The sequence below is a fragment of the Macaca thibetana genome, chromosome 18 (assembly GCF_024542745.1).
Source record: "Macaca thibetana thibetana isolate TM-01 chromosome 18, ASM2454274v1, whole genome shotgun sequence".
NCBI lineage: Eukaryota > Metazoa > Chordata > Mammalia > Primates > Cercopithecidae > Macaca > Macaca thibetana.
The window spans coordinates 51,963,515-52,251,872 of record NC_065595.1 but is presented as its reverse complement, the minus strand read 5'-3'; the positions used below and the strand labels follow the sequence as shown (position 1 = coordinate 52,251,872).

The 288,358-nt window shown below is 36.0% G+C and overlaps 1 long non-coding RNA gene and 1 pseudogene across 2 annotated transcripts; both read left to right on the top strand.

The window, feature by feature from the left end:
- The first annotated feature begins 67,783 nt into the window (after window positions 1-67,783).
- On the top strand, window positions 67,784-207,861 carry LOC126941012 (uncharacterized). Of its 2 annotated transcripts, XR_007721046.1 has the most exons (9): window positions 67,784-69,309; window positions 102,429-102,528; window positions 103,637-103,693; window positions 121,718-121,889; window positions 175,511-175,627; window positions 179,619-179,797; window positions 205,485-205,539; window positions 206,091-206,138; window positions 207,451-207,861. It is a non-coding gene; the product is annotated as an uncharacterized LOC126941012 (long non-coding RNA). The 2 variants fall into 2 exon arrangements; XR_007721047.1 differs by lacking the exons at window positions 67,784-69,309; window positions 102,429-102,528; window positions 103,637-103,693 and adding an exon at window positions 113,352-113,671.
- Window positions 207,862-260,013: 52,152 nt separating this feature from the next.
- LOC126941074 (E3 ubiquitin-protein ligase ARIH2-like) lies at window positions 260,014-261,458 on the top strand (annotated as a pseudogene).
- Window positions 261,459-288,358: the final 26,900 nt, after the last annotated feature.

The following is a 288,358-nucleotide window of genomic DNA, read 5'->3' as shown; positions in this document are numbered from 1 at the left end:
TCTGTGGCCCCACCCAAATCTCATGTCAAATTATAATCCCCAAAGCTGGAGGTGGAGCCTCGTTGGAGATGATTTGATCATGTGGGCAGACTTCCTTCTTGGTACTGTCCTCACAATAGTGAGTGAGTCCTCATAAGATCTGGTTGTGTAAAAGTGTGCAACACCTCCCCTGCCTCTTGCTCTTGCTCTCACCGTGTGAGACAGCTCACTCCCCCGTGCCTTCCACCCTGATTGTAACTTCTCAGAGGGCTAGCCAGAAGCAGATGCCACCATGCTTCTTGGACAGCCTGTAGAACTGTGAGATAATTAAACCTCTTTTCTCCCAGTCTCAGTTATTTCTTTATAGCAATGTGAAAACTGACTAATACAAGTACTATGAACAATTATATATCAACAAATTGAATAAAATGGACAAATTCCTACAAATAAAAAACCTACCAAGACTAAATCACAAGAAAGAAAACAATAGCAAATCTGAAGATACTTACAACTAGTAAGGAGATTGAGTCAAATAAAAAAATCTTGCAAGGAAGAAAAGTCATGCAACTGATACCTTCACTGGCTAATTCTACCCAACATTTTGAAAAGAAGTAATATTTTAACTTTTCCAAAAAGATGAAAGAGGTGGGAACCCTTCGAAACTCATTCCATAAGACCAGCATTACTCTGATGCCAAAGCCAGACAAAGACACTACAGAAAACAAAACAAAATAAAACAAAAATACTCGACCATAACTACAGATCAAAATCTTTTTGAACAGTGATATAAATATCCTCAAGAAAATACTAGCAAACTGAAATCAGTAGCCTATTAAAAGCATTATACACGATGACCAAACTGGATTTGTTCTGGGAATGTAAGGATGGTTCAACATGTAAAAATCAGTCAACACAATCGTAGGGTCTCCTGCTTGCTTTATGTTTCCTTACTAAGAAACCCAAAGTGCCTTGATGTTGTGACTCAGCCAGGTGCATGTTTTCCCCTGCAGGCTTGAAACCAAGCTGGTACCTTGAACTTTTGTAGGCGTTAATGAAGCTGTTTAGGTTGTTGCTCAAAAGCTCTGAATGATCAACTGTGTTGCTGAACATGTGGAACCTAGTTCTGGCCCTGAGTCAAATTCTTTAAACCTTCGTATAAACTCCTTAAACAGATAAAGGAGTTTTAGGAGTTTAAGTTAGGTATGTCTGTTGCAGACATACCTAGGTGGAATATCTGTTTTTGCTGTCTGATGTCAGGAATGCTGCCTCACTTTGTATGTAAGTTCCCCTAGTAAATGCTTTGAACTGATCATCCTGGTGTTTAGTGCTTTTTTCTTTAGAATATCAACTGACCCCATCTCAGAACAGTTTGAAGTGGTCCCTTTTTGGAACTTCCCTGCCGGCACTTTTGGGGTGACTTCAGCTGTATGTTCAGATGGACAAAACAGTAATATGCACATTATCAGAATGAAAGGGAACCCCCCGCACATGATCATCTCAAGTGATAAAGAAAAAACATTTGATAAAATTAAACAGCCTTTTATGATAAAAAGACTTAATAAACTAGGAGTAGATAGAAACTATCTCAACATAATAAAATCCATATATGAAAAACTCACAGTGACTAACAAACTCTGTGATGAAAGATTAAATCTTTTTCTCTAAGATTAGGAACAAGGCAAAGATGCCCACTTTCATCACTTCTATTCATAGTACTGAAATTTCTAGCTAGAGCAATTAGGCAGAAAAAGACATAAAAGTCATCAGAACTGGAAAATAAAAATACGATTATCTCTGTCCACAGATATCTGATCTCTGTACTTTTAACTGTAGAAAATTCTAAAGATTCCACAAAAAACTTCTTAGTAAGAACTAATAATTGAATTCATCAACGTAGCAAGATACAAAGTCAACACAGAAAAATTAGTTGCATTTTATGTACATGAACAAGGAACAATCTGAAAAGGAAATTACAAAATGAAAACAATTCCATTTGCAATAACATCAAAAGGAATGAAATATCTATGAATTAAGTATGCAAAAGATGTGTACAATGAAAATTACACAACAGGCCGGGCGCGGTGACTTACGCCTGTAATCCCAGCACTTTAGGAGGCCGAGGTGAGTGAATCACGAGGTCAGGAGATCGAGACCATCCTGGCCAACATGGTGAAACTGCGTCTCTACTAAAAATACAAAAAAAAAAAAAGAAAAGAAAAAATTAGCTGGGTGTGGTGGCATGTCCCTGTAATCCCAGCTACTCTGGAGGCTGAGGTAGGAGAATCACTTGAACCTGGAAAACAGAGATTGCAGTGAGCCGAGATTGCACCACTGCACTCCAGCCTGGTGACAGAGCAAGACTCCATCTCAAAAAAGAAAAAAAAGGAAAAGAAAACTACAAAACATTGTTGAATTAATTTAATGTAAATATAAATGGATGAAAAGGAAATACATCCCATATTTATGAATTATAAGACTTAATATTATTAAATTGTCAATACTACCCAAAGCAATGTAAAGAATTCAATGCAATCCTTATTAAATCCCCAATGGTTTTTTTTAAATTCAGAAATAGAAATTCTGGAATAGAAATTCTGAAAATAGAAATGAATTTCATCCTGAAATTCATATGGAATTTCAACAAATACTGAATAGCTAAAACAGTCTTGAAAAAGAACAAGCATGAAGGACTCAACTGCCTGATTTCAAAACTTATGACATAGCCATAGCAATAAAAACAATGTAGTACTGGCATAAAGACAAGTATATATGTGTATTACATAGCTATAGTAATAAAAACAATGTGATACTGGCATAAAGACAAGTATATAGGCCAATGGAATAGAGTAAAGAGTCCAGGAATAAACCCTGACATATGTGGTCAAATGAGTTTTGAAAATGTTGCCAAGACTCTTCAATGGAAGAAAGAGCAATCTTTTCAACAAATAGTTATGGGAAAACTGGATAGCCAAAGAATGAAGTCGGACTCTTGCCTAACGTACAAAAATTAACTCAAAATGAATCAAAGATCAAAACTATAATATTATTAGAAATAAACATAGGGCAACATCTTCCTGACATTCTTTTTGGCAGAGACTTTTTTAGAAATAATGCCCAAAAGACAGGCAACAAAAGAAAACATAGACAAATTAAACTTCATGAAAAAATTTTAAAATTTTGCATTAAAAGGGAAGATCAACAGAGTGAAAAAGAAATCCATATAATGTGAGAAAATATTTGCAAATTGTATATTTGACAAAGGATATCCAGAATATATTGATCATTCCTAAAATTCAAAAACAAACAACAAACAACTAGACTAGATTCAAAAAATAAGTAAAATACTTGAATAGTTTTTCAAAGAAGATATACAAATAGTCAATAAGTACATGAAAAGGTACTTGACAATACTAATCATTAGAACACAAATTGAAACTAAATGAAATACCATCCTACCCATTAGGATGGCTACTATTAAAATAATAATAGTAAATGTTGGTGAGGATGTGGAGTTATTGGAATTCTTGTATATCATTGGTGGGAATGCAAAATGGTACAGCCATTATGGAAATAGTATGGCAATTTCTCAAAAAGTTAAAAATAGAATTACCACATGATCCAGCAACCCCACTCTGGATGTATAATTCAAAATAATTGAAAGCAAGGTCTCAAAGAGGTATTTGTACATCCAAGTTCACAAAGCATTATTCATAATGGGTAAAGCCTGGAAAGTACCAAATTATCTATTGAAGCAAAATGTGGCATATACATGCAATGAAATTTTATTCAGTCTTAGAAAGGAATGGAGGGTGGGGCCAACATGATGGACTACGAGTAGTTTATGTGAGCTGCTATTCTGGAGAGGAAAAAAGGGCTAGAGAACATAGACTCTGCAGGCCGATCATCTGATAAACCACATTAGGATACATCAAGGTAGCAAGGAAACACAGAGGACAGAGAGGATTGAAACTGGGCACCAGCCTGTCTGGGGTCAGCTCAAAGCCAGGAGAACTGTTGCAAAACAGAGTGAGTGAGTGAGAACCCCCAGGGAGATTCATGCTCTCCACAGGGACTTGCGCAAGACTGGGAATGGGAGAATCACTCTGGCTCTCCCACACAACCCCATCATGCTTCTAGAATGAGGCAAAGATCCACCCAGATGTTTCTTGGGGGTAACTCCCAAGTCCAAGGTGACCTCTATAAGGCTTGGGTCCTGGAGAAGACCTGCACCAGCACCATAGTCCCAACAGAGGCCACAGTTGTGGTGCCTGAGAGCACTAACATTGCTCTACCACCACTTGCTGGCCAGGGCTCAGTGCCAGCAGTCCTGCTTCAGGCTAAATATGGCTGGCCACCCCTCCTACTCCTGTCACTGGTAGCCAAATGAGCAGTGTTTGCTGGAGCCTTCAGCCCAGTGGTCCCACTTGTGAGTAAATTCAACTGGAGGGTGCAGCTTCCTGTTGTCATGGGAAACACCCAGAGAGCAGAGCACTAGACCCTACCTACCTTTGCCACTGGTGGTCAAGTGGCAATGCCTGCTAGAGCCTCTAGCCCAGCGGCTTCACTGTTGTGTTAGCTCAACATAAGAGCACAGCTTCCTGTTGTCATGGGAGACACCTGTACAGCAGAGCATGAGACCCCATCCACCCCCACCTCTGGTAGGTGGGCAATGCCTGCTAGAGCTTCCAGCCCAGAAGCCTTGCTTCTGTGTGAACTCAGCCAAAGTGTACAGATTCCTGTTATCGTGGGAAATGCCCAGATGGCAGAGCATGAGACCCCACCCCCTACCCTGCCATTTGTAGTAAGGTGTGCAACACCTGCTGGAGTTTCTAGCTAGCCCAGCAACCTTGCATCTGGGTGAGCTCATCTGGAGATCACAGCCTCCTGATGTTCGAAGAAATACCCAGTCAGCAGGGTGCATAACCCTACCCACCACTGCCATTGATAGGCAGGCAACACCTGCTAGAGTTTCCAGTCTAGTGGTTCTGTCTTCCTGAATTTTCCAAGGAGTGCAGCCTCCTGTTGCCCTGGAAATACCTGGAAGGCAGGGCTGGCAATCCCCTGCTCCCCACTTCCTGTTGTGAGGAGTTTTCAACCCACTAGAGTTTTCAGCCTAACAGTCCTGCTTCCACCAAAACCCTGTAGGTAGATGAAACCTCTTGTTTCCCCAAGAAGTACACAAATAGCAGATTAGAGCTGACCTGGCAAGGACACAGCTTGTCAACCAACTGCAGCCCCAGCTTGAGGGAGCACTGTGGATACTAATACCTAACAAAAAAAAAAATGAGGACATGGAGACAGTAATCAGAAGGAGCTCTTCCAAAACCCAGGAGCAGACTGGAATCAATGCCAGACAACCAAATGCACTTTATACCATAATCAAACCCCCAAGGGCATTAAAGAATAAAAAAAAACCAAAACAATCAGTCCAAAAGATATCACCTTCAAAGACTGAGGAAACATCAGTCCACACAAATGAGATAGAACCAGTGCAAGAACTATGGCAACTTAAAAAAACCCAGAAGGCTTTCTTTCCTCCAAACTGTTGTACTAGTTCTCCAACAAGGGTTCTTACCTAGGCTGAGATGACTGAAATGACAGAAATAGAATTCAGAATATAGATGGGAATGAAAATAATCAAGATTCAGGAGAACATTGAATCCCAATCCAAGGAAGCTAAAAATCACAATAAAATGATACAGGAGCTGACAGACAAAATAGCCCATAGAGAAAAAAACAAAAACAAAAACATACCCAACCTGGTAGAACTGAAAAACACACTACAAGAATTTCATAACACAATCACAAGTGTTAATAGCAGAATAGATCAAGCAGAGGAAAGAATATCAGAGCTTGAAGACTGGCTTTCTGAAATAAGACAGACAAGAATAAAAAAAAGAAAAAAAGAACAAAAAAAATCTCCAAGACATAAGGGATTAGATAAAGAGACCAAATCTATTACTCATTGGTATCCCTTAAAGAGACAGAGAGAAAGGAAACACCTTGGAAAACATATTTCAGGATCTTGTCCATAATAGCTTCCCAACCTAGCTAGAGAGGCCAACATTCAAATTCTGGAAACTCAGAGAACTCTCACAAGATACTTCACAAAAAGATCATCTGCAAGGCACATAATCATCAGATTCTCCAAGGTAAAAATGGAAAAAAAATGTTAAAGACAGAAAGAGAGAAAGGAAAGATCATATACAAAGGGAAGCCCATCAGACTGTGACCCACTAGCAGAAACCCTACATGCCAGAAGATATTGGGGACCTATACTCAAGATTCTTAACGAAAAGAGATTCCAACAAATAGTTCTATATGCAGCCAAACTAAGAATCATAAGAAAAGGAGAATAAGATTCTTTTCAGACAAGAAAATGCTGAGCGAATTTGTTACTACTAGACCTGCCTTACATGAGCTCCTGAAAGAAAGCTAAGATATGGTAATGAAAGACTGTTATCAGCCACGACAAAAACATTTAAGTACACAGACCAGTGACACTATAAAGCAACCACACAAACAAGTCTGCATAATAACCAGCAAACATCATGTTGAAAGGATAAATTCACACATATCAGTACTAACTTTGAATGTAAATGAGCTAAATGCCAAAATTAAAAGGCACAGCATGGGAAGCTGGATAACAAACCAAGAACCAATGATATGCTGTATGCAAGAGACCCATCTCATATGTAGTGACACCCGTAGGCTCAAAATAAAGGGATGGAGAGAAATCTTACAAGCCAATGGAAAGTGGAAAAAAGCAGGAGTTGCAATTCTAATTTCAAGCAAAACAGACTTTAAACCAACAAAGATCAAAAAAGACAAAGAAGGGCATAATGTAATGGTAAATGGTTCAATTCAGCAATAACACTGAAATATCCTAAATCTATATGCATCGAACATATAGGAGCACTCAGATTCATAAAGCAAATTCTTAGAGGACTACAAAGAGACTTAGGTTCCCACACAATAGTAGTGAGAGACTTCAACATCTCACTGACATTATTGGACAAATCACTAGGGCAGAAAATTAGCAGAGGTATAGGACAGGAACTCAACACTTGATCAAATGGACCCAGTAGACATCAACAAAACTACTCAAAGACAACAGAATATACATCCTTTCATCACCACCTTACATACTCTAAAGTCAACCAGCAATCATACATAAGACAGAAGGAAATAGAGACACAGAAATAATCACACAAAAGATGGAGGCTGAAGCAGGAGAGTGGCATGAACCAGGAAGGTGGAGCTTGCAGTGAGCTGAGATTGCGTGACTGCACTTCAGCCTGAGCAACACAGCAAGACTCCATCTCAAAACAAACAAACAAACAAACAAAAAAACAGACTACTAGCTAGACTGAAAAAGAAGAAAATAAACATAATGAGAAATGACAAAGGGGATATTAACACTGATCCCACAGAAATAGAAATAACCATCAGAGACTACTATCAACATCTCTGTGCACACAAATCAGGAAATCTAGAAGAAATGGATAAATTCCTGGACTAATACACCCTCCCAACACTCAACCAGGAAGAAATGGAATCCCTGAACAGACCAATAACGAGCTGTGAAATTGAATCAGCCTATGAAACTGAATAGCCTACCAACCGAAAAAAGCCCAGGACCTGATGGATTCTCAGCCAAATTCTATCAGTACAAAGAACTGGTACCATTCCTCCAGAAGCTAAAAAAAAGTCTCTCTTGAGGAGAGACTCATCCTAAACTAATCCTATGGGGCTAGCATCATCCTGTTACCAAAATCTGGCAGAGACACAACAAAAAAAGAAAATTTTAGGCCAATATCCTTGATGAACATATTTGTAAAAATCTTTAACAAAATACTAGCAAATGAAGTCCAGGAGCACATCAAAAAGCTAATCCTTCATAGTCAAGTAGGCTTTATCCCTGGGATGCAAGGTTGGCTCAACAGATGCAAATTAATAAATGTGATTTATCACATAAACAGAACTAAAGACAAAAACCACATGATTATCTCAATATATGCAGGAAAGGCTTTTGATACAATTCAATATCCCTTCATATTAATAACCTTCAGTAAGCTCAGCATTGAAAAACATACTTCAAAATAATAAAAGTCATTTGTGACAAACCCACAGCCAACATCACACTGAATGGGCAAAAGCCAGAGCATTCCTCTTTAAAACTGGAACAAGACAATGATGCCCACTATCACCACTCCTATTCAACATAATATTGGAAGTCCAGTCCAGAAAAATCAGACAAGAGAAGGAAATTTTTTTTTTTTTTTTTTTTTTTTTTTGAGACGGAGTCTCGCTCTGCCGCCCAGGCTGGAGTGCAGTGGCCGGATCTCAGCTCACTGCAGGCTCCGCCTCCCGGGTTCACGCAATTCTCCTGCCTCAGCCTCCCCAGTAGCTGGGACTACAGGCGCCCGCCACCTCGCCCGGCTAGTTTTTTGTATTTTTTAGTAGAGACGGGGTTTCACTGTGTCAGCCAGGATGGTCTCGATCTGCTGACCTCGTGATCCGCCCGCCTCGGCCTCCCAAAGTGCTGGGATTACAGGCTTGAGCCACCGCGCCCGGCCGGAAATGTTTAAAAAGAATCCAAAATAGGAAGACAGGAATTCAAACTATCCCTGTTTGCAGACAACATAATTCTATATCTAGAACACCCCAAAGTCTCAGCCCAAAAGCTCCTTTAGCTGATAAGCGACTTCAGCAAAGTTTCAGGATACATTATCAATGTAAAAAAACCACAAAAAACAAAAAACAAACAAACACTAGCATTTCTATACACTAACAGCACCCTAGCTGAGAGCCATATCAGAAATATAATCCCACTCCCAATCACCATAAAAAGAATAAAATATCTAAGAATACAAATGACTAGAGAGGTAAAAGATCCCTATGATGATAATTATAAAACACTGCTCAAAGAAATCACAGATGACACAATCAAACGGAAGAACATTCCATGCACCTGGATAGGAAGAATCAATATGAAAATGGCCATACTGCCTAAAGTAATTTACAGATTCAATGATATTCCTATAAAATTACAGTACTATTTTTCACAGAATTAGAAGAAAAGTGTTCTAAAGTTCATATGGAACCAAAAAAGAGCCTGAATAGCCATGGTAGGCAATTCTAAGCAAAAAGAACAAAGCTGGAAGCATCACATTGCCTGGCTTCAAACTGTACTACAAAGCTATAGTAACCAAAAGTGTTTGGTACTGGTAAAAATCCAGACACATAGACCAGTGGAACAGAATGAAGAGCTCACAAATAAAGACACACACCTACAACCATCTGATAATTGACAAATTGGACAGAAACAAGCAATGGGGAAAAGATTCCTTATTCAATAAATGATGCTGGGATAACTGGCCAGCTACATGCAGGAGACTGAAACTTGACCATTTCCTTGTATTGTATGCAAAAAAATCAACTCAAGATGGATTAAAGACATAAATGTAAAACTTAAGACTATAAAAGCCCTGCAAGACAACCTAGAAAATACCAATTTGGACATAGGAACTGACAAAGATTACATGATGAAAATGTCAAAAGCAATTGCAAAGAAAGCGAAAATTGACACATGGTATCTAATTAAACTAAAGAGCTTCTGCACAGCAAAAGAAATTGCCAACAGAGTAAATAGGCAACTGATAAAATAGGATAAAATATTTACTAACTATACATCTGACAAAGGTCTAATATCAAGAATTAACAAGGAAGTTAAATGTATAAGCAAAAACAACTCCATTAAAAAGTGGGCAAAGGGCATGAGCAGATACTTTTCAAAAGAAGACATGCAGCCAACAGGCACATCAAAAAAAACTTAATCTCACCGATCATTAGAGAAATGCAAATCAAAGCCACAATGAGATACCATCTCACACCCATCAGAATGGCTATTATTAAAAAGCAAAAAAATAACACATACTGCCAAGGTTGTGGAGAAAAGGGAATGCTTATACATTGTTAGTGGGAGCGTAAATTAGTTCAACCATTTTGGAAAGTAGTGTGGCACTTCCTCAAAGGACTAAAAACAAAACTACCATTCGACCCGGCAATTCCACCTTTAGGTATATATGCTAGGGAATAGAAATCTTTCTACCATAAAGGCACATGCAGATGTGTGTTCATTGCAACACTGTTCACAATAGCAAAGACATGGAATCCATCTAAACTTCCATCAGTGATACACTGGAAAAAGAAAACGTGGTACATATATACCATGGAATACTATGCAGGTATTTAATGTGAAAAAGAATGAGATCATGTGCTTTGCAGGAACGTGAGTGGAGCTGGAGGACATTATCTTTAGCAAACTAACACAGGAACAGAAAATGAAATATTGCATGTTCTCACTTACAAGTGGGAGCTAAATAATGAGAACACATGGAGAGAAAGAAGGGAACAACAGATAGTGGGGCCTTCTTGAGGGTAGAGGGTGGGAGGAAGGAGAGGTTCAGAAAACAAAACAAAATCAAAAAACAAACAAAAAACTGTTAGGTACTATGCTTAGTACTTTGGTGATGAAATAATCTATACATCAAACTCCCAAGTCATGAGCTTCCCTATATAACAAACCTGCACATGTACCCCTTAACTTCAAATAAAAGTTAAAATATTTTAAAAAGTAACACAATTCTGACATATGCTGCAACATAGATAAACCCTGAGGACATTATGGCAGGTGAAAAAAAACAGTTGCAAAAGGACAGATACTACAGATACTGTATGATGTATGATTCCACTTATAAGAGGTACTTAGTAGTCAGAATCAGAGTGACAGAATGTATCATGGAAGTTGCCAGGTGCTGGGGGAAGAGGAGACTGGGGCATTGTCTTTCAATGAGTATAGAGATTCAGTTTTATAAGATGAAAAATGTTCTGTGAATGGAGCTGATGTTTGTACATTTTGAAAATATTAATACCACTGAACTGTACACTAAAAATGGTTAAGATGGTACATTTGTGTTATGCATATTTTACCATAGTTAAAAAGTAGGGAAAAAAGACTTAGGAAAAAGAAAATCCAAAACTGTAATCAGGGAGAACTAAGGCTAAATATAAACGTGGTTAATTGAAACTAGGCTTTTTAGATTTCTTTGTACCTTATTTTAAATAATTTTCAATAATTGAAGTGTTTGGTGTTTCTGATATTTCCCAGATTCTCTTCTAGGCACTGTAGAAGACATAGAAATTAATTATTGTTTGGTTTCTGTCCTGAAGGATCTTATATTTTAGTAAGTTAGTTTTTATATGGTGGTTTTGTATTGTGTTATTATCAATAAAAGAATAATTGTGGGGCCAGGTGTGGTGGCTCACTTCTGTAACCTCAGCACTCTGGGAGGCTGAGGTGAGGAGACTGCTTGATCTCATGATTTTGAGACCAGCCTGGTCAACATGGTGAAAACCCATCTCTACCAAAAAGACAAAAAATAACCTGGGTGTGGTGGTGTGTACCTGTGGTCCTAGCTACTTGGAAGACTAAGGTGGGAGGATCACTTGAGCCTGGTAGTGGGAGGTTGTAGTCAGCCGTGATTGTGCCACTGCACTCCAACCTGGAGGGGGGAGAAAAAGAATAATTGGTGTAACTATCAAAGCATAAATTAACACTTATTAGAATAATTGTTCATTTAATCAAACCTATACAAAAATAGTCATTTGGGAAACTGTGTCCAGTAGTCCAGACACTATTGTCATCTTTTGCCATAGCATATACAAAAACAATTTTGCTCATAGTCTCAGTTCATGTCTTTAAAAGTGTGGTGATCCCTCAAGGATCTAGAATCAGAAATACCATTTGACCCAGCAATTCCATTACTGGGTATATACGGATTATAAAGCATTCTACTATAAAGACACATGTACACGAATGCTTATTGCAGCACTATTCACAATACCAAAGACTTGGAACTAGCCCAAATGTCCATCAGTGATAGACTGGATAAAGAAAATATGGCACATATAGGCCATGAAATACTATGCAGCCATAGAAAAGGATGAGTTCATGTCCTTTGCAGGGACACGGGTGAAACTGGAAATCGTCATTCTATCATTCTCAGCAAACTAACACAGGAATAGAAAACCAAACATTGCATGTTCTCACTCATAAGTGGGAGTTGAACAATGAGATCACATGGACACAGGGAGGGGAACATCACACACTGGGGCCTGTCAGGGGACTGGAGTCTAGGGAAGGGATAGCATTAGGAGAAATACCTAATGTAGATGACGGATTGATGGGTGCAACAAACCACCATGGCACATGTATACCTATGTAACAAACTTGCACGTTCTGCACATGTATCCCAGAACTTAAAGTATAATAAATAATAATAATAATAATAAAAGGAATCCTCTCTAACAAGGCAAAAAATAAGTAAAAATCATCAAGTGAAAGAATTTTCTTTTGGCAAGTTCAGTCTCTCTGTTATTGTTTTACCCCTCTCTCTCCTAGGCCTGCTACATGTACATGGTATTGTTCCCTTTGTCCTATCCCCATTTCACTCCTCAAACTTATTCAGATCATTCATTTACATTAAGGTATGAGTTATAGGAAAAGTTTATAGCATTGTCTAATCTTAGTAATTTTCATTTTAATAGATTAATGCTTTAAGAAAATGGTGGGATTTCTATATAAATCAATGAATGACGGTGTTAGTTGGAGAGGGCATTAGTATTGTAACCACAACCTAAAACCACATCATGTAGGCATTCCTTCCATGTGTAAGTCAATCTGAACTCCTCATGGCGTGTGTTGTAAATTTACATTGCATTGATTCTCATTTACTCAAGTCATGGGATTGAGTAGATTTAGCCGTGGGCCCTGGCTTATAAAACAAGGATTCACCTTAAGCCTCTCAGAGTAGAGAAGCTTATAGGATAGTACTGTAGACAACCAGGTAACTTGCAACTAGGCAACCAGAAGCAACTGAAAATGTAGAGAAGACTGGGCAGGTGTTATCTATACAATATTTGGTATTAAGAGATTAGAACGCATTGTTCTGTGTTTGTTAGTAAAACTTTCTTGTAATATTCAGTGCCTCCCACCTATACCTCTTTAAAAAATTTATTAGATCAGGATATTTTCCACCAGGCCCTACTTTTGATTGCCTAGGGCTCATTTCGAGAATTTACTTAGCTGGCTTGGGCTGTGTTTATTAGGACTGTAAATTGGGACTCTTTAAGCACTGTCAATATGAAAGTGAAGCGCTGGACTTGATGGCACCATTGGGCATCTGCTACAGCCTCTTGGTGGACAGCACAATTCAGCCCCGGGTGATGATATTTATCCAGAGGCTGACAACATACCCAGGATCTTGCTCATTGAATATCCTCTGTGTCTCCCCAATTAGGAGAAAAGGAGGTCTAGGCTGGTTTGAGTTCAACACACTGCTGGGGACCATTTGCCTGGAAGCAAGATGCTCTACTTTTATTTATTTATTTATTTTTTATTTTTTATTTTATTTTATTTTATTTTTTTTGAGACGGAGTCTCGCTCTGTCGCCCAGACTGGAGTGCAGTGGCGCGATCTCGGCTCACTGCAAGCTCCGCCTCCCGGGTTCACGCCATTCTCCTGCCTCAGCCTCCAGAGTAGCTGGGACTACAGGCGCCCGCCACCACGCCCGGCTAATTTCTTTTTGTATTTTTAGTAGAGACGGGGTTTCACCGTGTTAGCCAGGATGGTCTCAATCTCCTGACCTCGTGATCCGCCCGCCTCGGCCTCCCAAAGTGCTGGGATTACAGGCTTGAGCCACCGCGCCCGGCCTGATGCTCTACTTTTAAGGTCACATGAGCTATATTCTAGAGTTTTACTTGGGGCTGTTTTGTTGGCTAGCAACATTAAACCAATTCAAACCAGCTTTAGCAAAGGGGAGATAATATTGATGTGTCAAATTTAAGGAGAAGAATGAAGCTAAATATTTGAAACAATACAAACATTATTCTAATGTCTGATTCTTCCCTTTCATCAAAAATCCCTTTTCTCTACTTTTTAAGTCAATGGCCCCAGCATCTGATAGCTTTCTTATGCTCCATTATGCAAAGCGGGGACCCAAGGAGACATTGAGTTATTCAGTGCCATGTGCAGAATTTCCAGTCAAATACTCAGGCTGTCTCATCCAGGGTCCAGTGCACACCTCTGCAATCACCAGAAGTATATAAGCTCCCAAAGGAATCATAAAACGTGGGTGACATATGTGGGAGTGGTGTGAAAAGAATTCTCACAGGTGTGTGTGTGAAGGAGATAAAACAATTGGTATCTGCTGTACCTTTTCACATCATTGCATTTTTAAAAATAAAGAAGGGTCAAAACGTAATAGTTGCCTCAGCCAAGGATATGTCATACAAAGGGAATAATGCCCTACATGGGAATTCATTTTCATTTTCCTCACCATGTTTAAAATGTTTCTTTGTCTTAAAAAAAGATGGTCTCATTTCACTAAATAAAATGAATTTAGTTACAAACAATGTAGAGCATATGCAGCAAACAGAGCCACCAAAGAAACCCACAATTTAAACAACAGAAAGATGAATGCGGTACCTATTCTTGTACTTACAAACAACTTTTGCATGTAGTTAGTGATAAGCAAAGTTTGCATTTCAGAGAAGAGTGGACTCCATGGGAGAAACGTAACATTTATATACACAGAGGAGCATCAAGTTAGTGTAGAACTTAGCCCCATAATTGAACATTTACTCTCTACCATTGGCAAAAGGAACACGAAGTTACAAAAACTGACACTGTCTATTCATTATAGCTCATCCTATATAAGTAGGCATAACAAATATGCATGGTTCTCAAAAGAGTGTGGGTTAAACTCTTGCTAAAACTTTATTTTGCAAGATTTGTGATGTCACAATTTAAAGAACTCACTGTAGATACTGTTGTATACTGATACCTAAACTAATTGAATCAGACTGACAATAATATCAAAGATTCTGGTGGCATTTGTGCAAATCTAGGAAGAATATTGTCTCTCAGAAATATGGTTAAAGGAGCTTCTTTTTATTTGAGAATGCTAAAATCTAGACTAAACTGGACAAGTTTCCTGTCGTGGAGGATGCCCAGAGGAAATTTGCATACAGGGGAGCGAGTTTAGATACGTTTCAGGTGGAATGTCTCTTTTCCAGGGTAGAGCGGTGTGATCTCAGTTACATAATTACAAGTATAATCTGGGACACAGGTAATTATGTGTGTTAGAAGTTTTCTCTTAGTTTCTGCATTTTAGTTTTGCTAAAACTGTATGAAGTTTACTTGAGTATGTTGAGATTATGGAAAAATAGCTTGCCTGTGTTTTAATAGGTATATTTCTTCTGAAGGTGGTCATTTGGCAAAATGGTCTAAGATCACATACTGCGTAATCACAACTTCCAAGTTTAACCATTTGTCTAGAGTAGAGCATAAAAGCTAGTTCTGAAAGAAAGCCAGTTGTTTTCCACATAAATCTAGGGGACAAATGTCCAGCTTCCATTCTACATCAACAACATTCAAATAATGCAACTCCACCTACTCTTTTTGGAGGGCCTAAAATACTCTCTCCACGTTCGCTTAGCTGTTCATCAAGACAAAGCCATCTGTCATTCTAGAGAACGCTAAATCAAATGGGAATACTTACATAACAAAAACAACAACAAAGACTAAAGCCATATATATTTCAAGGAGGAACAAATTAGAGGCTTTATTTCTCTCTCTTTTTTAATTTACCCAATTAGGGTAGGCATAGATTAACAAAATTAAACACATTAATTTTTAATTCAAATTCCATTTTATCTTTTTTTTTAATCCTTCCACCCTTGTATCAACTTCTCCCAAATGCCAGTCTATGCTTTGATTATCAGAACAAAGGCTTTTTGAGTTAAAGCTTTTTAAATGTATTTTGGCCTCCATGACTCCGGATAAAAATCTACTTTAAAAGAATAATGGCTAAAAATGTGCCAACTCTCAATTACTTTCATTCTGGAGTTGTGAAATTTCTCTGTCCTCAGCTATCCACTTCCCAATGTTACAGGCAGGCTTTTCCTTGCAAGCACCTGAATCCAACTGTGGTTCTATTTTGACATCTCCTAGCTACATATTTTCTCTTTCTTCATCCACTTTTTAGGAGAAATGCTTTGGAAGGGTTTTTCTGTCCTGTCCTTCATCTCCTTTCCTTGTCTCTCATCCTCTAAATACTCCCAAAATTACAGAAAGCATCCTCTTTTACCTTACCACCTGTGTCCTTTCAGTGGTATTATTTGAAAATCTGCATGACCTATCAGGTCAACAGAACTCAGAGGGTGTTATTCTCAGATATATTTTACTATCCTTTTGCAACCAAAGAACATAGAGATCTTTCAATACACGTTCGCAGTCTATGATTTTATGGAGAATTTTCCCCACAAAAGCACACACTTTCAATGAGAAATTCTTGTTTTGTCCCCATGAAGATTTTATTAAACATTTTACATATTTAACTGACAGTGACATCCATGTAGAGGACTACTTCAAGTTAAAATAATTTAGACCAGTGAGTATGACTACCTTCAAGATATGAGGATACTACCTAGTGTCAGGGGAAACAAAGTAATGCAAAATCATAAAATCATAGTTTATGAATTGAAGTGTTAAATGATTAGATTATAGCATGCTATACTTTGAACTTTTTGGTCAGAGTGCCAACCTAAAAAAAAGAGAACCAAGTCTGTTTGAAAATGAAAACTCTTTTCATCTTGAAACAGATTCCATTCTCTTTTTCTTAGGTTGGCACTCTGGCCGAATTCTGCATTAGAAACGGTGATCTCTATGGAGATACAGCTTATAGTTCATGTGAAAATATGTTTGCTGTTGACATCCTTTTGGCTTAAATTGGTGGCACATTTAATGGAAGTTTAGTGTTATAGAAGTTGCTTAAAATAATCTTGACAACAGAAAAATGATGCCATACATATTATAACAAAGAGATATTTTTTCAAAGATTAGTATATTTCACCTCTTCTCTATGGGGGTAGAAGAATGTGGAATTTTATAATGCTAGTTGTTAAGCCTTCCATAATGGCTAGATCACTCTGCAGATTTAAATTGGATGGACTGGCAAGAGTTTGTGGAATGTCTCATCAAATCGAAGGATTGTTTTGGGGAAGAGGAACATCCCTGAATGGAAAAAATTAGTTCTAGAAGCCTCCAGGGCATTTTGTCTCTTCAAAATAAAGATGATTTTTTGTTTAAATTTAATCTTAGGCCTTCCAAATATTCCTCTCCCTACCACAAATGAATAAAAATTTTCCTTCTTGGGAGAGATTTTTACAAATGTTCTATTTTCCTTTTTTTTCTTTTTCTTTTTTTTTTTTTTTTGAGAGGGAGTCTCCCTCTGTCGCCCAGGCTGGAGTGCAAATGACGCGATCTCGGCTCACTGCAAGCTCTGCCATCCAGGTTCACGCCATTCTCCTGTCTCAGCCTCCCGAGTAGCTGGGACTACAGGCACCCACCACCATGCTCGGCTTTTATTTATTTATTTATTTATTTATTCATTCATTCATTCATAGCAGAGACAGGGTTTCATCGTGTTAGCCAGGATGGTCTCAATCTCCTGACCTCGTGATCTGCCCGCCTCGGCCTCCCACACAAATGTTCTATTTTAAGAGTATTTCCGAGAAAGAACTATCTCATGATTAGCCAGGTGTGTCTAGATACTACTATCAAGAACATGCTAACATTAATGAGCTCACAATAAATAAACATGAAGACTCTTTTTTCATGACTGTCCCTCAATTATCATTAGAATCTTCAAGTTTTATTGGGGTATTTGAGAGCTATGCAATGATCAAATTTTCTTTCTGCAAAGAAAGAAAAAATCATATCTTTCATCATGATAAATTACATTCCTTTAATCTTTGTCTCTGGTTTGTCTAAAATGAAATAGACATTTAGGAGGCAATGACTTTTGTGTTCAAATGGAGGTAGCATGATTACTTGACCAGCTCTGTAGACAGAATTCATGTATTAGACAGAATAGTCTTTAGGTTATCATAAAAATCTGATATCCTGTTATTATATAATTGAGGCCACAAGGTTGTCAATATCATACACATTCATTGCTTCCTAAAATCTGCAACCTGAAACCAAAGTCAAAATTTTAAGTCACAAAGATATCACTGATGGCATGTGGGAAAATTTCAAAGCTGTGCCAGGGGATTTAAGGAGCATTGCTTCCATTAATCTTGCTGAAAGTCTCATAGCTAAATCCCTATGCATTGCTTTTAAGATTTGCTCAAAAATGTCTCAGCATACAAAGTATGAACAAGTTATTCATTATGGTTTTTACTTTATAGCATTCTGAAACTGTTTCTAAGTAATTTAGCACTAACTTTCCTCTTTTATAAAAGATCATAAAGTACTTTCTACTTAAATGAAAGATTTGTTTTTGATAACATGAGCTTTTATGAAGAGTGAAAACTAGTTTTTACACTGAGATTGACTGAAAAGGAAAATAATAATGTTGTTCAGACAAACTATAACAGACCTGTTGATTTTTTTTACCAGAAAATATACAAGGTTAGGATTTTTTTACAGTTTAGAACTGATTATACATATATATAAATATATATAAATATATATTTGTTAATTACATATAAATTATATATTTGTTGATTATGTATAAAGTATTAATACACATCTTTGCTGGCTAATGATTACCAGGCATTGTTCTGGGTGCTGGTAACATCAAGATTAATAAGACAGAGTGTAATTCATGGTCTAGTTGGGGCAATAGAAACATAAAATATAGTAGACAAATGGAACAAGGCGGAGGCCTGGGAAAGGATAAGGGTTGAGGAACACACAGAGTCATCTATGGTTTTGAGAGAGAGCTAGTTGGTTAGTCTAGGAAATAAAGCTAAACAATTATATAATCAGATTATTTAGAGGGCTTTTTTTTCTGTATGATTCCATTTATATAAATAATCCACAATAGACAAATCCACAGAGACAGAAAACATGATGGCCAGAAGCTGAAGGGTGGGTGGAAGGGGGAGTGACTGTTTTACTTGATGGGTAAAAGGTTTTCTTCTAGGGTGATGAAAACATTTTGGAACTAGATAGAGGTGACAGTTGCATAACATGCAATGTACTAAATTCCACTTAATTATACACTTAAAATGGTTCATTTTGTGTTATGTGAATTTCACCTCAATAAAAAATTCAAAACAAATGAACAACAACAAAACAAAACACCTGAATCTGTGGCTGCTACCCTCTTCTGAGCTAGTTTCTCTTATGAATGTTTGTAGAATAAGGAACCCAAGCCTGGGCTGTGAACTCCTCTGGAGTGGAAAATGGGCTTCCAATAACTATACTGTGGAGCTATCATGTATGGTTTCCCATATTGCTGTCTTCACTGTGAGCTCATGGAAAGCAGGGACCATATCTTGTTCACCCTTGAATTCCAAGTGCCTAAGCACCTTTCCCAGCACATAGGAGACAATAGATGTTTGTCAAATGAATTAATTAATATGTTTGTGACATCTCTTTACTCATCTCTATGACCCCCCAATAATGCTAGTAATAGTTCTACCAGAGCTGGTGCTCAGAACAGATCTATGGATGTGTTGAGTGAGTGGGGATGAGATTGTTTTAGTGTTTGTTCTTTTTAAGGTTATTTATTTCAAATGAACCTTAAAGTAAACTTAAGTTCCATAAAGATTCATATTTTTTATATACTTTAAGTTCTAGGGTACATGTGCATGATGTGCAGGCTTATTCTATATGTATACATGTGCCATGTTGGTGTGCTGCAACCATTAACTCGTCAATTACATTAGGTATATCTCCTAATGCTATCCCTCCCCACTCCCCCTAGCCATGAGAGGCCCTGGTGTGTGGTATTCCCCACCCTCTGTCCAAGTGTTCTCATTGTTCAGTTCCTACCTATAAGTGAGAACATGCAGTATTTAGTTTTCTGTCATTGTGATAGTTTGCCCAGAATGATGGTTTCCAGCTTCATCCATGTCCCTACAAAAGACATGAACTCATCCTTTTTTATGGCTGCATAGTATTCCGTGATGTATATGTGCCACATATTCTTAATCCAGTCTATCATTGATGGACATTTGGGTTGGTTCCAAGTCTTTGCTATTGTGAATAGTGCCGTAATGAACATACGTGTGCACGTGTCTTTATAGCAGCATGATTTATAATCCTTTGGGTATATACCCAGTAATGGGATGGCTGGGTCAAATGATATTTCTAGTTCTAGATTCTTGAGGAATCGCCACACTGTTCCACAATGGTTGAACTAGTTTACAGTCCCACAAACAGTGTAAAAAGTGTTCCTATTTCCCCACATCCTCTCCAGCACCTGTTGTTTCCTGACTTTTTAATGATCGCCATTCTAACTGGTATGAGATGGTATCTCATTGTGGTTTTGATTTGCATTTCTCTGATGGTCAGTGATGATGAGTGTTTTTTCATGTGTCTGTTGGTTGCATAAATGTCTTCTTTGAGAAGTGTCTGTTCATATCCTTTGCCCACCTTTTGATGGGGTTGTTTGTTTTTTCTTGTAAATTTGTTTAAGTTCTTTGTAGATTCTGGATATTAGCCCTTTGTCAGATGGGTAGATTGCAAAAATTTTCTCCCATTCTGTAGGTTGCCTGTTCACTCTGATGGTAGTTTCTTTTGCTGTGCAGAAGCTCGTTAGTTTAATTAGATCCCAGTTGTCAATTTTGGCTTTTGTTGCTGTTGCTTTTGGTGTTTTAGGCATGAAGTCCTTGCCCATGCCTATGTCCTGAATGATATTGCCTAGGTTTTCTTCAAGGGTTTCTATGGTTTTAGGTCTGACATGTAAGTCTTTAATCCATCTTGAATTAATTTTTGTATAAGGTATAAGGAAGGTATCCAGTTTCAGCTTTCTACTTATGGCTAGCCAGTTTTCTCAGCACCATTTATTAAATAGGGAATCCTTTCCCCATTTATTGTTTTTGCTAGGTTTGTCAAAGATCAGATGGTTGTAGATGTGTGGTATTATTTCTGAGGGCTCTATTCTGTTCCATTGGTCCACATCTCTGTTTTGGTACCAGTACCATGCTGTTTTGGTTACTGTAGCCTTGTAGTACAGTTTGAAGTCAGGTAGTCTGATGCCTCCAGCTTTGTTCTTTTTGTTTAGGATTGTCTTGGCAATGCAGGCTCTTTTTTGGTTCCATATGAACTTTAGTTTTTTCCAATTATGTGAAGAAAGTCATTGGTAGCTTGATGGGGATGGCATTGAATCTATAAATTACCTTGGGCGATATGGCCATTTTCACGATATTGATTCTTCCTATGCATGAGCATGGAACGTTCTTCCATTTGTTTGTGTCTTCTTTTATTTCGTTGAGCAGTGGTTTGTAATTCTTAGAGGAATTTTTAATGGAATGATAATTTATACTTAATTTTGTAGTGACAATGTGATGAAGTCAAGAGTTGAAAGAGATAATTTATATGATCTCCTGAGTGGGGGATTGGCAGGAGCTTAATGAAGAAGCTATTTCATAAAGCAAGTAAGAGATGATACAAATCTTAAGATAGGAGTTGGCAATGACAAGAAAGAGAAAGAAATGGACTGAAGAAAATGATTGGTTGTGGGTTAGGGACAAAGAGGATACAAATCTTAAGATAGGAGTTGGCAATGATAATACAGAGAAAGAAATGGACTGAAGAAACTGATTGGTTGTGGGTTAGAGAGAAAAAGGAGTCAATAATAACTGAGGATTCTGGTATACTGGGTTGAGATAACAGAAATAAGTGCTCTCTGCTGAGTGAATTTTGGGGACGTAGGTTCAGATTTTGAGACATTAGCTCACAAACTATGGGGTTGACAAGCTCATGTAGGGAAAAAAATGTACAGAAAGCAAATGAAAAAGAGATTGATTGGAGAATCTTGGTGGTGGCTGAGGTTAGAAAAGCCACCAAGAAAGAAGATGGAGACAAATGGTTAGAGAGGGAGGAGAGATCGCCAGGACAGAGTATCATCATTAAAGCTACGGAGAAATGTCATCAGGGGCCCGAGGGGCAAAATGGTTCAGGAGGATTAAGTCATTAATTTGGGTGACTATGAAGTCATTTGTATCCTACAGACAGCATTTTCAATTGAGTAGTGGGGACAGAAAATGCAAAGGATTTAGGAGTGATTGTGAATGGAAATGATGAATGATATAAAGAGATGGAGGTAGTATAGATTTATTTTTATAGATTTTTGGAACAGAATGAAAGGGATAACTGAAGTACTACCTTGGAAAGGTACAAATTGAGAGAAAGATGCAAGAGACCTAATAATGTTTATGGGATACATCAGAGAGTCCAGTGGAGAGAGAAACGCCTTTGGGCAAGGAAGAACTTTGATATTTCAGTTGGTTGAAATGTTAGGAAGTTGTTAAATATTCTATCTCATGATATAAAGTCATGCGCGGGATGATTTGGGTAGTGATAACTGCTCAGAGAGCTATCTATATCGGTCAGAGTAGCGAAGTTTTACTTCAGAAAAAAAAACCCTATCTCCCAATCAATGTTTTAATAAGAGCTATTTCTTGTTCCACATCATTTTTGTTGTGGGAAGGCAGGGGTATTTGTAACAGTCATTCAGGGAGTGAGAGACAGAGATGCCTGTCTATAATCACCCCTGGGAGAAAGGAGACCTCTGGAATCTCACATTGGTTCTCACAACTTTCTCGCATGAGTGACATATGTCACTTCTGTTCACGTTTCATTGGCCACACTAAACACTAGCCACCTGACTCCAAGTGGCAGCCACCTGACTCCAAGTGGTCATAGAACATAGAAGGGAAACTTTTATCAGGTATCTGGATGGAGAACCAGGTATTCTGTGAACATTTGTAACAATTACAATATTACCTTAAAAACTTAAAAGTAATATAGAGTTCAGAGGATGGGTGAGGGAGCAAATGACTTGAATTAATTACGTTGTCCAATGCTAGTACGCTTCTTGAAATGCATGTAATATTAAAATCATCTCACAGGAACACCTGTGAAAGGGAGTTTATAATTGTTTTTGAATAATTCTAATCAATTGAGACCATTAGCCTTCTCTGATGTATTAATTATGATTAGTTTCATCTTCATGTGATGGGAAAAAAGAATATAACAGAAAAAAATAATATGAGAGGGGCTGAAATAACATACAATTTAATTTTCTCTTGTAATAGTCTGAATAAGAGGTTCACAGCCTTCATTATCATCAAAAACTGAATTTCTTCTATCTAATTTCTCCATCATTTTCAATGTTTGACTTGCATTTTGTGGTCCAAGATGCTATTTTAGCTCTAGTCATATCATCTGTATATCAGCCAGCTGGACACTTAGTGAAAGTTTTGCCACCACTTCTGTATATGTTACATTGGCCAGAACTTAGGTACACACAGTGAAGGCTGATAGATCTGGTCTTTATTCTGGGGACCAATATGCTCAACTAACACTTGGAGGTTCCATATCTGAGTAAGAAGTCATCCCATGACTACCCATTTTAAATACTTCTTCATCTCTGTGTAGAAGGTCCTTGATTTGGGGTTGGGGTTTCATTTTATTTTCAGCAATTCTTAGCATGGAGCGAAATCAGGGAGTCATGCTCCACATCAGAAATGTAATGACTTCCTCAGAATATATACATTTTTGGAACTAGAACAGCCTCTTATTTGGAGAGAAGCAGCATTTTGAGAGACAATGAACATCAGTATTGGTTTTGGTGCAAGGATAAAATATGTTTTTCCTCTTGCATTTTGTGGCCGCTTGCTAGCCTCACCTAATTCACAGGTCATGGTGGGATGCAATAGCAAGCTTGAAAAGCTATGGCCAGTATTTTTGATTGGCTATGATTTTAACTAACAGGGTCCTATACAAAACTGGGCTCCACACGGAGCTCTTTCTATAGAGCTCAAAGGAAACAGTGAGTTTTGGAGGGCGATGAAGATTCTTCATTTTTACTTTACTCCCATTATGGGAGTTGTGAGATGGAACAGTGTTTGTCACCAAAAGAGAGAAGAGATAAAGTGCTGCAGAACTTCAAAAGCAGGAGAGGTTGGCAGCTGCATTTGACCCAGCGTTAGACCTGGCACAGATTTCAGGAAACAGTAAAGATCTTTTACTTTACACTTTTGTTTTTCATGTGTTCCTTGTTTGAGCCTTTCGGCTCCATACACCAGATGTTGAATTTAATATTATTATTGGTAGTAGTAATTCAAATCTGAATTGTAGGAGAATGTATTATTCAAATTGTAGATGAGATAACCCTCGCCAAACCTGCATGAATTAAACATCCACTAGTCCAGGGTGTGATGAAGCTCTGAATTAGGGAAAGGAAAAAGATGGTTTGGAAACCGTGATGACTGAGACGACTAAGAATTTAGGATGCCCCTTCTGTTGTTTTGTACTTTAAGAGAGGATAACAATGGCAAAACAGAAAGAAATATCTAAAACTGAAGTTTTCTATCTAATTAAGAATTAGGTCATAGGCTGATGAAAATTGTCAGATAGCACAAGATGTAAGTAAATCAATGCTAAGTACAGGGGAGAAAAGCAAAAACACGGCCAGGTGTGGTGGCTCACGCCTGTAATCCCAACACTTTGGAAGGCCAAGGCGGGTGGGTCACCTAAGGTCAGGAGTTCAAGACCAGCCTGGCCAACATGTTGAAATCATCTCTACTAAATTAGCTGGGCATGGTGGCACGCACCTGTAGTCCCAGCTACTTGGGAGGCTGAGGCAGGAGAATCCCCTGAATCCAGGAGGCAGAGGTTGCAATGAGCCAAGATCATGTGGCTGCACTCCAGCCTGGGTGACAGAGCAAGATTCCGTCTCAAAAAAAAAAAAAAAAAAAAAAAAAAAAATAAAAGAAAAAAGAAAAGCAAAAACACTGTCCCTATTTTTAAATTAATATTTCAGTTCACTTCTTTCTATCATCTTTAAATATTATCTACTATTACCAGTCCCTCTTGTCTATTCAATAAAATTTATTTTCCTCTAATATTTGTTCAAATTTTCACTGTTATGGATTATATAATAAAACTCAATACTGTTGTTGTGTTTTTTGTTTTTTGCTTTTTTTGTATTCTTGACCACCTCAATTCCTTTTAAGCATTTTATGGGCTTCTATCAACAAGTTTATCTGAATGTTTGATAACCCGTGTTTCTGACAAAAAAGAAATAAAGAAAGAGCCTACAACTTTACTCTGAATGTGATGCACTACCATTTATTTTTAAGTCATTAAAAAATTATGTGATACTATCTATATTACAAAGAAACTGCTGCAAGTAAGATATTCTAGAATGCCAGACCATCTTTTAAAGTGTAAGGACATATCACCTTGGCATATTTATTTATCCACAGCTTATGTTGGTATTGTTTTAAGCAGATATGCATTAATAAAAGATTACTATTGTTTATACCAAATCGTATCTTTTTCCTTTATATAGAAGAGAATCAAAGAAACCTTTTATTTTAGATGGCTGTTAGCAGAGAAATAGCAGATCAGTCATTCTACAATATCAATTTTTAAATAGTCTCTTGACAAGAAATTTTGTACCAAAATGGATAGCACATTGTGGATAGTAGATTATAATCTCCAGTGAAGGAAGTAAGAATAAAAAGTCAATCAATCCTCAGAGGATACTACATTGCAGGATAATATCAACCACCCTATTCTGCATACACATTTTTAGTACTTGACTTTAGGAGTATGATTGATTTAGGTGTATCTACCTGTTAGCAACAGGATGGCTCCCCAGCTGACTGTGGAAGGAAATAATAACAACTGGACAGAGAGTAGAGCATTTTGTTCAGTTATGGGAACAAAATACGACATGTCCCTGATAAAACTGTGCTCTCCCCATGTGTTTATGTGTAGGTCTGAGTTTAAATGTTGTGATTGGCATTTTTCACTAATCTCAAAAAAGGTAATAGAGAGTAAAATGTCAAAAGATCATCAACTGTATGATACAGCTGCTTTGGTATCAATATTTCCACAGATGTTTGAGCAGGAGAAATTACTAATTCTTAGTAAGAATGAACTAAATCTCATCTCGTCTTTGCTTTTTCTTTTGAATTAATTGGTTTTGGCTTGCCAGAATCACAGTGCAGATCATAAAGAATGGAAGGGCTTGGCATGTACCGTGTTTTCTCTACTGCATTAATCGAACTGTAAATGAGATTTTGGTCAATAAAATAAAACATGCTGCCCAGAGCACACACAGAGAAGCACTAGAGAGATTCAAATGCTTAGTAATATGAGGAATGCAAAACTAACTCAAAGCTTCTTCCATAAATCAATTCAAATAAAGTACACTATGTACTCCTTGATGATCTATTCCCATACACCATTTAAAAAATTCTCAGGCATGCCAAAAAATAAAATAAAAATACGTAAATTTCAAGACCTTGATGTACTTGCTGAGTTGACTCTCTCCAACACTGTCCTCGGCATCTTCCATCTTATACCTATGTAGATTATCTTTCCAGTATCCTGGGCTCTCAATATTTTGGCTTCCTTTTCTGCTATGATCTTGTCCAACAACCTCCTTCAGCCTCTCCCACTCATGAGCACCCCCTAGATCTTGCCATTGGCAGTAACTTTGAGTCCTCTATAATTTTGATTTTAAGTATCCCACACTCACACAACAATCCCCTCTTTTTCCAGCTCACTTCCACTAGTGCTTGCACTTTAACAATTTTTCTTCTATCATTGGAACTTGAAATACATTGATTCCCACTTACCTTCACCTTCTTCATGTCCTCATTTCTCTCTTCCCAGTTTAAATGTCATGATCAGTCATGATCAGTTTCTTGCACGTCTATTTGGTTCCTTTGGCCTTCTCTCATTTCCTCATAATGCTGACCAGCGAAGCTTTACCTCAATCCTGGTTAGGTCCCACTCTCTGCTTACTCTGTGCTTACCTGCCACTGCTCATTGTGTCTGTAGAGAAAGATACACCTTGGCTGACTAATTCCACTTAAAATTCTTGATCGCTAACAGAGGTGGACTTGTGGAATCAGAAATGCACCATACGTCCCTCACCCAGTCTCTCTTCCTTCTTTCTTCTTCCTAGGTGACAACTGCACACTTTTTGTCTTCTCAAATCCCAAACACCTTCTCCCTTTCCTCTTCAACCAATAGCATTTCTTACTTGGTTAAGAAAATAGCGTCCTATCAACATTCTACGCCTTGCTATTGCTAAATTTGGTGGGCATTTTTCAGTTGATCTCCTTAATTGCTTTCTACTTGAAATACATTCTTCACTTGGCTTCCAAGACACCACACTCCTCTCGTTTCCCTTTGGCCTCACTGACCACTCCTTAGTTTCCCTGATGGGTAACTTTTCACTTCCCAGTCTCTTACCATTGGAATGACCAAGGCTCAGTACACAGACTTCTTTTCTTTCCTGCATTTATTCATTGCTTTGTGGATGTGGATGTCATCAATCTTATGCCTATACACACTAATTTATGCTGAACGTATGATTTCTCTATTTAGTGTTGCAGCCTGATGTTTCTCAAAACTTCAGGCTTTATAGGCATTGTATCTGCTCACTTACTTGGATTTTTACTTTGAATATATGATAAGAATGCCAATGGTAACTTCTTCAAAACCAAACACTTGATCTACACACTCCTCTTGCCTCAACCAAACAAGCATGTTCTTGCCTATTTGATTCCTATTTTAGTTAATGGCAATGCCATCTTTCTAGTTTTCCATGCCAATAGTGTTGTAGTCATCTTGGAGTGTTCTTTTGTTGACACATCCCAGATCAAATCTGTCTGCAAATACTTACAATTCTACCTTCAAAATATATCCAGAAAGTTATCCCTTACCCCTATTGCCACTGCCTCTCTCTTGGCCCACTCTGCTCTCATATCTCACCTGTTATTGTAGTAACATTCTAATTACAACTTTGCCACCGCCACCCCCAGTCTATACTCACCAAGCAGCCAGAAGATACTTTTGAAGTCATATTGTGTTGTTCCCCTTGTCAAACCCCGGAATGCCTTCCTAATGTATTGAAGTTAAAAGCCAAAGATGTTATCATGCCTGATAAAGCCTCAATCCAACATGCTTCCCATTTGCTTCCTGACTCATCTTCCACCTCTCTTCCTCTCACCCAGTCCACTCCAGCCACACCAGCTGCCTTGCTATTCTTGTAATAAGCAGTAATGTGCCTGCCTTGTGGTCTTCATAGCCCCTTGCTGTTCCTTCTGCCTAGAAAGGGCCAATTCTCTTACCTCTTATAGATCTTTCCTCAAAAATCATCTCTCAATGACACTCACTCTGAGAAAACTGGAAACTTCTTCCAACACTTGGCTTCCTATCCTTCTCTATTTTTCTCCAAAACACTTACTACTTCTAATATATGTACACACACACACACACAAAATAAATTTATGTATATATTTATATATTCTTAGTTCCCCCATTACAATGCAAGTTCAAAGAGAATTGAGATTTTCTTTTTTGTGTGTTTGGTTGATTTCACTGCTGTATCCCTAGGACCTACAGTAAGACCTGGTTTATAGCAGATGCTTAAAACTCTATTGTTGGTTGAATTAATTAATTAAAAAGTTTCATGTTAAAGTATGTTTGCATGTGATCTAGAAAAAATGAGAGTTTACATATTATAGTCCTTCTAGAATAAAGGAAATTTGACAGTATTTTTAATTGTTTATTTTTTTGAGACAGAGTTCACTCTTGCTGCCCAGGCTGGAGTGCAATGGCACAATCTCCACTCACTGCAACCTACACCTCCCGGATTCAAGCAATTCTCCTGCCTCAGCCTCCTCAGTACCTGGGATTACAGGCATGCGCCACCATGCCTGGCTAATTTTTGAGTTTTTAGTAGAGACAGGGTTTTGCCATGTTGGTCAGGATGATCTTGAACTCCTGACCTCAGGTGATCCACCCGCCTTGGCCTCCCAAAGTGCTGGGATTACAGGGTGAGCCACTGCGCCCGGCCTGACAGTATTTATTTAGCTCTATGGCACCTAAATATCAAGACCCATATCAAAATTTTGGGGCCACCTTGTTGTTGAAGGTAAGGAGTAACTTCTGGGGTGCCCATATCTTTATAAAGAGAAACTTCTATGCTCTATTCATGTCACTTTCTTTGCTGTGTTTGATTCTTGCTTTGGAACATTTTTATAGAGCAATGTTTTGGGTCAGAAGCCTGCTAACAAATAACATCTCTTTAATTGAACTTCTTTGCCTTCACTAAGGAAAAGTTAAATGTCCCAGTTCAGGCTACTGGCAGCCCTAGGCTTAGGATTCAGGACCCTTTACTGTTTGTTTCTAGATTCTCTGATTAAACTACTCCCTCTATCAAATTTAAGGAAAAGTTAGACGCATTCAGTGAGGGACTCTACAGGCAGATACAGAAAATCCATTCTTAGCGATGTGATTAGGTGATGATGGTATGTCCCTATCTGGGGGTGGGAGAATAGCATCATTCTGACACACCAACTCACAGATCAGCAGCAACAGACTAAGGTTCTTTTTAATTCACAAACTAAATGGAACTTGTGAAAAATGGTGACTATATTTTAAAAAATCATCTGTCTTGCTGTGACACTTTTCTTATAATTTGTTCTTCTCTTGTTCACAGAATTTTCCTCATTAGCCTAGTTATTCTCCTTGTCTTTACTTCTGGAAGGTTCCTGTTTGTGTGCATATTAACTTGGCATCACCCTCTGTTGTCCAGAGCAATAGTCTCTTTTCTATTTTTTATCTTGAAGGTCCTGGTTCCTGGGGCACTATTTACTGGAGGGCTTCAAGTATCGCAGACTCGCTTTCAGATGTATAAAAGATGTTCTCTTGAATATTTATTTTTTCCAAATGGCATTGTTCCTTATATTGCTGTACACTTATGGAAGAATCCTGAGATACTGAGATTTATTATTTCCAGACTAGAAAAATGGAGAAAACGTTTCTAATGCTCCATCAGAGCTCTGCTAGCCACCATCATTTGATTGCTAACTGACCATTATATTCTGTTTTGCCTTCAGCTCCTAGAGCTATTGAATTACGCATTAGGCCTCCATCTTTATTCTAGAAAGGTTTCCTATCTTGTACTGCCTCCACTGAACCCTATACATTTTCTTATTCTTCCTTCTCTGTTACAGGTGATTTAGGACACTCATCTTTGTAATAACCAAAATTGCTACCAAGTAGACTTTCTGGAGGACAAAGCCTGTGTCAGTTGTAGTAACAATCTACTTTCTCATGGGATGCCCACCTAGGGATGTGATACTTTGGAGCCTTCTACGTTACACAACTTCATGTATTTTATGCAGGATAAAAGAAAGTCATAATTTCAGAAATATCAATTTTAAAACTTCCTTTGGGAAAACTCACCGGGATTATTTAATTCCATACCTCATCACCCTTTAGCATCCTAATGCTCAGGACTTTTTTTCTATCCTGGGTCTTATCCACAGTGTTCTGACCACCCATTGGAACTTCCTGCTTGGTATTTTCATGGCCCCTCTAGCTAACAGTGATATTTTACCTGTCTCCTTTCTTCACTATTTCCATTTAAATAAACCTCCGTGAATTTTAAAATTCACTCCATTTTCACTTTCTAAGGTGAAAATTAGCTAATTTGTCATAAAATAACTCCTTTGTGTTAAAAGAAGAAAGCACAGGACACAGATTCATTCACCCAGGATCCGGAAGGCCTGCTTTAGTAATCAGTGCATTTTACCAGAGAGATGTTTTAGCCATAATGCCCACTTTTGTTGTCAAAACTAGAAGTGTAACTAATAGTGCAAATAAAATTTTCTAACATGTAATAATAATTTTAACATTTCACTTTCTAACTGACAAAGCTTTCTGTGAAATGCTTTGTATTCATTTTCTTTTTTAATCGTCACAATTACTCTAGAGGGGTAACCACCATTGTAAACCTCATTTTACTAATACAAACTGAGATTAGTGTGATTAAGTAACTTGCCCAAGGTCACACGGCAAGTTTGACATGACATATATTTTAATCTTCACAATTACCCATTTTGCTAGTGCAGAGAATTTAAATAATTTTCCATGTGTCACAAAACCAGTAAGTAGCAGATTTAGCATTCAAAGTCAGTTGTCTGACTTAAGAGTCTTTAGATTCTTCTGGATATCAACATCTTTATTACTTCTTACTAACCTTGTAGACAGTCGTAAGACTCTTGGAAATCTGTTGAAAAGATGAGAAAGCTGTATCAGTTATCTCATGCCACAATAATGCCATGTCACACTCAACCACAAACTTCAGGGAAACACACAACAAATGTTTATTTGCCTCATGGGTCTGAGATGTTTAGATGATCTGGCCTGAGTTGGCGAACTTCTCTGGAGTAAGCTGTGGCTCATCTAGGCAGTCACTCTTGTTCTGGCTGGAGTAGCTCATGAGTGTCAAGGTTGACTGACTGCTGGCAAATAGAGATAGTCTCAGCTGGAATGACTGTAGTGACTTGGCTCTGTCCCATGTGTCTCTCTCATTATCCAGCAGACTGGCCAAGGAACGTTCTCATGGAAATCTTAGAGGAGTCGAAAAGCCGAGTCATGTAAGTACTTTTCAACACTTGGCTTATGTTGCATTTGCTAAAATTCTGTTGGCCAAATCAAGTCACATAGCTAAACTCAGGGTTAGAGTACCAGGCTCCTACAATGTTTATGGGGAAGGTCATGGGTACATAGGGAAGAATTGAGTCATTTTCTTTAAATGAAAATTACTACAAGGGTCTAACAAATTTTTAGCAGAAACAGAAAAGGAACCAGGTAAACTTTAGAGTTCACTCCTCAAGCCGTCTACACTCTAAAAAAAGTGCAACATTGTATTTGCTGTGTCATCATTGCTTTAATATATAACCTTATGGATCCAGGTTGCAGGAGCCAACATTTGCTAAAAATTGAACATGTGATCTTTGGTCACATATTGTGCTCTTAATTATAACCGTAAAACATGCTTCAAATTTGAATAGAATAGTGCCAAAGCAATGCTGCCTGAATTTATAACTCTCTTTCAAATAGTGTGTTGGCCCAACTCATCCAGTGCCTAGTGGTTTTGTGGTTTAGAAGTTTGTTTTCTGGAATTTGATGCAGCTGTTCTCTCTGAGTGAAGATCCTTGGGGAAAGGTGGATAAACACATAAAGCTTCTGAAAGCCATCCCAGATCCCTCAAAGTCAGCCTCAGCTTAATGTCTGGGTCAGAAGTATAGCAAAGTTAGTCTTGGTAATTGTTCATGTGTTTTCAAAGAGACTCATTATCAACATTCACAACCTGGTTTCAGTCCAGTAGAGCTTTATGAGGCTAAATTCTAAACAGCATCAAAATACGTAAGAAGACAAAGCTCAGCTTGGAGAACTGATGCTTACAACTGTTTATACATAAGGTATTTGTAAGACCAATTAACAGTGTTTTATTTCTTTGATACATCAAAACACAGTGGCATTCAAAACCACTCAGTCTTTTTCCTTAATTCACAAACACATAACACTAAGCAAGCACACACAGATTAAGTGCCCTGAAGTTACATGAAAGACCTAGCCCTGCTGTGCAAATCACTCACAAAATTGTTAGTTCTAAAACACTTTCATTTCCCTGCGATCATCCTATAGATTGTATTTCTATTTGTCATACTCCTTTTGCATTTTTCTTTCTACTTATCTCTTCTTTCCTCTACATTGCTACTAAAAGATCCTCAGGATTCTATCCTGGGTTCCTTTAGTTATCACTAATAAAGCTTCCCCTTGAAAAATCTCTGTCACTCTTCTGAATTTAAATAGTGTCTATAGTTTGTCAACTCCTAAATTTGTATCAGTGACCGAGTGACATAGCAAGAGTGGGAAAAAAGAGGAACCAGTCCCCAATGTAGGCAACAAAGAGATGCTAACTTGTAGATAATATAAAAGAATAACCAAACAGACTAAAAGTCAGTCTTCTTATTATCACCATTTGCTGAAGTTTTTTAGCAATCTCAGTGATAAAACACTCCTCCTTGGGTGGGGAGGGGGATCTTGTTGGATTAAGTTCTAAGCAATTCGTATGGCTATTGTTGAGTTTCAACAATATATATATGTAAGCTTTAAATTAGTGTCTTTTAATTTCATACTGCTTGTATAGGAGTCTCCAGGAACACAGAACCAATAGGATATAGATATATAAAGACATTTGTTGCAGGAATTGGCTCATGTTCTCAAATCTCCTCAAATGAATCTTTGAGTTCAAAGCAATACAATTCCAACTCTTAACATAATTTTGCTTTCTAATAAAGTGATTCTTAAGTGTGTCTATAATATAAGCTAAGAAAATAGCCATTACATATTTGAAAAAATACAATCATGAAAGATATGTTTCTATCAGATATCAACTTACATTATAAAGCTACTGTAATTTAAAAAACTGGGTTTGATGGCATAGAACTAATAAAATTGATCAGTGAAACATACTAAAGACTCTGGGAAGAAACTTAATACGTATATGGAAATTTATTGTATGGTTAAGTGAGTACTTCAAATCAGGAGTCAAAGTAATGTATACGTGACACCACTAGGGTCTTAGCTTACGTCCTCTTCTCCTGACCTCTGATTGCAGCCCTGCTCTGGTACACAGTTCTGCACAGGTTCTGACCTCCTTGCTTTTAGCTCCTCATCACAAGTGTGATTTGAGTATCTCTTGCTTCCTGCCCTGGGGCTTCTCTGATAATCCCACGTGTCCACTTGACCCTGATACATGTCACATGAAGAGGTATGGGAACGAATGGATTAATACCGCTCTCTTTTGTGTCTCAGATGAATGGTTCTGAGCCACATATCATAAGGCATCACAGAATGTCCCTCACTGGGTAACTAGTCACCTGAAGTGATGGCATGCTAGATAATGCTTGAATTGGCTTTCAGTCCTTCTTTGATGCCTGTCACTCACTCCTGCCACCTGAGAACACATTCTTAAGAAAATATATGACCTCTGTCCCAGGTTTGCTTTTGGGAAGAACCCATGTAAGTCAGGTAGACTATGCTATGCAATAAATGACTCTGACAAATTGCCTGTGCAATTGTGAAAAGAGTAAATGTATCTCTACACATAAACAAATTCTGCAAAAGTTAAAAAGTTAACTGTAACAATAAAACCAAAGAAAACATGAAAATATTTGAAAACATCACCAAAGCAGAGGCTCCCTCTTCCACATCAGCTTTTGTCTGTATATTTTTCAGGTTCTCTTTGCTCTGTTTTGTCAATGTTATTGCATTTGCTTATTGTCCAGATAGTCATCAAAATATCATGTTTGCTAAAGTCTCACTCTCATTTCCAGTGTTGTTACACATTTATTCTCTTCTACACATCCTTCTTGTATTACAATTGGATTTGGGGTAGATGGTGGAAATAAATGCTTGAATTTAATCTGCTCTCTGAATCTATACTATTTTCAATTTTGCATTAGTTATATCTGTAGGTAACTGCAGACAGCAGTATTAAAAAATCTAATTTAGAGTCTCTGACAAGTAGAATTGTATCCAACTATGAAGATTTCTACTCAGTAATTAAGCTATTCTCTATTGTCTTCTGGGACAAAAATGTCACCTGATGTTGCTCTGTCTTTCTCCCAGCATTTTAGGGTGGGAAGGTACTAAGAAATCATTTAGTCTCTAGATGTCCAAGGTATGGTTTGTTGACCAAATTAACCTATGCATCCTTGTTGTGGCTCCTCTGGGAATCTTTCCATTTAAAAAGATTACACAAATTAGCATTCATGTGCTAGTAGGCTAGCAGTTTCTATCTACCTATATTGACCATTTAAAATTACCTATTGGCAGGTTGAATTAAATAGTAAGTGGTAATTATTATGCGGTTTAATTTAATTTAATGAAATGTTATAAAGAATTTATGAACAAGTAAAGTAGACATGCAAAAATATCCATATGCATTTCACTGATGTTTAATTGCATATAATATGTGCACGCTAAGCATACATTTCCAGGCTCATCATTATATAAGTTAATATGGTCTACATTCACATAGATATTTAAGTGGCTTACCTTTAAACATTTTATATTTCTAATTATCAAAACCTTCATTTTAACTATATCAACATTGTGACCGTTAAAGTGAAAGATTTTCCTTAGATTTCACTTGAAGACCTGTTCTAAAGTCCTCATTTTCTAATTCAGAAAAAAAATCAGAAAACTCTACTTATGGGCTTTATTTATCCAGACATAGAATTTTTAGCATGAAGTGTATGGTGTTTAATTAAATAGCAAAAGGCGTGGAACAATTGAGACTTACATTATTTTTTAAAAAGTTTTTATTTCGAAATAATTACAGCAAAAGAAGTTGTAAGGCTAGTACTGAGGGGTTCCCTGTACCCTTTACCCAGTTTCCTTTGGTGGTTACATTTTACATAACTACAGGACAATATCAAAAGTAGGAAATTTTCATCATTGTGTAGTCATAGTTCTATGTCTTTTATCACAGGTGCAGATTTCTGACCACTGCAATTAAGATTGAGAACTATTCCATCAATACAAATATCTCCATTCTATTCCCTTTTAAACTCACTCCTTCTTCCTTACATTACCCCTTTCTCCTAATTATCTCTAAGTCCTGCAACCCCTAATCTGTCCTCTATATTTACAATTTTATCATTTTGGGAATGTTATTCAAATGAAATCATAGAGTATGGGACCCTTGGAGACTGGCTTTCCCTCCCCCCAGTCTAATGCACTTCAAAACCATCCAAGTGGTTGCATGTATCAATAATTCTTTTCATTTTTGTTATTGTTTAGTATGGATTATTCTTTTTATCCCATGGTATAGATGGACCACAGTTTAACCACTCACCCATTGCACAACGCTGTACTTCCCTCTTTTGGCTATTGCAAATAAAGCTGCTATGAGCAATCATGTACAGGTTTTATGTGGATATAAGTTTTTATTTCTCTGGGATAAATGCCCAAAATGAGATTGTGGTGTTATGTGGTAAGTGTATGCTTAGTTTTAAAAAGAAACTTCCTAACTTTTCCATTTTACATTCCTGTAAACAATGTAGGAGAGATTCAATTTGTCAGGATCCTTGCCAGAATTTTGTACTGTCATGATTTTTATTTTAGCTTTTCTGATAGGCGTGTCGTTATATCTCATTGTGGTTTCATTTGCATTTCTCTGATGGTTAGTGATGTTGAATATTTTTTCCTGTGCTTATTTGCCATCCATAGACCCTTTTCCAGGAAATTTCTCTTTATATCTTCTGCTCATTTTCTAATTGCATTGTTTGTTTGGTTTTTACAGTTGAGTTTTATAATCATTTAATATTCTAGATATGAGTCCTTTGTCAAATACAGGGTTTGTAAATGTTTTCTCACAGTTTGTAGCTTGTCATTTAATTCTTTCAGCAGAGTCTTTTACAGAGCAGAATATTTTAATTTTGATGATGTTGAATTTACCAATGCTGCTTCTTTATGGATCATGTTTTTGGTGTAAAGCTCAAAAACATTTTCTAGATCCTGAAGATTTTCTCCTACATTTTTTCTTCTAAAAGTTTTATAGTTTTATGTTTAATATTTAGATCTATGATCCATTGGGGTTACTTTTTGTATAAGGTATGTGGTTTAGATTGATATTTATTTATTTTTTGGCTATGGATATCCAATTGCATCACTCTCAGCTGTGGAAAAGAATATCCTTCTTCCACTGAAATGTTTTGCAGTTTTGTCAAAAATCAGCACTAATAACATGCTGTTTTGGTTGCTGTAGCCTTATAGTAGAATTTGGAGGTGAGTGGTGTGAGGCCTTCAGCTTTATTCTTTTTGCTTAGGATTGCTTTGGCTATTCAGGTTCTTGTTTGATTCCATAAGAAATTTAGAATAGTGTTTTTCTAATTCTTTAAAGAATGATGTTGGTAGTTTGATAGGAATAGCATTGCTTCTACACATTGCTTTGAGCAGTATGGCCATTTTAGCAATATCAATTCTTCCAATCCATGAGCATGGAATGTTATCCTGTTATTTGTGTCATTTTAAATTTTTTTCAGCAGTGTTTTGTAGTTCTCCTTGTACAGATCTTTCACATCCTTGGTTAGTTGTATTCCTAGGTATTTTATTTTCTTCATGGCTATTGTAAATGTGTTCTTGATTTGACTCTATGCTTGGACATTATGGATGTATAGAAATGCTAGTGATTTTTGTACATTGATTTTGTATCCTGAAACCTTGCCGAAATAGTTTATCAGTTCCAATCGCTTTTTGCTGAGTCTTTAGAATTTCTTAAGTATAGAATCCTATTGTCTGCGAAGAGAGAGTTTGACTTCTTATTTTCCTATTTGGATACCTTTTTTTTTTTCCTCTTACTTGATTGCTTTGGCAAGCACTTCCAGAAATGTGTTGAATAGGAGTGGTGAGAGTGGGATCCTTGTCTTGTTCCAGTTCTCAAGGGAAATTCTTCCAGCTTTGGCCCATTCAGTATGATGTTGACTGTGGGTTGGTCATAGATGGCTCTTATTATTTTAAGATATATTCATTTGATGCCTTCCTACTCTGTTGAGGATTTTATCATAAAAAGATGTTGAATTTTCTCAAAAGCTTTTTCTGCATCTATTGAGATGATCATACGGTTTTTGCTTTTAATTCATTTTGTGTGGTGAATCACAATTACTGATTTGCATATGTCAAACCAAACTTGTATCCCAGGAATGAAGCCTAATTTATCATGTTGAATTAACTTTTGGATGTGCTGCTGGGCTCAGTTTGCTAGTACTATTCTTTAAGAATCTTTGCATCTATATTCATCAGGGATATTGGCCTAAAGTTTCCTATGTTCATCATGCCTCTGCCAGATTTTGGTATCAGGCTGAGACCGGCTTCATAGAATCAGTTAGGGAGGAGTCCCTTCTCCTCAATATTTTGGAATAGTTTAAGTAGGATTTTTACTAGTTCTTTATACATACGATATGATATGGTTTGGCTGTGTCCCCACCTAAATCTCAACTTGAATTGTATCACCCAGAATTCCCATGTGTTGTGGGAGGGACCCAGGGAGAGGTAACTAAATCAGGGGGCCAGTCTTTCCCATGCTATTCTCATGATAGTGAGTAAGTCTCATGAGATGTGAAGGGTTTATCAGAGGTTTCTGCTTTTGCTTCCTCCTCATTTTTCTCTTTCTGCTGCCATGTAAGAAGTGCCTTTCACCTCCTGCCATGATTTTGAGGCCTCCCCAGCCACGTGGAACTGTAACATCAATTAGACCTTTTTTTCTTCCCAGTTTCGGGTATGTCTTAATCAGCAGCATGAACGTGGACTAATACATGGTACAATTTGGCTGTGAATCCATCTGGTCCAGGGCTTTGTTTTGGTTGTAGGGATTTTATTTCTGATTCAACTTCAGATCTCAATATAGGCCTATTCAGCGTTTCAGTCTCTTCTTTATGCAATCTTGGGAGGCTGTTTCCAGCAATTTATCCATGTCCTCTATATTTTCTAGTATTTTGCTTAGAGTTGTTTATAGTAATCTCTGAAGATCTTTTCAATTTCTGTGAGTTCAGTTGAAATGTCATCTTTCTCATTTCTGATTGTACTTATTTGAAACTTCTCTTTTTCTTTCTTTGTTAATCTAGCTATTAGTCTACCATTCTTGTTTGAGAAACCAAGTCTTAATTTCACTGATCTTTTTGCATGGAATTTTGCATCTCAGTTTCATTCAGTTCCTATCTATGAAATGGGAGTCTAGGTTCTTCATGTGGTCTTTGCTGGAGGGATACTGTGTGACTACAGTTTTTTCTGTGATATTTAGCTGAATATAACAGTTATACTGTTATAAAGTTCTCTATTATATAAGCTAAGCTTCGTCTTTTCTGGTCCTTTGAATAGAGTCAGCTTTCCTTACACTCTTTTTTTTTTTTTTTGGTCTATGCCTGTTGGTATTTCTAGGTGCCTGTTTCTCTCACACTTAGTTTCTGATATATAAGGTAAGGAAAATAAAAACTGAGAAAACTCACTGATGTGTAGTTCCTGAGGTCCTCGGGTCCTTAGTGGGTCTGCCTTCTTCTTTCCACTTTTTAGTCTTATTTGCTTATATGTAAATGGCCAAGGATTTTAACTGTACTTAGAAAGAAACATACATCTACATGAGTTATTAACGATCCAGAAAATAAAAGAAAAACAGTAGTAATCATCCCTGACACTTAAAATATTTTAGGTATTTTTTGTTTGCTAATAGTGTTGTCCGTATAATTACTTAGAGAAGGAAGAACAAGTGAGCAGAAACCAAACGGAAATAACCTACAATTTTGTTGTTTAAAATTATTAACAGGCTATTATAGACCATTGACTATGGTCTAAGGCAACAGGAATTCCCAACTTCTTTATTATTGGTTAGAAATATAGATGCTCACTTTAGAGGCCTCTTCTACAGCTGGGAGTACTACGGGACACAGTTTTGGCTAATATGACATGAGTATAGAGGTCGTCTTTTGGGAAGGCTTTGGCTTTTCTTGAAAATTGAGGCCAAATACAGCTAGTTATAACTATTTTCCCCTGCTTTTTTCTCCCTAGTAACATGAGATGGCCATAGCTACCATCTTGCAACCTTGGAGGACAGGTCAGGAGATCATAGAGATTTCATACCTTGTATCAGCAAATGACAATTTTTTTTGTGAAGACACAGATAAATATGTTTTGTGTGCTATGCCATTTCTGCCAGAAATAACCAATTCTGTTGTATTTTTGTGAAAGTATCAATACACAATACTTAAATAAATAGATGTGTCTATGTTCCAGTAAAACTTTATTTCCTAAAATGAATGGCATTGGTTAAATGGCATACAGTTTGCCAAACTCTGCTTTATATTATTTAGCAGCTGAACAAGTGTCACCAACTGCTTACGTGTAGATTTCTTGTTATAAGAGAAAAATAAAGCTGTTTTTATTTAAGCCATTATAGCTGAGGCTTCTTACTTGTAGCTGAATGTACTGCTGATCGACAGCCAATATGCAATATCTCAAGTTTCCCACTAGAGTTCTTGTGAAGATCCAAAATATTGAAATTCACAGCATAGAAAATTAAAAGTAACCTTTTCAAAGATTGCATTATGCAAATGATGGCCCACTCATTCATTTTCCTTTCCATAAAATAGCAGCACTACCTTCTAGGAAGAAGATGGAAAGATATTTTGTCCTTATCTCCCCACCTTTATCTGCCTCAGGTAATCTAATAATTCATAAAATTCAACAACTGTACCTTTATAGCATGAATATACATAATGTGATGGTCAGAATACTTTTTCTGTCTCTACCTTTTCCCACATAGAAACACATGACACAAGTATAGTTTATGACAGACAGAAACACACAGACAAACAAGTTCTGCATCCAGTGGAAAATTATAACTTCCAGGAAGCAATGGGACAGCCAGTGAAGTGATGCTGGTGTGCTGTAGGGAAGGCATCCTGTTTACCTCTTCCATTCTGGTGATAGAGTGTAGCCCTTACACGTGTTGAACACTAATCAAAGACATTAACTTTACTAAAACCTTGGTCTAGGTCTTTACATAAATCACGTTAGAACACACACACACACACACACACACACACACACACACACACATTAGGATATCTTGGCCTCTGGCTTTATATTTTCATTTTTTCATCAACTTTTATTTTAAATTCCAGGGTACATGTGCAGGATGTGCAGGTTTGTTACATAGGTAAACACGTGCCATGGTGGTTTGCTGCACCTATCAACCCATCACCTAGATATTAAGCCCAGCCTACATTAGCTGGTCTTCCTGATGCTCTCCTTCCCCACTTGCCCCTCCTCTGACAGGCCCCAGTGTGTGTTATTCCCCACAACGTGTCCATGTGTTGTCATCGTTGAGCTCCCACGATGAGTGAGAACATGCGCTGTTTTGTTTTTGGTTCCTGTGTTAGTTTGCTGAAGATAGCGGCTTCCAGCTCCATCCATGTCCCTGCAAAGGACATAATCTCATTCCTTTTTATGGTTGCATAGTATTCCACGGAGTATATGTACTACATTTTCTTTATCCAGTCTATCACTGATGGGCATTTGGGTTGATTCCATGTCTTTGTTATTGTGAATAGTGCTGCAATGAACATATGTGTGCATATATATTTATAATGGAATGATTCCTATTCCTTTGGGTATATACCCAGTAATGGAATTGCTGAGTCAAATTTTATTTCTGGTTCTAGATCTTTGAGGAATCACTACACTGTCTTCCACAATGACTGAACTAATTTACACTCCTACCAACAGTGTAAAAGCTCCTTTTTCTTCACAAACTTGCCAGCATCTCTTGTTTCTTAACTTTTTAATAATCACCATTCGGACTGGCATGAGACGGTATCTCATTGTGGTTTTGATTTGCATTTCCCTAATGATCAGTGATGCTGAGTTTTTTTCATATGTTTGTTGGCTGCATGAATATCTTATTTTGAGAACTGTCTGCTCATGTCTTTTGCCCACTTTTTTATGGGATTGTTTTTTTCTTGTAAATTTATTTAAGATCCTTGTAGACTGTGGATATTAGGCGTTTGTCAGATTGAAAGGTTGCAAAATTTTTCTCCTATTTTATAGGTTGTCCATTCACTCTGATGATAGCTCTTTTATTCTGCAGAAGCTCTTCAATGTAATTAGATCCCATCTGTCAATTTTTGCTTTTGTTGCAATTTTTTTTTTTTTGGTATGAACTCTCTGTCCGTGCCTATGTCCTAAATGGAATTGCCTAGATTTCCTTCTAGGTTTTTTGCAGTTTCAGGTGTTACATTTAAGTCTTTAAACTATCTTGAGTTAATTTTTGTATACAGTATAAGGAAATGGTCCAGTTTCATTTTTCTGAATGTGGCTAGCCAGTTGTCCCAGCACCATCTATTAAATAGGGAATCTTTTCCCTATTGCTTGTTTTTGTTGGTTTGTTGAAGATCAAATGGTCGTAGATGTGCCGTCTTATTTGTGAGTTCTCTATTTTGAGAACACATGTTTCTAAGGGTCTAATAATATTCATTGTTGGTGAGGGCACAGTGAGATTGTCATGTTACTTCTAGAAACATAAATGAGCACAGGGGTTTTCTTTTCCTTTTCTTTTTTTTTTTTTTTTTTTTTTTAAGAAAACAACTTGGTAATACGTATCCAAACTTTGGAGGAGTTTCTATGCTGTAATCCATTTACTCTGCCTTTTGGAAACGTAATTATGTAAATATAATGCAAACAAAATTTTCTATATAAAGCATTCACTGTAACAAAAGCAGTATTAAAAAATTAGAAACAATCTAGACATTCAACAATGAAAAAGTGACTAAATCAAGTATGAGATATGGATAGAAAGAAATATATTGAAACCATTCAGAAACATTTCAGTAGCAAAAGGAATGCCTAAAGTATGATGTTAAATGGAAAAAGCATAACATAGGCCTGTGGTAGGAGACTATTCTGATTTTGCATTAAAAAATTTCTTGTATTCTTGCTCTTTTTTAAAATTATTAAAAGTCCATACTGTATTCATATTTCCTCAGTTTTTACCTAATGCCCTTTATCTGTTCCAGGATCTCACTCAGGACACCACATTACATTTAAATGCCACATCCACTTAGGCTCCCTGTGGCTGTGACTGTTTCTCAGACTTACCTTGTGTTTGATGACTTTGACATTTTTGACGTGCACTGGTCAGATATTTTTTAAAGAATGTTCCTCAGTTGGGATTTGTCTAACATTTTTCTCATTATTAAACTGGAGTTACTTTGGGTTCTTGGGAGGAAGACCACAGAGGTGAAGGGCCATTCTCATCACTTTTTATCAAGGCCACACACTATCAGCAGGACTTATCACTGTTGATGTTGACCTTGGTCACCTGGCTGAGGTGTGTTTGTCAGGTTTCTCTATCATAAAGTTTCTCTTTTACTCCCTTTGCACACTGTCCTCTTTGGAAGGAAGTCACTATACACAGCCCACACTTAAGGATCGAAGATCCGTCTCCTTGAGGGAGTGGCTACAGAAATGTTTTGGAATTTTTCTACAGAGGAGAGTCATCTCTTCTCCCCCATTTATTTATTTATTCAAGCATTTATTCATATGAAGGTGAAATCATGAATGTTTATTTTATTATTTCAGCTATAACCCAATAGTACTTTATTAATTTTGTTGTTCAAATCATTCCAGCTTTGGCCGGCTCTTGTGTCACTTTATTTTTTCTTTTTCAAATTTTATTTTAGATTCAGGAGTCAAATGTGCAGGTCTGTTACCTGAGTATATTGCTTGATGCTGAGGTTTAGGGTACACCCAAGTCCTGATCATAGTACCCGACAGTTTTTCAACACTAGCCTCCCGCCTTCCCTGACCCTTCTAGTAGTCCCCAGTGTCTATTGTTGCCATGTTTATGTCCACAAGTACCCAATGTTTAGTTCCCCTTATAATTGAGAACATACAGTATTTGGTTTTCTGTTTCTGCATAAATTTGCTTAGGATAATGGCCTCCAGCTGCATTCATGTTGCTGCAAAGGACATGATTTCATTGTTTCTTAATGGAAGCATAGTATTCTATTGTGTATATGTACCACATTTTCTTTGTCCAATTCATGTAGGTGGATGGTCATGTAGTTGGATTTCATGACTTTGCTATCGTGAATAGTACTGCAATGGACATGTTAGTACCCATGTCTTTTTGGTAGAACAACCTGCTTTCTTTTGGATGTATACTGAATGAGATCGTTGGGTTGAATGGTAGTTTCAAGTCTTTGAGAAATCTCCAAACTGCTTTCCACACGGGTTGAACTAATGTATATTCCCACCAATAGTGTACAAGTGTTTCCTTTTTTTCCACAGCCTCACCACCATCTACTGTTTTTTGACTTTTTAATAATTGTCATTCTGACTGGTGTGAGATGGCATCTCATTATGGTTTTGATTAGAATTTCTCTGACGACTAGTGATGAGGAGTAATTTTTCCTATGTTTGTTGGGCACTTGTATGTCTTCTTTTGAGAGTGCCTGTTCATGTCTTTTGACTATTTTTAAATGGGGTTATTTGTGTTTTGCTTGTTCAATTAAGTTCCTTATAGATTCTGGATATTAGACCTATATTAGATGCAGTTTGTGAATATTTTCTCCCATTCTTTGGGTTGTCTGTTTACTCTGTTGATGGTTTCCTTTGCTGTGCAGAAGTTCTTTAGTTTAATTAGGTCCCACTTGTCAATTTTGTTTTTGTTGCAGTTGCTTTTCAGGACTTAGTCATAAATTATTTCCCAAGGCTGATGTCCAGAATGGTGTTTCCTAAGTTTCCGTCTAAGATTCTTACAGTTAGTGGTCCTACATGTAAATCTTTAATCCATCTGGAGTTAATTTTTGTGTATGGTGAAAAATAGGTATGCCATTTTATCCTTCTGCATATGGCTAGTCAGTTATGCCAGCACCATTTAGTAACTAAAATAGTTACTAAATGGGAAATAGGGTGTCATTTATCTTTTGCTTGTTTTTGTTGACTTGGTCAAAGATTAGATGGATATAGATGTATGGCTTTATTTCTGGGTTCTATATTCTGTTCATTTGTCTGTGTGCCTATTTTTGTACTAGTACAATGGTCTTTTGTTTACTGTGCCTCATAATGTAGTTCAAGCTTGTCCAACCTGTGGCCTGCAGGCTGCATGCAGCCTAGGATGGTCTTAAATGTAGCTCAACACGAATTCATTAACTTTGTTAAAATATGAGATTTTTTAAATTTTATTTTTTTTAAGCTCCTCAACTATTGTTAGTGTATTTTATGTGTAGCCCAAGACAACTCTTCCAATGTGGCCCAGGGAAGCCAAAAGATTGGACACCTCTGGTATATAGTTTGAAGTCAAGTAATTTGATGCTTCTGGCTTTCTACTTTTTGCTTAGGCTTGCCTTGGTTATTTGGATTATTTTTGGTTGCTTATGAATTTTAGAATAAAATTTTCTTCCAGTTCTGTGAAAAATGACATTGGTAGTTTGATAGGAATAGTACCGAATCTATAGATTGCTTTGGGCAGTATGGCTGTTTTAATGATATTGATTCTTCTAATTCGTAAGCATGGAATGCTTTTCCATTTGTGCCATCCATGATTTCTTTTAGTAGTGCTTTGTAGTTCTCTTTGTAGATAGCTTTTACCTCCTTGATTAGCTGTATTCCTAAGTATTTTATTTTATTTATTTATTAGCTACAATTGTAAGTGTGATTGCATTGTTGATTTGGCTCTCAGCTTGAATGTTATTGGTGTATAGAAATACTACTAATTTTTGTACATTGATTTAGTATCCTGAAACTTTGCTGGAGACATTTATCAGTTTCAGGAGCATTTTGGTGGAGTCTTTAGGGATTTCTAAGTATAGAATCTTATTGTCTGGGAAGAGAGATAGTTTGACTTCTTTTGCTGTTTGGATGCCCTTCGTTTTTTTCTGCTGCCTGATTGCTCCAGCTAGCATTTCCAATGCTATGTCGAATAGGAGTAGTGACAGTGGGCATCCTTGCCTTGTTCCAGTTCTCAAAGTGAATGCTTCCAGTTTTTGCCTGTTCAGTATGATGTTGGCTGTGGGCTTGCAATAGATGGCTCTTATTATTTTGATGTATGTTCCTTTGATGTATACCCAGTCTATTGAATATTTTTATTATGAAGGGATATAAGATTTTAATGAAAGCTTTTCCTGTGTCTACTGAGATGATCAAATGATTTTTTGTTTTTAATTCTGTTTGTGTGGTGAATCACATTTATTGATTTTTATACGATGAACCAACCTTGCATCCCAGGAATAAAGCCTACTTGATTATGATGAGTTAACTTTTTATGTGCTGTTGAATTCTGTTGAATCTTATTGAGGGTTTCTGCATCTATATTCATCAAAGATATTGGCTGGTAATTTTCTTTTTGGTTGTTGTGTCTTTGCCAAGTTTGGTGTCAAGGTAATACTTGCTTCATATAATAAATTAGGTAAGAGTGCCTCATCCTTGATATTTTTGAAATAGTGTCAGCAGAAACTATTTCATGGTACTGGCTCTTCTTTGTTTATCTGATAGGATTTGACTGTGAATCCATCTTTTCCAGGCTTTTATCGCTTGGTAGTTTTTTAAATGACTTATTTAATTTAAGAACTTTATATTGGTCTGTTCAGTGTTTCAATTTCTTCCTGATTCAATTTTGGGAAATTGTGTGTTTTCAGGAATTTTTCCATTTCCTCTCAGTTTTCTACTCTCTGCATGTAGAGATGTTGATAATAGTCTCTGAGACTACTTTGTATTTCTGTGGGATTGGTTGTAATATCACCTTTATTGTTTCTGATTGTACTTAATTGAATCTTTTTTTTTCTCTGTTAATCTAGCAGTCTATTAATTTTTTCTTCCTTTTAAACAAACACCTTTTGGTTTCATTGATACTTCATATGGAATTTTGGTCTTTGTTTTTTTTTTTTTTTTTTTTTTTTTTTTTTTGGTTGTTGTTTTAATTTCTGTTCTAAATTTACTTATTTCTTTTCTTCTCCTAGCTTTGGAGTTAGTTTGTTCTTATTTTTCTAGTTACTCTAGATGTAATGTTAGATCATTCATTTGAGATCTTTCTAACTTTTTTAGTAGGCATTCAGCACTATAAACTTTCTGCTTAACACTGCTTTTGCTGCATTCCAGAGACTTTGGTATGTGTGTCTCTGTTTTCATTTATTTGAAGCATTTTTTGATTTCTGCCTTGATTTTATTGTTCAACCCAAAGTCATTCAGGAGCAAGTTGCTTAATTTACAAGTACGTATGTGGTTTTGAGAGATCTTGATGTTAATTCCCATTTTGGTTCCATTGCTGTCAAACGGTATTGTTGGTACAATTTTGAATTTTTAAAAATTTATTCAGAGTTGCTTTATATCTGAGCGTGTTGTTGATGTTGTTCTGTGTGCAGATGAGATAAATGCATATTCTGTGCTTCATGGGTAGAGTATTCTGTCATGTCTATAGGGTCCAATTGGTTGTCAAGTCCAGAATTTCTTTGTTAGTTTTCTGCCTTGATGATTTGTCTAATGCTGTGAGTGGGGTGTTGAAATAGACCACTGTTATTGTGTAGTTGTGTAAATCTTTTGTAGTTACAGTAGTGCTTGTTTTATGAATCTGGTTACTCTAACTTTGGGCGTGTATATGTTTAGGTTAGTTAAGTCTCCTTGTTGAATTCAACCCTATATTGTTATGTAATGCCCTTCTTTGTCCTTTTTTACTGTTGTTAGTTTAAAGTCTGTCTTTTTTTCTTTTTCTAATATAAGAATAGTAATCCTTGCTTTTTTATTAGTTTCCATTTGTCTGGTAGAGCTTTCTCTATCCCTTTCGTTTGAGCCTATGGATGTCATTACGTGTGAGATGGGTCTCTTTAAGACAGCAGATAGATGGTTCTTGTTTTTTAATTTATCCTGCCACTTTGTGCCTTTTACATGGGACATCTAGACTATTTACACTCAAGTTTAATAATGACGTGAGGTTTTGATCCTATCATGAAGTTGCTATCTGTTTGCTTTGTAGTTTCTACGGTGTTTTTGCTTTACAGAGTTTGTGGTTTATGTACTTAAGTGTGTTCTTGTGATAGCAGGTATCATTCTTTTGTTTCCATGTTGAGAACTCCCTTTAGAAGCTCTTCTAAGGCTGGTCTAGTAGTAACAATGCTTGCTTGTTTGGAAAATATTTTATTTTCCCTTCACTTATGAAGTTTAGTTAGGTGGGACATGAAATTCTTGGCTGGAATTACTTTTCTTCAAGAAGGCTGAAAATAGGTCCCCAGTTTCTTCTGGCTTATAAGGTTTTTTTTGTGAAGTCTGTGCTTGGCCTGATGGGGTTCCCTTTGTATGTGATCTTCCCATTTTTCTCTATTGGCCTTAAGATTTTTTTCTTAGCATTGACCTTGCACAATCTGGTGACTATATCACTTGGTGATGTTTGTTTTGTATAATATCTTGCAGGTGTTCCCTGGATTTCTTACATCTGGATGTCTACCTGTCAAGCATGACTAGAAAATTTTTCTCAAATTATTTCCTCAAATATATATTCCAGATTGTTTTCTTTTTCTTCTCTCTCAGGAATGGCAGTAATCCATAAGCCTGGTTGCTTTACATAATCTAATATTTCTTTAAAGTCTTTGCTCATTTTTTTTCAATTTTTTAAGAAATATGTTTGTCAGAAAGGGTTAGTTGAAAAGACTGTTTTTCTAGCTCTTAAATTCTTTCTTCTGCTTGGTACAATCTGTTGGTAAAGCTCGAAATTATATTTTGAAATTCCTTCAGTGAGTTTTTCAATTTCAGAAGCTTAGATTTATTTCTTTTTAAGATGTTTATCTCTTCCTTCATTTTCTGTATTGCTACAGAAGTTTCTTTGTGTGGATTTTCAACCCTGTCTTGGATCTCAATAAGCTTCCTTGTAATCCATGCTTTGAATTCTTTATCTGTCATTTCTGAGTTTCCATTTTGGTTAAGGACCACTGGTGGAGAGCTAGTGAAATCTTTTAGTGGTGTCACTAGATTCGTATTTTTCATGGTTCTAGAATTCTTGTGCTGCCTTCTTTTCTGGAGCTGCTGACACTTCTAATTTTTGTAATTATTTTTGTGTGGGTAGGATCTTTTCTTTCTTTTTTTATAATGTTGTTATTATTATTATTTTTATTATTTTATATCAATTTCTCTTTCACCCCTACTTAGGGGATGTGACTGTAGAGAATGCTGGGTAGGATCTTTTGTTTTTTGCATCTACGACCCTATTACTTTTTTCAGCAGGTTTTATACTAAACTGTGCAGTTTATCCTACCAATCCACAGATAGCACTTATAGGTAAGAACTGTCTGAGGCCAAGATGGCAGGGTAAGTACTTGATCTTTGTTTAATGACAGAAGCTCTCTGTTGCTTCAGACAATTTAATGATTTGTAGAATTTACAGTTTTCTGAGTTCCCTGCTCAGTCCCTGGGAGGTGGGAATGGTGGCATAAGGCTAAGCAGGTCCCCGATGGTAAGCACAAGCACCAGTGCCAGTGGAGAATACAGTGGGTAGTCACTAGGCACACAAAGGTGTGCACACAAAGGTATGGAGTTGGGAAACCTCCTTAGCTCCAAGTTCTCTGCATGGGGATAGGGGTGTGGCCTAAACTCATAATCCAGAAGAGTGGATGCTACAGACTTTTGGAGATCTGCCTGGGCATGGAGCAGACCAAGCACCCTTGCACTAACATTTCTGCATAGGAGGGGTGGAGTAAACTCAGGCTGCTGTACCAAGGAAGCAAGTGCCCGGAATTCCTGGAAATCTCGCTTTGCATGGAACAGAGAGGGTCTTGCTGCACCACAATCTATGTTCAGGAAAGGTGAGATGGCTCAGGCTGATGAATGGGTGCTCTGAATGCCTGGTGAGCTTCTTGGCTGTGAAATAGAGAGTGTGTCCTTGTACCAGAATCTCTGCACAGAAAGAGTGGGGTGGATCAGACTGCGGATCCAGGTGAATGATGCTCCAAACACCTAGAGATCTGCCTGGGCATGGAGCAGCGAGGGCCCCCTGCACCAGGATCCCTACACAGGAGGAGTGGGGCAACTCAGGCTTCTGGATCAAGCTGGCAGTTTCTGTGACTACCTGGAGATCTTCCTGGGCATGTAGCAGAGAGGGTCCTCGTACACCAGGATCTCTGCACAGGAAGAGTGGGGTGGCTCAGGCTGCTGAATAAGGTGAATGGGTGCTCTCAATGCCAGGAAATCTGCCTGTGCGTGGAGCAGAAAGGACCCTGCTGCACCAATCTATGTCTAAGCACTGTGGTAGTGCAGGCTCTTGAACCAGGTGAATTGGCACTCCAAGTGCCTGGAGATCTGCTTGGGTGTGGAGCCAAGAAGGCCCTCCTACACCAAGATCTATGTCCAGCAGGGTGGGACAGTTCAGGCTGCTGGTCCAGGCAACCAGGAGTTCCAAATGCCTGCATGCCTCCCTGGACATGGAGCAGAGAGGGCCCTGCTGCACCTTGATATTAGCGGCAGCCAGAAATGGCACATGCAGATCGAATCCTGGTTGCCAGGCTGGCCTTGGCTGTAAGTTTCACTGCCCAGGAAAAACTCCACCTGTAGCAGCTCTCCTCCTTCCCCAGGCCTGTGATAGGGAAGAAGACAATTCCAGTGCCTATTGATGAGGGGACTTTCCAGAGTTCTGCCTGTGAAGGCCCGTACCTGGCCCTAGAGCAGGCACTCCAGTCTCTGGCCTGGGCCTGAAACACCTGTGTGGCCACACTGCTGGGTCACTAAAGAATGGCTGCCCTTGTATGTACCCAGATTAAAAATGATGTCCTGCTCTCAGCCCTGGGTGTAGGAGAATGTCTGCAGCATTTCCCAGTGTCTTTCCCTCAATGCATCTTCAAGCCTTTTCCCTAAGTTAACTCCAGGGCTCTGGAGAAGCAAAGTGCTCTCTCTCGGCTTGGGTTGCTCAGATCCCCAGTGGGAAGGTGAGGAAGACAGGGATGCTTTCTCCCTTTCTCACATACTGGAGCTTCACTCACTTTTATCAGCCAGATGCTGATACAGAGCGTGGGGGCCGACTGCCACATTCTCCTCCCTCGGTGTTTTTCATGGTTCTGATGGATTCCCGTTTTTCTTCTTGAAATAAGGCTCACAGCATGGCTCTTTGCGTGCTAACTTGCTATTTTCAGGCTGAGTCATGGTGAAAGCTTCTAATCTGCCATCTTGGAAAAAAGAAACATCTCTTGGCCTTTTATTTTGGTTCTACTGCAATCACACTTGCCAACTCCCTCATTCTCTCTGCATGTATTTCTCTCTCTATTTTTTAGAGCTATCTGTGTATTTGTTTGCATAGTAAAAAGATAAGAAGGATTTATAGCTATGTGTTAGCAGTGTTTGTTGTTGGGTAATGGGATTACTCACAGTTTTCATTTTTTTCCTATAAATTTTTTCTCAATTTCAGGTAATTATTAGACATCAGGAAAATCATTGTAAAGCCAACGAGAATTATAACTTAAAAGAGATTCTGTACTTACGACAAAATGCAGCTTGTTAGCCACCAATAAATCTGCAGTCTTTTTACACGTCTCCTGGAGAGCTAGTCATTTTTATTCAGAAAGGACAAATTCTTGACTTTGTACTTGGTTACCTTAGAGTTTTTCTCTTAATTTAACATCTCTGCTCTTTTGGATTTTAATGCGGGAGGGTGAGGTGGGGAGGGGGAGTGAGAAAACTTCCCCTTGATATAACATTCTATCGAGTTTTAAATATATCCCAGTATTGTCCATCATAAATGCAGTCTTTAAAAATCACACATACTGAAGTGCTGTTTTACATTCTTGTCCATTACTTTTTCTCAAAATAATAAGTCCATAAATAAGTCCATAGGAGTTAAAATCCTAAGTGAGTGTCAAAGAATAATGTGTGAGTCTATATTTCATTGCTATAAGGAAATACCTAAGACTGGTCACATCATATTATAATTTATAAAGAAAAGAGGTTTATTTGGGCTGGGTGTGGTGGCTCACACCCATAATCCCAGCACTTTGGGAGGCCGAGGTAGGTGGATCACAAGGTCAGGAGATCGAGACCACCCTGGCTAACATGGTGAAACCCCATCTCTACTAAAAACACACAAAAAATTAGCTGGGTGTGGTGGCGGGCGCCTGCAGTCCCAGCTACTCGGGAGGCTGAGGCATGAACCCAGGAGGTGGAGCTGGCAGTGAGCCAAGATCACGCGACTGCACTCCAGCCTGGGTGATAGAGCAAGACTCTGTCTAAAAAAAAAAAGAAAAGAAAAGAGGTTTATTTGCCTTATCATTCTGCAGGCTGTACAAGCATTGCACTCACATCTGCTTGGCTTCTGGTGAGGCATTGGGAAGCTTTTAGTCATAGCAGAAGAGAGGGGACCTGGTGTGTCACATGGGGAGACAGGAAGCAAGAGAGAGATGAGAGGAGTCCCAAACTCTTTTTAACAATCAGCTCTCATGTGAACTAACAAAGTGAGAACTCACTTATTACCATGGGGATGGCACCAAGCCATTCATGAAGGACCACCTCTGTGATCCAAACACTTCCACAAGACCCCATGTTCAATACTGGGGATTGCTTTTCAGCGTGAGATTTGGAGGGGATAAACATGCAAACTATATCAAATAGGATGTAAAAACCTTAGGTCTCTTGTCTTTAAAAGTAGTTAATTCATTCATTTCTTTATTAATTAAAAACAGTTTTAATATTTAAAAATTCCTTCACTTCTCTTATTAATTAAAACTAGTTTTGACACCTATGCATTTTGTTATTTGGTGTTGGAGGATGTCCTCCTATCCTCAAATACTTGCAATCTAGGAGTTGAAAATGTTATGTGACTGAGTAAACAGGATACAGTTAGAAAATCAAATACACTGTAGAAGATAAAGAATAAAATGCTATAGACTTCAGAGAAAGAACTAAATTAACATACCTTTAAAACTTTATAATAAACGCAGATAACAATACAGTAATACACTTTAGAAACAATTTAAGAGTGTGATTAAGCCAATTTTCAATTAGATATAATAAATTTCAGTCGCTTATCATAAACTCATCTGAAAAATAGATTGTAGTAGCTCAGAGAGGCATTTACTTACACAAATGTCAAAACAGATAATAGGCCTTTGCTCACTTTTTCTTACATATCACAATCTTCAGCACCACTCATCTCCTACTTATAATGGCAAAAGGAAATATCTGGCCAATATATAAGAATATACAGTAGTCCTATTTGTAATTAATAGCCTATGTGTTAACATCAAATTATATAATGACAAAAGCAGAATTAGAATGAGATTAAGAGTGACATCGAAGTGTAGATGAAACCAATGAAATGGTTGATATTGGACAGAGTTTGACCTAGATAAATGGCAGTTTCACATGGTTCATCGTAATAGGTATTTGAAGACTAAACAAGTGTAGGATTTTAAGAAGGCATCTCTCAATGAGATGTTTGACTATAAGTGCATTGAATTAACAAAATCTGTTTTTTAAAATCTGGTGGTGTGCAACTGAGGTTCCAAATTTATAATATCTGTATTCAAAGCAAACTTTATACTTTTCTTTAATTGGAAAGGACACAGTGCACCATATACTTTGACCTTAACATGTATGCTACCTTGCAAATTCTTTAAACCACTTACAATTCCTCAAACATTTATAGGCATGGAAATAATGTCTAATAAAACTAATTTGGCTGTTTGATGAATACGGACATATTGATTCTTATTGTGGCAAAACATATTTATCTTATGGGCCTATACATTTGCTGATAACATGCTTATTTCCACATTATTCAGCCTGGGCTAATTCTAGAATGGAAAATTAGAATGTAACAGTGTGTTTAAATTTCCATACATTTTCATAGTAAGAGAGCAGACTTCTTTGTATGCTGGCCATATGCGTTTAGATACAGGGACACGTGTGGAAAACATTAGTTGGTATGCTGTTCTTGGTATGACAATACTGCTTAATAAAAATATATACAGCTACTGAGGAGGCTGAGGCAGGAGAAGCGCTTGAACCCAGGAGGCGGAGGTTGCAGCGAGCCAATATCGTGCCACTGCACTCCAACCTGGGAGACAAGAGCAAAACTCCGTATCAAAAAATATATATATATAAACACATGTTATATATGTTATGTATAAATCTATATAATATATAATAAATATATTATAAATAAATCTATACTATATATAATAAATATATATTTATATAACATAATAAATATATATTTAAATATATACATAGTATCTAAGAGGGTACAGTGATGAATTGAACTGTACCATGGTGTCACAATTGTTGACTTTGGTAATGTGTTTTATTTGAGTCATTTAATTTTGTTAGGCAGATGAGTTTTATTTCCTAATCACAAAAAGAGAATATACTCTTCTCTAAGAAATGCTCCCACTCTGTTCTCTCTCTCCACCTTTCCCCCTCTATCAGTTGAAGCGTTAAATCTAATCTTTTGTATCTGAAGGAAGATTCTCCTTATTTTTACTTAGGAGCTGCCTGTGTCTTTCTAATTTTTTAATTACATGCAGTCATACTTGGTTAATTAGAATTAGTATGCCAAAATCCATCTTGGAACTAAATAGAAATTAGTATAGTGAGTCGAGAGAACACAGACAGGAAAAGGTTGAATACTTAATCACTTTTACCATTACACTAGGAAATATTTTTCATCACAACAGTGCATCAATTGTACATCCTTCCTTACCCTAACCTAGGGTCTCTGAACCTCAGCATTGTCCACACTTTCAACTAGCTAATTCTTAGCTGTAGTGGCTTTCCTGTGCATTGTAGGATGTTTAGCAGCATCCCTGACCTCAGATGCCAGTAGCACCACAGTCCCTAGTTGTGAACATAAAACAAAAATGTATACAGACTTTGACAAATATCTCCTGAGAGTCAAAATTGCTGCAAGTTGAGAATCACTGCTCTGACCCCTTGAAAACCTTAACTTAGCTACAGGCAGCCAGGATAAATAAAGCACAAGTTTAAATGTCGTTTGTTCAAAATCCAATTAAAGTTGACTATGACAGCCAATAAAAAGACTAAACATGTGACATACGGCTGTACATGACAACTGGTAAGAGGTTCAAAGGAATTCAATATGATCTCATGAAGAATGAAAAATACCTCTTTTCTTAAAAACATGTTAACACCTAATAAATGTCATAAAATCAGAAGATAGCCAGAAAAAAGGGCTTAATATTAGATGATCATCAAGTAAGAATATAATTAAATTTTTAGTATATATGTCTACTCCTCATTGCAAAACTATACCTGAGTTTTCAAACAGTTGCCAATTGCTAAGTACTATACCTCCTTAATTTCATTCATTAAAAATTGTTATTTTTATATTCACAAAGTGCTGTGACAGGTATTGCGGGATATATAAGAATTAATACATTACTTCCTCTCTGTAGACGTCTAGGAATGTCCCACTGGCCACGAGTCAGACCAACGCCTTACCCTGGCTCCAGGAGCTCAGTCTGCTCTACAAGGATGGTTTTATGAAAGCCAGGTGCAAAACATTGCCCATTCCTTGTGAATATTTACAGCCCAGCCTTGGAAAGGCTGTTTATGTATATGTATATGGTGTATATATAGATACATTTCAGTGACAACATAAGCAAGTTCCCCCCAAAATATAAGTAACAGAATAAAAACTATTAACTCCTCTTCCTTTCTTTTTCCTTTTCCTCTTTTTGGTAGGGTGGACTATCCTTTTGCTGAGCAGGACTGAAATATAAAACAGAAAACTGGAGAGGGAAGAAGTAACACTATATAGAAGAAAATTCATAATGCAAAAAGGTCTGCATGGAAGAGGATTGAAGAGCCAGATGATGGATGAGAGCCAAAAGGTTTGGAGGTATTTAGAATGATTGCTGCTGAGAATTGTGGAATTTAAATTTTTAATCCAATCTGTCTTAGCAGGAGATTTCAACACAATTACCAATAATGTCAATTATTTAATAATTTGATAGAAAACAACTTGTAAAGAGTCAGTGAGAATCAACATTTTTGTGGTGAGTTTACTTTTTAGTCCAGCTCTCAGTCCCTTTACAGGGACAATCAACATCCTTGCAAAACATTTGTGGGAGCAAATGGAAAACTTGGCTCCAGAATTGGTACCAACAAACTCACGTTTGAGCCTCTTCATTTGAGCCCACACTTTCTTATTCTTATTTTTCCCACGTCTTACTCATGTTGGCTTTGGATACTTACCTTGGACTCTTAGATCTGATGAGGCATTTAATTGGATGTGTTTCTTCAGTTCATTTTCTCAGACATGTTTCTGATAATTCTGAGAAAAAATAAGCACCTTTTACCCTAACATAGGAAACTCAAATTACCAGGAACAAACTTTTCCTCATTTTTCTGGTGGGAGAGATTATTTTTGGATAGTTACTTAGGACCTGGTCTATAAGCTGCAGGCAACACATGGAGTCCTTGTAACTCTAAAATTTGTGCTATGCTTCCCAGAAACACCTGTGTACTGTTCGAGATTCTTACAGTTTGAGGTGACAGAAATGGAACTGTATGTAGCCTAAGCAGAAAAAATAAAAAAGTGAAAAAAAAAAGGTAGAGTGTGCACAGAGGGATTTATTGGCTCATGTAATTGAATTAAAAAATCCATTGGCAGATGGCTTCAGGCACTGGGAGATCTGAGGCATAATGTTTTTAGCTTTCTCTCACTCTCTTTATCTGTTACTCTTCTCCCATTTCTCAGACATAATCTTTCTCAGACGTAATGGCAAAAAGTAGCCATTTTGCCAACCTGAGATTTACTCTTGCTAAATTATACAATTGTATGAATCAATCAAGCTTCTTGGTTACAAAACGGAAGCTTAATCCATAACTTATGTAAATAAGAAAAAACAAATGATTAGATGAATATTCAATAGTCCACCAAATTAATAAGAGATCTAGGAAACTGGGCAGGAAAAGTCAGCATATGTTTTAGAGGCTAAGAATCCCAAATCACAGCACAGGATGGATGAAGAAGCTGCTTTGAAGCCACTAGGCACTGCCTTCTGTTGGTACTACTAGTGTTGGACAATAGAAAATTGGTCCAAAGTAATTCTTGTTTTCTGAACTAAACTCACAAAGCTTTCTACGTATTCCTGAATAGCAGTATCAGAGTAGAATAGTGTAGGTCTTATGCTTGCGTTTTAATTGCCAGAGAGCAGATAAGGAGTTTCTGTGCCCCCTTCTGCTTTTGTAATGAGTGGGTTCTGCCTCTAAACAAGGTCTGAATAATGAGAGGGCCGGGCGCGGTTGCTGACGCCTGTAATCCCAGCACTTTGGGAGGCTGAGGCAGGCAGATCACAAGGTCGGGAGTTTGAGACTAGCCTGACCAACATGGTGAAACCCTGTCTCTACTAAAAATACAAAAAAATTAGCCGGGCGTGGTGGCAGGTGCCTGTAATCCCAGCTACTCAGGAGGCTGAGGCAGGAGAATGGCATGAACCCGGGAGGCAGAGCTTGCAGTGAGCCGAGATTGTGTCACTGTACTCCAGCCAGGGCAACAGAGCAAGACTCTATCTCAAAAAAAAAAAATTAAATTAAAAATAAATAAAGAGAATTCCATTCATATAGAAAATACTTTCAGATGCTGTGTTTCAAAAATTGACAAATACCTATTATAGTCTACATTTTTAGTAGAGATGGAGAGAAGATGAATTTAAGTATTTAAATGCATAAATGACACATAAAAGAGGAAGAAAAAGTAGGTAGAAGTTACAGTCCTTGTTTCTTTATCTGAGGGTTAGAACTGGCATGTATAAATTCTTTTCTACAATGTACTTCACAATTCCTTTTACTTGAGCTAAGAACTGAGTTGCTTGGAGTTAAATTATTTGTTAAGTGGGGTGATCTGGGGGCCCTCAGTGAACTTACTTTTATAAGGTTGTCATAATTTTCCATCAGTTGTTACTACTGAGCATCAAATCCAAGAAATCTCTGAATTTCCATTGTGAAGTAGCAATATGTGTTTTCTATTTTATTGTCAATAACCATAACTCTATTGCAATATAATCTCCTTGCTGCTTGCCCTCCCATTGGAGGAACAGGCTCAATATAGTGAAGTGGAATTACCAGCTTTTGGTTGAATGCAACCCTTGGTGAGCAAAGTGTTCCCTACAAGCTAGCACTTTCATTGCGGCTTCCACATGTCATTCTTTTTTTCTATAAAGCCAGCTAATTTTATTTGATTCTCACTTAAAGTCAATGATTCTTTGGAATACCATCCCAACTACTTACTGCTTTTGTAAGTACAATGATTTCCTAGTCATAAGCAATGCTGTTAGCATAAAACGATGGTACAGTAGTTAAACTATAAGGCTACAACTAGTATGGCTTCAAAATGATAAAATACAAATCAGAATCAATTTATCCTCTAGTGATGGCAGGTTGTTTCCCTTGAAGGTGGACGGTATTGAAGGCATGAGCCTGTCCTCAGGCATCTGGTTGTTCTTAGATAAGAGGTTCAAATTTGTTCCCTGCTGCTGTGTATTAGGTTCTTACCTGGGTGGTAGACAAATCAGTTTATATGACAGAATTTACCTGTGTTGAGCTGAATCCTACCAACATATTTTTATGCACTTCTTGGTAGTTCTTTCAATTAACTTCATATCTGCTTAAGCTAGCTGATATAAGTCTCTCAGTATACTATCAAGACCTCTGAATATTTCAGGCATTTGGTTCACAGAATAAAGACTCTTGCTATCCATGAAGGGAGGTGGGGCCTTGCTTTCCAACAATTTCCAGGCAATGATGAACTTCTCTCAAAAGGGAAGCACGTTTATATGGTCAGAAATTTTATTGGTTCTCGGCCGGGCGCGGTGGCTCAAGCCTGTAATCCCAGCACTTTGGGAGGCCGAGATGGGCGGATCACGAGGTCAGGAGATCGAGACCATCCCGGCCTACGCGGTGAAACCCCGTCTCTACTAAAAAATACAAAAAAAAAAAAAAAACTAGCCAGGCGAGGTGGCAGGCGCCTGTAGTCCCAGCTACTCGGGAGGCTGAGGCAGGAGAATGGCGTAAACCCAGGAGGCGGAGCTTGCAGTGAGCTGAGATCCGGTCACTGCACTCCAGCCTGGGCGACAGAGCGAGACTCCATCTCAAAAAAAAAAAAAAAAAGAAATTTTATTGGTTCTCATAGCTGCTATAACAAATTTAATGCCTTAAAATAACACAAATGTATTATCCCACAGTTCTGTGGGTCAGAAGAGTGTGCAATCAGTTTCACTGGGAAGGTGTTAGTAGGGCTTGTTCCTTTTGGAACCTCTGAGGGGAGATTCCAATTTGTGCCTTTTTAATTTTCTAGCATCTGCTGGCATTCCTTGGCTTGTGGCCCCTTCCTCCATCTTCAGAGTGCATCACTCAGATCTGCTTCTGTTGTCACATAGCCTTCTTTCTCTCTGTAGTCAAGTTATCTCCCTCAACCTCCCTCTCATGAGGCCGCTTGTGATTGCACTTAGGGCCTACTTGGACAATTCAGGATAACATCTCTAATTCAAGATGTTTAATTTAATCACATATGCATAGTTCTTTTTGTCATATAAGATAACATCCAAAGGCTCCAGGGATGAAAACTTAGGTATCTTTGGGGTTATTATTCGGCCTGCCCCAGGAACAGATTCTGCCATATGGAAGATGAAACACAGAACAAAACAAAAACACTTCAAGCATTAAAAAAAAAAATCCCACCCCTGATGAAAACTTTGAATGGTTTACTTGAGTCACATGTCCTTCTCTGAATCTAAGAGAGGGTTGAGAATAATCCCATCCAATTGACATAGAATTAATCTCCCAAGCAAATGGCTAATATTTACAAAGCATTTAATATATGCTTGACACTGTGTTAAGCACTTTGCTTAGATTATATTTTGTAGTTCTCTCAATTATCCTACAGAAAACAAATAATAATTACCTAGATTTCACAAATGAGAAAAGTGAGGCACAGGGAGGTACATAACCAGTACCAAAGTTGCAGAGAAGTGGGATATGAATCCAGACATTTTAATTTCAAAGCCCACATGTTTAACCATTAAGGGAAAAATGAGAGGTAGATAAAAAGGTCTCCACTACCAGTTGTGAGTATACTGTGAGTGTATTGTCACTGACTGATTCTCCTGAAGCAGGGACCGAGATGGAGTTTGGGGTATAAGATGGCTGTCACTTCTGTGAAAGGTAAGAGAAGGGAACAGAATAGGGCAGACGGAGAAGTCAAACTTTGACACAGATTTGACAAACCTTGGTCAACTAGGTAAGCTCTGGAGCAAATTTCGCCCATCAGAGTGTCTTCCATTGTTTTTCTCCTATAGCAAGGCTTTTTTTTTGAGACGGAGTCTAGCTCTGTCGCCCAGGCTGGAGTGCAGTGGCCGGATCTCAGCTCACTGCAAGCTCCGCCTCCCGGGTTTACGCCATTCTCCTGCCTCAGCCTCCTGAGTAGCTGGGACTACAGGCGCCCGCCACCTCCCCCGGCTAGTTTATTTTGTTTTGTATTTTTTAGTAGAGACAGGGTTTCGCCGTGTTAGCCAGGATGGTCTCGATCTCCTGACCTCATGATCCGCCCATCTCGGCCTCCCAAAGTGCTGGGATTACAGGCTTGAGTCACCGCACCCGGCCAGCAAGGCTTTTATATGGTCACTTTGCTCAGTCACTGTGGTGGGTTGTTGTGGAAAGACATAACCTCAGGCAAGGTGGTTCTTAGGACTTGAGGCAAATCTAAAGGAGCCAACAGCTCGAGGCTGTCTGCTGATCTCAATTCTTTTAGCTGGACAGAGTCCTTCCTCAGAGGGACATCTGGGATTGGAGTACATCTCTGTGCTTACCACACCTATCATTTAGACTAGTTTTCAACCTTCACCACACATTACAATCACTTGAGGAGCTTCTGAAAAAATAATAGTACCAGGATCTTACCCTAGTCTCTTTAAACCTAAATCATTAGAGTAAATCAGAATATCAGCATTTTAATAGAATCTCCAAGGTGATTACAATATGTGACTAGGATTGAGAATCATTGATTGAGGGCAAACCTAAGGAAGTAGATAAATTCTTGGAACATACAAAAGTAAGGGAAAATATTTTCATTGTTTCAAAAACCACTTGAGTTTTTGCAAAATTCATTTGTGATAAGGTATTTATAAACAAATATTTCAACTCATTTTTCTACAACTTGTTTTCATATTTAGAAGTATAAATAAAAAGACACATGCACTCACTCACAAAAAACACATAACTTCATGTAAGTTTTACTGAAATATTTCCAGAATCCCCCAAGCCTGCTCATATGGTGTTGAGAGAAGACAATTTTTATCCTTTTGGTCTTTAAAAAGCTCTCTAAAAAACTTAAGTTCTTTAGCACCATGGAAGCTCAGATGGATGCATTTCCAATTATCTATTTATAAATGAAATTCTGACCTCACCGCTGGAAAGGTCATGCCAAGTGTGATCTCTCAGCCATATGGCTGAGAAAATGAAGTGGTAAGTTTATTCTTCTGAGATATATGTTAATGCATCAGCTAATTAGTCTTTTCCAAATTTGTGTCACTGCTATTAGAACATATGAGACAGAGAAAAATCTGTGGTATTTAGTTAATAATATACCAACTTACTTTGAAATGAAGCCAGGCAGGTAAACTGGTAATTTTAATTAAGAGACATGTGAGTAAAATCCTCTACTTCTGAATTACATAATTACAAATTAATCTTTGCTGTTTCTACCTGAGCCAGAATACTTTTATAATGAAGATTCAAAGTGTGTGTGATTGTAATAGTTATTTTAATAAAAATTCCTCATTGTGTTTTACAGCTGTGCCTGTCTCTGACCCTGTACTCCCTGTTTATCGTACTCAAGACCACTTTTATCCTCCAGACATAGATTTAGCCCTAACTCAGACTTTGAAAGCTGTTCTGACTGAGACACCAAGATGTGACTATGAAATATCTAGAACCAGTCTATTTCTGGTTTAGCATCGTTACTGTCATGCCAATCTTGCTAATAAGATGCTTCCTCTCCTTGAACTCTTAATATTGCCTCCATTGTCCAATACCAGACCTCTGACATACAAAAGCTCATCTGAATTCACTGACTGTCTGACACTTGAATCTTTGTAACCATCAATCCATATTCTGTTTGAAGTAAGGAATATTGAATCTTGTCTTTGCACTGATTTTTGGCTAATAGAATGTGTTGTCTTTTTTTTTTTTTTCTAACAAATGTACATTTTGGGTTTGATGATATATCTTCAGACTCTTGTTTCTGAGTGCTTACCCATGTCCTGGATCCCACTTTCTGGAACTTAGACTTTGACCACTTAGTAGGTCTCTTGGAAATCCAACTCATTTTAAGAAGTACGATGTACTTTCCAAATTGTTAACATTGATTATCTTAACACAACTACAAACTTTAAACATCATTCTCTCCTGGCCTATAGTTTTACTTAGATATTTTATATAGTGGCAGATTTTAAATTTCAAATTTAGTGCTTCAAAAATATTAATATACATGGAATAATTAAGACAATTTACAACAATCTGAATGATAACCAATGAATGCAAAGAGTTGAACAAAAAGGTCTGGGTCATTATATTCTACAGTAGAATGTGAATTGTTAATGGACTGCTACTGTTATATCATCAAGTATGGAACAGGATTCATTTACTACCTATGAGTAATAGGTGGTAAAATATCTGTGATTTCCATGAATCAAGCATCTTTCAAAGATCTGTACTTATTTTGGTGTTCTTAAATGAAAGAGGATTATGTCTGCGTTTCTTTTTCATACTGAGATAGTGGTATGCTTCCTGTCAAAGTCACACAAATCCTATTTTCCATAAAATACTAACACATCTTTATTTGACTAAAAATTTAAAAAAAAAAGACTTTAATACTTTGTGTAGGAAGCATTCTGTAGCCTAACTGTTGAAATGACTTATTAAAAAAGAAAAGGAGAGTTAAAATGGAAATGAAAATACTTACAGAAAAGTATCGGGAAACAAACTTTGCATGAATAGTGTAAATAAACCACTAACTTTTCTACACTTAGTTCTGCCCCTTCTCTTTAAGGGTTGCCTGTCCATTGATCTTTAAGTCCATCAGTGACATGATGTCAAACTAACATCTCTTAAGTATTTATGTTCTTGCCCTCTGTTATTCAAAGTTTTAAGAGAATTAAAATCTTTGTATGAAAACAAATGTATGTGTAAATATATGGAAGTATATTGTATATCTGTCTAACCTATCTATATACCTATCCATCTACATGTTCGATGGACAATAGTCACAGACCATCAGGAACAAACATATCTGTTGCTGAACAAAGTTCTGTTTATTGGTGTTTCTTGCAGTAGGTGAGACCACACAACATGGAAACTGGTAAGGGAATGTTAGGAGGATGAGGGTTAGGGTTAGACGTGTGTCAGAATTTTGGGTGGCATCTAGGGAAGCTTTGGATTGAGTGCTTCCAGAAAGTGGGGGCAATTCTGTGATTTGGTATCTTAATAAGTTTTATCTGAGATGCAGGAGGAACGGAGAGAAGCTAAAACTCTGGTGAGGAGCCAGCAGTCACTAATGTTAGTTGTGAGAGGGTCGTATTGATCATTTTTGTGTTTTTTTAATAGGTGTTTATTTTGTATTATCTGTGTTCAGTTATGATTATGAAGGGGTCTTGTTTTTGTCTTGTTCCACCATGGTAACAGAGAGCATTTTCTGATACCAGTGTTCTGTGAAATCATTTATGTTCAATAAGAGGATCCATGGCCTAGCGGTAGGTGCTAGGCCAGTTCCCAGCTCCCAGCCGTTGGGGGTCCTACTTCCTTTCCCTCTGTATACATGTATATGTAATCATATTTAGGATCAATTATTGTATTATTTTCATGCTTTATTTGCATTTGTGCTACAACTATATTGACATCAAGTAGGACTACTTTAAATGTTATGAGAACATTAAAAAAAGAGAAATTGGGTTAATATGTATAGAATGTAATAGCATCAGTGATTGCCAAATGATGTCCCTGTGTGCTCTGTGATCAAGGGTGCCCAGGTTGTTTTGGTATAGAAGAATAATGGAAGTACTGAGTTTTCACAAGGCATGTGGTAATACATAGGGCAAATTCAGAAGGACCTGTGCTCTAAATTTTTACACTTTGAGCAGTGTTTTACAAGAGCACGCAACACCATTTCTTACATTGCAGTTGTATACTTGATAGAAATTTTACCAGTTTTATAGTTTTCATTTTGTTTAATTTGTAAAAGTTTAATCATTGTATATAAATTATAGCAGGTAGTGCCCAAACTAGTCTTATAATTTACATACATGAGTTGCATTAAAATAATAAGAATTAATCTTGTGACCATGAGATCTTTTTCTCTCTTAAATATTTCTGAATACAATTTTGATTAAACCACCAGATGCCATGCCTTCACCTCAGTACAATGTTGCTTTCTATTATACGCATTTTCTCATTTCTCTCATCCTTTATGAATGGTCTTCCTTTTTTCTCTGTCTCTTGAAATCTTTCACATCCTTCAAAGCTCCATCCCAAATGCCACCTTTCTTTCCTATTTAATGTAGTGGAATTTTATCCCTTTCTTCTCTATACCGAATGTAAAGAACTGTCCATATACTCCATTTGTCTCTATTTATGTGGCTAGCAGTCTAACTGATAAGCTCCCTGGGGGCAGATAGCTCCAAATTCGTCATTACTGTCCCCATATTGTTTTATGTAAGTTTTGACATGTAGAATTCACTAAAAGAACATTATTTTGCATAAAATTAGCATGATTAAATATTTGGAAATTACTAGGATTTCATTGAAAGTTACAGATATCAGAGTACTAATTTTGAAATGAAAAAGTCAAAGTGATTTAATAAATGAAAATATGAAGTAAATGAAAAAAATGCTCTTTATTTGCCATGATAGTAATAATTATTGTTATTATAGCAAACACTTATTGTATGCTATGTATCAGCATTTTGTGAGTACTTAATGTATAAGAAGTCTTTTAATTTCTACATCAACTCTGTGAGGTAGGTGTCATCAGTATCTCTATTTTACAGATGAGAAAACTGAGCACAGTGTGAATAATGACCTTACCCAGGGCCACATACTTACTAAGTCATGGAGCCAGTTTCCAAACCTAATTTTGGCTCCACAATCAATAGCATAATTAAAGAAACTAAATAAATTGTAAAAATGCAAATTCTATTTGGACATAAAATTTACTTTTAAATGTCAAAGTTAGAAATGATTTTGAGTGTCCATCATGGACTTTTGATAGGAGATCTGGAAGTAGATAACCAAGAAGTCCTCATTCAGTCCTACAGTTTTAAGATTATCTGTGTTTCATAGTTTCCTTAAAATGAAGGCACTGAATGTTTCTACATATTTCCTACTTGACCGTTTTAGAAAAATAATTCTCACATTCAATTGAAATGAATATGCAAAGATGTTCCTATGAAGGAAATTTGAGAGCCCAAAATGCTTATTGCTGTCACACTGTTAAGAGGTCATTATTAGTCCCTATCAGCTCATAAACAAGTTCCTGTTGATGGAATTTTATAACACCGTCTATTTCTAGTTATGTGGAAATCCTGCCTATTCACGGTAAAAATCTAAAGCTTTAATATTGGCAGCAAATATACTGGAACAGAAATTTCGCAGTTTGTCCCCTGTAGATTCAATATAGATGAATAACATTTAAAAGGCTAGAACTATACTAGACATTTCAATTATTAAATGACAAAAATGTTCCCAGAAAGACTATAAAGACTATTCATATCTGACCTGTGATCCAATTTTGCTCATTTTTTAAAGTAATTTGTTTCCATGTTATGTTCAATAAATTGCAGATGACTCATATTCATAAAAATAAGCTTAATTGCCATGTAATAGGGAATCTGGCTAGAACATATTTGAGGTGCCCAAATCAAGAGCAAATGAAGCTTGTGGAATGCCCCTCTTCTGCACCAAATCATATGTGAATGCATAAATTCACTTGTGAATAAAAAACAGATGCCGTTAAAGAAAGTTTAAGTTCCTGAGGACACATTAATAACTGGCTCATGGACACACAAAGCAAAGCAAACTCCAGGGATAATTTAAAGGACTAACACACAGGAGTGATTTCCCCAGAAAACTGGCCAATCGCAATTTACATAGTAAAGCTGTTAGAACTAAATACTTCTAGGAGGCCTCTGAATGGCATTCAAATCTGGTATCCACAATAAGCACTGAAATAGAATATTAGTTTTCAGTTGTTATGAAAACTTAAGGCTTGATTTTGTTGTTTATTCTTTTCACCATAGTTTTGTATCTAAGTGTGGAATGATCACATATATTGAAAAGTATACTTTAAATTTTAAATAATTTTCCTTGAATGAACATTTTGAACAAAGATAAAAGAGACCCAGTGAAGTGATTTGGCCCAATGCTGCTTGAACTCAAGCCTCCTGATTTTCTGGATTGTGCTAGTGCCACCACATTCTATATATGCCATACAATGTAAGGAAAAAAAAATATGAAATCTCATTGAAGTACAGTAATTTGAGTTTAAATTGAGAGAGTGGTTTCAGTTTAGGATGGAAGACTGGGTGCTTTTTCACATCTAATCCTTTTGTAGAGCTCACTGAAATAAAAATACAGAAATATAAGCTAAATACAATGAATGATATAGTAAGAGGTCACCATCAGGAAATGGAATATTTCAACATGTTTCTGGAAATTAGAAAGAACATGGGAGAGTATTACTGGAGAAAACAGATCAGAGGACATCAGCTCCCAGAATATTCTAGAAGGGTCTCCAGGAGCAGGGAGAAACATGGAAAACCTTTAGGAAATAATTGTGGTATAGAAAGAGATAAATATTTGAGTTTACTAGGCTGGCCCACATGACAAAACCATGTTTATACAAAAAAATACACACACAGACAAAATTACCTGGGTGTGGTGATATGCACCTGTGGACCCAGCTATTCAGGAGGCTGAGGTGAAAGGAGGCTGAGGCTGCAGTGAGCTGTGATTACACTACTGTACTCTATCCTGGGCAACAAAATAAAAATAAAAATATAAAAATAAAAATAAAAATTTTTTCAAAAAAATAAAAAAATAAAAATATAAAAAAATAAAAATATAAAAATTTTCAAAAAATAAAAATATAAAAAAATAAAAATAGTATATATGTGTATATATATTCATAAACATATATGTTTGCTTAACATTCACATAATGTTTCAAAAAAATAAAAATATAAAAATGTTAAAATTGATAGTTGACTTTCTTTATATAGAAATATTGATTGATTCTTCTGTCTCCCAGGGATATACTACCAAGCATATCACAAACAAACAATAACACATTATCTAAAAATAATTTGGAGGAAAGCTAAGACCTTTATAGTATTTATTGTGCTCAAAAGTAGAGCCCTACTTTTTCTGGCATGACAGGGTTTACACATCTAAAAGTAGTCTCCGAGCCCACTTACCCTAAGCTGAAGCCAGCCAGCGAGATTCCCCACAGACTTCCCGGAAATGTTTCCCAGTTGGGGTAGACGATTATAGACACACCTACTCTTTTATGTAATGGCAGCATGAGCTCGTACTGACTCCCAATTTTAATTCTTAAACTATGGGTGAACCAACAATCACATGTTGGAGGCTGGATTTCTCCTGAACCCAACTCTAAGACCGAGTATTGTGCAGGAAGCTTATGAGGGAGTGCTCTTGAGATCAGCACCTGTAGGGCAAGAAAAGGAAAGCAAAGTTTGGTACAGGGTGAAGCTGGGCTGTGATATGAGGACACTGCTGACCCTGCAGGGAACTCTGAGGCTGGGATGACACTTTGAAGCTTTCAAGGCAAGGACTCTGGGGGCTTTATGTTCCATTGCTGACCAGACATCAGATGTGAGCTGCCCTGGGAAAAGCACATAACCTTTGGCCAGGTGGAACCCCCTCGCTGAAGCAGTCTAACCAGCGAGACAACCGAGTGAGTGTTCAGGTGACAACCATCAGAGCAACTGGGGGAATAAATCCTTCAGTCCTGAAAAGGACTGGTGGCATCCCACAGTACATCCCAAACCACAGATGTATCAAGAAAAGTCAATATGAAAGAGAAAAAAAAATTAAAAATAAAATGTGAACTACCTTAAGAGAAAAAGAAATAATTTTAGAAAGAGAAGACATTTTCTAAAAGCTTCAATTAGAACAAGAAAGAGTTGTTATAGATTAAAAATGATGCTAAATAAATATAAAGTTCAATTAAAAGTATAGAATATAAGCACATTTCTAAGACTGTAGGGCAAAAACCAAGAAGTCAAAAATAGGTGAATAGGTGAGTGGTCACTATAACATCTAACTCAAAGGAGGAGGAAGACAGAACACAGAAAATGCAAAAAAAAAAAAAAAAAAAAAAAAAAAAAAAAATCAGGGAAATAATTGATTTCCTTCAGAGGAGGGTCAATTCTTCACCCTGAAGGGACTCTTGATTCAATTAATAGCCTCTTTAGGGTGGTTCAGGGTGTGGGATCTTGGACCCATGGAGAAAGACATAAAATTCTAGAACACAAAATATATAATTGTTATTAATAATGTAAACTCTTTATTGGAGTTTAGATTACATAGTCAATTTAGGACTAAGCACAAAAAATTAAAGTTTATGGAAGTAAATGTTAAAATCCTTGATAATATAAAAGTTAGAGCATAATTGCCTGAGGCTAGATTTGATTTGAAAGAGGCTTAAGAAAGGACAGAGAGATTAGTTTCATCTCACATTAGTTTAAGGAGATGGAAATGCTGGGTTTATGATTAGATTTTACCCTACTTACAAGTGAAGTTAGCTTGTTACTGTTTCAAAGATGCTGGCAGAAAACCCAAGACTCCTGGATCAGAGACAAACAGATTTATTACTCACAGCACAGCAAACAGCATGAGTATTATGTTTGGGACAGTTTTCCTTTTCCCCAAAGTGATATGTGGATGAATATATTAGTCGGGATTCTACAGAGGGACAGATGGATGATGATCCCTTTTCATACATCTCTCTTCCACAAGAGAGAGAAATGTATGAAGAAGGATTTTATTAGGAGTATTGACTTAATTGATTATGGAGGCTGTTAAGTCCCATAATAGGCCATCTGCAAGCTGGAAAATCAGTAGAGCCATTGCATGGCTCAGTTCAAGTCTGAAAGCCTCAGAACCAAGGAAGACCATGGAGTGTATTCTTCAGCCTGAGACCAAAGTCCTGAAAGTCCCAGGAATGGGTAGTGTGGGTTTTGGAGTCAAAACTCAGAGAGTCTAGAATTCTGACATTTAAGGGAAGGAGAAAACGGCTGTTCTGGATCAAGAAAAGGGTATCCTGGCTCCAGAAAAGAGAGGGTGAGAATTCATCCTTCCTGCATCTTTTTGTTCCATCTAGACCTCCAGTCTATTGGATGGGGCCTGCCCACATAGATGGTGGATCTTCCCCACTCAGTCCTTGATTCATATGCCAATCTCTTCTGGAAACACCCTCACAGAAACACCTGGGAAAGCCCAATCATTCAAATTTAAAGCAAAACCACCTGAGTTTCCCTGTCAGTAGAAGAGGGATGGGCTTGGTGCCTACTGATACAATGAGAATGAACAATACCGGTTATCTGATGATCTCTTAATCCAGTCAAGTTGACACCAAAAATCAACCATCACAATGGATCTGGCATGATGATGCATACACAGTGGGATTGTGTCATCAGTGAGGAATACTGAGCTTGGTGATTCCACATCTTTCATAGGAGATATTAAGCAAGACTGCTCTTTGCCCCAAAAGGAGACATCACCTCACTGTCAAGGTCACTCCCTGTAAGTACAATCCTAGTAAACAGCAGTCAGGATTTTGCCTGCTGGGTAAACAGAATAGGATGTGTAGCACGAGAAACCTATGGAAGACTTTCTCTCCCAACAGGGAGTCAAGATATTAACTGAAGTTAAAGAAACAAGAAATAGAAGTATAGGCCTATCAGTTAAAGTTCCAAAGGTCATTAGTGAAACAACTGAAAATAGTATGTAACTCTGAAACAGTGTGAGGAGAAATGCATATATAATAAATCCCTTTCTAATACTTCATGATTAGAAATTAATAAATATTGTCTAAAGTTAACACATCTGATAAAAGCAATAAAAGGATATTATTTAGAGAAGTAGAAGTAGCCACCTAAAGAACTAAAACCATAAACATTTAAAATAGATTGACTTCAGAGTGAGATTAAACATGTGTGAGAGAGGGTGGTTTTCATTGTACTTTATTAAAGCTCCTAACGTGTCCATCCATATATCTATCTATATGTATGTATGCTTTATACACATACAAGTATATGTATATATACACATACATACATATGTGTGTATATGTGTGTATATATATGTTTATGCATGTATATATATACACACATTGAATATGTTACAGGATGTTTCTGGTATTGCTTTCCATAATTAACTTGAAAGTATATCAAGACTAATGTTCAAGAAAACATATGTGTGTGTATATATATGTGTATATATATGCTTATGCATATACATTATGTGAATGTTAAGCAAACATATATATGTTTATGAATATACACATATATACACACACATATATTTTTGTTTTCTTGAATGTAAGGCTTGATATACTTTCAAATTAATTATGGGAAGTAATAACAGAAACATCCTGTAACATAATCAATTACAGGAGATGACTAAACTTGTCGGCAACCAAAGTCAGAACATTGAAGATTTTAAAATAAAAAGAATAAAGTAGTAGTATAGGAGAAAAAGTCAAGTTTTATATTCAGTCAGCTGAGAATTCCTACTTTCATTCAAATAAGAGACAATTAAAAAAATCAATTTAGCAAGCATTTCTTGAGTGTTTATGTGTCAGACAGTGTTTTTGGTGACAGGAATACAAGATTAATCTTCCTCTGATGGAATTCCCAGGTTAATAGGAGAAGAAAGGCATATAAACCAGTAATGATAATACATCATGTTAATTTCAATATCTAATTTTCAAGTTTGACATGTTTTGATGATTATCCATTTGTATTTTAATTTAAACATTATCTTATAATTGAAAGTTAAATATGCAGCCTCAGATCATCTTTTCTTCTTTACATGTGAAAGAAGTATAAAATATTTTAATGCTAAATTTGCCTTTATAAGCCTTTGATTATTAGGAAACTGGTTAGAATATTGCTTAGGACAAAAGAAAAATCTGTTCATTTACATTTTATTTTTCTTAACCTTAATTGTCTCCTTTCACTCTGGATAAATAGAAAAATTAATTCTGAGACATTCCTAAAGCTCTTCTGGGCTCTAAATTAGATCAAGTTGGGAGTTTTCTTCCTTATTACACTACTTCTTCCCTGCTGACATCAAGTCTCTTGTTTCTCTCATTTGTCTATAGCATGTGCTGTTTGTCTTCCCAATTAAATTGAGAATCCCTTATGATTATCATTCAGCAAGTTAAGAAAATATCTGAGATTTAAAATTATAATTTGCATAAAAATATGTATGAATACGATTAAGCAAATAATGCCATATTTTATGAAGTTTTCAACAACTGGAAATAAGAAAGCTTATTAAGGGGTAACAATTTTATAAAATAATATTACAACATGATCAGAGTATTATCTATTAGATTACTATTTAAATGCAATAACAGCATTTTTTTTTTTTTTTTTTTTTTTTTTTTTTTGAGATGGAGTTTCGCTCTTTCGCCCAGGCTGGAGTGCAGTGGCGCAATCTCACTCACTGCAACCTCCACCTTCCAGTTTCAAGCGATTCTCCTGCCTCAACCTCCCAAGTAGTGGGGATTACAGGCTCCGGCCACACGCCCGACTAAGTTTTGTATTTTCAGGAGAGGTGGGGTTTGGTCTGGCTGGTCTTGAACTCCTGACCTCGTGATCCGCCCATCTCAGCCTCCTAAAGTGCTGGGATTACAGGCTTGAGCCACCGCACCTAAATAAAAGTATTTATATAAAACTGTTGTATATTAGATAGATATTCTATGTTGTTAGAGGAGAAACTAGTGAGATAGTTTGGTGGTCAAATGAATTCCTATTGACTAATAATTTAAATCAATCCACGTATTCCCCTAATATGGCTACACCAAATTTTGCCATTATCCTCAAAGTTTTATGCAGTTAATATAATAATTGTGGAACATGGAAATATTATGTGAATTTTAAGCAAAATGTTAGGATGTAAAATTATATGTACATTATTACTATCATCATATAAATAATATATTTATTCATATAAACAACTATTGCAAGCACATAAAAATGCAGCACTGTTATATAGCATTATGAGTGGTGACTATTTTAGGATTTACCAAACTTTCTGTAATGCTTTTAAATTATCTCACTAAATATAATTTAAGTGTGTGTTGCAGAACACTGTGTACTGTGTGATATATACATTTTTAATTTATAGATATCTCTTTCTTTTTTGCCAGCAAAGGGATGAGTAGGGCAGACATTAGAAGATATACTCCTTCTAACTTACGGATAAGAGTACATGTGGTACAAATTTTTATTATTTTAAACAGCTCTACATTTTCACGGTTAAACACTTAAAATTTAAATTAAAAAATTATGAGGTATAAAAACCTTTAGATAATCTTAGCCAGCCTCCTTTGTAGCCTCCAGTGATTCTCTCCTGCTGATATGCATACATTTATTAGCCTCCCATAATGAATCGGAGATAGTTGGTGTGACCACAGTGAATGTGACATTGAATGACTTCTAAGGCAAGATCATAAAAGGCCTCATAACTTCTTCCTTGGTCTCCTAGGTCACGTGTATTGGGGGGAAGGCAATAACCATACCATAAAGATGCTCAAGTAGCCATGTAAAAGAGCCCAAGGGGATAGAAACTGAAGCCCCCAGACAATAGCCAGCATCAACTCTCTGGCCATGTGAGTGAGCCGTCTAGGAAGTAAATTCTGTAGTTTCACTCAGACTTCAGATGACTGCAGCCCTAACAAGTTTGCAGTATCATGAGAGACATCGAGCTGGAGCGCCCTACTGCTGAATTCCTGACTCAAAAGACCTGTGTGAAATAATATATTATTATTGCCGTTTTAAGCGACTACATTTTAGGGTAATTTTTTTGTGCGGCAAAAGATAACCAAAGCATAATTCATGGCCTCTCTGTTACTTAGAAGTCATCAGGGGCTCTGTGCTGCCTTTTAGATGTCCCTGAAGTAAGCTGCTATACATATGGCCAATACATGTTTTCTGAAACAGTAGGGGTATTGTTAGATATGTCTTGTCGTGATGGCCCTGGGATGCCCAGTGTATTAGTCCATTGTAATTTATAAAGAAAAGAGGTTTAGCTGGCTCGTGGTTCCACAGGCTGTACAGGCAGCAAGATGCTGGCATCTGCTCCACTTCTGGAGAGGCCTCAGGAAAGTTAGAATCATGGCAGAAGGCAGAGGAGAAGGGAGCACTTCACATGGCCAGACCAGGAGGAAAAAAGGATGAGGTGAGGTACAACACACTTTTAAACAACTAGATCTCATGAGAATGCACTATTGCAACCACAGCACCAAGGGGGATGGTGCTAAACCATGAGAGACTGCCCACATGATCCGGTCACGTCCCAATAAGCCCCACCTCCAAAACTGGGGATTACAATTGAACATGAGACTTGTCTGGGAACACAGATCCAAACCGTATCACCCACCATGGTGACTTTTTCTGTCACTTATCACCTGATGCCTTGTTGTTACTTATTCTGAAATCCCAGGGAAACAAAGTCCTAATATATGTGTACAAGAGAAAGGTGATATTCAAATGGATAGACATTTTCTGACTAAGTAGAAGTGTTTCAAACACTTTGCTTAGCACAGTCACTGTATTTGTTCAACCCCTTAGATTTTTTGCCACATGGATTAGTAGAAAACATATTCTCTTTTTGTTATTCAGAAGTATGGTGCTTCACAGCTACAGAACAGTGCATAGATGAACATGAAGTATACCATTTAGATAATTTGGAAATAAAATTTCTTTGTTTGCACAAGAGACTCTTTGGCAAAAAGGAAAAGCGATTCAACAGTGCCAGCTAAATATAATTTTCTAGACCTAATTTTAAAAATGAGTAATTATGAGACAACAAACAATAAAAAAAGGCCTGGTAGTTCGTAAAATTTTAATGTTATTTATACTGACTACCTAAAAATATAATTTCAGGTCATAGGTTCAAAAAGCAGATTTCAAAATCTTATATTTGTTAATATCAATGCTATGAATTTGCTGAAATGGAAAGTTACAGAAAATGTAGTTAAGAATGTAATTTTAGCAATGTAACCCTAAACACAAAAAGTGAGAGAGGACACATTTTTACATTTATGCCAAACGAAGAATATAAAAGGAAGCAGGAATCAACCTGAACAGAAATTGATGCTGTCACTGACACAAAGAAGGATTTGGGACCTTCTTAGTTATGATCTAAGGCCTGTTTATTAACTTTCTAGGATCAAACTGGCATTCATTGTCTCAGAAACATATTTTTCTACTCTGGTCCCTGCTCCATTCAAATTCATTGTTTCATTTCTGACTTATTTGCTAAGGTGTGCTCTGCAGCATTTATCAAAATCTCTTCTATACCAAAACCAAAGAGGAAAGCCAAATACTGCATAAGACACATTGGCACCTGAGTATATATTAGAAAACTATGCAAATAATAATTGCAGTATTGCCAGCTTAATTTGCTACTTCAGAGATTATATTGCTTATAACCCAACTGCAACTTGCTGCTGTGGCACTGACTGGTATTTCCAGTGTCCCCAAATGTAGTTCTAACAGGGTTACTAATATTATAATAATATTTGAATTCCTTTGTCATAATGAATGTGCCAACCACTTTCCAAAAATTTCTCATTTACTTGGTCTAAACCAACCTCACTACTTCTATATTCTGAATTAGATACAATATCCATGTGGACCAACCGAAAGAAGAAAATAAAGTGGGCATTGGAATTATCTAAAAGCGCTTGATATTTAGTTCTTTTCTTTTTGCAAAGTGTGAGATTTATTAAAATTCTGACTCAAATGAAATGTAAAACAAGAGACAATCTTGATACAGTTGAGAGAATTTGAATAATTAGATATTTGATTTAAAAATAAATTGATTAAAAACAAAGGACTGATTTCTGTTTATCTGTATGATAATGGTGGTGTGTTCATTTCCCAAGAAGCTCTTGTCTTTAAGAGATACATTGTTTTCATTGTATATATTTAAGGTATACAAATTGTTGATTTGATAGAGGTACATACTATGAAATAATCACCAAAATCAAGATAATTAATGTATCTATCACCTCACATAATTACTTTTTTTGGAAATGACAAGATTTACCCTGCTAGTAATTTCAAGTTTTCAGTATGCTAAGTAGGATATTGTGCACCATTATCAGTCCCTGGGAGGAGTATTCCATGCACTGGTTACCAATCCCAGGGGAGAACTTTAAACACTTTGCTAATTTCTGCTAAGCTTCCTCTGGCAGAAGGTTTTGCACAAACCTAGCTATGAGATTTATGAGACCAGTGAGACAGAACACTCAAGTGAGGCAAAGCAACTTCATGATTCATACATAGGCAGAAAGAATCAACAGAAGGCTAGGATCCATGGTGACCAAGTCCCCCAAAGCTCAGAAAAGCTGCACAGAATGGATGAAGTATCACCAGCATTTTACACCACAGCTGAGCAACCCCAAAAGCACTCTACTCTGTCTTTTATTCTCACATGAGTGTGCGAGGGTCCCTAAGATTACTGAGCTCAAGCATTACAGGACACCCTTTTCTAGGAGCGACAAGGACAAAGCCTTAGCTGTTCTGGACAGTTCCTCCTTATCTCAGGATGTTGCAGTCTCAGTACATTCTACCCAAGAATCGCAAGCACGAAGGGGAAGATCTGGTCACCGAAGCTCATTTGGGGACCTGTCCTCTTGCAAAGTACGGTATTGTTACCTATAGTCATCATGCTATACATTAGATCTCCAGAAGCTATTTGCACTATTTCAACTCATCAGGCTAGAAGTCTGTAATGGTTAGTTATACGTATCAACTTGACTGGGTTAAGAGATGCCTGGATCAATGGTAAAGGACCCTCGTTCACCAGTGTAGACAGGTATCCAATCCAGTAAGGACCTGACCTGAACAAAAAGTCAGAGAAAGGGCAAATTTTTTCTCTCTGCTTGAGTTGAGACATCTATCCACTCCTGTCCTTGGACATCAGTGCTTCTGTTTTTCAGGCTTTTGGATGCAGATCAGGACTTACACCATCAGCCACCTGATTCTCAGGCCTTCAAACGTTGACTGAATTTTATTACCAGATTTCCTGTTTCTCCAGTTTGCAAACAGTAGACCATAGGACTTCTCAGCCTGTGTAACCATGTGATTCAACTTTTATAAATCTCTTTCTCCCTGTATATTATGTATCCTATTGATTCTGTGTCTTTGATAAACTCTGACTTATACAAAAGCTTTGGGATGACAAAGCTGCATTGTATCCTGGGGAGTCCGCAATTTGATAGGGCTTTGTTTTCTTCACTCTGTGTCTTGTTGTCTGGTCATTCAAGCAGCATTGCTTGTATTTCAATGTTCTACAACTTCTCCAGGAAAAAACCTCCTCCAACTTTTGTCTGCACTTTTTATTCCATAAGGTCATATTCCAGATTTTGATTAGAGCCAGATCAATCTGGGTCCTTAACAGATATTGTACCACCCACTTGTCCTTTCTTCACTGCTCACTTTCATTCCTTACCAGGGACTCCTCAAACAACCCCACTTCCAAATTTTCTTTCAGCCAAAAATTCTGGAGCAAATTGACACCTGATACACCTGTCTCTCTGGTTCTTCTGAAGATATTCTGAGATATGTCCTAAAGGGAATCAGAATATACTATTTTAATATGTGCCCTTTTTTCGGGGCAGAAGAATTATTTTGAGCTGAAGACATTTGAGATTCTACAGATTCACAGAGAAACCTTCCCAGAGCTTCCCTTAGCTGGGTAAAAGCAGACTTCTGAGAAATAAAGAGTGCCACAAATCCCCTCTCCAAGGGACGTTTTATTGCTAAAAGAAAGCAGAAAATCAGTGCCAAGAAGAACCTGCAGACACACAAAATATTGTTAAGATAGCCCTTATCTTCCATTAGTTTCCCTCTATGTTTACCTTCCCATAGTTTGCTGTACCTGGAAGCCACAAACCCTTTTCCTTTGTTTTGTCACATCTCCACAATTTATTGTTATTTGTTAAAATGGTATATAAGCTCTAAGCCCTATCTGCTTCTTTGGGTCATCACTTCTTTTCTAAGAAGTCTCCTGTGTCATGTCAATTATCTCAAATAAAATTTGTATGCCTTGTCTCCTATCACTCTGTCTTTCTTCAGTCTAATTTTTAGGGCCTCAGGCAATGAACCTAAGAGAAAAGAGGAAAAAAAAATTTCTTCTCATACAATTTGAATCTGAGTTTAGGTTCAAGTTGAGCACTTAAGTTTCATAGACTTGAAAAGCAATATGAAAGTTTTAGATTCTTTTTTCTTTTACTTTTGCTAGCATGTGGTCACTTGGATATTATTTCCACAACTTATATTTGTGACAATACCATAAAGGTGAATTAGAAATAGGACAAGTCAGCCAGGAGCAGTGACTCACGCCTGTAATCCCAGCACTTTGGGAGGCCAAGGCAGGCGGATCACGAAGTCAGGAGATCGAGACCATCCTGGCTAACACAGTGAAACCCCATCTCTACTAAAAATACAAAAAATTACCCGGGCGTGGTGGCGGTCACCTGTAGTCCCAGCTGCTTGGGAGGTAGAGGCAGGAGAATCACTTGTACCCAGGAGGCAGAGGTTGCAGTGAGCCGAGATCACACCACTACACTCCAGTCTGGCTACAAAGCAAGACTCCATCTCAAAAAACAAAACAAAACAAAAAAGAAATAGGACAAGTCATACTGTAAACCCTCTGTTCCTAATCTTTTTAAATAATCAATGCTGGGTAAAATAAATGAGGGAAAAAGAAGAAACAAAATCAGAAACAGCCTGTAGCCTAGAAAATAAATGTGAAAGGGATAAAGATGATGCTGATAATTCACCACTCTTAACTATCCTGTAATTTGGAGAATTAAGTTCCAGATTTTTGGAGTAGAGCCACTTCACCATCCTGTAAAATTTTCTCATATAATAAATGACAAAAATAAGGATTTTTATAACCCTTATTTCTAAGTTATAAATAACTTCAGAGGAGTTGCTGTAGTCCTTGAATCAGAATCAAGCCTTTCTCTTCCGCAAACTGTGTCTGTTTTGTTTTAAATAAACGTTTCTTAACTGCTTAGTTTATTGTCAATCATTTCTAAGTGCCCCCTATACATTAATTCTCCACCTGCTGACATCACTGTCATTAAGATGTAACTCTGTTATTATATGTGTAATTGGAAGTTTATTGGTTAATTTGCACAGAAAAAAAGATTTTTTTTTCTTTGAAAGGTTAGCAATTTGGAATTTGGAAGTTCTACTTGATCTGTTTCTTTGTAGACCCAATATTTTTTTCATACTCTTATTTCTCCATTCTGTAGGGCACTTTCCTCATCAGTGTGGTTATAACTGGGTCAGGACATGTCCATGTTCTAGCTCTTGTGAAGGAAAAAAGAGAAGTGGAGGATAAGAAATTCACTCTCCATAGGTAATAAGGAAGATGTATACATTGTATCCACTCAAATTTCATTGGTTAGAATTTAGACACATATTCACAACTAGCTACAAGGGAGAGTAGGAAATTTGGGCTTTACCTGCGTCTTCCAGATACAAAACTAAACTATATTACTATTGATGAAGGGGAGACATATCTTCAGGGAAAATGAGCTTAACATCTCCATTAAAATGAATGCTTTGGCAAAGTCTCTAAGATTATAATTAACTTTGTTATCTATTGTCCATAAGTTGTGAAACAGACTGCCCTGTAAAATATACACAACATAGATAGTCGGAGCTATTTAAAGGCCTCTTGAAGTTCTCACTTATACTGAGGATATAAGAGTTTATGTGTTACAAATTAAAGAAGGATTTTTGCGGACTATTTCTTTCAAAACATCTGGGTTGTGAAATCCTAAGAGGGAGAATGTGTATTGCTCCGTTAGTCTCTAACCCCAAGCCTTATGAAGTGGACTTTGAAGAGACGAGAGAGCTTCACACTTCTCTTTTATTGTTTTGGGGAAAATAGGCACTTCTATCTAGAGTATTCAGATGCTAAAGATTGCTCTGCACACTGTTGCTTTTTTAAGCCTCCCCACACACACCATCACCAACAGAAAAGTTTCTTATGCAATAAACGTTGTGCACAACTGAAAAACGTTTATGTTATTATTTTAGGTTTTATGCAACCTGGTTGCTTGGAATGACTGAAAGACTTCAGCCAAGAGAAACTGAATGTACGCCAGGTTATAAGAGGCATTAGCTGGGCCAAGGTTGAAATTCGGTGCCTCCACGAAAACCCCGTTGAAAAAGCAAAGCTGAGTTTATTAAACATATTGTAGCAAGAGAGGACACCTTATTGACAGTCTTAATATTATCTTAAAACGAGAAAATTGGGGCAGGGTGCAGATGGAGCCAAGAGCCCAGCTGAATGATTTTAAGACAGGATATACCTGGGATTGAATATATATAATAGCTATGGATTGGAAAACAGAGGAAAAAGAGATCATAAAACAAATTTTAATGGGCAAACTGTATGTTGGTGTAGTCTTGATATGTGAGCTGTTAGCCTTCATAAGTAAACTGTTTTAATTATTTTATCTTACTGAGAGCAAGTAGCTAAAGAATGTTTACTTTATCTCAGAATGTTTTACACAAGGGCAGGAAATTTATTTTCGCTCTCAGAGACAGCATGTGACAGATGGGCAGAAATGGGGTGAAACCCAAGGAACCCACTAAACACTCAGAATAAAAAGAGTACACTTCAAATGTGTTACAGTTTCTGAAAGCAGTGAGGCTAGATTGTGAAACTATTGCTCAAGTGAGAAATCACCTGCCCATCCATTCTTTTCCAGTCTCCCAGACTTCTAGGTACCCCAACATCCACCCACTCATCTCCGCATTCTCCCTGAATGAGCAGAAACCACTGTTGAATATTTAGAAAAGAATGAGTCAACCACCAGGTGGGAAAAGACAAGGAGCCCGTAACTGTGTCTCTTTCTCCAGCTGCAGGCTTCCTGATTATCCCAGGCCCACAATGGGGATAAAAAATTATAACATTAAATGAATTTTAGTGCTTTCGACTATTAAATGAAATTTGTTTTTATAATTACTAAATTGAAGCAGTGTTTAGTGACCTAAAAGTGGACAGAAAAGTAGTAGTACTGGCCTTGCTTTCATCCTGAGTTAGAAGAGTCACTTTGATAGGGATATTGAGACACACACAAAAAGAAACAATGAAACAAGTGCTTTATGATGTGATACAGAGTAACTATTTGTTCAGTATGTATGTAATGGTTATATATGGCTCTAGTTGGATTGCCATTGTGTTTCTTTTTTTTTTTTTTTTTTTTTTTTTTTTTTGAGACGGAGTCTCACTCTGTCCCCCTTGCTGGAGTGCAGTGGCCGGATCTCAGCTCACTGCAAGCTCCGCCTCCCGGGTTCAGGCCATTCTCCTGCCTCAGCCTCCCGAGTAGCTGGGACTACAGGCGCCCGCCACCTCTCCCGGCTAGTTTTTTTGTATTTTTTAGTAGAGACGGGGTTTCACTGTGTTAGCCAGGATGGTCTCGATCTCCTGACCTCGTGATCCACCCGTCTCGGCCTCCCAAAGTGCTGGGATTACAGGCTTGAGCCACCGCGCCCGGCCAAACCATTGTGTTTCTTACTAGATCCTTGAGCCATCATGTCTTATCTACCTGTGTATGTATGAGTGCATAGATACATATAGGTGAGTTGGCATAAGAAACGGGAAGATGTTCAATCATTTTCACTTCATAAGGTAAGGTAGCTGTTAGTATCAATTTGCTATTTCCTTGAGATACTGTCCCTATTCACTACAGCAGCATAGAAATATCCAAAACTAGAGTAATTTTTTAAATTTGATGAATCTGGGGAACATCTGTGTTTATAATTCAATCTAAGTCTAATTTAGAAATTTTTATGATTAAATAAGATGAGCTTTTTAATGTATTGTTTTCAATATTGTCAAATTACTCATTAAATATCATTGTATGTATGTGGGAATACATGATATATAAAAACATACAGGGCCTTACACTGGCTGATATATAATAAATTTTATAATAGTGATTATTATATATTTTTAAATATACTAATGCTTTCTCCAAGCTGAATATTTGAGAAACATATTGAAAAACTTTTTTTTTTGACACAGCAGGCCTAATCTAGTCAATATCTTTCAACCTAATGCATTCCACAAGAGTTTTCCAGTGAGAAAGAAGCTGGAATTCAGAAACAGAAGTATTTTACCGATCAATGACATAGTGTACAACTCTGGGAAAACTCTTTATTCTCTATGGCTTACTATCTGCATTTCTCACATGGAGAACAATTATTGCCTACCAATAAAAAATTTGAGAACTGTAGGGAAAGACTACCTTATTATTTTGCATCCCCTAGGAGAAAAGAGTTGGGGTTTTGTGGGGGATGCTTTCCCCTCATTTTGATACAGTTTCTTCAGAACCAATCTGTTCATTTTGTGATAGGCAACTCTTATAACTGTAGAAAATGGGAAGACACATGGTGAGGAAAGATGGGCTAGAGAAACTAATCAAATATTTATCCTTGTTTTCTAATAACTTTTTATCAGCACAAATATCCTGTTTCTTTTAACCTTCTTTGATTAAATATTTCATTGAACTGGGAGATAATTTTTAATCTCAGTGTTTTTTTCTTTCCCCCAACATTAAGCTTGAAAGAGAACTTCTTGTTTGAGTGGTAGATGATGATTGTAGTAGTAAGAGAGGCCATCAGGAAAGAACAAAGAAGATCCCCATATACCCCACTTCATAATTTGATTTTGAGTTTGCAGTAGTGTAATGTTTTCTGGAGATGGAGCAGAGAGAGTATAAGCAATGCTATCAGAAAAAACAGGGTTTGAATACAGTTCAGGCAACTTATTTACATGAACTCAAACCTCAGTGTTCTCCATCTGTAAATTTGGGATAATGCTTACTGCATGGGTCTTGTGAGAATTAAATGAGGCAGTGAATGTGAAGTAGAGTTGCTCAGTCTTCTGAGCTCATGGGAGTTGTACAGTCAATGATCCTTCCCATCTTTCCTTTCTTACTAGAATAATCACCCTTCCAGTTGACTAATTCTTCTAACTGAAAACGTTTAATTGTGGGACTTACAATTTTACATATTTCTGATTTTTAAAAAATATTTTTCCCCTAGTAATTAGTCCATAAAAATAATTTATTATTTCTTTTTGAACTTTTGAAATAATTAAAAAGTAAAAATTACTTCAGCCAGTGCTTTTGTAAAGTGTGTATGTGTTTGTGTGTGTGTATGTGTGTGTTTTAAAGCTGTTTATATATTCAAGCCAGAGGCAGGTAACCTTGCTGCAGAGGAGACAAGAGAAAAGACTGCTGCTGTATCCTTTGACTATATGTATGTTTGTTCACTAGGATGGCAAATGGGGATAATGTATTTCAGTGAGTTCCTATGTGAGATGCATCTTGGAATATAAAATATGAAAAAGTTGTTACATAAGAGTGGCAAAACAAAAATAATTAAAGAAAAAGTATCACATTATACCCTCATATTTCAAATTCGAGAAACTTAATTCTAGGACACGTATTTCTTTTCCCGCTTTAAAGCTCATGCAACTTCTTTACAGACTAGTTCAAGATATGGCTGATTATTCTCTTTTAATGTGATCAAGTGAGAAAGTCTCACTGATAGACCCTGAGGAACAGCAGATAAGAGCAATGTGGCTCAGGCTGGGCTGGGCCTGTCACTCCTGTCACACAGATTTAGACTTTTGAAATGCAGATTATTGAGTCTTGAAATCCCTGGAACTTTGATTCTTGGACTAAACTGCCCCAAAATTCTTCATTTTGTGAGATGGTTCAAATTGCATGTAGTATTTACAAAACATTTAAAACAGCAGAGTTTAATGTCATTATATAATGACTACATCTGAATATGGTTTGGCTCTGTGTCCCTACCCAAATCTCATCTTGAATTGTACTCCCACACTCCCCATGTGTTGTGGAACGACTTGGTGGGAGATAATTTGAATCATGGTGGTGAGTCTTATGAGATCTGATGGTTTTATCAGGGGTTTTCGCTTTTGTATTTTCCTCATTTTTTCTTGCTGCCGCTATGTAAGAAGTGTCTTTCACCTCCTGCCACGATTCTGAGGCATCCCCAGACATGTGGAGCTGTAAGTCCAATTAAACCTCTTTTTCGTCCCACTCTCGGATATGTCTTTATCAGCAGCATGAAAATGGACTAATGTAGTAAGTTGGTACCAGTGGAGTGGGGTTTTACTGAAAAGATACCTGAAAATGTGGAAGCGACTTTGGAACTGGGTAACAGGCAGAGGTTGGAACAGTTTCAAGGATTTAGAGAAGACAGAAAAATGTGGGAACATTTGGAGCCTCCTAGACACTTATTGAATTGCTTTGACCTAAAACCTGATAGCAATATGGACAACAAGGTCCAGGCTGAGGTAGTCTCAGATGGAGATGAGGAACTTGTTGGGAACTGGAGTAAAGATGACTCTTGTTACATTTTAGCAAAGAGACTGGTGGCATTTTGCCCTGTCCTAGAGATTTGTGGAACTTTGAACTTGAGAGAGATGATTTAGGGTATCTGGCAGAAGAAATTCCTAAGCAACAAAGCATTTAAGAGGTGACTTGGGTGCTGTTAAAAGCATTCAGTTTTAAAAAGGAAACAGAGCATAAAGTGTGGAAAATTTGCAGCCTGGCAATGTGATAAAAAAGAAAAACCTATTCTCTGAGGAGAAATTCAAGCCAGCTGCAGAAATTTACTTAAGTAACAAGGAGCTGTATGCTAATCCCCAAGACAATAGGGAAAATGTCTCCAGGACATGTCAGAGGTCTTCACCACAGCCCCTCCCATCACTGGCCTGTTGGCCTAGAAGAAAATGGTTTAGTGGGCCAGGTCCAGGGTCCTCATGCTCTGTTCAGCCCTGTGTCTCAGCTGCTCCAGCTATGGCTAAAAGGGGCCAGTGCAGAGCTCGGGCCATGGCTCCAGAGGGTACAAGCCCCAAGCCTTGGCAGCTTCCTCATGGTGTTGAGCCTGCAAGTGCACAGAAATCAAGAACTGATGTATGAGAACCTCCACCTAGATTTCAGAAGATGTATGGAAATGCCTGGATGCCTGAACAGAAGTTTGCTGCAAGGGGTGGGGAGGTGGGGTGGGGGCACATAGGGAGAATCTCTGCTAGGGCAGTGTGGAAGGGAAATGTGGGGTGGGAGCGCTCACACAGAGTCCCTATGGGGCACCACCTAATGGAGCTCTGAGAAGAGAGCCACCATTTGCCAAAACCCAGAACTGTAGATCCACTGACAGCTTGCACTATGCACCTGGAAAAGATGCAGAGACTCAATGCCAGACTGTGAAAACAGCCAGCAGGGAGGCTGTAACCTGCAAAGCCATAGGGGTGGAGCTGCTCAAGACAGTGGGAACCAATCTATTACCTCAGTGTGACCCAGATGCAAGGTAAAGGTGTCAAAGGAGATCATTTGAAACTTTAAGATTTGACAACTTTGTTTGATTTCAGACTTGCATGGTGCCAGTAGCCCCTTTGTTTGACCAATTTCCCCCATTTGGAATGGCTGTATTTACCCAATGCCTTTACCCCTATTGTATCTAGGAAGTAACTAACTTGCTTTTGATTTTACAAGCTCATAGGTGGAAGGGACTCCCTTGACTCAGATAAGACTTTGGACTGTGGACTTTTGAGTTAATGCTGAAATGAGTTAAGACTTTTGGGGACTATTGAGAAACCATGATTGGTTTTGAAATGTGAGGACATGAGATTGATTTGGATGGGTCAGGGCTGGAATGATATGGCTTGGTTCTGTGTCCCCACCCAAATCTCATCTTGAATTGTACTTCCATAATTTCCACATGCTGTGGGATAGACCCAGTGGGAGATAATTTGAATCATGAGGGTGGTTTCCCCATACTGTTCTTGTGGTAGTAAATAAGTCTAGAGAGATCTGATGGTTTTATTAGGGGTTTCCACTTTTGCATATTCCTCATTTTCTCTTGCTGCTGCCATGTAAAAAGTGCCTTTCACCTCCCTCCATGATTCTGAGACCTTCCCAGCCATGTGCATCTGTAAGTCCAATTAAACCTATTTTGCTTCCCAGTCTCAAGTATGTCTTTATAAGCAGTGTGAAAATGGACTAATACAACATCTTTATCAGATTATTAATATGATTTATATCAGGCACCTTGTTCCTGTCCCTTCCACTTAGTATAAGTACAATTCCTGAACATTATATATAAAACAACATAAGAAGACTCTGAAACATAAAGAAAAGAAGGCAGAGCAGTGAGGGACCTGGGAATGCAATAAACAAAACAGTGGTGAATACCCCAGGTTTTCTTTTGGTCTCATCTGTCTGATACTTAAATTTGAAAAAGGTAGCAACCCAGAGAGCCAATCAGTGCAGACAAAACCAGATGCCACAAAAGCCTACTCTCTCTAGCCAAAGGACCTAGATAGGAGCAGCCTAAAATGATAAAACATTTTTAGACAGTAACCTCTCTACTCTGCACAAGTATCACAGAAAATCCTGGGTGACTTTGTCCCTTCCCCCTAGCAAAAGTTAAGTGTGGAGCTAAAGACTGTAATAAGGCACCCCAAGCTTCCTGGTGAGGTGGTGTCAGAAATGGCTGAGTAGGGAAGCTGGACTTTCATGACCTTCCATCCTCCATCAGTATCAGTGGAGACCACATGGAAAGTCTGGACTTCTACCCCACCCCAGCAAAAAGGAGGAACGGCCCCCTTGGGGGCCAACTAAGGCAGAGTGGGGGACTTGGCTTTATACACACTTGGCAAGGACAAAGGCAGTGCCCCACAACCCCTTTTAAAGTAGTAGGCAGGAGTTGACTCCAGAGGCAGGACTCCACTACGGAGACCGGACTTGAACAATGGACCAAGTTGAGAACTAGCTAAAACAGGAAAGGGGTGGAAACACCTTTTCATATGACACTCATGCCAATGTGCCATGTCAGTTTACCGTTTTCATGGCAGCACCCGTAAGTGACCAGCCATTTCCATGGCAGCAACCTAACAACCAGAAGCAACCTAACCCAGAAGTTACTACCCTTTTTCTAGAAATATCTGCATAATCTGCCCATTAATTTGCATATAATTAAAAGTGGATATAAGTATGACTGCAGAACTGCCTCTGAGTGCTTCTGTGAGTACATTGCCTACAGAGCAGCCCTGCCCCACAACGAGCAGTACCTCTGCTGCTGCTGTACACTGTCACTTCAATAAAAGTTCCTGTCTAATACCATCAGCTTGCCCTTGAATTTCTTCCTGAGCAAAGCCAAGAACCCTCCTGGGCTAAGCCCCAATTTTGGTGCCCGTCTGCTCTGCATCATCTGCTGACCAATGGAGGGATGAAGACAGTGGCAATCAGCGGAAAGACGTTGATTGGTTAGAGATGGTGGGAGATGGCAGTTGGAGAGAGGAGGAGTGGAGAGATGCCGAGATTTGCAAAACAGTCTGTAATTAAGGCTGCAAGAGCTTTAACACTGAGGCTATACCAATAAAGATCTGCTAACACAACAGTGCTATACAACTAATCAAAGGCTCTTTTCAGAGCCATCATTTTTACTGGCAAGCAGCAGAGCTGAGCAGATGGGCAAGTGGCCATAGTGCTGCTGCTTGTTAGGGACCTGCAGCTCCGACTGGCAGGTCAGTGGGCTAATGGTCCCTGTGATGGCTCCCTGACGTGGCAGCTGAGCTCACCCAACCTGTATAGTTTTTCACCTGAGTCGCACATGCAAGAGTGGTCAGCGCCATTTTGGTGCCTGTGAATGAGTGAGTGTCCCTTCTTCCTCCTCCCCCATGATATTGGGTAAACTTGGGGATAAAATCTTTTGGCTAAGGGGTAAAAGTCCCCTGTCATTTGAGTGCCCCAAAGCATGTCCTTGTCACCTCTTCACCCAGTCCTTCCTCCTGTGATTCCATTTTATTGTTACATCAGTGGTTTTATTTTCAGTCCTAAAATGTACGTTTTGTTTGCTGTCTTATATTTGCTTTTGACTTCTGTTGACTGTGTTTGGGCAATTGTTTAAGGCAGAACACTTGGTTGTGAGAGGTCTCCTATTGTATTGACTCCAGGATGCCAGAGTCACGTTGTTCTGTGACCCCAACTTGGTCTTGGGTTCACTGTTGTCCACCCCCAGGTGCCCTGGGGTTTTGGCATTTGGTGAGGGGACCCTCACTGGCTGAGACTCGAGCACTCTGTGTTTTCAGCATTGGTATTATTGGCCTCCCCACAGATGCTCTGGGATTTTGGGCATTGGCATTCCCTCTAGAATTGTGGGTCATACCCCCTCTCCTAGGGGAATATTGGTCTCATCTTTTTCTGCCCTGAAGTTGGAAGTTACTAGTTTTCTAATAACCAGTTGCAGGCCCCTTCCTGTGTTCTGTCTTATAACTGCCTTGCTCAAACTCCTCTTGGATGAAGGGACTGAGAGTTCCTGGGGCCCTGGCCTGATAGAAGACCACCTATAAATGCTAGACAAGTGGCCACTTGAATATTTTTTCCAGTGTCTCCATTGCTGGGTAGGTTCTCCAGCAAGTCAGGGCTTCTGAGGTCTCTGCTTGGGCAATGCTGTTTAGATCTTTGCCTTCCTTCCTTCCATAGTCACCATTTATTTAGTCCTTCTCTCTGCCCAATACTCGCTCTGTGTGAAATTTAGGCTCAACATTTTACTGCCCAACTGTAGCTTGTAATGTGCTTTTGTAATGCTTTGCTACCTACTTACACCTTCTCTGCAGGAAGTGGGAATCTAAAAGGGAAAAATAACAAGGGCCCAGTTGCTTTCCGTCTCCCTAGACTTAGAAAAACTTCTGTATCCAGTTAAAATCCTTTTAGTCATGGGGAAAATGATGAGCATCCCAGAAGACTGTCCACTAGGATGTCTTTTAGATTATTGGAGCACATTCCAATTCAGCTTATAGAAAAAGAAACTGTATTTTCTATTGCAACACTGCGTGGGTTCAATACAAATTAGAAAACCAATAGATTTGGTTTCAACATGATTCTATACATTATAATGACGTTTTACAATTGAACTTATTCTGTAAAAAAGAAGAAAAGTGGGAAGATGTCCCTTATGTGTAGGCTTTTATGGCCCTTTACTGGCTCATGTTACATCAAGGCATCAGAAAGCCATGCATAAAAGGAGCCATTCCTAGCTGTTCCCACTAGAAAACTTACACCCTCCCTGAAACCTCTTCAGTCCCCAAATTCTGAGGGGTTTCTTGTCAGTTTTCTAATGAAGGATTGCACCCCAAAGTCATCAGACACCCCTCTCTTCTTATGCCCCAGCCCCCGACTGCCCAAGAAAGTAAGCACAACCACTACCACCAGGAGTGGGGCCCCCTAGCAGCCCCTAAAGTCAAACCGTGTTTATTGCGGGAAGTAACTGATCAAAATGCAGGAATACTTAGTGTACGTGTGCCATTTTCTAGTCTAATTTGCTTTATACAAAGAAAAAATGGCCAGTTTTCAGAAGATCTAGAAAAGTTTATAGAGGAGTTTGTTAAGTTTATCATGTTGTTTAATTTAACTTGTCATGACTTGCAAGTGTTGTCATCTGCTTGCTGTGCCATGGGAAAAATGTGAAGGAAAAAGTGTGTGGTTGAGCCAGTGAATTATGACAAGGTTAGAGAAATAACTCAGGGAAAGGATGAAAATCCTGCTCTGTTTCAGGGTCATTTGGTTGAGGTACTCGAAAAAATGCTAAAGCAGACCCCAGACTCCACAAAAGGACAAGCTCTCCTGGGCATACATTTTATTACTCAATCTGTCCCTGATATTAGGGGGAAGCTACAAACAGCAGCAATGGGGCCTCAAATCCCTTTGAGTCAACTCTTAAGCACAGCCTTTAAAGTTTACAATAATAGGGACAGGGAAAAAAAAGTGAAAAAAAAAAGAGACATAGCCAAAATGCATAATTGTTAACAGTTCCTTTAAGAACCCTGCCACCTCAGAATTACCCATCCTAAGAAAGTGTCATGAGATCGGCAACTGGGATGCGCAGAGAGGAGCCCCAGACTGGCTGGCTTCTGGGTCAGAATCCATGTGCCTACAATAAGCAAAAGGGCCAGTGATAATGAGAACACCTTAACTGTCCCTGGTGAGAGAGACAAAAAAACTCCCCATCGATTCTAGAACTAACCTTCTTCCACTAGCCCCAAAGAGCTTCCTAGGTCAAATAAGTTTATTGGAGATCTTGGACCCTTGACACTTGGACCCTTGATCGAACAGACAGACAGCTTCCAGCAGTGGCAGAGAAGCACCTGCCCAAATATTTTTCTTTGGTGTCTCCACCGCTGGGTAAGCCCTCCAGTGGCTTCGGGACCCTCAAGCAAAGCAATTTGCTCCCTCTCTTTCTTATCTCATGCTATGGGATTCCTTTCCCAGCCTGTTGCTGTCTTCCATATCTATCAGGCAAACAAAATTTGGCCAAGGGAATGGGTCCCAATTGTGTAAATAACTTGAATCCAGTTGTCTTGTATAGGTAATTTTATATTTAAGGTTTTTTTTTTTTAGGTGTGTGTATATAAGTATTATGATGTGTGTTGCATGTAACATGCTATCAAATTGACTTATAAATGAAAGAGTATTACTAAATTAAATAAGACTAAGCTTAATAGTTTGACGAGAATGCTATGTCTTCTAAAATTTAACTTTAAAATTTTTACCTTGATAAATTACCAATGTCATAAGCGTTAAAATTGTTAAAATGGCTTCAAATGGTGACTAGCTTTGCATGGTATCTTGGTTCTTGGAGGTGGTATAGATAAAACTGTTAAAAGTGAAAAGTTAAATGCATGTGAATGGAATAGAGGCTTAGTGAGCTTTTTGTGTGGTTTAATGTCTTAAAATGGTGTAATGGTTCTCATCTATAGAATGCCAATATCTGGTGGGCAGTTCAAAATCTCTTGTTCCTAGGTTTATAAGACTCCGTCTCAAAAAAACAAACAAACAAACAAAAAAAACGTGCCAAAGAGATGTATTCTTTATTGAGAAAAATAATAATCTTTATCAAATTCAGAGGTTACTAAAAAGGACGTTCAAAATATAATAAAACCAATGACTAGAAAAAAAGAGAGATGTAATAAATGTTATGAAAAGAAAAAAAGAGCGAGCGATTTTGTATGAGGAGGGGTTTCGTCTAGTAAATTCTTGTCCTAGAGTAAAATAGCTGGTTATTTGAAAAAGAGGTACCAGAGGTCAAGTCAGTAAGTTCACACATAACATAGATGGTCTACATACATTGTAATAAGGTTGACAAAAGGGTATTTACAAAATAAATTTTGTCCTGTGATTAAAATTGCTGACTAAAGAAAAATGGTTTGTGGTAGGTTTTCTGAAAAAGTGGTCTGTATTTTGGAACCAGATTTTCTTCAGGTATTGTTTTGATAAAATATCAGAAATTTCGTTGTTCAATTCTGTAATCTATTTCTTTTGGAAGCTTCTCAGATTCATGTAACTCTCTCCTTTGCATTTATTGTCAGCTTCTGTGGGTTTTCCTCCTCCAGTTCTGACTGTCATTATGACCTGACGCTGAAGCGTTTTGTCTTAGAGGTCTGTGGGAGCAGCACTGTTTCCCAGTATAGCCTAATTCTATGCTTTCAGATTTTCTTTACGTGTAACCTTCTTTTGGCTTTTGTTTTTTGACTTTTATATTGCTTAGAAGGGTTTTGGGGGCTGGTGAGTGCCTGCCCAACTCCCTTCCCTTTGGTTGGGAGGGGGACATCTATTCAGTCTGTTGGGTGTGGGTAGGGGCTATGGATTTTGATTTTTTGGTTTGTTTTCTCCATTTCTGTCAGTATGTGCTGGAGGCAGTGTCAATGGCCAAGCTTTTATTTTGTCCTGTGCCAACACTGGGGTGGTGCGCTTCCTGCCCCGTGTCCATCATGTCCCTTGGTGGGCCTCCCATGGGAGGGGGACTTGGAGTTAGGGGACTTAACAGTCAGCTGGATGTTCTGGGCCAAATGAGAGTGGAGGCGGGTGGACATTCCTTGGCCCTTGAACCCCTTTTGAGCTGTGTAAGAGCCAAAAACTAAGAGCTAGGAAATGGGGTTGTAAAACTGACTGTCTCAACAGATGTGTTGAGCTGCTGTGGTCTTGGCTTGTAGTAATTAGCTACACAAACACTCTCCCTCCACTTTGGAATTTAGGCCAGGTTCAAAAGGCCCTCCAATACAAAAGTAAAATATTGCTTTTCCCCACAAAGACAAAAAGAAATAGTTCCCCTGTTCAACCAGGAGACTTAGATTTACTAAAAACTTAAAAAGAAGAATCCCCTGAGGATCAACTAAAACCAAAATGGAAGAGCCCCTCTCAGGTGCGGTTGAGTATCCTCACTGCTGTTAAACTTCAGGAAATAATAATTGAGTACACCTATCAACGATTAAATGTGCTTCTTGTGAGTTATAGGCACAAGGTTGGGGGACACTACGAACTAGATCTATAAAACTGTGAAAGAGCTCTGCTACCTACTGAAAATAATCAGCTCTCAGTCAGAAGTGGTAATGTGATGTTGCAGACAGGAACAGGAGCATTATTTTTTCTCTTCTTCCTGACTATATTTCTTTTCTATTACATTAACCAGCTGCCTCCTCTTGGGAAACATCTCTTTTTGTTCTGTTGTTCTAAGGCCCAACCAGACACCATGTTGCCAGTGTTAATCCTGTTTGCTCTCCAAATTACCCTGATACAGTGTTGATGGGAACAAAACTCTATAGTAAATATTTCAAAAATTATAGCATCAAGGAATCATTTTCATGGTTGCTGGATTTGTCAACAACATCTTCAGGATAAACAGTTGTATCTTCCAGAAAATCTCATGGCCATCTCCCCAGACCTTCTAACTAACCCTAGTGATCCCAAGTACCCAAAATGCTAGTTGTTAAATGGAAACCTCCCTTACTTAACAGACTCCGTCTGAAAGCCCCCACAATTATTACCTGGACCTGGAAAGTTGGGTGCACTAATAATTCTGTCTTTTGCACTAATTGTATCCAGTGCACTAGTAATTCTATCTTTTCGACCCCCTGTTGTGTTAATGACACATAAGTGGAAGTTTTCCTGTGATGTTCTGATCCAAGTTTACCTACCAAGTTCCCCAGGCCACAGCAAGGTAAATGGGATTCTACTTGTAATCATGGTGCTTTCTTCTGGATCAGAACATACAGGGACAAAACAATTGCCTAGTCTGGGGAGGTAGGAGTACTGTTGCCTTTCGGAAAACAAAGATTGCTCAACCACTGCCATTAGAACAAGATAGAAATATCTCTGTAGATCCAACTTGGCGGCAAAGGGTAGACATCACACTCCATAACCACTTCCGACTTTTCAGGCAACCACCTGTTCTTTTAGGAGTAGCTTTCCCTTGTATATCAAAAACTTGGAATATTCCAGCACTTTGGGAGGTGGGTGGATCATTTGAGGTCAGGAGTTCAAAACCAGCCCGGTCAACATGGCGAAAACCCGTCTCTATTAAAAATACAAAAAATTAGCTGGGTGTAGTGGCACATGCCTAAAATCCCAGCTACTCAGGAGGCTGAGGCAGGAGAATTGCTTGAACCTGGGAGACGGAGGTTGCAGAGTGAGCCAACATCATGCTGTTGCACTCCAGCCTGGGCAACAGAGTGAGACTCTGTCTCAAAAAACAAAAAACAAAAACAACAACAACAAAAATCTTGGAATAGAGTTTGCAAGTTTGCACGTTGGCTACCCTGGGTCATCCAGGGGTCACACTGTATAACCTATAAGACCCAAGAACCTTCCTATGCTAAGCCCCAGTTTTGGGGCTCACCTGCTTTGTGTCACCTTCACTTTATCCTGCCAGAGCAGGTCAGAAGATTTCAGCTAAAGGAGGTTTAAATAAGATCCAGAATATCACAGCATAGTACTGAAAATGTCCAGGTTTCAACTGAAAATTACTAATTGTACCAAGAACCAGGAAAATTGCAAATTGAATGAAAAAGGATAATCAATAGATGCAACACTAAGATGACAGAGATGTTAGAATTATCTGACGAAGATCTTGAAACTACCATAAAAATCCTTTAATGAACAATTATGAACACACTTGAAACAAAGAAAACATAGAAAGTCTCAGCAAATTAAGGTAAACTGTTTTTAAAAAGTGAAACGATTAAAACAGGAAATATAAGAACAGAAATAAAAACTCACTGGATGGACTCAATAGCAAATGGAGAGAAAAGAGAAAATAATCAGTTAACTTGAAAATAGAGCCATAGAAATTACAGAGTATAAACAACAGAGAGTGAAAATAAGTTGGAAAAAAATAGCAGAGTCTGCTAGAACCTGTGGGAGTATAACAAAAGTAATAATTTTATGGGATTCCAGAAAAAAAGAAAAGGGGTAAAGCTGAAAAAATATTCAAAGAAATAATGATCAGAACTTCCCAAATTTGACAAATTGTATAAACATACAGAAAGAAGAAGCTGAAGGAATGAGAACACAATGAACCGTAAAAAATCCACAACTGGACACACCACAGTAAACCTTATACAAACTAAAGACAAAGGGAAAAATTTTAAAAACAGTAAGAGAGAAATGGCACTTTCCATATATGGGAAAACAAGTCAAATATCGACAGATGTCTCATCTGAAATTATGGAGCCCAGAAGGTGTGAAATAGCATTTACCAAATGCTGAAGGAAAAGTTCTGTCCACCCAGAATTCTAAATACAATGAAAATATCATTCAGCAATGAAGGGAGAAATCAACCTTCTCAGATGAAGAAAAGCCATGAAAATTTGCTGGCAGCAAACATACTCTGAAAGAGTAGCTGAAGATGTTCTCTAAACAGGAAAAAAATGATAAAGGAAGAAATCTTGATACATCAGAAAGGAAGAAAAATCATAATAAGCAAAAATATGGGTAAATACAATGGACTTTCTTTCTCTTAATTATCTAAATTATGCTTAATGGCTCCATAAAGAATTATAATGTGGTTCTAAATGCATGTAGAGGAAATATTTTAGATAATTAGGTTATAAACAGAAGGTTCTAAATGCATGTAGAGGAAATACATCTAAGATAATTATAAACAGAAGGGTAAAATGACATAAAGGGAAATGCCACATCACTTGAACTGGTAAAATGATACCAGCCGTACATGGTGAATGATGTACACATAATGTATTATTTAGAACAATCACTGAAAAACTATATAAAGAGATACAATAAAAAAACGCTCTATCAAAATGAAAGTCTAAAAGATGATCATGTAAACCATTAGAAGGCAGAATAAAGAAGGCAAAAGCAAAAATAGAGAACAAACAGAAAACAAAATAAAATGGCAGATTTTATCCCTACTATATCAATAACTACATAAAATGTAAATGCTTTGAAAATAACAATTAAAATACAGACTGGAAAAATCAATTAAAACTATGACACAACTATGTACTATCTAAAAGAAACTGAATTCAAATATAATGTTATAAGCAGGCCAAAAGTAAAAGAGAGGAAAAAACATACAAATATTAGTCAAAAGAAATCACAAACAGCTTTATAAATAGGAGATAGAGTAGCAAAGGAAGTTACCAGAGTTAGAGAAAGACGTTGTGAATTGATAAAAGAGCCAAGTTACTAAGGAGACATGGCCATTCTAAATGTGGATGCACTAAATAAGAGAGATCAAAGCATTTGAAGCTAATTCTGATAAAACAGAAACGAGAAATAAACAAATCCACATTTATAGTTCTGTGAAACAAAGCTGAAAGAACTAGTAAAACTGAAAAGTTAAATGGAAGATACACAGTTATATAGATACTTCAACATTACTTTCTCAACAATTTAATAGAAGAAGTGGTTAGAAAACCAGCAAGGATATGGAAGAACTCAAAAATGTCATCAAACAAAAGACTCTAATCAACATATATTTGGGACACTTTACTCAAAAAAAGCACAATATAATTTTTTTTTTACGTGCCCACAGACATAAATCAAGACAGACAATATCCTATGCCATAACCAAACCTCAACAAATTTTAAAGAATGGAAATCATACAGAGCATGTTTTCCAATCACAATGGAATCTAACTAGAACCAACAGCAAATAATAACAGGAAAATATCTAAATACATGAAACTAAACAACACTATTTATTTACACATTTATTTTAGAGGCAGGGTCTTGCACTGTTGCTCAGGCTAGAGTGTAGTGGCATGATCATGGCTTACTGCAGACTTGACCTCCTGGGCTCAAGTGATTCTCCTGCCTCAGCCTTCTGAGTAGCTGGGACTACAGGCATATGCCACCACACAAGGCCAATATTTTATTATTTGTACAAATGGGGTTTCATTGTGTTGCCCAGGATGTTCTTGAACTCCTGGGCTCAAGTAATCCTCCTGCTTCAGTCTCACGAAGTACTGGGATTACAGGAGTGAGTCACCATGCCTGGCCAACACTTTGATAGCCCACGGTTCAAAGAGAAAATCTCAAGAAAAAATTTTAAAAATACATTAAACTGAATGAAAATTAAAAGAAAGAACATATCGAAATTTGTGAGAAGCAACTAAAGTAATGCTAAAAGGGAAATTTATAGCATTAAATGCAGTACATTAGAAAGGAAAATATTTCAAGTCAATAATAAAAATTTCCACCTTAAGAATCTAGAAAAAAATGTTCAAAATAAACCCAAAGCAATCAGAAGGAAAGATACGAAAACAGATAAACATTAGAACACAAACAAGTGAAACCTATAACAGAAAAATAATAATAAAGATCTATAAAATGGACCAATTCTTTAAAAATGCAAGTTACAACAATTCACTCATTTTGGAACAGATCATTTAAACAAGTTAAAATAACTATTACAAAAACAGAATTTAGAATTTTGAAATTCTCAACTCCACAACAAGGTCTAAATAGTTCCACTGAAGAATTAAAAACAAACAAACAAACAAAAACGTGCATAAGAAACAAGATCAATTTTACATATTTTTCCAGAAATTTGAAGAAATATGAATACGTCACAATATGTTTTGTAAAGCTAACATTGCTTTGATACCAAACCAGATAAAGGGAAGAGAAAAGAAAGGAAAACTACAAACCAATAACCCTAATAAATATAGATGCAAAAATTCCTAACAAAATATTACTAAATAGAATTCAACAATGTATTAAAGAACAATATACCATTACCAAGTGGAGTTATTACAAGATGTGCAAGATTGGTTCAATATTATAAAATCAATCAATGTAATCCATTGTACAAACAGGATGAAGATGAAAAAACACACACTCATAATAATAGATGCAGAAAAAGCATTTGACAAAATTCAGTAACTATTCATAATGAAAACTTTCAGAAAAAATAGAAATAGAGGAAAATTTCTCAAATCACAGAATATCTACAGAAACACTACAGGTGACTTTAGAGAGGCATACATCACTTTATTGTGCTTCATTTTTTTTGCATCTTGCAGATACTGCATTTTTACAAATTGAAGATTTGTGGCAACCCTGCATTGAGCAAAACTTTCAATGCCGTTTTTTCAACAGCATTTGTTCACTCTATGTGCCTGTCACATTTTGGTAATTCTCACAATATTTCAAACATTTTCATTATTATTGTATTTGTTAAGGTGATCTGTGATCAGTGATCTTTGATGTTACTATTGTAATTGTTTTGGGGGTGTCATGAACTGTGTGCATATAAGATGATAAACTTAATTGATAAATGTTTTGTGTGTTCTGACTGCTGCACTAAGTAGTCCTGCCCTCATATCACTCCCTCTGCTTGGAGAAGGACCAGAATATTGAAATGAGGCTAATTAATAACCCTACAATGGCCTGTAAGTAGAAAGAAGAGTCATGTCTTGCTTAAAATCAAAAGTTAGAAATGATTAAACTTAATGAGGAAGGTGTATAAAAAGCCAAGATAGGCTGAAAGCAGTGCTTCTTGGGCCAAACAGCCGAGTTGTGGATGCAAAGGAGTAGTTCTTGAAGGAAACTAAAAGTGCTACCCCAATAAACACACAAATGATAAGAAACCTTATTGTTGAAATGTGTAGCTACAACATTCCCTTAAGGCAAAGCCTAACCGAAGCAAGGCCCCAGCTCTCTTCAATTCTGTGAAGGCTAAGAGAGGTCAGAAAGCTGTAGAAAAATGGAAATTAGAGGTTAGAGGTTAACAGAAATTGGTTCATGAGGCTTAAGCAATGAGGCCATCTCCGTAACATCAAAGTACAAGGTGAAGCAGCAAATGCTGGTATAGAAGCTACAGCAAGTTATCTGAAAAATCTAGCTGAGATCTTTGATGAAGGTGGCTATACTAAATATGTTTTCAACATAGACAAAACTTTTATTCGAAGAAGATCCCATCTAGGGCTTTCATAGGTAAAGAGGAGAAGTCAATGCCTGGCTTAAAATTTTCAAAGGGCAAGCTGACTCTCTTGTTAGGAGCTAATGTAGCTGGTGACTTTCAGTCAAAGCCAGTGTTCATTTACATTTGCAAACATCTTCCATCACTTAAGAATAATACCAAAGTTTCTCTCTCCATGCTGTATAAATGGAACAACAAAGCCTCAATGACAGCTGATCTGTTCATGGCATGTCGATTGAGCATTTTAAGCTCACTTTTGAGACCTAACTTTAAGAAAAAAAAAGATTTTTTTTCAAAAATAGTACTTTTCATTGATAATGCACCTTGATATGATTTGGCTGTGTCCCCACCCAAATCTCATCTTGAACTGTAGTTCCCATAATCCCCACATGTTGTGGGAAGGACCCTGTGGGAAGTAATTAAATCATGGTGGCAGTTGCCTCCATGCTGTTCTTGTGATAGTAAGTGAGTTCTCATGAATCTGATGGTTTTATAAGGGCTTCCCCCCGGCCCACTTCACTCTGCACTTCTACTCCCTGTCATCATGTGAAGAAGGACATGTTTATTTCCCCTTCCACCATGATTGTAATTTTCTTGAGGCCTCCCCAGCAATGCAGAACTGTGAGTCAATTAAACCTCTTTCCTTTATAAATTACCCAGTATTGGATATGTCCTTATAGCAGCATGAGAATGAACTAATGCACACCTGGTCACCTAGGAACTCTGATAGAAAATTTATCCCAAGAAATGAAAATTTAAGTTTATTCAAAAACCTAAATATAAATATTTATCACAGATGTATTTATAATAGCTCCAAACTGGAAGTAATCCAGATGCCAATTCTAAAAGATGGCATACTATAATTTATATACAATGTAATTTATATAACATTTTTGAAATAAAATATAGAAATAGAGAACAGATTAGTGGTTGCCAAGGGTTAAGGCTGGGAATGAGGAGGAAGTAGATGTGACTACAAAAGGACAGTATGTGGGAGACCCTTGTTTGTAGTGATGGAAATGCTCTGTACCAAGACTGTATCAATGCTAACATCCTGGTTGTGATATTGTAGTACAGTTTTGTTAGATTTAACCACGGGGGAAAATTGGATGGAGTGCACACAAGGTCTCTCTCTATTATTTCTTACAATTACATGTGAATCTACAATTACATTACAATTGCAATTACAAACAGATAATTTAATAAAAAATGACCTTCATTTTTATGTGGTTTATATTATGGCTGTACCTCTCTATATAGGTTTTAATATTATTTATATTATATTTTTGTTTATTACAATTCCTTGATTTCTGTTAAGTTTTGTGAAACAATGAGTTTTAAGAAGGGGGACGTTTCATTTTTAAAAATCTAAAAATTCAAGATTGAAGTCTGCATTCAAACTTCAGTAAGATAAAATGATCTAATCCTCACCCTTTTAAGATTTCAAACACAGGTGAAATTGTATATATTTCAGTCAAATTAGAACTATATGGGGTCATGTATCCTTAGCTAACTCTTTTCACATCTTGGTAGAATACTCTTAAGTATCTATAATAACATATTACATTGCCATTCCAATTTTACAGGCTATTAGAGTCTTTCAATTCCATTATCTCTTTCTTATATTTACAAGAACTGCAGGCAGTTGGTAGAGCATATATTATTATCTTCAGTGTTTTCCACGAAATAAAACAGGACATCAGAGTCTTTAAGTGAACTGGCTCATGTTTCCATGGTTAACAAGTACCAGACCAGGAACTAGAAAAAGTTCCTTCTACATGATGCTGCTTCAAAATGTTAACTGCCTTTGTGCTTATCTCCTTCTCACATATAGTAGTCCTTTTTTTTTTTTTTCTTTTTTAGACTGGAACAAGTGTGAATCTGCTCTTTTCTGAAAGGTGCCACTTTTAATATAGTAGTGTTCTTGTTATTTAAGCATGATAAGGTCGGCTCTATCTATAAATTTTCTTCAATCTTAGTTCTTGAGATATAAAAGTGAGTCAGTTCTTCACAACCAAGGGCATTCAAAGACATCCAGTAATTTCTATCTAAAAAAGAAAGATTAGAACCAAGGAGCCATGTTGTAATTCTATTTAACACAATTTTTAGACAGCAATTAGTATTTTGGGAGAAAAGATGAATCTTATTTGGAATTAAAATGCATAAACAAGATAACCAATTTTACTCAAAATTTTGAACTAAAAGTCTTTTCCTCCATCATAGAAGGATATTTTACTCATAATTAAAACATGAATTATTGCTACCCACTGATCTGTCTGGACATAATACCTTCTAACTGACTTGACCAAACTGTAGTCAAAGTTCTCTCTCTGCACAAGGCAAGTCTCTTAACTGATATTCACTTGAACTTAGCTTGAATTTGCATCAGAATGGAGTATGGAACAACTCCTCCTTAACAGCCCGGTGAAAGATAATTCCTGCTCAGCTATCTGATGACATCTCCAGCACATTCCATTTCTCCATACTGGATTCTTTATAGCCTTGTCTACATACCCCTGACCATAAAAGCAACTTACTTCTGCCTGACCTTAGAGACTCTTCCATATTCTTCCCATCAGGACATCCTCCTTATTGCAATAGACTTTTCTAATAAAGTTTCTCCTTATCTAAGCCTGGATTTGTTTTTAGTTGACAATCAACAAGGGATGTTGAAACACACAGGATGACAAAGAACAGGTAGCCATTATCATCATCAGGCCTAAATGGGAAGGATAAAGAAACCAGGGGCCTGTTTTAGAGCTGCTCCCATGGAATGGTGGTCACTCTACAGGAGTTTTGCTGTAGAAGGATGTAGTTCTGTGAAAATAACAGTGTGATAGGAAGGGAGAGGAAAGTCTAAATACCTCATTCTCTCTCTCCTATCCTCTTATCTCTTGATGGTGCCTCCCAGCATAAAATAGATAATAAATAGAGGGCAATGGACTGAATGATGTAGTTCTTAGAGGTTAACTGCTCCCTCACCCCATCACAGCGCCCAAAGCAGGACATTGAAGGGCAGCTATGGACGTGGGAACAAACTGAAAACAACTAGCACACCTTCTTTCTTTTAATTTGATATTATTTTGTTTTTGTATTTGTGCTTTTATTGTAACTTGTCTCATTATCATTTGTGGATATAGGTAGAGTCAGTGCATTAAGGAGTTCACATTCAAGAAGTAATTTTCAGAAATTTTAATAGCAGTAAACAATTTCTGATTAGAAAATTCTACATTTGAATAACAACTTGAGTTTGACTTATTGTCTCACTAACAATTCCATGCTCAAACTCACCAAACAATTTAGCTCAAAAAGTAGTACCTTGCGTTAGAAATTGTTCCCTTGTTTATATCAACAATAGAAAAGGAAGTTTAGATGTTGTTAGTTGCTAAATTAGGTTTACAATTAAATAATGCATGGTCCATACTGATGTGATTAGGATTCATACAGGTGACATTCATAAAGGTATACTACTATTTGATTTGTTAACTCTGAACATCCTTAAAAATTGACTATAATTACTAGAAAATTCTGCCCCTTTCACAGCTCTTCTTAACCATCTCTGCCATCATTCTTTATATGATATATTATGGATAATAAAAACAAAGACTTAAGGACAATGAATCTCAAAATATAGAATATATTCCTAAATTAATTTATTCAGTACATATATATAGTGCATCTATAATGTTCTAGGCATTGACTTGGGTATGGTAAGTAGGGTTGCCTGATAAAATACAGTGTTCAGGTAAATGTCCATTTCAAATAAGCAATGGATAATTCTTTTAGCACAAGTATGTCTCATGCCAGGTAGGATGTAACCCTTCAGAAAAATCTTTTTTTACTTGGTAACGTTAAGAGGTAGCAATTAACCATTTAAAATCTAGGCTATGAGGAACTTGCATAAGCTTTGGGAAAGAAAAATAAATATGTATTCTGTAATGATTTGCTAATTCTGGCAATCCTAGGCATGGGAATGTAATGATGAACACAACATTATATATATCCTCAAAAAGATTATAATGAACAAGATATTTGATAAAGAGCCATAAAAATAAAACAATCCCAAACTCTGGTGATAAAAATTAGGAAGTTAAAGTAATATTGGAATAGCAAGCCTGTAAAGGCAGCAACATGAATAAAAGTCTTAAGGCAGAATAGATATTGACATATTCAAGAAACTGAAAAAAGGGTCATTGTAGCTGGAGCCTGGAGGCTGAGAGAGAGAGTAGAGGAAATGATGCTAGAGAGATCTCATGTAATCTACATATTTTTTGATGGCATCAAGGCTTTTGATCTTTGTCCTAAAATTGCCGAAATTTATTTATAGGGAAGAAATATAAATTTATAAATACGATCTTTGCAGAGTACTTGGGAGAAACAATTAGTTTTTTGTCCATATAAAAGATTGCAGATGTTTGAATTAAGGAGGTAGCACTGGATATTAAGAGAAGTGGAAAGATGAAATGAATATTTGAGAAGCAGAATAGAGAGGACTCAGGAATTGATCATGAGCAGTGAGAGAGAAGAAGGAATCAAAAATATATCTTAAGTTTGTGGCTTGAAGAAAAAGATGCAGAAGGATAGACATGGAGAAAATTTGCAGTAGTACCATTGTGTGGTTTTGGACACAGTAAGCTTTATGCTCCCTAAGAGTCATACATGTAGAGCTAGCAGAGAGTCAGTTAAATAGATAAGTTTGCTGTTCAAAAAAAAAAAAAAAAAAAAAAACTGTGCACTGGAATTTTTAGCAGATAGATAATTTCCATACTGTACATGTATCTATCCATCATGAAAAATTTCTGAAATTGGCATGTTAAATAAATCATCCATCATTTACCTGTGTAAAGTTTTAATTTAATAGTTCTATATTTATTTTTAAAAAGTGTAACCTGCATATCAAATCCATGATTTCTTGGAATAATTTTGTTATGGGTGAGGATATTTTATCTAACAGACCAGAGGATTTACAGATTTTACAGATCATTTGAGAGTAAGGAAGATATACATGATCTAGATCCCAAGTGTGAATTCTCATGTAATTTGTGTCAATGTGATAGTTCCTTTTAGGAACTTAGTGAATGGTCACTTCCTAAGTCCCATTCTCTGTGGTGTAACCAAGGAAGTGCTTACCACTTACAATAGGTAAGAATGTTTAAAAGTTGAATTCACAAAGGTATAAAAATATCAATTGTATTAAGGAGCTATTGCATTTCCCCTGTTTCATTCAGTTTTGTAAAGAACTCTCAAGTTGATAAATCACTACTTATTCAAACTTATAACTGATGCTCACTGTCATCTTCATGGAAATGCCTGGAATTCTTGACTTCTCTATTTCAGGGTTCCATAAGAATGTCCAGACAAGCTTATGTGAATATCCCTCTTGCAGGAACAATGATCAAAAACTGGAGCCAGGATCTATCTACTGTATTCATGATAAGTTGGGTAATTTTTGTTTTGTTTTCACTAAATAACACCTCCAAATAAAGAATATTGAATAAAATATAAAAACTATTTTAAATGAAATAGAGATTTGAAATACTAGAGAGGTGGCCTTCATAATTATTTTTCTCCTAAGCAAATAGCAAAAGTATTTCTTACAAATAAAACCACTTTTCACATATTGCAGATAACTCGTTTGGAATAAGAATGTTATATTATAAAGAACTTCACATGATTTCTTCAATAAAACCTTAATATGAAATCTGATAAAGATAGTATGAAAAACAAAAACTTTAGCTTAATCCTGCTCATAAACGCAGATGCAAAAATTCTAAATTAAATATTTGGAAGCAGAATCTAGCAGTATAGACTATACCCAAGTAGAGCCTATTTCAGAAATTCAGTTATCAAGAAAAATAATAATATACTTCATTTCAAACAAAATACTATAGGAGATAATCATAAAGCCATGATAAAAATGGTCAAAAAGCATTTAATAGCAGTCAGCAACCATCGTTAATTAAATCTCTAAGCAATAAGAAGAAAAGTAAACTTCTAAAATATAATATACTTTTTTTTTTTTAACCAAAATTCATGTATTAGCAAGCAATATTCTAAAATGCAGCCAGAAAAAGGACATGGGTGCTCTCACTAATTCTATTATTTTGGGTATTTGAAATGATCACTATAAATAAACAAGGAAAAAGTGTTAAAATTAGTTTACTTTTTTCTCTTTTTCTTTCTTTACTTCATTCTCCTTTTGTTATAATATAATGACACAAGTAAAAGTCCATAGAATCTAGAGAAAATTACACAGAATAATTAAAGGAATTTGGAAAAACGGACAGACACATTATCATTAAAAAAGTAAAAAATCTGCATTAACAATCACTAATAATAGAAAGGGGAAAACTCACAATATCAATGAAAACTGTAAGATCAATAAATTTGAAAATAATAGTGCAATAAAAATATAAACAAAAGGTAATACATTTTATTGAAATACATGACATAAAATAATAACAATAAGAGCACACACATAGTATTTACTTTGAGCCAGGCTTTACGCTTATTATTATTTCAAGGCTTTTTTTAATGTTTCTTAGACTTGTGACCTAACATATCGTCTATCCTTGAGAATGATCCATGGATCCAATGCTGAGGTAAAGAATGTTATTCTACAGTTGTTGGACAAAATATTCTGTAAATATCTACAAGGTACATTTGTTCAAAATGCAGATTAAGTTTGATGTTTCTTTGTTGAGCTTCTGTCTGAGAGATCTGTGCAATGCTGAAAGTAGGGTGTTGACATCTCCAGTTACTATCGTACTGAGTTCTAACTCTCTATTTAGCTCTAATAATATTTGCTTTATATATCTAGATGCTCCAGTGTTGGGTACATATATATTTATAATTGTTATATCCATTTTCTGGGCTGACTTCTTTATCATAATATGACATTTTAATCATCTTATAGTTTTTGTCCTGAAATCTATTTTGTCTAATACAAGTATAGCTATTTCCATTGGCATGAAATATCTTTTTCCATTCCATACTTTCAGTCTATGTGTATCTTTATAGGTGAAGTGTGTTTGTTGTAGGCAACAGATCATTGGGTCTTGTTCTTTAATCCATTCAGCCACTTTATGTCTTTTGATTGGATGGTTTAATCCATTTACAATCAATGTTATTATTGATAAGTAGGGACTTACTGCTGCCATTTTGTTATTTGTTTTCTGGTTTTTTTTTTTTTTTTTTTTTTTTTTTTGTGATCTTCTCTTCCTTCCTTCTTGTCTTCGTTTTAGTGAAGGTGATTTTCTCTGGTGGTATGATTTAATTTATTGCTTTTTAATTTTCGCATATCTGTCATATGTATTTCACTTTGAGGTTACTTGAGGTTATTCATTCCTATTATAAAAAAGAGGAAACAAAAATACAGAGAGACAACATATCTTACCCAGAGTCACACAAATAGGACATACCAGAACCAGGAATTGAATCCAAGTGATCTGGTCCAAGGTTCAGGTCCTTAATTGCTAAACAAAACTGACTCTATCTTGCCTAATGTAAATATCTACTAGGTCCATTTGTTCTAATGACAAGACATATCATCTTTTAAAATTGTATATATTTAAGGGGTAACACATAATATTTACATATACATATACATAGTGAAGTGATTACTACTGTACAGCAGATTGACATTGTCTTGAATGAGAAAACTTAATATTATGACAATATGAATTCTCAAAATGTATATATAAATATAATGTATGGAATCCCATTGTGGGGGAACATTGTATAAAATGATCATTAAGTTCATACAGAATTTAAAAAAAATCTAAGAAGAATCAGCAAAAGTAACTTTTTAAAAAAAGGAATAGTGAGGAGGCTTGAGTTAGCAGGTACTAAATCTATGTTTTAGATACTTACTAAGCCTCCTACTAACTTTCTAGAACAGGCAAAAGAATTTTCCATTAAGTGGTACAACATAGAACGAATGGAGTTTTCTATGTATTATTTACCAAAATTCCAGCAGGCATCATTTTAAAATGCTAAAGCCATTCTGTTAAAGCCAGAAAGAGGACATAGATGCTATCACTAATATTATTCAACATTATTTTAAAGTAAGTTACAATGAGACTGGACAGTTTTTGCAAGAAATTTAAAAAATCAACATATTTACTTTACGTCAGCTGTATTGAGCTGCTGGGCTTCTCAGATTCTTATTCCAAATTGTATCAAGGATAGAGGTGCCTATATAATATTCTAGAAGGATTTCTAGGAGAAAAATGTCTATTTTGAAAAACACACACAAATGAAAAAATATTTGAACATCTTTTATGTTAATTAACAAAAGCTTTACTACATATTTAATAGACAAATGTGAAGATTTGTTCTGAAAGTTGTCTGTCATCTCTGCAGTGTGGACTCATAATTAGGGTCTTTCAAATTCTTATTTATTATTCCTGCAGTGTGGATACTGCAGGAATAATTAATGTACTTCAAATGTACTTCAAATGTTAAATAATTAATGTACTTCATATGTTAAATAAAAGCACCTAGCATGTAGATTAATACGTATTGATATTACGCTGTCCACACTAAGGTACTCTAAAGTAAGTTACAGCCAATGAGACTAGTTACAGACAATGAGATTAGAACGTTATTATAAGAAATAAAAGAAATAGTCAACCAATTTATTTTGTGTCTGCTTTACAGTGATTTCTTAATTAAATGTCATTAATTGGTCACTTAAATACATAACTATAAAATTCTGATATAAGGTAACCTAACACTGTGATCTGGTATGAACTCTCAGTATATCCTCTCTAGAGTAATGGTGAAAACAGCTAACTAATGAGACACCTCAGTCCTGGTCGTGAATTTATTCCTTTCTCCAGTCTTCATGTGTCTTCAAATTATTCATGGATTGCCTTATTCCCAAGGCCACATTGTTACTGTTTTGGTTTTCTGGGGATACAGACTAAGATAGTGATTAGTAGGCAGTGCGTTGATTAGGAAGTGCTCTTGGGATTGACACCCGTGAGGGGAGGTGAAGGAAGCAGAATTTGTTAGAGGGAGAAGATGAGCTGGAATGTAGTCTGACAAAGGCCTCAGCTAATTTCCCAGTGAGCTTTAAAAGCTGAGATTGACCAAGAGTTGTCTTGAGTTAGCACTAGGAGACTGATGATCAGATGAGGGCTGCTTCCGGAAGTAGATGAGATGTTGGTCAAAGCAGTTTTCTTTAGCTGAGGCAATTCCCATAGAGGGCTAACAGCAGAGGAGTGCCTTCTGGCAGCAGTCTCAGCAGCTGGGAATAAAAGGTCTTCATTCCTGAAGGGGAATCTGGGTAGTGTAGAGGCTACCATGCTAACATATCTCTACAAATCATCATTAATGTAGGGTTAAGTACTAATTCTACACTGCTATCAATCGGTTTATAGTTTTCTAAAGTTCAGACTTGAAGGCAGAGATTCAATGTGCAGCATAATCATAAAACTCTAGAAGTGTTCCTATGTAAAAGGGAAGAGATCCATCCAATTTCTGGTATACATTCCCATGAGTTCTGAAGATTTGCCTTTGACTCCGTTCTGAACTGGCCTAGGGACTTCTTCTTTGTGGCAAGTTCATGAGAGTCCTTTGACAAAAGATAATAGCTTCCAGTCTGAGTAGTCTCTGCTGAACTCCCCTACTGTGCCTGTTTCACTGCCCAGACACTCCTTATGATTATTTCCAATATACTGTCAGAAAGAGCAGAGTCTTTTCATGCCGTTTCTCTGAGATTTTGCTGTTAGACAATTTGAGGCATATTAAATGTAGTCTCACTTTACAATTATAATACAAATATGAGTATTTAATATTTGCTTTCAAATCTTGGTCAGTAAGAATGTTAAAAAAATTTTTTGGAAGGTGATAGGTGTTTCCAAGGCCATTGGTCAGTTAACCCCAAATCAATTTATCAGATGACCCCTCTGCCAAATTATTTTGAAGTTTCTTTTCACTAAGATCTCAAGAACAATCATTCAAACCACAGTTAGTATGTGTCCAGACTGGGAGTTAAAGGTAAAGAAGACCCAGGAATAGGGTGGCCAGGTATGATACTGGACACTCAGTTAAATTAAATTACATTTCAGATAAAGCATATAGTTTTTTTTTTTTATGTATGCGCCACACAACATTTAGTACATATGCCAAAAATAATTGTTTATCTTGTATTTAAATTTAACTGTGCTTCCTGTATTTTTATTTGCAAAATCTGGTGATGCTACTCTGAAGTCTTTCTTCTAAAAGGCAGCCCCTTGCTCTTGATCCTGGCTTCTGTCTTTGCAATGCTCTCCATATCACAGCTTGTTATATACTCATAAAAGGCAGAGAAAGTTACATCTCCAATTGCCTTCCAGGTCCCCCCAGAGGATTGCTTGGTGCTAGGGACTTTACAGTTGCCATGACTGACTAATATTCTTTTCCTCTACCTTTGATTTGGTTTCTAGTTCTCATATTTTATCATTCTGCTCATTCTTCATGGATGGGTGCACCTGTGCCCAACGTTTCCGTTACTACTGATGGGATGGATGGGTCATCTGATTCCAAAATGTGTGCTAACCTCTGAGGCTTTCTTAAGTCACATGGTCATATTTTCAAATTCCCAGTGGGAAGCCATACTGGGATTTCTAACATGTATCTCAAATTCAACATGCCTGAAAAGAACTCATCCATTCTATCTCCAATACAGCCCACTCCTTCCTATTCTTGACTTTGGTTAAAGGCAAACAGTTCTTAGCTCAGTGCTTCTTAAAGATAAAGTGTGCATGTGAATAAACTGTTTTTTATCTTTAAAATGCAGACTCCAGGATCTTCTTTCTTGATAATAAATCTGGAGTGGGCCCAGGACTCCTGTTTTGTTTTGTTTTTTGATTAAGTCCCTGGGCAATTCTAATATAGTAATGAGATGTTAGCCTCTGTAATATGGCTTCTGCCTAAATTTCCAGCCCATTCTTACCACAGCTGTTAGTTGAGAACATAACCCACTCCATTACTTCCCTTGTCAATTTTTAAATGAAATATACAGCTATCAAAAATGCTTTGCATAATTTTCTCTATTTTGGCAAAGAATGAAAACTCAGGATTTTGTTCTTGGACTAAACCAGATAAAAATGTCAATAGCTCTTGGAGCTACTTCAGTTGAAGGCAGTAGGAAACCTGAACATCTAAATCATGTGGTAATCATGGAAATCTTGGTGATGATTTCAATTTACCTAGGCTGTCTGCATCAATTACACTATAAACTTAAGGCTAAATAGGACCTCCACTGACGCTCTGGTTAAAGTTTAGTGCAATACATACTTTATCAATGAGTGCACACAAATGAGTTTAATTTTGTCTGCTACCCTTAAACCCTCCATTATTATGTAGATTATTAATGAGGTCAAGACATCCCTAATATTTGGCAAGAAAGAAAGCCTGGGGAACTCAACAGCTGATTGTAGACAAAGTTGGAAAGTTAAATAAAGTCTGATTTAGTCATCAAACTACCTTAAAAAAATTCCCTTAGAAAAATAGTTAGAAAATTTCTAGAGTGTGACTTGAAGTGTAAAATAAAAAGAAGAAAGTTCTTTGTAATGTTTTCAAGTGAAATATACATATGCAAATTTTAACATGATGACCAAAATACCTTGGAATGTTTCATGGTTATTTTTACAATCATTGAAATACAGAAAAATGGTCTATTCATATGTATTTATGCAATTATATCTATCCATTTATATCTACCTATTTATCTAATCTACCTTGATCTAATTACCTTTTTTTAATCAGGAAAAAAGTTGGAAGGAAATGAATCAAGAATGATCCTTCTGGAATTATGAGAAATTTATATATGTTTTTAATCTACAATGTATCTATCCTCTAACTTTTCTAGAATTAGCCTGTTTTACTTGTGTAATTAGGAAAAGATAATCAGCATTTATCAGGTCTGACTAAGTCAGAGTTTAAAAAGCTATAAGTTGCAATCAGCAGCATTTTGAATTGCGACATTGTTGTGCTGTTGCTCAATGTCATCAAAATTGCTCAACCAACACTCATTCCTTGATTCAGCTATCCAATAAAGGGCTTTTTAATGTCAACAATACGCTAGGCATTCTGCTAGGTAAGACTGATAAAAAGATAAGTGAGACATGATTTCTACTATCAAACATCTCATAATCTAGAAAAGGGAGAAAAGGCATGCAAAGAGAAAAACAGTCATACCACAGAGTAACTGCCAATATTTGGACAGTTAGATGAGCACAGAAGAGGGGTCAATCAAGTCTTCCTGGAGGAGTTGGAGAGGATTCTAAGAGGAAAAGAGATTCAAGTGATGCCTTGAGAACATTCTAGACCACGCTTTGGGAGGGCAGACATTTGAAGAAGAGCAATCCATTAAGGCATAGATATTAGTCATTTATTGAATCCATTCCGTATTGAACAATTAAGCAGTTCACTGTATTACTATTATAAATCCATGGTAAACATTTTTAAAGCTCAGTTTTTGTTTACATCTATATTTATTTCTAGGTGAAGGGAGGGTTCTAGAAGTGGAATTACAAAGTCAGTGTTTCTGAATTATTTTAAGACTTTAGATAAAATTTGCCAAATACAATTTAAAATGATTGTATTGATTCAAACTCACACCTACAAGGAGTGAAAAAAAATGGAAGCACAAAATTCAGGTGAGGAAAACTAACAAAATTAGCTAAGATAAATTAGTAGAATAAAATTTATAGAATTATTTTTAAAAGATAAAAATCACAAAATGGAAAGTGGAAAAAACCAACTTGCAAATTATTGAAGTACTAATCCAAAACCGAAATGTCCAACATATTTAGCCCTAAAAATATACAAGAAAAATATGTACCAGTTCTTTAATTTTTAGGTTTTATATGGGTTGTTCCTTTTTATGACCAGCAAATCCACACTTTCTCCTCTTCAAGTCTCTAAATTCTATTAATCCAGAGAACATTTTTTGTGTGTTTTACAGAAAATTCAAAGCTATCTCGTACAAATGCCCTTATTTGTTCTGGTTTTCATCTTAAGATATGTCAAATATGTGACCTTAAGAAATTATCTTTCAACACCTTGAAACTCAATTTTTTACTATCATTATTATTTTTTTAGACATGGGGTCTTGCTCTGTCACCCAGGCTAGACTGCAGTGGTATAATTATAGCTCACCACAACCTTGAAACCCTGGACTGAACAATCCTCCCGCCTCAGTCTTTCCAGTAGCTGGGGCTACAGGCACATGCCACTACATCCGGCTAATTTTTAAATGTTTATCAGAGACTTGATCTAGCTATATTGCTCAGGCTAGTGTTGAATACCTGGTCTCAAGGAATCCTCCTGCCTCAGCCTCCAGAGTCACTGAGATTACAGGTGAGAACCGCCGTGCTCAGTTTATGTACTTATTTTTACAAAGCAAAAGTCTCCGTAATTTTTATGTAGGCCTGGTTAGAAAATAATAGCCAACCATGAAGAAAGGTGCCTTCTCAAGGTGTCTTCGGAGTAACTACACAAGATATGAAGACAGAATTTTCCCGTTAGCATACTGTATAATCTAGCGAGCCCTGCCCTACAGGTTGAAAATGCTCTCATGTTGTGTGTGTGGTTTTTTTTTTTTTTGAGACGGAGTTTCATTCTTAGTGTCCATGATGGAGTACAGTGGCGTGATCTCGGCTCACTGCAACCTCCACCTCCTGGGTTCACGCCATTCTCCTGCCTCAGCCTGCTGAGTAGCTGGGATTACAGGCGTCCACCACCACGCCTGGCTAATTTTTTTGTATTTTTAGTAGAGACGGGATTTCACCATGTTGGCCAGGCTGGTCTCGAACTCCTAACCTTGTGATCCGCCCGCCTCGGCCTCCCAAAGTGCTGGGATTACAGGCGTGAGCCACCACGCCCTGCCTTCATGTTGTGTTTTGAGAGGCCATAAAACATACCACTTTACTCAAAATAACTCATATTCTGCACTCCGTGATGTGAAAGTCTATCATACTAAGGGGGTAAAATCACAGAGCTGGGGATATATATATATATTTTTTTTACCACACAGAGTCAGCTCTAAGACATAATTACACCAAATAGGAATTGTAAGCATTAGTTTATTGAGTTTCCTAGCTGATCATTTTAATTGCTTACCAAGCTGGGTCTAAGACAAAGACAGAGGGTAATCAGTTTCAGGGTAAATGACAGGATGTAATTTTCAGAGGTGAGAAGACATACGGAAAAAAGGACAGATGGAACCAAACTTTCATGGTTTCATTTTGCCCGGGCAACATCTGGAATACAGTGTTATAACAACCCCAATATCAAAATTATCCCACATACTTGTAATTTAAAAGGCTTCTTTTAGAGCCTCATCAATTTTGTTCGTTTATTCATTCTTCTTGCAATACTGTAAGCTCCACAAAATGCAAGGACAATGTTTGTCTTGTTGAATACTCTATTTCCACCAGTTGCTGGCATATAGAAAAAGCTCAATACATATTTATTGACTAATAGGAGTGAGATGAAATGAGAACTGCTATTTCTATCTCCTTTCTCCTTTCTGATAATTTTTCCCTGATAACCTAAGTTTGTGAATAAGTCCAGTTATTTTCTGCCAGCTGAAGTTCATTGTCTCCTGGATTGTTGTCAGAGTGAGCCTGAGGAAGCATTTGCAGGGACTGGGTGGCTTTCTGATTTACACAGTCACTGAGGCTCTCCCCTATTTTATTCTTCACACCATGCTGGTTTCTTGCTAGTCTGCTCTCTCTTTCATTCCAGACTTAAAAAAAATTCAGATTCATTTTATTCCCCTGATTAAAATAAGTATCTGCTTTTAAGAGCATTCACAATAATGTAAAAGCTGATTAACTAGCACTTAGCAAAGTTCGTATCTGCTGTCACGCATTCTCTCCCAAATATATGATTTATTCTGGTTACATTAAGCCCTAGAATTCACACACACTGTTCATGCTTCAGGATTCCTACTTGTTTCTGGGTTGTACCTTGATACAATTCTATTCAGTATTTAAAGTCAATTCAACTTATTATTGGGAATTGTTCATTGGAATCTATATTATGTCTATTATAGAATAAAGCAAATGAGTTATCCTGAAAATTATCTTTGGGGGATTAAGATTTTCAGCATAAGATACAAGACATAGGAGTATAAAAAATAAATCATTTAAGTAAAAATTATGTAATTTTAATTTAGAATTGAAACATCAGTATAAGTACATCATATTTCCCTTCTTTAAAAATACATATTTCTAACTTTAGTGAAAATGTCTGGGAGCAATGAAAACTCAGTAGCAATGAGTATTCAGTAACAAAAGGAAATGAAATCCTTGTGTAAATGGCTGATTCCAGGTTGAGATGAAATTATAGTGGCTTTAAAGAAGCTGAAGTTGCAGGGTGTTTCACTTGTGTGAGCCCTTTCCAAATTCATGAGAGGTCTTAGCAGTGTGGTCACATGGTTATGTATATATATATATACACACACACACACACATATTTGTTTGCAAAATACTCAAAACGATGATATTTTAAGTTGCAATTAGTTTTACTCTGATTTTCTCTTTGCCATAATTCTTTTTGGTTGAGTAGTTTTGAATTGGCCATGGGGATTTTAGAGGTCATGCTAAGGAAATTTTGAGGAGGGATATATTCTTATATAGTTAATGGTCCCTTGACGTTATTGTTAACTATTCTGATATAGAATGTGCCTCTCCATGGGAATCAATATAATATCCTAAGAAGGAGGGGCAAAGCTGAGGTCATATGAGGATATGAACATGTTCTAATGCCCATAACAATGTGAGAATAGTGAAGCAGAAAAAAAGTTTCAGATAAACAGAATCAAAAGCTAACTATGGAAATACCTCCAAATATTAAAGTGTGAGTCTGAAAGAAACTTGATAGTTTCTCCCAATACTTCATATTATTACCTTTAATGGCAAAAAGCACACTTTTGTGCCAACATAATTATAATCACTTTTATTGAAGTGTTATAGAGGAAAGAAAGATTTACCTTTCCACTCTCTGCTTAGAAGATATTATAAAATTATTGTCATATGAAGAGAATTCAGGTAAAAATGTAAGAAAAAGCATTACAGAGGTATTTCAACAGTTAGTAACAATATTATGTCTTTTTACTGGATTTTGTGATATTTGTAGGATGTCTACCTTTAAAATGGTATAGTTTGTTGTTATTTATTTTGTCAGTCTATTTAAATATTTACTTTTGTATCTTATTTTATATTCACGGTTTTGTACTTTTTTTCTTAATGAAGACCTTCAAACCATATAATCTGCTTCTGAAAAATCTGGATCCACATTATATCGGATTTGAAATAGAAAATACACAAACTGATCCTGGAACAGGTTGTCGTGCTTGAAAGCAAATAAGTGATCTGACACTGTTGGTCTTGCATCAAAAGGACACTGGAACCTGCTCTAAGGGGTTCCCATTGGCCTATGGTGGGACCACTTGAGGTTCAAAGTGACTTCGATTGACTAAAACATTTTATATTAAAACATCATGAAAAGGAAATAGACACACAAAACAAACTCATTGGATATTTTGGAGTCGCATCAACTTATTACTCAGAAAATTGATGGTAAGAGTGAAATCCTTAAGTATTGATCCTGTCTTTCTTGTATAAAATATATTTCAGGGTAAATGACAGCCAGCATGGGTAAGGGAAAGTTTTATACAGAAAAGTCCTAGCAAACAATAGAAAGCATGATAGGATGAGAAATCATCAGTTTGCAACCTTAAAGAAATAATGAATCAATTCAGTGTCCATCATTTGATAGTAAAGAAAGTGGGTGAAAGTTGATAAATAACTTCCATTCAGGGATGTGAAACAGGGGTGCTGGCATACCCTTCCCTCACCATGTCAACCATGTGCTTTTCTCAGAAAGAAGTGTTTAAATAAGTGTCAGACTTTTAATTTGTTTCCATCTTTATTACATCTCATATTAATTGATCAGATTTTCTTCTTAGTTCCCTGAGTCCATGAAGGGTTTCTTATCTTCGTATTCTTTGTTCATTTCAATTGGCAAAGATGTGGATGAAAATAGGAGTTTGATGCATTTTAAGTAAAAAATACTATGTGAAAGTTAATATTACCTTTTAAAAAAGCTGTTGACAGTGCTGATTTATAACCTGGAAGTAGTCACTATACTGTCCTTTAATTCTGAATTGCACTTAGAGTGCTATAGTCTCCATTTTTTCTTTTACTAATATTTCCAAACAACTTTCTCTGAGTCATATTTTATTGTTTATAACCTTTGAATCAAAACAAAGAAATTGTATTTTATATAATATCTTTTTGCTTGAAACTTTAAAAAAGAGAAAAAAAATCCATAAGGATACTGTCTCTCTTTCTCTCTTTTTTTTTTTTTTTTGGCACAGCAGTACTTGTTAAAATATAACAGTTTTAAATGCTGTTTGTTTCCTCTATGTGTACAATCTGTTGAGCTAACTTCTCTTCAGCATGTAGAACAGCACATTAATAACTGGCTTGCCTCTTTGAAGGAATTTTGTAGAAGTTCTCTAAGTACAGAAATCTCAAAAGAATTGCTTAAGAATAGAGAATCCTTGTTTTTATCAAGATCTTCACTCAGCAATGTCTAGGTGTAGCCTTATAGCAATGATACTCCTTTTGCTCCTAGAGGACAGTTTCTCCACCAACTTTGAATACTAGCTTTTAGAGATAATTACAGCCTAGAGCAAAGAGAAGGCTTTGAGAGAACTACCGGGATAACTGGGCAATCCCTGATACGTCACATACATCCTCGCTTAGGTGGTAACCAAACACAGGCAAAGCAGTTGAAACTGTGTGTGGGTTATGCTTTGTGTGTGGGTCTCAAGTTAACTGCCTTTTAATGAAAACTAGATGCTTACTAGATACTTATTCTATCGAATGCTTACTAATAATATATAGAAAAATAAAAAACAACCTCATACATACCTTATAATCATCCATTCACTTGTAAAATAAATAATCATAAGCTGTCATGGTTAAGAGTATACACTTAGGCATCTAGTAAACTCAGATTCAGGACCATTTCTACCACTAATTTAGTTTGTTATTGGGCAAGTTATATTTATTCATGTAAGCTACACAGCCTTATTTTTAAGATGTGAATGATGGAATTACCTGTTCCATAGAGTTGTTGTGATGTGCCGATGAGAAAATGAATGCTCTGTTACATAACCAGCATCCAATAAATGGTAGCTATCATTTTTATCATTATGTTCACGGTAAAGCAGCCAATGGGCACTTCCTCCTAGGAAGGAAAAGAACATTTTGGATGGGCCTGGCCAGTATTTACCGACTTGCCTGCTCATATGATTGCCTAGGGTATTTATTAAAAATACAGATTTCTGGCCATACTCTTCACCTTTTGATCTGAATAATCAGGGTACTGGGAGGGGTGTCTGGACTCTCCATTTGACAAGTACCTTGGGTGGTTTTATGGTCAAAATGGTTTTGAAAGTAGCGCTAGTGGACATAACACTGAGAATTGAATGACTAATGAATATCTACTTCCTTATTGTTGATGAAAAAAACTTGCAGCATGAAAACAAATCACAAACATCATTCTACAATTGCTATCCCATATGTATCCTGACCACACTCTGTGAATTCCAGCTTATTTCTTATTTTCCACATTTTGTGGGGTTTTTTGTTTGTTTGAGACCAACTCTCTCCCTGTCACCCAGGCTGGAGTGCAGTGGCATGAGCTCGACCCATTGCAACCTCCACCTCCCAGGTTCAGGCGATTCTCCTGCTTCAGCCTCCCAAGTGGCTAGGATTATAGGCGTGTACCACCGCGCCCAGCTAATTTTTGTATTTTTAGTAGAGATGGGGTTTCACTATGTTGGCCAGGCTGGTCTCGAACTCCTGACCTCAAGTGATCTGCCCGCCACGGCCCCCAGCAGTGCTGGGATTACAGGTATGTCCCACTGCACCCGGACTATTTCCACATTTTGACCACATGTTTTCTTCAAATTTTTATTTTTCAGTTTGAGAGAAACTGTTGGTAGAATAGAAAGAGAAAAAGAAAAGTGAGGGGAAGTCAGGAATCAAAGACAGAAAAATGCAAAAGATCAGAAAAATGACCGTTTAGTGTTTATTTTCCTTTATTTGCTGACCCAATTCAAATTTTACAACTTCTTCCGCACAGCTAAGTACTTACTGTGTTTAATTTGTCTTTGTTACATATGTCCTTGCAAAACATACATCGCTTTATGTGCAGTGTATTTTAGTTTATGTAAATAATATTGTTGATATACATCTTTTCTGACCTACATTTTTTAACAAAAATACTGTGTTCTTAATATTCATCTGAGTACCATGTGTGCATCTACGTTTCTTTTTCTAATTGCATTCCACATTCTACTGATCCACGGACAGTTTTACACATCCAGGTTCCTCTAGATTCCCTACCAGCACAAGCAGTGCTGCGTATAGAGCAGAGTCGCCTGCGGTGTGAGCTGGGGATATGCACACATTTTATGCAAGCCGAGTCATAGGGTCAGTGTGTATTTACGAAGTCCGTACACCAGCTTGTATTCCAGTATGGCTGCCTAGCTGACACTTCCAGCAGAGCAGATGCCTTCTAGAGCTGCAAATTCCCATCTACATTTGACATTTTCTATTTTTCTAACGTTTGCCAGTCATGTCTTACTGTCTTAATTTGCATTTTTCTGGGTATTATTAACTTTGAATTTTCTTTTATGTGATGGTAAGTTTTGAGGAGTTTCATTTCTCAAAAGGGCATTTGCTGAGTAATTGCGGTGGAATCTGATACCAACTTCATGCTTACAAAGAAGCTGCACTGGGTATTTTTAAAAGTTGTTTTCCCAAGTTGCAGTACCTCTCTTTTCTATCGGCATTTACATCTGAGCTATTCTTATATAACCTAGTTTATAAAAGTTCTTTCTCAGAGAGATATAAAGTTGAAAGAAGAGATTGTATGAGCACAGAAAGCGCTTCAGGCATATCTTCTCCTGGAAAAAATAATGAAGAATAAAAGAGAATATGTAAGTTAGGGTCCCATTAGAGGTGATAAAAGCCAGGAGAGAATAAAAGTATTTTAACTACTTTGGGTCATCCCTGGGATGCCTGGCAGCATGAATGCCTTGTACTGTCACACGAATAGTCAGGATTAAGAATGAAAGTCCAAGGAAAAGCGTATACCTTGTCCATGGTTACCTCGCTCCTAACAACTTCTAAAAGTTGTTTTTTTTTTAATCTAACACTAAGTGAGAAATAACTTTTAGAATGGTTGAAAAGGATGTCAGAATGTCCTGTGGGGATTATAAATAAATAAAATTGATCTCAGTCTCCTAGATGGAAGTAAAAGAAAGTCTCTTCCATGTCAGTTTTGCAGGCTACTGACCGAGAAAGAAAATTCATCTACTATGTTGTCAAATTTATTCCCTCCATCCATCAGTTGTCTTACAGGAATTTTTTTCTGAATACCCATTCATGCCCGAAGCATTGTCAGTTGTACATCCCCAGCTATTTTAAATTTGATTTCTCTCTATTTATGTCACTGCTGCTCCAGTTCAGGAGCATCCCTCATCTGAAATAGCTCTTGCTTTCACTTTCAAAATCTGCCTCCATTCTTGCTTTCCTCAAATCCATACGCCACGAGGTTGAGGCAGCTAGAATGCAAGCATGTTGCTTTCTCTCAAAACTTTTAAATGGTTGCCCACTCTCAGCAAATGGCATAGACACCCTCACATGCCATGGTAGACTCTCTACTTTCTTCCTCTCCCAGACCTCTCCATGCTAGTGTGTGACTTAGCTGATTTTAGCTCTGTGGAAACACCAAGCTGTCTGTTGCCCTTCAGTCTTTGCTCACCCTGATCTTTCTGCCTTATTGGTCCTCTTACCTCCTCTTTCCTTCTCTGCATAGATAAATCCTATTTATTTAATCAGACTCAACTTTGGGGTGATCAGTGAGTGATCCTCCTTCTCACTCGGGCTGAGCTAAATGTCTTTCTATGGTACTTCCAAAACATTCATGAACATGTCAATTATTAGACTTGCTGGCTTATGGTTACACTTTCCGATGCTATGGTGTAAATGTTCTTCCGCTCTGAAAATATGATTTCCTTATCCTTAGATTGGTAGTAAAAATATTAGTTTAAGGACAGGCAGAAGAATTCCTCCAAGGAAGAGAGTGATTTTGGATTAATAAAATACCTTGATGGTTGAGAGGACTTTAAGAAGGGGGAATGTCTAATATTCAATTTTACATCCTCTGTTGTACTGACCAGCAATATAATTGCCTTCTATTGTGTTAGATCTTCAGTAAAGTATATGGTCACACAGTCTTGAGCTGGTAAATTGGTGAATAAATGTATTAGCTGCTGTTTAAAGCAGGATAGTATGGAATGAAGCATGTGCCCAAGAGTGGCAAAATTCAGAGAAGGCATCAATAACTCACTGGAAGCAGCAACTGTTTGTTCTGGAAAAAGATAAACTTTAAAGAATTTCCAGAAATATACAGAGCATTCATTAGATTTCCTACTGTAATTAATTTGATGTTTGAGCCAATTTTAGTTTGAAAGATAAGGAAAAGAATGTTAAACTGGAGGATATGGGCAAACTGTATTTTATAATATGGGAAAGTAAAACATTAGATAAAAAATAGTTTGTGCATAAAAACGAATATAACAAAATAATAGCAGTTGTTACTGGATGCTCTTTACTTTTTTAATGCATTTCTGTAGTTGATATATTTAATCAAATGACTAAATAATGCTTTTCACCTCAGGGAAAGTTTTCAAGTGAACAGTTTAAAAATTATACTGCCATTGATGATTTGACATTAAAAGATCACATATTTAGTACCAGTTGTTAGTGTTTACCATTACCATTTGTTTTTCACTTGGAAAATTGTTTCTGAGTAACCTGTATGTTATTGGACAAAGTTTAGGAAGTGTTTACTACTCTACCTCTCCCGAATTCTTCAACTGTGCTGAAACCTGACTTTAGGTAAACTAGGAGAGGGGTATCTCTGGTGCCATTCGCAGCCTTCTTTTTGAAATCTGTCTCCTTCATTTCAAAGTCCGTGCAGGCTCCTGTGCTGCCATGCTGGGCTCTCAGCTTTTCTCCACGTTGTGTCCATTGGACTGTCCATTACAATGGCTTTGTTCCTATTTGCCTCTAGTGAAAATTGTTTAATCAGGGTCGTATTCCCTCAGGATTTTACACTCCTGGACACAAGGTTATTTGGACAAATGAACCCTTGATAACCTGTTGCTCTTCTTTAGATAATTTTCAGTTGACTCTTTCTCTACCTCACTTTCTCTATCTTATCTAATAGGCTGTGTTGGTTTTGCCTAAGAAATATCTCTCAAACCTATGGCCTCTTCCCCTATGGACATTGCCCTAATTCAGAGCCTTGTTATTGTTTCCTTTAGCTCTTACAGAAACTATCTAGCTGGTTTCCTGTCTTCAAATGTTTGTCTCCCATTTACATTTTCCAAACAACCCCTAGAATATGTTTGTGCAATGTAGATAGCATTATGACAGCTCTTTCCTTTAAAAAACATAACTTTAATGATACAATGGCAAGTTTAGAAATATTGCTCTAGAATACAGTCCAAACTTCTCAGCATATAATGTAAGATGTTTTTATGGTTTGATACTGCTATTCTTCTCCAGTAGCAACTTTTGCCATTCTCTTTCACTGTCTCTTACTCCCTGATGTAGTTGGGAATTTTGTCCCCACTGAAATCTTATGTTGAACTGTAATCCCCAGTGTTGGAGGTGGGGCCTGGTGGAGTTGTTTGGGTCATGGGGGTGGATCCCTCATGGTCTGGTGCTGTCATCACAACAGTGAGTGAGTTCTCGTGAGATCTGGTCATTTAAAAGTATGTGGCACCTCTCCCTCAATTCTTTCTTGCTCCTGCTTTTACCATGTGACCTGCCTGCTTCCACTTTGCCTTCTGCCATGTGTAAAAGCTCCCCAAAGCCTCCTCAGACGCTGAGCAGACGTTGGCGCCATGCTTGTACAGCCTGCAAAACTGACGGCCAATTAAATCTCTTTGTAAAATAAATTACCAAGCCTCATGTATTTCTTTGTAGCATTTTAAGAATGGCCTAATATACTCCCCAGTTATTTCGTTTTCCCCAACCACACCATGTTCTTTCTTTATACTATTCCCTCTGCCAGGAATTACCCATCACTGCATCCACACCATTACTGTTTGGCAAATCTGAGGTTGTCTAGTGTATTCCATGTGAACAGTTCTCTCTCATTCACAGCTCTCTCTGCCATGGTAGCCCAGCACTTTCCCCTTTATACATTCCAGTAGCTAGAGCACTGCACCATTGCATTGTAGGTGTTTACTCATTTGTCTGTGTTACCATTATCCCCTGAGGCCATTGAGGATCTATATGTTGTTATCTCTGTAGTTACAGAACCAACCTATAGTCGTTTCTAAATAAATGGCAGGGAAATGAGAAAATACAATATAAAAATTGACTTAAAGCACAGAGTTGTTTAGGAAGATTCTTCTCAGTGTCACCTCATGTGGCCATACTGTTCTTTTTGCTAACATTTAGGAATTTGATAAGGTTTGCTCATTCTATTAACATATTCAATTGTTCCCTCTCATGCTCAGATATCTAAGATTTCCCTGGGCATCTGGCTTGGAAAGGTAGCAAACTTTTTATGTAAAGTACCAAATAGGAATTATTTTAGGTTTTGCAGGCTATCCTAACAACTCACATCTGCTGTGGTAGCTCGGAAACACCAAGAGAAATCATATAAATGACTGGACAAGATTCTGTTCCCGTGGCATTTTACTTACAAAAACTAGCAGTAGGCCAGGTTTGTACTGTAGCTTTCTGATCTGTGGTCTAGATTTAGGGTTTAGGTTTATACATCTAAACCTTTGGCTCAGATTGTGGTAGGTTTAGGTTAATTCATCTGCCAAACAGTGAGGTAGTGCCGAGCTTTGCTATTCCAGGATTTAGGGATGAACAATACATATGTGCAGTCAAATTCATGATAGAAATCTTAGGAGACAGTACATTGGTTAATTTTATTGGTGTTCAAATGACAAAGCATCTCGGTAAAGTTTCTATGATAGTCACAAATCAGAGGTGGTCCACTGAAAATGCCTATATTATATTGTTAGTTCTGGAGCAAATCTACTGTCTCTAGCAAGAAATACTCTGCCTCTCAGAAACCACATTTGCAAAGCCTCCTTTCAGCAGTGTGGGACTGAGTATATACTAGATTCCTAAGTACTTTTTGAATTTTCACTTGGAGAAGTAGGTTACTGCTAGATGTCTCCCCAGGCAGGACAACACCTCTGGCAAGGAGACAGCTTGTTAAAGAGCGTAAGGACCAAGTTGGAGATGCACAAGAAGCAGTATTATTCATTTACGCTTCTCAGAAACAAATTTAATCTCAAGTAGAATGTATCCAAACATTCTAGTAGCATTTTCTTTAATGCATTTGTGTTGAGGTAAAGCAGTAATTGCAAAACCCAACATCGTGTTGTTCAGACTTCTATTTCTTGAGCTGATAATTTCTTTGCTCCTCTTAGTTATTTGTGTCCAGTGTTCATTGTTCTCTCTTATTCCTGAGGAAATAGCATAATGATTATAAAGTGCTCTCCGTAGGCATTATCTTTGCTGTCATTTTGCTTCATGATTGCTCCTGCCATGATGAGTGAGCACCTTCCCAAGCAGTACCTGCTAAGAAACAACTGTTTTTGAAGATTGCTATGTGACATCCTCAAGAACATTTGAGCTGAAGAAAAGCTGTCATTTTATCTGAAAGGACAAATTCAAGGTAGGCCACAACATTTTATAATATGTAAGCAAAGTATGTGAATGAGAAACACTTGTATTTTATAAACTGTATTCCTTTTATTATGTTGTTACACGTTGGCATCCTTTCTACATACCTATGTTAAATTAATCCCATAATCTATAATAGTCCCATTGATACAGTTTGGCTGAGTCCCCACCCAAATCTCATCATGCATTGTAGATCTCATAATTCCCATGTGTCACAGGAGGGACCCAGTAGAAGGTAATTAATCATGGAGTCGGGTCTTTCTCATGCTGTTCTCGTGATAGTGAATAGGTCTCATGAGATCTGATGGTTTTATTATGGGGAGTTCCCTACACAAGCTCTCTTGCCTGCTGCCATGTACGACGTGACTTTGCTCCTCATTTGCCTTCACCCATGATTTCAAGGCTTCCCCAGCCATGTGGAACTGTGAGCCCATTAAACCTCTTGCCTTTGTAAATTACGCAGTCTCGGGCATGTCTTTATAGCAGCATGAGAACAGACTAATACAGTCATGTAGTCCCTAACACTGTGAATAATTTACAAAAGACTATGCTGAAATTATCTTAAAACTGCCAATTATTTCCTAGTGAATGCTCATCTTTATAAAGAAATAAAAGGAATTCAGTAAGGGCAGAATGTCAATAGCACAGTCAGATTACTTACTGTGGGCAAACTTCCCTAGTAGGTAAGATCAACTTTGGCAGTTATCTAATCTGAGGAAGTAAAATTGTATTCTGGAAATTTATCATATTAGTGGTTCTGTTTCAATGTTATAATTTGAGCATGCAACTTTTTCTGTAGAGACTTAGTGGCCTTAAATAATCAAAAGGAATGTTATTGAATTTTCACAAGAATCCTTGACAAAGGTCTAATATCCACATCTACAAGGAACTTAAACAAATTTACAAGAAAAAAAAAACACATTAAAAATGGGCAAAGGACATGAACAGACACTTCTCAAAAGAAGACATTTATGTGGCCAAAAAACATGAAAAAAAAAAACAAACTCAACATCATTGCTCATTAGAAAAGTGCAAATCAAAACCACAATGAGATACCATCTCATGCCAGTCAGAATGGTGACTATTAAAAAGTCAAGAAACAACAGATGCTGGTAAGGCTCTTTAGGAATAGGAATGCTTTTACACTGTTGGTGGGAATGTAAATCAGTTCAACCATAGTGGGAGACAATGTGGCAATTCCTCAAAGACCTAGAACCAGAAATACCCATAAGAACCAGCAATCCTATTACTGGGTATATACCCAAAGAAATATAAATCATTCTATTGTAAAGATATGTGCACACATATGTTCATTGCAGCACTATTCACAATAGCACAGACATGGAATCAACCCAAATGCCCATCAATGATAGAATGGATAAAGAAAATGTGGTACATATATACCACGGAATACTATGTAGCCATAAAAAGGAACGAGATCATGTCCTTTGCAGGGACATAGGTAGAACTGGAAGCCATTATCCTCAGCAAACTACTGGAGGAACAGAAAACCAAACACCACATGTTCTCATTCATTAGTGGGAGTGGAACAATAACACATAGTCACAGGGAGGGGAACAATATGCTGGGGCCTGTTGAGGGGGTGGGTCAAGGGAGAGCATCAGGATAAATAGCTAATGTATGGAGGGCTTAACACCCAGGTGATGGGTTAATAGTTGCAGCAAGCCACCACGGCACACATTTATCTAAGTAACAAACCTGCATGTCCTGCACATGTATCCCAGAACTGAAAATAAAATAAAGCATAAAAAATAAAATAATAAAAATAGCAATCCGGTTTCAGTCAGTATTTTATGTGTTTGAATATATATATAAAATCAAGGTATAACATCTTTCTTAAATTAACCATTGCTTAATCTTGACAATAGCAGTACCAATAGTATAAGTTTAACAGTTTACTTAGTTTTGACTTTGTAAAATCAGATTTTTTTTTTTTTTTGGTTTTCTACTGTGTGTGTGTTCAGTTGCATAGTGATATAATGAAAGTTCATACATTATATTTTTAAAATAATTTAGAAATAAATTTTCCTAAGAAGGCTTGAGAGTAGAGTATAATAAACCATGTGTCTGGTTTACAAATCATGGAACTGAAGCAAGAGAAGTTCAAGTGACTTCCCTAAGTCCACATAAGTAATTTGTGTCTGTCTAAGGACCAGAAACCAGTGCTACCGGCTTCTGACCCAGTGCTCAATAATCTGCTTTCCTTCATTTGGGAATAGGGTTTGGAATTGCCAACACTATTTATCAGTAACAGACATAAGCCATACATAATGTTTTATTTCCACTAACAGGAAAAGAAAATAGAAAACAAATTTATGGGAATTTGAAAGTATCCCTGGTTGCTGTGCTGTCACCATCCCTTCTCAGGCATAATTTCACTCTGGCAGGTTGTGTCTTTAGTGTCTGAGACTTCTGGGGCATTGGCTGAGTCCAGTCTGTCTCTGACTTGTACCACTTCGAGGACAACAGGCACATCAATCTGTAGTGCTTTGATATCAAAGCTGTCTAGAAGATCAGCAATTAAGCAAAATTTTTCTGGGTATGATCAGAATGACTGACTTCCCAACATTTCTATTCAAATTATGAAGATTCGTTGTTACTATTTTACTCATACAGTTGTTAAAAGACAATGAGAGGAGAGCAGGTGGTGTATATGCATATATTCAAAAGATATTAGAAAAGGAAAACTGGTAGAATTCACATGGTAAGATTTATTATCCTTTGTATTGAAAAAGAAGATGCTATATTTCCTTTCTATATGTTTTCCCAGCTGGATAATAAAACCTTTATCAAAATTACATCATTAAAAAATAAAATAGTAATAATGTTGATCTAATCGTAAGTGAAAACTAAAACATAGAGAGTTCTAGAACAGCCCAAATTACCAAATAAATCAGTAATGAATCTGGGAAAAAACCCTTACGTATTTCTGACTCCGAATTCACTTTCACCCAGAAGAAAAATATTATTTCCTGAAATATTAATGAAGAATGTTCACTGGGGCCTAAGTATAAAGTTAACAAAGCAATTAAGACTCAGAAATTTGCAGGCAGGTATAGAAAAATCAGTTTTGCCTGGAAAAGCTCTCATGAAATAAACCAACCAGGAGGGGAAAGGATGCCCCAGCTTGGAAGCCTGATAGTATAAAGAGAGATGTCATTGCATTACCCGGAACTCAAGGTTTTCTGAGTGAAGGAAAATGATGACCATTTGGGTTAGCCTGATGAAGATGTTGGATTCTGTGATTGATTCCCCTGAAAAGCAAAACAAAACCACTTTGGTCCCGACAGTCTGGAGCCTTTAGTTTTTTAACATTTCTTCTCACTATTACTCAGCTGAGGAGTCAGCGTCAGTCTGGGCGTGTTGTATTTCTTTTTGCAACCAAGTTCACAGTCATTAACAAAAAGAACTAAGGGAATTGCATTTAGATGGCAAAGCCATCTAATGCTTCCAGTTACAGGCATGTACTGCATAAGGCTGTTTCAGTTAAGATGAAACATAAATACAACAGCGGTCTCATAAGATTATAAACTGTACTTTAATGATACGGATAGGAGGCAAGAAAATACTGGGTAGAAGAGGGCGGAGTCTCTGGCAAGGGCGCCACCGTCAAGCTTGGACCCACAGCCTTAAATGAGAACATGCATTTCTGTTTTCCCACTTAAATGTTGCCTTTTCCAACACCATCTTGGCCCTCCACACTCTCATGTTGTACCTATAGAAAACCTGACATGCATTCCTGTTTTCCCACCTAAATGTTGCCTCTTCCAACACTACCCTGGCCCGCCACACCCCGCACCTTGTACCCATAAAAAACCTAAGCTCCATTGACAGAGGAGCAGGGCAGCACAGCAGAGAAGGAGAGAAGAAAAGAAGCATCTGAATGTTGAGAGAAGAGGCAGCCGGACATCAAAGACTGTGGTCAGAGAGGAGTTTGGCCAGGGACAGTTGGAGAGGTCCCACTGTCCCACTCCATCCTCTTTCCTGCTCCCCATCCTATTGAGAGCCATTTCCATCACTCAGTAAAATCCTCTGCATACACCATCCTTCAATGCATTCATGTAACCTGATTCTTCCTGGACGCTGGACAAGAATTTAGGATGCACTGGTGTGGGAGCCCTAAAAGGCTGTCACAGTGACTCTTCACTGAGCCATTTAACACCTAAGCCTTCCATGGATAGCAAAGCTAAAAGAGCGTTGTTTGTAACACATGCCCTCTGGGGCTCCAGAGGTCATGAACAACCCCTAGATGCTGCTGGGACAGTAGATGATGTTGGGGTGGTACAGGGTTCATTCTTGTCAGTGCCCAAAAGCACTTGCCCTGGCTCCTGCACCCACTCACTTGCATGCTACCCCTCTCGCAAGGAGTAGGAGCATATAAATGAGCCATACCTCTGTGGCAAGTCCCGAGAAGGGGTTGGGTGGGGGGATCTCTCCTGTCTCACTTTGTAAATGTTTAGATACTCGCATACTTTCCATTGTATTACAATTGCCTGCAGTATTCAGTGCCGTGACATGCTGAACAGGTTTGTAGCCTGGGAGCAACAGGCTATACCTTAGACCCTAGGTAGTTAGTGGGCTAATACCATCTAGGTTTGTGTAAGTATACTCTATGAAGTTTCCACAAACATTAAATCACCTTACAACACATTTCTCAGAATATGTATCCTTGCGATTAAGAGATGCATGGCTGTACCCAGAACATTTGTTCACTTATTCTTCTCTGTAGCAAAAAGAAAACACCACTGGAGAAGAGATGCAAAGAGCCACCATTCAAGTCTGTAATCCAACCCTGTTGCCCTTTCCAGCTCCTGAGGTTTGAACTGATTTTTAATCAATATTGTTTCAGTTGGGGTACCTTTTCCAGTATAACTGAGAATCTCTGACAATCCATAAAAAGAACGGGCTTTGCAATGAGAACTACTTAGTCATTTTTAGCTGCTTCTCTTCTTAGCCGTATCTGAGATAACCCCTCCTCTTTTACTTGTGTGCTGGGACAGCTCAAAGTTGAGACAAATGTTCTAGCTGCCTCATTGCCAGAGATGCATTTCTAGCACTTTGGGCCTATTACTGAAAAAAAGATTGTGCTTTTTTTTTTTTTTTTTTCTTTTTTTTCTTTTTTTCTGTTCAAAGTCTCACAGATGCCCTTGGATATACTTCAGATAAACGTGAATCAAATCTAAGGAACTTTTGAAGTTTGCTAGTTAGTCCACTCAAAGAAAAAAGGCAATTTCCATATTAAATTGGGTATCATTCTGCAGCCATGCTCTACTTAAAACTTTGTGTCTAGCAAATTTCAAGCTGTCAATCTTTGTGAATGACTCCTTAAGAAGAGCTTACCAGTTGTGCCCCCAAAATGGGTGGAGTACTGGACTTCCCCCTGCATAATGAAAGCCTATTGTAGGACGACCATTCATAAGATCATTTAAAAGGCTTTTAAACCGCAGCACCTCTACCACTAATTGCTAGGCAAGACATTACCATCAGAGGCCCAGATTGCTCTTTAAAAGGTTTTTAAATGATAGTGTGAGGAAATAAAGCCTTGTCATGGAAAGCTTTTTTAAATGTGCTCTTCTTCCTTATGCTAGAAGCAGCAGTCAGCCTGGACTTTGCACATAATGAGACTGTGAATGGTTGATGAGTGTCTGCTACTAGAGGAAGAAACAATGAATGAGGGGTGAAGTGAATGGGGGCTTTCTCGTCATTGTGTGTAGCTTGAATTAAAGCAAAAAAGAGGACTTCTGGATTTAGCACTAAGACTTTCGAAGCCAGAGATCTGCTTTTTCTCCTTACTTGCTCCCTTTACTCAAAACAACTGGCAATAGAAGACAGACAGACATAATCTCTTAAGGAAAATACAATAAATAACTCTATTAAAAAGGAGTCCTTAATAATAGGGAAAAGAACCTTCTTTTTAATGTTTCTAGAATAATCACTTGAATGTTATTATAAATCTGTATAAAGAAATATTTTTATGGTACTGTTTTTGTTTTAATTTTTTTGAATTAAGTTTTCAAACAACAGCTAAAGAATTGGGGTGCTGGATTCTTTATTACACCAAATTACATCATCTATATATTGTTATTGCTACCATTTATTTCATGATAATTGCCTTTCCATTAAGACAAACTCTTCCTTTTAATAAACATTATTTCCCAGAATACTCGAAGTTTTACCCTTTGGCCTGGCACTGACTGTTTTTTGTTCTTTGGTTTGAATCACTCAATATAGAAAACTGAAGGGTGGCCCATCACAGGGCAAGAAAGTAATAATGTTTCTAAATATGTCTTATTCTAAGTCAGATATAGACATTCATGGGTATGCTGTTCAAAGTGGCAGTTATTATTTGATATACTCTTAATGATCTACTAATTCTTGTAAAGTTTCTATTTTGTGATCCACTAATTCTTGTAAAATTTATATTTTATGCAGATTATTAAATGTTGCTAATAATTTTCCTTGTAGAAATTACAACATATGAAGATGTTTACTATATTTATTACTTGTAATCCAACTATTTAAAAATATCTTTAAAGTGACATAATAGAAAATACAATAACATAATATAAATATGATAATGCTCTTCAAGTAGAAATGAGGAAATTAGTGAAATGTAAAAACTAGAGTAAATATAATGATATAGGCTAATATAGTATCCACAATTAAGTATTACATTTACCTGTGTGATTTCTGGCTACTAAAGCCAAAAAGGGAATCTAATATTCTCTTCTATATGTAATAAAAGAAAATTTAAGCTTTTTTCTTTTTTTAAAGAAATGTTCCTGCAACTAATTAATAATAATAAAGTAACCAATGGGCATGTCCTATCGCATTGGAATTGTAGACTAGTATCAGATACGCAAAATAAATGTACAGTTTCCCCTTAACAAAAAGATTTTTTAAAAAATTTGGTTCTCTTTCAGTATCTGACATCTGACATCTCAGAGGCTTGGAGGCCAGCTCAGTTAGAAATTCTACTGTGGGAATATAGAGTTTGGGGTGCCTCTGTCTTTAAGCTTTTGAAAATGACAGCATGCCTAAGTAAACAAAAACAAAACAAAGCAAACAAGGAACTGCCTATAGTTCTAGTGAACATTTGCTCTTTAGGAAATACTCCAGATTGAAAGTTTGTTTTCTTCTCAGTAAATTGGACCCTGTTTTTAAAAAAGTATTAATTGAATACCATACAAACAAGGGAGCTCTGACCCTGCTAACCTCAAATGTGAGGTTTAATCTGAAATTAAAATGAATTCACTGTGGTTAATAGAATAACTGTATCTCCCTAGCATGGTCTTTCTAAAAGTGCGCAGTGTGCTCCATCATTTGCCACGGTGTAAGCTACATTCGCCCAGTCGTTCTAATACCAGCTACTGAAAGTCCCTTGAACAGTGAAGCATGTACAGGAGCTCAGCAGAGCCCAGAGGGAAACCGTACCTGTTTAGGGGCACAGTTAAAAGAGAGAGAATTGTTGCTTCAAGTCTTAGTGAAATAATTTTTCTAATCAGGAAATTCAATATTACTCTGCTGGAGATGAATCAGATTTTTGAAGACCAAAAAGACACTGCTCTGCTAGTCTAGTTAGCGACTTTCTCAAAAAAAAAAAAAAAAAAAAAAAAATCAAAAGGCAAACTTGCTTCCATTTGATGCTAAAGTCCAGCTACTCTGACTGCCCTGGATCACTGTTTCCAGCATTCAAATAGGTCAGAAGCTTCTCTCATGCACAAAGTGGTGTAGATCTGGGGAATCAGGGTGTAATCAATTTGGCTTAAGCCTTTTGTATTTTCTCATTGACTAGTGAAGATACTGTATTCCCTGTTAAAAGAGCATGATTAAATTTCTTAGCTACTTCCCGTCAAGTGAAAAGTAACTCTCCATTTTCTCTTGTCTATTGGAGATTATGAAATATCTAGAACTGATTTCTCCTATTCCTCTCTCTCCTTTCTATCTTATTTCATCACTGTACATTGATGAAGAAACAAGACTTGCAGAACATGTCTGCTACACACTCATCACTGTCAATGTTGCGGAAAATGATGCTACGACTATCTGTCTGCAGAAAGAAAAAAAAAAAAGTCAAACTTCAAAACCATTTCTAGTTGTAGAACTATTAGGAGTGGAAAAAACAAACATTCTTTGTCCTTCTCACCTTTCATTCTGTTTTGTTCTTAATATGGCAGCATAGGCTCTTAGTAATGAGCTGCCCTTTCTAGCCCTTCAGATGATCACGGAGGCACTTTGACAGGCAGAAAGGTTTGATTCTGTTACTTATTAGCGGTGTGGTCTCAGGAAATTCACTTGGTCTTCTCCTCAATCTCCTCATATCTAAATAGGAATAGTGATCTACACTTTAAAGTTTTGCTGTGTTAAATAAGATAATGTGTGTAAAATATCCAGTATCTCTAGCAAGCCTCCAAAATATAATACGTCCCCCCAGTTGCTTTTTCATGCCATAAAATTAATCAGGTAAACGTAACATTATAAGAATACTCCCCACCCCAACCCAATATGGCAGTCTATTTTGATGTCTCCAAGAGTAAAAAATGACTGAAAACAGTGATTGTTCTCTGAGAAATGGCACTGAGGGTAGGAGGGTGTAGTTATAGGGAGATGGTATTTGCTTTCTTATGTTCCAATTTTCTACAGTGAGAACGCAGGTAGGTATCATTTGTGGATAAAAGTATTCAATAATATTAGTGTACTCACAAAAATACATGTATAAATATCATGCCAAAGTAATCAATACATTACAGAGGCCTTGCTCTGCTATTTATTCCTATTTGTTAAAAGGTAAGCAGCTGGGGATGCACTGGTCAAATATACAAGTGTTTCTTTGACTTCTGATTTTCTTCATTGTGCTTCGCAAAATTATATTACATAATAAGTATCGGAAGGTGTCATATGCATGTATAACTACTGTTCCTTTGTCACTAAAAAGAAGTAGAAAAAACAGTTTTGGAGTTATGTAATGTTATACATATTTCAATGACATTATTAATTAAAATATTTCTGATGCCAAGTCTGTTAGAATAATGTTTAAATGAAATAAGTATGTGAAACCATAAAATATTAGCCTTTTAAATATTGACTCTTATTTTTGATTGTGGTAAATGTAAAATTTGTCATACTAACCATTTTTGAGTGTAAAATTTAGTAGCATTAAATATATTTACAATGTAAACTACTATTATTTCTAAAGCCTATTTATTTCTAAAGCCTTTCATCATTCCAAGTGGAAATTCTATAATCATTAAGCAATAACTCCTCATTTTCCATTTCTTTAGTCCCAATAATCTCTTATCTTTCTGTCTATGCAAAATTTTTCTGTTTTAGACATTTTATATAAACAGCATCATACAATATTTTCCTCATTGCATATGATTTATTCCCCTCAGCATGATGTTTTCAGGTTTCATCCATGCTGTAACATGTAACAGACTCTATACTTTTTATGCCTGAATAGTATTCCATTGTACTTATACATCACATTTTGCTGGCTCATTCATCCATTGATAAAATACTTAGATTGTTTCCACCTTTGGCCTATTGTGAAGGATGCTGCAATGCACCTTGGCACACAAATGTTTAAGTCCCTATTTTTAATTATTTTGGGTATATACCTAGGAGCAGAATTACTGGGTCATACAGTATTTCTATGTTTAGCTTTTCAAAAAACTGCTTTCCACAGCACTGAATAATTTTATATTCCAACCCACAATGTACAAGTGTTCCAATGTATCCACATTCTTGTGAACACTTGCAATTTTCTGATATTTTGATTATATTCTAGTAGGTGTGGAATGGTATTGCATTGTGGCTTTGACTTATTTACATTTCCTGAATGTCTGATAATGTTGAGCATTTTTTTTATGTGTTTAGTGTCCATTTGCATGTCTTTGGAGAAATATCTATTCTGGTCATTTGCCCAATTTTTGACTGGGTTCTTTTTTGTTGAGCTTTAGGAGTACTTCATATATTCTTGATGCTAGACCATTCTCAGATATATGATTAACAAATAGTTTTCCAGTTTGGCAGGTTGTCTTCTCATTTTCTTGATAATGCTCTTTGATGCACAAAATTTTTATTTTAAAAATTAAATTGATCTCATTTATCTATTTTTCTTTTGTTGCTCATGCTTTTGATATCATATCTAAGAGTCTATTTCCAAGTCATGGGTAATTAACATTTATGTTTACTGTTTTCTTCTAAGAGTTATATGATTTTAGTTCTTACATTTAGGCTGTTAATCCATTTTGAGTTGACTTTTCTATAGGATGTGAGGTAGGGATCCAACTTCTTTCTATTGCATGTGGAAACTTAGTTATTCCAGTAGAATCTGTTGGAGTCTATTCCCATTGAATGGACTTCATTCCTTATAAAAAATCAATTGGTGTAGATATGATTTTATTTCTATACTTCCAATTCTATTACATTAGTTCATATGTATATTCTTATATGAGTACCACACTGTTTTGTGTGGTTAGCACTAAGTTTTGAAATTAGGAAGTTTGAGTTCTCCAACTTTGCTCTTCTTTCATAAGTTAGTTTTGGCTATTTGGGGCTTCTTGCCATTACACATGAATTTGAAGATTGGCATTTTCTGCAAAACAAAGTTGTAAAAATTTGGTAAGGATTTGGTTAAGCCTGTAGATGACTATTCTCACTTTTCTGATTTTTTTTTTTAAATCATGAAACTGTGTTTGATTTTTGTCAAAAGATTTTTCTGCATCAATTGAAATGATTATGAGGATTTTCCCCATTTTTCTAGTGATGTAATTTTCATATTTGAACCACTCTTGCATTTCTGTGATAAATCCCAAGTTGGTCAATATGTTTAATCCTTCTACTATGCCACTGGATTCATTTTTGAGGAATTTTGCATCTATATTCATAAGCAATATTAGTGTAAAATATTGGTTTATAATTTTTGTTTTTTATGATGTCTTTATGTGGATTTGATATTAAGAAAATGTTAGTCTACAGAATGAGTTTGAAAGTGTTTACTCTTCTATTTTTTGAAAATGTTTGACAAGCATTGGGTTAATTCCTCTTTAAAAGTTTGACAGAATTCACCAGGGATACCATCTGGTCCTGGATTTCTCTTGTTGGGAGGTTTTTGATTAGTGATTCCATCTCTTTACTGTTACAAGTCTACTGAGATTTTCTATTCTTGAGTTAGTTAAAATGATTTGTATTTTCTAGAAATTTGTCATTTATTTATCTAATTTATTGGTAAACAACTGTTCTTAATATTGTCATTTAATCTCTTTTATTTCCGTAAGATCTATAGTAATTACTACACTAGGGGTGTCCAATCTTTTGACTTCCCTGTGCCTCATTGGAAGAAGAAGAATTTTCTTATGCCACATATGAAATACACTAATACTAACAATAGCTAATGAGATAAAAAAAATCACCAAAAAATCTCATAATGTTTTAAGAAAGTTTATGAATTTGTGTGTTGGGCCGCATTCAATGCTGTCCTGAACTGCCTGTGGCCTGTACAAACTTAGTCTACACTTTCATTACTAATTGTATTTATTTGCATTTTCTCTCATTCTTTGTTAGTCTAACTAAAAGTTTGTGTCATTTTTGTTAATGTTTTCAAAGAATTAACAATTGATATCATTGATTCTCTTTACTGCATTTCTATATTTCTATCATTTATTTATCTCCACTTTAATATTTATAATTTAAGTTCTTTTGCCAGCTTTGTTTTTTCAATTTTTTAAAAAATATTTATGGTTAACTATTATGTACAACAGAATGGTGGAATATATTTATTGGGTACATACAATGTTTTGATACAGACATACAATGTATAATGATGACATCAGGGTAATTGGGTTCTATCACCTGAAGCCTTTATTATTCCTTTGTGTTAGGCACATTCCAATTCTAATCATTTAGGTACTTCTAAATATACGATAAATTATTAACTATACTCACTCTAGTGTGGTACAGAATACTGGTGCTTCTTTCTTGTATCTAATGGTATTTTTGTACCCATTAACCATTCCCACTTTATTGCTCCACCCTGCTACCCTTCTCGGTCTTTGTCAACTGTCATTCTACTCTCTATCTCCATAAATTTGTTTTTTTAGCTCCTACAGAGGAGTGAGAACATGTAACATTTGTCTGTCTGTGACTGATTTATTTCACTTAATTCCTCCAATTCCATCCATGTTGTTGCAAATGACAGAATTTCATTCTTTTATGGCTGAATAATATTCCATTGTGTATATGTGTCAGATTTTCTTTATCCATTTCCATTGATGGACACTTAAGTAGACTTTATATGTTGGCAATTGTGAATAGTGGTGCAATAAATATAGGAATGCATATATCTTTTTGATGTATAGATTTCCTTTTTTGGGATATATAGCTAGTGGTGGGATTGTTGGATCATACGGTAGCTCTATTTTAGTTTTTTGAGGAACCTTCAAACTGTTCCTCAAAACATAGTGATTGTACCAATTTACATTCCCACCAACAGCATATAAGCATTCCCTTTTCTCCACATTTTTGCCAGCATTTTTTATTGCCTGTCTTTTAGATAAAAGCATTTTAACTGCTGTGAGATGACATCAAATTAACTTTTAACTTCTGAATGAGTATTTATTTCAATAATTATGCTATTTAGCTCTAAAATTTTCATTTACTTATTTTTTAAAAATAATTTCTTTGTTTTCATTGATATTCTCATTTTGTTCATAAATCTTTTTCCTATTTTCTTTGATTCCTTGTCCATGTTTCTCTTTAGCTGTTTGAGCATGTTTAAGAGAGTTGGTTCAAAGTCTTCTGATAATTCTGATATCTGGACTTTCTCATGAGTGATTTTGGTAAATTTATTTTTTTAATGAGTAATACGTTTCTGTTTCCTGTATGCCTTCTTACGATACTGAGGGAAGAAAGCTAGACAACAAAGAGTACATAGTGTATGATTATTTTTACTTAAATTTATATAAAGGCAAACTAATCTATAGTGATAAGAAACAGATTAGTGGTTGCCTGCAGACGGATTTATAGGGATGAATGGATTAAAAATGGTTACAAACTATGGGATATAATGGAAATGCTTGTTTTCTTTATTGCGGCTATTGTTTCATAATGTATCTATATTCAATACTGACCAAATGCTACACACTTAAAGTGCAGTTTATTGCACTCCAATGATACATCAATAAAGTTGAGCAAATAAGATTTGTCAAAAACCCACTTGCAAGTAACGAAATGTATAAAAATTAAATTTAAGCATTGGATCTTTGAAAGTAACCTATTAAAACAAAATGTCATAGGTATATATGCTTTGGGAAAAAATATGTGTGTGTGTGTGTGTGTGTATATACACATTACACATACATACATATTTTTTCCCAAAGCAAAAATAACCACCTTGAGTAAGATTTGAGTAAACTGAGACATATGGAACTTGTAGGATTTATTACAGAACCTCAACTAAGCTAGATTTTAAAATTTTTATGGGGAGATACAGTGTGTGATATAAGGGTACCTGTATTAGTTAGCTTGGGCTGCCATAACTAAATACCACAGACTGAGTGACTTGAGCAATAGAAATTAATTTTCTTACAATGTTGGTGACTGGAAGTCCAAGATCAGAGTTTCAGCTGAATTGGTTTCTGGTGAGGCCTCTCCGTGGCTTGCAGATGGCATTTTCTTCTTGTGTCTTCACATGATTTGTACATGCACACGTGCACATAGAGAAGGAGTCTGCTCTCATGTCTTTTCTGCTTCTCAAGGACACCAGTCCTATTAGATTAGATCTCCACCTTTAAAATCTTGTTTATTCTTAATTACCTCCTTAAAGGCTCTATCTCTAAATATAGTCACGTCAAGGGTGAAGACTTCAACATATGAATATTGAGGGAATACAATTCAATCCATTACAGCAAATAATAAGAAAATTGTGAAAAAAAATTTGACCAGACTGATTTCTCTTAACTACTTTGTTAGAACTGTATCAACATAAATATCAAAATTAAAGGCACTATTCTATTTTAACAACAATGTATGAAACAGGTATTCATAATGATTACTGTGTTTTTGACTATAACCAACCTTGTCTCTTTCCTAATTTTTATCTTTCACCTCTCCCTTCTGAGACGCTTCAGAGACACTCCCGAGCCAATACTACTCCAGGCTCTCTCAGTTGTGCACTAGTAGTTTTTGAAGAGATTAATAGTGTTCATTGTGTTCAGTTCTTCTATTTTTGTTGGGCACATGGAAAGACCTTCTGCCTCCTTTGAAGTTAACTTGGGATTGATGAGCTGAAAGTGGAAGCTGTATGTGTCACTGTAATAAATTGAATAGTGTCCCTTGAAGCTATCTCCAAGTCCTCATTGTGTATCTGTGAATGTGACCTCATTTTAAAATAAGGCCTATGTAGATGTAATTGAGTTAGGGATCTCAGGATGAGATAATCCTGGATTTTTATATATATATAAAGTATATATATAATTTATATATTTAAATTTATATATAAATATATTTATATATTTAAAAAATATATATTTTATAAATTATATATATTTTATATATTATTTATATAAAAATATATAATTTATATATATATAATAAATTTATATATATAAATTTATATATTTTTTATATGGTCATATATAACATATAACATAATATAATATATAATATAAAAGTTTGCCCCAGCAATCCCATTACTGGGTATATACCCAAATGACTATAAATCATTCTATTATAAAGATACATGCATATGTATGTTCATTGTAGCACTATTTACAATAGTGAAGTAATGGAATCAACATAAATGCCTATCAGTGATGGAATGGATAAAGAAAATGTGGTACATACACACCATAGAATACTTAAAAAGGAACAATGTCATTTCCTTTGCAGGGACGTGGATGGAGTTGGAAGCCATCAACCTCTGTAAACTAACACATGAAGGGAAAACCAAATACCACATGTTCTCACTTATAAGTGAGAGCTGAAGGATGAGAACACATGGACATATGCAGGGGAAAACAACACACACTGGGCACCTGTGGTGGGGGGAGGTTGGAGGAGGGATATCAATAGGAAGGATAGCTAATGGATGCTGGGATGATCTGTGCAGTAAATGCATAGCACACATTTACCTACGTAACAAACATGCCCATCCTGCTCATGTACCCCTGAACTTAAAATAAAAGTTGAAAAAAAGAATATTATAAAGAAATATTTAAAAAAAATATATATATATATAAAAAAATAGAAAATGAAAGGTGATTTGAGATCCCAACAAACAGAGGGGGAAGGCCATGTGAAGACAGAGGCTGACTTTGGAGTTACTCAGTTACAAGTAAAGAAAGCCAAGGATTATTGGCAAACCACCAGAGGCTAAGAGGCTAAAAGAAAGATACAGACCTAGTTTCCCATCAAACCCTCCAGAAGGAAAAAATCCTGTCAACACCTTCTTTTTATACTTCTAATAATCCAAACTGTGAGAGTATACATTTCTGTTGTATTAAGTCACCAAGTGGGTGGTAATTTGTTTTGGCAGTCAGAGGAAACAAATATCTAGTTATTTATACATTAAAAACTGGAATTAGGCACTGTGGTTCATATCTGTAATCCCAGTACTTTTGGAGGCCAGGGCAAGAGGGTCACTTGATTCCAGGAATTCAAGACCAGCCTGGACAACATAGTGACACCCTGTCTTGACAAAAAATTTAAAAATTAACTGGGTGTGGTGGCACACACCTGTGGTACCAGCTACTTGGGAGAATGAGGTAGGGGGATCACTGGGATCTGGGAGGTTGAGGCTGTAGCCTGGTGACAGAGTAAGACTTTGTCTCAAAAAAAAAAAATAATAAGTAACTGGTATGATGACTCAGTTCTCTTTTCCTTGGTCACAAAGACCATATGTAGAGAATGTGCATCTTTAACATTACGAAGCCTCCATCAACCTTGGTCCCACACTGGGGAGAGAGAAGCCATCCATCAATACATTTTGACAATCGTATGCGCGTGATATAAATGCTTGTTTCGTCAAGTCACTGCAATTTTGGAGATATTTGATATCGCAGCATAGACTATTAATACCCTGACTAATACAGAAGTAAAGAGAGGCTAAGGGATACAGTCAAACATTACTGTGTATTTCATTTTGAGTTCAAAATTAATTTTTTTTAGATCATATCATTTTAAGGTCACATCCAATTTTCATACTCAGGAAATAAACTTTTTATTAAATGTACAGGGTTAGAGAGAGAGGAAGTAGTCAATAATAGAATGGTGAAGAAGGGTTGATTACCAACTCACAGATTCTTGTAATATTTTTGATAAAATATAGAATTTTCTATAAATTGGACGTGGTTAGAGAAAAATGGATGTTCAGTAGTATTATCTTTCATTTGGTTTTTATTAAAATCATCCAGAGACATGAGGAAAAACCTGGCTCTTCCCCATAGCTGACTAAAATGAAAACTTTAATGCAGGGGACATATTTGCAGTTCAATTCATATGTGAGACATGAATATGGTAAGGAAATGATGTTTGAACAGTGCTCATTATAAGTACGGCTTGAATGAAAAAATAATTTCTTTTTGACTCTATTCAGATCGTTGGATCAATTCAATTATACTTCTTGGTTAGTCCCTGTCCCTTTATTTCACCATATTTTTAAAATTTTATCTTCATTTTAATTTTTTTCTTGAGTTGGCAAACAAAGATCAACTGGAGCTTACATAAGAGATAAACAATTTTCATTGGAATGAAATGCTCCCACACGTATTCAAATTCATATTCCTATCTTTACCTCTATCCCATAAAATGAGTGGAAAATTGTGTTATTTTTTCTAGAAAATAGGCTTTTGTCATTTCTTTATCCAATATATTTTATAATCTACTTGGGGCCTACTGCCTCTTTCAGTGGGGGAATAATATATTCTGCTCTGCAGAAATTAATAAAAGGTTCTTATAATTATATTTTATATAATGTCCTTTTCATTCATTAATTTATAAATTTATTACTAATTTATATAATTTATAATTAATTATAATTATAATTAATTTAGGAACAAGTCATGTTTGTAGCTGATAAGTGTATAAGACAAGACAGATAGGGTTCTGTTTACTTATGAAAATCATTTTAAATTGTAGGAGATTAAAAAAAACCCAGATAATATAATATAATACATATTCTGTAAAAAATAAAGCAGGGAAGAGTGGGAGTGTCTATTTTAGATAGACGGATCAAAGAAGGTGTTGTGAGGAAGTGACGTTTGCGCAGAGACCTGAGTGGAGTCAGAGAGTAGAATGAGAAAGGGTCTGGACAAACACTACATCAGGGAAAGGAAAGCACCTCAGGCAATGTGAAAAGGCCCTGCATTGTGCTGATTATATAACAGACACAGCCAATAGGCCAGTGTGTCTGGGACAGAGAGAACAAGGAAGAGGTAATACCTGTATGATATGGGGATGTACCCAGTAGCCAGACCATGGTGGGCCTGAGAAGCCACAATAAAAAAGTTTAGGCTTTATTCTAGATGTTGTAGAAGACCATTGGGGGACAGGGGGGCGTTGACCAAGGACTGACAATATATTTTGTGTTTTAAATGGATAATTTGACTGTTAGATTGAGTGTAAAATGTAGTGAAATACCAAAGGAGACAAAAAAAAAATAAAGCCTTCTGCAGTACTGAAAGGAAGTGGCCTTGGTGGTTTGGATTAGTGTGATTAATGGTGGAAGTAATAAGAAGGGGTTCGATTTCAGATACATCCGGAAGCAGAATCAGTTAGTCATTTATTTCTCTAGCTTTATTCCCAGCCATCTTGCTGATGTTGAGAGTGAAAGAAAATGTAAGTCAGGGCAATTGGGGAAATGGCGGCATGGATCCCTACATGGATAATTAAGGTTTATTGTTGATGCTCTGACTTCTAGAAAGGACATCACCATTTGGCATTGTGTTTTCTATGAAAAAAAATTGTACAACAAACTTTTTCTCTTTTGTATTTCTTTCTTGAAAACTTCCTACCTTAAAAGACACATAATATATATCCATCCACCTATATACCCATCTATATCTGTTTATCATCTATACATCTATCCATCTGTCCATTCTTCCAACACCGTTACAGAGTTGTGTATTGAAAAAAAAAAAAAAAAAAAAAAACAGAAAACAAAACAAAACATTAAAAAAAAAAATTATCTGGTGAGGGGATAAGCAATGCTGAACTCCATCCCAAACTATGTGCCAATCTGTGAGCTAGAATCCACTAGGAGGACCAGGGTCTTATTCTTTGCACAATGGTACCACCTATGTAATTTTCTTCTTTAGAACCTGAGAAAATAAGAGTCCAAGAAGAAGAACTTTTAAAGAGAAAGATATAGAGTTACTGTCTTTTTTTAATTTTTGTAATTTACAAAAACAAATTTTGTGGTAATAAAGGATAGTATCAACCTGATTTCATGCCTTAGTATTTTATATCCAAAACAGTATTATCTGTATTAGGGTTTTTACTAATTTACTAAATATATGTATATTATATATATATTTTTAATTATTTATTTGTATGTACTTTTTGAGGGAAGTGGTCATTCTGCCCATGTTTCAATAAAATATATTTTCCCTTCTCTGCCATATTTATTGATCCAAGATCAGAATACAGCAGGATTAGAATTTGGATTCTATCTTCTTGGAACCTAATTCTAGGAATGAATCTGAGGAACAGAAGGCAAGTTGGACAAGGGTCCATTAAAGCCACAGCAATGTGAAAGCCAAAATGCCATCCAAAGAATATGGCACAGGCTCTTTAATTATGAAGTATTGGTCCTTACAATATGGGAGATGTTACATCCATTCAGAAAGCTTTAAAATGGGCAAAGGACATGAACAGGCACTTCTCAAAAGACGACATGCAAAATGACCAACAAACATATAAAAAATGCTTATCATCACTAATCATCAGAGAAATGCAAATCAAAACCACAATGAGATACCACCTCACAGCAGTCAGAATGGCTATTATTAAAAAGTAAAAGCATAACAAATGTTGCTGAGGTTATTGAGAAAAGGGAAGGCTTACACACTGCTGGTGAGAATGTAAATTAGTTCAACCACTGTGGAAAGCAGTTTGGAGATTTCTCAAAGAACTTAAAACAGAGCTACTATTAAATCCAGCAATCCCCTTTCTAGGTCTATACCCAAAAGAAAATAAATCATTCTACCAAAAAGACACATGCAGTCATATGTTCATTGCTGTACTATTCATAATAGTAAAGACATGGAATCAATTTGGGTGCCCATCAACTGTAGATTGGATCAAGAAAATGTGGTACACATATATATCATGGAATATCATGCAGCCATAAAAAAGAACAAAGTCATGTTCTATGTGGCAACAAGGATGTAGCTGGAGGCCATTATCCTAAGCAAACTAAGTCTGGAACAGAAAACCAAATACTGCATGTCCTCACTTATAAGTGGGAGCTAAACACTGAGTACACATGGATATACAGATGAGAATAATAGACACTGGTGACTACTATAGGGAGAAGGGAGGGAGGATGGTGTGGGTTGAAAAACAGCCCATTGGGAATTATGCTTACTACCCGGGTGACAGGATCTGTACTCCAAATCTCAGCAACATGCAATATACTCAGATAACAAACCTTTAAATGTACCCCAAGTTGAAATTATGAAATAAAAGTTGAAAATTATTTTAAAAAGAAAGCTTTTAGGAGGCTGAGGCAGGAAAATAGCTTGAACCCGGGAGGTGGAGGTTGCAGTGAGCTGAGATCGCACTACTGCACTTTAGCCCAGGTGACAGTGCAAGACTCCATCTCAAAGAAAAAAAAAAAGTTTTGTATTATGTTATTATTTGTAAAACAATCCCTCATTTCATATTTTCTCTGATTACGTGATTTATCTGGCTAACATTATATTCTGTGAATTTGAAGCTTCATTGTTACCTAAAGAAGTATACTTTTTTTGAATATTTTCCATGAATTAAAAAATCATGTTGAATAATCTAAAATGAGCATCTCCGTAAAGGCACTATCCAGGATTTTAAGTGAAAACTCTGTGTTTGATGAACCATTTTTAATTAAATGGAAAACTCTCATACTGACATCATTAAATGGGTAGTATAGACTGTGCGCCTTCTAAATGACTATCTTAGCCAGCTCGGGCTGCTGTAACAAATGACCATAGACTGGCGGCTTCAACAACAGACATTTATTTCTTACAGTTCTGGAAAAGAGAAGTCTCAGATCAGGGTACCAGCATAGTTGGGTTCTTGGTGAGGGCCCTTTTCTGGGTTGCAGACTGTTGACTTCTCATTATATTCTCACATGGCAGAGAGAAAGGGAGCTTTAGTGTCTTTCTTTTCTTTTAAGGACACAAACCCCATCATGGGGACCCACCAACATGACCTCATTTAGCACTAATCACCTACCCAAGGCCCACCTCCATGTACTATCACATTGAGTATTAGTAATTTTGAATTTTGAGGAGACCCAAATTCAGTCCATTAACCATGGCCTTCAACCAGTATAGTCTGAATAAGCCATATGTGGAAATGAAACTTACCAACAATTTTCTTATGAAAGGGGAAAGAATTTCCACATTAAGTCATTTCATATAATTCTTTGAATTCAGACAAATAAATTTCTTGAAATTCTTTTCAGAGCTGATTCATTTTATCTACATGGCTTTAGTGCCATATGTGAACATTAGGTCTCTTTTAAAAATGATGGGGAATAATGAATGTGTTAGGAATTTGTTTTTCTGAAGTGAACTAACGACAGAGAAACATATGGTGAAATATATTTTTAATTACTTTTCAACAATGTTAAATGATTTTTTCCTTATATTCATATTTAATATTCTTGATCAAGCTTACTGAAGAATCTTCTCAGAAAGAACACAGCATTTTGCATAATAACACATGACTAATTTTATGGGTAATATATATCAGTATATGTAAGTGGTATCTTTACTGCAGGATTTTTAGATCTTTGCTTATGATTCTTTATGTCTTCAAATGGGAAGTGCTTTCCTTTCTCCTTCCCCAAACTAGAATTGCCACTCTTGAGATTTTTCCATTCTACTGTTATATTTTTTTTAAATCAATAATTTGGATTTGACTTGACTGTTTCAGTTAAGGCTAACTTAAACACTGAAACAGTTGAAAACAGTAAGAAAACATTGAAAGCCCAGGCTTAAAGAGTTAAGTTTTTAACCCCACCTGTTTAGTTTTATTATATTTGAGGAGCATGACATATAGATTATGTGTTGGTGGGCTGGGGTGTTTGAAACTTTCAGGTTTAGTGAGTTGAAGTGGTTAGGGAAATCTCTGCTTTTATTCGTGTCACAAAATGTTCTGGAGTGCTGGTACTTCCTACCACCAGTAGGCAGAAATTACATTAGATTCAAAACTGAAGGTGAGATAATGGCTGTATTAGTCTGTTTTCACACTGCTAATGAAGACATACCTGAGACTGGGAATTTATAAAAGAAAGAGGGTTAATTGACTTACAGTTCCATAGGGCTGGGGAGGCCTCAGGAAACTTATAATCATGGTGGAAGGGGAAGTAAACATATCCTTCTTCACATGGCAGCAGGAAGGAGAAGAATGAGAGCGAAGGGGAAGAAACGCCTTATAAAACTATCAGATCTTGTGAGAACTCACTGTCACAAAAACAGCATGAAGGCAACCTTCCCCATGATTCAATTACCTCCTACTGTGTCCCTCCTGTGACACGTGGGGATTATGTGAACTAAACTTCAAGATGAGATTTGGGTGGAGACACAGCCAAACCGTATCAATGGCTAAAATAAAAATTCATTGCATATAAAGAGTCATATACACACAAGAAATTAAAGCTAGGGCTAGATTTCCCACTCCATAGGTCATTCTCACAGGCCATCTTCCTTCCTTTTGGAGACCAGCTAGATTATACTCTGCATACCTACCTTTGCCACTCCATTATTAAAGAAAAAGCAACATAGCATAGTATTGCCCAACACCTCTTTATTTGTCCTTCTGTTTATCACTGTCTTATATTGTGGCTTTGTGTCCAGGAATTGAAAAACTGCCAGTCTATAATGTTTAGCTCAGGGCACTTGCTATCCCTTTTAATGAAAAATGAGTACACAGAAACAAGGGACAGATTGAAGCAATACTTTTCTAGAGTTCCAACTCCATAGTAGATAATATTTCAACATTTGAATGTCCCAGATGTTTTGGTTTTGAGCAAAATTTAACAAGTGGGACTTCTGACATACAATTGAGAGACATTCTAAGTCCCTGAATCAATCTGGCTTATTAAAGAAATAAAAGAAAAGCTATTTTTATCATGCGTATTAAAAACATGGTGAAGAGTATGTAACTTGCAGGGTGCCACCTGGATTGCAGAACCTATTCTTAGTTTTCCTGCTTTTGAGTAATCACACTAAACTTTTCTGATTGAGAAGATTTGCATTTCCACCCCTCTGCCTGGCTGGGGCAAGTCTGCAAACAGCTGCATACTGGGTCGACTACTTGATCTAGAAATCAAAACTGTCTAGGCCTTAGTCATACCTCAACCAACAATTACTATGGTATCCAAATTAACTCTCAGCCAAGTAGATGTGCTAAGTTACACAAGAGCTAATGTCACACTTTCCACTGACAAAATTTTAGATGAGACAGAAAGAGGGTGTCAGGCAGAGAAAAGTATTCGGACATAGACACCGATATTTGAGGTTCCTGTGACAGGAGATTAAACCATTCAACTAGGAGGAGATTTTGCTCAGAAACTCCTAATGTTTGCACCTACAGGTTAGAAACCAGATTACATTCAACCCCACTGTGAACATTAGATGTCCTGATGTGTCTACCTTTGGCTACAGTTAGTTGAGTTGACTATCCGTATGATCTGCCAGCCCATTAAGCGATACTAAAGACTCAGTCATGTGGCAAAACTAAGTTGAGAAACGTATCACGCTTGGCAAATGTTGAGGACAACTTTTTAGCAAAAGAAAGAAAGAATAAATGAATACAATTTAAAAAGTGAACCAGAGTTATTTTAAAGAGTTTTAAGGTTGTTTTGTTTTTGTTCTGTTTTCTCTTTCTCCTGTTCATATCTCTGCAGGATGCCAGCCCCAGGCTGAGGTGTGTAGATGCATTGGTATTCTGACTTCTCAGTAGGGGCTCTGTTGATGAGGTCACACTGCATATCTCATGTTCTGTGTACGTAGGTGTATATTATGTGACTCTTCACCAGTCCCTTCATCTGAAGTTCTTGGGGGCCTCCCACTTTCACATTCTAAAGGCACCAGGCTTCTCTCTTGCTGAAGGGAAGCAATTAGGCACTTTCATAATGGTGTGAAAACATTAAGTTTAAAGTTGTAGGAGGCCTTGAAAGTAGAGGAAAAAAAAAAACAACCCACAAACATCTTCTCTTCAAATATCTCCTATTTCCTGATGGGCTTTTTTGACATAGTTCTCGAAAGGGAGTTTAAATTGTTGCCATGGTCTTTTATTCTTTCATTCCTTTTAGGGTTCCAAGGTCAGCTATGTGTTTTTTATTAAGATACCTTCTCAAAAGACTTGCACACCGTCTCTAAAGGCCTCTTGCACATTTTCCAGCTGTTGTGTATTTCTTCTCTTGGTACTTCCTTTCTTTAATCATCTCTGGCATCGCCTGCGTCCTGTTCCATGCTGCTACCAGAAAGAGCCCACTCAACAGCTGGACTCTAAGGAAGGAGCCTGCTGATGATCTTGCAATGTGACATTTATCCTGCAGGTAGGAGACATCGTTTTGGCAGCTCCTGATTATGCAGAAGTAGCGTAGGTTACTCTGCAAAACTGTACTTGGTCCAAAGCCCAAACGACTGCCACTGGCCCTCAGAACACCTTAAAGAACAACTTATGAACTCTTCTTGGCCCCAGGAAGTGTTAATAAAAGCTACAGTTTACATATAAAAAATTGCTATGGACTCGGGTGAGGACAAAATTAAGCTGAAGAATTATAATTTTTGCTGTTACATATAAAAAATTGCTATGGACTCGGGTGAGGACAAAATTAGGCTGAAGAATTATAATTTTTGTTGATCTCCAGATAAGCAATAGAGTCTCCAAAATGCATGCTTCTATTTTTGAGGGTGGAGGTAAGGTTTATTTGTTTTATTTGTTTGTTTTGTTAAACAATCTCTTGACTTTTACATTGTAATTACAATGTAAGGTAACTCTATGGATCTACCATATTGAACTGCCTTTCAAATGGAAATTTATTCAATGAACTTTTCCACCAAGGTTGCCACAGGCCTTTTGCTTATCATCTTTAGAAAATGCTGGACACTCCATTCTCAACTGTCTCTGACTGTGCTTCCTGTATGGTATTAGATCTAGAAATTATTTTGTAAGATGCTACACTGCTATTATAGAAAGTACCTAAGGAAACTTTCTACTTCAAAATAGACTGTCTTACCAAAAAAAAAAAAGCATAGAATGTGTTGATTCTCCCTGAAAATCATTTACAGAGGGAATTCTGATCATATGTTAAATGGAGCTGCTCACTTTGCTTAACTGCTATCTCCAGAAAAAAAAAAAATCAATAAATACTTTGACTGACATTATCACCATCATTCCCACTATCACCACCCTCATCTCATAAATTACCCAAGACACTGCACTGGAATGGTTTCTGGCTCTTTCTCAACAGCACCTCAAAAGTTTGGCTTTGTTGTCAGAGTTTTGCCTCCAATTAAAGACATTGCTAAGAAGTCTTAGAAATGGCCTGGTTATAAAATCTCACTGGAAAATGAGAAACAAAGTTCCTTTCAGATTTCATTTTCGGTTCAGATGGAGGAGAAAATGTTCTATTGTTCTAGTGTGCTGCATTCTCTGGTCTGAAAACAGTCTCCAGCAATGGCCAATGCTGAGGAGTACAGAGTGTGAATTTTAAGTGTTGCTGCTCACACAGATACCCAGAGGACTCCGTCAAGCCTCAGCAGGGGTCTACTTGGCGGCGAATATTGGAGGATAAAACTGCACACAGTGACAACTGAACCCAGGGCAGTTTTGAGGCCACTGGGATGTGTCCTGGTTGTTTTTAAAGTTTATAATTTGCAGTACGAGGAATTCCAGAATTTCCTGGCTTCATTTAATTACCAAATTGATGTGGGAAATACAAATGAGGGTACCATTATTAGGAAAGAAATGTCTTTCCGAATAACTCCTGGCACTGAATTGAAGTCTGCAACTTCTGATTTTAACAATAGATGTTTGTCAGCTTCAGTCTATTAGTATTGCCAGAAGGGGAAAATACATGAAATTCCCAGGATGAGAACCCCTCCCCCCAGCATAACAAATACAAAATAAAGAGCAACTAACCCTACAGACAAAGCCTACCACTGCAGAAACTTTCTCGTCAGTGTGGGATGTCAGGATGGAGATGAAAGCATATCAAGCAATATGGGAAACTATTTGTTTCTTTAGTTATTTATTTATGACTTCTTCCTAGTATGTTCTCTCTATGGCTTAAACATGAAAAATAAGCTTTAGACCTCATGGACAAAGCATAGCAGTGGTAAAACAGAACTTTGAAAAAATCTGATATTAAACGTGCACTATACTGACATGACACCAAAGCAAATTATCATCTCTGCCAAAATCTGTACAAAATCAGTTATGTGGCATATACAGTGAAAAATGAAGATAATATTACCATGGGTGGCTATTTTAATATCATCTTGATATAGCCCTGAAGGAAATTTAGCATTCTGTTAGACAGCTTTCCACTGTCCTTCATTTTGATTTTGATGAAAATTTTTGTTGGTGAGAAAAAAAATTGTTATCTTTGCAGGGAAATGGTTGCTAGGCTTTTACTTAATGATATAGAGGGCTGTAAGAGCGGGTGAAAATGCTCAGGGAGTGGTTTTAATAAGTGTGAGTGCAGTTAAGGAAAATTTTGCAGGCCGAAAAAAATTTCTGAATGCTCTTTGATTTGGGAAAGCTCTTGAGAAGGTTGACATAGACAGCGGCAATTATCTGTCCTTTTCTACATCGTCAACTGAAGGTAAATGAACTTTTTAAATTGGGTGAACAGTTTATATTCAGAATTTTTTAAAGGACTTACTTCATTTTTTAAATTTTAATTAAAAAAATGTTCTCTTCTATCAGCTATTATGTGAGCTGCAAAATCAGGTAATGTCTATGTCAAGGGCACATGAAGCTGTCTACGATTTGTTTTTCCTTATGTTTGCTTATCACTATCCATGTAGATGTTTTAAAAGCCAAGGCAATACAATGAAATGAACATCTCAAAGATAGACTGCAGATGGAATCCCTCTTCACTCATCCAAAAGCCTGCCTTTTGTTCTGTTTCCTTCCATCCTGCCTGCCTTCCTTCCTTCCTTCCTTCCTTCCTTCCTTCCTTCCTTCCTTCCTTCCTTTTCTTTCTTTTCTTTCTTTCTTTCTTTCTTTCTTTCTTTCTTTCTTTCTTTCTTTCTTTCTTTCTTTCTTTCTTTCTTTCTTTCTTTCTTTCTTTCTTTTCTTTCTCTCTTTCTCTCTCTCTCTCTTTCTTTCTTCCTTCCTTCCTTCCTTCCCTCCCTCCCTCCTTCTCTCTCTCTTTCTTTCTTTCTTTCTCTTTCTTTCTTTCTTTCTTTCTCTTTCTTTTTCTTTCTTTCTTTCTTTTTCTTTCTTTTTCTTTCTTCTTTTCTTTCCTTCTTTCTTTCTTTCTTTCTCTCTTTCTTTCTCTTTCTTTCTTTCTTTCCTTCTTTCTCTCTCTCTTTCTTCTTTCTTTCTTTTAGATTAGAATTCTGTTGCACCAGTCAACCCCATTTTAAGGTTAATAGCTATTTATACTGTCAACTTTGAAGTTTTAGGCAGGGAAATGCCACTCACAGTGGAAAGGATGACAAAGATGGAAAGAAGAAAAGATATCCCCTGATTAAACATATTCAGAAATACATCTACCTGTGAATACAATAACCTTTGTAGAAAAAATATAGACCCATTAAGAAGGGTCCATGGTGAAATAAAAAATAATAGATGTTTAAGAACAAGGTTTTCAATTTCTTCATTGAAATCTGCATTGAGTTCAGCTATTGAAACAACTTGATTAACCATAAAAAGAACATTTCCCCTCTAATGTGATATTTCCATACATGTTTTCTCAGAAGACTAATTTCAGATCATTTTACTGGGAACTGTGCTGTTTCGGAGAAATATTTCTTGCAAAGTTTCTTTTGCAAAGTATTTTCTCTCTAAATGCTAAATGCCAAAGCACAGGTGGAATAGATAGATGGTTTACTAAAGTTTAAAGTGAGCCAAGAATAGGCATTTTTGGAAAAACATCTAATTTGGAAAGTTATGGGTATAAATATTAAAGTTATTATAATAATAATGGGAAATGGGAAAAAATAAAGTAAAAATGTTATAGTAGCACTTTATTTTAGATCTCATATTCCTTTTGACCTGCACCTGTTTTCCTGGAGAAATACTTACAATTATCATTAAATACATGCAAAAGTACCTAACCTGCAATTGCCTGTGTCTTTCTTTGTTATCACTTTGGATAGCTATGCAATATACTACTTTATTGATGTACCATGATTTACCCAACACCCTGATTTTTGGACATAGAGTTACCTTCAATTTTTCAAAATTATAAGTACTGTTGCCAAAAAACAAACAAACAAACACACACACAGCAAAGAATACTGACCTAGAATTCATAATTCTTGAGTTCCAGCTGTTTTATTGGGAAAGTAACATTAGAGAACTCACTTATTCCCTCAATTGCTTCACTTGTCAAACAAAAACAGTAACGCTTGCCTTTAACAGAGTTTTGGTGAAGATCAAATATATGACTACTCTTTAAAAATTGTAATTTACTGAAATACGTATATTTATCTTTAGGATAAATCTGAAGGATGAACCATATAGGATGAGGCTTGTTGTGTAGAAATAGGATTCTTTGGCCGCATGCCTTTAAGCTTTAATGAATTTCAGGGTTCTCTGCTCACTCAAAATTAGAAACAAGAGCTGTAATTGACTAGTTTTAGAACTCAGTGGAGGGTAAAACCAGGCTGTTTACCTTCACTGGTTATAGTTTTACCCTAGAGCCACAAATACTTTGGGGCATGAGACCTTACAATACGATAACACTTTATAAGTACATATCACTTTGCTCATTTACAATGAGCTACTGACAATGCTGTTTTGCTATTTACAATGCATTTTTCACATACATCATCTCAATAATTTTTAGTATCTTGTACAGAAAGTTATGAGTACTATGTTCACTTTATAGAGAAAAGGAGCTAAGGCTATGGAAGAAAAATTATATATAAGCTCATAAACTTCATGATAGCGATGAAGCTTGAACTCAAATCTTTTAATTTTTGAATCCTGGGTGCCACAAGAAACAAACAGGACCTAAAGTAGTGTACAGTATAATGAGAACAACTTGAAACCTTTCTGAGTTATTTTTATGAGACATAGTGCATTTCTATTGCAAGGCCCAATCAATCCTCAACACAAATATGCAGATACACACAAATGTATGTGTGTCTCAAGGGGGGAGGACACATGTTTGTGTGTATTGTGTTCTCTTCCCTTTAGACATTCAATAAATCAACATTTTCAATTTTTAAATCTCGAAAACTTCAAAACAAACATGAACACAAACACTATTTCTTTTGGAAACTCAGTAAATAAAAATTTTAAATTATTCTATATTTCAATTTGAGCTGTAAAGGTGGTCATTACTGTTTCAATTTTTATTTATCAAATTCCTAATGGTGTTAAAGATAGTTTTATAAATCTTGGGTAACAGTTTTTTCCGTAAATCACCTCTTTGATGTTTATCAACTGTACAGTAGTGTTAATTATAATTATAATTCTGTAATACTTACCTACTGCTGTGTAACAAATTATCCCCAAATTCACCAACTTAAACGTTTATTACCTCTCAGTTTCTGTGGGTCAAAATTCTGGGTGCAGCTTATCTGGGTGCTTTAGCTCAAGATTTCTCATGAGGTTTCAGTCAAGTTTTCATGAAGGATACTGTCTAATCTGAAGATTCAACTGTTGGGGGAGGAAATCTGCTCCCAAGCCCCCTCATGTGGCTGTTGTCAGGCCTCAGTCATTTGCTGTGTATCGCCATAGAGGTACACATGACACAGCAGTTGGCTTCCTCAAGGGTGAGAGAGACAGTAAGAGAGTGTGCTCAAGGCAAAATTTTTAATCTGATTTTGGAAGTGACATCTATCACTTTTGATACATTTTATTCATTAGAAGGGAGTGATCTTGTAGAGTTCATACTCAAGGGGAAAGAATCATATAAGGGTATGAATAACAGAAAGTGGGATATTAGGTGCCATCTTAGATGCCACTTGCCACATATCTTTGACTATTTTTTATCTTTTCACTGACATGGAAGAAGTATTTATATATTAAGGTCATTACATATTATGACTATCTGTCCTTTTAAAAATATATAGTCTTCCAACTTAGAATATAACTTCTATATTTCCTTCCTTTCTCCTCTCCTTCCTTCCTTTCTTCTTTCCTTTCTGTTATGTGTAGTCAACTATTTTCAAAGATCTATCTAGATGCAACTTTGATTCATATATCAGACTTGTAGTATAGGTAAATCTTTGCAGAAAAAGTGAAAAGAATGTTGTTAAAATTGTTTCTATGAATAAAAGACTTCGACGAATCTTCTGACTTATTGCTGAAACTTAATATAGATTTAGTTGTAGTTACAATTATTAAGATTTTTAAACTACATTTTCTAAATGTATCAAAGTTATTAACTTCTGTTCCACTTTTATTTCTAGTGACTAATATAGTCTGGGAGTGAACTAGAAATGCATTTGGAAGTTTCTACCATATGACGGGAGGAAAGGTCAGGTGAAAAGAAATAACAAGGCCATGTTTTCTCTAAAAATTAAAATGGGATGAATGGCTTGCATTAACATTTTTCAGTTTACTCTTTAAATAGCTTTATGAATATGTAAGTGATTTAAAATTGAATGAATTTTCTTTTGATAAAAAATGTTTCTTCTTAGCCTAGATATTCAAGTAACACTGGAAGCATCTATCAATGAAGATATAGAAACAGAATCTTGACTGGGGCAGGAAGTTGAACATGATGATTACCAAGATCTCTTACAATCTAACACATGTCTAATATCTAAAATTTGAAATCTTGCCTGGTTACAGGTAAAAATTGTGTTGTGAAGGCATTCCTGATTTTCTTCCTTTTCTCATCAGAAAATCCTTTATCCAAAGAATGTTATTAATATCACTATGAAACATATCAGTTCAAATTCTCATTTCTTCCTCTGTAAAATGAAGAAAACAACATTCACTTTAGATTTTTAAAAGAAGACTGAATGAACTCAGATTTTCCCAATGTGTTATAAATTGCCAAACAAACCTGTGTTGTTTTCCCTGGTTCCTGATTGGACCAGATAAAGTACTTGCCTAGAACAGCCTGAAGCCTACAAAGGGGTGAACCTAACACACATATTTTCTCCATGAGGCACTTCAGAGTCTTCTTGTACTCAGGAACACCAGGCGGCACTTCAGCCCTATGCCTGGAAGCCATCTTAAACGTTGAAGTCACAAGCAAAAAGCACAAAATGCCAAAAACATGACACTAAATGGACCATGACAAGGATAGACAGTTATTTAAAGTATGGGAACTGAAACAAGATGGCAGAGGGTTACCTTGTTCAAGCTCAGCTGTGAACTTGCCCATTAGGTGACACAAGTCTGTTGCCACTTTTCACATGTCCTCAAATGACTGTGAAAGCACTGAGATCATGGATTTGGGGGTTATGCTTAAATTTAGTGAGTAGGCGAATTTGACAATATGAAATCCATTAATAATGGGGTTAGATTTTACCTGCTGCATGTTATACAGGAAAAGAGTTATATGGAAGAGCAGGATTTCAACACTGTTAATAATGGCTTATATTTCAAGGACATTGGCAAATGAATCTTTTTAATGCAAATGGCATTTTCACCGATGTTAATGTGAACAGTGGCTCAAAGGAACCTAACCCAGTATTTTCCCTTGGAGTAGTAATTAGTATTCACTAATTTATTGTTCGTGGTTACTTTATAGAATATACTACTGTGAATAATGAGAAATGACTACATAGTCACCAAGACAACAACAATGATAATATTGGATCATTCGCTAAGAACTTTCTAGTCCTGTACTAAGCACAGGGTTAAGCATTGTACAAACATTTTACAGCAGACAACTGAGGACTCTGTATTATTCATATTTTATAGAAGGTAAAATTATAATTCAGTAAATTTGAAGGTCTAGTGTAAACAAAGAGCTGAATTGTAATTCTGAAGCTACTGATCTTTCTGCTACTCTATAATGTCCAACTTTAATAATGAAGTTGATTGAGTATATATTGCATGTTAGACCAGCTTATAAAGCCAATGAAACCATCTGATTTTCACTGTCAAAATTCCCAAGGATAAATGTAGCAATTGGGAGGAAATCTCTCATCTATCAAGAAGTTATTGTTTCTGGCAATTGTTACCAAAGAGATAAATCCACTGCTCTTCCAACTTTTCTTTGTCTTTCTTTATCTTTATCATCAGTTATACTGGGCACAGTAATGCTATATTCCAGAACACTTCATTTATTTGGACATATCATGTGATCTGTTGACTTAGATTATTTTAATTTACTAAAATAATTACATTCATAAAAAATGCAACAGCAAGTAACCATAATACTGATTTTGGAATTGCATGATTATGAGAATATAAGTTTTCAGAACTAGAGTTAGGTTTTTTCTATCATTTCTGTCCCATTTTTCATTTCTACTATTGTTCATAGAATAAAATTTTAAAGTGTGAAAGTTTCTGATAAAAGTGAAGCAGTGTTTTGTTTTCGTTTTTCCATTTTTTGAGAAATTAAAAGGGCACAGAAATATGATTTTCGAGGAATGTTGCATAGAGATAATGATATGTATTACACTTCTTGAAAATAGATGACCTTTCCTTGGATCTTACGTAGGGGGCAGGAAGATGTAGACAAGAGATAACTTAGGAAGGCAGCTTATAGGAATGAAGGGGCAATATGGCCCTCCTGCTTCGTTGGGTGTGTTTTCTATAACTTGCAATCCAGAGCTTGTATCAATGAGTTCTCTGCCATTGATTTTCCTCTTAGGAAATTCATCAGATTATTATGTAAATTGTACTTGCGATGAAGAAATCATATTAATCACTCTATATCCTAACATTGTGAAAATATTTATAAAGACATCCAGACTCCTATGTTCATTATTCTACAACATATCATAACACAGTCTTCTATGATGATATTATAAATGCATATTTGGGGGTTATATACAAATGAACATCTTAATCTTAATCATTCAATGGAAAAGTCTGTGAATATGTGGGAGGTAGTTTCAGTGAATGAGTATAAAAGAAGGGTTGTGTTCAGGAAAGATCAACTGACTCCTCCACAGTTTTGCCTGAGCTTGCCCTGCCTGCCAAGAAATGCAGAACATAATTCTTTCTTTTAATGGTATCCCTGAATATCTTGCAAATGAATTTCTAATCACTGTTACATAGATATTCGTTGTAGATGTAAGTCTTATAACTTAATACAAGGTAAAACCTATGAATTCATAAAATATGGTGGCTATAAATGACTAAAATATATTCCAGCTTTATCAGAAATATGTTCTCTGGTTTTCACTCAGTTAAGTATATGCTACAATTTTTGATACTTAAAAAACGTATTTCATTTCATTAAACAATAAGGAATTATATAAGCTTTTCCATAGTGAAAATTTTTGGAGATTTCCCAGTACTATTTTTGCAACATTCAAAAACTATCATCTTGGAGTCTTGGTGTACTGAGGAGATATTAGAACAAAATTGTGAAAATAACTATTTTTAAAATGCATACTAATCATGTAAGAATTATAAAAATTATTAAAAAGTTTAAAGGCAAATGTAAAGAAATTGCTAGAAGTTTACAATCTAGATAAAGGCATAATTAACATATATTAATCATTTTTTTCTTTCCCTGTCTCTCCACACTATACACACACACATGCGTGTGCGTGCACGTGTGCACAAACACACACAAGAGTGGTGAGCCGGTTTCTTTTTATTTATAGTTTTTATTTTTGGCTGATATTCTTTCTCTTCTCTCATTAACCACTTTATTTTCTCATTATATCTATAGATCCCACATGCTATATGCATTTACAATAGTTATTTAAAAATATTTGTTTACTAATTTCGAAATCTGTGTTATCTTTGTATCTTTTCCTATGAACTGATTTCTCCTAGTTATGGGCCATAAATTCTTGTTTTCTTTATGTCATATTAATTGTCTGTTGGTGCATAAAAATTATCCTAAAACTTAGCAGTTTAAAGCAATGATTACTTACTACCTTATACAGTGTCTGAGGGTCAGAAATCTGGGTGTGGTTTAGCTGGATTGCTGTGGCTTAAGATGTCTCATGTGGTTGCAGTCAAGTTGTGCTGCAGTCAAGTTGTGCTGCAGTCATCTAAAGAGATGAAGATGTACTTCCAAGTTCACTCATTTGGCTGTTAGCAAGCACTTTGGTTACTTGCTACATGGCCCTCTGCATCTACTAACATGATATGATTGCTGGATGCTGTCAGAGCTAGTGATCTCAGAGAGTGAGAGCGGGTGAGGAGGAGAACCCAAGATGGAAGTCACAATATTTTGTAACCTAATTTCAAGTGTGACATCCCATTACTTCTGCCTTATTCTATTTATTAAAAACAAGTCACCAAGCCCAACTGAGCCCACACTCAATGGGAGGTGATTACACAGTGGGATGAGTATCAGAAGGTAGAGATCACTGGGGGCCATCACTGAGGATACGTGTAGAAAATGTCTAGTAATGTTTTAAGGAACACTGGACATTACAATGTTTTTTTGGTTAAAGACTCCCTTTGTTTCCTTTAAAAATTACTGAGTTTTATTTTGGCAGGTAGGTATTTTACCGCTGGATCAATTTTATCTCATCATGATGTTGTTAGACTTGTACAGAAAGGGGTCAAGTGTATTCTTTCCTCTAGCATTAGAATAATCGGTTACTGCTGAAGTGTGGTCTTTCTAGGGTCGCAGTGCTCAAGGGGTTCAGCAGAGTCTCTGGCTTGATAGATTCCATGGACTTCTGAGGAATGCTAACTCTCATATGCCTAATATACACATACGCATATATGTGCATATATTTATTAGGTATGTATGTGTGTATATTTACACTAATTTTGGACCCCACTGTGTATCTATATTGTACAGTATGCTCCATTCATATAGATATTGTGGAAAATAGCCTCTCTCTTCTTATTTGTGTTGTCATTCACCTATGTTAAAAATATAGCTGATGTGAAAATGAATTGGAATACAGATACCACATATTTAGTAAGTTAAATAATGATTTATAATTTTGATTAAGGGGTGGAGGACTAGAGAACAATTGGAACGGACATTCAAGAGAATGAAAACAATTTGGAAATTAATCTTTTAGTGTCTACTTTTCATGCTAGTAATACAATGAACTGGGTTTCTATTCAACTGCATTAACTTTGTGATGTAATTTATATATAATTTTGGATAAATTGACATAAATACAGTATATTCAACATCTACTGAATGAAATAAATTTTATGTGAAGTTGTATCCTCATGCCTTCATCTGATATTTGCAGTTTTATTAGGCTTTCATTGTGTTTATACACATACTCATTTTGTCTACAGCTTTCATGCAGTAAAAAAGCCTAAAAAGGCTTTAAAACATGAAGCTTTTGCATAAGAAGATTGTGATGTCATGTTAGAGCATTTTTTATTTTTCTAAACACCTTGGAATTAATTTCAAGGTTGATGAAATCACCAGGATTCCTTGAGGTATGTTTAAAAAAAATATTATGGTAAAAAAATGTCTTAAATTGTGTATGATATGGACACTAAATTATATTTATGATTGTTAAGCACTGTTACCTTTAGGAGTAGGTAGAACATCTATCTCAGAATAGATTTCCTTGTAACAGTTTTCTTAAATGTCAGAAAGCAAAGGAGAGAACTCTGCATTACAGCAAATTTATATTTATGATTTTTTTCTCCAAGACAAAGTTAACATTTGAAGAGCTACAAGGTTTTATTATTCTAAACAGAGCAGAAGGAGCATTCATGAAGAGTGCTGGAAATGCTAGATAAGCTCTTAGTGACTGGCAGTGCCAATGCTAGCTGTACTTAAGTTATCTTGTATGCTTCCTTATTATTTTGCCGTGTTGTTGCTGAAGGGGAAATCTATTAACTCAGAGGAAAATTCAGACCAAAGAATCAATTACTTCCTTTTCTATATTCATCATGATTAATCTACCTTTATTTTTGTTTATGAGGACACAGTTTCCAGTATAAATCATCTGAACATTCAAAGATGCTTTACCTTAAATAAAATTAGGTATTGGTGACCGCAGTCACAAATATAAGGAATAAAGGACATATGCTAAATCACTTCTTTCTTACCAATTACATTCTTCACTCTGCCCCTGCTGTGCTAGTCCCGAGTTATTCCAGAGACTGGCTCACCAGCTGGGCTTTATTATACCAATTACAATTGCTTTGGCTCATTTTGAAAATATAAACTGATATGATCAATGGCTTGACAATGCACATTATCATGCATACAAATGTCATTCCTTCATTCAAAAGAATGTATCTCTGACATTATGCTTTAAAAATATTTAAATTATTAGTGATTATTCATTGATGAGATCTGCTGGGATTTTACACTTGGAAGTGTAGAAAGTTGAAAATCTGTCATTATCCTCTAGAAAACAATTGCTTTAAACTCCACGGGCCCCCAAAATTGTTAGAGTATAACAAAACATATTTACAGTATAGCACAGTGGATTAGAAATAAGCTTTGATGTTACCTCTGCCACTTAAAAGATATGTGATCTTGATTAAATTACTTAATCTTCTTCCTTCCAGTTTCATTATCTTAAAATAAAGTTAACAATTTCAATATTATGGTACTGTTATGGGGATTAACATGAGATAATTTATGTAAAATACTTACCTTGACTGGTACATAGTGAGTGCTCAAAAAATATTTGTTGAATGGATACATAGATGAATATTCTTCTAAGACTGTCTCATTAAATCAGTTTTCATTACAAAGAAAAACAAAAATGACATTTTTTCCCCAAGCTACCTTTATTAATTTGATTATAACTCCTTACTGGCTGAAACATTCTTAGTCAATCATTAGCTTTATTGAATGCACTTGCAATTCTAAGCACTAGTTATGTACCTACAAATTCCAAACTGCAAGGAAAAATACAAAATTTAAGGAACAGGACCTTATGTATTATGGTGTATTACTACAAATGTACAATCTTTATATTACTCAAAATTCTCCTAAGGAAATGGGTACTCAAAAATGTCTTACTAATTTTTTCTATCTACCTACCTATTATGTAAAATTTATGGGCAAGTATCTACATTTAGAAGTATGTCCTAGAAGAGGGAAAATAGAGGAACTTCTATAAAGGATGAGTTTAGAGTTCAAAATTTCATATTTTCATTTCAAATGAGTTACATTTTTAGTTCTGTGATTGTAGACAACTCAAATTTTTCTGAGACTTATTTCTTTCATTCACTGAGAATACAGAATGATAAATAACATAATAACTTGAAAGTGCTTGGTGGACCAGAAAGCGTTGGCCCATCTACAGAGTTATGGTACTGTCATCCATCACTGCCAGGAGGGCATGCAACTATCTCTATTGCGATTCTCTGATCAGAAGTGTGGGAAACTTTTAATAGGCTGTCACTATCAGCTCCCATTTCTGCTGTAACCTGGTTCTTTGTCACAGTCCCAGAAAATCTGAACGGGGACTTAACACAGTGGGTCATTTGTGAGGTCTCAAAGAGGGGCACCTGCACACACTAATTTATTCTGATCCTGTTTCTTATAATGAATCTCAATGTTCACTTATCTTCAAATCATTCTGCCGTATACCACATATTTATGTCTGTATGTTATTTTTTTAAGCAGTTCTATTAACCTAGATCCTCAACAGAAGCCTACAACTTGCTCAAAGAAAAGTTAATATGAACTCATCCATCACATCTCCAGAAGGATTCTCTGGAAATGCCTCCCTTAGAGCCAATCTCTCCTAATTCTCTGCTCCCATATACTTTTATTTTTGTAGTTACCAAGAAATAATCTATTTTTTTTTTTACATATCTGTCTGCCTGATTAGACTGAAAGTCCTGTAAGGGCAAGAATGATAGGTATACCTTTTTTATAAAAAGAAAATCTATCACTGTAATCATAGGAATCAACATAATGTTAAAATAAATACTAAAGTGAAATGAAAGAAAAAATTTTAAAATAAGTTGTATCTTTTTCTAAATAAATATATGGTTATTAAAGAATACTTAGAAAAACGTAAAAGAAAAAACATTAAAATACAATCACAAAAATAATGAGATATTATTTTAGAACCACTCTATTGATAAAAATTATAAAGATTACGAGTATTAACTATTGGTAAAGATAAAGGAAACACCATAGGAGTGTAGGTTTGTTAAATATTCTACTGGAAATATCTATAAAATCAATATATGTAAGTGTACCTTGTTTTATTATGCTTTGCTTTGTTTTGTTTCACATATATTGCATTTTTTAAAAAATAAATTGCAGGTTTGTGGCAACCCTGTGCCCAGCAAGTCTACTGGTGTCATTTTCCAACAGCTCGCTTTGTGTCTCTTTGTCACAGTTTGGTAATTCTGGAAATATTTCTATCTTGTTGATTATGATTATAACTGTTAATGATGATCTGTGATCACTGATCTTTGATGTTACTATTCCAGTGGTTTTGAAGGGCCACAGACTGCTCCCACATAAAATGGTGAACTTAATGGAAAAAATGTTATGTGTGTTCTGACTGCACCACTGACCCGCTATTTGCTGTCTCTCCCTCTCTTTCTCTCACCTGAGCATTTCTATTTCCTATATTGAAATGAGGCCAATTAATAACCCTACAATAGCCTCTAAGCATTGGAGTGAAAGGAAGAGTCACACATCTCTCATTTTAAATCAAAAGCTAGAAATGATTAAGCTTAGTGAGGAAGGTGTGTCAAGAGCCAAGATAAGCTTAAAGCTAGACCTTTTACATCAAACAATTAGTCAAATTGTGAATGCACAGGAAAAGTTTTTGAAGGAAATTAAGAATGCTACTCCAGTGAACACATGAATGATAAGAAACCAGAACAGCTGCATAGCTGGTATGGTGAAAATATCAGTGGTCTGAGTAGAAGATCAGTCCAGCCCAAAGAGCTGAGATTTCAAGAAATTTTATCTTTCACAAATGTAGATATATAAAAAGGACATATTTTCATTTATTGAGGAAGTTTCAATGTTTTTAAAGATATGCACAATGATCACATACAAAGTCAATGTTGTGATAATGTACTTTCATGGGGTCAAATTTCTGATGTCCAAGGCAGCAGAAGAAAAGTCTGTCCCAGATCTGAGAGAGAAACCGGTTCTTCTTTTCCCCCATACGGTTCTCGTGGTGGTGAATAAGTCTCACGAGATCTGATAGGCTTATAAGGGGTTTCCCCTTTCACTTCGCTCTCATTCTCTCTTGCCTACCGCCATTTATAATGTGACTTTCACATTCTGCCATGATTGTGAGGCCTCCCCAGCTATGTGGAACTGTGAGTCCGTTAAATCTCTTTTGCTTTATAAATTACACAGTCTTGGGTATGTCTTTATCAGCAGCGTGAAAACGGACTAATACAACACCCATATGTATCTCCTTAAACCATATCTAATTTCCAAATAAAGACAATAACAAGGTAATAGTTCCACTGAAGATGATGCAACTATCCTGTGATTGGTTTTGGGGATTCTGTATGTTTGGAATTTTAGACTTTAGGGATTTGGATATGTCGAGGTTTCAACATTTATGATTATGGTATGTGAGACTGTATCTCTCAGGATTATGATATGAAGCCTGTGGTTATAGAAAACATAACTATTCAATGTGGACCAAACAGCCTTTTATTGGAAGAAGATGTTACCTAGGACTTTCATAGATAGGCAGGAGAAGTGAATGCCTGGCTTCAAAGTTTGAAAGAACAGGTTGACTCTCTTGTTAGGGGCTAATGCAGCTGGTGAATTAAAGTTGAAGCTAATGCTTGTTAATCATTCTCAAAGCCCTAGGTTACGTAAGAATGCTGCTAAATCTTCTATGCCTGTGTGTCCTCTATGAATGGAACCACAAAGTCTGGATGATGGTACATTTGTTTACAGTATGGTTTACTGAATATTTTAAGCCCACTTTTGAGAACTACTGCTAAAAAAGAGAGATTCCTTTCAAAACATTACTGTTCATTGACAATTCACTTGGTCATCTAAGGACTCTGATGGAGATGTACAAGGAGATTAATGTTGTGTTCATGTCTGCTAACACAACATACATTCTTGCAGCTCCTGGGTCAAAGAGGAATTTCAATTTCCAAGTCTTATTAACATTTCAAAAGGTTGTAGCTGCCATAGATAATGATTCCCCCTGTGGATATAGGAAAAGCAAATCGAAAATCTTCTGAGAAGGATTCACCATTCTAGGTGCCATTTAGAGCATTTGTGATTTATGGGAGGACATCAAAATATCAACAATAATAGGAGTTGGGAAGATGTTGATTCCTGTCCTCATGGATAACTTTGAGGGGTTCAAGACTCCTGTGAAAAAAGTAACTGCAGATATGGTGGAAATAGCAAGAAAACAACAATGAGAAATGGAGCCTGAAGATGTGACTGAATTACTGCAATCATGTGATCAAACTTTAATGGATGAGCAGTTGCTTCTTATGGATGAAAATAGAAAGTGGTTTCTTGAAATGGAATCTATTCCTGGTGCAGATGCTATGAACATTGGTAAAATGACAACAAATGATTTAGAATATGACATAAACTTGGTTGATAAAGCATCAGCAGGATTTGAAAGGATTGACTGCAATTTTGAAAGAAGTTCTACTGTGGATAAAATGCTACCAAATAGCATTGTATGCTACAGAGAAATACTTTGTGGAAGGAAGAGTCAATCAATGTGGCAAACTTCATTATTTTCTCATTTTAAGAAATAGTATGGCCACTCCAACCTTCAGCCCCCATCAACACTGAGGCAGGGCTCTCCAGCAGCAAAAAGATTCTGGCTCTCCAAGGGCTCAAATGTGTTAGCATTTTTTAGCAAAAAAAAAAAGTCTTTTAAAATAAAAGTCTATACATTGTTTTTTACACATAACACTATTGCACACTTCATAGGCTGCAGTGTTGTGTAAATATAACTTATATGCACTGGGAAACCTTAAAATCTGTGATACTCACTTTATTGTGATACTCGCCTTATTGAATCAGTCTGGAACCAAATCTGCAATGTCTCTAAGGTATGCCTGTATCATATAACACTACAATTGTATTACTAGATGTGTAACCCAAAAATCTCTAGCATGATATATTCAGGAAGTCACATCAAAATATGTTTAATTGTAGCATTGTTTGTGAGAGAAAAAGTGGAACACAACTATATTCTGTTAGAGAAATAATTGAGGAAACCCTATACAGCAGGGTAATGAATGAATTAACTCTAAATGAATGAGTATAGATATGACTTTTAATTATTTATTTGAATGCAAAGAACAAATTGCAGAAACTTTCCCTTGTTCATATCATTTATGTTTATTCAAATCCATACTGATACTATACCATGCTCTATTTGGGGTGTCTCTCTCTGTGTGTGGAGTGTGTGTGTGTGTGTGTGTGTGTGTGTGTGTGTGTATTTCAGAAATGTAGACTATAAAGAAAAACATAAACTCCATGATGTTCTCCTAGGGAATGAGGAAATGAAGATGTATGGGAAGAATGAAAATTGGACTAGGGAGGAAAAGTAATGTTATTTCAAATTTATAAATAACATTATAATAAAAACAAAATTAACATGTTGATATATTTCTTCCACTTCTTCTCAGTGTATTCCTTCTAGTGTCCTACATGTATAATTTAATAGTTTAAACTTAAAAATAGTTATTATTATTTGTTCAGATCTTAGGAGATATCTCTTTATATATCTGTGTTACATACAACTTGAAAAGTTTTCCAATGGCATCTGTGTTGTGTGGCATTTAGAATGTATTACAAACATTTGTTGGATCTCTACTTCATGCTAAGTGGTCATTTAGATTCTTCACAGGAATGAGAAACAGTATCTAAATTTCAGTAACCTAATAAAAATTAGCTATCATTACTTTCAGCTAGAAAGTTTCCCATAGAAATTATCACCAAATTAGATTTTCTGTATTTATATTTTCTGTGCAATTTTTATAGTAACTTCCTTAAAAGCATACATTTCCCAATAAACAGGTGAATAATGAATACACAAACCATATAAGTACAAAAATATACATAGATTTCTTTCTTATTGCCCTCTTGATACATTGCTTTCTAAAATAAATCCAGAATGGCCATCAGTACAATTCACATTCGCTAGCAAAATCTTTCCTCTTTTACTTGTTTCTGCTACTCCAAAGCCTTTCCAGTTTTCAATACAATAGTGCATACATATGAATGAATCTATTTAATTGCAACTTATTCTCAAGACAGTGAATCAGTTTTTGAAGAGTCTTGGGTATCTGTTGATGTTTCTGAAGTTAAGTGAGAACCAAGTATGTCTCCTACAATTTTTCCTTGTGGAAAATTATGGTCCCTGTTATACTGCTTGTTTATAACAAGCTCTAGTATAAAGCCACAGATTATGTCTGTAGGTGTTCAGGTAGGGTTTACAACCAGCAGCTGAAGCAGAAAGAAGAACACATGCCAATTTTACTACTTTTAGTGATAGTCAAGGAATGTTGGATAAAGCAAGTTTGTGTCATTATTTTTGGAATGTGTATGCTTTAAGTTACACAAAAAGACAGTTCCTTAAACTTTGAATATGAATATGCTTTCTGATCATGATATATTCTCAAATGAATAATACGAATTGTGGATTTCATGTGGCATGGTCCGTGTGATTTTCTACATCAAAGGGTGGATGTCTGCAGATTTGGAGGTGGTGCTGGCGCCTTCTCTCATGCTAGCATTTCCATTGCACAAGAGAATTAGAGAACGCAGTCACTGAGATGGGGTTGATCTAGGGAAAAAAGAAGCCGCGGAACATATGTTTTTCAAAATGGAACTCACATTCAAGGGTGTTCTTGGACACTGACAATGAAAAACAACGTGAGAAAAGATGGGCACTAAAAATGAGTCATGAGGGGGTAACAGCGAAGTCAGTCAAACTCTGGGCTTCTGCCAAGTCTGACAGGCAAGCAACTGGCAGAGACTCAGGGGAACTTAGACAATAATAGAAGTAGTAGTGGCAAGGGCCACCTGCTTTTCTTAAGAGATTAACTATTGTTAAACCCTTGGCACTCTGCAATGGAACCTTGTATCCACAGGCAGGAAGCAGAGCACGCTGTGATATTAGTCTTGGGAATTCATGCCAAATCAGAGAGAATCATCCCTGCTTTCCACTGAGGGAGAAGAGAGCATGCCAGACCAGCTGAGACATCTGCTGTCGTGAGAGTTTCTTGAAGGACTGAAGCTTCCATCAGGCCATATATATAGTTTGTATACACACACACACACACCCCTTTATATACATACATAAATGCATACATATATACATACATAGTTTTTTATATATATACACATTTAAAATACACACACACTCACTTTCAGTGAGGAAAAACCTGACTTAACAGGCAAAGCATCAAACCTGGTGCTAGTCCCTTTGACATTCCCTCATTTTGTACTTTTTTTATACAAACGATTGTTCAAGATGTAAACAACCTTCTCAAAATTAGCCCAGAGAAAATAAAGAACATGGAGATGATTTTGGACACAAATAGCCATATTAGTTCTTAGAAAATAGCTGTTTGCAAATGTAACATTCACAATTATGAGCAGAAAGTAATTAGATGTTAATGTCTCTGAGCAGCTACAGAGGAGAGATTTCACGGTGTGGCACAGGAAGTGTCACAGAGTCCTCATTTCTGCAATGACATATCCCTTTCAGCTCAGATTGGAATCCAAAAGTGACTTTCCATGCCAAAAATTGCTTAAAATATCTTTCTGATCATCATAGAAGCACCACATGCTGGTCTCTCATTTGAAAGAATACAGATAAAGAGTGATTGGATTAGAGAAACTGTCTTGGAGAATGTCACAGTGCTCTGGCATAATAAGAAAATTAGGTAAATAGCCTTCAGTGGAGTTTATTGGTGGGAAGTAGAGCCTTCGTAGCAGCTATTACCTGATGAGGACTTGTCCTTAATAATTGTCATTTTAATGCACAGATTGCCTGCAGTTAATAGATCCTAAGTAGATCCTCTCTACAAAAGGAAAATAACATGGGACTGCCAAAGAAGGCCTCAAACAGATTAGAAGTGTTTGTCAGCTACTCTGGTTGAACATTAGTATGAACTTCTGGGTGAAAAGAAATCTGTAGATTAATATCATAACATAATATAAATTGTATAATTTATTTTCTATAATGGTATATGCTAAAATGCATATATGGTCTTCCTCATAGAATAAAAGTTTAAATATCTACAAGAAATCTTGAATTGATCAAAGGCCTCTATGTGAATGCTTGTAGCCCTAGTTAACACTTACAGGCATGTTTTTTATGTAGTTCTGCCTAGGTGGACCTAAAATTGGTATATGATGTATAGCTACATAATTTATAAGTAACAGCTAAGGGCTTAACCTCTGAATGATTTTGCATATAAAAAGTATATTTATTAAGCAGAATTGCGAGAAAATGTTAAATAGTGATTATCTGTGGGAAGATTATAGCAAATAGTGCTGAAAACCTCATTGCCAACAATAAAAACACACTGAAACCAAACTCAAAGTTTATTGTTTTGCCATCATTTATTTTCGAGGGTCCACATTGCATACTCATTTGCTTATATGAAACTTTAATATTCTTACCTTCTCACTTCCTCTTGAGGTCTCATGATGTTGAGCATACTATCAACTTTTTTGATCAGGAAACCATATGGGAAGTGGAAAAAGTATAGTGTTTGGAGTCCAAAGGGCTTCAAAATGTAGAATTTAAAATTTTATACAGATTATTACTATTACTTCATCTCAAAGTGCCCCTTATGGTACAGAGGCTTGGAGAATGCTTTACATATGTTGCCTCTAGACCCAGTGTAAGCCCTGCAGGGCATATGTTATTATCTACATTTGTTAGATGAAAAAACACAGCTCAGTTAAACTAAGATTTGGCTTAAGGTATCACAGACAATAAGGAACACAAGTGTCTTTCAAAACTAAATTTCCCTGGCTCCCTATTAAAGAGTCTACGCCAGCATTGTCCAAAAGAAATAAAACACAAACTTCGTATGTATAAATTTTCTATTAGCAATATTTTTGAAAGCATGGAGAAATCCATGAATTAATTTTTATAATTTTACATTAATCCAATATGATTTAAAAAATCACTTCATGTTTTTACATATTTTGCATTTGTGGGTTTTTTTGTATTAATTCCTTGAACTCTGGTGTGCATTTGAAATGTATAGCACAAGTCAGTTTGGTTTAGTCTGATTTCAAGTATTCAACTATCACAAATGTCTAGTGGCTACTATATTTCTACTATTTTAGTAGCTACTATACTACTCTACACAGTTCAAAAATAGAGTTGTGATGCAACATTAGATCAAAAGTGCAAGGTTTCTTTGATTGTTGACTTTAACTACTTGCCACCTGAAGCATACTGACTGATAATTTAATCTGAGTCTTTCCTCACAAGTGTGAAAATGGTGTGATAATACTTAACCCATAGAATTGGGAGGGGTGAATTAGATTATCAGGTGGGAAATATCTGGCTGATTACCAGACATTACGAGGACTTCACAAGAAGATAGGTCCACTCTATTTTTCTCTCTTTTGCTTATAGATTTTGTTTCCCTAAGGATGTCCGGTGCAGCCCCAAAGCTTAAACAAAACTCCTCTTAGAAAGTCTTGAAAAGAAGGCATGTTTAGCTTCAGGCATTTTATATTTCAGTTGAGTTCATATAATGGTTTAGATCACCATGATTGGCCAACTGATCTTGGGAATGCAGAAACGACAAACTTTCTCAGCTACACTTACATTAAGATTTAAACTGGCAGTTGGAAAGAATTCATTGAGAGGCTGATATAACTCCAAATCAGTTATACTCTACAAGCAAACATTAATTATTTCAAACTGTTTGTAGTTTTTCACCTGAGCTAGTAGAGATAACTGAGTCCTTTCACAATAAATAAACTAAGACTATGTCATAAGAAATATAGTCCAATTTTGAACTCCAATCTCAATCCATTTTTTTCACAAATTCCCATGGCTCATGAAAACAGTTTCATTCATAATCCAAATTAAAAGATATAATATTATGCAATCTAGCACTTGTGTCTTATAATACACCAGAATTGTACTTTTGAAATGTATATTATTTAGAACCAGATAAAATGAGGTTTAGAAGACAAGTATGTCATTTACTAGCTGTGATATTTGGAGCAGATTGTAAATTTATCTGATCTTCACAAACTACCTTGAAAGTTGGAGATTAAGATTAAAATTTATTCTTGTAAAAACCCTTTCCATTCTGCATGATACATAATACCTACTCAATGTATTAGTCAGGCTTCTCTAGAGGGACAGAACTAATAGGAGAGATGTATATAGAGAGAGGAATTTGTTAATGAGTACTGACTCACATGAGCACAAGATGAGGTTCCACAATAGGCCGTATGCAAGCTGAGGAGCCAGGAAGCCAGCCGATTCCCAAAACTGAAGAACTTGGAGTCTGGTGTTTGAGGGCAGGAAGCACCCAGCACGGGAGAAAGATGGAGGCTGGAAGACTAAAACAGTCTAGTCTTTGCAAATTCTTCTCCCTGCTTTTATTTTGGCCATGCTGGCAGCTGATTGAGGGTGGGTCTGCCTTTCCCAGTCCACTGACTCAAATGTTAATCTCCTTTGGCAACATCCTCACAGACACACCCAGGAACAATACTTTGCATCCTTCAGTCTAGTCAGGTTGACACTCAGTATTAACCATCACACTGAAGAAATGGAAATATAACATAATGGTGGTTCTAAATAAAGAAAATTTTTTAAATTTTAATAACTTGTATAAAAATCTAACGTACTATAAAATAAATATAATGTAATGGTGAATGCATTAGATTTAGAATCAGGGACCCTTCTATCTCTCCACCTAAAATCAATTTATTTTCCATCTATTTATTTATAATACATTTTAAATATGTGTAAATATTTTCGCTGATAGAATATTAGTAATTCCTTGGAAACCCCTGTCAGTTTCTCTCTGAATTTGTAGCCCTCTATTTTCCTCAGAGGTAAACATAATCCTACCTTTTTAGCTTATTATTTTCTTGTTTTTTATTTTTATGTTAAACACAGATGAATGTATATTTACACAGTGAAAGACTTAGATTTGCATTTTTTTTTTTACTTTATGTAAGTGCAAGCTACTGTACAAATTATTCTGTGACTTTGCACAATATAACTTTTACGAGATACAAGAAGTTGTAGTTGGTTCAGTTTTACTATATTGTGTATGATAAGACTGTTTTAAGATGATTTGCTTTTCTATTGTGGGAGTTTGCATTGTTAACAAATTATGGCTGTAAGAAACAATGCTTCTGGAGACTTTTTGTTTGTCTCTCTATATCTGTATACATGTACAAATATACATGTGCACATACATTTATGTACATATGTGTACATATACAAACACACACAAGATTTTCTATGATATATTTCTGTGAATGAAATTTCTGGGTTTTATAATATGTACATCTTCATATTTACTAGATAATACCAAATTAGGTTCCAATATGACTATACTAATTTATATCTCTATAGGGCAATAATATTTAAAATACGTTAATATTGACATAGGATACATAAATAGATTAATTGAACTGAAATTTAGAAACTAATTTATGTTAATGTAGGTATTGATTTATGAGAGTGATGACATTACAGATTAATAAAAGGGACAGAATAATTGGTAATTCATAGAGAGAAAAGAAAAAAATTAAATCTTAATTTCTGCTTCATATCAAATACAAATATCATTTCCAGGGGATATTAAAGAGTTAAATTTACAAAACAAAGGCATAAAAATTTATCAACACCATATAGAAAAATAATTGTATTAGCCTAGGCCAAAACCATTTCTTAATGAAGACAAAAGAAGTGAAAACTACAAAGGAAAATAAACTTACATGGTCTACTGTATATTTTGCTCACCACGGGACACAAAAACAGGGAAACAAAGCAGTAAAAACAGATAGTGGAAATATATATCTTAAAAATCCTAAATATCACAAGTTGGCCAAATAGCAATAAGATATACATGGATAAATTTAGAAGGTAACTAAGATATTTCCTAGCAGGGAGTATTCAAAATTTTTTTGTAAATGGTCAGATAGTAAATATTTTTGCCTTACTTTGCAGACTATATATACTCTCTGTCACATATCCTTTATATAGAGAGAGACCTCAATGCATAAATAAAAAATTATATATATATATATATAAAACCACTGTTTAATGTATTTAGAGCAGGAGTACATGTAAAAATATTAAAACTTGAAAAAATACTGTATCCTTGTATTCATGGATCCTGTGGACATATATTATAATTAGAACAAAAGTGTGTCCAAACTGCCTCTGGTCCAGCAATCATACTTTACCAGCGAGGAAATTAAGGTCCATAATGGCCCAGAGCTGGTGACCAATCGGAAGGGGTACAGAGTTTCTAATTTCCCCCAGTCAGCGCTGCTGTCTTTGGATAGCATAGCATCCCTCTGTTTACAGTAGAATTCACAGGTCATGTTAGGGCTGATAAGACTTTATTAATGTAAGTCATATTGTCGTTAGGCAGGACATGACTTGTTTGTTAGCTCCTTGGAACAGAGGAGAGACTAGCTCATCAGAGCTACAGGAACATTCCTTTTTATTAAACCTATCTTTCAAAAAAGCCATAAAATGAGCAATTTTATCAACAGCCTGTTCTGAAATGGACCACTTTAAAAGGCGACAGGAACAAGTCTGGCAGCTGAGTTATCCTGGAATGTTTCACTGGGAGGAAAGAGCCCCATCAGCACCTTCTTTTAAATGAAAGCCAGAGACATTGTTGGGGAAACTGCTGGCTTCCCATATGCTCCTGGTCTTCTTATAGAGAATCCTCCTGAGAACACTTTCCCAAGCTCCTAGCCTCAAAGCAGACTTTGTAGAAACTTTTAGTTAGAGTAAAATTCAGTATTACAGAATTTCTATTTATTTCCAATAGATATGGAAAAGGTTAGTAGGTATTATTGACCTGAAGTGTAATAATGTCCCTCAAGGCTAACCTTTAAATCTTTATGTGTTCAGTAATTCAAGCTATGTAGAGCATCTTTCTCTGTCTTTAGGAATATTATAACATTCTGTATAGCTATAAAAAAAAAGAGTAGTGGAAAAGGGCAAAGGGAAATTACCTCTTTCTCCATAACAGCTCTATAGGGCATTCACATACTCAGTTTACTCAAATGAGGTCCTTTTAGCAGTCTGCAGAGAGTCTCCTAAAAGAAATATTGCAGAGTGGTATTAACCTGAAATATTGAATTCGTTTCTTAATCCAAAGAATCAAATTACCCTTTTCATTAATAAAATAGAAATTAACATCTTAGCTTGACTGAGAGAAAAACTTTTATCATTTTTCTTCCTGCCAATAGTGTTTATTATGAACATAAGAGATAATTTCATAATGACAGAATATTAGTGTGTTGTTTTCACCAGTTTTTTATAGTGGCAATAATTACATTATTTAAGTTACTGATATAATAAATTATAGTTATTAGATGATGCTAACTTGCTAATTCTTAGCTCTTTTGATGACTGATGCATAAAATTTTGACCTAGTGTATTAAGTTTTAAGTCATTATTGCTTCAATAATTTCTAACTTGTACATAATTCTAAGCGGGGAAAAATGCGTATTGTTTTGCAGAAGCTTTTACATATGCAAAGAAAGATTCCTGGAAGCAAAATATATCATAAAACTTTCCTAATAATACTAAGGATAACAAAACTGCATTATTAATGCCAAAGATTATATTTACTCATATATACAGATTATTAAGCAATTTAGTTAGGTCAGTTGGAAACATTCTAAACATTCATACAGGTAGCGAATAACTAAGATAAGACCACTTCTATATACTCTGTAGTAATTATAGTTCCTGAAACCAGTGTCTTCACAGGTAACCTCGGAATTGAGCTGGTGTCGTGGTTCACTTAATGCAACATTTAGTGACACAATGGGAGCATAACATAGACACATGGACAGATGCAACAAAAGTTACACAAATATAATAGGACTTAGAAAATTAATGAAGAAGAATCTTTCATACTATCAAGAAGTATATATTTTTAGAAATATTAGATGCAAATCAAATTCATGGAGTAACATTAAAAGTCTTCTAATTAAATTTTAAAAAGACAAGGGTGCCCTCTGATATTGCTTTTATTCTGCATTGTTCTGGAAGTTTCAGCCTGCAAAATAAGATAAAAAAAGGAGTAAAGCTATATGAGTTGAAAAGAAAAAGGCAAAATTGCCTTTACATGCAAATGATGTATGATTAACTGTGAATGACACAAGATAATTAACAAAATAATTAGTACATATATGGCAGTGCAACCCTAGCAACCAAAGCAATAAGAACCCTAGAATACCTAGGAATACATTTAGCAATAGATGCGTAAACTCCTTATAAGAAAATTACAAAGCTCATTTCTAAGACATGAAGGAATATCTAAATAAAGTATGAGACGAACAATGTTCATGAATCAGAAGACAACATTGTAAAGAAATCAAATTTCAAAACTTAATTTATAAATTTAATAAGTATTTCAATCAGCAATGTAACTAATTGTTTTCTAAATTTGACTAACTTATTCTAAATTTACTATGAAAGAGCAAAGTGACAGCTTTGAAAATAATTGGACTAGCCAGGTGCTGTGGTTCACACCTATAATCTCAACAAGTGGAAGCAAGATTTGAGCCCAGGAGTTTGAGATTAGCCTGGACAACATAGGGAGATCCCATCTGTATAAAAGAAAAAAAATTAAACCAAACCTCCCCACAAAAACAAAACAAAACAAAAATCTAGAAGATTCACCCTAACAGATATTGACCCATTAAAAACTGAATCTAATTATGATAATGTGGTATTGATAAAGAGACACTTGTAGCTTTACCAAACATATTGGAGAGATCAGAAAATGATAAATGACATTTTCACATGTATAAAAATTTGAAATGTAAGAGGGTCACTTAAATATTGATGGGAAAATGGAACACTTAATAATCAACCCGATGGGTCAGTATCCTTAATAAAAACGAATTCCATGTGGATAATGATCTTCATGTGAAAAGTTAAATGTTAAAATCTTTAGATGATTATTTAGGGTAATTTGTTAATAAGTTCCAGATATAAAATATGTTAAAGAAACTACAAAAGTAGAAAGGAATAGTTTGATATATTTAAATGTTAATTTAAATAATATTAAATTTTCTATTCAACAAAAATATTCTAAACAGAGATAATAGGTAATCAAATCCAATGGAAAGAAGATATGGTTCACATACATTGCCACAAGAAAAATTATGTTTAAATTATATAACCAATACTTATAAACTTATGCAATCGATAAGAAAAACATAAACAAAAAACAAATCCTAACACAACTGAAGAGTATGGCAAAGTAGTCATAAAAACATTTTAGAAGAAAACTGAAATGAACAACAATATATTTTATGTATAATCTATACTCATCCCTGCTAGTAATGAAAATGAAAGTTAAAACAAAGATACTATTTCATATTAGGTAAATAGTCTCAACTCTAGGAAATTTTATTGAGGAATGCTCATGTGCTACCTTTGTAAATTCTTGCATCTAACCTGGGGCAAATTGACAGTTTCTAATAGATTTCCAGTTGTAAATATTTGTCTCAGAGATTCTGATTTAAGGTATATATCTTCTCTATCACATGTGTGAAAAGTGAAATGTAAACAAATGTTCGTTGTAGCATTTTTATAAAAAACTTTAGACATGATTAAATTGTTTATCAACAGGAGAAAATATAAACTGTCATATATTCACTATGACATACTATACAGCCAGTTAGATAAATGAACCAGAGGAGCATTATCAGCATGTTTTGATCTCAAAAACACAATGCTGAGTGAAAACAGGAAAGTATGGAAATTACATGTCCAATATAGTTACACCAAAAACATTAAAATATTATATTTTCATAGGTAGCCAAAAGTTTTGGGTACTGCTTAGGACCTAAAACATCATTCCATAGGCACTCAGTAAATGTTTTTTGCACGATTTTTTAAACACTAGGAAGGAAATAAAAGCAAGGGAATTGGTCTCATAAAATTTTAGGAGAATGGTTACCATGTGCAGGAAGGAAATAGCATGAGATCAGGGAGAGTTATCCAGGAACTTAAATTATACATGTAAATTTTTTTGACTGAAAAATCTAAAGCAAATATGACAAAACTCTAAAATTTGATGAAGCTCCCGGGCCCGTTCAAAGGTATTTTTTATTCTCTATAATTGTTTTGAACATTAGAAATTTTAAAAAAGTAAAAAAAAAGAAAAATGACTAGGACCAGAGATTGAAAATGTAGATTACCAAAATATTTTAGCTATACACTCCTCATTTTTTATTTCTCTTCCCTCTCGTTGTGAATTCAGTGGCCTCCTTCATTATATATTATACTCCTATTATATTAGAGATCATAGAGAATTTGGATTTGAGGACATTTTAGGATTTTACAAAATATCTACTCCTAATTTTATAGCAACTTTGAGGATATAAAGAAGATAATCAAATATTATTTTGACAGATTTTTCTGTACTCAAAGCTATCTCCTGAATATAAGTGAAAAACAAGATGTTATTTATTACTTTGAATTTATGATGTTTCAAATTAGCTACTTGGTAATCAATTAAAGGAAGACAGACTAAGTGTGACTAAGTGTAATTGATTGAATTACTAAAATGATATTTTAGCTACAAAAGGTTGTCATATTCAGGGAGACTGGGCTATATCAATTGTGTGTTAAATTATACTTTGCAAAGGGTCTTGCTGGGGCTTGAAAGCTTATATTTCACCATAAGGGCTAGACAAGAGGTACATGTATGGTAAAAAAATAAAAATAAAAAAATAAAAATAATAAAAATAAAAAAAGATAATGCCATAGGAAAATGAGGTTTCAGCATACACAGGAAGTTCAGCCCATGAACATCTTAAATAGAACATTGTCTTTTAGTCAAGGCAACATATACATTACAGCATTTCTGTAAGATAAAGAGTGAATATGTTTATGAAATGTAAGGGACAGAACACATATGAAGAATGAGAGATATAAATATGTACAATCAAAATTTGCATTATGGACTTTAACCATGTTATTTGGCAAACAATTTTAAAGAGCGAGTAGCCAGAGCCTTACAAAACAACAAGAAAAACATTGGTTCTTACATGAGGACAATGGACTATAACATTCTCTTCGTTGCTCTTAAGGTCCCATGAACCCCCTTAGGTAAGTCAGTTTATCTTAAAATTTTGAAGCTTTGATCATTTAATGAGTATAATCTAACCCCTTCTCACTTGCATGTCAGATGCAAACACAAAGTGTTTTCCTTGTCCACCAACAGCTATAGCAAGAAACTGGAAAAACTAATACAAACTTAGTGATACCTTTTCAGCTGAAAAGAATGAGTGTAACCAAAAAAGTGTACTCTCAGTTCTTTGGAGACGTTTCCATAGGTTTTTCTTTGTAGTATGACTAATGATGTTTCTAAAGGCCATTTTGCACAAATATAAGGAAAACCTTTTTAGAAAACAATGCAGGTCAACCCAAGTTACATATCCTGCCCAGCATGGTTAGAAGAAGCTCTTCATCTCTTCTGGAAAAAGATCATACCTAAACTATATGCCACATTGTCATTTCCCCTTGCCTTATTAAGTTGTTCATTTAATCCTATTACTATTTCTTTCATTTATTCTCAATAAAATAAAACATTGAGTTTCTCTATTCTGTGCCCAGCAGTCTGCCAGCTATTTGAAATTAGTTACCTATTGAGTTCACCAGTCATTTATTCAACACATACATTTTGTGTGTCCACCATGTGCTGTGCTCTAGAGAGAAAATGACTCATATTTTACACTGTCATGAAACTTGTCCTGTAGAAGGTCAATATGGATTAAATTGAACTCTCCTTTAGCACTGTATCGTCTCTAATGGCTTTGCACTTTGAGGTAATGAGATTATCCTATAGCATTACCTTAATTTTCCTGAAGTTGTGGAAACAGAATGCACAGAAATCATTAAAAAATTGCATTGTAGGTATCTTGGAAATATATTATTTATATTTTTTCTACCTTTCTAGATATGAAGTTTTCATATACGTTTGTTCTATATGATACCTCCAAAAAAATTAAGGAGTGCCAGCTCCAAGGGAGATGAGGGAGTCCTGTGGGTGATCATGTTGACAGAAGGACTAACAGTAAGTCTCTGAGTTAAGTTAATTTGCTCCTCCCTCAATTGACTGACTTCTCCCTTTGTTCCCAAAGCACTTTCAGTTATATGAATTTCATTTCTGCAAAACTTGTGGGTTTATTTATTTTCTTTGAAATCAACAGAAAATATGAGAAAGGAATCCTGGATTTTCACCTGGGAAGCCTAGAAGGTCATTCTTTTAAATCTGTGTGTGCCTCAAGAATTACGTTGTAAACAAGAAAGTCTGATTTTGGATTACTAACCAAAAAAGAAATTAATTCCTACCTGGAGTGGAGCAGATAACAGAGTAAATAACTAAATAACATTTTGAGAATGTGAGAAACTATACCAAAAACTAGTGGCTTAAAACAACCACCATCTTAGTTGCTTATTAGTCTGTGGGTCAATGATTTGGGGTGGGCTCAAATTATTTAATTTCTTGCTAGCCATATACCCAAAATCATACCAAGGTTTTATCAGACATAATTATTTAATTATCTATCAGATGACAACTTAGATTAGGTTTAGTAGGTTATTTTTCCATTTAGTTGAAAGTGAAATAAGAAATAATCAAAAACTTAGAAACACATGCATTCGATGTTGGTTAGAATTGCTGATACATGTTTTTTTCTTTTAAAGTTGAGTTGTTGAGGTCACTTAAGTGGCTACTGGTGAGTGGGTCTGTTGGGTGAGAGATGGTCTCAATCACATGTCTTATGTTGGTGGTGACTGTCTCTGGGTCTCTCTCTTCATGTCGTTTCTCATCCTCTAGGAGAATAGCTTGGGTTTCTTCACATGGCAGTGGCATTCCAAAACAGTGGAGGGGAAGCTGCAAAGTTCCATGATGACTAGACTTGGTATTTGCAGATCATCATTTCAGTCACATTCCGTTGGTCTAAACAAGTTACAAGTTCAGCCTAGATTCAATGGGTGGAGAAATAACCACTTCTCATAGGAAAGGATTGCAAATAATTTATGGTCATTTTTAGTCAATCATGCTTAAGTATCAAGAACAATAGAGAGTTTTCTTTGGAAAACTGTTGAGAAGATTTACCCCCAACCGTTACCAATTATAGGGAGAGGTTGCTTATCCTGGTTTGAGACACATACTTATGCTTGGCTGAGGAGGACAGTTTTCCTTGAATGGCAGTGTTTACAAGACTATAGCCAGTGTAGGAGGGCTAATACCTCCAAACAAGGATAGGATGTCATTACCAAAAGGAGGAGGATTGAATGCAGGGCAGACAAAAACAGTGGAGGCCATTTTACTCAGGGGCCTTGGGAAAATCACTTGCCATTTTTTGGGTCTGTGTTTGGTGGCTTCTTTTGTAAACTGACAATAATAAGAAAGCTCACAAAAGTTTCTTCTAGTGCTGTGATTCTGTTGCTCTGCTTGTCTTCTGCCTCTCCATTTTATATCACCAATTGCCAGAGACTATCGATCATATGCTGCCTTTGAACTTCATGGCAAAATAGAACGTCTGCATTAAGGAATCAATATCTTCCATTAAACTGTAAGCTCTATGAATGCAGAAAATATGTCTTGTTCATCTCTGAATCCTCATCTTCTGATGCATTAGGTGCTCACTAAATATTAATTTCATGTTGGAAGAATACAGTGGTTATGAAATCTTCAGAAGTAGCTTATCCTTTATAGACCTCATTTTGGTTTGATATGGCAGGAGGTAATTTAATTCAGTGATATACCAACTGTATTCTTTCCTAAATTAATGTTATATTAGCTTTTTACCCTTTTCACAATCATTCTTCTCAAATGTACGAAGGTAAAGCCTATCTTTGACCTATTCTGTATCTGAATCACATGTGTTGCTTTGGGTACCAAATTCCTCTGTGGTACCAAAAAGACGAATGGAAATATTAGAGAAAAAAGTTTTAAAAGTGAATGACTCTGATGAACAGTTAACATTCATTTCTAAGTAAGATTGTTTCCAACTCTTCACTTTCAACTAAATAAAAGAAGAGCTTAAAACAAGTTGCTATGCACATTGGCATAATTTGTGGCATAAAACTAGGAAAGAATTAAAATAGTGCAGTCAAATGCCCTAATACAAATTTTTCAATTCCTAAATACTTATCTATGTTGATTAACTTTTATTTAAGTTTCATATTTCTTATTAAAAGGAATTACACCATATTATGTCTGGAAAGAGAATGGATGAGGGCAACCCCCATGTATTTCTGTTCTTAGTGATTTTTAGAGGCTATAGAAAACACACACACATATGTATATACACACATAGATACACACAAACATATACGTATATGTGTGTATACATATTTATTTAAATTATATATATATAATTTTTTTAAGTAAAGAAAGAAAAAAGAAAATGATCCAATCAGTTTCAATAGCTAATGTGAAGAAACATTCACGGGAAGTAAATAACCTCATGGCATCACAGGACAAGGGATGGAATGCCCCACTGAGTGGGTGATGAGGTGTTGTGGCTGACATTTGCAATGGGAGAGGGTTTCCCCTTTGCGGGCATCCTTAATAAAGCATGATTTTTTTTTATGGAGTTGAATAGTATTCAGAGAAAAGCAAGACCACTACGTGCCCAAAGACCAGGACCAACTACATAATTCATGGGCCCAGGCAAAATGAAAATGTTGGGCCTTTTGTTCAAAAATTAAGAATTTCCTGATGGCAGAGCAGAACACTCTGTCAAGTGCAGGGCCTTCTAAGCATGAGGCCCTGTGCAACTGGAAAGACAGCATTTCCACTCTGCCAAGTGCAGGCCCTTCTAAGCGTGGGGCCCTGTGCACCTGGAAACACAGCATTTCCATGAAGCTGCCGCTGCCAGAGAGCCTCGCATCAGCAGGGCCCACCATGATGAGATTAAACTTGCCAAAAGTAGGGTGAGGCCAGGGACACCTCCCTACTGCCAGTTCCTGTGGTCAAGTAAGTTCACCTCTGCTGCCTCTATCCTGACATCTAGCCGCCAATCCTGCAGAGATTACTGCCCTGAAGAGAAAAGGGGGAGGAACTCTTTCAAGGCCATGCCATGCCTATTCCTTCCTCTTTACTAGCTTGTGGAGCTTAGTGCATTATTAGTCTACACAGTGAGAAGGAGAAAATGAGTTTGACCATTGTTTGAGGTAGATGTTTTCATCAACTGAAAACATAAAACTGAGTCTTACATGTTACAATGGGCCCACGTAATGATACTAACTGAAAAATGTATGGCATCTTGCAAAAATGTAATTAACAGACCCACTGATTAATGGGAAAGGGGAAGTTGATAAAGGAAAGTTCAGTTGAACTACAGGAAGAAATAATACAATTTGATGCATATGCATGAAAGAGCTGAGTCTCCTCAATAAAATAATTACCTAAGTACACTTATAGCTATTTTGGAGGTAAAGTGAGAAAACCCAAAAGATAATAGGCAGATAGAGGCAAGAGAGATGATGAGGTGTGGGGGTATTAGAAGCACCACAAGAAAGAGCATTTAGATTGGTTGATGTAATCAGTTATAGGTAGATGTTTTATTTACAGTTAATTACAAAACGGTAAATCAGCCAATGATATTTTATTTTTAGAATTAATATCTAAAGTCGAAGCTATAGATGATGGATAAAAATAAAACTTTCAGAATAAAATTCAGAGCTTGCATAATTCATGATTTTTCATAAAAAGATTGAAGGTAAGAGCAGTATGTTTTCTTTTGTGTTTCATGTTAGCCTGTGATGTCAAAACAAACTAGGACTGAAGATCAGGAACTAGTTTGACAGACTTTCAGGTGGGCCTATGGGAATATAACCCAATAGATAAGAAGGGAATGAAAGACACAGGGGGAAAAGGCAATGCTTGGAAATAAAAATGGTGGTGGCTTTAGGGAAGAGTGATTGAGCATAACTGTGTAAATGACACAGTGGAAGTATGCTGCTAATTTTCCCCTGCTGTACATATAAATTATGCAGAGAATATTGGATTGGTAGCTTCTCTGTAGTGAAAACTACCTGTTCTCTTTCAGGACCTGGCAGAGGTGAAAGCAGTGGTGAGAGGAATTAGCACGCAATGAAGGAAGAAGAAACATAAAAAATTACGTATATCACGGAGGATCCTGGAAGACTGCAAAATATAAACACGCAACCTGAGAGCCAAATTAGGGAAGATATACATTTTATTCAACGTGGGATTTCAGGTTGGCAGGTATAATAAGAAGCTCCTTAAATAATTAACAACTTTAGCTAATTGCTGGTTCCTAATGAAGTTAACGGGTCTTAGTTGATGTTTTCTTTGCAAGCTTTAATAAGGCTTACTTAAACTCCCTATTTTTTCTTTAAAAAATTGCCAGCAATGCATAAAAAAGGCAGTAATGTACAGAACACTGGCAAATAAATGTCTTCAAGACTTATGTGGCCTCTTGACAGTAGCTTTGACATATATTTTTCATGTTTTAGAATGATAAATGCAACATCTTCTTGGAACATAATTTGCAAAAAAAAAAAAAAAAAAAAAAAAAGACAGATGAGGAATGCAAAATGTCCAGGACAGCTGCTTGTCTGAGGTTACTGCTAGGTTTTTCACTTTTTACAAAACTTTCGTTTGGTTCACACTCCCTAGTTGCTTTTTCTTAGTGGAAGTAGAGGTATATGTTAAACATTGAGAATATTATGAACACTTCACAAAAGAGGCTATTATTTCCTGAAAGTGATTCTTTGATTCTTTATTTAAAAACATTTGCTAACTACTATTTATAAAGCAGTGGGCTATGTTACCTCTATTCAACAGAAACATAACGAGAACTCTAAATGTAAGACATTTGTTCAGGGGACAGTAGTCTGATGCAAGCCTTACTGGGCTAAAATCTAAGTGTCGGGAGGGCTACATACCTTTCTGGAGGCTATAGGGAAGAATCTGTGTTCTTGTCTTTCCAACTTCTAGAGATTGTCAACATTCCTTGACTCATGGCTCCCTCTCATCTTCTAAACCAGCCATGATAGGTTGAGTCTTTCGCACAAGGAATCACTCCAACTCCTCCTCTGTTCCCCTTTTCCACTTTTAAGGATCCTTGTGGTTACATTGGGCCCAGTAGATAATCCAGAGTAAGTTCCATGTTTTAAGATCAGTTAATTATGAATTTTAATTTCATCTGCAACCATAATTCTTTCTTGATATGTAATGTAACATATTTAATGGTTCAAGGAACTATGACATGTGAACATCTTAAGGAGCCACTATTCTACCTATGCATATAAGGTACTGTATATTCTGTTAGCACTGCTGTGAGGATTAAAAGAAGCACTTTGAAGAGACACTGGCACATAATAATAGAGGTAATATTATGATAGGTAGTGGGAATGAATAGTGAAAGAAGGAGAATGAGTTAGAACACTGCAACTGTGCAAATTACAAAGTTTAGGAATCCATTTAGTGTGAATGTCTAAGCGAGGAAATAGTGCTTTCTGGTCTGAGAACAGCTGTAGAGGATTACAGTTGATCACAGTCACTATACTACAAAAGAGACATTATACACAGGAATGAACTTAGACAAGAATAACAAGGATTGAGGGTCAACCTGAGCCACCTTATACAGGATGTAGTATAGAGTAGCAGTTAAACCCAAAGATAGGACTGATATCATGAGCATGTGAGCAGTGAAGTTTTACAGCAGGACTAAGAGGGGCACCATGCTTGGTTTTATGCTGTTCTGCAGCCATCTTGAAACACTAAATAATTTCATCTTTGAACTGGTGTTTTATTGAAGTCCTATGGGAAAACAGAGCCTGTGTGAGCAGAGAAGATACGCACAAAACACATGTACACTACTTTTTTCCATGCATTTCCCACATAGCATTTACAATACATCATGATCTCAGAATTTTGGTAGATCCACAATGCATGAAAGTACAGCCTGATTCAAAGTGAATGTAAAATAATTACGTTACTTGTGTTTACAACTGTGTTTGAGTGCAGAAGCTGGAAGCCAAGAGAGGCCACACTGTCCATATGGACCAAAACTTTCTTCAATCATAAAAAGGAATAATGACTCCAAGATATACAAATGACAAAAGAACCACATCATATCCTTTCTTACTCATGTTACTTGCCAGGTATTAGCAAACCACTCACACTATAAATGATGACATAGAAAACAGTGGAACTAAAAAGATAACACATAGTTCCTATTTTTCTCAATCCTTTCCTTACTCATCCATTAAGAGGAAGGTAGAGATTGTTGACATAATAGATGTGTCTATCCAGCCGGGCATGGTGGCTCACGCCTGTAATCCTAGCACTTTGGGAGGCTGAGGCGGGTGGATCACCTGAGGCCAGGAGTTCGAGACCAGCCTGACCAACATGGAGAAACCCCGTCTCTACTAAAAATACAAAATCAGCAGGGCATAGTGATGCAAGCCTGTAATCCCAGCTACTTGGGAGACTGAGGCAGGAGAATAGCTTGAACCCAGGAGGTGGAGGTTGCAGTGAGCCGAGATCATGCCATTGCACTACAGCCTGGGCAACAAGAGTGAAACTCCATCTCAAAAAAAAAATTTTTATATATATATATATACATATATATATATATGTGTGTGTATATATATATCTCCAATAAAATAGAAACAACTGAGATGTTTTTGTGAAGAATCTCCATTGTTTTGTAATAATAAAATACAAATTTTATGATTTAATTGATGCTGCATATGTGCTAAATGCTCTTATACTTGCATTTAAAACTGATATTGTACAATATAACAACAGATACCTGTCATACTAATAATTTAAAATTTAATTTTGCTTTCTTAGAATCACATTAAATCTCAAATTAAAAATAAGTTGAGAAAGAGGACACAAAAGAAAGAAAAGCACTTTGCATTTTAGTACCTTTAACAGTGCTTTTTATTGCTTTTTGAACAAATGGCCTTGCATTTTCATTTTGCACTGGGCCTTGCAAAATATGTAGCCAGCCATGCATGAGAGGTCTGGAGTTAGATCGCATTTGAGAATTCCAAGTCTCCCTCCTGCTAGTTATGCAACCTTAGATTAATTGTTTAAACTCTTTGTGCCTTAGCTTGCCTCATAAGGGAAATGAAGACTTGATAGGGGTTTAGTACAAAATAATTTGGTTACTCCACATATTGTACTTAGAATAGTATCTGCCTCACACTGCCAGAATGTAAGCTACACAATAATACGATTGTTGTCTACTTTGTCCAAGCATCTAAAACCATGTCTGATGCATAATTGGAGGTCCATAAATACTTTTTGGAGGAATAAATGCACTCAGCAAACTAGATCATGAGTTCTCAAAACTGGCCAGGCTAGCAGTACACTTTCTATTAAATGTGGATTTCTGGGTCTTCTATTCACAAGTTCCAGACTCTCTGCTTTTTTAGTAGAACCCAGAAATATAAATTTTAAAAAGCTCCCTGGATAATTTTAATGGATTCCGGGTTTGGAGGCCATTGGAATTTTAACACACTTCCACATATCTATGCTTTTCCTTATCCCAATCCCTCTGCCTGTTTTTCTCATTTATTTTCTTCTTATGGTGAAATTATAGGTATTCCCCTGTGCCAAGCTCCTCTTGTCCATGCTCTAGGACAAAGGAATGCATAATTCATTTGAATATATTTTTGCAAAAGCTTGCTGTGAACACTGAATGTTATAAAAAGGCCAGGTAAACATTTTGTACATATTTTATACCCAAATGACCTAACACATAAAGGTATCTCAAATGGTTATGAACAAATTATTAATTGCCAAATTCACTGCTCTGAAGAAGGTCCAGTGGAATTAAATTTGAAGGCAGGACTCAACAACCGAGATGAAGATATGCAAAACTTCTCATTTGAAATAAAATTTGAGGCTGCTTTTACATTACAATAGTATGTTGTATTGAGAACGGCAAACCTGATCCAGGAGTTCTGTTGGGTGTGTATGTGTGATGCATTGTGATAGTTGTGTGACTTGTGGGAGGCATTTGACTAAAGAGTCACTTTTAAAGGAAACTTACCTTAACTACTGAATATGCCTATGAAAGAGAAATAAAGAAGGGGTAGTGTATTGGTTCATTCTAGCATTGCTATAAATAAATATCCGAGACTAGGTAATTTATTTTTAAAAGAGGTTTAATTGGCTCATAGTTCTACAGGCTGTACAAGCATGGCAGCAACATTGCTGAGATTCTAGGGAAGCCTCAGGGAGATTTTCCTCATGACAGAAGGCAAAGCTGAAGTAAGCGTCTCACATGCCAAAAGCAGGAGCAAGAGAGAGCAGTGGGAGGCCCCACATGCTTTTCAACACCAGATCTCTTGAGAACTCACTCACTACCATGAGGACAGCACCAAGAGGATACTGCTAAATTATTCATGAGAAATCCGCCCCATGATTCAACCACCTCCCACCAGGCCCCACCTCCAACGCTGGGGATTAAAATTCAAAGTGAGATTTTGCTGAGGACACAGATTCAAACCATATCAGGTAGCAACATGGAGGGTAGGTTAATTTTGCTGTAATTTTGAAGTCTAGCATATCCATATCAGAAAAAAAAATAGATTTGGAAATGGGTATACGACTTTAAATAAAGTTTCATTAGGGGAATAATAGTTTCGGTATCATTTTATAATTGTATATTCAGCTGGAATATATGTGCTTCTCTTCCATGCTGCAAGGACATTTTGTTTTATAATTATAGAGAGTTATAATATTATTCTTGTATTCGAGGTATTAAGGGACCACCTCCATATTATGTGAGGGATGAAAGACCAACTCTGCCCCAACATATGTGACATCTATCTGTAGAGCAGATTACCAAAAATTCTATCATCAGAAATCATATTTCGAGATTAAGCCCCAAATACTTCACTTGATATATTACTAACACATCAGTGAGAATTAGGTAAGTTAGCAGACTCTAATAAATCCCTTCAAAAGTTTTCCTTCTGCCATTATAGATTAGGAGAGATCCAAAGGCACTGGCTGCCAGTGAAGTCCTATTTAAGCAGGGAAGGAGGATCAGAAAAGAAAAAAGCACTGCAGATAAACTGCATCTCCCGCACAGTCATACTTGGCCTGGAACCTTTTATAGATTTGTTAACATAGAGTGGACCTTCAGTGCATTTCTGCTGTGCCCAGTCTGAATAAATTTAATTATGCAGACAACTGTGGGACATGCCTGCATTTGTGACCACTGCAGCTATTATATTTGATTTTGTTCAACAGTAAAAAGGGAGAGTGGAAGAGAGCATAAATCCCATGGTTTTGCTTCCCTTGTGTATACGCAGTTGTATTGGCAGCGGCAAAGGTAGTCCGAGGGAGAGCTTTTCTTTTGACCAAATGTCACTATTACTTAAATAGATCATGAACAGCGCAGCACAATTGGAGAGACATAGTTTCCCAGTGAGTGAGCCTTGTAATAAGAAGCAAGGTCCCTGCAGACTTCTCCAAATTAACTAAACAAAGAAAGATGTCATAGATTCTACCTAATACAATACGAGGTAGACTTCCTGCAGCTAGAAGGGAGGGCCCTTACAGGCATAGTTCTGGCAGAAACACGTCTTTCAATCAGATATACAGCTGCTGAGACCAAGTGAAATTATGCATGAACATTGAAGGAAAAAAATGCAATACTGACTGGTGAATTCAGAGAGCATAGATGTCACTCCTTGCCCTCATCCCCCGCACCATGCTGACCCCTGGCTGTATAACAAATAAATCAATGTGATATTTCTAGAAAAGGAATGGGCCAGACGCTTGTCCTAATTCTTCCATATTGACCTTGGGTAAACTTCTTGACCTTTCAGTGTCTCATTTCTCTTACCTGAAAATTCAGTTTACAGATCTTGCCCTGATTAATTTTCAGGGTTGATTAAGAACCAAATGAGATTCTGCATATGAAAAAGCCAGAAAAAGAAATAAACCATAATACAAATGCAAGGTCAGCTGATATGAAAGCATATCCTTATAGTTTCTGGGGTTAATTACTCTGATCCCTGATTTTAAAGAAAGAAAGGTACCTGGTCAGCGATATGCTAATGACTTTCTCACAGACTGTCTGAAGTAGTATTCCTTTAAAATTTTTGGTTAACTGTCTTGTTCATTCAGTCAAAACTGCTGAAGGAGTTATACAGAGACATGGCCGAAAGAATAGGTCCCTGTGACCTAAAATTATAAAGCATGACTTATGTCATCTGTGTTATAGCATATGGCTGTATACATTCTAATTCCCAATAAACATCTTAGGATTGAAAAGAATAATTTGTTGTGCGTTGGCCGGGCGCGGTGGCTCAAGCCTGTAATCCCAGCACTTTGGGAGGCCGAGACGGGTGGATCACGAGGTCAGGAGATCGAGACCATCCTGGCTAACACGATGAAACCCCGTCTCTACTAAAAAATACAAAAAAATAGCCGGGCGAGGTGGCAGGCGCCTATAGTCCCAGCTACTCGGGAGGCTGAGGCAGGAGAATGGCGTAAACCCGGGAGGTGGAGCTTGCAGTGAGCTGAGATTCGGCCACTGCACTCCAGCCTGGGCGACAGAGCGAGACTCCGTCTCAAAAAAAAAAAAAAAAAAAAAAAAAAAAGAATAATTTGTTGTGCGTTAAATGAACCTCACATATGATTTTAGTAAAAGTTACATTTGAATCAATCATTAAGCATTTAGCACAAAAGAAACACATGATCACCACCCAGTTTATAAAACTGGGAGAGCTAGTTTAGATCCCAGACATTGAGGATACGTGTGACAAATCCAATAGACGCCAGATAGCTTATGGCATTGGTTCTGTAATGACTAAATTCTGAGAGTTTTACTCTTCCATGAATATGTGAGGTGCCAATTGCTAGCCTTGTTAAACCTGGTTGCTTAGAGACAGCTGACTGATTAGAAGATAGTTGCTATCTGCGTCTATAATTATTGTGATTACTATTACTGTGGTAGCCCTCAGTGGGATCCTGAAAATGGTAATATGGTGTAGCATTTCACAAACTTAGGCCTATAAAAACTCAATATATATCCCAGTAAAAAAGATTTATAATGTCCCTTCCTTGCCATTTCAATGGGCTCATTTAAAGAATAATACAATTATTCACTCTCAGCTTATATAGTTGTTTCCTTTCAATTCTATTATGAAATAGAATCAGAGGTTATTACCAACAATGAGCGGAGGAAAACAAAACCCTTCTGAGAAAAGAATATCAGAGATTGATCCTGCTTGGGTCTCAATCTCATAATTGAGTAAATGGCAGCTTAAAAAAATTCCAGTGTGAGAAACGTGGAGGCATTTTATTTCACTTGTGATCATATTAGTGAGTAATAAATAGCATGAAAATATATTACATTTTTATTTATTTGTGCTGAAGCTTAGGACAGACTCATCAAAATTGGCCCTGTGAGGATACAATCTGCGTTACTTTGAAGCAAGAGTTTAATCATATCTCTTTTGTGCCTCAAACAAATGAAGTCATAACAAACAAAGGCAGTATACCTGCCTCATGTTGCATATACACCAGTCACAAACAAAAAAATTTGTAACTGGCCGGGCGCGGTGGCTCAAGCCTGTAATCCCAACACTTTGGGAGGCCGAGACGGGCGAATCACGAGATCAGGAGATCGAGATCATCCTGGCTAACACGGTGAAACCCCGTCTCTACTACAAAAAAAAAAAAAAATACAAAAAACTAGCCAGGCCTGGTGGCGGGCGCCTGTAGTCCCAGCTACTCGGGAGGCTGAGGCAGGAGAATGGCATGGACCTGGGAGGCGGAGCTTGCAGTGAGCTGAGATCCGGCCACTGCACTCCAGCCTGGGCAACAGAGCGAGACTCCGTCTCAAAAAAAAAAAAAAAAAAAATTGTAACTAAGAGCCACAAGCACTGGTGCAGCAATTACAGTGGAAGAGAAAAGGGTTTATAGTCAACCATGGAGACAAGGTAACAGAAAGCAGGCATCTCCTGTTCTCCAGTTATCACAGCATACATTCCTAGCACAATGCCCTCATATCCCATCTCTGGTGGATGTGGGATCTTGTTTAAGGTTTCTTTCTGAGAAGCCAGATATAGTGCATATTTGACACTGTTGATGTTGATATTGACATGTAAGGTGTATATATACACTATTGCCCTGTTCTGAACTCTTTCTTTACTATTTCTTTCTTAAAGTTAGTTTTGCCTAGGATATGTTTTTCATTCTTAGAACCTTTATTTCACTCACGACACACTACAACTTGTAGCAGGTTCTTGGGCAGTTGCAAGAGCTATGCACAGAATATTTTGGAGGAATTGTATATTGTTTTAAGGTGCACATTATCTGATTAAACAATGTCTCATTTGTTAGCCTCATACCTGTCCCTAAATTTATCCTATATATGCAATGAGATTGTAGAAAAATAAATAGATCACTTAAAGTATTTTGACGGACTTATCTGAAAGTCTGCATAATTGCAGTCATGCACAGAATAATAATGTTTCAGTCAACTACAAATACAAGAGTGGTTCCATAAGATTAGAAATGAGCTGAAAAATTCCCATTTCCTAGTGATGTCATAACTGTTGTAATGAAGTTGGGCAATACATTATTTTTTCTATTTTTAGATATTAGAGAGACAAATTGTTATAATTGTGTTACAATTACCTATGGTATTCAGTACAGTAACACACTGCACACGTTTGCAGCCTAGGAACAATAAGCTGTAGCATGCAGCCTAGGAACAATAAGCTATAGCATGCAGCCTAGGTGGGTCGAATGTCACACCGTCTAGGTTTGTACAAGTACGTTCTGGGATGTTCTCACAAAAATAAAATCACCTAACAACGCCTTTCTCTGAACTTGTCCTTGTCATTAAGCAACGCAAGACTGTAAGTGCTGTGCTTTATATACCAATATGGAAACTATTTCTGACAGTAATTTAGACAGCTCTAGGGACAGAGATGGATTTGCTTGGACCCACCTGTATTCTGCCTGGTTCTGAACCTGGAAGTATACAGAGCTCCCTCCAGCTTACAAGGACAGCATTTAGCTAAAAAAAAAAAAAAAAAAAAAAAAGCACTCATATTTTATGGCTAATTTATTGGATTTCTCTCCTTGCCCTTTGATTACAGATCTTTGCTGGTCTCTCTCTCAAAACATCTTGTCCTTATCTGATTATAGTGGCTCTATTTTCCTCTTTGAAAGCAGTATTTGACTTTGTTTCCTAGTTATGATTTGCAGTTGACTCTTGAAAGACTGGAGCTGAGAGAGAACAGCCACTAAGACCTTCCACACTGCACCATAAAAATATTGCTCCTGCTATAGGCTCAGCCCAGCTCCTGGAAGAAGGGTTGAATGACTCATTTTTGCCATTCCTCCTTGTGGCCGAGCGAAATTAACTGCAAGACCGCTGGCTTGGTTGGTGAACACCTAGTAGCCAGGAAAAACAGCAGTGGTAAATAAGTGCATGGTTTTATTTCACGTTGTATCATGGGACTCTGAGCAACTAATGAAAATTGAGAATCCACTTTGTCTAGATCAGTATGTATTTCAAATAATTGTAATTAAAATGTAATATGGAGTGAATGCAGAAAGAGAAGAGTTGACCGGAATCAGGGAATCTTCTGCCAACTGTGTTTCCTCTTTAAATCGATTTATCCACTCTAGAGGTGGCCTAAGAAGAGATATTCTCCTCACCCTCACAAGCACAATAAGGAAAATAATTAAAAAACACATAGGTTTTCAAGATTTCTAAAAGCAATTTTAAATGCTTTGTTCATAGGACAATATGTGGCCATTATAGACAAAGATGATTTCTCAAAAATAAGTGAATGATATAAAAATAACCCATAGCCCCAATATACAGAGGGTAACAGGGAACTGTTTGGTATTTACTGTTCAGCTCATTTATCTAGTTACCCAAAACTTCATTAGATAGCAATAACAGTTTGAAAAAAAGACTCCTGTATAATACCAATTGTATCCTTTCTAAATAAAAATATTATTAATTTCTTTCTCTTAATATGACCCTTAATCTTAAGTTTGATTTTCAGATTGTAATTAGTAAACTGTGTTGATTATTTCAATGTTAAGTTATTAGTAAGAGTTAATTGGAATTCTAGTTGTCAAAAAGGTGAACAAAATATTAATCACAAATTCCAGAAGTAACTTTAATTTGATGTTGCCATTGATATCAACATAACAAAAGCTTTTTATATTACATATTGTTCATCTGTATAATTTTCTCATCTCCTGGGGGCTGTCAAATGTGATTCCTAGTGACAATATTAATTTGCCTCTAACAATCAGAATTTATAATGCTATTAACATAAATATGAATAGCTATATTAGATCTGTCAGCATGGAGAATCACATTTTCTTTGCATGTTACATATTTTTTCATATATCTATAAGACTTAGTTAATAAGACTCATGCAAAAATGTTATAAAATAATCAGAAAAACTACTCTCAACATAGCACTTTATCTTTTAACTGTCATAAATATCAAGTTGAATCCATATCTACTAATTAAAATTGTTCTGCATACCTAAACTGAAAATTATCACAAAATTATATGCTTGTAAAATTATTTTAATTACACATTATATGATTTAGTTGTGATATAGCTCATTAGGAGGGTTCATATAAATAAAAATAACAAAACTAAGGAAGATTTTATTTGGGTAAAATAGATTTTTGGAGGGGGAGCATTTGCCCCTTGTTATAGACATAAACATAGCATCTAGGTAGTTTAGAATATCACCTTCTTGTCAAATAATACATTGAAATTTTTGTCTCTGAAGAGTTCCTAGGATACAGAGAATGGCCACCTGTGACTGGGTTGGAGGTCATACTGCACCAAGCCAGCCAGACTGTGTATTCAGTTATGAGGTGTTTCTGGCAACTTCCTGGACTCAAAATAACAATCTAGTAACTGTCATTTCTCCATCAAAGTGCCGTTCCTTTTTATACTGAAGGCTTTGGTCATCTTACTAATTATAACATAATAGAATCATCTTAATTTCTCAGCACTAAATAACTGAGTTTTCTCTTTGCATTTTATTAGGGATTGGCAAAAAATTGGCCATTCATTATGTTTCCTATATAACAAGAGGAAAAACTCATAATGTAGATCCAAGTGTAATCGTTCCATTTTCCTAAGTGCTGAATCCTACACCCTGTTAATTTAAAGTAGAACATTTCCTCCCTCTTCAACACTGGTTTAATGCTCAGGTAATAATTTTAAAGCTAGTGTGTGGGCATCACAACTGTGTATTTTCTCAAACCTACATAAATGCAGAATGAACTCTGATTTCCTATTGGGTTATCTTTTTTGTATACAGAAAAAAATAGATTAAACCCAAATTATTTCCTAGTCACATGTTCCTAAGGCAGGGTGTTCATGCATGTGTGTATATTTGTTTAACCAGTGATTTATCATAAATTAAGTAGGACATATTCATACCTTTAAGTGCCTACTCTGTTTTAAGCGTTAAGCTAGGCCTCAGGGGCTGTAAAAGTTAGAGTTGACACCACAGTACCTGTTTGGAAGGAGCTTCCAGTTTATCATAAGAAATAGGAACATCACACACCGGGGCCTATTATGGGGATGGTGAAGGGGGGAGGGATGGCATTGGGAGTTATACCTGATGTAAATGATGAGATGATGGGTGCTGACGAGTTGATGGGTGCAGCACACCAACATGGCACAAGTATACATATGCAACAAACCTGCACGTTGTGCACGTGTACCCTAGAACTTAAAGTATAATAAAAAAAAAAAAAGAAAGAAATAGGCTGTCAATCAAACCCTCTCTCAATGAGCAAGAAAAGACTTCAGAAAGGAGGTAAACATTTTAGTAGATGTTCAAAAGATCAATGGGAGTCATCCAGACTGATAAGGAGGTGGAGCTTTCACCAGGTACAGAGACAACCATGCCTGAACATTTTGGAAAGTAGATTGAGTCTTGAAAACCTTAATATCCCCTGAAAAATCAATACATTTTAGAGTTGCAGGTGGTGCTTTCAAGTTAAGTGATTTCCTGAGGTCACATTGTTATCCAATAACACAGTAGGAGTGAATCCTAGGATTTCTGATAGTTTATTGTTGAATGAAATTAATTCCTAACATAAAGGGTCAATGGAAATGCAATGGTAATAAACTATATACATAACAATGCATTCATAGCATGATAAGGAAAAAAATCTTGCAGTGTTAAACTAGCTTTAATTTTAGTTTATGAAGGGTAGACTTCTTCTGCACCATAGGCATAAAAGCTTTTCACAGTACAGGTATTTTCTTGATGTGTGAATTAAAATGTAATGCTAATTAATACTATTAGGTCACAGGATTAAATATATAATTCATCCTGTCAGTTATAATACATCTGCAGACAGAAGAGAGATTAGCCTTATGTTTAGAGGAAAAATGTGTCTTTGAGACTCAGAATATAGATTACATATTAAACCATGGGAGCACAAAGGAGTGACAATATCCTCAAAATATACATGCTATTGCAGTTTAAATGATAGGGACAGCGCCGTTGTGAAAACTATGTTCAATAACACGTCTCCGAAAGGTTTGCCATGGTTGAAGAAAGAGGTCATCTTGTTTGCGAGATGGCCAGCTTTCAGATGGCTGCGAGAGTCTCATAATTGACCTAAGCAATAGTAGTTACTCTCCTGGTAGCAATCATTGTGAGACTGAAGGATTTCTGGGAGAGTATTGATACTCGGGCTCTGCTCTTAATTAAAAATGTCATTCTATTTCAAGATATGTTTTCAAGATGAGAAAATATCTGTTTTTATTCTTGATAGTTCACAATAATAATTAATGTATAATGAGAAAACTTACCCTAGTTTGACAGCATGTTCTGGAGAAGGAACTTGAAAAGAACTTCAAAATAATCATCTGAAAACATATGCAGCAAAATTATAGATGCAGAAAATAGATCAAACATATTAGAAATGAAAATACATAGAAAGTGATACATTTTCCCATGAAGAAATGGAGGTTCTCATATTGAGAGAAAGTAAATCTACCTCTATATGATATAAAAGTGAAAATATATATCACATAATATTGAAGAAAAATATCAAATGGAAGTATTAATGCCAGGGAAACTAAAAATTAAGGTGAAAATATAAAATAAAACAGTTATACTTGCAGTAATAATTATTATAACTTACCAAAAAGTTTACTCATCATTAATCATCATTTACAAAACAATACAGCATCAAAATGTATAAAGAAAAGACATAATATAAAGAGAAAATGTAATAATAGTTATAATGGGAAAATTCAAGATACTTTCCTCCAAATATGGCAGATCCAATAGACTGAAAAATGATTAATGGTAGGAAGAGATTAAAAGGTATGGAAGTTCATTTCAAACACGGTGAAGTTAATGGATACAGAGTTGGGAAAAGATGCATAGTAGAAAGTTGTTATATAGCATTTCTATCACACAGTTACAATAATTGTAAATAATGTCAAGAGCGTAGATAATAGTGAAATGTGGTGAAATAATTAAAAATGATAGCTTTGAATAATTATTACCATGCTGATAATATAATTTATTAAACTATAAAAATTCATTTTTATTCTTTTTCTTAACTTTTAGGTTCAGGAGTATATGTGAACGTTTATTACATAAGTACACTCTTGCCATGTGGGTTTGTTGTACAGATTAAGTCATCACCCAAGTATTAAGCCTAGCATGGCTATGTTTAATGGCTGTGTCTAACAGTTGGCTTTCAAAATTCCTGAAAATTGGAAAAATGGAAAGCCAGGAGAAGCTGGCTGCAGAAACCAAAGTTCTTTCTGACTCAATCTTATTCTGGGGCATTTCTCTCAGGCTGAAAAATGTTTGGGGCCACCAGAAAAGAGACAATCACAACTACTTTTTCATTCTTCAACAGGATCAAAGAAATTATCTCTCATAAGTGAGAGTTCTATGTGATCAAAGAAAGAGAGTTTCCATCAGAAATATTAAATCACATCATCTTATTTGGTGCAAGAAATGAAACTGTAGCCCTGTCTTTCCTATCCATCTGTTTGAGAATTAGAGTTGAGGAATGAAATGTTTATCAAAGGGACATGTTTCAGTGCATTTACTTAAAAAGAGATAAAAAGTCAGACATTTTCTGATGGAAACATAAGAAGTCTTAATATCATAAGGATGTCAATTCACATCAAATCAATTTAGTTTATAAAATCTGAATTCTAATGTGAAGAAACTTTTGAATGAGATTTAAGAAGATAGTTTTTATATTTATCTGTATTAGAAAAAAGAAGAGTTTTTTCTCTTTCTTTTAAAAAATTTATTATTATTATTATTATTATATTTTAATTTGGGGGTACATGGCGTATAAATTTATGGGTTATATGAGATGTTTTGATACAGGCGTGCAATGCAAAATAATCACATCATGGAGGATGGGGGTATCTATTCTTTCAAACATGTATCCTTTGTGTTACAAACAGTCTAATAACACTCTTTTAGTTATTTAAAAGTGTACATTGAAGTTAATATTAACTATAGTGACCCTGTTCTGCTTTCAAATATCGAGTTTTGAAAAGAGAGAACAATGATAGAGTTATGAAAATCAAGCGGGATGCTACATACACAATGCTTTGCTCAGAGATTGCTTAAAAAATATTACCTTTTTATCCCCCCACCCGAGATGGAGTCTTGTTCTGTCACCCAGGCTGGAACGCAGTGGCACGATCTTGGCTCACTACAATCTTCACCTCCTGGGTTCAAGCAATTCTCCTGCCTCAGCCTCCCGAGTAGCTGGGATTATGGGCACCCGCTATTGTGCCTGGCTAACTTTTGTATTTTTAGTAGAGACAGAGTTTCACCATGTTGGCCAGGCTGGTCTCAAACTCCTGACCTCGTGATCCACCCACCTCGACTTCCCAAAGTGCTAGGATTACAGGTGTGAGCCACCGTGCCCAGCCAACATTACCTATTTTTATATACACATCAGATATTAAATGGATCAAAACAATATTTATACTACATATGCATGGTGCAAAATATCAAAGTATAATGAATACCCACATACAGACCACACATCTAAAAACAAGGATTATTACCATTCATTTAGAAGTTGCCACTTACGCTCTTCCTGACCCTATCCCTTACCCCTCATCCTGCTCAGACGTAACTTGTATTAGTCCATTCTCACGCTGTGGCAAGGACATACTTCAGACTGGGTAATTTATAAAGGAAAGAGGTTTAATTGACTCACAGTTCAGCATGGCTGGGAAGGCCTCAGGAAACTTACAATCATGGCAGAAGGCACCTCTTCACAGAGCAGAAGGAGAGGGGATGAGTGCAGAGTGAAGGGGAGAAAAGCCCCTTGTAAAACCATCAGCTCTCATGAGAGCTCACTTACTATCACAAGAATAGCATGGAGGAACCACCATCATGACCTAATCACCTCCCATGAATTGTCTCCCTCAACACATGAGGATTACAATTCACATTACAATTCAAGATGAGATTTGGGTGGGGACACAGAGCTAGACTATATCATAGCTACTACACTAAATTTTGTCTTTTTTATTTTTTGCTTTTCTTTATAGTTTTTTACACGTTTGTATTCTATAGTAATTTATTAGGTAATTTTGGAAAATTTTGAAGTTTATTTAAATGAAACCATACTTATGTATTTGCCTACATGTTTTTATTTTTTCTGTGAGAATTTTTTGGGATTGAGTCATGCTTTGTATAGCTATAATTGATTCATTTTTACCATTGTTTGTTATTCCATTAAGGAATATCCCAGAACTTATTTACTGATTCTATTATTCATGCTCAGTTTGAATATTTCTAAGTTTTTTTTTGCTCTTACCACCAGCACATCTTTGAATATTTATGTCTATCCACTTGTGTTAATATAAAATTTTCTCTATTTCATCAATACAAGTGTTAATGGTAGGATCGAGCAGAATGTTCATTTTCACATATATAAAATAATGCTAAATTATTTTCCATAATGTTTACATATACTAATCCTTCACCAGAAGTACATAAATATTCTATTTTGTTTTCTTTATACCTTTATTGATATATAATCAGATATTTTTTATTTATCTCAAACCTGTGAATACACAAAGGTATCTTGTATTATTCTTGGCTTATATTTTCTTTATTAATAATGAGGTTGATCATCTTCTCGTATGTTTATTTACCATCACGTCTTCGGTGAAGTGATAAACTTTCTCAGTTTTTTGACTGAAGTTGTCTTTATTTGCCCTTGTACTTGAAATACTTTTTTCCAGCTATTGAATTCTTGGTTGACAAACATTTTCTCTTAGTTCACTGAAGGTATCTGACTTCCATTATTGTTGTTAAGAAGTCAGCAGCTGTCTAATTGTTGCTCCTTGAAAGATTCTCTCTTTTTTTATTTTATCCCAGGATGCTATTAGAGATCTTTTATGTGGTGGTCTGCAGTGCTTAATTGTGAATTTCTTTTCACTTAACTTTTTTTGGATTTGCTTGGCTTCTTAAATGTGTCTTTTATCATTTCTGAAAAATTTTCAGCCACTAGGTTTTCAAACGTAAACTTTCCTCTCCTTCTGAAACTTTGATTAGACATGTGATCCTATTATTTCATCTTATATCTCAGTATTTCTTAACATCACTTAATATTTTTCAGCTCTTTTTCCTCTTTATGTGACTACATTCTGGATATTTTCCATCAAATTATCTTAGAGTTCGTTACTATGTTCTTTAAGTATGTCTAATTTATTGTTGATTCCATCCAAAATTTTTTATACCTCTTTATAAATTGTGAATTTATACATTTCCTAAAATTAAATTAACCTTGCTCTCCTGGGAGAAACTCCACTTTGTCATGGAGCCTAACATATTATTTATTATTCGATTTACTTCACTAACATTATACTTTATGTTTCTAATGAGATTGTATTATAACTTTTCTTTCTCCTACTTTCTTTAAAGGTTTGTGTATAAATAGTATACTGGACAGGATTTCTCAACTTCAGTGCTGTTGGTCATTTGGACCAGATCATTCTTCATTTTGGGGGCTGTCCTGTACATTGTAGATGTTTAGCAGCACCCCTGGCTTCTACCCACTACATGTCAGTAGTATCCACTATACCTGCAGTTATGATAGCCCAGACATGTCTCCAGGCAAGCCAAATGAACCCTCAGGAGGAAATTTGTCCCAGTTGAGAACTACTACACTTTTAAAATGATCAGAAAGACAAGGAGTAAAGATTATCCTACAAAATGTATGGACCATAGTCTTTCTAGCTGTCAAAGATAAGAAAGAGTAGTACTCTGAAACTGTCAGAATACAAGAAACAAAATCAACATTATATGCATTTTCTTGGATGGGATCCCAGAACAGAAAGGAAAGAAATACATTTTATGAAAGTTGTGATGTTGTATGAGTGTTGATTTTCTGGCGTAAGTGTTAGAGAGGGTTAAGAAGAGTGTCTTTGGCCGGGCGCGGTGGCTCAAGCCTGTAATCCCAGCACTTTAGGAGGCTGAGATGGGCAGATCACGAGGTCAGGAGATCGAGACCATTTTGGCTAACATGGTGAAACCCCGTCTCTATTAAAAAAAATACAAAAAACTAGCTGGGTGTGGTGGCGGGCGCCTGTAGTCCCAGCTACTCAGGAGGCTGAGGCAGGAGAATGGCGTAAACCCGGGAGGTGGAGCTTGCAGTGAGCTGAGATCCGGCCACTGCACTCCAGCCTGGGTGACAGAGCAGACTCCGTCTCAAAAAAAAAAAAAAAAAAAAAGTACACATAGGAGTGTTTGGGCAGCAGAGTGGTGATGCATTATATCTATGGCTTGCTTTCATTTGGGTCAGAAAATTACTACTACTATTAATAGTAGAGATAGTGGGGAGAGGGAGAGAAAAATATTAAAGTGAAATATTGACAGTAGAGAAATTTAAGTGAGGTTGATAAGATAGTGCTTTGTAGTGTTTTTCAACATTCCTGTAAGTTTAAATTATTTCCTAGTAACTTATTTAAAAAAAATGTATGTTTCTTATTTTATGGTACATTGAAAATGGGTAAGTAAAACTTAAAAATTAGTATTACTGATCTCTTATATCAGATATTAGGTAATAAATGCCAGCTGAGGAGGATCATCTGGTTTTGACACAAATTTAGTTATCTTAATTCTACAACCAAACCATTGAACCCACTTATAAACAAACCTCCAATGCAAAATTTCTCCGAGATGATAAACAAAATGGTTAGATGAGTCTCTGCCTCTGACAAGCTACAGTTTGAGCTATAGTTTGCAACGATTAGCTAACTTTGGGAACATTACATTACCACTCTAAATCTCAGTTTATTCAGCTGAAGGTAAAATAAAAATAATACATATTTCATGCTTTTTAGCACTAAAGATAATACACATAAAATTTCTTTGCACAAGGCAATTCACAAATTGCATACAAATTTCACAGATATTGGCTATTAGTTTGTGAAGGTCTTTTTTTAAGCAAAATTTTTCTTTGATAATACTTTAATCTTAACAGGAAAGTGGAGCTTTCATCTCCCAACTAGAGAAGTAATATGTTGAGTTCATTCACTCCAGTGTATAAATTAATCCTTTTATATTATTTTATAGAATAATTTCTGGTAGAGGACAGGTGACTGAGGGTCTCCTAGTCCCTGAAGGATATCTGGTCATTTACCATTGCTGATGGAAATCTTTCCAATGTAGCCTATTATCAATGAACTACAGAATTCTCAAATATCAAACTTACTTTTCTAGACTTCATTATTCCACTCTGTTGCCATTTTCAATGTTCAGTTATACTGAATTTCCATTTCCATTCTGCATACATGTTGTCTTCTTTTCTTTACTCACAATCTGCTGCCTATGTGAATTTTTCTCTCCCGCCTATTATCTTCTTTTGAAAGCGCACCCTTGTTCAAAGTGTGACAGGTGCTGCCACTTCTTTAGGCAGCATCCTAATCTAACCAGCTGGGATTACTCTCTCTCTTCCAAGCTTGCTCCCATAGTACATTCAGTTGCATAGGATTTCTGCACAGGAATCATGAGTAAGATCCTCAGTGGTAGGCAGGTTTCAGTTTACAAATGACTCGTGTTCCATTGTGTGGAATAATAAAGAGATAGTATGAGTCTGCCTAAGCATCATCTGTGTCATGGTTCATATAAACAATGCATCCGTTCACTCCTGCAACCAGGGCGTGAATTCACTCATTTGACTAGTACCATTACAGGGTGAAATAATGCGTACACGTGAGGGCATAATACGTCAAGTGAGTGAAGATTCAATTGTGGAGTTTCTCACTTGTACCATCTTTATGTAAGACTGATAATGCTTGCTAAAAAAAAAATTATATTGTGCATTTAGCTTCAACGTTACTTGTGTCTTATTTGTCCTGCTCTCTATGAAGTGCTTAAAGACAGCATCAAAATCGTATAATAAGCAATAATAACTGAGGGTTTACTATATGCCAGTCACTGTGTGAGGTACTTTATATGCATTATGCATATGTAAATAATCCTCGTTACAGCCATATTAGTTAGGTACCATTATTAATCCAAGTTTTCTAGTGAGGAAACTGAGTCTGAGAGATTTATTGTTGCCCAAGGGTTGATATACACTAATTATCAGAAACATGCTGGCTAATTACAAAACTCAAATATTATCTACCACGTTATTCTTCTATAATGTTTATAAAATTTGATTGGATTCTTTTCAGGCCATGAAAATCAAATTGTGAAAAAATTTATTGTATCATTTTAGCAGAAACATTTTACAGTAAATGTGTTACATTAATGGTTGCTAAGTTTGTTGAATTGCAAGGATTCTTTATGCCATGTTTATGGTTAAAATTCCTTGAACCATAATTGATTCATGTCTAAAGTCACGAACTATTCATTGTCTAAATTATATAAAAATTGGTTAAACTCAAATTGTGATTTATTGGCTCCTTCCATAAATGGAATCAGGAAGTTTTGACAAATCTATATCTGTTAGTCTGTAAGACATTTCCATTTATGTCTCAAGTAAATTGAGTAAGCTGCATTGATTGATGATATATGGTTTTTAAATATAAGACCACAAAATAGAACATCTAAGTGATATGGCAAATATTTCAGAAAAAAAAATAACTGAACAAAATACATTCCTACTTCACACCATTGTAAAACCAAATTAAAATAATATTAGAGGAATTGAAAATAGGGAAATGCCCCAAATTTTAGTTTTATCTCATAATAACATTCCTTTTTTGAGATTTTTCTAGGCTTTTAATATTACCAAACTTCTTTTGCCTGAATAGTCAGTATATGTGTATTTATATTAGTTCTTAAAGTAATCCAACAAGCATGCACAATTGATTAGTGTCATTAGAATCTATTTTATAAAACTGTGATTACACCATTTAAAAATAGGTGTTTCATACTCAGCTCATGGAGCACAATTAAACCATTTTATGTTAATATTGTGTAAATGTGTGACTGAAATTTCTGCAGCACTCACTATTTTATTGTCTATTAAAAATTCTAATGAACCACTTAATTGGGTATATGTATTTTAAGTTTAAAAGGAAAACATTATGGCATACTTTGAGGAAATTCTATTCTTCTACTTTAGATTATATATATATGTGTATATATATATATATATATTATAATAACTGTCTAGGTAAGCTACTTTAAAGCTATTTAAATTGAACTAGCTCAAGTCAATTGCACCATACATTTAGATAACAGAATTTACAAATGTTTTGCTATAACTAGATTAAAAGGAGGTTAATGCTTCCATACAATGACTAAACTGGCAACAATTTTAATAGTAGGATCCACTAGGTTACATAAGTCATTTCACTGTACAAATGTTCTTTGATTTAAGATAGGGTTAAGTCCTGAAAAACCCATTGTAAGTAGAAAATATAATTTGAAAATGCATTTAATACCTCAATAAATGCATCTTATGGTCAAAAAATCAAAAGTCAATCCATTGTTTGTTAAGGACTGTCTATACTGTAATTGGAAAGACAAGGCATAACCTACTTTCAATCTTGAATATTTACACACCTCTCTCTGGCTATTTTTGGGTTTACCAGAAACATAGTTTGGCTACAATACAGACTGGAAATAATTAACATAAAATAAAAAAAACTACTTTTATTGTTAAAAATATTATGAAATTTGGAAAAATGCTCCAAAATAATTTTTCTTTCTAACTAATAATGTTATCTTCCTTTATCACTAGCTGCCACTCATTGCCAACTATGCATAGAATTTATATCTAAAATTGGTTCTCATGGGTAGAAATTGTATCAAAATTAGAAGTAGCAAATGATGAAACTTTACATGCAAAATGGCTTATTACCCCACCATTCTTTTCATTTCTGAACTCTCAAATCCTATCCTAGGAAGATCAGGATCAATAGGATTTTGATGTGCTCCTGATAAAAGGTTTCTTGTGCAGGTAATGGGGATCCAGGATAGAAATATGAATATAATTTGTAATTAAGGATTATCTAATCATTTACATGATCAGAATACACTATGTTTTGCTAACTCAAATGCACTTTCACTGAAATGAAAATACTCATTTATTGGTGCAGTATAGCCATATTTCTCTGAAATAAGAATACTGGTGTGTCATTTATATGTGTATTTTACTCTAAATTATCACCATCAACCAGGCTATTGGGTGCTCAATAAATATTTGGTAAGTTAATATTTATAATAAGACCTTTTCTCCCAGGAAGATAAACAGGGCATCATTTTTTTTTTTTTGCTCAAAATTTCATACAGTCCTATCAGCAAAATAAATTATAAAATTTTAGGTAAAGCAATTTTCTCTCCACAAAGCAATTTTCTATCAGTCTGTTCCAACTCACACTTGGTCTTACAACTAGAAAAAGGGCCATTGTGGTAGCAGAAATAGTAAAACAAAGGATATCTGCCCACTTTAATTTTATACTGAGAACTGTATTGTTAAACAGAATTACAAAAGTATTTTGAAAATATCTTAAATACTTCAAGCTACAGTTGTTGTAATTGCATAAAGCACAAGTCCTGCAAACTCAATTCATATTTTTACATTTAGCATCTTAAGAATATTGGCTAAAAATAGAGTTTTGAAAAAAATCATTGATAATGGAGATTGAGTGCACATCGAGTACACTGCAGTTATTCTTCTCAAAATGCTGCTTTCTACTAGCATCAATATAATGAGGTGATATAAAACCGTTGCTACCTCTGATTGGAACAATTTATTTGGCTTAGAAGCATCAGAGTATAGTGTTCTGGAATTTATAACTAGGTAGAAGCAATTTTATTTTTATACTTAAAACCATTGAAAGTCTTACTTCACAAGATTATGTGCTTATGACAGCTCATGCAGTTGTTTCCCACCAACTTTTCCCGGTGATTTGCCATCCATTGATAACCATTGCTTGGGTCCTTGAAGCAGTCATTTCACTAGAAATTGCAAAGTGATGCTTTTCTAATTCCATTATTTATCCTTAATTTATTCTCTTGAAATATTCTACATACAATAAGTTTCTTTCTACTAGAGCTATTCTGCTAGCCTTAAATATTCATTCTAGAAAGCCAAAATAAATGCTTATACCTATCCATTTTGTTGTAGATTTTCAGGGTAATGGGTTGGTGCCTGTAGTAATCTCCACATGAGTTGTCCCCTTCCTTTTGTTCCCTTCCCTTAACTACTCATCCTCGTGAATCCCTCATTCTTTTTTACTAATGAATTTACAATTTTTATAATATATTTTATATGTTTAATCAATTTAATTATTATTTTCTTCAATGTTCTAAGTCTCTCTATTTAGATAAGCATAAGCTCTTTGTGATGGCTTTCATTATTTTGAACTGGCTTCTTTAATCTTTGGTATCTTTCTTGTTTTCAGAAACAGAAAGATGGCCCAAGCTCACCTTATGTGTGTGTGTATATGCATGTAGGTGTTTATAACGAGATTTTTATACTATAAAAGAATTCACTCATTCAACTTTGAGTTATTACGATGACTGAAGTAGTCAAGATTTTTCTTAATTCATTGAATAGATGACAAATCTCAACTTATGGTAAATCACTGGAGTGGAGGGCATAAAAGGGGGTGGTATCTTGAATTGGAGAAGACAAATTTTGAGACACAGTATGACAACTTCCAGTTTCCATTCTGAGAGCTTGAAAGTCATCACTCATCCTCACAAGAAAAAAGCTGAACAAGCCAAAATGACTTAAAAAGTCTGTCAGATAATTAAAGTAACAGGACCAACAGCATTCTCAAAAATTGGAAAAACAAGTGAATATATTATATACAAATAAGATTGCCAGAAGAAGTCATTGGAACAGTTAAACCAAAACTTCAATTCCAGAGGGTGTGTATAGACTAGCTTGAGAGTTACAATCTCCCCCAGATGCCTAATCTAGAGAGATTTCTGTACTTTCCCAGGATTTACCTCTAGGACAAAACCCACCAGATTTTCAGATGAACAGGAAAAAACTCCAACATGTTTGGTCAGAGGGAAGAAATAGCAAAATTTTCTGAAAACCTAGAGCTTTGTTAACAACGAAGGCCAACTTAGCAAGGCAAAGACTTCATCAGAGCCTAGTGATTTCCAGCATGAAGGAAGGTGTTAGTCTTCATGTCTCATCCAAGGGAGACAGGAGGAGTCTGAGATGCATTTCTGAAGGTCACAGCCCAGGGACACACATCCACTGAAAGACTGAGATCTAATCTCTCCATACACCTTACTGCCCCCATCAATAAGGCTTCTGTAAAATAAGAATGGATTACAGTTAAAAAACTGAAATATTCTGATTCTATTTAAGGAAGAAAAACCCAAAGAAAAACCCAAAGACGGCAAAACAAAACAAAAGCAAAGATACTACAGAAACTGAATCCTCTGACAAATACAGACACAGTGAACAGCAAACATAGCCTGTCTTGTAGCCAGATAAACATAACACCGCACACTAAAAGCATAGCTATTTCAGTTAGCATTACTCAATACAGTATGTCTAACTTTCAAAAACATTATAAGCATGATAAAAGGTAAGAAAAACACAATCTAAAGAGACAAAGCAAGCAACAGAACTAGACCCAGACATGACAGATATTTTGGAATTATCAGATTGGGAATTTAAGACAACTATGATTAATATGCTAAGGGCTTTAGTAGAAAAAGTGGACAATGTTCAGGAATTGATGGTTAAAGTAGCCATAGAGATGGGAGCTCTCATAAGGAATAAAAAGGAGAAGCTGAAAATAAAAATCATAAAGAATGCCTTTGATGAGCTCATCAGTACACTGAATATAGCCAAGGAAAAAAATTAATGAGCTTGAAGTTAGGTCAATAAAAACTTCCCAAACTCAAATGCAAAAAAAAAAAAAAAAAGAAGTTGGGGAAAAAAACCCTAGAATATCCAGGAAGTGTGAGACAATTACAAAAGGTACAACATATGTATAATGGGAATACCAGAAGATGCAGCACAAGAGAAAGGAACAGAAAAAATATTTAATTTATATGGCTAAGAGTTTTTAAAAATTAATGACAGAAACTAAATAAAAAACAAATTATCGAAAGAAGGCATAGGATAAAACATTTTACCAATAGAAGAATAAGGATATTTATATCAGACTTTTTGATAGAAACCATAAAAGCAGAAGAGACTAGAGTCAAATATTTAACATGTTGAAAGAAGAAATCTCTCAACCTAGAATTTTATATTCATTGAAATTATCCTTCAAAGAGAATAGAAATATAAAGACTTTCTCAGACATTTCTCTCAAGACAGGTATACTAACAAGAAATGACATACCTGTTTTGAGAGAAATTTTAAAATAAGTTCTGAGAGAAGGAAAATAATATAGATCAGAAACTAGGACCTACATAAAGAAAGGGAGAGTGTCAGAGAAGGAATAAATTAAAGTAAAATAAAATCTTATTCTTATATGGTCTAATAGAGAACTATTTTCTCACTCCTACCACATCTAATAGATGATTGTCCATAGTAGTAACAGGAACAATGTGTTGGGTAATTATAGCATATGTATAAGTGAAATGAATGACAGCACTGTTATAAGGGATGCAATGGCAGAATTGGAATACTCTGTCATAAAAGTACCTGCACTGCCTGTGAAATGGTATGTCAAAGCAAATTTATATTAGTTCCAAACGGGCATTTCAAACTCTAGGGCAACCATTAAAAAGGCCAAGAAAAGCCGTATAATTCATATGGTAAGAGTAGAGAAAAGGGAATCATGTAAAATGCTCCATTATACTCAGAGAAGGCAGAAAATGAAAAAAGAGATGCCATGTTAGCATTTAATAAAAAGAAAGCTGAAGTAGGTGTATTAAATTCACACAAAATCAACTACAGAACAAAAAAAATTATCAGTGATGAAGAGAGGAATTTTTCATAATAAAAGTCTTAATTCTCCAAGAAGACATAACAATTCTTAACATATATGCCCTTAACAACAGAACATCAAAATACACGAGGCTAAAACAAATAGAATGGTAAGGAGAAGTAGATGAATCCACTATTATGTTTGGAGATTTCAGCACTCCTCTATCAGTATTGACAGATCCACTAGGCAGGAAATCAGTAAGACATTGTAATACTACACAGCATCCTCAGCTTCTTTAAAGTTGTAAGATCTCAGAGGCAGAATTAGCTGCATGGAAATGAAAGGGTAGTCCCTGGGTGGTAGTGTAACCCTCATTTGTTTGGATCAATCTCTCTGAAACTGACCCAACTGTCCCAGAGAACTGATGTCTACTGTTTTTTATTTATTTATTTATTTATTTATTTTGTGTGTGTGTGTGTGGGGGGGGGTATTTTGATAAATATAGAAACTGACTCCTCTGGTCTGAAATCTTGAGACTTACATTTGTCTTATCTGTGCTTCTTCCTCAGGAAACCCACCCATAGGCCTCTAAGATATCAAAGGACTGAAACTTACCAGATCACTGTATCCTGACAATGAGTTGCAACACCCTTAATTCATCATAATTCCTGTTTACAAACTCCTCTTCCTTACCCTTCCTTAATTCCTGCTTTCCCACACATAGTTACATTTCTTCCCTGCTATATAAACCCCTAAGTTTAGTCAGTCGGAGAGATGGATTTCAGAATTACTTCCCTTTCTCCTTGGGTACAGTACCCGAATAAATCCTTCTTCCCTAGCAATACTTGCCGTCTTAATGATTGACTTTCTGTGTGGCAAGCAGCAGAACCTAAACTGAACCTCTGGTGTTTTGGTAACAGAACGAGGTGAGAGAGGATCCCTATAGAGGTGGGATTTATAATGCTCCACATTTAATTATCTCCTGGGTTGGACACTGAGACAACAGTTTGAATAAATACATAGATTACTGAAAACTACTTTCCCTTAATTTATCTTACCTATTTACTGTAGACTTAATGGAAAGAAAACTCTTCCTTTTTACTCTCCTTTTTTTTAACTAACCTTGATTTCTGTTTTTTGTTTGTTCTTAACAAAGTTTTATTTGAAACAAATAGGCCCAATATACATCAAGTAGAAGGAGACAGTCTCTAAATTTAGAAAACGTAAGTAATGTCTATAAACCCTGGATTTACAATCAACATGTGAGTCTTAGCCAAATGCAATCTACTGGAGCCTGTGTTTAAGTCCATATTTGAATTATTATTATTTTCAAAAATGTGTTTGCTCTAAATATTTACCTCACAAGAATTCGTACATCAGTAAAGCCTAAACAGTTAAACTACTACTCTAACCTGATTGATCACTTATCTTTGCTAGGTAACTATCATTAGTCTCTTATCTCACAGAATTAATGTTACTAATATTAATTAAAGCTGAATAAAATTTATTGTTTTATTTGGTTATTTAAGCTTAATCTCTTAAAAGTCTATTGTGAAAGCAGGCCTTATATAAATGATAAAACACAAAAGCAAAAATTAGGTAGGCATTATTCACATTTGAGTCAATCTGATTTTCAATTGCATGATATAAACTCTTCAACTCTAAATTTCAAAAAATAGAAAAAGTGTAGATGGTACAACTATGCATCATTTATGATAGTGTGAATCCCTATATAAACAAACACACAAAATGCATAAAGACTACAGCCATTAGTGTTATCTTTTTAAAAATTTAGATAAATGTAATGGGTAAAGCTTTAGAATCATGGGCAATGATGTCAAAAAGATAGATAAATTGCTTGTAGACTCCTTGATAAAATATGCTGATACAACTAGCTGTCAATGGATGACACTATAAGATTTGGAAGTATAGGGTTCATGTCTTCTCTATATTTTTTTCAACCATCTCTCTAAGATTTGCATAGCAGTGTTCTATCTGGTGTCCTATACTGCGTGGTCATTCAGACACTACATATTCTCACCACCTGATCACCATAAATATTTGCTGCTGGAGAAAATGTTTATTATTTTGAACTGTTTGGACCTACGGCATTTATGACTGCAGTAATAAGTCATAACCTAGGATTTAGGCAGAATGACTGAAAAATTTCAGCTGTTTTCACGATCTATTTCAGTAGCTAAGGTCAAAGCAATCATGAGGGACCTTGGACTGCTTGCTAAGGCAGGCAAAATTACTTATTTGACAACACAATAATCTGTGCATTCAGGTGAGGTCTCTAGGTCACAGTTCAAGCCTGGCTCTTCTCTTGACTGCTTAACCTAAAAATATCTTATAATTTATATAGAATTTTATAATGTAAATAGTATGACTTGCAATTGTATAACGTGAATTTTTTAAAAATACCACTATCACTTAAAAAATATATACATTCCAAAACAATGCTTAAGACTCACATTTAGAAGTGAATTCCTCAGAACATGAATTAATATTTTGTATGGGATATTCTAATTCTAGACCAAGAGGGGCAGGCAATGACTCACACCTATAGTTGGGTCCTGGATGCTACAGTGAGCAATGTTGGAGACAGGATCCCAGAGTGAGCCCAAATAAACACATGATGTGTACTGCGAGGTGAACACCCAACATCACACAGCTGGTGAGTGGCTTTCTAGATTCAAAGTTCTGCTATGTAGTATTGCAGAAATGAATAAATCTGGCTTCCACTATGAATTTATAGGATATCTCTGGCATTGAAACTGAGAATATGAACTAACAGCATAGGAATTTTTGTCAAAAAGATGCTGAATAAAGAACTGTTCAGAAGGTAGATGAGAAAAGAAGATAGTACACTGTATAGGGAAAAATAGACACCTGCTGTATGAAACCTTACAAATAGTAAAATAACTGTTTACGCGTATTTCCCAATAATATTATTTAAGGCATTATTTCAAATACTTCACTGAATAATCAAAATATAATCTTAGTTTTTCATGATCCAAGGCTTTACCTTGAAATTCAAAATACACTTTCTTAATTCTATTTTAGGTTCTTATATTTTATTTAGTACTTTGATTGCTAAATGTTTGCTCTTTACATAATGTTATCTTAGTTAACTGCCAAATTCTGATTCATAAAATTACAGATAATTTTTCCTGACAGAGGATAGGATTATCCAGATGTGGAATCCATGAAGTAGCAAACAATAAGTTAAAAATATCAAATTGGAATAATTTTATGCATTTGTATTTTTAATGGGCAGTCTCTCCTGTGTTTAAAATATTGGGCACTGAAGTCAGAGAGACTTTTGATTAAATACAGACAACTTACTGACTGACCTTGAGCCAGTTACTTCCATTCTCTTTGCATCGGCTTTTTCATTAATGCAACAGGGATTTAATAGTTTCTACCTTACTTTATGTTGTGAGTTAGAAATGAGATAATTTAGGTACTTGATATGTACTCAATATAACCTTAGTCATGAAAACGGATCAGCAATTTTGAGATAGCTCTGTGTTCAAATTATATATAACTGTGTGTATTAAAATAATAAAGTTTTAGAGTTCTTTTAAAAAATTATTATTATTATTATTATTTTAAATGGGGTCTCACTCTGTCACCCAGGCTGGAGTACAGTGGCGCAATCTGAGCTTACTGCAACCTCCACCTCCCAGGCTCAAACAATCCACCGCCTTAGCCTCCCAAATAGTTGGGACGACAGGCATGTGCTACCCCAGCTGGCTAATTTTGGTATTTTTTTGTAGAGACTGGGTTTCACCGTGTTGCCCAGGCTGCTCTCAAACACCTGAACTCAGGTGACCCGCCCTCCTCAGCCTCCCAAAGTGCTGGGATTACAGGCGTGAACCACTACACCCGACCTTAGAAAGTAAAGTTATTTAAGTTATTTATAACTTTTTAAGGTCGGGTGTAGTGGTTCACGCCTGTAATCCCAGCACTTTGAGAGGCCAAAGTGGGAGGATAAACTGAGGTTAGGAGTTCGAGACCAGCCTTGCCAACAAGGTGAAACCCCATCTCTACTGATAAAAACAAAATTAGCTGAGTGTGATGGAGGGTGCCTATAATCCCAGTTACTTGGGAGGCTGAGACAGGAGAATTGCTTAAACCCTGGAGGTGGAGGTTGCAGTGAGCCAAGATCACATCACTGTACTCCAGCCTGGGCACAAGAGTGAGACTCTGTCTTAAAAACAAAAAAGTTATTTACATATATCCTGCATGTGAAAAAATATAAACTCTAAAGGCAGAATTTAAAGAATAATAAATGAACAACCATACATACATTGATAGGCTATTGTAACACGTAAACCATGCTCAGTGTCAGAGAAGCCTGAATTCACTTACCTGAGAGAATTCTCTTTTATCCTCAAAAGTAGCTGCAAGCCTGAACATTGTTCTATTCATTTCTTCACTTTTCCTAACAGTTTTATTACCTGTGTACACCTGCCTGAGAATAAAACTTTATTTTTGTCTTTTTTGAACCTACATGAATAAAATTATATTTTTCTCTGATGTTTACCTATCTGCTTAAGAATACTGTTTAGAGCTTCATTTGTGTGAATATGAATTGTTCCAGAGCACATGTTGGCAAAGTCTTTCTATGAAGGGTCAGATAGGACATATTTTAGGCTTTCTGGGCAAGGTAGTCTCTGTCACAATTACGTATCACTGACTGCAGCACAAAAGAAGAACTAGATAATACATAAATGCATGGCCATGTTCCAATAAATCTTTATTTACAACAAATAGGTGGTGGGCTCAAGATTGTGTTGGCCCCTGTTCTAGATCATTTATTTTTCACTGACATATAGAATTATTTCATATTAATATATTGCAGTTTATCTCTTTCACTGCATGGAATGATATGCTTGCATTTCACTGGAGTCATGGACTGATATGCTTACATTTCACTGTAAGTAAATTACACTTAAATGTTTAAAGAAATAGATAAAAGGTAAAAAAAATTGAACATTTGCAATTCAAAAACCCTTTAAGAAAAAAATCATATTTTATTGAAAGATGGTAAAGAAAACCCAAAGAAGTTAAGAAATATTCAGATACTTGGATAGGAACACCCAATTTAGTCAAGCTTGTATTCTTCAAAAAAATATTGGATTAATTCAGAGCAATTCCAGTACCAATTGGTTTTTTTGCTTTCTGGGATTTTTGTTGTTGAGGAAACTAGACAAGCTGATTTTAGGATTTTTATGAAATAGCAAAAGTAGAGAACAGCCAAGGGACTTGTGGAAAAGAAGTGGGGAAGAGAGTATTCTACCAGATATTTAAACCTTTAACTAAGATAGTATAGTTAGCAAGAGGTTTTGTTGAGCCTTTCCCAGTGTCTTTGGATGTGTAGACACTTAAAATTTTACAAAGTCTAATTTATTTAATAGTATTTCTTACGGTTCGTGCTTTTGTGTTTCATTTAATTTTTCCTCACTTTCCTATCATCACAGCTGTGAAGATACTCTGTTTTCTTCTAGTAGTTTTATAGCTTTCTCTCTTAAATACAAACCCTTCATACATTTCAAATAAATATTTGTATATGATATTTGGTAGGGGTCAAATAAACATATATAGTGATTACTTTTGCATATGTTTTCTGCAATAATAGTTGAAAAGATTCATGTTTCCCCATTGAAATGCTTTGGCAACTTCATCAAAAATTAACTGACCATGTAATTGTGGGGCTACTTCTGGACTCTCATTCTACCCATTGATTACTTTTGTATATCTGTATACCAATACTACACTGCCTTGTTTATATAAGCTTAATAGTATGTTTCTTCTTATTAAATTTACTAAACAGTTGTTATTTTTATGTAGAAATGCAAATTCTTTTGTGTATTGATTTAGCACTCAGCATCATTGTTAATCTATCTTAATAATTCTAATTCATTTTCACTGGAATCTTTTGGGTTTCTATGTAGGTAATTTTATTATATGATTATAATAATAATACTTTTGTTGCTTGCTTTCCAAATTGTGTATGCTGTAATTTTATTTTTCTTTTCTTGTTTTTGAAGCTAACAATTCTAGTAATGTTGGTAGTTTTGATGACAGTGGGCAGTCTTGATTCTGATTCTTGGGCAGTCTTGATTCTGATTCTGAATATGTTGTTTTCAATATTTCACCAGAACAGATATTTGCTACCAATGTCCTTTAGCAGAATAAAGATGTTTTCTTTAGTTCCTACTGTAAGAGATTACGTCGTGAACAGATGTAGAGGATGTCAGCAATATGTGGGGTATGTTTCACTAAAAACTCCTTCCTCCATAAAAGCAATGAGATAACTGGAGACATTGTAAGAACCAACATTTTCCGGACTTTGGAAATTAACCAAAGGCTTGCAGCAACCAAGTGAGCATTTTTTTTTTTCAAGATAAATGATGAAACTTGATAAAAATAGAGAGTTTTATTGCATTTTAACATGCCTTAGTTCCATCTCCCATTTTCCACTACTCTGTGGCAGCCTTGAAAAATAACTGCTGTGTGGTGTTGGGGCCCTTTCAAAGCTTCATTCCCAATCTTTCTTTCTTTTCTTTTCTCTTTCTTTCTTTCTCTTTCTTTCTTTCTTTCTTTCTTTCTTTCTTTCTTTCTTTCTTTCTTTCTTTCTTTCTTTCTTTCTTTCTTTCTTTCTCTTTCTTTCTTTCTTTCTTTTTCTTTCTCTTTCTTTCCTTCCTTCCTTCCTTCCTTCCTTCCTTCCTTCCTTCCTTCCTTCCTTCCTTCCTTCCTTCCTTCCCTCCCTCCCTCCCTCCCTCCCTCCCTCCCTCCCTCCCTCCCTCCTCCCTCCTCTCTCTCTCTCTTTCTTTCTTTCTTTCTTTCTTTCTTTCTTTCTTTCTTTCTTTCTTTCTTTCTTTCTTTCTCTCTCTCTCTTTCTTTATTTCTCTCTCTTTCTTCTTTTTTTTTTTTTGACGGAGTCTAGCTCTGTCACTCAGGCTGTAGTGCAGTGGCGCGATCTCAGCTCGCTGCAACCTCCGTCTCCTGGGTTCAAGCAATTCTTCTACCTCAGCCTCCCTAGTAGCTGGGATTACAGGTGCCTGACACCACGTCCAGCTAATTTTTGCATTTTTAGTAGAGACGTGGTTTCAACACGTTGGCCAGGCTTGTCTTGAACTCCTGACCTCATGTGATCTGCCTGCCTCGGCCTCCCAAAGTGCTGGGATTACAGGTTTGAGCCACTGTGCCCGGTCAGACTTATTCTTTTACCAGTTGGATGGTTACCTGGAAGACCCCATTGGCAAGATTATCCATATTTGATCTGACTCAAGCTTTTCCCCAGGAGACATTTGGTGAAAACAATTACAGCAAAGTGTTTAACGTCATGACTGCTTGAGGTGGTGGATAGCGGTTGGGCAAAAATAGACAAATCAAAAAACTTGAACAGAACAGTTGAAAACTTAAATATTCATATGGACTTGGAAAAGCTCCAACATTTTTTTGAATATCTAAAAGACTACACACATACATAAGGTTGTGTGCATGCATAAGGCTATGCGCATGCTCAGGGTTGTGCATATGTACCCAAATGGCCTGAGAAGTCCCTACATTCTGATGTTCACTGACTTTGAGGCTCTGTGCAAGCAGGAAGAGAGAGGTAATACAGAATTGTCAACTGCCTGGTTGAGTGTTAATTACATGCCCCAACAGATATACAGAACCCCTGGTAAAGACTGGGAGACGTTTTCATTCCAGGCATTAAGACAATCTTTGTTAGCTCGCTATTGAGCTAGCTAGGGAAAGATCTAAGGACCACATGTGACAAAATATATAGACGTTACAAATTTAGTGCAGAAAAGTCACTGAACAAACAGAAACTATAATAAGTAATGACAACAGCAAACCCCAGATTTGCCACATATAGTGTTTAGAATGTTCAGTATTCAGCAAAAATGTGAAACATGCAAAACAAGAAGAAAATATGACCCACACACAGAAAAATAGTCACTCATTTGAAGCTGTCCCAAGGAAGCCCAGATATTGTACTTACAGATGTTGTAAGCTATTCTAAGTGTTTTCAAAGAGCTAATAAAACTATGTCTAAAGCAGGGTTCCTCAACCCTCAGCCCGGACTGGTACTGGTCCATGGCCTGTTAGAACCTGGGCTGCACAGCAGGAGGTGAGCGGTGGGTAAGCAAACTTTGCCACCTGAGCTCTGCCTCCTGTCAGATCAGCAGTGAAATTAGATTTTTATAGGAGTGCAAACCCTATTGTGAACTACATATGAGAGGGATCTAGCTTGTGCACTCCTTATGAGAATCTAACTGATGACTGATGATCCGAGGTGCAACAGTTTCATCCCGAAAACCACCCACACCCCTGCACCCACCAATACAAAGATTGTCTACCAGGAAACTGTTCCCTGGTGCCAAAAAGGTTGGGGACCACTGACCTAGAAGAGAGAAAGAGAACTCTTTCTCACCAAATAGACATCAATAAGAAAATAGACACCAAGTACATATGAAGCCACATATATACATTCTGCAGTTGAAAAGTAAAATAACTGAGATGAAAAATTCACCTGAGAGGCTCAAAAATAGATATGAGTAGGTAAAAAAAAGAATCAGCAAATTTCTACAAAAATATGGAAACAAATTTAAAATATAGTAGCAAATACAACCACTTCAAATAAAATGAAAGACTTAAATCTAAATCTAACAAAACATGTGCAAGATCTTATGCTTTAGAGCAGCTCATGTTATATGGAATCAGTTTCTTGCAGGTAGAATGTTAGATCATTTTTTAAAAATCTACTTTGCCAATTTCTGATTTTTCATTGACGTGTTGAGACCACTGCATTCAAAGTAATTTTTAGCATATTAGGGCTTAAATATTATTATTTAATTAATAATATTAAATGGGGTCTAATAGTAAGGCCCTGTTATTATTGGTTTTCTGTTTCTCCTGTTTCCCTTTTCTTACCTCATGTGGTTGTTTAATTATTTTTAAAATTGGATTTTGATTTAATTAACTGTGATTTGGGACATAGGATTTTGTATGGTTTTAGTAGTGGTTGCTCTAAGTATTATAATTTCCAAATGAAACTTATCGCAATTTACTAAACTCAATATTTTACCACCTCATGTGAAGTATGAAAAGTTTACTTCCATTTAGGTCCCTTTATCTGCTCCACTTTTAAAATATAATTGTCTCAAGCATTCCTCTATATACCTTAAATGTTACATCAGAGAATAATTTTTGCTTCAACAATCAAATGTTATTTAAGAAATTCATGAGAATCATTTAATATATTTATCTCAATTTTACTAATTGTTTTGTTTTTTTCTTTTCTGAAGTTTCATTTCTATTATTCTTTTCTTGAAGAATTTCCTTTTGCCTTACTTTAATGATATATTTTATTACGGACAAATTCTCTTAGCTTATCTTTATCTGAGAATATATTTAATTTTCTCTTCATTCTGGAAAGATAGTTTCACTAGGTATAGACTCTGCATTTGATAGTTTTATTTTTTCATCTTCTTTCAGCACTTGAAATACCTTGTGCTGCTTTGGGGTCTGTATTTCAGATGAGCAATCTACTGTCATTCAAACTGGAGTCCTCTTGTAAGTACTAATATAGTCCCTCTGTATCCGCGGGTTCCATACCTAGGGATTCAACCAACTGCAGATTAAAAATATTTGGAAAAAAATCAATAAAAATAAAAATAATACAATAATACAAATTTTAAAATAACAGTATGACAGCAATTTGCACAGTATTTACATTGTATTAGATATTACAAGCAATCTAGAGATGATTTAAAATATATGAGAGGATGTGCATGGGTTATATATAATACCATGCCATTTTTATAAGGGACTTGAGCATCCATGGGTCCTGGAACTAATCCCCCATGGAAATTGGTAAATTGTTTCTTTCTAACATATTTTAAGATATTTCCTGTCTTTAGTGTTCAAAACTTTAAATATGATGTGTCTCGACACAGAGTTTTTGTATTTATCCTTTATGGATTTTACTTAGCATCTGTATCTACAGGTTTATACTTTTCATTAAATCTGGAAAATTTTTAGTCATTATTTATTCAAATATTTTTTCCAGTCCCAAACTCTTTCTCCTTTCCTTCTGTACTTCAATGATAGGCATGTTAGATCTTTTGTTATTGTCCCACAGGTAATTGAGAGTTTGTTCATTTTTTACTCTATTTCTCTGTTATTAAGTTTAGATAATCTCTGTCATTCTATCTTTAAGTTCACTGATTCTTTTATCTATCATATTTTTGCTGCTATTATGTCCATCTGTTAATGTATTTTTAAAAATTTAGTTATAGTTTTCAGTTCTGTAAATTTGTCTTATTCTTTAAATAAATTCTATTTTTTGCTGAGCCCTTCTATTATTTTTCATTTCTTTCAATATGTTTTAAATTGCTTGTTGGAAAATTTCTATGATGGCTGCTATAAAATCTTTGTCAGATAATTCCAACATCTGAATTATCTCATTGTTGTTATCTATTGATTTTCTTTTCTCACACCAGTTATTTTCCTGGTTCTTAGTGCAATAATTGACCTGCCATTGTATCCTGGGCATTTTGTGCATTGCATTGTAAAAGTTGGATCCCATTTATTTCCAAAATATTTTAGTTGTGAGAATGAAGACCTGAGAGGAATGGGCCTCTTCCATCTTGGCCAGCACCAACAGTCAGATTTATTTATTAAATCAAAACCATTTTTGTGTGCTTTAAATAATCCTAATATAATCATGCTATATCAATAATTTTTACATTGCTAGATTTTATTTGCTAACTTTATGTAGGATTTTTAAAACTGTCTTAATAATCAAGATCGCCTTGTGATTTTTCTATTTAACAAGTGTTAAAAATGGGACCAGTAGACATAGATTATGAAATATCAATTCAATTCCTTGAATGGGTTTAGGACAATAAATAATTCTTTAAAATATCTTTTTCTAAGTAATTATTCACTTTATATAGGGCTTTAACTTATAAAGGTAAAATATTTATAACATTTTATCAGTTTTAATGTGTCTTTATTTTGTTGCATCTCCATGTCCTCTTCTTTGACTTTTATGTTTTACCTACTCTCTTATTTTTGGTCAATCTTCTCAAATTTTCCTACTTTATTCATTTTTTTTCCCCAAGTGCTGACTTTCAGTTCTGTTAGTCTTTTCTTTTATATTGTTTGTTTATATTTAATTTAGTTTTAAACTATTTTCTTTGGTTTTATTATGTTATTTTCTTATATCTTAATTGGGATGCTTGTCTCATTGATTTACAGCCTTTCTTCTTCCATAATATAAGCTCATATGACTACATTTTTCCTGTAAGGCTATAAAATTCCTACTTTTTATAATATTGCATATGAAGTGTCTTAATAATCAGTTAGTTGTAATTATGTTTATTCAATTATGAATTGTTTTACTATTCCAGGAGTTATTAAATGAGTTTCTACACTTATAAATTTATGGTTTTTAAGTAATAGCTTCATTATTTAGGTTTAAGTCAATTGCATTTTAGTCAGAGAATATGATTGATATGATAACAAACCTTTAGGATTTGGATTTCTGAAAATATGGCCAAGTTTTATAATGCATAATGTTTGCTTGAAAGGAATGTGTATTCTATTATTGTTGAGTGTAGGTTTTATATAAATATCCTTAGACAAATCTTTTAAAATTTTCCACGTTCTTTAGAATCTTGTGCTGGGTCAATGACTTTGAGAACTACATTTTAATATCTGTGAGACTTGAATTGTCAATTCCTCCATTTGGTTCTGTCAAAATTTTTGCTTTATATATATCAAGACTATGTAAATAACCACATTACCATCTTCATGAGCATACAATTTGTACAGTCACACAGGGCCCCATACTTAGCAGGACCCATGATTGCTTTAATATTCTGCAATAGCCTTCTTGAAATTCTTAGAAAATTTTTAAAGTAGGTGTCCTACATTTTCATTTTGCACTACACCTGAAAATTATGCTTTTGGTCATGTACGTTTATAACTTTTTTGGTTCTGTTACATTTTTGCTTCACATATTTCAAGACTGTATATGAGGGGATAAATTTGGCTACTGCTTGCAATCTTCCAACTGTCTCGACACTCAATATCCAGCTGCCGTTTGATCTCACAAGACATTCAGCACTGTGATCCCTTCATTTTCTTCAGTCTATTGGCTCCTTATTGGGCATTAACTTTCCCTACATCGTCTGGATTCTGTTTGGTCTCCTGAGATGTTCCACTTAAAGATCTATATTCCTTGATAGACCTGTATTTCTGGGTGCATCCTTCCAGAAAAACCTATGAGGAGGCAAGCATGACTTGTTTTTAATCTATCCTTATTTGCTCTAACAACGTCTAACACCTAGTGGCCATTTAACAGATATTTAGTACATTAATGTTGATTGTTATTGATCACATTCTCCTTGATGTTTCTCCAGATTTCCATAACATTAATTTTGACATGTTCTTTAGGTTTAGGATTATCTTCATCTTTTTTTCTCTGGCATTATCTTCTCAGTATACACATTAAATTTTAGGATTCCATGAGAATTTATTTTTGGTTCTCTTATTTTATATTATTCTTTCTCTCACCGATCATTCCCATGCATTTACTTATTGTTTATAATTCACTATATCCATTTATATATTCTTTTACAAATGATACACAAATATTTAATTAAGTTTCAGAGCATTCTAGATCCCTGGTGAAACAATTCTGAAGTGTTTTCCACACCATTTGTCTGAGGGTTCTTGAGGAAAATTGAACCCTAGTTGTTTTGACTGTTACCAAAGATTGCCACAGGATTTATTGGCTCTCCCTTCTTCTCTTTCACATCTCCTTATTCCTTTGCAATGTGACCTGAAATCATGTCCTAAATGAACTACTTTCATACATTGCTGTCTCAAAATCTGTTTTTTTTCTGAAACCAAAACTGAGAATAAGCGCACAATACGTATTTATTGAATTAATGAATCAGTAACCAAATGAAGATATCTAAACATTTTTAAAATTGTATTACTGACACTTGAAGGTGTGACCTTAAGTTACCTTCTTGGTTTCCTCACTCATGACTGCACCTTGTATAATTATACTGAATGCACTGCTTCTTGAACCTAGAATGTCCTTTCATGGACATTATTTTGTCTAAAATGATCTTTCTCACATTTACCTCCTAGAAAATGCATTTGTGTCTTGAAAACACAGGTCGAATGTTACATTCAATGGTTATGTAGTGCTTTATACATGGTAGATATTTAATAAGTGTTTTGAAAGATGAAAGAAACGTTTTATTGAAGCCTTCTTCAACTTCTCTCTAAGGAGTCATATCAAATATCTGAGGCCAACTTAAGTTAAATGTATGGTATTTTTGTAGGAAAAGTCTGAATTAAAGCCAGGAAGTTATTTTGAAATGTCTTTAAAAATGTGAAGCATTATTTGTATATTTAATTTAACACAGTGTTTTAAAATATAGTTAATTCAAAGAAGAGATATGGTCCCTATTCCCCACCAGATAACTTTGAAACCCATGGGCTGATCTCATTATGTCTGCCAAACTTAACCTGTTCTTGCTTTTGGTCGCCCACTTTTTATTTTATTTTTTAAATATTTTTTACCCATGTAGCTGAAAGCACCACCATTGACTGCTGTAACTTAATCTTCCCTGGCTTTCTTATAGATAACATTTATGTGTATAAATATTATACTATGGTGATGGTAATATATTAATAATATATGGCATTATTACCATCACCATGGGGATTGTCACTTACGTTGTTTCTCAGGAACTTGCGGCACCTCCTGTTCAGTTTAATCCAGCTGAGACCACCGACCTTTCAACTGGGCCGGAAGAAATGCCCGAGAGTTGACCTTTCAATATCGGACGGCCAGAAACTTCATCCTCATATCATGCTAAGGCCACCATTTTCTGAACACGTGTTTTGTTAAGAGGTAAATTCCCCGATTAGGCTTGCAACAGACCACTGATTGCTTTTTCCTACTGCCAAACACCTTTCTCCACACCTTGGACCACTCCGCTTCTCTAACCCGTGCATATTCTTAAGCCCTGTCTTCAGGGAGGTTGGTTTGAGAGCTGTTCTTCCTCCTCCTTGCTTGTGACTAACCCTTTTCTCTTTTGCAAAACCAACCATCACAGTGATTGCTTTCTTCATATGGGCACAACGAACCTGGTTAGTATCAGCTTTTATTAATTAAAAAATTAATACAAGTTAAAGTTCAAAATATTGAACCAATATATGCAAGTATAAAATGAAAGTGATACCTTCTCTACTCCACCTAGTCCTACTTCCCAAAGTTAACCACCATTAGAAATTTAAGAGTCAGTTTCCTCTTAGAAAATCAATGTGTGTGCCCAAATATATGCATCTATGTATATATTCTTTCACATTACCCCCGCCCTGCAAAAGATCATACTCCATGTTCCAGGATTTTGCTTTTCCTCCTAAAATTAAGGTCTTAGATATATTTCCATATAAATACATACAACTCAACCTCAACCTCATTATTTTTATGACTAATTTTATTCCATTTTATGTATATACTACAATTTATTTTTAAGGTTTCTTACTGATGGACACCGCTTTATGTCTTTTAAAAATATTATTACAAAAAGTATTGAAATAAATATCTTTATGCAGACATCCTGAAAAGATTTTGCCTGTATATCCTTGGTTTTAATCCTTGAAATAGGATATGTGGGTCAAAATGCATGTACATTTACAAAGTTTTGGTTAGCAGAGCTAAACACAGACACTTTTTTATTTCAGATACTTTAGATTTATGCTGAACAGTGGTTTGGAGGCACGTTGCACAGCCCTGCCAAATTTTCTCACAAGCTCTCTGATAATTTTTTCTAAATGTAGTAGTGTCCAAATGGATGGGCAGGCTGTTTGTTTTTTCCCTTATATCTCATCCATGCCATAAAACACTCCACTATGATTACTGTGAGTCTGCTTTCCTTGTTCAGATTCACATCTCCTTTAGCTTAATGACAATTCACGGCTTTGGTAAACTTCACTTACCTCTCCACCAGAACTATAAGCCAAAAGATTTTAGAATTGGATGTTTCATGACCACATCCTGCTAGTCTATGTCAGAAATAACTTACATATGAGGCTGCAAATTATTTACTAAAGTAAGTACAATGTATACAGCAAGTCTAAAGGAAATGATTCTAAAGCAAGTTTGACCCTGTTTCATTTCTGTGGACCTCTTATTAACTTAATATTGATCTCCCAGTCTCTTAAAAGTCACTGTGGAATTTTAAGTCATTTCATTTTATATTGTCATGCACAGTATATCATGATTAGATGGACGTTTTCAGTTCTAATTAGTTTATGTTGGGCTATTTTATTATTTCCTGGTGTTTTCCAAAATATTCCATGTTCTGCATAGCATCACTTCTTTCTCATATTCTTCTAATAATTTAGCAAATTATAAGTAACTATTGTAATAAGTTATGAATAAGACATTTTTTGAATGTAATTTTTCTTGTGAAAAGTCAGGTCATTCTAACATTTTAGGGTTTTCCCCTTCTCATTATTCCTTGACTAAAATAAATAAAATAGTTCTGAATTTTGTCATATTACTTTTGATTCAATAAGTGTGCTAATTATACTAGAAAAGACAGTAATAGCCCTAAAAGTATTTTGTTACTATATACATGTAAATATATTATGTACTTTCCTAGGCAACAAAACTACCTTCACGGCAGCCAAATGTTGTAATCTTAATTTTACGGCCTTTTACTTCTATCTTTTCTTTCATGTTATGTCCTACAATCCTGGCAATGTACACATAGTCATGGAAAATATTAACCTGTTCATAAAGAATCTCCTATGTTTGACCTCTCAAAAATATCAATATAGCTTTTCTGCTTAACTTATTTGTGAGGGAGGAAGCAGAATTTTTAGAATGTTTATTTCAAGCCCCCCTAATAATAAGAAAATTTAAAACCATATATTCTGTCATCCTGTACTTTAGCTTTCTGCTATCGTATAATAATTCTAATCATTCAAATGACTTAAAACAACAACCACTTTCTAATCTCTTCCAAGTCTGTGGGTTGACTGAACTCTGCTGGATGGTTCTTCTACTTCAAGTCATCTGGGGAAGCAAATGAGTTACAAGCTTAAAGATGGCTCCTTACTTGGCTTGCAGTTGGCTGGGTGCTCAGTGGAATCTTTCAACAGGAACACTTTGGTTCTCCTCATGGCATTACCCTGTGACTTGGGCTCCTTGCAGTTGTCAGTTGGGTTCCGAAAAGTGGAAAATGGGAAATTTCAGCTCTCTAAAGGCTTAGACTTGAAAGTCCCAAAACATCGTTTCCACTGTATTCAACTTGCCAAAGCAAGTTTTAAGGCAGACCAGAGTCAAAAAAAGGAGAAACCAGCTGTACTACTTGACGTCAAGAGTGGCGTGCACATACAGGATGGGGAATAACTCTTGGAAGCTGTCACTGGAAACTAAGCACTACAGTCTACATTTATGGAGCTCTTGGAGAAAGGAAGAAGGAGTGGGTAGGCAGAAGAAATACACAAGTAATAAGTTGTAAACTCGCTAATAATTTTAGAACCTAGTGACCTGTATGATGAAACAAAATCATCTGGAAAGAATATTGAAATAAATACAAATATGTGTGGAAGAAAATAGTTCTCTAGAACAGCGGTCCCCAACCTTTCCGGCATCAAGGACTGGTTCTGTGGAAAACAATTATTCCATGGACATGGGGCAGGGGGCACAGGTGGTTTCAGGATGATTCAAGTGCATTAATTTATCATTAGATTCTCATAAGAAGTATGCAACCTAGATCTCTCGCATGTGCCGTTCACAATAGGATTTGAGCTCTTATGAGAATCTAATGCCACTGCTGATCTGACAGGAGGCAGAGCTCAGCTTTGCTCTCTGCTTGCCACTCACCTCCCTGTGAAGCCTGGTTCTTAACAGGCCAGAGGCAGGTACTGGTCTGTGGCCCAGGAGCAGGGACACTCTGCTCTAGAGTACCTGCTCTCCACAGATAATCTTTTTGGACCACAGAGGAATTCACTGTTTGGTCTTAACCTACTCATTATTGTGTAACTTTTTTAGAAAAAGATAGATTTTTTGAGTTTTTATGGTTAAAAGTTCTATGATTTCAGGGTTTTGGTTCTATAGAATTATGTAACCATTTTTGCTTTGCTGTATGAAATTAAGTACGTATTTTTGAAATTATTTTCCAACTTTCTAGTTTATTAATATAAGCGTATTAAGGAAACCAGAGATTCAGGTTGGCTGAAATGAGTATTCAGTTAAGAACTTATAATAAAATGTCAACAGAGGAATGAATTTTTCATTAGTGAGTACTTTTAGAGCAGAAGAGATAGTAAAATCTATTAGAAAATGTTTAATATCTTGTTTCACCCTCACTTCAATTGGGAAGAAATTAGTCTAAGGTTTAACTGTACTCATGGAAGGGCAATATTTCCAAATTGAGAAAACAAGGACTTCACCTGGGAATTATTTTGCATTCGTGTTACTTCTGAGTTGGTTAAAAAACTAAAGAACACTAACATGGACGTAGAGCTATTGGATCAGACTTACACAAATATAGAATAAGCATTTGACTAAGTGGTGTTTAAAAGCTTAGAAGAGCAAACTAAACCCAGAGTAATCGGGCAAATGGAGATAATAAATTCCAGAGTTGAAATCAATGAAACATAAAAAGTAAAGAAAATAAAAACAAAAGCTAGTTCTCTAAGAAAATTTTAAAAATTGATAAATTCTAGTCAGTCTGATCAGGAAGAAAAGAGGTAAGACCAAACATGTCAGTATCAAAAATAAGAGAGGTGACATTACTACAGATAATACAGATATTAAAATTACAATAAAGGCTTCCAGGTTTTGGTTTGGCAAGTGAGAAGCTTGGAAGTTGTCATTCCATCCCCAAAACAAGTAAAAAGCTGAACAAACTGAAAAATCAATAACTCTGCTTAGATTTGTCAGAGATTTGAGGTCATACGACAAACCATTGCCTCCCATATTGGAAAGAAACAGGCTGATACAGGCAGTCTCCAGTTATGTGAGCAGAAACCCACAAGCACAAGACTCTGAGGGAGTCAGTGCTGGAGTAGGAAGACCCAAACTTTAATTGACAAATTGCTGGAGGCTCAGCGTGAACAACTCTGTGATTTAAAATGTCCAGGGAGACCAGTTGTACTGAGAGCTGAAATAAGTGCTCAGTCATCCCCATAATTTTGTGAATTCTGTCCCCAGGAGCTCTACTAGGTCTGAAAGTGAGTATCAGAAAATATCCCCTAATACTTCCAGTGGAGCAAGAAAAAAAAAACACACAAAAAACAAAACAAAACAAAACAAAAACAGCAAAACATTCAAAAAAGAAAGAAAGAATTCTGAAATATATCAAAGGATTCTGTTCTTAACAAGGCCTGCCCTAAGATAAACTATTTTACCAGAACCTAACCTACCGGGGCTATATCAGAGCCTAATTTACCTGGGGAAAGGAAAACTCACAAAGTCAGCCCCTTCCAGCCACTCTATTCTACCTAACGAAGAGGGGGAATGCTGAGAAACACCTGCAAAATTCACAGTCCAGGGGTGCAGACTCACCAAAAGACTGAGACCTAATCATAGGAATATAGAATGCTTGCCTACCCACATCTTATCACTACATCACTAAAGGCCTATTCCCTATAGCTCCTTTTACCCAGTACATCCTGTCCGCCTTTCAACAGAACAATTATAAGTATACTTAAAGGCAAAAACACAGTCTGAAGAGACAAAACAATTGTCTTTAAGTGGCTCTGTGGGAGCATGGGGGACATTTGGGTAATACTTGGAAAGAAGCTTGTATGGGAACCTTGTCAGTGATGTCCATAGGATCTCAGAAAAATAAAGGTGACCAGTCTGAGTCACCACTCAACTAATGAATCAGTAATTGATTCTCCAACAGGACTGTCAAAAGAATCCTCGAGAGGGATAGGTGGCTCTAGGAGTACAGTAAGTCCTCACTAGCATCATGGATAAGTTCTTAGAAATTGTCACTAGATTGTAACGCAACTGGGTTATAACTGCAACTGGATTATAATTGCAACTGCAACTTAGAGGAGAATCAATTACTGTTTCATCAGTTGAGCACCAAAGGAAGAAGCTGTGTGGTATGTAGGGGCCATGCTTTATAAAATTGGGTATTTTTAAACACTAGATTTATCTTCCACATGGCAAGATGTTCCCAATATTGGGACATAGGCTTGTGGAGTGCAATTGAAGGGGACGTTGGCTGAGAATAGACCTAGCATTTAATTTTTTACATAACTTCATTCTTTTAATTTCTTATATAACAAGTATTGAATATATAAGAATTACATATTACATGTGCATGGATATATAACTGTGTTAAGAAATAAGTACAGTACCTGTTGTTTCCTGACTTTTTAATAATTGCCATTCTAACTGGTATGAGATGGTATCTCATTGTGGTTTTGATTTGCATTCTCTGATGGCCACAGTTTCTTAATCCAGTCTGTCATTGATGGACATTTGGGTTGGTTCCAAGTCTTTGCTATTTTGAATAGTACCGCAATAAACATATGTGTGCATGTGTCTTTACAGCAGCATGATTTATAATCCTTTGGGTATATACCCAGTAATGGGATGGCTGGGTCAAATGGTATTTCTAGTTCTAGATCCTTGAGGAATCACCACAGTCTTCCACAATGGTTGAACTAGTTTGCAGTCCCACCAACAGTGTAAAAGTGTTCCTATTTCTCCACATCCTTATGCAGCCATAAAAAAGAATGAGTTCGTGTCCTTTGTAGGGACATGGATGCAGCTGGAAACCGTCATTCTTAACAGACTATCCCAAGAACAGAAAACCAAACACCGCATGTTCTCACTCATAGGTGGGAATTGAACAGTGAGAACACTTGGACACAGGAAGGGGAACATCACACACCAGGGCCTGTTATAGGGTAGGGGGAGGGGGGAGGGATAGCATTAGGAGATATACCTAATGTAAATGATGAGTTAATGGGTGTAGCACACCTACATGGCACATGTATACATATGTAACAAACCTGCACGCTGTGCACATGTACCCTAGAATATAAAGTATAATAAAAAAAATTCCTGAAAAAAAAAAAAAGAAAGAAGTACAGTAAATCCTTACTTAACATCGTCAATAGGTTCTTGGAAACTGTGACTTTAAGCAAAATGACCTATAATAGGTTGTCAAATAATGCTGCTTCTTTCAATCTCATTTTGTTGTTGATGAGAACAAAAAAATGGTTTAATTATACATTGTTTCACTTATAGTTGCAGTTGCTAAGAGCCTATCCATGATGTTAAGTGAGAATTTACTGTACTGCTATCAGAGGGAAACATTTTTAAATTGAATTTCTAAAAATATTTTTTTCCTTTAAGCATGCTTGTTGGTCATTTTAACATATAAATAGCAAGTTTCTTATTTCAGCTCTTGAAATGTGCTTTGTTTTTTGCAAATAACGGTGAATAAAAAAATGATAACAGAGGCAAATTATTAATAATTTTATAATGATAAATCTGAAAACATGAACAAATTTCATGAATGATAAAATTAACAAATCCCTTTCCAGAAGAAATACATAACTTGAATGACTCTATATCTATTAAGGAAATTGAGTTTATAATTGAAACTGTCCTAAATGAATTCTATAAACTACTTAAGGAAGAAGTAATAACTATTCTGCAAAACATCCTCCGTAAAATGGAAAAGAGAATACTTTCTAACTCATTTTATGAGGCCAAAATTATCGCAATGCAAAACCAGACAAAGGCATTATAGAAACATAAATCTGCAGGTCAATATCCCCCATATTTACACTAAATTATAAACAAACTTCAACTCAAATACAAAATTGAATAAGAAGGACAAAATATCATAACCAAGTGAGGCTGATCCTAAGAACTCAAATTGGTGTGTGTGTGTGTATATATATATATATATATATATATATATATATAGTTTTTTTTTTTTTTTTTTTTTTTTTTTGAGGCGTAGTCTCCCTCTGTGGCCCAGGCTGGAGTGCAGTGGTGTGATTTGGCTCACTGCAAGCTCTGCCTCCCGGGTTCACGCCATTCTCCTGCCTCAGCCTCCCGAGTAGCTGGGATTGCAGGCGCCCGCCACCATGCCCGGCTAATTTTGTTTGTATTTTTAGTAGAGATGCGATTTCACCATGTTAGCCAGGATGGTCTCGATCTCCTGACCTCGTGCTCCGCCTGCCTCGGCCTCCCAAAATGCTGGGAATACAGGCGTGAGCCACCGCGCCCGGCCAAGTTGGTTAACATTTTGTACAAGCAATGTAATTCACCAATAAAGTTTAAAAAAGAGGAAAAAATATGATTGTTTTAACAGATAAAGAAAAACACTGGATTAAGTCCAAATGATAAAGACTCATAAAAAACTGTCAGTAAACTAGGAAACAAACAAGTTAAGAGGTGGATGTTCCATGCCCATATGCTGCCCATCAATGTCAGATATGACTTATGTATAAGACTGATAGAACTGTTTAAGTAAATACAATATCCTAAACGCGGTAAAAAGAGGTCTGTGGAAAACCTGCAGCTAATATTATATTTAACAGTGAAAGAATGAATATTTTACCCTTGAGATGATGAAGCAAACAAAGTCTACTCTCGCCACTTTTACTCGACATTATTTTGGAACAAATATAATAAAGTGCGACAGAAATAAAAGGCATCTAGATTTGAAAGGAAGAAGTTAAACTGCATTTTTCACAGATGAAGAATCACTTATGTAGAAAATCTAATGGAATCTACAGGAAAGCTACCAAATCTAAAAAGTAAGTTTAAAATGCAGCACACTAAAATAAGCAATTGTATTTCTCCATTTTATGCATTGCATTTCTAGCAATGAACTACTGAAAGCAGAAATTTTTTTAAAACAAGACAATTTCAAAACATTGAACAATATAAAATTGGGATAAATCTGACAAAAGACAAGCATGGCCTGTACACTCTACACATCCATGTCCTGTACTATCAAACATCACTGGGGGACATTAAAGAGGACTTAAATAAATGGTGGTATTAGTGGTTGTTTTGCGTTTGAAGGCTCAATATAGTTAAAGGCTCAGTTCTTCCCAAAAGGATCCACAGATTCAACGAAGTCCCATTCTAAATCCTGGGAACTTTTTTGTTTTGGTTTGGTTTGGTTTTTGTACAAACTGACTAGCTGATTCTAAACTTCATATGGGAAGGCAAGGAACCAAGAATAACCACAACTTTGAAAAGATGAAGTGGAAGGACATACAATACCTGATTCAATATTCATTATAAGACAATCATGACATTATAGTTATTTGACATGAAGGCAGATGTCAGTATAACAGAATAGACAATTCAGAAATAGAGCCCATATTTGTTAAAAATATATGGACAAAATATTATATATAAAAATGTAAAGACAGTTCAATGGAAAAGGTCAGTCTTTAATACATGGTGCTAGAACAATTCAATATCCATGTGCAAAAAATAATATTTGATTCATCACACACAATATAAAATTTGTTCAAAATTAATCACAGACCTGAATGTAAAACCTTAAAGAGTCTAAAAGAAAACAGGAGAAAATTTATGTGACTTTGGGTTAGATAAAAATTTCGTATATATGATACTAATTGCATAATGTGTAAAAGATAAAAACAATAAATTTAACTTTTAAATGAAACACTTTATTTTCAAAATCAATGTTAAGAGAATGACAAGACAAGCTCCAGATTTGAAGAAAGTATTTCTAAAGCATACATCTAATGAATAACTTGCATCCATAATATCTGTAGGAATTTTAAGACCCAATAATAAAAAAATCCAAATAAAAAATGGACAGAAGATTTGAATAAACAATTCAAAAAGGACATACGGATAGCAAGTAAGTACATAAAAACTTGCCCCAATTGCTAATAATTCATTAGGGAAATGCAAATTAAAACCACAATGAGATCCCACTAAATACCTACTGAAATATCTATAATCTAAATGATTGACAATGCCATGTTTTGTCAAGCGTATGGAAAAACTGTACCTCTCCTACACAGCTGGTGGGAATATAAAATGGCATGACCACTTCAAAAAATGTTTTTGAAGTTTCTTAAAAAATTCAGTATACACCTGCTATATGATCCAGTCATTCCACCCATAGGTATTTGCCCAAGATAATAAAGGCATAGGTTCATACAATGACTAGTACATAAATGTTTGTACTAGCTTTATTTGTAATAGCCAAACATTGTAAACAATCCAAATGTCTATCAATAGTTGAATGGAGAAACAAAATGTAGTATAACCCTGAAATAGAATGCTACTCAGCAATAATAAGAAACTCATTATTGATACACGTAATAGCATGGATGGATCTCAAAAAATTATGCTAAGTGAAAGAAGCCATATGAAAAAAGAGTACATAAAGTTTGATTTTAATTTTATGAAATTCTAGAAAATACAACTTAATTTTTTTGACAAAAAGCTGATCGGTGGTCACCTAGGGACAGGGGCACGTTAGAGTTGGGCCAAAGGGGGAATTGAAAAGGTCTGCAGGGAAACTTGTGGAGGTTATGGATGTGTTCATAATCTTGATTGTGATGACATACTTATACAGGGTGTATATGTCAAAACGTATTAAATTGTGCAACTTAAACATACATAGTTTATTATATGGGAACTATATCTTCCATAAAGCTGTTCATAAAAAATACAAAATTGACACTATTCAAAATAAATACGCACAATAAAACTTCGTATCCATTTATTTAGCCATATGCAATTAACATTTTTTATTCTGTATTTTGAATCAACAATATGCATTCATGGTTTTGATCTGCTATAGACTAAAAAGAATCCAGAAAACTTTTATTCAATCCACTCATTTTTGTCTGAAAATTATTTAAGGGTTGTCGGCTTGTAAGCTTTTACCCAAGAGTCTATTTTTTGAATCATCAATAATTCATAGTAGCTAGTATAATCCTTTTCATAAGCCTTGAGACACAATTCTAGCCAATAGCTTTTAGCAGATCCTTGAGGCAAACATCAGATGAAAGCAGCTGTATTTTATATATTTTATAATGAGACTGAAATACAGTTAATTTATTACTGTTGTCAGTACCAGGGTAATTGAAGAGAGTAAAATTTCTATGTGGGTACAATATATAACTATTTCATCGTAGTTTGATCAATAGATCTCCTGAGGGTGAGGACATTTCTATGGATAACAAGAGTTTAACAAATCACTACAAGTCTCCAAGGCTTTCCTATGGAGTGTAGAAACTTAACCTAGGGAAGTCTGAGTGTGTCTTTTATTTTAAAATTTTCCTACGCAGTTTATACAATAGTTTGAAGCTAATTAAGAAACATGAGAAAGAATTCTAATATTCCTAGCATCACTCTTTTTATGGCAAATCATTGTGATTTTTTCCTGTGACTGCTGTGGTAAATCTGAAAAATGGTTTGAGGTGTGAAAGGTATCCTAAAGTTTCATTTTCCTTCGATTCAACCCTGGAGAGGCAAACTATAAAGAGTTGTCAGAGTGGATTTTGTCACTTCATTAGGTCAAGTTTACAAATGCCAGAGTAACAATATTATAGTTCAGTAAATTTTAAAATTAAACACAGAAGAAGAAAACACAATTGTACAGAATGTTAGCTCTTATGTAGGTAAGGAACTGTTTGTTTTCAATTAACCATGAGAAAGTCAACAAAAAAGCAGTGAAGGTTATTCTGGTGAAATATGAAATCTCTGCTCTCTGACCTGATTACATAGAAAGTTGAAAAATAAAAATAACCTTTTACTATCCCTCATTAAAGCTTGCAAAACCAATTTATTCTTTTAACAAAGAGAAAGTCAAATTCTAGTTTTACATGATTATATTATTTGACATTTCAGGTTTATGAGTTCCCCTGAAAAATTATCTTACAAATGAGCCCTTAATATGGAAAGGATTTTGCTGAATTTTTAATATCTTTTATAGCATTTTTTCAGACTCAGCGAATACAAACTAAAAGCCATAGAGTCTCCTTTTCTCAAACTTTCTAAAGTTTGTGAAGTCTCTGGAAGTTTCTAAATATTTCTAAAGCTTTGTCTTTCAGTATGTTCTTTCATATGAAACAGACTGACAGTTTAGTCCGACACTATTACTACTCTCTTTTTTCCTTGAAAAAGAAAATGTCATCACATCACGTTGTATATGGAGTTGTATTTCTTCTCACTGTGGTTCCTAGTATAGTCATAACCACCTACATTAATGTAACTTTTAACCAAAATAATACTTTCTGTTTGATAGAGAAAACTAGGAGATGAGAAAACAGTCTCATGGAGAAGCATTTTTGCAGTTAGCAAAACTCATGATACTTATACCAAAATTTCCTGTAGGTAACCATATTTTATACCTTCTTAAAATAGCAAAAATAATTTTTTTCTTAATGTAAGCCCAAGATACAACTACTGTATAACATATAAGCAGAATAAGCAAAGATGTATTATACAAATTGGAATTATGATTAGTCAGCATGGTTTCACTGCTCTGCATTACTTAGAAATTATCCAGATATCCAAAACTTATTTATCATTTAACTTGACTTGATGTTAATTCAAAATTTTAAGTTAAGGATTTTAGAAATCATGTTTGCATTGACACAAAACATAATTACCCTTATAAAAACATTTTTTATAAATATGATTTAATTTAGTTGAATCTAAAGTCACATTTCTATAATCTTGAACATTATGTAGCAGTCATATTATTTTCTTTAATCCATAAAGGAACTTAGAAAGTTTATATTAACCATTCAGTATGATATTGGCTGTGTGTGTGCCATAAATAGCTCTTATTATTTTGAGATACATCCCATCAATACCTAATTTATTGAGAGTTTTTACCATAAAGGGCTGTTGAATTTTGTCAAAGGCCTTTTCTGCATCTATTGAGATTATCATGTAGTTTTTGTCTTTGGTTCTGTTTATATGCTGGATTGCATTTATTGATTTGTGTATGTTGAACCAACCTTGCATCCCAGGGATGAAGCCCACTTGATCATGGTGGATAAGCTTTTTGATGTGCTGCTGGATTTGGTTTACCAGTATTTTATTGAGGATTTTTGCATTGATGTTCATCAGGGATATTGGTCTAAAATTCTCTTTTTATGTTGTGTCTCTGCCAGGCTTTGGTATCAGGATGATATTGGCCTCATAAAATGAGTTAGGGAGGATTCTCTCTTTTTCTATTGATTGGAATAATTTCAGAAGGAATGGGACCAGCTCCTCCTTGTACCTCTGATAGAATTCGGCTGTGAATCCATCTAGTTCTGGAGTTTTTTTCGTTGGTAGGTTATTAATTATTGCCTCAATTTCAGAGCCTGTTATTGGTCTATTCAGGGATTCAACTTCTTCCTGGTTTAGTCTTGGGAGAGTGTATGTGTTCTGGAATTTATCAATTTCTTCCAGATTTTTTAGTTTATTTGCATAGAGGTGTTTATAGTATTCTCTGATGGTAGTTTGTATCTCTGTGGGATTGGTGGTGATATCCCCTTTATCATTTTTTATTGCGTCTATTTGATTCTTCTCTCTTTTCTTCTTTATTAGTCTTGCTAGCGGTCTATCAATTTTGTTGATCATTTCAAACAACCTGCTCTTGGATTCATTCATTTTTTAAGGGTTTTTTGTCTCTATCTCCTTCAGTTCTGCTCTGATCTTAGTTATTTCTTGCCTTCTGCTAGCTTTTTAATGTGTTTGCTTTTGCTTCTCTAGTTCTTTTAATTGTGATGCTAGGGTGTCAATTTTAGATCTTTCCTGCTTTCTCTTGTGGGCATTTAGTGCTATAAATTTCCCCCTACACACTGCTTTAAATGTGTCCCAGAGATTCTGGTATGTTGTATCTTTGTTCTCACATCTTTATTTCTGCCTTCATTTCGTTATGTACTCAGTAGTCATTCAGGAGCAGGTTGCTCAATTTCTGTGTAGTTGAGCGGTTTTGATTGAGTTTCTTAGTCCTGAGTTCTAGTTTGATTGCACTATGGTCTGAGAGACAGTTTGTTATAATTTCTGTTCTTTTACATTTGCTGAGGAGTGCTTTACTTCCAACTATGTGGTCAATTTTGGAATAAGTGCAATGTGGTGCTGAGAGGAATGTATATTCTGTTGATTTGGGGTGGAGAGTTCTGTAAATGTCTATTAGGTCCGCTTGGTGCAGACTAAGTTCAATTCCTGGATATCCTTTTTAACTTTGTCTTGTGGATCTGTCTAATGTTGACAGTGGGGAGTTAAAGTCTCCCGTTATAATTGTGTGGGAGTCTAAGTCTCTTTATAGGTCTCTAAGGACTTGCTTTATGAATCTGGGTGCTCCTGTATTGGGTACATACATATTTAGGATAGTTAGCTCTTCTTGTAGAATTGATCCCTTTACCATTATGTAATGGCCTTCTTTGTCTCTTTTGATCTTTGTTGGTTTAAAGTCTGTTTTATTAGAGACTAGTATTGCAACCCGTGTCTTTTTTTTGTTTTCCATTTGCTTGGTAGATCTTCCTCCATCCCTTTATTTTGAGCCTATGTGTGTCTCTGCATGTGATATGGGTCTCCTGAATACAGCACAATGATCAGTCTTGACTCTGTATCCAATTTGCCATTCTGTGTCTTTTAATTGGATCTTTTAGCCCATTTACATTTAGGGTTAACATTGTTATGTGTGAATTTGGTCCTGTCATTATGATGTTCGCTGGTTATTTTGCTTGTTAGTTGATGCAGTTTCTTCCTAGCATCAATGGTCTTTACAATTTGGCATATTTTTGCAGTGGCTGGTACTGGTTCTTCCTTTCCAGAAAACCGGTACAAGATATGGATGCCCTCTCTCACCACTCCTATTCAACATAGTGTTGGAACTTCTGGCCAGGGCAATCAGGCAGGAGAAAGAAATAAAGGGTATTCAATTAGGAAAAGAGGAAGTAAAATTGTCCCTGTTTGTAGATGACATGATTGTATATTTAGAAAACCCCATCGTCTCAGCCCACAATCTCAAGCTGATAAGCAACTTCAGCAAAGTCTCAGGATACAAAATCAATGTACAAAAATCACAATCATTTTTATACACCGATAACAGACACACAGAGAGTGAAATCATGAGTGAACTCCCATTCACAATTGCTTCAAAGAGAATAAAATAGCTAGGAATCCAGCTTACAGGGGATGTGAAGGACCTCTTCAAGGAGAACTACAAAACGCTGCTCAAAACATAAAAGAGGACACAAACAAATGGAAGAGCATTTCATACTCATGGATAGGAAGAATTAATATCTTGAAAATGGCCATACTGCCCAAGGTAATTTATAGATTCAATCCCATCCCCCTCAAGTTACCAATGACTTTCTTCACAGATTTGGAAAAAACTACTTTAAAGTTCATATGGAATCAAAAAAGAGCCCACATTGCCAAGACAATCCTAAGCCAAAAGAACAAAGCTGGAGGCATCATGCTACCTGACTTCAAAGTATACTACAAGGCTACAGTAACCAAAATAGCATGGTACTGGTACCAAAATCGAGATATAGACCAATGGAACAGAACAGAGCCCTCAGAAATAATACCACACATCAATAACCATCTGATCTTTGACAAACCTGACAAAAACAAGCAATGGGGAAAGGATTCCCTATGTAATAAATGGTGCTGGGAAAACTGGCTAGCCATATGTAGAAAGCTGAAATTGGATCCCTTCCTTACACCTTACACAAAAATTAACTCAAGATAGATTAAAGACTGAAATGTTAGACTTAAAATCATAGAAACCCTAGAAGAAAACCTAGGCAATACCATCCAGGACATGGGCATGGGCAAGGACTTCATGTCTAAAACACCAAAAGCAATGGCAACAAAAGCCAAAATTGACAAATGGGATCTAATTAAACTAAAGAGCTTCTGCACAGCAAAAGAAACTACCATCAGAGTGAACAGTCAGCCTACAGAATGGGAGAAAATTTTTGCAATCTACTCATCTGACAAAGGACTAATATCCAGAATCTACAAAGAACTCAAACCAATTTACAAGAAAAAAAACAAACAATCCCATCAAAATGTGGGCAAAGGATATGAACAGACACTTCTCAAAAGAAGACATTTATGCAGCCAACAGACACATGAAAAAATGCTCATCATCACTGGTCATCAGAGAAATGCAAATCAAAACCACAATGAGATACCATCTCACACCAGTTAGAATGACTATCATTAAAGGGTCAGGAAAAAGCAGGTGCTGGAGAGGAAGTGGAGAAATAGGAACACTTTTATATTGTTGGTGGGACTGTAAACTAGTTCAACCATTGTGGAAGACAGGGTGGCGATTCCTCAAGGATCTAGAACTAGAAATCCCATTTGACTCAGCCATCCCATTATTGGGTATATACCCAAAGGATTATAAATCATGCTGCTATAAAGACACGTGCACACGTATGTTTATTGCAGCACCATTCACGATAGCAAAGACTTGGAACCAACCCAAATATCCATCAATGATAGACTGGATTAGGAAAATGTGACACATATATACCATGGAATACTATGCAGCCATAAAAAAGGATGAGTTCATGTCTTTTGTAGGGACATGGATGCGGCTCAAAACCATTCTCAGCAAACTATCTCAAGGACAAAAAAACAAACACCACATATTCTCACTCATAGGTGAGAATTGAACAATGAGAACATTTGGACACAGGAAGGGGAACATCACACACTGGGACCTGTCTTGGGTTGGGGGAGGGGAGAGAGATAGCATCAGGAGATATACCTAATGTAAATGATGAGTTGATGGGTGCAGCACACCAACATGGCACATGTATACATATGTAACAAAACTTCACGTTGTGCACATGTACCCTAGAACTTAAAGTATCATAATAATAATAATGAAATAAAAATTTAAAAGTTTAGATTAACTAGTTTCTTCATGAGAAAACAAGCTTATGATTTTATAAAAGTAAAATGTAATGTTGTATTATACTTAATGCTGATAAATCAGACAAAAAATATATAGTTTTTTTTTAGTTTCTTAGCCTATAATTATTAAAGATGCCTGATTTGTCCGAAGACTTGTCTTAATTTTGTGGACTTGAATGTTTAAATGTTTCTAAGTTAGCATTCTATAAGAAATATTTTGTTTTCCAAAATCTTACACACTTGTGTTAATTCTATTTGTCAACTTGACTGGGTTAAGGGATACTCAGATATCTAGTAAAACATCTTTGAGTGTGTCTGTGAGTGTGTTTCTGGAAGAGATTAGCACTTGCATTGGTAAACTGAATAAAGAATATCCACCTTTACCAATGTGAGCCTGCATTATCTAATCAATTGAAGGCCCAAATAGAACAAAAACAGGGAGGAAGGGCGAATCCTCTTTCTTTCTTCTGAAGTTGGACCATTCATCTTCTTATGCCCTCATACTCCAGAGTTCCTGGTTTTCAGGACTTGAGACTCCAGAATATACACCAGTATTTCCCACCCGGTTCTCGGGCCTTTGGTCTTGGACTGGTAATTGCATCATTGGCTCCCCTAGCTTTCAGGACTTCAAAGTTAGTCTGAATTACACCACCAGCTTCTTCTGTCTTCAGCTTGCAGATGGCAGATGGTAGAACTTCTTTTTCTCCATAATCATGTGAGCCAATTCCCATAATAATTTTCCTCTTATATATGTCTCTATATATATCCTATTGGTTCCGTTTTTCTTGAGAACCTAATACAACACTTAAAGTAATAAACAAGTTGCTATATTTTCTATGAATTTTGACTATGTTCAATTTATATATAGACATATAAGTACTTATTTAACTGTATGAGGCAATTTCAAAAGATCTCCTTTAATTTAAGAGATATTATAAATAATCCATTTATTAATACCTTCCAGATATAGAAAAAGATTTTATGTTCACACAATGAGATATAAAGGCTTTTTTAAATTACAAAAAATACTTTATATCTTTAGTTCTATAATTTTGGCCATAAATCAAAAAGAAACATAGACTCACAAAAATTCTCCAGTCTGTGTCTCAAAGACTGTCGTTCCCAGTGAACATATATTTTTAATGGATTTGAGATCATAAATTGATGTACACATAAACCAAATGCTAACTAGATTCTCTGTCATAGATCCCTCTAAGGAATAGGATTTCAATCATCTATCTAACAGATATCACCAAATGGTCTTCTGTAAAACCAAATCCTTAATTATTGCTACAAATGGAAAATAATGTATAGCCTGTGTGAATCCAAAATGTAAATAAAACACAAAATCACACTTAAAAGCAAAACTAGAAAGACAAAGTTAAAGTTTTTTACTGGTTGGAGTTAAATATGGGAATTAAAAAAATACCCACCAGGTCATAGTATATATACATTTCTTTGGCAAGAGAGTTTACTTGGCTGTCTCAGGTGAATCTACATGGACAACTCAGTGACAGCTCTAAAAATCAGTGAAGAATTAGTTTTGATAGGGCCTAATCATGACTTTTATGCAAATATAAAATAAGTACAATGTAAACATTTTGTTCAACTTATTAAGTAATGAGAAAAGCATCTTAAAGTTAAAAGCAATCAAAAGAACATTTAAGAAACTAGCCAAATGTTTGTATGTATGTCTAGATATATATATGTCTAGGTGTCACACGTCTGCATGCATGTTTGTGTTTATTATATCTGCATCTCTATCTACATCTGTATCATCTATATGATGGTTTTTTGAAGTATCAGTTTGAGTAGGCTAAACTCCAGTCCCCAGGATTCCTTTTATAGTATGTGTCTTGTTAACATGGGTCCCTAGGGATATTCCTTTGAGGGAGTTGAAGGACAGAGGAAGGCAGTGAGTGTTTTATGGCAAACATTTCTCCCAGTTATTCAACCAAACACTAATTTAGGTATTTTTGTAAATAAATTTTGCAAATGTAATTAAAGCACTTTATGTCAGTTGACATTAAGTTAATTAAGAGACAAATTATCTTGACTGGGAACGACAATCAGTTTGAAGAACTTTGGAAGAGGACGGAGACCTTCCCTAAGATCAAAGATTCAAAGAGCTCCTGGGTCTGAAATTACTGTCCTTTTCCTGGGGTTCTTCTTTTCCAGCTGCCACCTGTGGACAACAAACTTCCTTCAACCCAACACTTTGAAAGTAATTCCTACTTATGATTTTTTTCCTGTGTGCTCTCTTACAGACTTTAGGCTTCCTTAGCTATCCTCTAGAATTGTATAAGATGATTCCTTATAAGCATTATAAATATATAGGTGCTTATAAAAATAAATTTGTAACATATAGTACATTCAAATAGATATGTATAATCTCCTACTGGGTCTTCTTCTCTGATTGAACCTAATATAATACAAAAGTTAGTAAAAATGTTTTAGGATAATTGAAGAATTAGATACATAACTGGTTAATGTCCAACAGGGCAATAACTTATAACTTTTATAATTATCACTTTCACCAGGTTGAAATTATTTTTATCTCTGAAAGAACAGCATCTATAAATTAACATGAAATTTCTCAAAATCTATGACTTTGTTGGATTTAACTACATATATTTTCTGAGATAATCATTGGGTGGTCTTTCACTTGAATAATATTGAAAGGTTATGTTGCTTATATTTTTGTCTGTTTTTCTAAATTTTGAATAATTTACCATAATATATTAAGGATTATCTTTTTTACTTAAAAGATAATTTACAAACTGGGTAATATATTTGAAATTCATATCACTGACAAAACATTAAGTGAAGAATATATAGTCTTTAAGTCAATGAAAAAAACAGCTCACTGGAAAAATGGATAAAAGCAGCAGATGCTGGAGAGGATGTGGAGAAACAGGAACAGTTTTACACTGTCAATGGGAGTACAAACTAGTTCAACTATTGTGGAAGACAGTGTGATAATTTCTCAAGGATCTAGAACCAGAAGTATCATTTGACCCAGCCATCCCATTACTGGGTATATACCCAAAGGATTTGCTACTATAAAGACACATGCACACGTATATTTATTGCAGCACTATTCACAATAGCAAAGACTTGGAACCAACCCAAATGTCCATCAGTGATAGACTGGATTAAGAAAATGTGGCATGGAATACTATACAGCCATAAAAAAGGATGCATTCTTGTCCTTTGCTGGGACATGGATGAAGCTGGAAACCATCATTCTGAGCAAACTATCACAATGACAGAAAACCAAACACTGCATATTCTCACTCATAGGTGGGAATTGAACAATGAGAACACTTGAACACAGGGTGGGGAACATCACATATCGGGGCCTGTCATGGGGTAGGGGACAGGGGGAGGAATAGCATTAGGAGAAATACTTAATGTAAATGATGAGTTAATGGGTGCAGCAAACCAACATGGCACAGGTATACATATGCAACAAACCTGCAAGTTGTGCACATGTACCCTAGAACTTAAAGTATAAAAAAAAAAAGGTAGAAATAAAAAAGAATTTAAGAAAAAAGAAAATTGGGGCCGGGCGCGGTGGCTCAAGCCTGTAATCCCAGCACTTTGGGAGGCCGAGACGGGCGGATCACGAGGTCAGGAGATCGAGACCATCCTGGCTAACGCGGTGAAACCCCGTCTCTACTAAAAAATACAAAAAACTAGCCGGGCGCAGTGGCGGGCGCCTGTAGTCCCAGCTACTTGGGAGGCTGAGGCAGGAGAATGGCGTAAACCCGGGAGGCGGAGCTTGCAGTGAGCTGAGATCCGGCCACTGCACTCCAGCCTGGGAGAGAGAGCGAGACTCCGTCTCAAAAAAAAAAAAAAAAAAGAAAATTGGGCAAAAGACGTGAACATGAGTTTTACAGAAATTAAATAGCGTTTGATCATGATATTGTTTGGCTCTGTGTCCCCACCCAAATCTTATCTGGAATTGTAATCCCCACGTTTTAAAGAGGTACCTGGTGGGAGGTGACTGGATCATGGGGCGGCTTCCTCCATGCTGTTCTCGTGATAGTGAAGGAGTTCTCAGGAGATCTGATGGTTTTAAAAGTGGCAATTTTCACTTGTTCTCTCTCTCTCCTGCCATCTTGTGAAGAAGGTGCCTATTTACCCTTCACCCTCTGTCATGTGGAACTTTGAGTTCATTAAACCTCTTTTGTTTATAAATTACACAGTCTCAGGTAGTATCTTTATAGCAGTGTGAAAACAAACTAATACAGGCCAATAATCATGTAGAGAAATGTTCTACTTTATTTGAGATTAGAGAAACATAAATTTGGACTGTGCATAGACACCATTTCATACCCATTCTATTTGCAAACTGGTAAGTGTGATGCCATGAAATGATGGGGAGAATGTGGATTTAAAAGACTCTCGTAAATTGTTGTGGGTAACCACTTTAAAATATTTTAGCATTCCTCTGTGTGGGTAAATATTCACACGTCAAATAGTAACAGATTCAAATTCCTTCTCTATACCCACGAGAAAATATTACACATATACACCAGGAGTCACATACAAAGATGGTTACTAGAGATTTAGACATATCTTTAAGAGAAAAACAAGAAAAATTCATTCGATTAAAAAAACCAGATATATTCATATAGAAAAATATTGTTTAGTAGTGAAATAAATGAATCACACCTAGTTACATGTAACAACAGAATGATATTAAATGAAATATAGAATAGATGAAACATAGAATAATATTGACCCTAAAATTAATTTCTATAACATTATATCAAGGCCACTGTGTTGTAAACATTCACATTGAATTTCATGTACAAGTCACCCTCCAGTGAGCCATGTTGGTGCCACTGCACTCCAGCCTGGGTGACACCACAAGACCGTGTCTCAAAAAAAAAAAGAAAAGAAAAAGAAAAAAAGAAATTAAACCACCTTAAAACATTGACTATTGCATTTGCCAATATGAAGGTATTAGTGACCTTGAAGAAAGTGTTTTCTCTGGGGTTTTGGAGACAAAAACCTGATTAAATTAAAATCATGGAGGAATGGGAGATGAGAAGATGGAAACTGTACAAACAGTTCTTGTGAGGATTTTTTTTTTTTTCCCTGTGGAGCAATGAAGATCTATTTCAGAGCTACATAGAGATATGGTATCAGAGACTTTTTGTTTAATATCAGAGAAATTGCAGCATGCATTTGCACTGATGTAGGTGATGCAGAGGAAATTGAGGAATAATTACTGGGGCAAAGTCCTTGAGAAAGTGAGAGTGGATGGAAGCCCATAGAATGGTGGGTTTTAGAATATGAGCAATTCATCTGCTATAATGGAAAACCTGGCAATGCTTATCAATACATACATACAGCCTGGTAGATTTGATGGTGAGAAGGGTAAGGAGCTTCATTTTTCCCAACTGAGAGTGATGAGGAGTCAGATGTTGATGGTATGAGGAGAGATGGGAAATGTGAAAGAGATATTTAGAGAAAGGGAAAGAAAATTGACTAAGGGTCCTCTATAAAGAACGCTGGGAATAGCCATTTGAGGTTTGTGCTCCAGTCAGCATCAGAGTGTTTTTCTTCAGTCATGTTTAACTGTTCAGGTACTGTCAAGAAATAAACAGAAAGCTGGTTTCCCTAGGGTTGAAGTTTACCTGGCTAGTACCATGAAGAGGGGGCAAGGGAGTTGAACTTCCATATATGGAGTAATTATAATGGGAGATCATGTGATCCAAAGGCAGATCCTGTGGTATCTCATAGATCACTATAAGAACTGTGGCCTTTACTTAGAGTGAAACAAAACAAAACAAAACAAAAAACAAACAAAAAAAAACATCAGAAAGTGTTGAGTAGAAGATTGACATGATTCAACTTTCGCTGTGTCTAGGACAGAAGGAGTATGGGAGATGGGTTCAGGAGGGCCATGTCTCCCTGGTCCTTTTAGCACATTGAAACACGAGTATTTTAGTAGGCAGCATACACTTAAAATGCAATAGCTCAAATATTCCCACATCCCCTGTAAAGGTAGGTGTTAACACATTCACTTTACAGAAGAGAAATCTGAGGTTCTAAGAGGTAAAATCACCCAATTAAAATCTCTCTCAACCCAGAGGTGGCAGAACCAAGATTCAATCATGAATATGAACTAAAAGGAAAAGAGAAAGACATCTTTGAATTTAATGGAAGGTAGGGAAAATTTATACTAATGTTTTTTGTTTGTTTGTTTTTGTTTCTTTGGTTTTGTCCAGAGGGACTTTGATGAGGTGGCAAGTTGTAAGGGATTTTTTAAACTAGGCTTTGTAATGCATAAAATAGACATGATCAATTATGATAAGTTTTAGCTGGTATTGATGATGATGATAATGATGATGATGATGATGATGATGATGATGATGACTTTATTGGTCCGCTTTCTGAGCTCCCACAGGTGCCTTGTGCTATCCTAAACAACTCATATGTGTCAATTAATTTAATCTCCACAATGATCTTCCATGTATAGAATAAGCAGGACCCATGGGAAAAAACCAGAACCCCCCCTGTATTTTCACCCTCACAGTCCATTTACACCTTCTATGGAGGTGGTGTTACTCCAGTCACTGAATGCAAACTCAGGAAGTCACATCATTTTTCTGATGGATTTTAGGTAAAGTTTTTTTTTGCTTCAAGGTACCAGTCTCTATTAGAATGGCATTTTGATATAATAATAAACACTTCATTCCTCAATGCAAGTTAAGGCCCCTCCTCTCTTAACTAAGGGGAGAGAAATATAATTGGATTTTCCTGTGATTCTCCTTTATCTCCATTTCTCCTTAGTCTGTTTTCGGATCCCTCCTTGGTTGGATTGGGTAGAGGGTAAGGAGGAGAGGTAAGGAGGTTATGACAATTCTTACTTCCTCAGTATTGTCCTCATGCTCTCTGAGACTGACTGATATTTAAAGCTGACTCTTTCATAGGGTACTTGTGGATTTTCTGTGATGCTCCTGCTGAATCTTTTTGATTGCAACTTCATTTGTCTCTGTGCAACTTTCTAATTTAACATACTTTCATATTTAAAAATTGGTAGTATAATTAGCTCCATTTTACAGACAAGAAAACAGGCACAGAGAATTTAAGAAATTTACCCATGTTCACACAGGCAGTGAGTAGTAGAGTCCATCTAATTTCTGAGCTTGATTTTGAAGCTTATACTCTTAACCACTAAGCTAAGTAATGGCAGGAGTGCCAAGCTGATACATCTCTCACTCACATCCCAGGCAAAAAGCAAACTGGATTCTGGGACAGCAGGACAGAGCCTAAGCAGCACACACAAGAGATCACTTTCTTGAAACGGCATGCCATAGACATTGACTAAAGCCCCCTTTTAGAGAAGGAGCCTTGATGTGCCGCTTTCAGTGTCAAAAACCAACTGGGAGCAGAACCAAAGAGTCTGTGAAAGGTGCATACTCTGGTCTTATAGCAGTCATACTTGCCGTTGGGTCCAGCTAGAGAACAGGGTTGAGAAGAGTATTGTTCTTCTCTAGATTTTTTTAAATGGGTACATTGTGTATCCTAAAAGAATAAGCCAAATGCAAGAGTTGGAATTTAATCTTTAGCTGCCCCATCTTGGATGGCACAGGGCTCTGAGATCCTATCTAGCAGGATGGAGAATGAAGGTTAAGCATAATGATTATTGCAACATATTTATCTATAACAGATATCTTGTGCATTTTAGCAGTTACACCAGATATCAGAGTTGGTTCTAAATAAGGATCCCAGGACCTTCAGCAATACCCCGGAGTGTACCTAAAGCTAGTTCACTCAGCCCTAAATGCATGAAATAATCTGCACTCCTACAAGTACAGATTTAACTCCTTTTAGCATTGGCCTGCTTAAAACAATCCCCCAATTTAGATTCTTAACCACCTGGATCTGAACCACTTTAGAAATCATTTGTCATTCTATTTTTTTCCCATCTCCCTCATTAGGAGAGAGACTTATCCACTTATCTTCTATTTATGAGTTTTCACTCTGATGGTTCACCGTCTTTACATCTAGGTGCCTGCTTTACTTTTTTTTTCTTAGCTACTGCTTTTGTCTTTGATTATTAATTCTACAGACAGTCTTTTGAATAACATTTTGTTTGATGTGTAACTGCCACACAGATCTCTCAAGAGTCGCCCTGCATTGCCTTACACCAGAGGAGGCATAGTGAGGAGGGACGTGGAGCTGTCCAGCTTCTCCAGTGCATAGAAACAGGATACATGCCAGAATCAAGTCTGTGGTACATGCTGAGAAGCAGATCAACCTGCCTATCAGAGCACGGGGATTTTTAGGGCACGATTAGCAGTGAAGTGTGGTCAATATGACAAGAGTGGGGTGTGGGCTGGGAGACAGCAATCCAGTGTTAACTTAAAAATCACAAGGTCTTTATAAATTTGGAAAAGGAGACATTTTTCTTATTAAGTATTACAGCCTGCAAGGTGGCCATTCTGACAGGCTGGGAAGTGTGCTTCAGGCTGAAGCCATTACCAGGCACTTGGAAAGTGAAGGTATTCAGGTAGGAGCTTTCTGCTGAAAAGATTGGCTAAACATATATATTCAATGGGTTAAGGAGGAGTTATGAATATTCATGAAGGTGGTCCTGATGCATGTGTAGTGAACAAACATGTAGGTAACATATGACTCATGTTCACCCTGGGGTGGAAACCTAGCATTTAAATTCATTATATTTAGGTTCTATGTAAGTCAAAAGGTCTTTTCAGGATACCAAGGCACTCATTGCACAGCCTCTGTAAACTGGTCAGAACCAGTCCATGACTGTCGGTCTTATCAGGAGAAAGTTGCAGAAACCAGTCTCTTGTCTAATCAAAGCTGTAGCTATGGTTGGCGGAACAGGAGTGAGGAGTGAGGTGGTTGGCAGGGAGGTAGGGGTGGCAGGCTCAATTAGTCAGTGTCTGATGGTTGGTGACCTGCAATTGCTTCAACTGGTTATCTAAAGGCCTGTGCTTGTTTAGCTCCTAGAGAAAAAGGAACATCGTGGCGCTTAGAACATAGCATATTTTTTAACCATAGTTGGGCATGATTTAAATCATTGCTTGGAATGGTTTAGGTCCTGTTTATAATTTAGTACTTTATTGTCACAAACAGTCCATCTGTCAGTCTTATGATCTCCATTTTAACATTAATACAGTTGTTGTGTCTAAACAGCAAAAGGGAGGGGGCTATAATGAGGCATGTCTGATCTCCCATCTTGTCGTGTCTAGAAATTCAGTTTTTAAGGTTTTCCTGGGATCCTCTTGGCCAAGAGGAAATCTGTTCAATTAGTGAGGATCATAAGATTTTATTTTTAGTTTACACCAGGAAAGAATAGGACAAATATACAGTGGAGTGTAAAGGGCAAAATGAGCTTATCTGAATAAATATTGAAGACTGTCATGGACACATTTAAAGTGGCTGGCATATTCTAGGTCTGAAGTCAGATTTAGCCTTATAAGAAAAACCTAGAAACTGATTAAGGGGAAAATGAGGTTAAACTATCTTGAGAAAATGGAATTCAAAGTGCATAGAGAGAGACATGATGTTCTGTCAGACTTACAAAGTTTCCTGTCATGTAGAGGAAGAACATGGTGGTAAAACTGAAGATAAACACCTGGGGTGGGAAGGCTTCCTTAGATAGTCATGGACTCCATATCTTCTGGAAAACTTCTGCCAATCGGTGTAATAGAAAACTTGGACTGGGATCTCCTCATTGACATTAATGGGTATTTGTGTTTCTTCTTTTCCTTTGACAGAACTTTTTGGTTACCAGATATTTTACAATTTTCTTCATCTTTTTTTTAATAAACGGTTATATGAGTCAGCCTCATTTTAAAGCACTCAGACAGCTAACAAGAATACAAAGAAGAAAATAAACAAAACCCTCAAAATAACCATGTTAACATTAAGCTAACAACATTCAGATGTCTTTCTCTGCACAAATGCAGTTAGAAGGGTGTAGAGATAAAAATATGGTTTGATAGGGAGATCAAATCCTGTAAAACAGGGTGGTACTATGAATGCTAATCCATAAAATTGTTCAACTTATTCTGGCTTGATTATAAAAATAGCAAAGCATCTGAATAAATAGCAACTATTTTGACAATTATTTACTATAGTTCCCTCTGAATTTATGGAAAAACTATGAGAGAAAGACCAAAAGTTCAGAATCACTGTGCTCTATTTTTTGAAGCACATATTTTAATTTTAGATAGGCTTTGTAAAATATTTAATACACCTCTTACAAATTCTCCCACCTTCACTCCAATACATTTCAATTTTTTAAAGTTGGATTTTATTTTAATTGTCAAATTTTATAACATTTGTATTCTGTTTCATAAATATAATCTGTACTTTTTTTCTCTTTTTACATGTATCTTTTCATTGGCTAAATTTTATGTTCAAATGGTTTTACTACATTTATGTATTTAAAAAGAAAACTCCCATAGATGGTGAATTGCCCATAGGTTAGAGTATTTAAAAATGCCTGATTGTTTACTTAAATGGATTCATGACTTGGTTGTACACTGGTCTTAAGTCACAATTTTATTCCTTACTTCTTTGCAGATTTTAGCCTTTCTTCTGCCCAACAGTCCTACTTGTTTTCTTTCTAGAGACATGAAAAATCTCTAAATGTTTTTTCTGTTTACTTAAATAACATTTTCCCTGTATATAATTTTAAAAGTCAAATAGTTGTACTGTAAAAGCCTATGATGAAAGCATTGAGATTCCTATTACCACCTTTACTGATTTCTAATCCACTGAGGCCTTACTTTAAACCCATTGAACAGTTTCTTCTGCTGATTGTCTCTATATTTATAAATAGCATTCTTATATCATCTCTTGGCCTTTCTGTTTTAGATATGACTTAATAGCTTTCTATCATGAAATATACTCATATATTTTTAAGGGGGAGGGTCAGGGATTATCTTCTTCTCATGTTCCTAATGTTTATATATCATTCTTTTGGGTTGAGTCCATTTTTAGTAGTCATCACTTCATTACACTGTAAATATGATTTACAGCTAAGGGAGGTATTGAACTACTATTACAAAGCCTTTACTTGTGCAATGTTTCATTTGCCCTGGAATTAATGACAGCCTTGATTTTCTTTTATTTGCTCCATTTCCTGTATAATTCATTAATCACTAAGTTCATTGACATTACTGATGATCTAGAAAGTCCACAGAAATACATCAGTTACTCTATTACAATCATTATCTTCTTGGCAACATGCCCCCTGGAGGCCAACGCTCTTCTGCTTCTGTTTGGACTGATTTGTTCTCTAGGCTTGCTTTACAATTATGATCTTAGGTTTTCTCTCGCCATGTTCCTTTCGGTCTATTTGTATATCCACTCAATTGGATTCTGTATTATCAGCATTATGTGTCTCTATCTTCCATAGTATAATTATTATAACTCCAGTAAATAAATTATATTAAACGTACCAATCTTCCAGTTGCTTTTCCCTGGCAGTATATCAAGGGAAAATTTTTGAGACCTTACCTATCTTATAATTTCATTATCTATCCTTCACACTTGATTGACAATCTGTATGGAAAATTCTAGGTGAAGACCATGTTTTCTCACAATTTGAAAGGCACTACTTCATTGTTACAGACTACAGTGATTTTGACAAAAAGCCTATTAAACTTCCATATCCTGATTTTGTTTTCTTGGTTACTTGTTTTTCTCCTCTTCACTTTCCTAAAGCCATTAAAATCTTCCTTTTATTCCAAGGATTCTAAAGATTTGTAAAACTTTCACCTAATTTTGAGTCTTTTTCCACTCATTTTGTTGTCTGGTTCATGGAGACTTTCATTCTGAAATTTCATATTCTGTGTTTTGATGAGATTTAATGAACTATTTCTGTGGCAATTTGCTCCTTTCTGTTTTCTCTTTCTGTAACTCACATTTTCTGAAAATCTGAATACTAGGCTAATTTTTAAAAATTTTTTAACATTTTTAATCTTGTCTTTTTTGTTCTTCCTGGAGATTTCCTCAATTTTATTTTCCCATCTTTTTGTTGAATTTCTATTTTTGCTATCAAATATTTGATTTTCCAAACCTCTTTCTTGCTTTCCAAACATTCCTTTTTTCTAGATTTGAATTCTGGCTCATGGAGGATATACATTTTCTCCAATCCGTCTTTTTTATGATAAAATACCAGTAACACAAAATTTACTGTCGTAGTCATTTTTAAGTGCACAGTTCAGTAGGGTTAAGTATATTTACATTGCTATATAACTAATCTCCAGAATTTTTAATTATTGCAAAACTGAAACTCTATGCCCATTAAACAGCAAGTCCCCATTTTTCTCTTCCCCAAGCTTCCAGAAACCACCATTCTACCATCTGGTTCTATGAATTTGACTACTCTGTATACTGCAGTAGCATTACACATTACTTGCCTTTTTGTGATTGGCTTATTTCACTTTGCATAATGTCCTCATGGTCTATCTATCTTGTAGCACGAATTTCTTCCTGTTTAAGGCTGAATAATATTCCATTGCCTGCATATGCCACATTTTGTTTATCAATTCATCCGCTCATGGATATCTAGGTTGTTTTTATATTTTGGCTATTGTGAATATCTGCATTCAGTCCTTTTGGATATATAACCAGAAGTGGAATTGCTGAACCATAGGGTAATTCTATTTTTAATTTTATTGAGGAACCTCTATAATGTTTTCTATAGCAGACGAACCATTCACATTTTTTACCAACAGTGCATGAGTTCCAATTTCTCCACATCTTCAGTGACACTTGTTATTTTCAGGGGTTTTGTTTTTTTTGTTTTGCTTTGATAACGGCCCTCCTAATGAAGTCAAGGTGCTATCTCATTGTAGTTTTGACTTGCATTTCCATAATAGTGATGCTGAGCATCTTTTCTTATGCTCATTTGGTATTTGTTTACCATCTTTGGAGAAATGCCTATTTAATGCCTTTGCCTTTCTGCATTGTTTCTTTCACTTGTCTTTTTAATTATGTTGTTGTTGGTGTCTATAGTTCATGTTGAAAACTTTTCTCAAGTATCTATAAATCTTCACCTGTCTGTTTATATGTAAGAGTGAACTTATATATTAACTGGAAGATCTGGTGTGTGAGAGGTTGAACTCACTCTATGTGTGATTAGTCAGGAAATTGCTCATTTTAAGGGACATCCCAAAACTATACTTATTAGTATTATTTTGAGTTTAATGTTTTCTTAACTCTGTAATTTAAATTTTCATTTTATTTTTCTGGTTTTATTTTTGTTTTGATCTCTTGTTTTATCAAAAGTAAATTTTCATTAAGTTCTTCTATAGTGCAGTTATCATAGAAATGCAATTTCTGTTCCCTGTATTGTATTTTTTCCAGATTGTATTTTTTCTTTTTTCTTTTTTTTTTTTTTCAGATGTGTTCATTTATTCTTCTCGTTTTTGCTTCTGTTTATTTCTCTGGTATGCTTATTTTTAAAACTTGCTCAGACTTGAAGTGAAAATTTTTTCAGACTTTTGAAATAAATAATTCAATTTCGTATAAGTGACTTCTGTTTTACTCACCTTTTATCATTATTGAGGCATGGTTGTCATCTCCTCTGACTCAGAGTTCAAGGACTGTGATTGTGTTTTACTGACTTTGCTGTAGTCCATCTTATGGTAAGGAGGCTGAGCTGAGATAGAATGCACTTGGAACTACTAGTCTGTGGTACTTTGTAAAAATGAGCAAAATATTCTGTACCAGGATTTACTTCACCCACTGGGAAGTACTTCCTATTCCCATGGGGAATACCCTTGCAACTTAATGTCATTACCTCAACTCAGGAAGAATCCCTAAAGCCTAGTTTTTTTTTTTTTTTTTAATATCAGAGAAAGCATATCCTAATTTTTTACCTCTCCTATTTCACATCTTTCTCTTGGAAATGATTTTCACTTCCTCCAAGTAAGAAAATAATATCCATGCCATTTGTTCTTGTTCAAGTATTATAATATTATAAAATTTACTAGGATTTTATAAGTGTACCACTTCCAGTGCAGAGGTCAGAATGGATATAGGGTGCACAGGGGCCTCACCAAAACTGTGTTTATTGTGGCCCTCAAGTTTTGAAGTTTATGACAAGAGGTTGTGCGTTCTTTTCTATTTAAAGTGCCTTTGACTATGTGTTTTCATTAAATTGAGTAGAAATTGGATGAAGATTTTTTTAGACTGGCAATATTTTACCACTTTTACCAAAAACTCTGTTAATATTTGAATATGATTTAATAGGAAGACTTTATCTTGCACTTGATAAACAAAAAGGGAGAAAGTTGTAGACATATCTAACATCCCATTCTGCATATTAGTTGTTTCAAATCAGCAGTTTAACTTACCAATTAATAATCACCTTGGGAGAAAACAAGCTGGGATTCCAGTCACTCTGCCACTGGTTGGTTACATGTCTTGAGGTAGCGAGCCAAACTTTTGGATCTTAAATTCTTTAATTATGAATGCTAGTGTTGCATAGTTGATCTATAAGGTATCCTCTAGTTTTTAAATCATATAAATATGATTTTTTCTCATGCTTAAAAATAAAATTAATATTTAGACTATTATTTGTACACTACGTTTTAATACTATAAAATACATTTAGTATTTAATTCTATAAAATTTAATAAATATGTGTTAATTGCTGACCATTTTACTAGGCATTATGGAGAAAAAAATATGAAGAACTAGAGTTATTGGAAAGAGGGAAGAGAAAATGAGACAAACATTATAACTAAATTATAGAATGAACTATGATAAGTATCATAAGGTACATATTTAATAAATGCATATAGGGGTTCAGATAGCATAGTTATTATAGTTTCAGACAAAAACTCATACAGAAGTGAGGTTTGAGTTAGGTCTTAAAGAAAGAGAGGAAGATTGAAGCAGAAGGGAAGAAACAGCATGAACAAAAAGGTAAAGCTTGGATTATGGAAGTTTGGAAAGCGTTAACTAGTTCCTTATATCTGAATTCAGGGAATATTATAAGGACTACCACAAGATAAAAGTAAATTTCTCTGAGTCTCTTCAATGATGTCGTTTGACCTAAATTTTAGATAGATTAATATGACAATATGAAAGTTGAATTGAGAAAGAGAGAGGCAGCAAGGAGGGAAGTCAGTCAAGAGAAATGCTCTTAGTCAAGGAAAGAAATAAAGAAAACCTGAATAATGATGGGATCAGTGGGACTCAAAGAGGGAAGAGAAGAGAATGAATTGGAAACGACTCTCATGTTTTGAACCCAGATGAGTGACTATAAAGGTGACATCAGTAGAAATGAGAAAGTTTCAGCTGCGTTTTGTAGTTTTCCTGTCTAGGTCTTTCACGTCCTTGGATAAGTATATTCCTAGCATTTTGTTGTTGTTCTGTTTTCTCAGCAGTTATAAAAGGGGTTGAGTTCTTAATTTTATCCTCAGCTTGGTCATTGTTGGTGTATAGCAGGGCTACTAATTTTTGTACATTGATTTTGTAACCTGAGACTTTACTGAATTTGTTTATCAAATCTAGCAGTCTTTTGGAGGAGTTTATAGGGTCTTCGAGGTATACTGTCATGCCATCAGCGAACACCAATAGCTTGACTTCCTCTTTTCCAATTTGATGCCATCAGCGAACACCAATAGCTTGACTTCCTCTTTTCCAATTTGATGCCCTTCATTTCTTTCTCTTGCATGATTACTCTGGTTAGGACTTCCAGTACTATGTTGAGTAGAAGTGGTAAAAGTGGGCATCCTTGTCTTGTTCTAGTTCTCAGCATAAATGCTTTCAACTTTTTCCCATTCAGTATGATGTTGGCTGTGGGTCTGTCATATGTGGCATTTATTATTTTGAGGTAAGTCTCTTCTACGCCTAGTTTGTTGACTGTTTGTGTTCTACAGGAATGCTAGATTTTATCAAATGCTATTTCTGCATCTATCAAAATGATCATGTCTTTTGTTTTTAATTCTGTTAATGTGATGTTTCACATTTATTGACTTGCATATGTTAAACCATTCCTGAATTTCTGGGATGAAACCCGCTTGATCATAGTGTATTATCTTTTTGATATGCTATTGGATTCAGTTAGATAGTATTTTGTTGAGAATGTTTACATCTATGTTCACTGGAGATATTGGTTTGTAGTTGTCCTTTTTTGTTATGCCCTATACTGATTTTGGTATCAGGATGATATTGGCTTCATAGAATGAGTTAGGGAGAATTTCCTCCTTCTCAATCTTTCGGAATAGTTTCATTAAGATCAGCACCCATTCTTCTTTGAATGGGTGACCATCTGGCCCTGGACTTTTTGTGTTGTTGGCAATTTTTAAATTACTGATTTAATCTCATAGCTTGTTATTGGTCTGTTCAGTATTTCTATTTCTTCTAATTTAATCTAGGAGGGTTATATGTTTCCTGGAACTTGCACATTTCCTCTATATTTTCTTGTTTATGTGCATAGAGATGTTCATAGGAGTCTCAAATGATCTTTTATATTTCTGTAGTGTTTCTTGTAATGACTCCAGTTTCGTTTCTAATTCAGTTGATTAGAATCATCTCTTCCTTTCTTGATTAATCAAACTAATGGCCTATCAATTATGTTTATCTTTTCCAAGAACCAGCTGTGTGTTTTATTTATCTTTTGTATTGTTAATTGGATAAGTTATTTTTAGTGGACAGTTACAATTTCAGTTTTCAACACATGGAATTTAGGGTACAATAATCTGTGTCAATAAGCTGTGTCAAGAAGGCAAAGGAAATGCTAGACCACACATCAGGAAAGACTTAAAGACCAGAAAAACAGATATGGAGTCTATTCACATAAAGGAAATGAAAGGAATCTTCAAGGAAATATGCCTAGACAACAGCAGACCAAGGGCAGAATAACATTAAGAAACATAAAAATTAATATTGAAATACCTGCTTTACTTACTAGCACCTGGTAAAAAGAAGAAAAAAGGAAAAAAAATGAGAAAGGAAGAAAAGAAAGAATGAGGGAAGAGAGGAAGGGAGGAAAGAAAAAAGAAGGAGGGAAGGTAAGAAGAGGAAAGGAGGGAAGGAAGATGGAAGAAAAGGAAGGAAGAAAGAGAAGAAGGAAGGAAAGAAGGGAAGGAGGAAGGAAAAGGGTGAGAGAGAAGGACAGAGGACAAGAGGAAACTGAGCAGTTGTTAATCTTATTGATAAGTTTCAATACATTGTGCTTTAATGTTCCTCATTTGAGTCCAGGTTGTGTGTTATATCTAGATTTATTATAGAACTGTAAAGTGAGCATTTTGTGCAATTGACTATTGATAACTTTGTGCTTGTATTTCCCAAATGATCACTGCTCCTTGCCACTCTCTCAAGAATTCAAATGAGGGAATATGCAGATGGGAGGGTAGTTTTGGCCATGACTAGGTTCCTTAGCAAATACCAGCAGAACTTTACCACATATCAACAAACATCAAAGAGTTCACACTGAGACAATATGAGGAAAGGAAGGTAGCAATGCTGCTTTTAACATACTAGGAACCCAATTCTTGTCTTTTAGAGCTCTCAGCTGCTTGATACATGGACAAGTCAACCCCCTAACAGTATAGAGTTTCTGCAAAATATATCTGTCAGAAGAAGCCACGTTGTAATGAGAACAATTCAAATAATTAACAGAATATTTATATTTCTTAGTTTGTTTAATATGTTTTCTAAGTGCTTCATATTTTGTGAAAGCATTGAGTATGTCTTAACCATGTGGAATTTAATCAGCTCAAGAGAAACAGGTTCATATTTACTTCTATTTTACCTATAGTTTACATGTCTTTAACGGTCAGAGATACTATATATAAAATTAAAAATAAAACAAAAATATTATTACAAATCAGAATATGCAAATACATTTAAATGATTGATTTTTGCTGTTTGTTTTTGTCAAGAATGACTGCAAATCAATAGAGTATAATGGTCAAGAGAACACCATTTAAAATAATAGATTTGGTCTTGAATCACAGTTCTGCCACTAACTATCTGTAGTGAAAGCTTAAGCCAATTTAATAACATTCCAGGGTTTTGTTTCAAAAGAGCAATGGTTTTCTTATACTGATGTTACGATAATAAGGTGAAATAATATGAGAAAAGTGGGTAATATAAAAAGTGAAATTTAGTATGTGCTCAATATGTGATGGCAATTGTTATTTTCTCTGTTTAGAATTTCCATGTAAGAACAAAGATGTGTATAGGAATAAAGGACTTATTTTACATAAGTTAAAATTGTTTTGGCTAATTTGGCACAGACAAATAAAAATTACTTTAAAATGTTCCAATTTGTTTCCCAATATTAATCACACCTTTTGTTGTGGGTTGAAGGGGATTAGGGAATGGGAGATACCTTAAGAACTGTTATTGAAGTCTTGAGAGAAGATGAGCTTCTAATTAAGAAAGTGCATTTATGTTGTTAATTGTAAATATTTCAATTAGTGAATTTAGATTTTGAAACATAATTTACTTTTAATGAAATAAAAAAGAGCTGAATTAAAGATGGATACCATTAAAAACTTCAAGAACTCCCATTTGAAATTGCTTATAAACTGTTAGCTTAAAAGCAAAATGAATTTATTTAAAAAATTGGCAATATGTTTTGAACACTACATTATAATGAAGTTCTCACTGTATTACATTAAAGTCAAAGAATAGAAACTTTGAGTGCTAGAATTCTCCCACATTTTTAAGCAAATGACAATATAGGTAATTTTAGAACTTTATCATTTACTAATGACTGAATTCAACACAGATTTAACATCCAGTTATATTATGTTAAGCATGTTTCTAAAGCTTCTTTTAAAATATATTTTTATTCTTAGATATTTTCATATCTAAGATAATGGATATGTTTCCAGCACCTCCAAAGTTACCTTTTTATACTATGAAAATTTCTATTTCAAATAAATTGAAATAAGTGTATAATAAAGGAGAGAATTGGACAGATAATTCAAAAATTATTTGTGCATCAATGTTGATGGTTACATTATTAGTTTACCTTGGTAGTTTGAGTGAGGTTAAACACGTTTATAATTTTAAATAAAATATTTTTTATATTATAAACATTTATTGAAATGTATTAGACAGGAGAAATAATAGTATATTGTAAATCAATTTGTAAAATTAATTCATGAAGAATTACATAAAGAAAAAATCAACATTTGCCGGCTTCATTATTAATAAATTTTAGGTGAATGATATCTTCTATATTTATGACTTATTTTTAAAAATCTCTTTAGTTGAATTATTCGAAATTTTTAAAACAGACATAGTAAAATATTTTCTTTTGTTTCATAACCATTACTTTTTGAGTATACAGCTAAAACTTAATTTTTTCTTTATAATCATAAATATGGCTTCATTGTAACTTAAACACTTAATAAAAGAGTCCCAGTAAGAAGAAATGTCACCTGTATATATAAGATAGCTATTTCGATCCCTGTGAAACAATCCTGTGTCTTGGATCATCTTTCATGTTACAAACACTTCAATTGGAATTATTTTGAATGAATTATCCTCTAACCAAATATATAAGAATAAATACCTTCTGTAGGGTGATGGCATGATTTTCTTAAAAGTAGGGAATGAACTACATATAAATATTTTATCTTATTTGTTTAATACTGCTATAAAAAACCTTACTATTCTAAAACTAGGAAAATTAAATTTATATACATAATTTCTAAGTTTCCAAATGATGTATAACTGATAATTCCACAAGTTAATACATTTTGTTTTCAAGGTTAAAGTGTGATATTTGAAGTTAGTTGGTCTTAGTGGGTATGGTGGGAAATCATATTTCTGAGTACCAGATAAACTGATACAATGTCTTTTGACATTTTCTAGCACATTCTTGGATTGGTGGTCACCTTTTATTTAAATGTTTTGGAGGGGAAAATAATTTTGGCTATAAGCATATGAATCTCTGGGAATTAAAGCCTACATTTGTTCAGGTATAAAATTACTTCCTAAAGAAAATTCTATGCTGGAGTACATCCACCTGTGGCAGAGGTGCCAATCCAATATTCTTTGGCCATTCGTTCCAATAAGAACTTCAATTTTTCAGTGGACATTTCGCCATCCAGCTGAAAGACTTTATTTCCCAGCATCACTTGCACAGAGACATAATCAATGACTATGTTTTGGCCAGTAAGATGTCATTGAAAGCATTTTGTGTCTACACTACAGTCATGTGCTGCATAAGGATGTTTCAGTCAACTAGGGAACACATATATGATGGTGGGCTAGTAAGATTATAATGCGCATATATGGAAACCTGATTTATGGCACTTGATACTGGCATTGCAGATGAAGTAGGGAAAATAATGGTGCTGGGACATCTTATTTCTATGTAGATATAGATCTAAATATAGATATAGATATAGATACGCATACCATCTAGGTTTGTGTAAGTATACTCTATGATGTTCGCGTAACACCCAAATCACTTAAAGTTGCGTTTCTCAAAACTCGTCTCTACTGTTAAGGAATGGGTGACTGTATCTGCTTTCTTGGATTCTGTCCTTTTCCTTCCCAGGGACCAAAGTGCATACAATTATGACTGGAAAATGAACACCTATCTTGCAGCATGGGGCAGGACAATAAAGATAGTTAGAACAGCAAGAGGAGAGGAAGCTGGGACCCTGAAGAATATGGAGCTGCCACACCAGAACTGGACTGTCTTCTCAGAGTTTCTTCTTAGCTAAGAGAGAAATAAACTACTACCTTATTTAACTAATTTATTGTATTGTTGCGGTATGCAGGTGAACTTAATGTTAACTGATATTATACTTTTTCTGCTCCAGATTTCTGTTCTGGTGAGGGAAGACTGGTGTCTTCCGGTGTATATATAACTGTAAAGCTTCATGAAAGACATAAAGGATTTTCATAAAATAAGGCGTATATGGATTTCTCTATATGCCAGTGTTTTAATAGGTATTTTTAAACCTGATGGCTTTATTCTTTGAGCTATCTTTGAACTGTGGTGCTTGTCATAAACCCAATTGAATCTTTCATTCATGTTCAACTAGCATGTGTTAAATGCCCATTAAGTGTTAGTCACTTTCTGATTTGCCAAACCTTTATATTCTTCACAATGCCCCTGCAGGGTATGTAATATTATTCCAGCTTTACAACGAATAAGAAGCTCCAAAGGGATCTAACATATGTCAGGTGTTTCCTGGTGAGTGATGGAGCCCCTTGGAACAAGTTGGAATGTGTTACCTCTACAAGACCCAGAAAAGCGATCATTCAACCTTTTTTGAGCTTTCAGAAATACAGACATGAATATCACATGATGAAAATCATTTCATTCATATTTTTTCAAAGTTCTTACACATATTTTACTGAAACAAACCAATCTATAACTCTCAAGCACAAGCTTGTTTTATTCTTCAGGGTCATATAAAGCATTTAATTCCAATTTCTGATAAAGTCATTTTAAATATGTGAGTACAACTACCATGTCCCCTTATAAATCTTTTCCGCCTGGGTGCAATATCTCTAGTTGCTTCACCATTGATCATATTATATTTGAACTTCTCATTCTTCCACTTTTCATGATGTAGACTAACTAAAGTCGTATTGGTTTTATTGCTGCTGACTGAGTTGTATGTTTACTTCATCAATTAACATTTACCTTTCTTTTTTTCTTTTTCTTGAGACAGAGTCTTGCTCTGTTGCTCAGGCTGGAGTTTAATGTTGCAATCTCTGCTCACTGCAACCTCCGCCTCCCAGGTTCAAGCTATTCTCCTGCCTCAGCCTCCTGAGTAGCTGGGATTACAGGCACCTGCCACTATGCCTGGTTAATTTTTTTTTTTTTTTTTTTTTTTTTTTTTTGGAGACAGAATCTTGTTCTGTCGCCCTGACTGGAGTGCAGTGGCGCGATCTCTGCTCACTGCAAGCTCCGCCTCCCGGGTTCACGCCATTCTCCTGCCTCAGCCTCCCGAGTAGCTGGGACTACAGGCGCCCGCCACCACACCCAGCTAATTTTTTGTATTTTTGTAGACATGGGGTTTCACCGTGTTAGCCAGGATGGTCTCGATCCCCTGACCTTGTGATCCACCTGCCTCGGCCTCCCAAAGTTCTGGGATTACAGGAGTGAGCCACCGGTCCCGCCCTAATTTTTGTATTTTAAATAGAGACAGGGCTTCACCATATTGGTCAGGCTGGTCTTGAACCCCTGACCTCAGGTAATCCATCCACCCTGGCCTCCCAAAGTGCCGTGATTATAGGCGTGAGCCACTGCGCCCAGCCAACATTTAACTTTTAAGTACTATATTCCATATAGGATGTCTATTAGTAAAAACATAATAAGATTTAACCCAAAAGACTAGCAAAAACAGTAAAAAGGACTCTCTTTATAAAAAGTGATTCAATGACCACTGTCATGCTGCATAAAACACTTGAGAAAATAATGTGTCTATAGATGATTCTGTTTGAAATAATAGATCATTCTAATTTGAATATGGTAGAACTCATTAAGGAAGTAAAACTGTTATTCCAAGACCTATCTGTTTAAAGCCCTGCTTTGTTACCTCCCAGGTGCCAAGTGTCTCTGCTCAAAATGACTTGCAGAAAACAAGTAATTTTCCAACTTTTGGCAATTTTTACACTGCTGTGTTGTATTATTTGAATTTGTATTTTAATGCATCCTTTCCTCAAAATATTTTATGTTAACCTTCACTCTTTCCAACAATGATTGGGTACATAGAAGCCACTAGCTGTCTCCAGTTCTCTATGGCAGTGGTGCCCAACTCATTTGGCACCAGGGACCGGCTTCATGGAAGAGAATATTTCCATGGACTGAGGCGGGGGAGATGGTTTCAAGATGAAACTGTTCCACCTCAGATCATCAGGCATTAATTAGTTAGATTCTAGTAAGGAGCACGCGACCTAGATCCCTTGCCTGTGCAGTTCACAATAGGGTTTGCAATCCTATGAGAATCTAATGTCCCCACTGACCCGACAGGAGGCGGAGTTCAGGTGGTAACGCTGGCTCGTCTGCCGCTCACCTCCGGCTGTGCGGCCAGGTTCTTAACAGGCCATGGTACCCATTCCCGCCTGAGGGCTGGGGACCCTTACTCTGTGGAATCTGATGTGATATAAATAAATAAATACATACATAAAGCACCCGATGACGTATGGTACTACAAAGTTTTGTCGATCCAGCTTCATGCGTTCATGTTGTGAATTCATCTAATAACTGTGTTTTTCTATTCGCAGTGTGCACCTTATTTATATGTAAAGCTCAACTCAGGACCATCTTCTCCTGTGAGATCATCCCTCTGCTTCTAGTTTTCATAAACCACTTTCAGCTCTCGGTCCTATAGCTCCGGTAGTTAGAACAACATAACAGTCTGCAGTTTATCGTATTTTTTTTTCTTGTAATATTATCTGTTCTTATTTCACCGAGTCATTAGAGCCTGATGTTTGGAAGTTCTTCTAGACTAACTCTCTTTGACTTCTTCTTGCTCCTCTTTTTTCTCTCCCTGGGCAATCATTCATTAAGTTCCTTGAAGATTCTACCCCATTCTACTCTGATGTGTACCTCCTTTGTTAGTTTTCTTCATTATTTCAATAGTGTCATTGCCCTCACTTACCAGCCTCATTTATCCTTTTTTCACGCTGCTAGCAATGTTAGATACCTAGAACAAAAATCTGATCACATCTCTTCCCTGCTTGAAGTCTTTCATAGGTATTCCTATCCATTACCACAAACATCCAAATGAGTGTTACCATTGTTGCACTCCTCTCTCACACAACCCATGCTATACTGAACTATCCTGTAGTTTTTCCACTTACATGATGTGGTTCAGTACCTCCACGAGAAATGAAAGGAGTATTTGAACACTAGAATTATAAGAGAGAATGTATCAAATATTTTACATTTTTATCTCATTTAACTTTTGCTCAACTTTAAGGGGAAGGTATAATCATTTTGCCCATTTCAAAAAGAAAAAAATTGGGCGTTTGAGAGGCTACATAAGCTGCCCAATGTGGCAAGAAGAATAAACAGACAAAGCTAAAATAAAATTCACATATTTCTCCTCCACAGCTATGTCTTTATCCTCTATGCCTTTTTGATGTTCCATAGGCTATTCTTTCCGCCCAGAATTTCTTCTTCCTCATCTCTTTGCTGTCGAATAAACTACAGTTACTCTTTTTAACTCAGCTAAAATGTCATCTTTTTTTGTAAAGCTTTCCCAAGAATCTCTCCTTCCACTTTAGCAGGTTAAAAACTTCAAACTAAAAATAACAAAACAAAACAAAACAAAAAGCTTCAAATTTTGAACTTTAAAATACCTGGTATCTACCTTTTCTGTAAGATGTATTATGTTATACTATAATTATCTATTTAGGCATATTTTCCTCACCAGATTTAGTGCATGACTCACTTCCCTGTATTGTTTTGTTTTCTACATAAACTTATCACAGTGTATGCATCCAGAAACAGTTTGTGGTTAATTGATTGATGACTGCTATATAATTTGACTTTAAAAATGCCCAAGAATCTAGAAGTGATATACATAAATGATCTTAGTTAAATGGAGCTTTCCCATTATACATAGCTTCAAGCAGTGAATTTCAACTGTGAAGTTAAAACTTCCTATTGGAGAAAACAGAATCTCAGAGTATTAGTGATATGTGCAGCTTGTGCAATTTATTAGTATAATACAAGTTTGGGAAAATTTTCCTTTCCAAATACGAATTAGGGAATATAAAAGGTAAACACTTGTTTTGACACGTTTATGTGTAACATAGTTCTCAATATGTATGCACTATCTTCTAAACGTATTGAAAGTGGCCATGGCTGGACCTGGGTCGGCCCACTGCCACTGCCTCTGCCTCTGCTGCAGCTGGGCCCCAGTCAAATCCCTCTGGCCCGGCCTGACCTGGTCTGGCTCGCCCGGGCTCAGCAGCCATGGAGCTGCAGCTACTGATGGAAATTATATTACATAGAATATTTGGGTGACATCTGCCTGAGAGGTCTCCAAGAATTACAGAAAACAAAAATACTAATGCATTTGAGAAAGCGGTAGTTTTGGGGGGGAGGGGGAAGAAGCAACTGCTTTTCTGCAACTTGGCTGGATGCTGAGATGTCTGTGGACATGAATAGCCAGGCATCTGACAGCAATGAAGAGCACTATGACTCCAATTGTGAGGAAGTGGAAGAAGAAGAGGATGCGGACCCTGGGGACATAGAGGACTATCACCTGGGAGTAGCCACCAATGTGGAGCAGCAGGGGGCTGATGCCTTTGATCCCGAGGAGTACCAGTTCACTTACTTGACCTACAGGAAATCTGAGGGTGCCCTGAATGAGCACATGACCAGCTTAGACTCTGTCCTAAAGGTATCTCATTCAGTTGCTAAACTTATATTAATGTCAATTTCCACTGGCAAGTTTCAGAGAGATTGGACAGGTACAAGTCTAATTCTGCTCAACTGCTCATTGAGGCTTGAGTTCAGGCTAATCCATAAAACATGTTCCCACATCTCATCCCCCTCACCATTGTGCAGTGTGTATGCAGTTTGCACAAAAGAAAAACCTACTCTCCCTGGTCTGTCAGCACCAGTTTTGCTGCAGCTGCTGGGAGTAGCACTGCTCAGTTCTCGTCAAGGATGGTGTGGGTGTGCGAGTCTCTTGCATGACTCAGGACTGTCCCACTCCATACACCAGAGGACTTTGTGTTTCCATTGCTTCCCAAGGAAGAATTGAGATAGAAATACAGGTTCTACCTCTTCAGGGGCTATGTGGAGAGTCATTACCAGCTCCAGCTGTGCCCTGGTGCAGACTGCCTCATGGTTATTCGGGTACAGGAGCCTAGAACTCACTGAATACAGTGCAATCGGTGCAATGAGGTCTTCTGTTTTAAGTGTCATCAAATATGTCACGCACCCACAGACTGTGTCACAATCCCAAAATGGCTCATGAAGTGTGCAGATGACTCTGAAACAGTCAACTACATAACTACATTAGTGCTCACATTAAAGACTGTCCCAAATGCAACATCTGCATTGAGAAGAATGGAGGCTGCAATCACATGCAACGCTCCAAATGTATACACCACTTCTGCTGGATGAATCCGGAAGACTGGAAGGCTCATGGCAGTGAATAATATGAGTGCAGTACTTACAAGGAGAATCCTGACATTGTGAACCAGTGCCAACAAGCCCAGGAGAGGGAAGCCCTCAAGAAGTACTTATTCTACTTGGAGAGGTGGGAAAAACACAACAAAAGCTTGCAGCTAGAGGCACAGACATACCAGCGGATTCACGAGAAGATTCACAAGAGGGCCATGAACAATCCGGGGACATGGATTGACTGGCAGTACCTACAGAATGCTGCCAAGCTCTTGGCCAAGTGTCAGTACATCCTGCAATACACCAATCCACATGCATATTACATGGAGTCTGGACCCAGGAAGAAGCTGTTTGAATACCAGCAGGCTCAGCTAGAGGCTGAGATGGAAAACCTCTCATGGAAAGTGAAGCATGCAGACAGCTGTGACAGAGGGGACTTGGACAAGCAGATGCATATAGTCGAGCAGGTGGGGAGAACCCTGCTGAAGGATTTCCATGACATCTAAGTTGGGATGTGGATGTGCAGGGGTGAGGAAGATAAGGCTGCATGGTCTCCTGGCCGCCATACTGCATGCTGCAGGCTCTGCCTTTCATGACCCCTGGCAACAGTCAGGGCCCCACTCCTGAGAGACACTGGCAACACCTCTTAGTTAATTTCTGTTTTCTTCTCTTTTCACTTTATGTTTCTACCAGGGTAGAGGCCATGTTGAACTGGCCTCTTTTCAGGACTTTTACTTCCCCCTGGATGGTTGTTGAGAGGGTGGGAAAGTGTTTTTTGGATGGCTATTAATAATATTAGATCATTACAACTTATGTAACTTTCAAAGTTTGTATAAGTATACAAGAAAAGACAAACTATAGGATACCACAGAGCCCTTTTTGAAAATAAATTTGCGTTGGAGTGTAAAAAAAAAAAAAAAAAGAAAAAGAAAGTGGCCATGGCTATAAAAGAGTAAGAAATAGCAATATAAAGCTCAAGTACACTTGGCAGGGTATTAAGGTCCCATAAAACAGGACCAGTTAAAAAATTACCAACCATTTCACAGAATCATGCCACCAAAAGTATAAGGAATCTGGTCCTAACGAATCAAATTAATTGATTCCCTATTTAATGAATGGTGTTGGGAAAGCTGGCTAGCCATATGCAGAAAACTGAAACTGGACCCCTTCCTTACACCTTATACAAAAATCAACTCCAGATGGATCAAAGACTTAAATCAACATAAGCCTAGGACCATAAAAATCAAGAAGAAAGCTTGGCCAATACCATTCAGGACACAGGCATGGGCAAAGACTTGATGTCTAAAACACCAAAAGCAATGGCAACAAAAATCAAAATTGACAAATGGGATCTAATTAAGCTAAAGAGCTTCTGCATAGCAAAAGAAACTATCATCAGAGTGAACAGGCAACCTACAGAATGGGAGAAACTTTTTGCAATCTATTCATCTGACAAAGGGCTAATATCCAGAATCTACAAAGAACTTAAACAAATTTACAAGAAAGAAGCAAACTACTCCATCAAAAAATGGGCAGAAGATATGAATGGACACTTCTTAAAAGAAGACATTTATGCAGCCGACAGACATATGAAAAAATTCTCATCATCACTGGTTATTAGAGAAATGCAAATCAAAACCACAATGAGATACCATCTCACACCAGTTAGAATGGCAATCATTAAAAAGTCAGGAAACAACAGGTGCTGGAGAGGATGTGGAGAAATAGGAACACTTTTACACTGTTGGTGGGATTGTAAACTAGTTCAACCATTATGGAAAACAGTATGGCGATTCCTCAAGGATCTAGAACTAGAAGTACCATATGACCCAGCCATCCCATTACTGGGGATATACCCAAAGGATTATAAATCATGCTGCTATAAAGACACATGCACACGTATGTTCATTGTGGCACTATTCACAATAGCAAAGACTTGGAATCAACCCAAATGTCCATCAGTGACAGACTGGATTAAGAAAATGTAGCACATATACACCATGGAATACTATGCAGCCATAAAAAAGGATGAGTTTGTGCCCTTTGTAGGGACATGGATGCAGCTGGAAACCATCATTCTGAGCAAACTATCGCAAGAACAGAAAGCCAAACACCGCATGTTCTCATTCATAGGTGGGAACTGAACAATGAGATCACTTGGACTTGGGAAGGGGAACATCACACACCAGGGCCTATTATGGGGAGGGGGGAGGGGGGAGGGATTGCATTGGGAGTTATATCTGATGTAAACGACGAGTTGTTGATGGGTGCTGACGAGTTGATGGGTGCAGCACACCAACATGGCACAAATATACATATGTAACAAACCTGCATGTTATGCACATGTACCCTAGAACTTAAAGTATAATAATAAAAAAAAAATAAAAAAAAAACAAATCAAAACCGTAATGAGATACCATCTCACACCAGTTAGAATGGCGATCATTAAAAAGTCAGGAAAGAGACGCTGGAAAGATTGTGGAAAAATAGGAATGCTTTTACACTGTTGTTGGGAGTGTAAATTAGTTCAACCATTGTGGAAGACAGTGTGGTGATTCCTCAAGGAACTTGAAGCAGAAATACCACTGGACCCAGCAATCTCATTACTGGGCATATAACCAAAGGATTATCAACCATTCTGCAATAAAGACACATGCACACGTATGTTTATTGCAGCACTATTCACAATAGCAAAGACTTGGAACCAACCCAAATATCCATCGGTGATAGACTGCATTAAGAAAATGTGGCACATATACACCATGGAATACCATGCAGCCATGAAAAGATGAGTTCATGTCCTTTGCAGGGACATGGATGCAGCTGGAAGCCATCATTCTCAGCAAACTATCACAAGAAAAGAAAACCAAACACTGCATGTTCTCACTCATAAGTGGGAGTTGAACAATGAGAACACATGGACACAGGGAGAGGAACATCACACACCAAGACCTGTGGGGGGTGGGGAGTTAGGGGAGAGGTAACATTAGGAGAAATACCTAATGTAAGTGAAGGGTTGATGGGTGCAGCAAACCACCATGGCACTTGTATATCTATGTAAAAAAAAAAACGCACGTTCTGCACATGTAACCCAGAACTTGAAGTATCATTAAAAAAAAAAAAAAAGGAAAAGGAAAGTGGCCATGGCTATAAAACAGTAAGAAATGGCAATATAAAGCTCAAGTACACTTGGCAGGATATTAAGGTCCCATAAAACAGGACTAATTAAAAAATTACCAGCCATTTCACAGAATCATGCCACCAAAACTATAAGGAATTTGGTCCTAGCAAATCAAATTAATTGGATAATGTTCCCATTTTTCCTGGCCTGTATGCTTAGATAAATGTCATAGATTTATTTCAGGAAATGTCCACAGGCACAAATCTTAACAGCTCAAAAAAATAATATATTTTCCAGATGTTTGGAGAAAACATAGTGACTTTTTCCCCTTAAATAGGAATTGATATATGTAAATAAAATAAGTGTTAATTTATCAATAATACTCTTTTACTTGGTCTTTAAGATGCTGTCAAACATCTTTTAGTATTGCCTCGTTTTATCAGAAAGCCAGCATCAGGACTGGTATGACTTTTTTCTTGCTGTGAGGACTGGAACACAAGCTCAATGTGTATTCTTTGGAAGTGGTGTCTTTTGATTTTATTCTCAGAAAACTAGTACATTTAAGAAAAACATTCTGAAACTGAGAATGTTTTCACTATACAAAGGCCATCCTTAGTCTGGGTTGAGAGTTTTTGTAACACTGGTTATTAAATTTCTTAGCATACTGCATTTTCTCTCTGGTTTTAAAAGACACGCTATGAATATGATGAACCATGGGCTATGAACATATTAAAATTCTTTTTGATAAAATACCACTCCAATTTCTTTTCTGAATTGACTTTTCACAACATTTTTTTGTTTTATTATTTTTGTTCTTATATATCTTGCCTTCCTAGAGCATATTTGAAAATGTTTATGTACTCTCTCCAAATAACTAGAGGGGTCACGTTTATATTTTCCTTAATATTCCTTGTGGCCTCATAGATAAGTCCTTTATAATGCAGTTTATATTATGATGAAAAGGACATAAGGGACCCTGGCTTTCTTTTTTGTCTAGTCTCTAAACTCGAGATGTACTGTGTAGGGAAATATTCATTTCCCATACAACTACATCAAACCAGTGACAATGACTAGCTGAAAAGAATGTTCAACCTTGTAAATTATAGCTTTACTTAATTAGTGACATCATATAACAAGATAAATTATGAATTTAGAAAATCATTATTCGGTAAATGAATGCTTGTCAGTTGCTCTGAAGGCAAATTAATCTTCCAGCATCAGAAGAAGGCCTAAAGGAACAGGCAGAATCACAGATAACGCTATTATACAAAGTCTTTTCCCTCATAAATTGGTGATTCTGCACATCAGTGTGCTCTTTTTGGTAGAGTAGTGGATAATAGCCTGATTCTGGAAAAAATGTTCATCTTTGGAAGCTGTTGAAAATCTTAAGGGAGCACCAATTGTTTTGCATTCAAATCATAATTTATAAGATCTAAGATTTATTCATGACATGTGCTGTTTATGATTAATTGTAGTAAGGCATTAGTTTTCCAGTTTTCTCTAGGATATTCAGTATTTAGAAAAAAGGAATGTACCAAAAGCTAGAGGACTCTACTTAGACCTGAACTCACTTAGGTGCATGGAAATAAGTATCTCCTATTCCTCATCAGGGTGATCTGTTCTTTAGTACAGCTGTAACTGGCCACACTAAATACAGTGATCAATATCTGTGATGTCTAGTAGGCCTTCCTGGTTGCATTGGCCATAGCATCCTGTTCAGACAGGTGGACTAGGCTTGCCATTAATTGGACTTGATTTGACCCAGTGGAATTCCATTTGTAAAACACATTAGTACAATAATTCCTACCTGTAAAACAGTAGCAATTTGCTAAACCAAACAGAATATATCCCTTCTTAATTTAGACTACAGAATCCAAAATGCACTGGCAAGTTTGGAACAAGCAGCAAAACTTCAGACCGAAGTAGCTACACAATTAGAGAGAAAGAGTTCGTGAGAACAATGGATACAAGAACTGCCTTATGTGCTTTTTGCTTTCTGCCACTTATGTATCTTTGCATTAATGTCATTCTTCTTATTGTACCCTGTGTGATTCTCATTTCTCTAAAACCAAAGTATCATCTAGAGAATATTATGAGTAATGATTGCATGATGAACATTGAAGTTATTTAAATAAATATTCTCACTTGTCATCCTTGATTAAAAGATAAATATCAGATTACAGATGCTTGTCGTATTATCCAGTGTGTTTTTCTTTCCTCCTTTTCATATACTACTTAGATTTCCTTTTTCAACTTCCTGACATACCTTTCCATTGGGATCTGAGTTAGGTGAGGCAGCCATTCTGCGCTGGGTTACCTGTGTGGACAATGGCAATTAATTTAACTTTTCCAAGACAGTTTCATCCTCTATAAAATGGAAGTCATGGCATCCCACGAGGTGAGTGGATCACAAGGTCAGGAGTTCGAAACCAGCCTGGCCAACATTTTGAAACCCCATCTCTACTTAAAATACAAAAAATTAGCCAGGCATGGTGGCACACCCCTGTAGTCCCAGCTACTCAGGAGGCTGAGGCAGGAGAATCGCTTGAACCCAGGAGGCGGAGATTGCAGTGAGCTAAGATCACATCACTGTACTCTAGCCTGAGTAACAGAGCAAGACTCTGTCAAAGAAAGAAAGAAAGAAAGAAAGAAAGAAAGAAAGAAAGAAAGAAAGAAAGAAAGAAAGAAAGAAAGAAAGGAAGGAAGAAAGGAAGGAAGGAAGGAAGGAAGGAAGGAAGGAAGGAAGGAAGGAAGGAAGGAAGGAAGGAAGGAAGGAAGGAAGGAAGGAAGGAAGGAGAAAGAAAGAAAGAAAGAAAGAAAAGACAAAAAGAAAAAGAAAACATTCATAAGAGTAACTTGAAAATTTCTGATCCTAGAATATCAGCAACAATAAGGTTTGCCTATTTTCTTCTCCTTTGAAATGTATGATTCAGTCACCTTTTCTCAAATATTCTGGTTTTAAATAGCTATCCCTGTATAATAAATAACCACAAAAATCTCAGTGGTGTAAAAATAAAACATTTATTTCTCAGTCATTTGTCTGCAAATTGGCTGTGGTTTTGTAGAACTAAGCTGAGCTGGACTGGGTTTGGCTTGGGGCTGTAGAATGAGTTCAGGTCTGTTCCAAATATCTCTCAATATTCTGGGACCAGCCAGCTATCAGGAGTATATTCTTTCCATAGCAATGACAGAAGTGTAGGAAAGTAAGATCAATCATGCAAACTCATTTCCATCTTCTTAATATCCTGTCAGCAAAACCAAGTCATATGATCCAGCCTGAAGTCAAGAAGCCTGAGACTATGGAGAGATAAGGGTGGGTGGGTGAAGTAAGCATTTATTCATAGTGATCTAGGCTACTACAGTCGTCATCCAGAATTTCCCTTGCTCATACAGGTGAGTCAATGCAAAAATTGCTGCTTCAGCTGATTCAGATCCCAACAGAAATGTATGTCCAGAAGTTGAAAAGAGAGATCTAAATCATGTACGAGTGTAAGGAAAGAACACACTGGATAGTAATGTTCAGTGTAGACCGGACAAGCATCTGTAACCTGGCATTTATCTTTTAATGTAGATATTGAAAGAGTTAAAAAGGCTTCCAATATTTTATTTCAAAATGTGCGTTTTATTTATATATCACAAACACTGGGTAGTTAGTGAAATGTTTTTGAACTCCATCAGTGAGAATCATAGATCAGTGAATGGAGAAAATAAAACAAAAAAAAATAGTATGTGTGATAATCCCCAGTTCAAACTTGGCTTTGCTCCTAAAATTATAGAGATTATATATAATAAGACAGTGCTCCCTCTTTTTTTTAGGGCTTTATATATAATGAGTCATAATTTCCCCTTAGGAAAAGCTTACAGGTGTTTTATCTGATTGAGGGATTCAAACTGTGTTCGTAACTACTTAGTTTTTGATACGTTTCTGCTCTCAGTATAATACATATTATGCAAATTCTGTATATTATACATATATAATACATATTCTTCAGTTTGATTAATAAGAATGTAAATGAAGTAATTTAATTTCAGGTACTAAGAGTAAAAATATGATATTTAATTGAAATTTATGACTCCCTTCCATCTTCCACCATGAGTGATTCTTTTTGTCCTAATTAAGAACATATTTAAAACAGTGATATTTGGGGGTAGAAAAGGCAAAATGTGTTGAGAATAAAAGCTGTTTTTTTTTTTTTATCTAAGACTTGGTAAAATATTTTGTTCAATTTTTTATCTGTCATTTTGTGAAATATACAATTTGTACTGGAGGATATTGAAGAAGCATAACAAACAAAATAGCAAAGTGAAATGAATTAGTTTAAGGACTCATTAAGATAAAAACAACAAAGATAGTAAAAGCAAATAAATCTGACATAATGTTTTGAATACAGTCATATGTCACATAATGATAGGAATACACTCTGAGAAATGCATCTTTAGGTGATTTTTGTCATTGCGTGAGCATCATAGAGTGTAACTACACAGACCTGGATGGTATAGCCTACTACACACGTAGGTTGTATGGTACAGCCCTATTGCTCCTGGGCTACAAACCTGTACAGCATGTCACTGTAGTAAAAACTCTAGGCAATTTTAACACTATGATATTTGTGTATCTAAACATTTTCAAACATAGAAAAGACACAACGAAAATATGATTTAAAAGACAAATGTGATATGCCTGTGTACAGCATTTACCATGAATGGAGCTGGCAGGACTGGAAGTTGCTCTGGGTGGGTCAGTGAATGAGTACTGAGTGAATATGAAGGTCTAAGACACAACAGTACACTCGTGTAGACTTTATAAACACTGCACACTTAGGCTCTGTTACATTTACCAGAAATATTTTTTATTCTTCAATAATAAATTAACTTTAGCTTACTGTAACTTCTTACCCTATAAACTTTTCATTTTCTTTAACATTTAGACTCTTATGATAACACTTAGCTTAAAACACACATTGTACAACTGTACAAAAACCATTTCTTCATCTCTTGAGATAATTATGTGGTTTATGTCATTTGTTCTGTAATTATATAATGGGTTACGTTCCTTGATTTGCGTATGTTGAACCAGCCTTGCACCCCAGGGATGAAGCTGACTTGACCATGGTGGATAAGCTTTTTGATGTGCTGCTGGATTTGGTTTGCCAGTGTTGTACTGAGGATTTTTGCATTGATGTTTATCAGGGACTTTGGCCTGAAATTTTTTTTTGTTGTGCCTCTGCCGGGTTTTGGTATCAGGATGATGCTGGCCTCATAAAATGAGTTAGGGAGAAGTCCCTCTTTTTCTATTGTTTGGAGTAGTTTCAGAAGGAACGATACCATCTCCTCTTTGTACCTCTGGTAGAATTTGGCTGTGAATCCGTCTGGTCCTGGGCTTCTTTGTTGGTAAGCTATTCATTACTGCCTGAATTTCAGAACTTGTTATTGGTCATTCAGTGATTCGACTTCTTCCTGGTTTAGTCTTGGGAGGTTGTATGTGTCCAGGAATTTATCCATTTCTTCTAGATGTTCTAGTTTATTAGCATAGAGGTGTTTATAGTATTCTCTGATGGTAGTTTGTATTTCTATGGGATCAGTGGTGATCTCCCCTTTATCATTTTTTTTTTATTGTGTCTATTTGATACTTTTCTCTTTTCTTCTTTATTAGTCTGGCTAGTGGTCTATCTATTTTGTTGACCTTTTCAAAAAGCCAGTTCCTGGATTCATGGATTTTTTGAAGGGTTTTTCGTGTCTCTTTCTTCTTCAGTTCTGCTCCGATTTTAGTTATTTCTTATCTTCTGCTAGCTTTTGAGTTTGTTTGCTCTTGATTCCCTAGTTATTTTAATTGTGATGTTAGGGTGTCAATTTTAGATCTTTCCTGCTTTCTCCTGTGGGCATTTACTGCTATAAATTTCCCTCCAAACACTGCTTTAGCTGTGTCCCAGAGATTCTGGTACATTGTGTCTTTGTTCTCATTGGTTTCAAAGAACTTATTTATTTCGACCTTAATTTCGTTATGTACACAGTATTCATTCAGGAGCAGATTGTTTACTTTACATGCAGTTGTGTGGTTTTGAGTGAGTTTCTTAATCCTAAATTTTAATTTGATTGCACTGTGGTCTGAGAGACTGTTTGTTATGATTTATGTTCTTTTGCACTTGTTGAGGAGTGTTTTACTTTCAATTATGTGGTCAGTTTTAGAATAAGTGCGATCTGGTGCTGAGAAGAATGTATATGCTGTTGATTTAGGGTGGAGAGTTCTGTAGATGTCTGTTAGGTCCACTTGGCCCAGAACTGAGTTCAAGTCCTGAATATCCTTGTTAATTTTATGTCTTGTTGATCTGTTTAATATTCACAGAGGGGTGTTAAAGTCTCCCACTATAATTTTGTGGGAGTCTAAGTCTCTTTGTAGGTCTAAGAACTTGCTTTATGAATTTGGGTGCTCCTGTATTGGGTGCAAATATATTTAGGTTGGTTAGCTCTTCTTGTTGTGTTTATCCCTTTACCATTAAGCAATGCCCTTCTTTGTCTTTTTTTAATCTTTGTTGGTTAAAAGTCTGTTTCATCAGAGACTAAGACTGCATCTCCTGCTTTTGATAAAATTCAACACCCGTTCATGCTAAAATCTCTCAATAAACTAGCTATTGATGGAACCTGCCTCCAAATAATGAGAGCTATTTATGATAAACTCACAGCCAATATTATACTGAATGGGCAAAAGCTGGATGCATTCCCTTTGAAAACTGGCACAAGGAAAGGATGCCTTCTCTGACCACTCCTATTCAACATTGTTTTGGAAGTTCTGGCCTGGGAAATCAGGCAAGAGAAAGAAATAAAGCATATTCAAATCAGAAGAGAGGAAGTCAAATTGTCCCTGTTTGCAGATGACATGATTGTGTATTTAGAAAACCCCATCATCTCAGCCCCAAATCTCCTTAAGCTGATAAGCAACTGCAGCGAAGTTTCAGCATACAAAATTAATGTGCAAAAATCACAAGCATTCCTATACACCAATAGTAGTCAGAGAGCCAACTTATGAGTGAACTCGCATTCACAAGTGCTACAAAGACAATAAAATACCTAGGAATACAACTTACAAGGGATGTGAAGGACCTCTTCAAGGAGAACTACAAACCACTGCTCAATGAAATAAAAGAGGACACAAACAAATGAAAAGCGTTCCTTGCTTGTGGATAAGAAGAATCAACATTGTTAAAATGGCCATACTGCCCAAAGCAATTTATAGATTCAATGCTATCCCCATCAAGCTACCATTGACTTTCTTCATAGAGTTAGAAAAAAAAATACTTTAGATTTCATATGAAACCAAAAAAGAGCCCATATAGCCAAGACAATCCTAAGCAAAAGAACAAAGCTGGAGGCATCATGCTTCCTGACTTCAAACTAGGCTGCCAGGTTACAGTAACCAAAACAGCATGGTACTGGTACCAAAACAGAGATATAGACCAATAGAACAGAACAGAGACCTCAGAAACAACAATTCACATCTACAACCGTCTGATGTTTGACAAACCTTACAGAAACAAGGAATGGGAAAAGGACTCCCTATTTAATACAACGGTGTTGGGAAAACTAGCTAGCCATATGCAGAAAACTGAAACTGGACTGCTCATACAAAAATCAACACAAGATGGATTAAAGACTTAAACATAAGGCCTAAAACCATAAAAATACGAGAAGAAAGCCTAGGCAATACCATTCAGGACACAGGCATGGGCAAAGACTTTATGATTAAAACACCAAAGACAATGGCAACAAAGGCCAAAATTGACAAATGGGATCTAATTAAACTAAAGAACTTCTGCATAACAAAAGAAATTACCATCAGAGTGAACAGGCAACCTACAGAATGGGAGAAAAATTTTGCAATTTATCCATCTGACAAAGGGCTAATATCCAGAATCTATAAGGAACTTCAACAAATTTACAAGAAGAAAAATCCCATCAAAAAGTGGGTGAAGGATATGAACAGACACTTCTCAAAAGAAGACATTTATGTGGCCCACAAACATGAGAAAAAGCTCATCATCACTGATCATTAGAGAAATGCAAATCAAAACCACAATGAGATACCATCTCATGCCAGTTAGAATGACGATCATTAAAAAGTCAGGAAACAACAGATACTGGAGAGGATGTGAAGAAATAGGAATGCTTTTACACTGTTGGTGGGAGTGTAAATTAGTTCAACCATTGTGGTAAGACAGTGTGGTAATTCCTAAAGGATCTAGAACCAGAAATACCATTTGTCCTAGCAATCCCATTACTATGTATATATGCAAAGGATTATAAAACATTCTAGTATAAAAACACGTGCACACGTATGTTTATTGTAGCACTATTCACAATAACAAAGACTTGGAACCAACCCAAATACTCATCAATGATAGACTGGATAAAGAAAATGTGGCACATATACACCATGAAATACTATGCAGCCATAAAAAAGGATGAGTTGATGTCCTTTGCAGGGACATGGATGAAACTGGAAGCTATCATTCTCAGCAAACTAACACAGGAACAGAAAACCAAACACTGCATAAGTGGGAGCTGAACTCTGACAACACATGGACACAGGGAGGGGAACATCACACGCTGGACCTGTTAGGGAGGTGGGGGGCAATGAGAGGAATGGCATTAGGAAAAATACCTAATGTAGATGACGGGTTGATGGGTGCAGCAAACCACCATGGCATGTGTATACCTATGTAACAAACCTACACATTCTGTACATGTACCCCAGAACTTAAAGTATAATTTTCAAAAAATAAGCTTTTAAATATCCACTTTTATAAGCTTCCTTCTATTTTAAAAGTGTTTAATTTTTGTTAACTTTTTAAATCTTTTTGTTAAAAAAACTAAGACACAAACACACACATAAGTCTAGGGCCAATACAGGGCCCATACAGGGTCAGGATCATCAATATCGCTATCTTTCACCAGTACAACTTGTCCCACTGGAAAGGCTTCAGGGGCAAGGACATGCATGGAGCTGTCATATTCTATGATAGCGATCATGGCTCCTGATGGACTTGCCTGAGGATCTTGTTGAGGAGATGGCACTCTTTTCAGAAATATACACTATGATGTTATGATGACTACAGCGTCACTAGGTGATAAGAATTTTTCAGTCACAGTAGCTTCTGATGAGGCCACCACTGCATATGCAGTCTGTTGTGGACTGAAATATTATGCAGTGCATGACTGCACAGAATTTTTAAACAGGGAAGAGATTCTTGTAGGAAAAGAAAAGAGCAGATGAAGTTGTTTACATATTCAATTCTCTACACATTATTTTGGAAGTCTGGGTAAGAAGCTAAAGTTTATGATATTAAAATTGGACATATTCTGAAAATAAGTCATTATTTTATGCCATTGAAAATCAGAGTGCTACTTTGAAATATTCTATCTTTTATGGAAATGAATACAATCTGTGTGAAATTGTAGCTGTGTTTGGAAAAGGAATTATTTTTTCAAACTCTCTGAGGTTCCAGTGTAAAAAAGAAAGCAGCATATAAGCATTCTCACAAGTTTTCTCTATTCATTAAAATGAAAAACTGTGACAAGGATCTAGTCTGAATCAGATAGGTCAAGAAACTGTAATTCCAATCCACAAAACCATAAACATTTTATATTACTGGCCATTTGACTAAAGCTTCACAGCAGATAAAGAAAAAATAATGCCTCTAGAGATAAAAAGTAAATCAATCACACATATAATATTATTTATTTCACATTTTACTGTCGTTGTTGTGATTTATCTCTTATCATTTATTTCAGCAAATATATAAAAATACATTGTGAATCTGGTTCTCCAAAGAATTTTCTCAAGAACTCACATGCATTGAGAGCAGGTTACTTGAAAATGAATTATTATCACACACCCTTGAAAGAAGTTTTTATTTTATTTTATTTTATTTTATTTTTTATTATTATTATACTTTAAGTTCTAGGGTACATGTGCATAACGTGCAGGTTTGTTACATATGTATATTTGTGCCATGTTGCTGTGCTGCACCCATCAACTCGTCAGCACCCAACCACTCGTCATTTACATCAGGTATAACTCCCAATGCAATCCTTCCCCCCCCCCTCCCATGATAGGCCCCGGTGTGTGATGTCCCCCTTCCCGAGTCCAAGTGATCTCATTGTTCAGTTCCCACCTATGAGTGAGAACATGCGGTGTTTGGTTTTCTGTTCTTGTGATAGTTTGCTAAGAATGATGGTTTCCAGCTGCATCCATGTCCCTACAAAGGACACAAACTCATTCTTTTTTATGGCTGCATAGTATTCCATGGTGTATATGTGCCACATTTTCTTAATCCAGTCTGTCACTGATGGACATTTGGGTTGATTCCAAGTCTTTGCTATTTTGAATAGTGCCGCAATGAACATACGTGTGCATGTGTCTTTATAGCAGCAAGATTTATAATCCTTTGGGTATATCCCCAGTAATGGGATGGCTGGGTCATATGGTACATCTAGTTCTAGATCCTTGAGGAATCGCCATACTGTTTTCCATAATGGTTGAACTAGTTTACAATCCCACCAACAGTGTAAAGGTGAAGTTTTTCACAAGGATAAACAAAGGATGCCAAACAGCAGTGTAAGAAATGTTGTTGTTACATAATGTTGTTTAAATTCACTATTAAATTTTAATATATATATTCATGTTTAAATTATATATGCATATATGAGTGTACGCATATGATTTTAATACATCTTATCAAAACAAAAGTTTTAAAATAAAGCTATCAACTTCTATGAAGGTAAGAGTATCTTAATATGGTACTGTTAAGATGCCTTATTGAGGGACATACAACAAAACTCTATTTTTAAAGCATTTACAAATTTTCTAAAATTATACAGGTTCAAACATGGTCTAACTGAAATTAAATTGGCTCTAAAAATGATGCCAGAAATTAGAATGAATGGCCAAAATGGTATAACTTTGGACAAATCACTGAATTGATTATAGCTCCACTTACCATTAATTTATAAGTAGAATGTGTTTAGTATGCGATGGTGAGTAAACTGAAAGGTTATTCTCTCCTATACAGCCCCTCTTAGTCTCTCTTTAAATTATAATATCGTTCATAGCTCTTATAATTTAAAATTATTTATTTGTTTACTTATTTGTTATTTCTTTCTTGACAGTGCTCCTAGTTATAGTATGTGGTAGACATTCAAAAAATATTTGTGGAATAACTAAGAGTTCTCAAGATGAAACTTGTGCTGTATAAACAGATTTTAATAGACTTCACAAATGCTTCTTTTTATAGTTATTATTTGTATAGAAGAACTCCTCCTTTACCACAGCCCCAAAGGATAAAAGACACTTGGCATTTTTTTACATGCTAGATTAAACTGAGCCGGCAATAGGGGCTTCTATGTGGGCTTCAGAGAGTCATAGGTGGAGTCCATCAAGAGGCATTTTTAGGGCATACATGACACCCATTTACACAGTGAATCTCAACCCTTTTCTAGTCTTCCTACTCTTTCTCATTAAATTATCACCTCCTTACCTATTAAGGAATAAGAAAGGCCCTACTTTTTTGTAAAAGGCTAAAAGCATTACCGGTTCTCACATTCTTCTTTTTCACTTTGTGATTTTGCTGTATAAATCTTTCTTCTTCTTGCGTTTTCAATCTCTCCATCTCCAGCACCTCTTTCCTCCTGTCCATCATTTAGATATTGTTACGATTCTACAACCTTACAAAAAGCCTTTTTGACCCTGTGTTCTGATTAGGTTATTGTCTCGTGTCTTACTTTCTATTCAGCACAAAATTCCTCCTCTCCATAACCCTCCTTACCCAAAATTGCATTTAATGCCTTCACTTCTACACTTTCTGATCATTCTTTCACTTGTGAGAACATAGCTTTTTTTCTCCACACTTTCCTGAAACTGTTCCCTGAAGAACATTAAATCTCAAGACCTTTCACTCCTCATCTTCTTCAGTCAGAACTTATAAATAACCTTTCTATGCTAGTTAAGAAAGCCTCACTCCTGACAAACCCTACACATTCAATGATGGCTAAACACTGTGGAATTTTAATTCTCACTCATTTAATGGGCCCATGGGGATTTTTAAAAACTGAATGTTATACAGCTCATTCCCAGGAATGAAAACAAGGAAAATTGTGAAAGTGGAATTCACCTACCAAAGATGTGCCAATTGTTTCCTAAGTCATGTAAATGGCCACAGTAGGTGCGCTGGGCTCCACACTTCCATTCTGAGGCCCAGGTTGAGAGCAACTCTTCCATCTTCAATATTTACCTTCTTCGACAAGTTGCCAAGATTGCTCTAAAAGTTATCCAGCTGGATAAATACCAAGAATCACAGGTGGGACGTTTTATGACCCAGGTGTGGAAGTAGCAAATATCAGTTTGTTTATACTCCAGGCTTGAGAATTGACTTCCATGGCTGTATTTAACTGTAAGGGGGGGCTGGGAAGTGGACTTTAACTGTGGACCCAGAAAGAAGAAACACAGGTTTAGAGAGATGCAACTACAGCTTTCTGCGATGCCTTCTTGAAATATCTATTTTCTTTTGGCTTCCATGATACTTTGCTCTTCTGTTCTGTTTTTTGTTTGTTTCTTTCTTTTTTACAACTGTTCTCATCAATACACCAGATGGTCTTAACGGGTACCTTGGATTTCTTTACATCATGAAATGCAATTATCTTTCGTGAGTTTATTTAATTCTACGACTCAAACAATCTGACCATAGGATGTTTTGTCTCTAGCACTGACTTATTTCTTATGTTGTAGAATCCTGTTTGTAATTGCTGGCTGCACATTTCTATTACTGATAATCTGAGGCTCCTGACATCTAACACAACAAAATACATGCCTTTCACCTTAGCCTCTAATATTTTGTTTCCATTTGTATTTGAGGCATAGGAATTATTCTCTTCGCTTTGCTTAACTCTCATATTTGGTCTACCTCCACAGTGTCTTCTGTCACTGGTAACAGAGACAGTTCATTTATATTTTTCTAGTGATCTCCTAACTGGTGTGCCTATCCCATCTTTCCTTATACTGATGCATCTTACACTCTGCATTATGTATTGTCTTTAAATATTATGGATTTGGTTATTTGGTTATGGCCCTCTTTACCATAAAATTTCAACTACCCACCCTGAAATTTAAAAAAGGTTTAAATTATTAAATCTGATAATCATATTGCTTTATTTCTCTCTCATTATATAGGTGTACACATTACTTTGAGATGAAGATGATAAATTAAGTGTCATGAATGAAGAATATATTATTTTGGGCCTTAAAATAACTTATGGGCCAAAATAAATTATGGGCCAGGCACAATGGCCCATGCCTGTAATCCCAGCACTTTGGGGGGTTGAGGTGAAAGAATGACTTGAGCCCAGGAGTTTGAGACCAGCCTAGGCAACATAGTGAGATACTGTTGCTACAAAAACAAAAACAAATACACTAAACACACAAATAACAGAAAGCAAAGAAAAAATTAACCTATAAGTGCTCCCCTGTAGTCTCAGCCATTTATTCAGGAAGCTGAAACAGGAGGATTGCTTGAGCCTAGGAGTCTGAGACCAGCCTGGACAACGTAGCAAGACCCAGTCTGTACAAAAATAAAAGAAGGAGAAAAGACAAAATTAGCCAGGCATGGTGGCATGTGCCTTTCATCTCAGCTACTCAGAAGACTGAGGTGGGAGAAGAGCTTGAGTCCAAGAGGACTGCAGTGAACCACAATGGTGCCACTGTACTGTAGCATCCACAACAGAGTGAGACCTTGTCTCCAAAAACAAATAAATAAAGAACGATAGTAACAATGGTATTATTGATGGTTGACATGTATAAAGAACTTACTGTGTGCCAGGCACTGTACTAAAAACTTTGCATGGACTAGTTCATACATCTTCCCTATACTCATAAATAATCAGCTATTCTCTCAGGTACATATGTACAAAGGTTTTTACTTGCCACAATGTATGCTTTCAGGGAGTGGTACAGTCTTTTGTGTAATTTTGTCTCCAGGATGAAAAGAAGATGATCAGGTACAATCTCTATTTGATCTCAAGCCTATCTAACACTGGAAACCACACTATGACTTTTCTGGACTGTCTTTTCATACAACTTTACTCAGTGGAAATGGGAGGAGGAGAGAGTATTTCAGAATACAGAAAACAAAGAAAAATTAGTCATTTGAATTGGCTTGATAACTAAGTATATTTGAGTATTTAAATCAAGGAAGTAGATTAACACAATACTATACAGGTAATGCTCGAGGTTTTTAAAGCAGAAAATAAAATTATTAGAGATGCATTATTTGGAAAATTAGTGCAATTATGGTGTGAAGCTGAAATAATACGGGAAGAGAGGGTGGGGCAGAGGTCAAAAATAAAAGATAATAATAAATTTTAAAAATGAATTAAATGAATAGAGAAGGAAGGATGAAAAATGAGTTAGAGGCATACCTCAGAGACATTGTGGGTTCCCCTACAGATGAGGGCAATAAAGCTAACATTGCAATAAATTGAGTCACACACATTTTTTTATTTCCCAATGTGCATGCAAATGTTATATTTACACCATATTGTAGTCTATCAACTGTGCAAAATCTTTATATTAAAAAGTATATATCTTAATTAGAAAATACTTTATTGCTGAAAAATACTAACAATCATCTGAGCCTTTAGTGAGTAATAATCGTTTTGCTGGTGCAAGTACTTGCCGCCATGTTAAGGGCTGCTGAGTAATAGGGTGGTGGTTGCTAAAGGTTGGGGTGGTTGTGGCAATTGCTTAGAATAAGACAACAGTGAAAATTTCCACACCATGGCCTTTTCTTTCATGAAAGATTTACCTCTATAGCATGGAATTTTATTCACAGTAGAACTTCTTTCAAAATTGGAGTAAATCCTATCATAACCTGCTGCTGCTTTATCAAGTAAGTTTATGTAATATTCTAATGTCTTTGTTGTGATTTCAACAGTGTTCACAACATCTTCACCAGCAATATAATCAATTGCAAAAGATTATTATCTTCACTCATCCACGAGAAGCAACTCCTCATCTGTTCAAATTTTATCATGAGATTATAGCAATTCAGTCACATCTTCAGGCCCCACTTCTAACTCCAGTTCTCTTGCTATTTTCACCATGTCTGCAGTTACATAATTCTCTGAAGTCTTGAGCCCCTCAAAGTCATCCAGGAGTGTTGGAACCAACTTTATCCAAACTCCTATGAATGTTGATCTTTTGACCTTCTCTCATGAATTATTAATTATTTTCTGTGTTAGTCTGCTTTTGCATTACGGTAAAATAATACCTGAGACTAGGTAATTTATTTAAAAAGAGGTTTAATTGGCTCATACTTCTGCAGGCGATACAAGCATGACACCAACATCTGCTCAGCTTCTGGCGAGGGCCTCAGGAAGCTTACAATCATGGCAGAAATTGAAGTGGAAGCAAGCACGTTACATGGTGAGAGCCAGAGCAAGAGAGAAAGAAGGGGGAGGTCCTAGACACTTTTAAACAACCAGATGTCATTTGACCTAACTGAATGTGAACTCACTTATTACCAAGAGGATGGTACTAAACCACTCGTGAGAGATCTGCCCCCATGATCTGACCACCTCCCACCAGGTCCCTCCTTTAACATTGGGAATCATATTTCAACATCAGATTTGCAAGGGACGAACATCCAAACCCTATAAATATTAATGGCATCTAGAATGATAAATCCTTTCCGGTAGGTTTTCAATGTACTAATTTCAACAGGGAAATCACTGTCCTTGGTAGCTATAGCCTTACAACTGTATTTCTTAAATAATAAGACTTGAAAGTCAAAATTACCCTTTGAGTCACAGCCTGCAGACTGGATGTTGTATTAGCAGGCATGAAAACATTAGCCTTCTTGGATATCTCTATAGGGCTCCTGTGTGACTAGGTGCATTGTCAATGAATCTGAAATTAGCCTTCTTGTACATGTCTACAGAGCTCTTGGGTGACTAGGTACATTGTCAATGTAATATTTTAAAATGAATCTTTTTTCCTGAGCAGTAGGTCTCAAATCCTTAGCTTAAAATATTCAGTAAACCATGCTGTAAACACACGTGCTATCATCTAGGCTTTGTTGTTTTACTTACAGAGCACAGGAAGAATAGGCTTAGCATAATTCTTAAATGCCTTATGATTTTTTTGAATGGTAAATGAGTGCCAGCTTCAGCTTAAAGCCACCAGCTGCCTTAGCCCCTAATAAGAGAGTCAACCAGTCTTGGAAGCTTTGCAGCCAGGCATTGACTTCTCTGTAGCTATGGAAGTCATGCATAGCATCTTCATCCAACAGAAGCCTGTTTCATCTACATGGAAAATTTGTTGTTTAGTGTAGCCACTTAGCTAAATCTCGATAACTTGCTGCACCTTCTACATCAGCATCTGCTGCTTCATTTTTGAATTATTATGTTATGGAGATGACTTCTTTCTTTAAAACTCATGAACCAACCTTGCTGGCTTCAGACTTTTCCTTTGCAGATTTTACACCTCTCCCAACCTTCACAAAATTGAGGACAGTTAGCTCTTTTCTTTGGATTAGATTTTGGCTTAAAAGATGTTGTGGCTGATTTGATCTTCTATCCAGATCACTAACATTTTCTCCATATCAGCAATAAGACTGTTTTGCTTATCATCTGTGTGTTCACTGGTGTAGCACTTTTAATTTCCTTCAGGAACTTTTACTTCACATTCACAATTTGGCTAAATGTTTGACCCAAGAGACCTAGCTTTCCACCTGTCTTGGCTTTTGACATGCCTTCCTCACTAAGCTTAATCATTTCTAGTTTATTTAAAGTGAATGATTTATGACTCTTCTTTTCACTTGAACATTTAGAGGCCATTATATGCTTATTAGTTGGCCTCATTTCAACATTGTTCTGTGTCAGGAAGTAAGGAGGCTTAAGGAGAGGGACAGAGAGTGGAAAAGTTGGTTAGTGAAGCAGTCAGAATACATACAACATTTATCGACTAAGTTTTCCATCTTATATAAATGTTGTGGCACCCCAAAACAATTACAATAGTAACATCAAGTAAAGATCACTGATCACATATCACCACAACAGATATAATAATTTAAAGTTTGAAATATTGCAAAACTTACCAAAATTAGACAGGAAATGAGCACCTGTTGTTATGGCTAGATGCAAGGTTGCCACAAACCTTCAGTTTGTAAGAAATGAAATAGCTGTGAAATACAATAATGTGAAGGACAATAAAATGAGTTGTGTTTCTATTACAAATCCAAGACAAAAAGTAGTAATAACCTCAATTAATGTCAATTTATACACGATGTCAATATTCCTGGGAAATAGATACTTCCTGAGCCTCTAACTGCTGTTCACCTTCGGACAGAGAGTTGTTCTTCGGTACTACATATCATTGTCTCCAAAACCAGATATCATCATTTTCATGTCATTGTCGTCGTTTCCTGCTTATATAATTTCTATTTCAAAATTATTCATAAGACATTGATTTCCAGATGGTCTCCCTTATTAAATGCATCTCTTGGTGAAAATTATTAAATACTTTCTGTTTGTATTCACATAAACAAAACAGATATAAAGGAATAACATGATTCAAAGTCATCATGCTGCAGCTTAACTAGGATTTTTAGACTGATAAAAAATAATTATGTTTATTTAAGACCAAATGGTCTATAGATTTCAAATCCATGCAAATATAAATTATTCATGAATCCCTTGTCTGGATTCCTGTAATTTGAGTAAATTAATTTTCTTATTAATTCAATTAATAAGGCCTTTATTTTGATATGGTATTCTTATTTGTCTTCTAATTATTTCAGTCCTTATAGTTTTTTTAAATTACAATAAAAAGTAATTTAAAATGTTATTTAGAATGATATTTGTGGTGGTGATGTGAAGAATAGGGGATAAGCATCTATTGTTCTGGAACAATTATCTGCATGGTGAAGAGAAGACTGGGAGAAAAATGCCTTATGTCAGTATCTATAGATATCTCAGTAACAGAATCACTTCTAGTTGGTTCATTAGCTTGCATGCCATGTCAGGGGCAGCCTCTTTAATACCCTCTATTGTTATTAGCTTCCAGGGATGTTTTTGGATATGGGAAAACAGGGAGATTATTTTCAGTCCTGAAAACCAAAGGCAAGATAAACACCACCTGATTTATGTCATGCTTGTCTTTCAAGGGTCTTTTCTACTGCTTTCTCTTCCCTTGTTTCATAGGTGACTGTCCTGACTTCTACCACTGAGCTGCTCTCCACTCTGTCCATGACCCTGTAAATCCAGTAATTATTACAGTTGCTGTGAGCCAGGTACTCTGCTAAGCCCTTGATGGTTATCATTCTATCAAATCCCCACAACAATCCAGAGGGTTAGATGTATTAGCCCCGAGGAAACTGGAGTCCAGGCACGCTGAGTAGCTTGTTCAAAATCATACAGTCTTTAAGTGTATTCAAATCCATTTGTTCTGACCCGAATCCTGGGCTGAATTTAAAACTCAACTGGGATTTAAGAATCATGGATAAACTTGCCTGGAAATTAAGACAGAACATGATTGTGAGAAAGAAAAATAGCCTGAGACAGGTTACAGCTTGTGATCTTTCCTTAGAGACATATTGCACTGAATAGGAGCATCTTGAAAAAAATTGTGAAGCTAGTGAAGTTTATCTTCGGCTTTGTACCTCCTTTCATTGTCTAATCTGCTTATGCTCCTGTGACAGCTAGTGACCTTACACTGCCTCCTGTTTCTCATGTTATGACGAGGAGTGTTAAATTAATTTTTCCCAAAGTGTAAGTGATATGAGACTTTCCCTTTCAGAAAAATTTGCATTTTTAAAAGAGGATATTTTTTAAAAAACCATAGTGGTTTACTTAAAAGAATTAAGCTGAAATAATGAAATCCTTAGATTGTGACTGATGGGTACAAAATCCATTTTAGGTTAGGGCCACCTCCTCATGGCTTTTGTAGTCACACCCTCTATGTGATCACACATTGTATTCATAAGACAGCCAGCACTGCAGCTGAGGCTGTGTGTACCCTGTCTCATGGTTCACTGATGGAAAAGCTACTCTCTCTCCAATTTTGTTTTGCCATTGACCATCATTGCTGTGATCTAACACATGCACTGTTTTCAAGCTTCCTATGAGCCACAGAAATATTCACCAAGTATCACCTAAATTATTGGAAAATTACTTAATTCCTTATCTTTGAGAAATACCAATCTAATGAAGATTTGTGTAAAAAAAAAAAAAAAAAAAAAAAGCTCAAAGAATCCAAATACACATCTGGCAGCAATTTAATTCATTTAGAATTTATTGCCTACAATATCTTGAGATTTGTAGGTGGAATGATTCTTATAAAATCAAAATGTAATTTTATAAATATGCTTGTGTCTAACTGCACTTTATCGGAGTGTATATTTACATTTACTTAAAAAATTATCAAGGGCAAGAATTTATTCATATAAAAGCTCTGTGTGTTAGAAGCAGGTTACAGTGAAGTGAGTGATACAAGTCAGATTTCCCAGTAAAAGGAAAATGCCTTGCTAGGTGAGGCGATTAATGTAGTTTCAGGTTTGTCATGGTGATAATCTGGTTGTATCTATATTTACAAGAGAAGGAGGAAATGAAAGGAAATTGTCAATGTGTATTTTAAAGATATGTCAATTGTGTTTTGTGCCAATGAGGGAAAAATGAAACTTCATCTGATTAAAAGAACTTTTGATTCCTCAGAATAAGTCTTGAAAAGAGCCAGTGCCATTTGAAAGCATCAACACAAACCACACACTGCCTCTAGAGCTGTGTTTATGGTTAGGTAAAGTGCATAACATATCACATCTCAGCCAATGGAAATGCAGAGGTCTAAAAAGGATAACTTATCACCTCACTCAACTAGCACCTGTAAGAGGAAGTGATTAGTTCCGCATCAGCCATTGTATATAAAAGCATTGTCAGTAGTAGATGGGGTCACATAATTAATCTGAGTTTGCAAAGAAAAATCGAGGTTTGCCTTAAAGATGTATGTGGAGCAACAACTACAAAAAATTTGATGGCAGCAGGTGTTAGGCCCACTGGCAACGAATCTGATTCCTGCCATGGTGAAAAGATAATTGGTTCAGGAAAAATGTGATTACGTTTTGTCCCTCCAGAAATCGCATAGGATTGAACTTTTCCAATTCTATCTTTAGAGTAGACAGGTACACATTTGAGAGAACCCCTGGCCATAGGGATGCAGTTCTTCTATTCACAGGCATGGCTAGAACAGAACACTTAGGCTCTTGTGGCCAGAGCATAAGTGTGTCCGACTCATGCTGCCATGTGAGTGGCTTTTGTAATTAGCCAGTAGCAGGTTGATCAGAAGTTGGAGAAATACAGTCTGGATGACATTGGTGGGCCAGGCAGAAATAAAGATCAACAAGAAGTTGAGCAGAAAAGGAAGACTGGATATGGGACTTCAGCCTCAGCAGGCTAGTCCATGATGGCAGCTTGAATTAAAAAAAAAAAAAAAGTGACCAGAAGCCCACTGACTTCTGAAGATTGGCCTACCTGGTTTGCAGCAGACATAATGGACTCATACTCACAAGTTTAGTTTTTAGAAATATTTTCTCAGTGCTAAAACTTTCTTAATTTTACCACTTGGGAGAAGATAAATAATTCCCTGGGCTGTTTCTGTTCTTCAAGAAGCACTGCCCAGGGATGCATAGGAATTGGATTTTATGTCAAACTACCCATTTATTACATATACTCTGTTATGATCTATTGCAAATATTGTCTGACATTAAACTGTTCATTTGTCATTTCTAGCCAGGCAACTCTCTGTAATAGATAACAGTGGTTTGGTCATGTCCTCATTGGTTCAAATAGTATGATGTGATGAGATATTTAAACTTGACTTCTCTTAGAATGTGGATTCTCTCTGTGATATCCCTAGAATGAGTATTTTCATCTTTTCTCCCTCTGTCTCTCTTAACTCATGTGGAAGAGGACATCTCTTTTTTCATATAGTATTACTCAGCCCCAGCAAGCTGATGCACAGGGCCGCTGCCTATGCCTTCTCTTCTCTCTGGGAACTGAGCCATGTAAACCCTTTTCCCTTAGAGAACTTTCATGTGTAGTCCACCCTTAAGTGTGTCCATATTAGCCGGTAGCAATGAGACAAAGAGTGACAACGAACAATCAGCATCAAAGCCTAAGACAGAATTCCTTATAACTTTTATGTTGAAAAATTGAAGTCTTAGCATGGCAAAGAGAGCAAGGTTACTCTTTTCTTATAACAACTACTTAATATCCCTATTTGGGGGCTTGTTTAATCCCTTGGATTATATCTAGGACACGGCCCAGAGGTCACTTTTAAATATTAACTTGTCTTCAAGTCATTTTAGCCCTGGATCAATAATTATTATTTCCAGTACAATGTAATCCATATGCTGAACTTCAAATCAAAATTCTACCCCTTCACCAACTTGGGCCAGTTACCAGCAGCAGGAATTCTATGGTGGGAAAAGGATATGCTTGCTTTCCTACCGTTTCCTACCAATTTTTGTCTTGCAAACCTGGATTTTTGGAGCCTAAAGGAGGGAACACAAGGAAGGAAGTAAAGGTTAAGATCCAAAATGTTTCAGCACAGATGCCATAGGTTTCCCTTTGTAACCACAGTGGATGTTTTAATGCTAACTCTCACTCATGAGTACTTCTGTGGAGGTTTCAGAGACACCAGTCAATGGGGTTTTTTCACTTGCCCTTTTTAAAGAAGAAATTAGGCCAGGTGCTGTGGCTCACGCCTGTAATCCCAGCACTTTGGAAGGCCAAGGCAGGTGAATCACCTAAGGTCATGAGTTCGAGATCATTCTGGCCAACATGGTGAAACCTCGTCTCTATTAAAAATATGAAAATTAGCCAGGCATGATGGTGGGCGCCTGTAATCCCAGCTACTTGGGAAGCTGAGGCAGGAGAATTGCTTGAACCTGGAAGATGGAGATTGCAGTGAGCCAAGATCACACCATTGCCCTCCAGCCTGGGTGATGAGAGTGAAACTCCATCTTCAAAAAAAAAAAAAAAAAAGAACAAATTCTGCCTTCTGTCTTCTCTTTCTGCTCCTGGTTTCTTTGCAGCCCACCATCACTCAGACTTTCTCAGTAGAAGTGCCATTACCATCTTAGGAAAAGTCCCCTTTATCAAAGCTCAGCATGGGTTCATTTGTTCTGTCTTTCTCTCTGCATCTCTTCCTCAGAAAATGTGTAAATTTGTCCTGTTGGTGGGAATGCAATTTATTCTCAAATTACAACTCTCTACTCTGATGCTACAGGTCATTTCAGTGAAGCTTCTACTCTTCATTCCTCAAGTTGGAGTAACCAATTCTCATATCATATCACTTAAAAAAAATGGCATCAGGTTCTCAGAATTATATCCTTGACTTTCTTTTCATTGGGCAAAAAATAGGATGGAACATCACTCTCCCTCGCAGTGGACAAGGAAAATGATTCTGCTCCAACACATTCCAGAGGAAGTCTGCCTTGGATCTCCAACTCATCTCTCAGCCTCACAAACCTCTTTTGTTGGCGGGAGGTGGGTGGTCAGATAAAATGTGTGTCTTAACCTGTTCTTTCTGCTATAACAAAATACCTGAAACTGGTTAATTTATATAGAATAGAAATCTATTTATTATAGTTCTGGAGGCCTCTGTAGTTCAAGATTAAGGTGTCAACAGAATCAGTTTTTGTTGATGGTTACTTTCTGCTTCCAAAATGGCACTCTCTTTTTGCATCCTCATATGGCAGAAGGAAGCAAAAAGAGACTGAAGCTGTGTCTTCACATGGCAGAAGAAATGGAAGGGAGGAAAAAGATGAGGCAGCTCTCTGAAGCCACTTTTATAAGGACATTCATTCCATTCATCATGAATACCAATTGTCTCTCAAATACCTCACCTCTTAATACCATCTTAACTTAAACTTTGGGTTTGAGTTCCGACACACGAATTTTGGAGGAACACATATATTGGAACCAAAGCAATGTGTGTAAAATTGATTTTCCTTTTTGGTCCCCTCCTTTACATTGGTGATCTGGTATCTCACTTTGGAAGTAGCTGAAACCTATACAGGAGTCAAGGTAATAAAGTATTTGAAGACAAAATTAGCAGAAGTTAGCTAGAGACAAGACATATATGGTAGAAAATGCATGAGATCCATTTACGGAAAGTTACTGGATAGCGGTTCCATGTGACAGGGCCTCTTTTTAAGAAAAGGGGCCCAACACAAGCAGGTCTGTCTTTGTCAGTGGCAAAGGTGGTTGTGTAAAGCTAGTTTATCACTACCTGAAGCAGAGACACACACACTAATACCTCGTACTATTGCCTCAGTTGACCCAGGGTTTGAAAATTCCAGTTTTCCAAGTTGCTATGAGTCTAGCTGCTACAGAGAAGGTTGTTCTACAGTATCTGTCAATTGTGTATTATTTAGGAGAAGATTGTTCTAAATTACTTGTCAATCAGTGCTGACATTATTCTTTATATTAGATCAGATCCAAAGACTGCAAATATCTGTAGATAGAAAAAATACATGAAATTTCTTTAAGATGTCATCTCTTTCTTTTTTGCAGATAAACAATATTAAAACATTATTAGCACCTCCCTACTTCTAGATGCTGTTATTCCTATTGTGTGATTTGGATTGTAGATACCTACATCCAAACAAATTAAGATAAACAAAAATTGCATATCAGCTATATGCTCACCTCTGTAATTGATGCTGAGTTTATTTCATTGATTAAGGGCAATTGTTTCTCTTCTATTTTTATTTCTATTCTGCAGATAAAATAACAACCTTCCCATTTTTTCTTCTTTGCATATTTAGAATGTATACCTTTTTCTTCTAGCCTCTTTCATAATTATGTAACAATATCAATGTAGAAGACCCAGATTGCTCAGGCATTATACCAGTTACGAGTGCCAGAAGGGCTGTTGACTTCTCTGTCTTATTTTGTACGGCTCTACATAACGTTGTTCCACATTCTGACTCATTCATCAGGCCCAAGTGATTCTGTCACTATAAGCTTCAAGCCAGAAGAGAAGAGAAAGCACGTGAACAGTGGTCAGGCTGACTCTGAAATTACAGACGGAAGTCAAACTGAGCATGCTCTATCCCCTTAGCCTAGATCACCTAACAGACAAGCCAATCCTTCATTCCTGAAGGAGTGAGTGAGGAGGTGGAAGAAACCTAGC